Genomic DNA, 247363 nt, shown 5'->3' with positions numbered 1-247363 from the left:
TACTTGGAGGATCTAAAGAATATCCCTGTTTAAATCCATTTCAAACTTTTTTAATATTTTTGTAATATGTTTGGTTTTATTTTTCTTCTGTTAATCTTTTATATTCACCTATGCTCTCATACATTGAGTACTTTTATTCCAAAACTAGTGGGTTTTGTCTACTGGAAATTTTAAATAAATCTGTCATTAACTTCTATTAGAAATTTGTCTATTTCTTTCATATCTGATTTTAGGATTGGTAACATTTTTTACTCTTTCAGGAGTTTTTCCCCAAAGTATCCACTACCAAATGTAACAGTTGAATGACAATCCAGAGACATGGAGCTTGAATTATGAGGAGCTTAGTCACTTTAGATGAGAAGAGAAAAGATATATATATATAAAACTTGAAAAATTAGTGGGGAAAAAAGCAGTGAAAGATGCATTTACAAACGTATTAATGAGAGGGAATATAGCAGTCCTTCAGCTAGAGGAACTCATTTCTGAAATTCAGATGAGGATGCAAAGGGCCGTGTAGGAGGATATAATAGGGGGAGGGAACCAAGAGCTAAGGCCACAATGACTGGGATTCATTTAGGGTTGCCACGATCCCAGTCCCCTCCCAAAGGGAAAAAGAAAAGGAAAGAAGAAAGGAAGGAGTTTGCCCACATAGGACACAGGTTTTGAGGACGCTTGGATTCTTTGCTAGCCAGATGGGTGCTACTGTTCTTCCTTCACAGTTCTTTTGTCTCTCCTGGATGTGTGCCAGTCCTAAGAGAAAGTCCCCCTCCAACCTGACCAAGAAAACATTGGCACTGCTGGAGAAAGCCCAGACCCAAAGAGCCACGGTGTAGCGTGAGTTCATCCCCATCGTTTCTGGGTTACTTGTGTGGCCCCCTGCTTTCTCGCTTGTTAAACTGAGATTCTGTACTCACACTGTCAGCACTGATGTGGGAATCATGTCAACAAGCATCTGCAAGTAGAGTTGACTGCTTTTTTTTTTTTTTCCTCCAGTCTTTGCCACTGCTTGTTTTCTTCATTTTTCTCACATCTTTCGTGGTGCAGGTGACTAAGTTGATAATGGTGCTAGATGACATGCAAGCAAAAGCCATTAATAAAGCCAAGCAATGAAGTTCAGATGGAAATTACTTAAGAATAAAAGAGCTCAAGTAATGGGATTTTTCAATCCTTTCCTAGTGCTTTCCTTGAGATAGTGTAGTGGTTGGTTGGATAAAGCAATGCTGGTAGCTTGAAAATTCCATCAGATAAAAACCCCAAGATTACCCAGTGGGCTGAAACCTACGTCTGAGAATTTTGAGCAAGGTACAGATGAAAATCATTTTTAATTTTAGGGATATCTCAGTGAAGACCATTCACACCAACTATGAAGAGACCTTTTTAAAAGAATGAAAAAGTCAAAGCAAATAATTTGTTTAGACTGTGACAAAATAAGCTTTTATGAAATGTTTCAGAGTAGGCTGCTCCTCCATCTGCCACTGAGTAGTTGGAACAGATGAGAAGTGGAGGGCCCTGGGGCTTAATAGAATTTTACCTCCAACACATTTTTTAATTTTCTTGCCTGTGTCCTAATCTGTAAAATGAAAGCAAAACTTTAAGGGATTATTAGGAAGATTTATTCAATACAGGTAAAGCACTGTGCATCTCTTAGTAAAAAAAAAAAATACTGCTAATCAAAAGGAAAAACGTTCATTTAAACAGAAATTTAGTGAAGATTTTACCTTTAACACAGTGGAAAATCCTGTCCTTCAGGAGTTTACTGTCTAGAGAAAGGAAGGAAGAAAGGAGCAACTCAGGAGTGCCTAGCCCTGCTGTGTTCTAGGCACTCTGCCAGGGGTTTCCACGCATTGTCTCTTTGGTCCCCAAAATAGCATGTGAAATACGACTCCATTCTTCACTCCTCTGTTAGTTTTCCTTCACCATAGCAGTTTTATGAGTTAATCAATTTGTATACAGAAAAGTTATTTTGGCCACGGTTTTGGGAGGTTCTAGGCTGTGATCCAGCAGAGTTGTTGCTTTTCAGTCTTGGGAAGGACAGTGGTGGTGTAAAACTGTTCAGCTCCTTGCAAGCAGCAAAGAGAGAGTACCCCATTCCTGAACAAGCCCCCGATAACCTAAAGACCTCCCGCTTTGAGAGGACCACATGCAGGGAACCAGCCTTTTTACACAGTAGGCCAATGAGGGGCATAAAAGATGCGTAAATATGGAAATTAGCCCAGAAGCTAAATAACTTGTCCAAATACACATAGTGTGGAAATCATAATTTCAAATTAGGATATTACTATCTAGCTGAACTCTGCTACCTCCTTTCTTATATTGGAGTGTGGATATACAAACTTTAAAAAAAAAAAAGCGCAAAGGAAAGAAGAGTTCAGACTGGGTTGGTAAAGACCAGTAGATTGGTGAAGGTTTTACAGAGGAAGTAGCATGTAATATGGATACTTCAAGGATGAGAAGCATTTCGAGAATGCTCATAGGCAAGAAAAGTCTGGGTTAATGATGATAAGCTAGGCTTGGGGTGCTTTCCTGGAACCCCAACACTATTAAAACGTACTCCTATCAACTAGTCATGGAAAGGATGGCCCATCCCTACAACTGGCCTAAGATTCAAAGTAGGGACAAGAGGCAAGAGGCAGTTACTGGGAAGCAAAGGAAAGATCAGAGAACACAGAAGGCAAAGCGCCCCAGCCTTCGTCACCATTCCCATAGACAAACCATTCACAAGGCCAAGTCCAGAAGCAACCCTTTGTGAAGGGGTGCTGATGCACAGCAGGGTTGTAAAGCCATGGAAGGGAAAAAAATCAAGGAAGCCAGCTGAGAGGGTCACCACTGTGCCTAACTCATGGTAGGCATGAGTGACATGGCTGCAGCTTAAGGAAAAGAAGTCATCTGGCATAATATAGAAGATTAGGAAGAAAGAAAAACTAAACCAAGATTTCAGAACTGGCACACATCTCAGGAGGTGGACGCAAAGGATTGCAAGTTCACGGCTAGTATGGGCTATCGCGTGAAGCCTTGGCTCCAAACAAACAGGAAAACAGTCCAACAGAACACGGGTCTGAAAAGAAAGGCAGATGGGAAGACAGCCAGGAAGGATCGCGATGAACTAAGACAACAGTGAAAAGCAGGTAGCCTCTTCCTTCTCAGGGGCTAGCAGAGCTTGCTATTATTTCTAATTTTTTTAATGGGCATTGATCTGTGTCTTTTGCAGATTTCCTATCACTGGGCTTTTGGAAGGAGTTCTGAAGAATTTCTTGCTCAGTTCACAGGACGGTGTGATACATTAGAAACAAAAGTAGGAATAAGAAAGGAAAGCAGGTGTGGGAGGAGGAAATGAGGTAGATGAAACTCTCTGATTAATTGCTCCCAGGCTGCTGTACCATCTCTCTCTTTCTCATACTTGAAGTTGTGGACTAGTTGCTTCTACAAATATGACATGCCATTAATCATATCCAGGATATGCACACACCCAACAAGAAGAATGAACGTAAGGTAGGGAGAGCACAGTCAAGCAGGAGGGGAAGGTGGTAGCAGACAGTTCACCTGTGCAGCCAGCACGTGGGGCACACACCTTCTCAAAGCTCACTGGGTCTCTGGGGCACAGCTGGAGGCCACTTGTCTACCACCAGCTCTGGGACCACAAGCTTAGAATATCTGGAATTTCCTGCATGCATCATTTAGAACAAGAGTTGTCTTTTGTTTTGTTTTTTTGTTGTTGTTGATGTTGATCCTAGGGCTTGAACTCAGAGCCTTGGCACTGTCCCTGAGCAATTTTTGCTCAAGGCTAGCACTCTACCACTTAGATCCAAACTGCTGCTTCTAGTTTCCTGGTGGTTAATTGGAGAGAAAAGTCTCATGGACTTCCCTGTCTGATTGGCTTTGAACCGAGATCTCCAGATCTCAGCCTCCTGAGTCACCAGGACCCGGCTAGAACGGGAGGTATTTCTTAAAAGATTGTTTTATTTATTGCCAATATTTTATTCTACTTGCAGGACTTACAAAAAAGCAATAATTTGTAGGTTTTAACTCAGAGATTCACATTGTGGAGACACCATAGGGGTAATGTACCTTCAGACTACAGTCTCCAGGCAGCAGAACCGAAAAGAAAAAAAAAATGTCTTTGGAGATCGGAAAGCCCAGAGGCATCAGGAACAGAAAGGGCCATAACTGATTTTATGTAAATAGAATACGATAATTAAAAGGTAAGGAACTTCCAGCTTCAAAGCTTGAGAGTAATTTCTCAAAGGGGTACTTTGTGAAAGACTGTGAATTTATAAATTTCCCTTCTTAACTAAAACCACAGAAAAAAAGGGCTGGGAATGTGGCGTAGTGGTAGAGCGTGTGCATGAAGCTGGGTTCCTTTCCTCACTTCCTCCTAAACAGAAAGGGCCAGAAGTGATGCTCTGGCTTAAGCAGGAGAGCACCGCCTTGAGCAAAAGATGCTCAGGGACAGCGCCAGGGGCCTGAGTTCAAGAGAAAAAGAAAGAAAAGGCAACCCAGCTCTTTCTCCCCCAAACAAAGGCTTTAAGTTCTAAAAAGGAAAAGAAACAAGACAGTAAGTTGTATTGCCCTTCTGGTTGTTCCAGGGCTAATCGTTTTATCTTGCCCTTGGTCTTGGTAAGATGGGGACTAATGGACTTTCACCTGGGTTCTACCCCACCCCATGAATTTAGTTTCATTGTCCTTGTGATGGTGAAAAACACACTGGAATTAGGTGGAGGCTTACTTTTGGGGGGGTGCGGGGGGGGGTTTGGGGCTTGAACTCTGGGCCTGGACGCTGTCCCTGAGTTCTTCAGCCCAAGGCTACTACCCTACCCCTTGAGCTACAGCCCTACTTCTCGTTTTCTAGTAGTTAATTGGAGGTGAGAGTCCATGGGCTTTAGTGCCCATGCTGGCTTGAACCATGATCCTCGGATCTCAACCTCCTGAGTAGCTAGGATTACAGGTGCGAGCCACCAAGCCCAGCGAGGTTTGTTTTTAAATGCCAACTCCTCCCCTTTCTGGGTGCCCCAACATCAGTTTTCTTACCTATGAAAGGAAGAAACAAAGTCCCACTGGAAGGCCATCCTTACGGGGGAAGACATTGTAGATAGTTGTCCCAGCCCCATATAGTGTTTAATAGTGGCTCGACTGGTGACAATGACCTAGACGCATTCAATATCACAGGCCTAGTGAGCAATATGGCACATGATTAGAAAACCCCACTGTAAGAAATTATCTGATGGGAGGGATGAGAAGCAGTGCTTTGCTAAATAATTGTTTTCAGAGTGTTAATAGATAACTGCCTTAGCTTATATTACTTCCTACATCTACTTCCTGACGTGTTAGATTTAGTGACTTGTGATTTCCCACAGTGCACCTGTGGGTGGGTGTGGCTCAGTGGTACAGCACTCAGATAACATATGAAAGGTCAAAGGAGGGAGGGAGGGAAGGAAGAAAGGAAGTCTGAAATAATTTTATTTCTTGATCCTGGGCTATCCCACCTTGACTAAATTCCACACCTAATCTAAGACCCTGGGCCTCAGGATGCAAACAGCGGCGCAGTTCTAAGTCGTCTTCTGGAAGGAAGGCCAGGGGTCCATTCACCCACTGAGAATTTTCACCCAATCTATGCTTTCACCACAGCGCAGGTCATTCTCTTTCTATGTAGTTCCACATATCAAATTCTTGTTTATCCCTTTGTAGGCAAGGCTTGATTTTGGTAGTATAATTTGATCTCCTCCGGTCAGGGCATGGAAGTCTTCTACTTCTGGAAGTCTGTGGTCTGTAATTGGGTGAACTGGCAGCCACTTTGCCCTGGGCGTCTGCCTAAATACACAGCACATTCTACCACCACCAGTCATTGTGTATTAATAACTCACTTGTCTCTAGTAAGATCCATTAACTCATGCCCCTACAAATTCTCCGACCCTACCTCTCCACTTTCCTAAATATACTTAGAAACCTAAATTAGTTCAGGTCTTTATAGGGAATGGAGACAAGATAAGCCAATTTAACATTTATAAGTTGTATAATTCCACAAGCAAAAGGCTTTAAAGATAACACCACTAAGATAGTTCTTTGAAGCTAATCCCTATATGGCAGTAAAACACTTTAAACTTAAAACTAGTGAGGCTCCAGTTCTAATGAGTTGCAACATTAATCTCTCTTTGGGGTGGTCTTTATTATTCCAGACTACAGTTTCTTTTACATAGGCCTGGAAGATAGAAGGCTTTGAATACAGAGTCCTGACCCTGGACTTCTTCCCTGGGCAGTTTCTACAAAGTTCTCTGGATTTTTTGAGGTGAACTTTTTCTCTTCAGAATGGGCGATATACTCTCAAGTGCTGGTGAGCATTTGACCATACCTGTCACTGACTGGGTGACTTATTAAATAAGGAGCAGTTCCTGTTGCAATATGATGATGCGGTACGACTGTGTGCATGCATGCATGCATGCATGTATGTATGTATGTATGTATGCATGCATGCATGTATGTATGTGAAAACTGAGGTTTGAACTTAGAGCCTCTTGCTTGCTAGACAGGTAATCTTATGAATGAGCTCTACCATTCCTGATTTTTGCTCTTTGTATGCAAATAGGGTTTCCCAGCCTATCAGATACTCAGCATAACAGCATACAACATCAGCTCCACATTGAGAAGGGATCTTGTGAACTCTTACTCTGCCTGGGCAAGCCTCAAATTGCAATCCCAACAATTGCCATTTCTCATGCATACTTCTTTAATAGCAGTATATATTTATTTGAAAATTTACTGTAAATACCTTGACGTTTGAGAGCATTAATGTTGGTATAAAAGTTTGACTTCAATAAACTTGTCAAAATAAAATTTTAATTCAGAAAATGCAATCTAATTCGCTCAGAAAATAGGAAAATGACTTTTCAGCTTAAAAAAATCTGTGTCAGTGCTATAGGTAACCAGTAAATACTGATTTAAGGACTTCATCTGTCATTTTCCATGAAAACATGAGCCCAGTTTTCCCTGAGTCAAAATATTAATTGCTACTTTTGTACCACACGATTATTATATCTATATTATACTATTGGGGACTATTTTATTTTTTATTTTATTTTATTTTTTGCCAGTCCTGGGCTTGAGCTCAGGGCCTGAGCACTGTTCTTGGACTTTCTCAAGGCTAGAGCTCTACCACTTGAGCCTCAGCACCACTTCTGGCTTTTTTCTATGTATGTGGTACCAAGGAATCGAACCGGGGTCTTCATGCATGCTAGGCAAGCACTTTAACCACTAGGCCAAACTCCCAGCCCTTGGGGACTATTTTAAAATGCATGAAGAAGTACATCCTTATGCTTTGATGAATGAGTATATTTAATTCCAAAATTTTTTCTCATCAGCCAAAACTGGTGTCATCAATCATTAAATATTCCCACTAAAATCAATGTAAAAATTTCAGTGTTTCTTAAATGGAATGATTAATAGAGGAGAAGACCTCGTCTAACACTATGGCGGGAACCCAAGGTTTTGTTCTGACTGCCACCTGTCTTCTATTAACCTTCCCAGGGTGACCTCTAGTTTCCAGACCCCCTCACTGCCTTCTAGGTGTCTCTCAGGTGCAATTGAACTCTAGATGCCAATTCAGCCAGGGCATCTCTAAGAAACTGGTACATCTGTCTCCTCGCGGGTGTCCTCTCAAACTGAACTCAGGATTCTCATACTACTCCCTACTCACCCTTACATTGAACCAGCCTTGCATTGCATTGATGATCCTACTATATGCTCTTTGAGATATATTGATGAATTGGTTTGCAATGTTTTTTTTGGGGGGGTGGTGGTCATGGGGCTTGAACTTGGCCTAAGTGCTGTCCCTGAGCTCTTCAGCTCAAGGCTACCACACTGCCCTTGAGCCAAGCCCCACTTCGCGTTTTTCTAGAGGTTAATTGGAGATAAGAGTCTCAGGTCCTTTCATGCCCTGGTGACTTTGAACCTTGATCCTCAGATCTCAGCCTCCTGAGTAGCTAGGATTACAAGCGTGAGCCACCACGCCCAGCTATTCTCAATGGTTCTGTTAGTGTACCTGATATCAAACAAGACAGAGGGACTTCTGGAACATCTCACCCACTGTAACAGAGTTAACATGGACATTTGCAGGGTGTTGCCCCTGCAAGGACTGGACAGCTTGTCTGATGGGCAAGCTTAATAAATGGGGAGCTAAGTCAGGGAAAGAGCTTTTGTTTCTATTCTTATATGAGATTAAAATTGTATCATGGTGGCAGACAGATGATGAGAATAGCCAATTCTGCAAAGCTAATGACAGGGAGATACTATTATAATGAAACAGAGGACAGTCGGCTTTGAGGGACATAATGGTCTCCGCGAATTTGAGATGCTCATTTTTCACTGGCAGAATGACATGATCTCATGTTTTCACGCAGCACTGGGGTAATATTCACCCTGCTCTTGCCTCTTTCCCTGAGCTGTGCAGCCTGCCTCAATCCCACTTACTTGGTTTTACTGCTAAAAAGATCTTACTTGCCCAAATGGGATCAGGAAGGGAGAAAAAGCTGCCAACTGCTGAGGAGACATCTGACTATTATTATAAGAGAGCAAACTAGGGCTGAGACATGTGTCCACCCTCTCCAGGGATTCCTTACAAAACAGATGTCATGAGGGAAGGCTGGAAGGAGAGAGGAGTTTTATGCAAATAGAGTAAAATAATAGCATTATGCACACAGGGGACAAATGCAATGTAAAATTGCCAATGTAGAAGAAAACAGATCTTTGTACTGGAGAAGTACTGGCCTCGAGTGCAAACCCCAGCAGGGGCAGGAGGAGGACTGTGGAAGAGGAGGAGAAAAGAAGAGGAAGGAGAAGAGAAAGAGGAAGAGAGAAAGAGAAGACAAAGAGGACTGGGAGGAGGGGAAATGGGGAGGAAACTGAGACAAAGGAGGATTTCCTTAGCTTCTAGTCAGTTGATGTAATATGAAAGCACTTCTTTCACATGTTTATTGAGAATGGTCTGGCAAGAGTCTAGATTTCATCCAGCCTTGGAGCAGAGCTGCCAGGAAATTGCAGTAAGAATGTAGAGTCTGGGAAGTTTCCAACAAGAGCCTTAATCACCTGCAATGTGTGGTTTTGCTCAAACAACTGGGTTGCTGGCAGTACCTGGTCTCTTGTCTCACAAGGCAGTCACGTTGGTATTTCCTTCGTGCTGGGTAGGATAAGGGAGCAGATGCAGCCATCCTGAGAAGGATTGAAATGGGAGCTAGGCCCCTGGTATTGACTAGAGGTCAGCTATTAGCATACGCCATCCAAGGTCCAGGCTGGCTGTCCTGACATGCAGACCTGCTGCTGTACGGTCCTGGGTTGGGGAGCTCCACTGCAGACATGGGTACCTGCAGATTCAATTAGGCGGTAGATGGCACGGGAGTCCTTGAGCTTCTCTCTCTATTTCTAGACCTTAGATATTGATTTTCTCCTGTGACAGAAGATCTAGCCAACTGCAAAGGTCCACCTGCTCTTCCTGCCTACTCCCAGTGTAGCACTTTTGTGCTTATTTCCTTCCTTGGCTTCCTTGTGAGTCTTCAAACCCATCATTGCATCCATTGCTGAGATGAAGATCACAGTTTCACGCCTTGCCTCCAGCTTCTCCTCCCAGCCTCATAACCCGAAGTCTATGTGAACTATGTCAAGGTCCATGGCATTTGTACCCCGTTCCTTCAACTTAGCCACGTCTCAAACTTAGCCACGACTCTTCCGTGAGCTGCCTGCAAGGGGGTGTTCCATGTTAATAAGCAGTGTTTACATTATTTTATTTTATTTTTTATTTTATTTTTTATTTTTATTTTTGCCAGTCCTAGGCTTGGGCTCAGGGCCTGAGCATTGTCCTTGGACTTTCTCAAGGCTAGAGCTCTACCACTTGAGCCTCAGCACCACTTCTGGCTTTTTTCTATGTATGTGGTACTGAGGAATCGAACCTGGGTCTTCATGCATGCTAGGCAAGCACTCAACCACTAGGCCAAACTCTTTTAAATACCTGAGCTGAACATACTATTTCTTAACTCTACTTTCTTGGTTTTTTTTTTTTTTTTTTGCCAGTCCTGGGCTTGAGCTCAGGGCCTGAGCACTGTCCTTGGACTTTCTCAAGGCTAGAGCTCTACCACTTGAGCCTCAGCACCACTTCTGGCTTTTTTCTATGTATGTGGTACTGAGGAATCGAACCCGGGTCTTCATGCATGCGAGGCAAGCACTTTAACCAGTAGGCCAAACTCCCGGCCCCAGCGTTTATTATAACTGAACAAAGTATGCATGTGACACCGAGTGCAGAACTCTCCTTGCCTTTTCTCTTCTGTGGTGGCTCCAGTATCCCAACAGCCCAGTCCCTCAACAGTAATCATTTCTAGAGTCAAGTTCAAATGCATGTTCCTTCTGTGTAGTCTATTATGTAATCAAAATCACATTTCAGTTGAGCACATTTTGTGTCTAAACCATAACTATCTGGACTGCATTGTTGTTTATTTGTTTTGTGTAGATACTTGGGCTTGGACATAGGGTTCACAGACTTGTTTGACTTTTTTTTTTCCTCCTCAAATCTGGCACTCTCCCACTTGAGCCACCACCATCTCCAAGACTGAAACTCTCTGGTGATAGGAATTTTTAATCTTATAGTTTTTTTTTTTAATTTACTGTTTGGCTTTGCTTTTGTTTCCTTAAGATTTTTTTGGGTGACCCTAGGGTTTGAACTGAGGGTCACCTTATTTTTTAAGCGGATGCTCTACCATGTGAATCACACTCCAGGCTTTACTGAACATTGGTACATTCCCCTATCCCTACAGGAGTTGTGACTAAACTAGGATTTGTTTGGGTATCGAGAAGCAAGTGGAGGGAGGGTAGATGTGATAATGAGGTGTGTAGGGGGGAAGTGGGGGTCAACAAGCCACAGAACAGAGCAAAGGAGAAATGCCTCCCTTTCCTCCATCCACAGACATTTTCTCCTGAGCCCGCAAGCAGCTCCGTGATCCTCTCTCCCATGGCAGTCCTGATCTTCTGTGATCTCCCTGGGCCTTTGAAATGTGCCCATGCTTACAAATGGAGTTTTGAGTGGCACATGGAAATACTTAGCCTCCACGTTGAGAGAGTGGCCGTGCTCTCTACAGTCTTCAGTTCAAAGGCCAGATTCCTTTCCTGGAGAAAGTCTCCTGTTTTTCCCATTTCCTGTATTAATTTGGCATTTCAGTAGTGAATCACTATTTGTAGCCCAGAGTGTGCAATGAGATCACAATCTGAATAGAAATAAGTACATCTGAGCTGCTAATAGACCTATCAGAGGTCCGTCATTTCTAAGTACTGGTCTTGTCAAATGTGTCAATAAACAGCTTAACTTCTGTTTACAAAAGGAGGCTTTTATTGGCTGTCGGAGCATGCTGAAAAGATAGAAAGACGTCGATGGCCAGGGTTGGAGTGTAGCAGCTACTTTGACCACTGTTTTCTGGGAATAAAATATTGCACAACAGACGACCATCCATCTCCATCCATGCAGTTCACACATCCTTATCCAACATTGTTTCCACGGTGGGTATCTTTCCTCCAACCTCCCTCACATCTCACAAAATAATGGTCACTGGGGGCCAGGAGTTTGGCCTAGTGATAGAGTGCTTGCCTAGCATACACAAAGACCCAGGTTCAATTCCTTGGTATCACATGCGTAGAAAAAAAGCCATAAGTGGTGCTGTGGCTAACGTGGTAGGGCTCTAGCCTTGAGGAAATCCGAGGACAGTGCTCAGGCCCTGAGCCCAAGCCTAGGACTGGCAAAATAAATAAATAAATAAATAAATAAATAAATAAATAAATAAATAAATAAATAAATAAATAAAAAAAACTGCCTGAAAACTTCCTTATGGCTTGGCGTAGGAGCAGTACTAGCCAACCAGTCTCCACACACCTCTTTTTCCTCAGTTAGTTGGTTCTTTCCTTTCTGTGGCAAAGAGGTCAGTTTTTTTCTAAGGATGAGATTCTTGACAAATGCCACAAGGAATGGAGAAACTGCTTCTCTGGGCTCAACTCTTCATCGACAGATTGAAAATCTGAGCCTGAAGAGGAAGAGAGCTCGGGCTGTTGGGAGGCTATGCTTGTGGTCCAAACAGTCACAATGTCTTTCCCGTATTTATCCCTGTTTCTTCCCAGTGCTAACTGGATATCTCTGATTCTTTCCAAATGCAAGCCAAACATCTGCCAGCGTGCATCCCTGCTGAACACTGCTGTCCTCTGCTGTGAGCCATCGACACACTACAATGTTCTGAAGTCCATTTGGATTAAGATCGTCCCGGCACCTAATTAAAGTTTCTTCCCGGGTGTAGTAATTATCATTAATCTTATAGTTGATCTTTAAAAACTTGATGATAATGTGGCTTCTCTATTACTAAGAGTGGGGGGGCGGTGGTACAGGATATAACTTTGAATCATGTTGGTCTCTTTTTCCATCTGTAAATGACACAATTTATCAACTTCATATTTGAAAACATTGTTCTGTGCTTGTTCAGGAAAAAAATTGATTTATCAGAAAGGTCAGGGTACTTTGAAAGCAATGCAGAAGCTTTGGTCGCTTCTTGCCACTCTTTAACTAAGTTTCACAGCAGGTAATGCAATATATACTACAGGCAAATTGATTGCTGGTCTGATAAAATCCAATTTTCACATATTCATCCAGATTCACCTATTCTGGCAAATACAACTTCACATCCCAAATTTGCATTGGATTTTGGTTCACTGTTCCCCATTTGGTGTTCATTTAGCTACAATTTTACCACACTCTATATACCTTACTTTTAAGTAGATGATTCGGTATTATGATTTAACCTAGGGCACAATTAAAAGAATGTAAAACTACTAGCTGGAAATAGCAGTTCAATATACACAATGAGATAGTCAAGGCCATGTACAGTCTCTTGCTGAGATTAACAGCTTTTTGGGTCCCGGGCATGATTACGTGTGTGACTAGACCTTCGTGAATGTACGTGATGAGCAGGAGCTGAGCTACATCCTTGTTCTTTCCTCTGTGTTCCTTCCAGCTCATGGATGCACAGTTTCCTGGGAGCAATCTCTGCCCAGCGGGGGGACGTCTGGATATTGGAGTGGCTGCGTGCCCCACAAAGTAGCCCACCAGCCAGTCTCCTCCAGTCAATATTATCTATTCCTCCTCTGCTTGGAAGATAGATCTGGCTCATAAAACCCAATACAGAGCCAGGGCATAAATGTAGCTATAGATATAGGCTCTCTATAAACTGGGACATAGACCCTGTCTTTCTGGAGCATGAAATTTAAACCTTAAACACAAATAAATTGTGACCTACTAGTTGTGCTAAGTGTTGGAGGGAAAAAAAGATCAGAGAGGACAAAATGTGTGTGTGTGTGTGTGTGTGTGTGTGTGTGCGTGTGTGTGTGTGATTCAATTTAGATTAGCACCTGCTATTTCCTTCTGTCTTCCTAGAAACAAGCTCTCCATAAGTCTGTTTCTGTTTCCCAGTGACAGTTGTGGGGTATCAACAGCACTTTGGCATAGTGTTTTAACTGTGTGTGTGTATGTGTGCGTGCGTGCACACGTGTGCATGCACGCATGTATATGCTATGACAAGCACTTGTTGTAGAGTCTGGGGCAGGCACACTGTTTACTGAGACAGTTTCTACTTTCATGTGGATTTTTGCTCCAGAGGTGATGTGGAGAGAGAAACCCAAACTACCGGACACTCGAGAAGGTCACTCTGGGGGCAAAGAATGGAGTTCTTGCCAGTGACACTTGACGAGAACCCAGCTGAACATGTGTCCACCTGGGAAGGAGGTTTCCATCCCTCAGAACTAGTGATCCGCCTCAGAGGAGACGAACAGTGGAGCCGTGAGCGGGTGTGAGTGGTGGATGATATCAGCCGTGACCCATCGCCTCCTCTACTGATCGCTTTTGACCCCACGTAAGAGAAGGTCTGCAAAGGTTTGCTGCTGGTCTCGGCGGCTGTGTCTCATGTGAGTCTTTACCTGAGAGATTATAAATGGAGCTGTGAACCCACAAGGCTGGAGCTTGGGTCTGAAAGGGGGTAGTATAAATCTACACACACACACACAGTGGCTCCAGTGTCCTGGTCAGCAGTAGTCTCTCCCATGAGACTACTAGCTTTAAGGAAAATTCTCTTTCCAATCAGCAATCGGAATCAATCAACAATCATGAGATATTTTGGAGATATTTAATCAACCACCCTTAGGAAGAAAATAACGATTTAAGATGTCAGGTTGGAAATGGGTATTTCAAGCCTTACAATAAACTATTTTCAAACAATTGACTAATATTTCCAAGAGCTGTCAGAAGAGCCTAGCAAATGTAGGCCAATCGAACTTTTGATCCTTTTATAAGACCGGCTGCCAGCACTGTGAGTAGAAGACAGGCCAGCATAGACAGTGGGGTTCTTTTAATTAAATCAACTGGCATTTCTCATTTATTCCAACAAGCTGGAATACGGTAGAAGATCAAAAAAGAAACATTCAGCAGTTCAGGCCTGTCTCCTTTTCTTGGGAAATGAAAAGAAACAAAATAAGCACATTTGAATGTGGCTTAAAGGAGACGAGGAATGTTTATCATCCATGCTGAATCGTAGTCACCTGAGACCAAAAGCAGTGCTTTCCAAGTTCAGCAAAAATACACAAAGAACTTGTTAAATATTGAATTGTGCCTCAGGGCAGCAGCTCATGCTATTAATATCATTTTTTTAAAGTTTTCTTTCTTTAAAATTAAAGCCCAATGCCAAATTCCATTTCTAAAACACACTGTACTGCCCTTCATCTCTGTTCAGCGAAGAGCTTTTGTGTGCTTGGGGAAGTTTCTCTCCTGAGCGTGAAGAAACAGCTTGACTGTCCTCAAGGAAACAGAGTTCCAAACCTGTTGGCTATGTGCAAATGGATGTGTCAGAAAGGTTGTACATACCCAGCTTAAGATTCAATTAGACTACGGTATTAATTGGGGAAGTTTACGGCATCTTTTGTAGCTTTGTGTAGAGTAGGTGACTGTATATTCAGTTAGGAATACTAGATGCTGCTCCAGCACTCTGATTGTACTCCTCCTTGAAGATGAACCCCCACGGTTCTAAATTACCTCTGGGAAAGAGAATCATCAAAGTTCTAAACCAAAAATGCTTTTTGGTTTAGATTGTTTTGCCAGATAAAATACAGTGTCTCTAGTTAATTTCAAAGAAACAACATGAGTTCTTTCTTTCTCTTTTTTTTTTTTTAGTGAAAATACGTCCCAACTATTGCATGCTCATTCTATGTCTGTATTTGCTAAGTATGACAGTCTCTATTAGGTGTAGGAGGTATAAGAAAGTCAAGAGATTTTGATGACCTCTTTATTGCTTACCTATCAAGAGCTGCTATACAAGGCTCAAACATTCCGCTCCTTGATTCTAACCCTCTTCTGAGTTTCCTCCATGTCCCAGCAAGGACCATGGCCCCATACAGGGCTTGTCATGCTGGCCTTTTCTCTTCAAGTGGAGACTGCGGAGGGATCATTCCATCTCAGATCTCACAGCCCTGAGACTGGCTCAATGGTGATTTCTAAAAGCAACAGTAGACTATCTTTTTCTACCAGTTCTTTTAAGTACTAAACAGTAGCAAGATATTTTTTGATAAATATGATCAAACATGAACTAGTCTTCTCATGTATATTTTATTTTTTTGGAAGAAACATACAAATCTTGCCTTAAGATTAAGAACAATTATGATTCAATTTTAAGAATTAAGAATGATTATGATTTGATTAAGAATGTCACAGTTATTAACTACAATATGTTCCTGTGAGAAAGAAAAAAACAGAATAATGTTGAGTGTCTGACACGGGGCCGGGAGTTTGGCCTAGTGGTTAAAGTGCTTGCCTAGCATGCATGAAGACCCGGGTTCGATTCCTCGGTACCACATACATAGAAAAAAGCCGGAAGTGGTGCTGAGGCTCAAGTGGTAGAGCTCTATCCTTGAGAAAGTCCAAGGACAGTGCTCAGGCGCTGAGCTCAAGCCCAGGACTGGCAAAAAAAAAAAAAAAAAAAGAGTGTCTGACACATCTTGTATTGCTTCTCATAAAATAAATTTTCTTAAGTTTTCTTATTAGACAATAATATCTAGAAATAAAAATGACTTTGTCTTTCTTTTCAGTATTTCCATCATAACTGTGATACATTCAATCAAACAGATCATCTGATACCAAGAAAGACATTTGAAGCACTGGAGATATAGCTTAGCAAGAAGAGCTCTTCTTTAGGATGTGTAAAGACTTAGATTTGATTTCCAGATCTGTATAAAAGGTATTTGATAAAATTCATCACCTTTTTTATTTAAAGTGAGACAAGGTCTCCTATGTCCAGGCTGCCTTCACATTCTTGGCTTCTGCTGGGCCTTAGCTTCTCCGGTAGCCACAATGCCTGGCTCCGATCCAGTCTTAATTTAAATTCTTAAAATAATTTAGCATTGGAGATATGGCTCAGTGACAACCCTCACCTCACAAAAGTTTGATTTCTAGTACTACACAAGTGAATACATTAAGAAATGTATCCCACAGGTAATAAGATGCTACCCTAATTGGATCGACACGATGATTCTTGAAGTAATAATTCATATTAAAATTTTTATTTCTGGAACAAGCTCCGTGTTTGTGTTGACTTTTAGGGCAATGCCTGTACCTTATGATGTGAGTTGTATTGAGAGATTTTCAAATTGTATTCTTGGAGAACCCCAACTTGGTCTGGAATTACTATTTAATACTTTATTGCATTTGATATCTTAGTATTCTGATTAGGTTATTTACAAAAAACCTCAGGGTGAAGGTTTGACATAAATTCTTTTCATAAAGTCTTTGAGGATTTGATTACCAGGTTGTAAGAGACTAATAAAATTAGTAAGAGAGGCTCTCTTCTTTCTATTCTTTGGGAATATTTGTATAAGATTTTACCACCACTTCCCCCATCCCAGCAAGTTGTTTGTTGAAACAATGTAGACCTCAATAATTTTTCCTGTGGGAATATTTATGATTTCATGTTCAATTTCTTAAATGTTTATAGGACTATTCAGGTTTTGTATTTCTTTTTGTATCAGTTGAGTTCATATATATATATAAATTTTTTGTGTGTGGGTCATAGGGCTTGAACTCTGAGTCTGGGCACTGTCACTGAGCTCTTCAGTTCAAGGCTACCACCCTACCCTTGAGCCAAGCCCCACTTCCCATTTTCTAGAGGTTAACTGGAGATACGAGTCTCAGGTCCTTTTGTGCCCAGGCTGGCTTTGAACCTTGATCCTCAGATCTCAGCCTCCTGAGTAGCTAGGATTACAGGTGTGAGCCACCCCACCCACTGATATATCTCCTTTCTAAGTACCAATCCTTTTCATCTAAATTTCCCAAGTGAAAAATTTCAGGATATCCTCTATAAAATCTTCAATCCCTTTTATATTCCATGGTTTAATTCTTTGTGTTGGTAACTTAAGTGTTTTTAATTATTTACTTTTATTTTTGCCAGTCCTGCGGTTTGAACTCAGGGCCTGTTCTTGGGAACTTTTTCTCAAGGCTAGCACTCTGCCACTTGAGTCGCAGTGTCACTTCTGGCATTTTCTGTGTATGTGGTGCTGAGGAATCAAACCCAGGGCTTCATGCATGCTAGGCAAGCACTCTACCACTAGGCTCTGCTCCTGGCCTGTAACTTAAGTTTGATCTCTTTGCTTTTGAGGTTCATGACTTTTATTAACTTTTCAAGTTTGGGCTTGTTCCTTTTCTTTTTGCACGTGTGTTTTCTATTTGATTTATTTCTGCCTGTTTATTATTCCTTCCCTCATCTTTTCTTATTTTGCTAGTACAGATAGAGAATCCCTTACACTCCAAATGTTAGGGACAAGAACTTTGATTCCGGACTCTTTTGTTTTGTAACCCTTTGCACATACATACTGTGATATTTTGAGTATGTGACCCAAGTCTAAGCACAGAATCCATTGCATTTTGCACACACCTCGGACACCTAGCCTGAGGGTAGTTTTGTGTACTGTTTTGATTTCAACGTGTTCCTGGAAACCAAGTACAGGACTTTCTACTCTTGACATCTCATTGGCTACCAAAATGTTTTGAAGGTGAGAGTGTTTCAGATTTTGGATTTGGAGATTAGAGGTGTTGTTTTTTGTAATTACTTGTGATGGCCGCATAACTTGTTAACCTGTCATTTAAAACAGGAAATGTCTTCGTGGATACAGCTTACCCATACCTCTCAAGTTTTAGCTATGCAGTATTTCCATTATTACTGGGTTCAAAATATATACTAATTGTATTATCATTTCTTTTATTCAGTGAGCATTTGAAAATACATGAGAATATATTCCTTTGGTATTTATCTCTTTGATTTTTAGTAAGAGAATTATCTTGAATTTATTAGCTTTCTCATTCTCAACATTTCTGTACTCTTACATTGTGCATTTCTTGTGAACAGCATGTAGTTTAATTTTAAAAATCTAGTCTGGCAACCTCTTTTATCTAGACTATAAGATCGACCTCTATTATAATTACTGATTATATATATGTAAATAATTATCCATGTACAACATTTTAAACTGCCATTTGCACTTAAATGTAACTTACAATTTGTATTTACCTTTCTTTTTCTCTAGCTTTGGGTCTTTTTTTTTTTTTTTTGCCAGTCCTGGGCTTAAGCTCAGGGCCTGAGCACTGTCCTTGGACGTTCTCCAGGCTAGAGCTCTACCTCTTGAGCCTTGGCACCATTTTCGGCTTTTTTTCTACGTATGTGGTACCAAGGAATCGAACCCGGGTCTTCGTGCATGCTAGCAAACACGCTACCACTACGCCAAACTCCCGGCCCCTTGCGTCTTCTTTTGAGTTTATTGTTCCCCTCATTTATTTTCTTTCAGTGTTTGAAATTACCACACAAACACGTGACTTACTGAAGACTGAAGTTAATCAATCTATTTATTACAAGGTCCACTACAACACTTGTGCTTCTTATTTGTGAATTACATTGTTATCTTCATAGGTCTATACTATTTTTAATTCTACTAGACAATATTACTTTAGTCAGTTTATTTAAAATAAATGTATTGGTATATACTTCAGTTATACAGCCAAATGCTATAGTATACATATGTAGTAAAAAAAAATACTATAGAGAAGCAAACGAACATATCTGTTGTTTCATATAGTTACCCTTGTTTTTCATTTCTGTGGCAAGAACAAGTAAGTTCTACTCAGTCAGCAAAAAGTCAGGATCAAGAACAATTTTGTTACCTTTAGTTCTCTTGTCATACACTAGATTCCTAAATGTGTTTATCATACACAGGTTCTGCCTTACTTTTCTCCATTCCCTCCCTCCCCACTTGGAAACCAGTTTTGTTCTTTTAACTCAATGTTTTATTATTATTATTTTTTAGATTACACAAACAAGTGAGATCATTTTGCTTTTTGTGTCTGGCTTGTTTCACTGGTCTGGACCACAGCAAACACCAGCCTGGCCTCCTCTAATTCAATTTTACTTTGACACTACCTTCCCTGGACGGATGTAGGTCATGGAAACCCCAGAGGGTGAGGGCTCAGTGTGCAAGGCGGCCCTGCCTTCTTCAGATGCCAACTGCAAGCCCCAGGTAGCTTTCCCTGAGACTCTGCCTCACCTGCTTTATATCAGGGATTTCCACAACCTACTCCCCATATTTGATGAATTTGCTAGAGGAGTTTCAGAGCTCAGGGAGATACATTTCCTGGTTCACTGCATAGGATAGCTGGAATATAACAGCCATCTTAACAGATGTGATTATTTTATAGTTGTGATTCTCATTTCTCTGCTATTTATGATGTGAGACACGTTTTCATTTACCTGTTTGCTCTGTGTGTATGTGTGTGTGTGTGTTTTCTTTTAATATCTGTATTGGAAAAATGTCTATTTAGGTCTTTGGCCTATGTTTTCATTGGTAACTTTTCTGCTATTGAGTTGCATGCATTTTAAAATGAGTTTTGAGTGATAAGTTTTCCCTTGTCAGACAATCACTCTTGGACTTACATCTCAATAAGCCCATCATAAGTCAGAATACATCATAAGTCATAAATTCATTGACTACCTTGATATACCCTTTGTAAAGCTGAGAAATCATGAATTCAACCATTCTAAATTACATCTGGTCTGCAAACACTTTTTCCCCTATTTGCTGCAGTTTCTCTGGCTGATCAACTCCCACCATGGTGAAGAAGCTTTAAATTCAAATGAGATTTCTGAGATTCGTGGAGTTTCCTTTCTTGATCTGCAGCCATTTTAATTTTTATCCCTTCTATCCCACACTAATTCTCTCTCCTTAATCACAGTGCTATGACTTTTTTATACAATTTTTTAAATTTTTTTATTGTAATTAGTAAAAGGGTTACATGATATTTGCCAGATAGAAGGTGCATTAATTCACATACATTGATACCTTTTCACATGAGTGCTATGACTTTTAAAAATAGATTTCTTGTAGAAAATTTGAAAATAGTTATAAAGCAGGAAGGAAATCATATATATAACTTTAGCATTCCAATGGAGTCATTAATTGATTTTATTTGCTTTCTTCTATTATTTTTGTTGTAATAGTTTTACTTAGAGGAGATAAATTTCACATTCTGACTTTTCCACTATTATATTTTTGGCACATTCCATTATTGAAGAGTATTCAACAGAACCACCTTCAACTGCCTGGATACTAGTCAATTATTCAGTTGATATCCCTTTAATACCAGGTTATAATTTCAAATAACTCTAATAATAATGCCTTTGGTGAATGTTGTTTTATGAAGTGACTCCATGGATCCATTCCCGGAGTGTGATTCTGCTGGCCTGTTGTGGAGCCAAAGAACTTACACATTAATGGCTCCCGGTGGTGTTAATTCTGCCAGTCCAGAGGTTTTTGGTTTTTTTTTTTGGTGAGTCATGTGTCTTGAACTCTGGGCCTTGGCTATTCGGTTCAAGGCTACAACCCTACCCCTAGAGCCACAGTCCCACTTCTGGTTTTCTAGTGATTAATTGGAGATAAAGGTCTCATATCCTTTAGTGCCCAGGCTGGCTTTGAACTCAATCCTCAAATCTCAGCCTCCTGAGTAGGTAGAATTACAGGCATGAGCCACCGCGCCTGTTCAGAGGCTAAATTTTGAGATTCACTAATGAAAGAATGTGTAAGGATTTGCTTCAGTCATTTCTGAAAAGAAATCTTCTTCCACAGTAGACAAATCTTTGCACTGAATGGTGAGAAAAGCATGAGGTGTGGTCTGTTCCAGGATTCTCTAACACATTCCCATGGTTGACTTCCCTGGGGTTGACTTTTCCTTAGAGTGGAATCTTACTGGCTCACTCATCCACTTGACCTCAGAGCTGCAGCACCGTACAGCTGGTCTCCTTTTGTTTTCAAGTCACCTGCTGTCATTTAATTCACTTCCTTTGGTGTTTTCCTTCCTGTGGAAAGAAAGCCTCTGACATCTGTCCCACATACTTCATGAACACAAAGAATCATCTTTTATTCTTTTATTTTTAACTTTTATGAGTCAATTACTCTTTCCCTTTGTGTAGCTGTCATTTTTTTTCATTCATTTTGTTCTCGAAAGATACTGCAGACTATAATTCATCATGACTGCTCCTTTTCTTTTAATTCTTATTTTAAAATGACATTCTTGCAGCGTGAGTCTTTGGGTCTGAGCCTAATGTCAGTCAACTGGAGCACCAGCCGGCTTCCCACCTCACTGGCACCACCCTGTGGTGGGACTGTGTATCACGCTGGAAAATTTGCCTGTGCCTTGGCATTAAATTTTATATAACTTAACCAACATTTGAGGGCCTGAGGTGTGAGTACTCTTGATCTCCCCCAAATCCAGCACACAGGCCGATGCAGGAGGAGTGAGACTTTGAGGCCAGTGTAGGCCACATGGAGAGGTCTAGGCCCATGGGACTATGAGATCTAAAAAATAATTGTTCCTTGAGTAAATGCAGAGCTAATGGGAGGGTTAGGGTGACACTGGAGGCACCAGAAGTTAGTGCTCACTGTCACATCTTGTCTTGGGCATACCCATCTGTCTTCCTGAACCTTTGGTATCACCTGGGGATCCCAGGGGAGGAACAAATAGTATTATGGTTATCAAAGAGTGCAGTAGATGTTACTAGCTTAATGATATCATCCATGATAAACTGGTTTCAAAAAAAATCACTTTTGGTTTCCTCTTAAGTCCAAACCAAGACTAGAAAGAGTTTCATGGGTGCGGTGGCTCATGCCTATAATCCTACTATCCAGGAAGCCGAGATCTGAGGATTGTGGTTCAAGGCCAGTCTAAGCATTAAAATCCAGGAGACTCTTCTTTTTTTTTGGCCAGTCCTGGGCTTGAGCTCAGGGCCTGAGCACTGTCCTTGGACTTTCTTAAGGCTAGAGCTCTACCACTTGAGTCTCAGCACCACTTCTGGCTTTTTTCTATGTATGTGGTACCAAGGAATTGAACCCGGGTCTTCGTGCATGCTAGGCAAGCACTTTAACCACTAGGCCAAACTCCCGGCCCTCAGGAGACTCTTATCTCCAATTAACCACCAGAAAACCAGAAGTGGTGCTGAAAACCAGAAGTGAGCTGAAGAGCTCAGGGACAGCACTCAGGCCCAGAGTTCAAGGCCTACAACTGACCACCCCCTCCAAAAAAATAGTCTTAAAAAAAAAGGAAAGGAAAGTTATGGGAAAGTCTTCTAAACCCTACTTACAAAGTACAATTTGAAAATCTTGTGAAATAAATTGTAATTGACAGTTGAAATAATCACAGAGCAGAGCATGTTAGTCCATACCTGTAATCGAAGGTGCTTGCAGGTGGGAGGCAGGGATATCAAGAGCTACAGGTTAGTCTGGGTAAAGTTGAAACCCTGGATTAGGCATAAAATAAAAAAGGGGTTGGGAGGGGCAATTCAAACAAGTGCAGCGGATGCAAGCCCAGGGTTTCAACCCTTAATGCCCAAAATAAAGAAAACAAAAAACAAAACCTGGACACTATTTTTAATATTAAAAATCAACATTTAAAAATAATGTAAAGTCCGTAGTCCTAATTCAAAAGTCCACTGAAGATAAATTTTTACTGTTAAAAATCCTGGGAAATGCTGGGCTCCTATAATCCTAATAATACTATAATGTCTATAATCCTAACTACTCAGGAGGCTGAGATCTGAAGATGGAGGTTCAAAACCAGCCCAGGCACAACAGACCGGGAGACTCTTATCTCCAATTAATCACTAGAAAATGGGACGTGGCCCTGTGGCTCCAGTAGCCTTGAGCTGAAGAGCTCAGTGACAACACCCAGGCCATGAGTTCAAGCCCCAGACCTACCCTCCCACCCCCAACGCACACACATACACACACACACACACACAAAATACAAAATCCTGGAAAGAGATATGCTTAGCATAAATCTAGTTGTTGGGAGATTTTCTATGAAAGGAAAAGTGATTTTTAGTAGAAGTGACAGTGAGGGAGATGCTTAGCAGCACGGGTGGCAGTGGAAGGCCTGGGGCGCCCTAGTCATGCCATTCGTCTGCAGTAAGCAGATGAGTCACCAGGCCTGAGCCACAAGCTGTAGTTTCTGACAAGTGAGCATCATTCCATGAATTCTTGCTATACCATTATAGAAACAGATTATATTCACTATCTTTCTGCTTATTAAAATTCATCAAGAGCTGGCCAGGGAAAGATCTGTTTTTCCAACCACATCGCCCACCTTGTTCCCAGGTTTTTCATTACTCAGTGTGTGCCATTGTTGAGACTGTGAAAATTAGGAGAGGTGTGAGGTGAGTGAATGATGTCATTGCTGAGCCTAAGAGGCAATGTAAATCAGTAATAATCCTTGAAGAAGTTGCTCAGGATACTATAGTTTCTGTAAATGGAGGCAAAGAAATTGGTAATATTGCTTCTTTTTCTTTTGGGGGGGGGAGCTTGAACTCACGACTTGTGTACTGACCTTTAGCTTTTTTGCTCAGGCAGGCTTTGTGTGACTTGAACCACAGCTCTTCTGGATTTCACAGCGTGGTGGCCCCAACTCAGATTGGGTCTTTTCCTATAAAGGCAAAAGGAGACCATAGAGTTCTCTTTACAAATACTTAAGTTACATCTCATAAATTCCGAAGGGTATGTGTTTATCTATGAGGATAATGTGAGCATTACTAAAAGTTACTCGAACAACATGGCCTAGAAATGAAGGTGACTATGAGATGTGCAAGGAAGAAATGTTACAAACACAATACATTTACATAACTAACATATCAATTAACCAGTTGATATATCAACACAAATGTGCAGTCTGGCAAGAAAATTCTTTTGGCTCTTTTTGCTAAGATTTGCTAAGAGAATCTAGTATGCAATTTCCAAAATCTTCACCAAGCCAAGTTAATTAGGATGCTTTTCCTGTACTTCACTGGGTACTGATTTGCTGCCACCTGCTGGGAGGCAGAAATGGCTTCACAGTGAGGCCTCCAAGGAGTAAATGACCTTAAGAGTTGTTAAACTCTATTATAGGTAACTTTGGGCCCATCTGAAGTTTTAGAATGAACTATGTGTGATCTGAATAGAAAAAGGGAAAACATATTCTTTTCTATCTAACAGGAATGGGAGAGCATATTTGCATTTCTCATGATGTTGATTTTCAGTACTGAGCAAGTATTTGTTTAAAGGCAATTAGAAACTTGAACTACTGAGGATTAATATATAAAAACAGTAGATCTGAACAATGCAGTAAAGATAGTGGTAGTCAGCATAAGGATCCTGCAAAGGTATCCATTCGTGAATTTCTGGTGTGGGGAGAGTGGGGCCGTGAGGCCTTAGAGCTGAGCAGGAACCACACAGCTTTGTTCCTAGGCCTTGACATTTTGGGTGGACTGGATGACTGGGTTGGAATTTGGTACTAGTGACTCATGTTTTTCCATTTTCTCACTTTTGTCATGGGGATGGTTGCAACTGCTATCAAAGGACTGTTCTACACTATATTTTGTATTTTTGCAGCAGGGAATACGTTTTGGTAAATCTTAGCTGTACCAAGGTATTTCAACAAGTTAGGTTATGAAGAAATCCTTTTGCAGATCCAGATGGAAAAGAAACTTGTGCTGGGATGGCTACTTTAATGGATAACTTGTTGGGAGCTTTTTGGTAGAGGGGGCAGTTCTGGGCAGCCTTGCTTACGTCTGCCTTAACTGCCATCCCCTCAGTTTGGCTTCCAGCGTGAGTAGGATGACAAGTGTAAGCCACCACAAGCTAGCTTTGTTATTACTTGAACTCTCTGGAACTTTCTGTGGGCTGGCTTTAAGTTTCTATCCTCTAGAGATCTGTCTCCTAAGTAACTACAATGACAGGTGTTACCATGCTTAGCCTTAATTTGGGGCTTTTGAGTTTTAGGTGAGATACTACAGTGTGTTGCCTTTTGCTTGAGAACAAGCATGAAGTTCCTGGAAGGTGGACTGTGGACGGCATGTCTCTCTGACATGGATTTCCAAAGTCTAGTCACCAGAACCTGTGAATGTTGCAAGGCAAAGTGGGTGAAGCTGACTCTTCCAATATGATTTAAAGTAAAAGACCTTGAGATGGGAAGATTATCCTGGATTATGGACAGTGGACTTAATTTAATCACACTAAGCCTTGAAAGCAGAGAGCCTCTGTCTAATGCTACTGGCTTTTGAAAGGGAGAATGGGGTGGAGGGTCACAAAGCAAGAGATGGGGCGTCTAGAAAGGAATGAAGACCGCTATGTGAACATACTTGAGCCCAGGGAGGCCAGTGTTGGACCTCAGTCCTACACAACCAGAAAAGTAACAGTTTGTAGGGGAGATTATTTTGGTTTCTTCTTACCTAACACAGGCTGGCTTTGAACTCATGCCTCCTGGGATTACAAGTGCATGTTTCCTGCCTGGTTTCCCCAGTGCTGGGATTACAAGTACATGCTACCAAGCCTGGCTTTTAAGTTAGTGGGCAATTTTATGTGGCAGTAATAGAAAACGACATTGCTAACCTGCTGTGGCCCCAGAGTCCAGCACTTGCTGCTCCTCTTTCTGCTATGCTCTTTCCTCTGATAGAACACAGTGTACTTTCTTCAGGTCTCTGCTCTAACATCTACGTAGAAGCCCTATTTGCTACCCTGTATAGAAGAGCATATACCCATCCTGCCTGGCACTCTAACACTGAAATTCTAGCTTATTCTTCTAGATAACATGTCTTTGATATATATTTGCTTGTTTACTTTTGAAAATGTAAGTTCTGAAACTTTATTGGTGACAGCTACCTCTAGAATCTAGTACAATTAGCCCCCTGCATCTAAAAAATGTAACTACTGAACAGGTATACGTTTTTTTTCCCTTGTCATTATGCCCTTGTAATACAGTTGTATCTACACTGCTTTTTTACATTTATTAGGTATCATAAGTAATTTCAAAATTAAAGAATAAGGGAGGTGGTGAGCTAGTTAGATCAAACACTATGCTACCTTACATAAGGGACTCCTGTATCCTCAGGAGTTCCTGCATGTATAGTGTCTACACTTAATGGCCACTCAATAAATACTTGTAATAAATTAAAAAACTAACACGACAGGCTATAAGACTATTATCACGTTAAACTTCTAGTGCAACACACTAGAAGTGTGACCATCACATGACACCCATTAGCATTCCCTTGGCTGGAAAGTGGGCCTCAATGACCAGATTGAGTACCGTGCTTTTAAGAATTAGGTCTTATGGTTCTTAGACACGGCGTATCCTCTCTTAAGGTCACATTATAAGAAACCTACTATGAAATGTGTGACTTAAAGTAAATCACCTGAGCTAGCAATCAGCACAGCGCCCTATTTTCTCATTCCCTACACTCTTCACCATTGATCTGGATTACCTGAAATGTGCAGACATCCAGACATCAGCCCTACTACAACATCACAACATATACCCTCACAGAACAAAACAGTTTCCTGTAATAATATTGTCATCCTTGAGAAATGAAAAACAAAATGTTGCCTCTCATGATAAAGAGAAAATACAAATAAATTGCATGTTGAATTTATCTGGATATTCCCTGGGCATTAACATTTTAAGAATCCTACTGAAACGTTTTTCTAAAAAAAAAAAAAAAGCCTTGTAAACTCCGTTTTGACAAGTTTTCCCTGCTACTGCTGATGCCAGCAAGTTTACCTCAGGAAGCATCTATTTTCTTTTCCAAAGGAGCAAGGTTCCATAGAGTAGATTGGGAACACCTGAATCACTAAAAACAAGGATTAAAAAAAAAAAGAAAGAGGGTTGGAGGCGAGGCTCGGTTGGTAGAGCACCATGATTGGGTACTCAGTTCGGGCCCTGATCTCTAACCTAAAAAAATAAGTATTACGGAAGCACTTCTAGCTTACAACATATAAGGAGTAAGAGTCAAGTTTTTAGATTAAAAATATTTCGTTTTCCAGGAGAAATCTTCAAAATAGCCTTTGTGAAAAACAGGAAGGGGGGGGGAAGGTACGGATGACAAAGTCCAAGCTTAAAGCGACCGGTCGCAAGCTCGCTTGGGGACAGTGGAGGACACCTGAGGGCGAGGCAGGGCTCGGCGGGCCCGCCGCCGCCGCCGGGCGGGCGCTCCACGGGCCTGCCATTGGCTGGGGGGCCCACGAGTCAGTTCCCGAGGGAGATGCCGGGAAAGACCCCCGAGGTCGCCCGCCGCGCCGTGGGGACCCCCCACCCCCCCGGGGATCCCGGGCTGGGGCCGGCGGGGCTGCGGTCGCCACTCCGCCGCGGACGCTCCCGACCCACCCCGGCGTGGCGTGAAGCGTGCTGGCGCCGGGCTGGGGGTGGCCGTGGCCGAGCGGGGGAGCGGCGGGTGCCACGCGGGCTCGGCTCCCCGGCCGGGCTTCCGGTTCCCCTCCCGGGCTCAGTCCCGGGGCGCCGCCGGGCGTCGAGCGCCGATGCCCACACACAGGTCGCGAGGGTGGAGTCTGCCCGGTGTGCCCCGGTCGTTCGCCGCGGGCTCCCCGGGAAGCTTCCCCGGGGAGGGGGAAGGCCCGGCTCCCGCTCCCCTTCCCGCCACCGCAGGCCGGGACGCGGGGGAACACGCAGCCCCAAGCCTCGACCCCGCCCCGCCGCGACCCGGCGGCCGCACCCCCGAGCCTCCCAGCCCCGCCGGAGGCCGCACCCCCGAGCCTCCCAGCCCCGCGGCCGCCTTGCGCCTGCGCGCCGCTTCTTTGCCGGAAGGGGCGGGGAGAAAGACCGGAAGGGGCGGGGCGGGAGTCGTGGCCGCGGGTGGTGAGTGAGGGGCGGGGAGCGCGCGGCGCCCTCGGGCCGCTGGCCTAGGGTCACCCTGACTTTGGGGGCGCCCCCTGGAGGACCGGGGGAGAGGAGATGAGGAGAAGAGTACCGACTTGGGGGGCGGCATGGGTGTGGCCAGGCGTGGTGGGTTGCGGGATTCGGAGGGAAGTTCCCGGCCTGTGGGGCGGGCGCCGGGCCCAGGCCGGTGACCCCGGCTGCTCCGGAGGCCGAGAGCCGGCATCGCGGCTCCGGGCGACGCCACCGCCAGTTCCCCACGGGAGCCGAAACGTGCCAGGACCGCAGGCCTCGGGCCCCGGTGGCAGCCCTCGGGCCCGGGTTCCGGCGCCGGGCCCCGCGCTCGCGCACGCGCACACGCCTGGGGAGGTGGGAGCGTTTCCACCCTGCCGGGCCGGTTTGTGAGCTCACCCGGGGGTCACAGCCGGGGAGTCACAGCCGGGTGGCTGGTCCATTGCCACTGCCACACCTGGAGAATGGTTCCCGCAGGCCAGGAGGAGGACAGTGGCAGAGGCATCGAGGTGAAATTAACACTCCTCCCCCCCCCCTTTTTTTTGGAGGAGGGGGAAGGGATACAAAAGCAGGGCTCCAGGTTTAGGTTCAGCAAAACCTCTGCTTGTGTAGGGCACTAGATCTTCTCCAGTAGAGAACATGTTTTGATGTAGGTTATATCCAAAAAGAAGAAGAAGGAAGGCTGTGAAAGCCAAAGAAACATGGTAAAAAGCTCTTACCGACTGTCTTAAATGTGCTTTGTTTTAGTTTTATATATATATATGTATTTTTTTTTTAGAAAGCGGAGTTAGACCATTAAAACTTCTGAGTGGGTAGAAAGGCTAAGACTTGGGGCCGGGAGTTTGGCCTAGTGGTTAAAGTGCTTGCCTAGCATGCATGAAGACCCAGGTTCGATTCCTCGGTACCACATACATAGAAAAAAAGCCAGAAGTGGTGCTGAGGCTCAAGTGGTAGAGCTCTAGCCTTGAGAAAGTCCAAGGACAGTGCTCAGGCCCTGAGCGCAAGCCCAGGACTGGCAAAAAAAAAAAAAAAAAAAAAAAAAAAAGAAAGGCTAAGACTTGTTAGAGAACTGGAACATTTTTTTGGATCTTCTATGTCCAGAATATTCTTTTACATTAGTCAACACGCTTAGGGAAGTAGAATTTTCAAGACAGCTCTTTTAAGAGCTCCAACCTATTAGAAAAAAAAATATGAAAAGCTATATAGAGGTAAGGAATGTAAAGAGGTTTAGAGATATACAACACTTGGAATAGAGCTGGTGAAGGCTGGAAAGTTAACCTCTTTGCTGATTGTTGCTGTGTGAAGTGCAAACTTGCCTTTCTAAAAAAAAAAAAGATCTTTTATAACAGGCTAAAAATCTGTAGCTTTATATGATTAATTTTTTAGCATGATTAACAAGTAATTGAGTTAACACGCACTGTCTCTGGGGTGCATTCAGGTCTGGGGTTGGGCCTAAGAATTCACTGAGTTTCCCCATCCTAGGATATGGGGTGCTCTGCATAGGACAGTAAAGTGGCCACATTTATAGTTTGAGATGAGTCCCAGGAAGGAAGCAGAAAAGGAGAAAACCATTCCTTAATGTTCATTTGTACCTGTTGGATGCCATGTCCTCTGCTAGGCTGGCTCATGCCCACTCCCTCACATGCTCTAGGGCCTGCCTGGACAGGAGGTTTGGGCTTGGAAACACTTACGACTGTGAGAGTTTGCCCAGGTTCCTGAGATGGTCTCAGAGCCCCCAGGGACTATGCAGATTCCAGGTAGGGTAGTGGTGGGGGGGTGTGTTAGAGAGAAAATGTTCAATGGTGATAGAATTTACAAGAATTTGAGATACCTCTCCACACAGATTTTAACCTATAAGTAGACACTGGAAATGCATCTTATTGGAAATAGGATGAAAGCAGAGAACTTAAGGTCTTGTACTACTCTTGTACAATAATGGCTTATTTAAAAGCTATTCAACACTCTCTTTAAATGTCATTCTCCTCTACAAAAACTTGGAAACTATTTGAAGAGAGTGTTGCCTCCTGTAGAGATAAACAGAGAAGTGGCATTCAACAGCTTTTCTTCCAATCAAAAGTGATGAGCATTGAGACTAGAAATGCCTTGCCTGTATGAACACTGCAGACTCCAACCTAATTATTGATTTTGGAAATTCTGTATGCTTTTCCTCGCTAGCGTTGTTACTGAAATTAAGAATGTTCATTGGATCAGGTTCAAGATAAATATTGTATCAGATTGGTTGCTGCTGAACTTTTTTTTTTTTTTTTTTTTTTTGTGACAGGGTCTTGCTAAGTAGCTCTGGCTGTACTCAAACTTAAGTAGGTCAGGCTGGCCTTGAACTCTTGAGCCTTCTACATTCACTTCTTGGTCTGCTGGGATTTTGGGAATGGATCACTATACACAGCATTGAGCTGATTTTTTTAATGCAAAAATCTATAAATTGAAGTAAGACTTTAAAAAGAAAATCATTAAGTGCAAACTTACCATAAAATTTAGAAAAATAGATGCATTAAAAGCATCGATCAGTTGAGTAATCAATGTAATGGTTTCCTGGGCCCATGCAAAATTATGATGCATGTTGGTTCAGTTATGCCGTGAGCAGTAAACTGCTACAGATAAGAGGTTAGTTCATGGCCAGCCGAGGACCGCAGTGCAGTATGATGAGCGCTATCAGAGAACTGGGCAGTATGTGATGACAGGAGGGCAGGGAATGGAAGCTGGGAAGAAACAAGGCTAGGGAACTCTGCAGACAAGACAGTGAGTTCCTGAAGGACACGGGGGATTTTATGGGATGGCGAAGACGTTCATCCCAGCCAGAGAGAAAGCCATGGATGACAGCCATAGCGTATAAAAGGATGTGGCTTGCTCTGAGACCTGTGTGTATTGGAATACTTCTGTAATGACTTGCTTGGCTGAATTGCAAACTTCATGATAACAGGAGTCATGCTAGAGCTGTATGCCAGTGAATTCCAGTGCCCAGTACAGGGCCTGACATAGGTTCCCAATACATAATGAATAAATCACAGAACATTTTTATCTCCTTTTGCCTTTTTTTGTCAGTCATGGACTTGAATTCTGGGTCTGGGCCTCAGTCCCTAAGCTCTTTAGGTTAAAGCTAGCGCTCTACCACTTGAGCCGCAGCGCCACTGCCAGTTTTCTGGTGGTTAATTAGACATAAGAGTCTCATGGACTTTCATGCCCAGGCTGGCTTTGAACCATGATCCTCAGATCTCAGCCTCCTTAGTAGCTAGGAAAACAGGCCTGAGCCACTGGTGCCCAGCTTTTTTTCTCCTATTCTTTCATATAAGGCAGAGGGAACTTTCTGAGTGTTTTAAACAGTGGAATAATTATGGTGTGAGAATAAGTGATAGTGTGGGTGATGAAATTAATAGTAGATTGGGGATTTCAGAATTAAGGTTGTGTTCATTACACTCTACATTGACAAAAAAGACAGTTTTAGAGTGTAATAGTAAATGCTGTTTGGTAAAACGTGTGTGCTGCTTAAGTGTGTGTTTATTCATTGATATAAAGGCATTTCTTCTTATGGGCATGAAACCCATGTTAGGGAAATGTAGAGTGTGGGCAGAGAAGAAGGAATGGATATAAAATATATTGAATCTTTAAATGCTCCTATCCATATAAACCTTCTGGCAGGGGAGACAGTTTTTCATTGTTTTGAAGATTCAGTCCATGAGCCATGGCCTTGTGCTTGGCTCTCTGGAGACATGGTATATTAGGGTGGCAGCATGTGGCGGAGGAACCACATGAGAGACGTGGCTTAAGTGTTCATCCCCAATGACTTCACTTCCTCCCACTAAGCCCCACCCCTCCCAGTAGCACTGTGGGCTGGAGACCAGTAGGCTTCTTGAAGGCAGTTAAGATTAAACCACAGCAGGCTGTAAAGATGTGCCAACCCTCCTCAGTATTTTTGCCTACTTGATGTTTTTCGTGTATACTAATAAATTGACTGTCTGGTTTATTAGACTTGGCAGTGTTTGAAGGGTTCTTACTGAATGTGGTAAATGCTGAGAAATTTCTTCCATTTTGGGCAGTGCATAGCTTAACAAATTGTAGGATGAAACTGTACTCTCAGGGATTATGAAAATTAATTTGAAGCCGTTTGGCTTGATTTGATTATTGGCCAAGTTCTTTGCTTCTTCCCACAAGAGTGCAAATAGAAATTTTTCATTCTGTGAACAGGTGGGATGCCTCCCAGCCCCTCCTCCATGCATGTTTTTGTTGGCATAGTGGGAAGAGTCCACCAGAATGTTGCCAAGTTTGCAAACAAATTTTTTTTTTGTTCTCCCTGTGCCATGAATATAGGATGGATAGTTGCTTATAAGACCAGATTACATTGGGTTTTGAGAAGTATACTGGCTTCTTTAAAATCAAATCACTTGAATACTGAAATTAGCTATGTTATGGATTTAGTCATCAGACGTGAATTTTCTATTAAGTGGAAAACATTTTAAAATGTTTGAAGTTTGCTGTATTACCTAGCACATAATTGATATTTTGCAGGGATTACTTTATTTTCTCTACAGGTAATACCATATAGATCTGGATTTATGAAATTCAAAGTTTTTTCCATAGTTCCATGGCCTTGGTCCATTAGTCTGAAGCTATAAACTAGTACACAAAAAGCTAAATATGTACATATGAATGGGGTATCATATAATGTTCAGTACATGTGTCTACTTTAGAATGTTTAATAGGTCTCTATTAATAAAGTCAAACTCCTAGTCATACCTCAAACCTCAACTCCCCCAGCCTTCCCCAGCTTATGAAAAGAAACTCCAGCTTTCTAGGGCATAGGACAGAGCCTGTGCCTCGTCCTTGACTGCTGCCCCTTCACCCACATTTCATAGCGAGTCCTCCCCACATCCTCTGCAATCTGACTTCATACCACCTGTCTGGCCCATGCCTTCATTGTTTCTCGTCTACGGGACTGCATTCATTTTCTGGATGGTCTCTGTGTTCCTTTTCTTGTGCCTTGATACCCTCATCCCCCATACCTTGAATTCTGGATAAAATAACTAGAGGCCTTTTAAAAAATCTGTCCATAAAGGTTTGCATGCGTCCTCTCTCTTCTCACTTGAAGTAAGGATCTGTCTATGAATCTTACTTTGCCAGGGAAGTAAGGCTTGTCTGGCATTACCAGTGTTTTATGAATTGTAATGGCAGTGAAAGCTATGTTAACTGAGCCCCTACTTTGTCATTAAGTCATTTTGCTCCCCCAACCACCTTACTTTCGTATCTAGGCACAGAGTAGTTGAGGTACAGAGTGGCAAGGTAACTTACCTGAGGTAGCAAGAGTATCCTGTCCTGACTCAGGTATATCATAGCTTCCATCAGCAAATACAGCTGCCTTAGAATCAAGGTAGAGCTAGGGAGAATGGCTCCTGCTAGTGTGCCTGTCCACAGAGACCACTAGTGCCCTGGCAGCCAGCACCAGGTGGCCCTGACGTGCCCTGAGAAACAACCCACACAGTTCACTGTGCATTAGGGATTCTTGTTGATTGTGTACTTAACACCAGGTTATAGGCGGGGAGGGGTTGCTCTCTCGTACAGTACAGATTGCATCTAAACTTATGTCTCAAGTGCCACACTGCTAATCACATCTCCTTTGTTGAGAGTGGATCAAGGGCCGGTCTCCAAGGGATTCTTTTTACAGAGTCTTTTGTGTGTGCTTCAGCACTGGGTATGTTGACCTGACGTGATCATTAGATGAACAGAAGGAGAGACAGGATTGCAAATGTCTACCGTAATGAGCTTTTGTATATTGGTTTTTATTTATAAGGGAATTTTAATGTACACTCCACAGTAGAGTAATGGTTTCATGATTTGGGATATTCTGAATATATTTTATCCAGAGCAAAGGAGAAGATCGTCTCTCTCAGATTTAATAAGAGAACTCACCCATTTATACTGCCAAGAATCGTGGCGGTGTGTTACAGAGTCCAGGAAAAACACTGTCCTTTCTGTTTCGTTATTTCAGTCGTCCATTGAACTGGCAAAAAGCATGTTTTTCTTTCTTCTAGGGAGGCCACAAATCACATTAAGTCAGACGTATTTAGGTTTTCTTCGGGCACATGCATCATGAGCATTCCAGTGCGGTTCCTGCGTTCTCGCCAGCCTCTCCTAAGAGGCCTTCTCACAGGATCTTTCCATCGCTACCACTGCATCTTGCACTCAAGTACTCCTCTCGGACCTGGAATCCCATGTGTCCCGCCACTGAAGTCTCTTGGACTCCATTATACAAAGCAGATGCTGCTGTCCAGTGGTTTAAGGAGAGAATTCTGTGTACAAACGACCTTGAAAGACCACACGAAGGAGCTTTCTGATAAAGAACAAAGACTTGTGGATAAACTTTATACTGGTCTAATCCAAAGGCACAGGGCTTCCTTAGCAGAGTCCATAACGCTTGTAGAATCTACTCACCACAGGAAAAAGAAGTTAGCCCAGGTGCTTTTGCAGAAGATTTTAGTCTACCATCGGGAACAGGAACAGTTAAATCAAGGAAAACCGCTAGCTTTTCGAGTAGGTCAGTTTGTTGTTGTTGAGTAACTTGTTTTTCAATTCTTTTTAAAATAACAGTGAAGACACTGGTGACTCACACCTATAATCCTAGCAACTCAAGAGGCTGAGATCTAAGGATAGCGGTTGGAAGCCAGCTGGGATAGGGAAGTCCATGACACTCTTATCTCCAAGTAACTGCCAGAAAGCCAAAAGTAGAGCTGTGGCTTAAGTAGTAGAGTGCTATCCTTGAGCAAAAAAAAAGCCCAGGGATAGTGCCCAGTCTCTCAAGTTCAAACCCCAGGACTATCACACACAAAATTAAGTCTGAACAGTCTACAGCCTGGGCTGAGGGTGGTAGCTTATGCTTGTATCCTGGCTGGGCAAGATGTATAGATAGGAAGACCACTGTCCAAGGCTAGACCCATGCAGAAATGTAAGCTTATCCAAAAAGTAGGCAGAAATGGGTAGAGAGCATGGCATAAGTGGTAGAGAACCCATGTAGCAAGCCTGGGGCCCTGAGTCAAACTCAGATTCCATAGTACTTTAAGGATGTTTGAAAAAAAACAGAGGTTCATCAAGCAGTATTTGTATTGCTCCACATGTTTTCAAACTACTTATTCTGCTCTTGCCGAGAGGCTCATGTTTTGAGAATACTATCTTGGACATTAATAACCTTTTTGTGTTATAGACCAAAAATAGCAAGCCACCAAGTCATGATGAGATATCCTTGAAGAGAGAATACCCCAGAAGAGTGGATGAAGTAACTCACATATGACTCTGCATTGCTCTTCTGACTGTTCTTTCTGGGTTTTTTGAGGCTACATAAATGGATATGTTTATTTTATCACCCTCATCGATGAACGATGAAAGCAACAAGTGTTTATTCAGCACCTATAAGCTTGTTGAAGAAAGGTGTAGTAAGGAGCCAAGCATACCATGTTCTGTGCACACCTTTATAGAAAACAGGCAGAGTATGTTTCCTAAATCACAGTGTGTCAGGAATGAGACCACCAGGTAGATTTTCATTTTCCGCTATGGGACATGTTACCATATAGTAAACTAGTAAATGTAATAAATTGGTAAACAATTATTTCTTCAATAGCATGGCTGTAGTGCTCATTTCATTTATTAGAGATCTCTCTTCACAATAGGATTGTCCGGACCCCCTGGTGCTGGAAAATCAACATTTATTGAGTATTTCGGAAAAATGCTCACTGAGAGAGGGCACAAGTTGTCTGTGCTAGCTGTGGACCCTTCTTCTTTTACTAGTGGTGGTGAGTACAGTGGATTGCTTTTGAATCACAGAGCTAGTAGGGCTCTCTTATCTTACATTCTAGCACAGTAATGGGACTAACGGCTAGCTAAGTTGGGGCTCACTGAAGGAACAATCCCTGCTCTGCCTAGTGAGGTACGGACTGCAGGAGGTAGCTGAGGAGCACTGGACTCTGCAAGCGAGGCGGCCAGCTTATGGGTGGCTTGGTGTAGGCACTTGGAAAACTGGCATAACAGGCTGGAAGTTACAATGATTAAAAGCAATGATCAGCTCTTTACCAAATAGGCCTAAGACCTTCTTCTGTGTTATTTGTTCTGGCTGCAACAGTGACTGCATGATTCAGAAAATCACCCTTGCACACTTGCTATTTTGTAACATCTCTTACACATTTAGGAAAAAAAATCTTCCTACTGTTTTTGTCACCTGTTTGTGTGCTATGTTCAGTTAAAAAGAAAGCTCTCAGGGGAACTGCTAGGGCTCACATAGTGTACTGTCCACTGAACATGCAGCAGTTACTAATTTCAGGTCATGCAATCACTCAGCATTTAATTTGCAGCTCATCAGAGATAAAATTAATATATAAACCTCGTTCCCCAAAGAACTGTTTAATAAAAACAGATAGCACACTGTGTAAATCCTCAGGAAAGGTTTTCTTCCCTTGCCCTCTCTATGATATTAGCTTCTCCTATGTACTTGGCAAGGCATTGAGTGCCTTGGACAGGGAGGCTTTGCACAGAAGCCCTAGGTTGTGCATGGGGGAGAGACACAGTGCTCTTAGCCTTAGGGGAGCTTCATGTGTTAGTGGGGAGCAGGCAAGCAAATGCAGGCCATGGCAGTGTAACGCTCTGGAGTGGTGAGCACAAGATGCTTTAGAGACAGTGGTTTGTGCACTCTGTTATTCCAGGGAATATGATGGTATTTCAGGGGAATGTGAGAGGTGGACAATTCCTGTTCCTGCTTGCTTATTGAGAAATTCGGCTCAGAGCATTTAACAGTTTCAGTTCACTGTAATAAGAGTTGTTTATTGTAAATAAAATGTGAACCCACAAGTTTCAAGATCAAATCTGTGTCACTGTGTTGTGTAAGTTATTTATGATCTAAGAGCATTGTTGAAGACCAGTTCTTTAATGAAGGATCTTTGACATGATCCTGTTTCCACAGGTGATAAGGCCTTCTCTCCCACTTTCATGATCTAGGCTTTTTCTGCAGAAAAAGAAAATGAGCAGTTGATAGTAATTGATAATAGGAATGATTCAGAGTGCCTGTCATTATAGTACCCAGTCTTTCTCAATCCAAAAGTAAGAGGCTTTTCTCAAGTAAAAGAAGTGTAGATATTAAATACAATAGATTTTGAGAGGAAAATACATGAAGATAGAGTCACTGTAAAAATATCCATTTCTGGAATTCATCACTAATGTGTGAGAAGAACTAGTATTTTGGTCATTCAAGATATGTGCTTGTGATTCCTGGAACCTGGCAATAGCTTCATGACTACCCTGCCAAGTCTACACCTAACAATTTAAGCAGAAACAATTCATATGGGAAAGTAATGTCATAATTTGTGCTGGAGTATGATGGGGTCTATAGGATAGTATTTATAATGCATTCCTTTGACCAAGTGTTGACTTTTACAGTAATGAATTCATGTTAATAATCACCTTGGAAACAATTTTGTTGTTCTTGTTGGCCATGAGATTTGAACTCGTGTCTTGGGTGATGTACCTGAGCTCTTTTGCTCAAAGCTAGTGCTCAACCACTTTGAGCCATAACACTTCTTCCAATTATCTGGTGGTTAACTGGAGATGAGTCTCTCATGGACTTTCCTACCCAGATTGACTTTGAACCATGATCCTCAGATCTCAGCCTCCGGAGTAGCTAGGGTTACAGGCATGAAATTGTGAAAAGCCTGAACTGTTGCCATAGGGAACAGAGTACACCTAGAATATCTTACTTCAGGCAGAGTAAAAATACATGTTCAGGTTGAAATAATGTTATTTTTTCAATTATATGGCAAAAGGAAAGCAGGAAGAGGTCACAGTAATTTTGAAGGTTTTCCTTTTTCTGGAATTTACAACACTACAGGACACAGAATTATAACTAGTTCCAGTCCATGGGCATTACGTTGAACACTTCCTATAAACACTGTTTATCGTCCAGTGTACAGTATCTATAAGATCAGGTCCCCTAGGCAAGGCACTTGGCACAAATGATATTGAGGACCAGCCAACTCTTTGTGACAAATAGGTCTGTCCTATAAATTCAGGGATCTTAGCAACACCCTTGTTGCTGCTCAGTGACTGCCAGTAGCATCCCACTCCATCTCTTACCAAAGTGAGTATCCCTAGACATTGCCAGATTTCCCAGGGAGGGGGGCAAGATTTATCTGGGCTAAGAATCACCGTGTGAAAGAGATAAGGTATGGAGATATGAACCCCTAAAATGTGTTGTGTGAATAGTTGTTCATCCATTTCCTCAGTTTTCTTCGCACTAATTGTGGGCCTCAGAATTTCTAACTAATAGAGGGTTAAAAGCAGATTGGGTAGAGGGCAGCTTACACAAAGCTGAGAAAATGTTATTCGTACTAATAAGGGGATGGGGATTGGCGGGTGCTCATGGTCATAAGAGAAAGGGGAAGGACACAGAATTCTCTTGTGTCCACCAGGGCTCTCTTAGAGGGCAAAATAGTTGCTGTACTCTCAGAGTTGGGCACAAGTGAAAATGTTCCAGAAAATCCAATGAAGGATTGAGGACTTTAACTTACCTTTGTTAAAATAGATTAGATTTTGATACCACATTCATATAATCCCAACCAAGTCTTTCTGTGTATTCCAGGAGGAAGGTTCCAGTAGGTAAAGGGACTTCCCTAAATTGAATGATGGGGAACATTTAAGCCCGGATGCAGACTGTGAGAGAACAGGAGAGGTGTCTCAGTGGGTGGGGGGATAAACCCCTATGATGTAAAGAAAACACCCTGGCTAGATCTGAACCTGAAGCTGTTTGGGGGCTGGAAGTGGGTAGGTAAGGCAGGGCATTCAGTGTGAACCTGAAGTATATAAAATTGAGCTTCTGGTGGGAAGCCATTTCAGAGTCTAAGAGGCTTAGACTGGTAAGATGAGTCCAGCATGCTTGTATACAGTGAGCTGGAGGGAAATTCCATCCTATCAAATATAGCCCAAGATTTTGTCCTAAAGTATGTCCCCCTGAAATGAACTAATTGCTAATTGGCCCTTAGTATTGTCACACAGTTATAAAATGTAACTCTTTGTTTTAGGATCCCTGTTAGGTGACAAAACACGGATGGTTGAGCTAGCAAAAGATATGAATGCATACATCAGACCATCCCCTACAAGAGGGACTTTAGGGGGTGTGACAAGGACCACGAATGAAGCCATCCTGTTGTGTGAAGGAGGGGGTTATGACATCATTCTCATTGAAACTGTAGGTGAGTGTGGTGCTGTATTTTATAGAATAATATGCAATTACAATGAATGATAAAGATGAGTGATGAATAACAAGTAAGGTTTGTATGGGGCTTTTGTTTGTTTTTGGTGCCAGTCTTCTGTGGGGCTTTAACTCAGGGCCTGGATGTGTTCTGTAAACTTTTTTGCTCAAGGCCAATGCTCTTTCTCTTGAAAGGCGTCTCCACTCCTGGCTTTTTTTAATTTGGCAATTTATGGGAGATATGAGTCTCACAGATTAGGGGGCTTTGCTTTACTTTATTCTTACATTATCAGCACATAATTGGTGCAGTGAAGACCCTGAATGAAAATGCCGACAGTCACTTTCTTGTGGAGAAGACTATTTTGCATTACTGTGAGAGAAATGTTTGCGACATAGCCTAACTCAGATTCGGGAGAGTCACTGAACACTTCCTAGAGGAGGAAAGGAAAGTAACTCTGAATATTTTAAGACATAGCTGTGATTTAAAATTCCAGGTGTGGGTCAGTCGGAGTTTGCTGTTGCGGACATGGTTGATATGTTTGTTTTACTACTGCCACCAGCAGGAGGAGATGAATTGCAGGTAATGATTTTGATGACCGACCCCAAATACAAAGTAGATAGTACGCAGGTACAAATTTCCAGTGTTGTGTTTTTGCAGAAGAACTTAAAAAACAGTGTAGAGAAAGAAACATCATTCATATTGGCTAAACTACTTGAGTCAGGCAGATTGTCTATACATTCTTTCCCAATTTATAATAGTAAATAATATAATATTAAGCTAATCCTTTGACTTGAATTTTCCACTTGCAACATGGAAGTGAGTAAAATAAATGAATAACTCTGACCAAAAGAGACCCTGTCGCACAATTGTAGGTAGAAGAGTTGGTTCAAAAGTTCTTCTCAAGGTCCCACTTGATGTTGTGGTCCCACTGGGTTCTTACCACCATAGTTTTCGTCTGCACAAAATAATTCTAACTCATCCTGGATGTAACTCTGGCATTATCTCCCTTGAGCTGGCACAGCCTTTCACAGCTTCCCCATTTTCAGACACTGTCATCTCTAGGGTTCCCAGGCCACCTACGCTTCTAACTAGCTGGCCACAAATCTGAGGATTCCCGCTACCAAAGGTCCCTTAATTGATCGGATACCTAATAGAACTTAGAAGAGCGCACTGCTACCACTGAGTTTTATGATACAAGCAACAAATCAGGACCAGCCGAGTGAAGAAACACGGATGGTTGAGCTATCTGGGAAAGTCACCAATGCAAAGCTTCTGTGTTCTCAGGCCACATTTCTCATCTACAAGCTCCCTGGAGCTTATGGGCCCTTAGTTTTTAGCAGAGTTTCATCTTGTGTACACATGTGACTGAGTTGTTGGCCCTGTAATTGAGTTCAGCCTCTAGCTCCTACCCCATAGAGGTTGGCCAGTAGCACAGGGTTCAAAGGCCCCAACCCTGCAATCACAGTAGAATTTGCTGGTATGGTCAGCCCCTGAGTGAGGCTGCATAAATGTGGTTATTGGTGTAGGCATGTATCATAAATTACCAAGACGGTTCTCTTGTTCTAGAAAACCCAGGGATTAAATTCCAAGAATTTAGAGATTCCCTTCCTGGGACTTAAGTCAAATAAAGATGTTTTTTATTATATAAAAAAAAATGCATGCTGGGTGCCTGTGGCTCATGCCTGTAACCCTAGCTACTCAGGAGGGTGAGATCTGAGGATTGGGGTTCAAAGCCAGCCTGGGCTCCAAAGTCTGTGAGACTCCTATCTCCAAATAACTACCAAAAACATGGAAGTGGTAATTGTGGCTCAAAGTGGTAGAGTGCTAGCCTTGAGCTGAAGAGCTCAGAGACAGCGTCCAGGCCCAGCATTTAAGCCCTATGACCAACAGAAACTGGAGGGGTTTGTTTTTGGAAGAAAGATGGAAGGGGGGATACCAACCGGGGATACCAACCAAGGTGCTTTGCACACATAAATTGACATATCAAATTGAAATTTATTTGTATAATTATTATAGTAATTATACAACTTTGTACAATTAAAATAATTTTAAAATTAATGATTTAAGATTTAAAAATAATGAATTTTAAAAAAATTCCTTCATATTTCTAAAAATAGAGATAGACTGTGGATGTTGTGACTGAAAGACATTGACTATTAGAATGGAACATTTAAAAGTAACGTATAAAATATTGGGAAAAAATTTAATCTTAGATGGAAAAGTATATTTCAGAAATGCAGTTGCTTTGAAGTTTGTCTTTTTTCCTGGCTTTTTGCTTGTTTATGGGTGTGCTGGTTCTAAGGCTTGAACCTCAGGGCCTTGTGCTCTCACATGCTAACTTGCCCACATCTGACTCCTACCAGTTGAGCTATCCCTATTGCAGGTTAACTGGAGATAGAATCTTGTAGATTTTGTCAGACTAACTCTAACTACAATCCTCTAATCCTCCAAGCCACCTGCAGCTAACAGTTTTTAGCATTTTTATGCAGAATACTTTAAGTCAAGAAGTTGGGGCAATTTTAGCCATCAGGTTATTATTGAAAAAGATGCTATATGTAATTAAGAAAAATCCAAAGGTTTTATTTCTGGAAATATAGACCTTAGTGGGATGCATATTTTCTTTTAACCACCCTAATGATGGCTAGTGTATCCTTCAGAGATAAGAAGCAGCATCCATTGGAAGACAATGTGAATTGCGTTCTGCCCCTCTTGATTGGTTGTTCTCAAAATTTGGAAGCAAGATTACAAATGGCTTCCATAATCCTAAGCGTCAGTCTTCTTATGTAGTGTCTGTCAGGTAGTTGTGATTGCAGGTGCCCAGGGCTTGGAAAGATTCAGAAGTTAATGAATTGTATTCCTTTCAAAATCATGATATTAATGGGTTGCCGTGTTCATGCTACTTGTGATGGAGCAGAATGCTTCTGATAGATTTGCTGTTTCCTTTCCCTCTAGGGTATCAAGAGGGGTATAGTTGAGATGGCAGACCTTGTAGCTGTAACTAAAGCTGATGGAGACTTTGTTGTGCCAGCGCGAAGAATTCAAGCAGAGTATGTGAGCGCACTAAAATTACTTCGCAAGCGCTCAGAAGTCTGGAGCCCGAAGGTTAGTTTGCACACCTTGCTACGTTTGCACATCTTTCTACACTTTTCACTCCTAGTTCTGTACATTATGTACATTAGGAGGAAGGATGTAAGGATACATAATCAGTCTTGGCTTGATTGCAGAGATTGTAGCATTGAAATATGTCAAAGTGCCGGATGTGGTGGCCACTGCCTATAAGCCTAGCTACTCAGGAGGCTGAGATCTGAGGATCAAGGTTCAAAGCCAACCCCATCTACAAAAGGACCTGAGACTCTTATCTCCAATTAATCGCTAGAAAATGGGAAGTGAGGCTTGTTTCAGGGTAGGGTGGTAGCCTTGAGCTGAAGAGCTCAGGGATAGAGCCCAGGCTGAGTTCAAGACCCATGACCCACCAAAAAAGAAAAAATAATAAAAATGTCAAAGCCAGAGGAGGTAGTCATGATTTTAAATATAATCTTTCAGCCACAGGATGTCAAAAATTAGCATGTCAGGTGATGAATTCGATTGTTCAGTGCTTGACGTGAGCCATTTGGAAGTGATAGTAAATCTACCCCCAAGTTATAGAGCAGTTAATGATTTGGTTATCTATACTGGAATTTGAGTGCCAGAGAAAAGCTTTGTGATTTAACCCTTCCATTCTCATTATGTTTCCTGAACACTTTTCAATTATCAAAAAGAGAAAATGAAGAATCATTCTGTAGGAAGTATGCAGAAAACACTGATGCCAGCATCTTTGTCTGCAGGAAGATGCTGGTCTAGTCACCAGCACAGGATGTGGACAGCCCCTGGTACCCTCTGAGGTCTCCAGGCACGGCTGTGTTGACTGAGTGAACTGCCTTGGTCATGGAGGTTCTAGGCGTTTGACACACAGAACTTGCTGACTCCAGCAAATTTAGCAGGAAAAGGAAAAGCATTCTCCCAGCTCAGTTTGTTTTCCTTGCACTAGAGCCTCAGGGAACCTTGCCCTCCCTAACACTGCCTTTTCTCATCTTTTGACTCTCACAAGTCCTCCAAGGTGTCCCTGGCCATCTGTATAAGCAGTCCTAAGATAAAACAAATCTCTGAGCCAAAGAATTTAACCTGGAACCTGTGTCCTCTGTCTGCTCTGCCTGGTAGGCACATCACTTTTGTCTATGCGTCACTGGATCTATTTCTATGAAGCTGTCAAAGTCTGTTTTTGTCCCTTGCTTTTGCCATAAACTGTAAGAATTCAGTGGCAAATATCAAGTCCTCATGAAAATTCTATCTGTATCATAAGTAAGTAAAACATCTCTGCTTTTTCCTTTTCAATAGGTACTTCGCATTTCTGCCAGAACTGGAGAGGGCATTGCTGAAATGTGGGATAAAATGAAAGAATTCCAAGACGTGATGCTTTCCAGTGGGGAGCTTGCTGCCAAACGAAGGAGGCAGCAGAAAGTTTGGATGTGGAATCTCATTCAGGACAATGTGCTAGAGCACTTCAGGGCCCACCCCACTGTCCGAGAGCAGATCCCGCTTCTGGAAAGTAAAGTTCTCAGTGGGGCCTTGCCCCCAGGACTAGCAGCAGATTTGTTGTTGGAAACTTTTCAAAGTACAAATGAATAAAAATGTATCCTGTTCAATCATTTTGTACAGTTCTGCTAAGTGTTTTAGTATCACTTGTCACTTTATAGTGCCTTGGTGTGTGGGTGGACTCTGCTTGGAAACTTGAAGTGAGTTAGGCACCGTGGTGAGATTTAGCAGCCTGCAGTGTTTGGAGGAAGCGGTTCCATGTTCACTTCTCCCTTCACCGTAGCATGGCACCCTGCTCAGAGGGTAATTTCTTCTCATCGTTAGGAGTAGACATAACGGGGAAGGAGGGAAACCATCATACAACATAAAATACTTACCTTGATTCTATGGTCTGTTAATTTCCAGAGCAAGAAGAACCATATTGATTTTTTTCATTATTTGAGATCAGAATCCTGCACCACAGGTTTCTGAGAGTTGAGACTCATGATGGCAGTTAGTAGGAGCCTCTTCTAAAACTTCTGAAAGCGTTATGTTTGCTCGTAGCCAAGCTGCTGTGGTGGAGCAATGTGATGTAATTTTAAAGTCTTATCTGTCTGGATTTACATCCCACTGCAGGCAGGAGAGCCAAAAGGGGAACCAGCTACAAAGGTGGATCTCTGAATCTCAAGTGTTTAAGCAAACCCAGCAGCGGCACCAGGTAAGCTCAGGACAATTCAGGACATTTGGTGTGAGGGTTATTATGCACATTAGCTTCTCAGAGATCCATATCTTTCTTGTCTTAGACTAGGAACATGCTTGGTAGAGGTGGACTGTGTGGGTTTAAATTTAAGCCAGATTACCCATTGTAAGCTTGGACACATTTTCTAACCTCTCAGATTTTGTTTCCCTCCTGATAACATGGAATTGGCACATGACTTTGTAGTTACATTTGGGTGAGGATTAAATGAGGATTAAACCATGTATCCATCGTAGTGGCACAGAGGAGACGCTCCAAGGTTGCTTGCATCTTTATTACGCTGATGCTGTGAATACCCAAGGCTGCATAAACCTACCATAATTTAAATTTTGTTCCATGATGTTTTACTACCATCATGCTCTTGAGATATTTTATGATTAGAGTATTTGTGTGTTGTTTTATGTGCTGGTACTGAGGCTTGAACTCAGGGCCTGAGTACTGATCTTTAGCTTTTTTGCTCAAGGCTGTCCCTCTACCACTTGAGCCACAGCTCCACTTCCAGCTTTTTGGTGGTTAATTGGAGTAAGAGTCTCATAGACTTTCCTGTCTGGCTGACTTCAACAGAGATCTCAGATCTGAGTCCTCTGAGTACTAGGATTACAGGTGTGAGCCATTGGCACCTGTCATACCTGTTTTATTTAATTCTTTCAATGTCTTATACCATCTGCCATTAGTTATAGCTATGTATATTAGAATAAAACCTGTCTGTGTATATATAATTTCTTTACTGTATGAAATGTCCTCCCAGAAGGTTTAAACTTAAGAGCTCTTGAGAATATTTTACACAATATATCAGCTTTAAATGTTTCTTACTTTTCTTATCTGGAATTAGATTTCTTGAGTGTTATTTTAATAAACATTGCTTTATAGTTTTTAAAGATTTATGAGATTGACATGTAATAATATGTCTGAAGATTAGAAAAAGAACTGACAGGCTACCTAGCTGATTTTTCTGATTTCAGAAAGGGCCATTATGCCAATCAGCTAAAAACCTGGTATCTAGAAACCTCCCGAGAAGGCATGTTATAGGGCATATTCCATGTTCCTTTGGGCACAATGTAAGGAACATTGACATTCACACCACATCACAAAGAAGATAGGTAAGAGGGGCTTTGTTATTCCTTAATTTTGCCATGCATTTCTTCCCAGGTTGAGTGGTTAATTGTTACATATGTAGGCATAAGAGTCACCAGAAAAACACTTGCCATCTCGTGTTATCACAGTGCCATCTGCTATGATATGCAGACCGTTTTTTATACTTTTCATCTTGATTTCTGTGGTTTGCTATACTAGAGAGTATAATACTACAAAACAAAATTTTTGGTATTTTTTTCTTCCAATCTGTGGTCCTTTCATTCAGTACAAATATTGTGTCTCTTCTCCCCATGTAGGGGAGAGGTTATTTATAGCTGCACCCCATGGCCTGGTCAGAGCGTAGGTTTCAGCTTAGCTACATGGGGAGACAAACCTCTATGCTGTCACAAATTGGCCATATGATTTAAACCAATTATCTCTCTATAGAGAAATTTCATAATTATAATATTAGGTCAATGTAGGCTCTTTACAAGGTTGTTGAAAGGATGATGTGACAAGTTGTGAGGTGCTGGCATTTAGTAATTGTGACATGAGTATTACAGTTTTGATACAGTTTTGTTTTGCAAAATAGACAGGGATTTAATATCAATCAAACTACTTTATCTCTCTATGACTCAGTGTTCTCCTGGGATGGGAATGATGGGAACATACACTCAAGAGTTGCTGGAAGGACCGTGTCAGTTAATACATAGTAGCTAGCTACTGAAGATAAACACCAATAAACAGGCAGGAGGGGGAATGAAATAGTTGTGTTCTGGAAAGATGTAGAGGCAGTTAACTGCCTTTAGTTAAAGCATAATCCCCACTAATTCTGCTGGTAGAGAAACTGTGCTGTGTGACTGAGCTTTCAATGTGGCATTTTGCCAAGACAGTAGCAAATCTCATTAAAATGACTGTAGGGACTTCATCTGTTAACCACAATACTGTCCCACCAAGCGTTTTCATAATCATTCATCATGTGGCTATTTACCTGCCTTCCCTAAGGGCTTATGGCTATTACTCAGTATGTACAGATGAGGACAGTTAATGAGCAACATATATATGAACATATATTTTATATAAATGTATATAATATGTAAGATTTACCTGCTACAGATACATATAATATTTATAAATATATAACATCCAACATATATATCAAAACATATATAATAATGTTTATGGAGCACAACTTTTAAGCTAAAAATTCCTAATGGAAGAATCAATGCAAACCATTCGAATAGCACATTCACCCTGTAGGCTGTGATTGTAGACCTGATACTATGTCTAAGAACTAGTGGACAACTTTGAGGAAAGAAGCAATCCTATCATAGAAGCATTGTACAGTTAGAGTCCTAAGGTTCTTGAAAGTTAGGAAATACATAAGCGCCTGTATAAATACAAAACATTCCTAAGCCAGATATTAATAATACTCTCTTAAAGTTGAACTTTTATAGGCAAGCAAGCACTTGTCAGGTGCTAATTCAGTCACTACTAGAATGGTGGCCAGAATGAACCTCACTAAGCACTAGTGATGTCATTCTGATAAGATCAAGCGAAGTTGACATTTTGTATGTGTGTGAGGGGGAGAGTAGAGAAGAACAGTCAAAAAGTTTCTGTCTTTCTTGCCTTATTATTTTGGTTTGTTATTCACTTGTGAACTAAGAAAAATCCTACTTGAAATGAACTTAGTAACTACTAAGTCCCATGAAACATGAACACGTTTATTTGTTTTCACTTGTGATATATTGGATTTAAAAAAATGAGAGTGCCACAAAAGCAATTGCAGTGGATGCTTTTGACTTTCAGGAGGGAACTTAAGTGTAACATCACTGTGGATGATGTGAGTCAAAGAGCACTAATGCTTACCTGTAGATGTGATGACACACGGCAACCTCGAGCTGTGTCACCACCCCAGCTTCTTGACGGGATGCCGTGAGGGCATCTGTTGAGAAGCAAGGCCAGGGCATCATCTAAATTAATATTTCTAGTCATTAGAAATGTTTTAGTTTGTGGCTTTCTGTCACAGCACCACACAACAAAGCAAAACACCCACTGGACGACTCCTCATTTTCTCTCCTAGCACCACTCTACCTGTTTCAAAATTGATTATTTTTACCTACCATATGTAAATGAAATCCTGCACCATTTTTCTTTCATGTCTAGCTTATCTCATAATGTCCTTAAGTTCCCTGTCATAGCATATGACAGGATTTCCTTCTTTTATAAGACAAAATATTTTACCACAGGTACACACACAGCTTCCAGAACTGAGATAGATTTCTCTTGTTGTAAGCCATCTAATTTGTGCTTCCTTGATAGAGTGGCTTCAGGAAATAGAGTCATCATTCTTCTGTCTGAAGCAGAGTCAAAGGAGGACATTTCTACAAAGATTGGAAGTATAAAACTACTTCCAAGATACCCCTCCCATTTCAGAATCTATGCTACATGTTGGCATGGAATTCAGTATTGGGTGCTAAACATCCTCAATGATTTAGATTTCACAACTCTGAGAGGTTGATTCCTATAAAAGGGATTTAGCAACTTACAGAAGCATTCCAAAGTGACCAGCTACAGGCAACAGAAACTCCATTATGAAACGTGTGGCCATTCCAGTGTGTGTATTTGAAGAAATAGAAATATGTATTTTCCTACTCCGCTATGATAAGGGGTCACAGGTTGTATCCAGCTGTCCAGGCCTTTCCTTCTAAACCTAGATACACATAGGCACTTTTTATCGAATAAAAATGTACAATGTATACACTGTAGTCAGTTTCAAATTTCAGATTGTAAACATAAATAGTAAAATAACAATAGTAAACAAAAATAGTAAGCAAAAATAAACTTCAGGAAAGCAAAGAAAAAAATGCTTTCCTTTCGGCCTCTCACTAATTTCATGAGTTTCCTTTATCTAAAATGCGAAGTGCAGTTTCCTCTTTTATTTCCATCTATTCCGGTTGTAAATGTCCCTGTCTCTAGCTGCCACACAAGCCTTTGATAACATCCTAAAAATCTAATCACACAGTTCACAAGCATGAAGAAGTGACTCCTAGACCAGGAAGTGTTAACATCTTATACTGAAAAACTCAAGCTTTAATAACTATCATTCATTATACACCCCGATTCATGTGAGAAGCAAAATCTGGCACTTCATGAGGAGGAGGCAGCTTCCAGCTGACATGGGCACTCCCTCTGTATATAAGGCCTTTTGTTTGTTTTTCCCCCAAGAGAATTTAGTCTCCTTTTGTGTTCACTTTGCCTCATATCTCTTCCTGGTTTTGTCTTCTAATGGGTGTCTGAAGTATCTGCCCGCACAGAATAGCGCCTGATCTATCATGGCTATAGTAATAGAAATCAAAATAATGGTTACTAGGTAGTATGTGATATGGAGTGTGTGTGTGTGTGTGAAAGGGGACACAGGAAAGCCTTCTAGACTACTACATCTGGGTCATAGTACGTGTCTGTGAACATGAAAAGTATGTACGTACTTCTAGTGTTAACTTTCAGTTTTTAAATGAAATACTATTTGATCACCTTCTTGCCAGGCAGCCAGTACGTAAGGCTGGAGATCTAGTTGAAATTTAGTAAGTTTTAACATGTGCATACCAACCATTATTCCCAGGTATAGATATCTCTAACCTCTTCACTTCCTGACCCCCCCAGAGAATAGCAGTTCCCAAAAATGTCCCCAGTGAAAGGAGTTTTGTGCTCATAAGCTTAGGAAATTCTGCATAATCTTATGCCCCCCCTTTTTTTCTTTTCTTTTTTTTTGCCAGTCCCAGGGCTTGAACTCAAGGAAGGTCTAAGCACTGTCCTTGGGCTTTCTCAAGGCTAGAGTTCTACCACTTGAGCCATAGCACCACTTCTGGCCTTTTCTATGTATGTGGTACTGAGGAATGGAACCCGGGTCTTTGTACATGCTATGCAAGCACTCTTACTTGTAGGCCCTTTGTACATGCTAGGCAAGCACTCTTACCTCTAGGCCAAACTCCCAGCCCCTCTTACGCCCATTCAAAAGATACACAAAGCATATTGTGAAACTTTGGGGAGTCCCAGAGAAAAGAAATTCTTTTGTTTCATTTTCTTTCTAAACTTCTTGGTCACGAACCCTTTTAATTAATACCTATTATCCATTACGTTAGAATAATCGCCCGTGTCTGAAGAAGCCACCTGCCCTGGCACCAGATGGTTTGCACGCCCCCTGCTGGTTTTCCTTGGTATAGGGTCACTTGGAAGGCTTCTGTTTCCACTCTCATTGATATTGACAGTTCATTATCACAATGCTCTTGGGATCCGATTTTTGGTCACATGTAACATACTAGAGACTGAATAGCACACCTCATTGCAGTCCGGCTACAGAAAGGAGTCTTTAATGGAGACCCTCCCCAGGCGTCAGCATCCAACACCAGTGCCCAGGAGAAGTAAAGTTAAGAAATTGGGAAAACAAAGAATGGGTATGACACCCTCTGGGGCTAAAATCAAGTAGTCTGTTCTATCTATATATTTTATTTACATTTATTAATTTAGTGCTGAGAATCAAGCCCAAGGGTTTTGCTCATGTTGGCAGGTACTACTACTGAGCTGTATTTTCAATGTCCAACTTATTTTTAACAGATTTTTTTCAACCTCAAGTAGACTGATGACCTCATTCATAATTCCATGCGAAGTTAAGAGTTGGTGTCTCCATTAAAATGATTAGTACTTCCCCCCATTAATAGTGTACTCTACAAAATAAGGGGTTTCATATTTCCATGCATGCATAGATCATGTACGTATTTGATCCCTTCCATATTCCACATTCCACTTACATGTTCCTTCCCTTTATGTTACACATGTGAGAGAAAATGTGGTATTAGTCTTTCTGAGTCTGACTTGACCTGGTTACTCTAGTAATGTCGATTTTATTTTTTTGCAAACACTGCATAATGAATCTCCTCCTCCTCCTCCTCCTCCTCCTCCTCCTCCTCTTCTTCTTCTTCTTCTTCTTCTTCTTCTTCTTCTTCTTCTTCTTCTTCTTCTTCTTCTTCTTCTTCTTCTTCTTCTTCTTTTTGCCAGTCTTAGGGCTTAAACTCAGGGACTGGGTATTGTTCTTGAGCTTTTTTGTTCAAGGCTAGCACTTTACTACTTGAGCCACAGTACCACTTAAGGCCCTTTCTATGTAGGTGGTACTGAGGAATCAAATCCAGGGCTTTGTGTACATTAGGGAAGCACTCTACTACTAGGGCACACGCCTGGTCCCAATTTGTTCTTAATGGTTGAATAAAATTTACTGACTGGTGGACTGCTTGATAGGCTATTTACATGACTTGGTTATTGTGAACAGTGATGAACACTAATGTACACTATTATGAACACTAATTAATTAGCTCGTGATTAAGTCTTATAGTGCTTGGAGTTAAATTCAAGACTAGACAAGAACTCTTATCGAGTCTCACCCAAATCCAAATGTCACTACTTTTGGTTCTTGAAATCATAAATTGTAAAATAATACCATGACTGATCCTCTGAGAAATGGTAATAAGACTATCATAGAGGACAGTATAATACAAAAGCACCTTAATCCTTAATTTATTTTGAGAGAACTTATTTCATTTTTGTTTAGAAATTACCTTTTAATTTGAGAAGACAAAGATATTTATCTATAAATCATTTGCTTCATTTATTTTTCTATATCAAAACAGTACATATCACTAGCAGAATATTGTTTAAGTGAAACCACTGGTTGATCGCCAGTGTGATTCTCTTTCTTGGTAGTGCTGGAGTTGAGCTCAGGACTTCATGGTTGCCAGGCAGGCGCTCTATCTTCAGACCTTTATGCTTTTGTTGTTTTACACATAGAATCTCAGTTTTTGCCCAGGTTCGACATGGTCTATGATCTATTTATGCTTTCATAGTATCTAGGATCATCACTGTGACCAGCTTTTCACTGACTGAGATAGAGTCTTATATGACGGGGGTAGCCTTGAATCTAAACCCTTCCATTCGTGCCTCCTGAGTAGCTGGAATTACAAGCATGAGCCAAGGCATCCAGCTGCGTGGACACTCTTTTCTAACCCTGATGCTAATTCCACTTAACAGAGCTGCTCATCTGTACAACTTAGGTTAGGTGCAGCATTGAGGACTGAGAACTGCTTCGAGAGATAGTGAAGGGACACATGCAAAAGCTCAATTTTATTTCAATTGGCTAGTAAATAGTTTGTTCATCTGGAGATGTGAGGATGCCCAGATATATTTACCAGGTGCAGACTGTTGGTGAAGTAGAAGAGAATCATGTGAATCAAAAATTGAATATTAGGACTCCTCAACCTCAGAACAACTATATCACCATAACGTTTCCATAACTCACCTAATCAAGGTGTTTGCTATTTAGAATCCTCCAGCACTCTGTTTCTTTTTTTATTTATTATTTTTTAAAAAACTACCCATTTGAAGGCTGTCATCCAGAAACAGAATCTATGGCGTTGGGGCCCAGTCTCTGGCTTGTCTGAGCAGGTGACACTAGTGTTAGCCAATGGGAACACTGCTGCTCTGTGAACCTGCTATTGTTGACATCAGAACCTGCTATTGTTGACATCAGAAGCAGCTCTGGTTACCTCCCAGCCACAGAGGCGAGGGCATCAGGAGAAATGGATGCAAGGCACTTTCCTTTTATGTCTCGTTTCCATGTAACCCATCCTTACCACATTCACCTTACCTTTTTGATGAGTGTGGTGAGCAAATAACTACCTAGTACTTTCTTACCTATTTTTTTAGAGCAATGCTTAGAAGTTTTATCACTTACAATTTTGTTTGTTAAAACTTATATATGTGTATATATATATATACATATATATATATCCTTGTAGAATTTTGTGGTTCTTTGCTTATCAATTATACCTAAAAAAGTCATACCTAAAAGAGTTTGCCTTCCATGAGCCGTTAAGTCACGAAGCTTGGTGAGCTAAGGTGCTGGCTGCCCACTCCTAGAAGACTATGAGTATTTTGTAATTCAGAGAGCTTCAGAAAACGACTCAGAGTGAATCTTTTCTAGCCATGTCACACTTTTTCTACTTAAGTCCAGAAATTCTTGTGCCCTTTAGCCCCCTTACCTCTCAAGAGTTTGAGCTGATCAGAAGCAAAGCCCGAGCATCCTGGCAGGACGAATCACGCTGGTCCAGGTCTTGTGTGACTACATACTCAGGCAGTTACCGGGAAAAACAACTGGATGAGTCCAAGTGGAGCCGGTGTTCTCCTAATGTAAGTCAGCATGAGCCCAGGAAAAACCGGTGAGTGTCCTTTGTAATTTGCACCTGGATATGGGGTTTTAAGTAGACAAGGGTGCTATCAGGAGAAAGAGGATACTGTAGAGCTTGTGAGACTTTCCAGACATTAACCTTGTACAGTTCCTGTCTAAATGTCACTGGAAGTAGAGCTAAATGTCACTTACCAGCTGAGATTAGGATACTCTCCTCTGTTTCCTACCAAAGTGACACAGAGCTACTCTCAGATGGCTAGGAATATGAGTATTTGAATTTTGGGTATTTTCTCTTTGTTTTCTTTCCAGCAAAGAGATGCTCCTGAAAATGTTGCTTTGTTTCTTCCATAGCTTTCCTTGTTTCAGAAGTTAAAGCTCCTTCACATCGGTAAGACAGTCACCCTCCACTCATACCTGTAGTTACGGGTGAGAATGTTTAGAGGAAGCCAGGCCCTACGAAATGCCCACAGTCAAAGACTACTTTGATATGAACCTGTGATTACAGAAACAAATGATCAACCTAAGGGAAGGTTTTATCGGCTTCAGTAGTAAAGGAAGGAACAGAATATCTTTCAGTAAAGATCTCAGCAAAGCAGACTTTATCCAGAGTGAGAAGTCGAAAAGGCCCTGCCCAAGGAAAGAGGAGGAGAATATACTACAGCAGAGAAGCACACAGCCCCCAGCTCTGCCAGGGAGCTGCTAGTGCTCAGCAATGTGAGAAAGAAAGAGGGTGAGGACATAGGAAAATTTTAGGCTAACCTATTAAAAGATGTGTCCTTTTGAATGTTATCTGGCAAATATCTTACCAACATTTCAGAAACCTATTTGAAAATCATGTGGTTATTGGTTCCAACTTCAGATGTAAGTAATATAATTGACCTAGTGAATATTAGGCATATTATCTTCCAAGCTTTTGCTCAGCATCACAACAAAGTGCTCACATTAAAATGTCTCCAAGCACTTTCCAATCAGGTGACCTTGTCTGGTTTGTTCCCAGTGGCTGTCCAGTGTGTTGACACTTCAGTTAGCTTTGGAAGTACTCTGCTAATTGTGTGACAGAGCACCTCCTGCAGAAATAGTCTTCATGCATTGCCAGGGTTCTCTTTGAAACCATGTACTGTTTGAAAGCCAGTATCCAAACAGAGCCACTTGCTGGAATAGAAAGAAATGCATGTTTTTAATAAACCACAGAAATGCAGGTATTTGACATCGGCTGAAAATGTGCAGCACTTTGATTTTTTTTCCTTACCTAGAGTATGACCATCCCTAGAAATTGTTCTAGCCAACCAAGGCACTCTGTACCATGCAAACAGCCAGCAGTGCAAGCTTGTGGTGTTTATCTGGCTTTTGAGACCTCAGACGTATTAACATAGTGCACAGCTATTGCTTATACTATTAAAGGCTCTGAAGAAACAAACGTTATAAATGAAGATGAAGGGCAGACTGAGCTCGGTTTGAAAGCATGATTATATGCTATATTTGCTTTTGCTTTTAATCTTTTTTCTTGAGTAATTTTAGCCCTGAGGAAAAATGCCTTTTTAGGATTTAAGCAAAAGCTTTTTGATTAAAATTTTTTTTAAGGCTACAGAGAGACATTTAAAATTTTTTGTGTGTGATGGTACTGGGGCTTGAACTCAGTTTAACTTTTCTACTCACAGCTGCCACTCTACTTCTGAGCCATACCTCCACTTTCGCTTTTTGCTTGTTAGTTGGAGATAAGAGACCCTTGAACATGTCTATCTGGGCTGACAGCATCTTCACACAGGAGACTTTATTACAACATGAACATGTTCAGCCATCTATCAGTGGTTCACACCAATAATTCTAGCCATTCTTCAGGCTAAGATCTGAAGACTGGAGTCAGCCTGGGCAGAAAAATCCAGGAGACTCTTACTTCCAGTTAACTAGTAAGAAGCCAGAACTGGTGGCATGGCCTAAGTGGTACAGTGCCCACCATGAGTGGAAAAGCCAAGCAAGAGTGCAAGGCTCTGAGTTCAAGCCTCAGTACAGGCATACACACACACACTCCATACACACACCTCACCAAGAACAAGATAGGAGAGCTTGTTCTACAGAATAAACTTCTTAGAAAGCCTCAGTAATTAGCCTCAGAATAAAGAGTCAGAAACAAACTCAAGCACATAATAGGACCTTGATTTCTTTTTTTTAAAGAAAGCCACAGGAAGTAATACTGTGGTTCAAGTGGTAGAGCACTAGCGTTGAGCTGAGGCGTTCAGGGACAGTACCCAGGCCCAGAGTTCAAGCCCATGACCAAGAAAAAAAATTAAAAAAAGTGTAGCAACAGAACAGTCTAGAAAAGCACCACTTTCAACTCTAGTAGAGATTAACTCTAGTTGTGTTAAAGACTTAAATACTAGAGGCAAAACATTAGAAGGCAGTGAGGGAGGCGCATTCTGATGGCCGTGATGTCAGCAAGGATTTCTTGAACAGAACACAAGGAATGCTAACCCTCTAAAAAGCTAGATAAATCGGCTGCCTTAAAATTATGTAACTCTGATCAGCCAGATTCATCATTAAGAGTATAAAAAAGCAAGCCACAAAAAGAACCATTTTTAACTTGGAGACTGACAAAGGGCTTGAATCTATTTTCTATACAAAATGCAAATGAATGCCACAAGGCACTTCCTCTATAAACCATCTGGAAAGGCTACCATGGAAAAGGCCATCGCCGCTTAAGTATTGGTAAACATTGGTAAGAACGCCATCTTTCCTGCACCACTGATGGATTTGCATTGGTAGACTTGTTCAGCAATGCAGTTGGATCGTTTTTTTTCCATGGTTGATGCTATGGACAATCACAAGACCTTATAGTTTCATCTATTTAATGCAGTGTTAGAGATGCCATGTTCTATGTATGCGCAGACACAGGAACAAGAATGTTCATAGCAGCAGTTTTCATCATAGGTAAAATCTAGAACAAGCCATGTGAGCTATTTTATTTATTTTTTTGTCGTCCCTGGAGCTTGAACTCAGGACTTGGGCACTATCCCTGACCTGCTTCTGCTCAAGGCTAGCGCTCTACCATTTTGAGCCACAGCCGCACTTCCAGCCTTTTCTGAGTAATGTTTTGAAGATGAGACCCTTACAGATTTTCCTGCTCTGGTTGGCTTCGAACTGCAATGCTCAGATCTCAACCTCCTGAGTAGCTAGGATTACAGGCGTGAGCCACCAGTGCCCAGCTAATGGTGAGCATTTTGAGCCAGAAAAAAAAAAAGATATACTGTATAATTCCAGTTGCATACTTGAAACAAAAACAGCTCAGGTCAGAATGTTTGGTGACTTAGAAAATATATAAAGAAAAAGTGATACAAAATAAAGAGTAGCATTTGTTTGCATTTTAAATTTATGAACAAAGAGTTATAGACAGGTGCAAAAAACAAATCCTCATCAGCACTCCAGAATTCACTGGTCAGTATGTGTTTATTTTTTAATTTTTAATTAATTTATTTTTTGCTAGTCCTGGGGCTTGAGCCAAAGGGCCTGAGCATTGTCCTTGGGCTTTTTCCTCAAGGCTAGTGTCCTGCCACTTGAGCCACAGCACCACTTCCAGCTTTTCTATGTATGTGGTAGCAAGGAATTGAACCCGGGTCTTTGTGTATGCTAGGCAACCACTAGGCCAAATTCCTGGCCCCATTTTTTTTTAAGGTTTTAATTTTTAATATAATTTTTTAATTTTTAAGGTTACAGTTAGATAAGTCAGGTAATTAATACATTTCTATTTGGACATTGTCACCCCTTCCCTCACCAGTATGAATTGTGGTACATGTAAGAAGGAATATATATATATATAATATATATATAGAAATATATATATGTATATTTTTTGTGTGTGTCGGTCATGGGGCTTGAACTCTGGCCTGGGTGTTGTCCCTGAGCTTTTGAGCTCAAGGCTACCACCCTATCCCTTGAGCCACAGTGCCACTTCCTGTTTTCTAGTCATTAATTGGAGGTAAGAGTCTCATGGACTTTAGTGCCCAAGCTGGCTTTGAACCGCAATCCTCAGATCTCAGCCTCCTGAGTAGCTAGGATTACCGGTGTGAGCCACCATACCTGGCAGAAGGAATATTCTTAAATGTAAAACTATGTGAAGAGAAGCAAATGAGTGGTTTCCACAGAAGTCAAATCCACTCATTTTCTATCTGTACCCAAACCATCTGCCCCAGACTTTTGCTGAGAAATAATTATTAGGGGTTGGATTCAGCAACCACATTGAAACTTGTGCCTTCTGATAACGTAGTTGCTACTATACCTTAAAAGAAAGAAGCAAAGAGGTAGGATGGGCCACCATGCTTGTGTGCAGGAGACACACTCAGGGATGGGCACACGAGTGTACAGTAATGGCATTGTAGGGCCCTGGAGGCTCATGTTACCTCCCCTCCAAGTGCCCGGAGTTGGGAGTCCCTCCTCCTTTAGCCAGAGTCCTAGAGCATTTTCACCATTTGTGACTATCTAGGAGCAAATGCCATTCTCCACTTCATACAGAGCAACTTGTGTCTGCTTCAGGGAAGTGGAGATACCGTGTGCCAAAGGATAGACACAGCATCTGTGAGTCCCCAAGTTACCCCACTCCATTAAATCTTAAGTTTTATTTGGAAACCAGTATAATTACTGTAATCTTTCCTCTTCCATGCATAGCACTTATCTTATTTTGAAAGCAGCTCTCTGGAGAAACACTCATAAATCCTATTGAAATAATTATGAATTTAATGCATGAGTTTCTCATGCACAGAAGTTGAAATTTTTATCCCTGGATGACAGACCATAGAACAAACTCCCTAAAGAATAAGAAGTCCATCTCGGGTTGATTTAATGAGGTTATGGGGTTCTGATTGGGAGTGCAGAAAGAGGGAAAGGGAGAAGCAAAAGTTCAGAAAAGCAAAGGAAGAGATGGGTGAAAATCTCCATATGTTCAAAGGCTCTGTGTGATTTCTAAACACAGAGTGAAGACTTGTGTCTTGCTGCTTTCTTTAGGTTATCCTTGCTGAGTGTCTCTGAACATCTTCCTTCACCCAACCAGTTTTACTTTCAAAACACCAAAGGTGTCAAAGGTAGGTACGTCAAGATCTCCTCCTCCCCACACTACCTCGGTGTCTGTAACTTTCAGCTTCTTTACCTCCACTCAGCTGAAGGATGATTGACAGATAGGAAATGCATGAGCTTAGGTACAACAGGAAGCTGTATGCATACACTGTGAAATGACTACTGCAATGCATTTTCTTAATACATCAATCATTCCACACAATTATTGTGCGTGTGGTTAGAACATTTGATGTCTACTTAGCAAATTTTTATGCAATATGATATATTAACCCTAATTACCATGATATAAATTAAATCTCCAGTACTAATTTATTTCATATCCCTATGTTTTTAATCTTCTGACCAACACGTCCTTGCCCTTTATTCTACAATAAATATGGTTACCACTGCCAAGCGCTGGTAGCTCACACGTGTAATCCTACCTACACAGGATGCTAAGATCATGGTTTGAAGCCAGTCTGGGCAGAAGTCATTGAGACTCCTATCTCCAGTTAACAACCAAACAGTCAGAAATAGAGCTGTGGTTCAAATGGCAGCATGCTCCCTTTAACAAAGAAGCTCAGAGACAGGGCCAAGGTCCTGAGTTCAAGCTCCAGGATTGGCACAGCGTGTGTACACACACACACACACACACACACACACACACACACACACACACACACACAAATGGTGACTATGATTTAACTTACTTCATTTTACTTTTTTTGAATTCCCATATGAAAGTGAAATTGTGTGGCACTTGTCTCTGCCAGGCTGATTTTACTTCAAGTTATGCCTTCTAATTCATCCATTTGATAAAGATGACAAGATGTCCTTCTATTTAAAGGTCGAATGATATTTTCTACTGCACGTGCGTGCCTCATTTTCCTCCATCTTGTGTTGATCAGTGCACACAGGTGGTTTCCATCTGTTGGCACTTGGGGATAAAGCTGCTATGAACATGCGAGTTCAGATATCCTTTCAAGATCATGATATATATACCCAGATGTGGCATTTCTAGATCATATAGTAATTCTATTTTAATATTTTGAGGAACCTTCATTCTGTTTTCTAATGGTTCAAGTAGTTTACAGCTCTAATAACAGTATACAAGGGTTCTCTTTGTACCTCATGTTCACTATCTAATGAGTTTTCAATTAATGGTCATCCAAAAAGGCATAAATGATGTGTGACTGTGGCTTAATTGGTTTGTCAAATTAGTGATGTCGAGAAGTTTTTTGTGGAAATCTGGCTATTTGTATGTGCTCTCTGGGGAAATGTCTATCGATTTTTATTGATTTTATTTATTTTTAGTATATTTTTGTTTTTAACAGTATATTATTATTTTGTATTTGAGGTGTATGACTTTTATGTTTTTGATGGTAGCCCCTTATCTGAAATATAGCATATGACAATTTCCTATCATTTTGTAAGTTGCCATTTCATTTTGTTTTTTAGTTTTATCAAGGCCTTACTTTAGATTGTCAAAATTAAGTAGAAAAAACTAGATAAAAGGAACATGTCTTGCTCTCCAGGCAGGAAATTACAATAAAGACTCATGCCTTTTCACTTGTTGATTGTTTTCTTTTCTGAGTAGAAACTTAGTTTGATGTAGTCTTGTTAATTGCTGCCTTAGTTTCTGTGCTGTTAGTCTCATAGACCCATGAGTCAAGATTCACATCAAGACTTTCAGCAGTTTTTTGGTGTCAGGTCTTTTATATATTTTGAGTTGATTTCAGTGTATGTTGTAAGATACTTGAATTTCTGTCTTTTGTAGGCCATAGCCAGTTCTCCTAGCATTGCATTTTAAAGAGACTGTCCATGCTATGTTGCAGATTCTTGGTGTTGGTGTTAAATATCCATGACAGTATATGCATGGGTTTATTTCTGGGCTCTCCATTGTTTTCCATTGATCTATAGGACTGTTTTCATGCTAGTACCATAATGTTGTGACTTATGTTAGTTTTAAAACCAAAGTGGAAATTGAGTCTTTCTACTGTCAGAATTCTCTGTGTCTGATTACTGCTGTTGGATTATAATAGGGCTGGCTCTGTTGGAAAGCTTTTGAGCCTTCATGTACCTGGATGAAGGTAGCTCTGTGCATCTTTCCCAGAGTCAGGAAGCTTCCAGTCATGATTTCATCAAATAATAGTATGCTCCTTTTTCTCTCTCTTACTCCTTCTGACTTAGTATTTATGTTCACTCTCTTGTTGTGCCCTGGGGATCACGTAGGCTTTCCTCACCATCCCACAGACTGTCCTTGTGTGCCATCTGCAGAGGTTCACACTTGTTGTGTGCAAGGTGTGCAGGGAGGGAGGCATGCAGAGCTTGGGGACGGGGCGTTGGAGGTCTGGGGTGTGCAGGTGGGGTATCCCAAGCACTCATGGGTGGAATTCTTGATGAAGCCACTGAAGCAGTAAGTAGGATCCATTGCCCTTGAGTTCTAGGCTCTGACAGCTGAGTTCCTGCCTGTGCTCTTTCAACCACCCAGTACCCCAGTACTCTGAGTGGGATGAGAAAAGAGTGGGTTCCAGGAATGTGTCTGGAGGAGGCATGTTTCTTCATGGAGAACCTGAAGACAGGGGAATCTGCCTTGGACCAAGCTGTGCCACCCCCCATCTGGTATGTCAGGATGCAGTCTCCTCCACTCTCCATCATCGCTTGAGTCTCCAGGTCCTTTGTCTCCACTTGACAGGCGGGGGTGAGGGAAGGAAAGGCGCACGTGGTCTTTACCCTCTTCTGCATGGGAATTGCATTCATCACTTTGGTGCATTCCATCAGGATGCCAAAGAGCCTGGACAGAGATTCCTTGGCCCTGGGGCCATCTCCTAGCATCAACTGCACATTACAGAGAGGAACAGCTGCCTGTTCTGCCACACACTCTGTGACTCTGACGAGGGAGGGCAGCCGGTCTTCCCCACAATTCCATCTCTCGAGAAAGATGACTCATGAGTGAAATCTCAAATCAGAATCGGAAGCACATCACAAAATATTCTGGTAATGCTTGACCATTTGATGAAGTATTTCAGGTTTTCCTGTGGAGAGTGGCATGGATGATGGAAAGTTAGCTACCCTGTGGGCAGCCCTTATGGGTAATTCCTCACCAATGGAGATAAAAGCTTTTCACATCAGCCATCAAGATTGTTTGGCTGGCTTTCCTAATAAAAATAAGATGAGTTTTAAGTGTTCCTATATGCTGTGTTGATACAGAGGACAGGGAAGGTAGGCTTCTGTGCTGTTGTTAAAAAATCAGGACAGACTTTTTCTTCCCCTTGTAATGAAGAGCATAAAAGCACACTCGAGATCTTGGAGCCAATTCTGGATGGTGGATGAGAGATCACACAGCCTTGCCATGCAAGGCAAGGTGACATCTTGAAATATTTACTTGAAATATTTAAAAATATAATTAAGGCTATTCTTTTCATTGAGAGATAACAGTACATTAAGGCAATATTATTTAATGTGGGAACATGATAATTTCCCCTTGTGCCTCTTTTCCTTTTCCCTACCTGATATAAACACACACACACACACACACACACACACACACACACACACACACACACACACAAAACAGCTTTCCTTGTGTTAGAAGGCACAATGGAAGGGAGTTAAGATGCTGTCAACACAAGCCAGCCATATATGTGTTCACCACTAGCTGACATTGATCTGCTAATTGTCCTCTTGTAACTTATTACTTCTGTAATCTACTCATAAATAGGCAGATCAGATGTGCCATTTAAAAGGTGATTCACAATCACTGTAAGACCAAGTCCTCATGCCTTCTCACTACTTGTCTTTCAGTGAATTCTGCTTCCTTTAAGGTGGGTTTCCTTTTGCATTAATATTAACTTTCTTTCCAAGCGTTTGTTTTGGCTGTGGCATTTCTGACCTGACTCTGGATGAATACTTGGCTCTAGTGTTCAATAACTAATCAAAGTCAAGTATCATAAAAGCACAATAAGATAAGTGGTATATTTATTTATTGACTTTCCTGGGTGCTCAGAGCAGGATGACTTAGACAGGCCTTGGTCCCCTCAGATCCCCACACTGTCTCTAGAGAGACACTTCTGGTGCTCACTTGTCTTTTAAACTTAAAAAAAAAAAGATCAGGGGCCAGGAGTTTGGCCTAGTGGTTAAAGTGCTTGCCTAGCATGCACGAGGACCCGGGTTTGATTCCTTGGTACCACATACATAGAAAAAAAAGCCAGAAGTGGTGCTAAGGCTCAAGTGGAAGAGCTCTAGCCTTGAGAAAGTCCAAGGACAATGCTCAGGCCCTGAGTTCAAGCCCAGGACTGGCAAAAAAAAAGATCAATTGTGCTAGCTACCAGTCTAGGCAGAGCGATAAGCATTTGGGCTGACATTGAAGTCCTGCTCACACCCGGAGGCCATGTGCCCAAAGTGCCCCAGAACAAGCTCCCCACTCAGGGATCCCATGTCCCTTCCAGGTGCTGGGAATTTTGTTTTGCTTTGCTTTCTATTTTATATTAGGAAAATGACTAATAAGTGGTTAAATGTGTTTGCCGGAAAATATTCAAGTGTAAGGCAACAGTTTCCAGATTCCCCACAGAGAGCGGACACCAGGGAACGCTGGCAGCCAGGCCTGTTATTAAGAAGGTCACTGATGCCATCTGTTATTGCAGGCACAATATCCACTGGGGTGGCTGCAATTGATTTTTGCCTGTGAACTTCTGTAGCACTGTGTGGGGGGAATTGTAGGGTGAGGTGATGATTTCGGTAGGTGTCCTTCCACAAGAGGGTTGGAGTTATGTGGGAGGGGAGTGAGAAAGGCATTGTTCTTAACTTCAAAGATAATAGCTCACATGCAATTTAGGATACCTGTGTCTGCTTCCCTTTTTTTAAACCATCTCTAAAATATGATAATAGCCTTCTTATAATTATGAAGCTAAGGCAAATAAATAAGTGGTTTATTCTTTTAGTCGTAAAAATTTAAATCCACGTAAATGTGGAAAGAAAATTATAATCAGTACCATCTACTCTGTAATGGTTGGTGTATCAACCATTCCCATTTGGCCACATTTGTTCAGGTTTTTGCTTTATCCCAACTTCTGTTCCACCATAGCTGATGTTTTGCTTGACTCTTGGCTATATTAAAGGTTTCATGGCATTTTATTTTCAGATGCCACCATACATGTATTTCCTAGAAGTGAAAGTGCTTTCTCACATTCCTGAGTCCATTGTCCTGACCATTGATAAAGCAAATGTGTATCTAATATATAGACCATTAATGCCTTTTATAAAACTAGCAGGAAAGAGGTTTGCTGCATTAACCCAGTGATTGACAACTGTTTCTTGTGGTAGTTCTAGGGCTATGGTTAGAAAGGCTTTACAAGAGGGTTATGATGAGGGTTAACTTGACAAACTTCCTCCAAGTCACTGATGTCTACACAGTCCAATGCTGTCACTGTCATTGTTAGAGTGTATAAATTTGATTTCCACCAGGTGGTTTTAACAATAATACCTGGTTGTCTCAAGACCTAAATACAAATGAGTAGCCCTAGAATTTTATTTTATTTTATTTTTATTGAAGGGATAATTTATTAGAGGGGTTACAGTTACATTCATCTGGTAGTAGGTGCATTACTTCTTGCACATTGCTACCCCTTGTCATGTTTTTGTCTCCATTTCCTTCTCCCCACCCTAGCCCTAGAATTTTAGCATAGTCTCGGTGCCCCCTGATTCTAAACTGTATCACAGAAGAATATTCTAGACATGAAAATGTTTTACCCTCCTCAAAGTGCCGAAGGTTTATTATGAATTTCACTTCTGGTCATGGTTTTGTCTTGTCCGCCTGGCTTTTTTTTCCCCATTGGATTAGGTGCTAAATGATGGTGGGATAAATTCCTCAGGACATGGAGCGCTGTGCCCAGTGTGCTGTCTATGATTGGAGGGGAATCACCAAACTGGGAACATTAGAAATGTTCTAGCACTAGGTGCAATCCTCATTCCTTTTCTCCCTTTATGTACAGAACTTCACCCTGGGCTAATAAGAACATCTCTGAAGAACCCAGCGGATGTGAAGCACAGTGTGGTGAGTACTTTGCTTAGAGAACACCACAGGGAAAGTTGGGCATTGGTGGTTCAAGCCTCAAATACCAGTTACTGGGGGGGGGGGGGCTAAGTTCCAAAGGATTGAGGTTTGAAGTCAGTCTTGGCAGGAGAGTGTATGAGACTGTTTCCAATATAACAAACCAAGCAAGAAAGCTGAGCTCCCTGAATTCAAACCCCAGTACTTAAAAAAAATCCCCCAAAGTACAGAAAATGAGGCTCTAAAAAGACCAAAAAGAAGGATAGTAGACAAGAAGATAGGAGCTCAGTTACCAACTTTTTCTCTGTGCTTCTCACCTGAGAAAGGGTGTCATGTGAATCAATTTTTTTTTGCCCTGTATATGTCCACAAATGACCTCAAAAGTGCTATATGTATTTTTTAGGATCACACAGAAATGATGTAGCATTTTGAAATCAGAAATAGGGAATCTATAAATAATGCAGAGTCTTATTTCTTTTGACCTTTTTTTCTATTAGGATGTTTAGTTCTTTTCTTTCTTTCTTTTTTTTTTTTTTGTGGATCATGGGATTTGAACTCTGGGCCTGGGCGCTGTCCCTGAGCTCTTTAGCTCAAGGCTACTGCCCTACCACTTGAACCACAGCCCCACTTCTGGTTTTCTAGTGGTTAATTGGAGATAAGGCAGAGATCTAATGATTATGTTTCTTTAGTGCCAGGGCTGGTTTTGAACCGCAAACTTCAGATCTCAGCCTCCTGAATAGCTAGGATTACAGGTGTGAGCCACCTCGCTTGGCTTAGTTTTTTTTCTTGACATGTATAAACTGATCACATATTTGTATTATTATCATCATTCCAGTATTAGGATTATTTTATCTTATTTTGTAATATTTCCCCCAATTTGTCCATTTCACTATTGTTTCCTAAAGCTTTAGTGACTTTTGACTGCAGGGTCAGAGGGCCTTTTCTGGATTCAGGGTGGAAGAGTACCAATAAAGGAACTTTGTTAGATTTCTCTTATTGTGACAGTGGTTACTATTTTTGTTTGCTTGATTTTTATTTCTCCTCCCAGTACTGGGATTTGATCTCAGGTACTCAAACACTTGTCATGCTTTAGTCCTGTTTTGCTTTCACCATTTTTCAAATTGGGTCTTGCCCAGGCTTTCCTGGGCTGTAATCTTACTATTTATGCTGCTCAGGTAACTGGGATGAAAGGAATTATCACCATGACCAGCTTTTTATTGGTTGAAATGGTGCCTCATGACTTTTTTTATTTTAATTTTTGGCTTAGACTGGCTTGTTGGTTTTGGAATTTTTCTTTTGTTGTTGTTTTGAGACAGGATTCTGCTGAGTAGCCCAGGTTGGCTTCATGCTAGTCTTATGTCACCTTCCCAAGTGTGAGAGCTGCAGGCTTGGACCTCCAGATGGATGGACTTATTGCTAGCTTTCTATTCTACAGGTGCACCAGATCTGGGGAACTGGTCATATAGACCCTTCAAGCTATGCCATATCAGGTGAGTCTTGTGATAAGCTACTATTTTATATTCATGTTCAGTCTTTCTTTACCCATGATATTCATCTGCTCTTCTTATGCCTTCCAGAGTCTGAGGCCATTTAAGTAAAGCCTTTTGTGTTTTTGTTTTTGTTTTTCCAGTTCTGGGGCTTGAACTCAGGACTGAGCACTGTCCTTGGGCTTCCTCAAGGCTAGAGCTCTATCACTTGAGCCACAGCACCACTTCTGGCTTTTGACTACATATTGTGGTACTGAGGAATCGAACCCCAATCTTTGTGCATGCTAGGCAAGCACTCTACCACTAGGCCAAACTTTTGGCTCTGCCTTTTGTGTTTCTTGTTCTTCCTGTCACCTGCTTTGCTGTTTTGATGTGTGTCCTAAGTATATATAAGGCAGGGCAGGAGAAATTGATGGAGACCTTTGCCATGGCTGCAGCTATGAAAACAACGTGTGTGTGAGGAGGTGGTACGGCAGGGGTGGCGTACGCATGCGTGCGTGCGTGCGCGTATGCGTGTGTAGCTGTGGATTTAACAGTATTTAGCAATGTCCACAAATCTCCTGTCTTCCTGCATGTTCTGAACCCCACAATCTCTTACACATTGGATGTCCCTTCACCCTAGTTTCAAGACTTCCAAGGCTAGAGATCCAGACGGATTACAAATGTGGAATGAAAAGCTTCTTAAAACATGTGAGCATCTTTCTTCCTGTCATCCAGCTGCGGGTCCCTGAGGGGGAGAATGGGGGGAGGGGGTCAGAAAGTGGGCCTTGGTAGTAGTAGTGTGTGTACATTCAGAGTGGGTACAGAAGAGTTCTTTATTTATAAAAAAAACAACACTCTAATAAGATGGGCACCAGGAACAGCTGCTTGCTTATATCTCAAAAGGAGCTTTCAGAAGGACAGGAGGGCTGTGGGGATTTCCATGTGGCCCTCAGATCTCATAGCAGCATTAGGGCATGACTGGATTCTGCTACTAGGGATAAAGACTGAAAATTCTCAGGTTCCTTCTTCCTGCTGGGGACCCACCTATGGTCCCCAGTATCCTCTAGGTAATTATATTTGTGATGTCATGAGTTTAGTATCCTAGTTATCAGAGAAAAAATAACTTGGCCCTTACAGTAAATTGTTCTTCAAATACTTACTATCTAGCACTATCAGAAGAATCACCCACCAGGTTTGATGATGGGTCAACCTAGCTCTGAGCAGTTAGTTTGCTTCCGTGGAACTTGATGTCTTAGGATCTGAAAGCTTTTTGGGGAGCATGTGTATCATGGGAAGCAAAGAGGCTGTTATCTAGGGCATCATTTGAAGCTCCCATACTCACTAGAAGTTCCACTGGCTGGACCTCTATGTCAGGGACCACCCCCATCTTTCACTTAGGTTGGTACCCACTCCTGGGAAGGGAGCATTGGCCAATTCCTGAAAGAGTGTTGATAGAGGCCTCCCTTGAGAACTTGGGAGAATCAGTAACTACTGTCAGGTAACTAAGCCCATCTGGCCACACAGTGCACAGATGCTAAAGTCACTCATTCCAAAGCTAGTGGCACGGGTGTTCTGAGGAAGTTACTGGGTTTTTGAACTCAGGGCCTTGGAGCTGTACATAAGCTTTTTTTTTTTTCCTCAAAGGCTAGTGCCCACCACTTGAACAATAGTTTACCTTTTTTTTTTTTTTTTTTTGGTAGTTTATCGGAGATAACAGGCTCAGGGACTTCCTGACCAGGCTGGATTCTAACCATTCTCCTCAGATCTCAGCCTCCTGAGTGGTTAGGATTACAGATGTGAGTCACCAGAGCCTGGCTAGTGGCTTAAAAAAATAGTCAGCTATTTGTGACTGACATTACTTCCTGCTTTTTTTTGGGGGGGGGGGGAATGCAGTAACAGGGTAAAAGTCCCGCCCTCGGTCACTGCACACTACCATACCAGCCAAAGAACACGAAACGTGCAGCTCTACCACTGTCGTTAGACGCTCCGGAATTGACATTTAACCATATCCTTCACCGTATCCTTGCTTTTAAAACCTGTTTGGTGCTAACCCCCACTTAAATATCTGTATTTCTGGTCCTGACTCGGAGAAGTTGGTTCGGAAGGGAGGTGGGGTGGGGATTTACCAGGGGAGGGAGGGCGAGCGGGGCTGTGGAGAGAGGCCGGGGAGCCGGGGAGGCTCGCGCAGCCCCCGGCCCGCCCCGCCGGGAGGTCCGACGCCGCCGCTCTGCTCCCCAGCTGCAGCAACAGTGGGACTCGGAGAGCAAGTTCGGCTGGTCGGAAGACTCGGAGGTGGACAGGTCCTCGGATTACAGCCGGGGCCGCCGCTCTTCGCCGCAGAACTGACGGGGGAGCCGCGTGGCGAGGTGCGTGGAGGGGCGGAGGGCTGGCTCGGGGAGGGGGGCTCCCACCCCGCGGCGGCGGTGCTCCCCGGAGAGGCGACCGAGGGATCCCCGCCACAGCCACCGGGGCTCCGCTCCGCGCCGCGGGGAGGGGAAGGCAGGGGCGTGGGGGCCCGTGGAGGTGTCTCCCCGCCCCGCGCCTGGTTCCCAGCCCAGGCCCGCGCCCCGCCCCGCCGCCCCGCCGCCCCGCCGTACCCTTCTTCCACCTCACCCTCCCACGCCCGCCCGCCCGCCCAGGGCGTGTGCGTGCGCGCGCGTGGGCACACGGAGATGGCCCACCCGGTGGGTGCGCGTATGCATGCGTACTCAGCCAGGCCCTCGGGGAGCAACCTGAGTGCGGCCGGCCTCCCCCGCCATCCCAGGTGGGACCGACGGGCGTGGCCGGAGCCACAGTGGGCGTGGCCAATCATACCTGGGGCGGAGCCACCCCGCCCAGGCTGCTGCCCGAGGGGCGGGGCTTGGCGTGGGCGAGGCTAGTGCCCTCGCGGGGCGGAGCCACCCCGCCCAGGCTGCTGCCCGAGGGGCGGGGCTTGGCGTGGGCGGGGCTAGTGCCCTCGCAGGGCGGAGCCACCCCTGCCCAGGCTGCCGGGCCCTTGCAGCCACTGTTTAGGCTGGTAACCATCCGTATGGTCTTCAAAAGTAGCCCATCCTTTTTCACCGGCTCCCCAGCCATCCCTGACCGCCCTCAAGCCAGTTTCCTCTACTCCCATTTTTCAAAGCCTGTTGGTAATTTGTCCTTCCCTCCCTCCTTCCCCCCTTCCTCCTCTCTCTGACTCTCTCATTCCTCTCTCTCCTCTTTCTCCTCTCTCCTCTCTCTCCTCTCTCTGTATTGGGGCTTGAACTCAGGGCTTTGGGCTTACTAGGTCGGTACCACTGGAGCTATGTCCCCCTCCTACCTCCAGCACTTTCTGCGTGAGTTATTTTTCCAGATGGAGTCTGACATCTTTGCCCCAGGCTGGCTTCACACGAAATCCTTCTGCCAGCACCACTCCTGTGGCTGGGAAGGCGGCTCCTGAAACCATGCCCAGCTTATCATTTGAGACGGGGTCTCGCTCTCGTTTCGCCTGGGCTGGCTTGGGCCGGGGATTTGCTAGGCCTCTGCCTCTCCTGTGGCTGGGGTGACACGGCTGAACCACTTGGCGATCTGTGTCCAATTGGAAAGACTGAGGCTGCGCCCCCCATAGCGGCCCCCCCAGGTCTCGTGGTTATTTGTGTTCCCCGACAGCCATCTGGTCTCATTCCCGGGAGCTCCTCGTATGGTTTCCATTAGGCTCGCCAAAACCAGGCGTGGAAAATGCGTCCTTGGAGCGCCGCAGGACCCTCCGGCACCTCTGCCAGGCCAGCCTGGCTGGCAAGTCTTAAGCTGAGGACGCCAGGGCCCCTGTTTACCCTCTGAGTCCAGTACCTGAGGCTCCTGGCCGGGGCTGGGATCACTGTCCTGCCCCAGGGAAGCAGGCCTCTTCATCTCTTCTGTACTTGACTTTCTCTGTCTACAAGGCATAGCTTGTTAGAGTTCTGTTTTAATTCCAGAAAAGCATCAGTGTTTACCACTTTACAGATGAATTTATAGATATAACCTCAGTGTGGCTGTCAGAAGCGTTGGTGTGGCTGGGTCTGGGTCTTCTTCCACATCTGCCCACCACTCCTCTAACCTCCTGGGTGGGGGGAAGTCAGAATAAAAGAAAACAAAACACATGCTAGTTGTGGAGAGACATTCCTTCACACACAGGCCAGGATGTGTTGTCCTAAAAAGAAGGAACGAGCAAGCTTGCGGAATCACAGAGAGCTATGCCTGGAAAGTTTCTTAGAACTCATCAATGGTAAGCCTGCCCGTTTATTAAGGACAAAGAAAGGACCTAGGAAGTGTCCCGGGGCTGGTGAATACAGTACCGAGAACAAGCTAATTTAGGGAGGTGGGGTGGGGGAGTGGGAAGCAAGCCTTTTGGTGATGCTTTTAGATAGCAAAAAGAATTCTGGTCAAATTCATGGCTGCCCTTAACATAATTTTCACTCATCTTAATTTCTTTCACTTTTTTCTTCCTTCTTTTCCTCCTCCCTTCCCTTCTTTCCTTTTTTTATTTTCATTTCCTTCTCTGTCTCTTTCTGTCTGCCTCAGTCTCTTTCTTTCTCCCTCTGTTCTTTTCCTTTGCATTCTTTCCTTGCCTCAACCTTGTGATTCTGCTTGGGTTTTAAAATGAAACCAGGTGCTGCATAAAACTAAGGCAAAGTAATAACAAGAAAAGACTATCCAACGCCTAAGGAATGCGCTGAGTTTTATGAGTCAGGCTGTCCTGGCAGAGGACCGGGACGGACCAGGGAGGTGGGTGGTATGGAGCAGAGCCCTCACGGCAGCCCTGGCCCTCCAGATAGGATGGCCAAGACCACCGTGACTCACTTCTCCGTGGAGCAAGACTTCCTAGAGGTGTGGGCCAAGCCATTATCCATGTTTCTCAGCAGAGCCTGAACTGTCTTGATGTGGCAGGGGCAGCCCAAGGTTTGGAAGGGAAGCTGGCCCAGGTCCAGGGCCATCTGGGGGAAAATAGCAGGTACTGTGAGCCCCTGGGTATGGGCTGTGGTGCACTGGGAGAAGAAAAACACCTGAACTGCATAGTGACAGGAAAATTAGCACCTACCGTAGTGGAGATGATGCTTGAAAGTCATTGACCAGGGTACCTGGAAGGAGGGGAGGGACGGGGCTCCCCCGAACCAGAAGGTATTTTAAAGGGTCCTTATAACAGTACACAGAGCACTGAAGAGCTTGTGGGTAATGGCAGGGTTTCTGAGGTGCCCTTCTTGATGCCATTAGGAGGAATAACTAAGAAACAAAAACATAGACTTTGCATAAATGCCCAGAGAGAGTTCCAGGCACACATCGGTGCATTCTGGGAATTCTTTTCAAATGAGCATAGTGTTGGGGTGAGGTGTACATTTTTTCCTGTTACTAAGAGACCGGCTGAGAGTACTTGGAGGGTGCGGGAGGGATGTGAATTTGGGGGACAGGACCTGTGTGGCCCTGCATACCAGCCTGAGTGAGCAGAGGGTCGGGGTGGTGGACTGCTCAGGCAGGCACGAAGAACCTGGCTATGTGTAGCAGCATTTTAGAACAGGGGCTTATTTTTCTTTCTTTCCCTCCCCCCTTGTTTTTCTTTCCTTTCCATGGAGTGTGCACAGTTCAGGGGAAGTTTTGCTTAACTTATTCACTAAAGTCCCCAGAAAAATGCAGGCTTGCAAGGATGACATCACTCTGGCTGTGCAGGAGCGTAGACTCCTGCAGCTCCCTGTGCAGCTTTATTTCTGATGCGACACTTGGGTGAGTGACATCTGTTGTTGCTGTCACCCCTGCACTCTTCCATTGAAACCTACTTTGGGGGTGATTATGCTGTAGTTAGGTCCTCTCTTCCCCTAACCTTCTCTTACCCCGGTGAGACTCCAAATCAGTAGAAAGCCAAGATTGTGGGGTGGTGGAAAGATTTGGAACTCATGAGAAGGCTCGGGCTGTGCTGTGGAGCTTTGAAGAGTTGGGAGCATTGAGAATGGTGGCTGCTCTAGTTCTTGGGGGCCGAGTCTAGAGGTGGAGCAGGTGATGTTTTCTCAGCAAAGGCACTCATGTCTGTCATCCTACCACTCTGGTGGGCAGGCAGGGCTTGGTGGGAGGGTTCTATGACCTTGGCTGGGTCAAGGTCTTTAGAGTGAGCTGAGGTCTTTCCTCTTGGCATACCTGGCCCCAGGTGGAGGTGGAGGCAATAGCTGGCTGTTACAGTGGTGAGGGCCCTGACCTCTACATTTCCAGCTGGACACAGACTCACTTTTGCTCTCTGTTGTTTGGCGCCTATCAGCTTGGCCACATTGTTTATGCTGGGAAGGGCCAGGTCTTGGCTCAGGGGACATGACGTGTTGCCAGCATTTTATTTTTAGAGACAGGAAAATGTCTGATTTTCGGCAGCTGCTTCTCCCCCACCCCCAGCATACACCGGAGATGGTGTAAAAAAGTTCAAGAGATTTCCAGGCCTTGGATGCATATGGTGTAGGTAATGGCACACTGAGTTTCTTGCTGAGTTAACGAGCATCTGTGTGACGGTCTCCTGGGCCAAGCAGCACAGGGACTTTGTCAGGACACTCGGGTGTCCAAAGTCTTGGCCACCAGCTTCCTCACCTGGCTGTTTCTTTTGAGGGTGTCTGATGGTCTTAGGGTATTATTGTTCTGGCTTCCATTCATCTCCTTGTCTAGGAATCCAGAATCTGGCCCATGTGAAAGAGAGGAAGGAAATCTACCCAACCTCATGTTCTTTATCTTCCTCAGATCCTCTAACATCATCACCATGATGTTAGAAGTCAGCCAGCTTCCATGGCAAGAAATGTACAACCGTACTTGAGAATTGCATTCCCAAGCTTTATTGGATTTAATATGTTTTCCTAAGATAGTTCTCTCCCAACACACATTTTTTTTTTGTATGTCCTGTCATTCTGGCCATTGTCTCTCTGAAATGAAAACATTCTGTAAACTGAAGTGACACTATACACAAAAGTAAAAGGGAATGAGATAAATGTAGATTAAATCTTCTACCTTCCTCCTCTCCCACATTAGCAAGATTGCTTCCTAATGATGAAAAAATTAAACAAACCATGTATATGTCATGCTTTAGTCCATGATCACCTCGGTCCCCTTTTCTGATTGAGTATATCCTCTGGTAGATTCTCTTTTTATTCTCTCTTCTCTATCAAAGAGTAGGTAATGCATTTTCCCAAGGGTTTTTATGAGAATTTATATGGATCCCTTTCTCTGAGTGTCTGGCTTATTTGAATTTGTTTTTCTGGAGCATTTCGAAGCTATGGCTGCATTGTTTTCTTGAAACCGCTGTGGTTGCTGTTCCGAATCTCACTGCTTTGTAGAGAATCTCTCAATCCTATTCCCCTAGCAGGATTGTCTTTTTCCACTTTGATGTTCTGGAGTTTTGAGATTGTTGTGGATGACTTTGTTTTGAGAGTTTACTCCCCTTGAAAATAACAGGTTCTTTTCAGTCTGATGGCTCAGGTTAGTGATAGGGTTTGGTGATAGGGTTGGATTGAAGAGAGCAGGGAGGATATATTGGTTTATATGACTAGGTGTGGATGAGGAGAGGGGCGAGGCCGAGGGGCATGGCCGTGCACCTGACTGTGTGGAGGAATTCTAAGGGGGTGGAGAAGAGCGCTGTCTGGAGGGATTTGTGTTAGTTTGTTTTTTTTTAAAAGAAGTCTAAAAAGATATACACTAAAAATAGACTCTCTTCCTTGGTGTTTCTTGCAGGCCTAAAAGTTGCATTGCTGTTACTATCTGTTTCTATGGGACTACTGTTTCTATTTACCTGAGTTATTGTTAAGTGATTGTTATTTCAACTGTTTATCTCCCTTTCATTTTAACTTCACTCTCCCATCGAGACCACATTTTATTTTTTTATTTTGTTTTAAAAATTATTTTTAAGTACTTGTACAGAGGACTTCAATTCGACCTGTCAGTGTGTGAATACAATTCATCTTGATCAGCGTCACTGTTTCTTTGTATGTGTGTGTGTGTGTGTGCGTGCGTGTGCGTGTGCGCTAATATTAGAGCTTGAACACACTGCCTGAGTACTTTCCCTTAGCTGTTTTACTCAAGGTTAGTGAGCCACAGTTCTACTGCTTTTTGGTGGTTAATTGGAGATGAATCTCATGGACTTTAAGGGCTGGGTTTGAACTGTGGTCCTCAGATCTCAGCCTTCTGAGTTGCTAGGACTATAGGTCTGAGACAACAGTGTTCTGCTTGCTTTTTTCTTCCCTCCCGTCTTCTTTCCTTCCCTCCCTCCCTTCCTTTCTTTTTTTAAAAAAATATAAGAAGAAATGGAATTAGACACTGAAGGCCTGTTGTTTCTGTTTTATTCTATTTTATTCATTATCCACCTACCCAAGCATTTTTCCCCAATTGCTAAGTTTAAATGAGCTGCAAATAGTTTCCCCACTCACTCAGTGATCTAACTTGTCAGCAGATGAGGTGTTGTGAATGGATGGTGGGCTTGCCCAGTGGCCACGCTCAGGCAGACCAGGGCTCAGCGGAAGATCTGGAATGGGAAGCTCCCCTCCCCTCTCAGACCTTCGCTGCTCTAGACTGAGCAGCTCTCTGGATGACCTCTAGACCTGCCCACTGGAGCTGGCACAGCGTAGAGAGGCAGAACTTGGAAAAGGCTCAAACACAGACCGATCCTGCTCAACATAGGAAGGATGAAGGGGTAAACAACATCGAGTTTTGCTTCTTTTCACTGTTCCTGAAATAGGATCATTGAATTGGTATTTTTATTACATGCATGCACATAGGTTATATTTTTCAAAAATCCTGAGGATAATTTTCCAACTTTTCCAAGGATAAGGATTATAGGAATAATCACCAAGGATTCTGATTCTACTAGGGCTGTGGATTGCCTGAAGCCTTTTTCTTTGGTTTATCATATACACACTGTGGAGGCTGATGGGACACTGAACACAGCCTGATTAATCTGAAATTCCTCACACTCCTGCCTAACAGGCAGGTAGGTTTGGGTGCTGTAGCCCAGCATAGACCCAGGAAGGAGCACAGCTCAGTACGGTTGCTCTTAGCACTAGAACTGGAGACTCACATAGATTCTTGGCTGGGTCGTGGCAGTGGGTCACAGCTTGTTAATACCAATGATGGTTAATGTTTTGATGACTCCATACATAACAATGGGATGTCGGTGGGTAATGTCTGATGGTCTTGGTGGGATACACAAGGGAATGACATCTAAAGGACTTGAAAAGGGCTACAAGGCCAAACTCTTCTGAATACCTGCGCTCTCAAAATGCCCTATTCAAGAGTACGAATATGTTCTGAAGATTATTTTACCTCTATGTTGCAGGGGACAAGTACCTCAGAGTAGGAGATTTCAAAAAGGCTCAATGTGGAACTGTTGTTCAGCCAGCATAGCATCCCTAAGTGAATGAAGGGAGAGCTGCAAACAAAATTAAGTTCAGGGAGTTGAGTGCAGCCATGACAGACTTTGGTCCTCAGGTCCTTAGTCCATCCTTTCAAGTTTCCACCAGTGTGTCATCTTTCCTGGAGTGTAAGTTTTCTTTAACTTTGTATCAGAAAAGCCTGTAATGATTGCCAGAGAGAGAGGGGGAGGTGTTATCTAAATTAGAACTACATCTTTCTGCAAAAAAAGTGACAGACTGAATTTGACAAAACAAGAGCCTTGCAGTTCCTTGATAATTTCAAGATGTTGTATTTTCTTTCCATTCTTATATAATATATAATTAATCGTTGCTGCTCATTCATTACATTTCCCGACATTCTTGTTCTATTTTTATCCTATATGTTAAACAACTCATGCTTTATACATCTGTATGTGAATGCTCTTTTAGATTAGGTGCCTAGGTGGGGGGAGGGGAATTCTTTTTTTTTTTTTCTTTTTCAGTCTGTCATGGGGCTTGAACTCTTGGCCTGGGTGTTGTCCCTGAGCTCTTCAGCTCAAGACTACCACTCTACCCCTTGAGCCACAGCGCCACTTCTGGTTTTCTAGGGGTTAATTGGAGAAAAGAGTCTTACAGACTTTAGTGCCCGGGCTTGCTTTGAACCAAGATCCTCAGATTTCAGCCTTCTGAGTAGCTAGGATTACAGGCGTGAGCCACTGCACCTGGCAAAATCCATTTTTTAAAGTGAGATTCTGAAATAATAACCACCCTTTGTTTCAAAAATAACTTTTCATAAACAGTATTTCAAAGCAGGCCCGCCTATAGTGAGCATGTGACGAGAATCTAGAAGGTATGGTTACTGCGAACTGCTTCCCTCCAACCCCAAAAATGTATACTTCCTCCAGTCTTGATGGTTTAATGGAAGAATCAACCATGGAGACACAGATACTTCTCCAAGTACGGCCTGTCAGATGAGTCTGTCTCTCAGCATACAAGCTTTAAATATGATCATGTTAAAATTTGTGTTTCATGGCCGGGAGTTTGGCCTAGTGGTTGAGTGCTTGCCCAGCATGCACGAAGACCCGGGTTCGAGTACTCGGTACCACATACATAGAAAAAAGCCAGAAGTGGTGCTGAGGCTCAAGTGGTAGAGCTCTAGCCTTGAGAAAGTCCAAGGACAGTGCTCAGGCCCTGAGCTCAAGACCAGAACCGGCAAAAAAAAAATTGTGTTTCTGGTATGAATAAATTTTGTCATTGCATTTAAGAAAAGCCAGGTTGTTCCATGTCTATCTACAGAACCTAGGGCCTTTCTTCCCATGCTATCTGTGGCTGCTGTTCCCCTTGCTGGTAAAGGTGACCACCTGTGTGGGCAGGGAGACCGAGCTCTTCCTCTGGAGCTGAGGTTGGTCTGAGATCCACCAGAGCTGGTGTTTACAATGCCTCTGGAAACATCTGTTCCAACAGGAAGAAGCTCTTGGAAGCTTCAGTTGCCCCCCCCCCCCAGCTCTGATAGTATGGCCTAGCCATGTCCATCGTGACGCTTGAGGACTGCTAGAATCCCGAATCATGCTCCATTCCAGTTAGGACCCTGACGTGGCAATGCTGGTCCTTGTGGAGAGGTGAGGGAGGGAGGATACTTCTTGACTTGTGTTTTGGACTCCTGTAATTAGGTGGAGGGGGACTGTTTGCTGAGGTGTCTGACTGATAGGAACTGGTTCTGGCAGACAGGAGCCGGCAGGAGAGGAGGCAGAATGCTTGCCAAAGGAGGAGTTTGTGCCCAAGAGATGGAAAGGGGCATATGGCCAATGGCTGGGGATGGTAAGGCCAGGCGCTTCCTCTACTCTTCTTAGAAGGAGGGTGAAGAAGGGAATGGGAAGCAGGATGCGGTATCTTTCAGTGAGGGCTAAGTATGCAGCAGCCTTTATTTCTCACCAACTTCTCACCACGAGCACAGTTTCTAATTCTGATGTGACACACTGTCTTTAAAGGTCACTGAAACAGTCTTCAAAGGCCCATCCTTCTGGTGAAGGCTGGGACTCACCCCGTCCACTTGTCCCCACTTCCACAGAAGGTTCCTCTTTCCTTGGCTTCTCTCACAGGCTGTGCTAGTTGTTTCTTCTCCTTCTTCCCTTGCTGCCGCCTGCTTCTCCTCCACTAAAGTTGCCCCCTCTAGAGGTTCTGTGTCTCATCTCTTTGTTGTCATTCCTGGGCCATCGCCTGTCTGTTGTCTTTCTCACCATCATTGTATCTACAGGTCTAAATTCCCCGGGTGGTGTTTTTTTCAGGCTTTCCCCTCAGAACCTGTGAGTCTGGGAGGAAGCCAGGGCGAGAGCTCCTGGAGAGGATGCTTGAGAGCTTTCCTCCTCAGTGGAGAGGGGAGGAGTGCGAGCAGAGCCGTAGTGTAATGGTAGGGTACACCGAGCTTCATGGCGGAGCTGCTGTCCAAATGCGGGAGAAAGGAAGAGGAGGGACGGAAGTGGACCATGCTGCTGAAAAGTTTTGTCCCTGGGAGTGCTTTCTTGAAGGTTGGGGTAAGGGGTAAATTTGAGGGCAAAAATCCTATCTTCTTGGGACATGATGAACATTATTCACCTAAGCTCTTTTTCTTTTTCCATCTTTTTCTTTGTGATTATCTTCCTAAAATGCCATTCTCCTATCAAATTCTGGTAGCTCTTGCAAACGAGCAGGTTTCAGTGGGAAACTTGGTCTCCTTGACAAGGGACTTTTGAAGCCTTACACAAGCTGGCTTTATTCTGTTTCCAGCAGGACAGACTCTACAAAGCAATTCCTCACCTTGCCTTGGGTCACGCTGTTCTTTCCATCTGTCAGCCCCCCACCTTTCCTGCCTATAAAGATTCTTATTCATCCTGTACATTGCGCTTGGTCTCTTCCCACCCCTGCAAGATTTAGCGAGTATTCACTATTTCCCCCTGCAACGTGTGCATATTTTCCTGGTAATATAATGAATTTTCTCCAATGTGTATTTCTTCTATTGGGTGGTCACTCCTTAGAGCTGGGAAAAGTATCACCAACTACTAGCACATGACTTTTCATCTATTCCTTGTTTATAATTGAAAACCAGAAGAGGAAGACATTGGTCAAGGCTGGGTGGACAAAGGGGAGAGAAGTGGTTGGGACAGAAGTCTTGGACTTGCCTGATTAATATGTTGAACTTGGATGGAAACTCTGGGCTGTGAACAGATGTGGAGAATCCCAGGGAAGGAGGCAGTGGCTCACGTCCGGCGTGAGGGGCCCAGCACTACACAGAATCCTGTAACAAAACGACACGCGTTTCTATTTCGCCTTTTATACACAGTCAGACAAGCCAAACTGGGAAAGTCCTATATCCACAGGAAATGGAACTCTGTTCACTGAAAAAGGTGTGTGTCCGCTCCCTGTGCCCGAGGCTCCTGTGTAGCTATGGCTGCTCTCATGTCTATGGCCCAGGACCTTGGCGGATGGCATGCCATCCTCCCTCGGCCCTTCCCACTTGTTTAGTTGTGGAGAAGAGAGACAAGGGGATCTTTTGATTAATGAGACTTCTTTGACCCTTAATTATTCTTTTCATATGTTAGTGTCTTTCATCAACTTGTTTTTATTTTCAGCAACACTAGGGAAGTGTGAAAAAAAACATTGCCTTTTAATCTGAGTCCTGGAATAACGAGATGATGACATCTTCCTCTTGGATGCTCACATTCTTCCAAGTCTAGAATGTGTTTGTCTCTAGGTTGTAAGGGGACTTTCTAAACATCCCCTCCTTTTTCTTTCTTTGCTCAAGGGTGGTGCTCTGCCATTTGAGCCACAGTTTTACCACTGGCTTTTTGGTGGTTAACTGTAGAAAAGAGACTCAGAGACTTTCCTGCTTGGGATGGCTTTGAACTGCAATTTTCAGATCTCAGCCTCCTAAGTAGCTAGGATTCCAGGTGTGAGCCACTGGCACCTCGCTCTGCACATCCCTTTTACACATATTCTGTGTATCTCTGCAACCATCCTCAATCCCAGGCTTATGTCATCTCCCATCAGGGACTGGCCAGTTAGCTGTATGTGGTAGCAATGGAACGAATACATATCCTGAATATTTAAATTTTCAACTAGTCACTTCTCCTAACCTAGCCTAAATGTTTTAAAGGAACTTTATAGACAGAGAAATTGTCAAGCAAGTGTAATCTTAACTGGGAAACAATCTCAGTGAACTCCAAATCACTGTTGGACCTCTTTGCATAGTACATTGGGGCAGATGAGAGCCACATGGGGGCCTTTTGCTTGGGTTTGACGTTGGCGCAGAGGCTCCCCATTGACCTTCGGACTTTAGTGGCTCTCCCCTGGCAGAGGCTGTCTCAGGCAGGAGGATGTCCTTCCTGTCTATCCTTGGCTGTTCCTACCAGGTGGCTTCTCCAAAGGAGGTCTGTTAGACCCCATCCCATTAGAGACCACCATCAGGGCTGGGGTTGTAGCTCAGTTGTAGAGGTTTTCCTCAGTATGTGTGAGACCCTGGGTTCTATTCTCAGCACCACAAAACAAAGAAACCTCCTTCCCCTGCAAATCCTAAATGAGTGAGGATTCAAAGGAGATCCTGCTGTGTAGAAGAGAGCTACGCCCTGCCTCTTGTGCTGTGCTGCCTCTTCACTCTTTCTCATCTTAACCCTGTATTGGGTGCTTCCCTCCTCAGGAATGGCAGGAGAGGGGAAGACCTTTGAGCTAACACTTCCGGCCAAGTGAGGAGCCTACCCTGGTCTACCAGCTGATGTGATAACAGCATATGCGCCAAATCTAGTTCCAGTGAAGTCCCTCTTATCGCAGACTCACCTGACTGCAACTTTTGCTGACAGGTGTCATTGTCAGCGCCTCACCTTGGTGTTACCAGGTGGCTCTTATATTCTGCCCAGGGCTGCTTTGCCATCTCTGTTTCTACCTGAGGAACTCACCCAGCCTCCCACACTACAGGCAAACCCGGGCGGTGGGGCAGTGACTGAGCTCCCCATCTTCCGTCCTTGGGTTGCCAGTTCAGAGTCCGTCTACACCAGTGCCTATGCGATGGCATCATCGTCATCCCACACATGCCCAGCGTGACCAGGTCACCGTGCAGCCTGGAATTGGCTTTCATTTCCTATCCGTGTCATTGTTTTTGCTAGCTTCCCACTTTTCATTGAAGAATTGCTTCCCAAAATACATGACTGCACAGAAACTCAGAGCTCTGAGAACAAAACAAAACAAAACAAAACCTCTTTATGGGAATCGAGAAACCAGATGAGAGGTAGCTCTAGAAGGAAGACAGACAAATAGATCGAAAACTGAGATAGACTGACAGTAGAGAAATCTGCTGTCGGCAAATGCTGATCAAATGCACCGCATGGAGACAATTCTAACATTCTGCTTTGAAGTGATATCTAAGTGATGAAAAAGTTTCATAGTCCTCTACAATAAACAGTGAAAAAGTCAATGGGCCTCTAACTCAAGATCCGAGCTCAAATAAAAATAGAACCCTGAAGCCACGTGAAGGCCTTCGTCTAGAAACCTGTAAGAGCTGGAGGCTCCTGACCTTTCTGGAATGCTTGGGGGTTGGCCTGCATTCAGGCACGGTCCCACCTGTGTGTATGCACCTTCTCTGCTTGTCTGTGTAGATTGGTTCCTTCCAGTGTCTGTAGACACACAGGAGGCTTTCCATGCAGCAGAAGTATGTGGAAGCTAACTTCCCTAAAGTACTCAGAGTTCTTGAGGTAGGAGTCTTCACAAGAAAGTAGCTGAGTGCAAACATTTAACATATTCTTTCATGATGCTAAAACTAAAGTAATTCCCATGACAGCTGCTAAACTACTCTTGTACAGTAGACCCTTCACTGGGGGTCTGAGAGCTCAGAGGCTGCCTAGGAGAGACAGGCCCGCTGGTGGGGAGGACAGGGTGAGAAGAAGGCAGGACCTCACCATCCCTCCCTGGCTCTGTAGCTCATCTTGCCAAACTGAGCGTCCACAGGCTGAAAAACTCTCAAGATGACTCAGGCTTTTTAAGTCATGGGGACTTAGCTCTAATCAAAAGAGAAAACTTTCAGACCTCTCATACTCTGAAGTAGGCAGGAAAAAACTCCTCCATCTCCTTCCCGGTGTCTGTTGTGGCTTGAAAACATCATGGTGCCATGCTTGTTGTAACTTTTTCAGATTTTTAACTTCTCGATTCAAAAAGTCACTTTTTCTTATGTACACAGACATAGAACCATGCTTTAGTATGTATGATGGGCTTGGGTAGGAAGGAGCTTTAGAGATCACCTAATGCTTAATGGTATGCCCTAATCACGCCTTCAGGTACATGGTAAGGTCCGGGTCGGAAACCAGACTTCCTTATTAGCCAGTGTGGAATACCACCTATAGGGACTGGCAGCAGTGGAATTAATTTTGTGGTGGGAATTGGATTATCTGCTCCAAGTCTATTAGAAAACAAGAATTAATTAACTACTTCCTCTAACTCCTTGAAGAAGGAATCCCAGGAGGGCCAGCAGTTGCCTTCTTCAGTTCCCACCAATGTGAACGAGATTTGTACTTTATTTTGCAGACCCAACTCTGAAGAATTATGAAGTGGAGCTCTCCTACCTCCTACAGAAGTCTTGGTCAGCACTGCAGACCACCCATGCTGAGGACAACGGAAGGGTGGAGGGATCCTTGATCCCTGGGTGTCTGTGTACTTCACTCACTAAGCCATGGCCTCATGCCAGGGTATGGCCTGCTTGGTTAATCACAATTATGCTCAAACCTCGTGTAGTGTGACTCTTCTATTGTGAGGGAATGCTATGAGTAAGACTATCAGCGGAAGCACCTTGAATTTTTGTGACAGCTCATCTGGACGTGGTCTGTTCCTCTGAGGATCTTTTTTGATTTTGCTCCCAAAAGTCTAAGCTGGGCTGGGGAAGGGTCTAGTTTTGCATTGTCTCCCAGGAGCAAGGATGAAAGTCTGCTCGGTGACCATTTCTTCCCCGCCCCATGGCACAGAGGGTCCCATTCCTGTTTGGTTAATTGATCATGTGTCTTCCCCTTTTCAAGGGCTCACATATCCTCCAGCACCCCACGAATGCTGAGGGAGAGTCTGGCTTGGGAGAGATGACCCAGTTGCACATCAAGCCTTGTTCCCAGAGCTTGGTTAAGTGGTCAGGCAATAGTGGTCACTGACCCCCAAACCAACCATCAGCTTACAGACACATTATTGAAAACACAACCTTGAGTCTTAGCACAGTCAGAAAGAGCCAGGTGCCCATGGCTCACACTTGTCATCCTAGCTACTCAGGAGGCTGAGATCTGAGGATCGTGGGTCAAAGCCAGTCCCGGCACTAAAGCCCACAAGACTCTTATCCTCAGTTAACCACCAGAAAACAGGAAGTGGCACTGTGGCTCAAGTGGTAGAGCATTAGCCTTGAGCTAAAGAGCTCAGGGACAGCACCCCAGCCCAGAGTTCAAGCCCCACAACCAACAAAAAGCAAACAAAAACAACAAAAAGAAGATCCATGATCTTGGGCACAAATTCCTTCCAGGGTCAGATGCGAGGATTGAGGATGCCCAGGCTGTCAGGAAAAGTGTGCGGGAAGGCCACTGCAGGAGAAATGAGTTCCATGCAGATGATCATTCTCAGTAACTGATAACAGGTAAGTGAGCTATGAAATCTAATAAAGAAAAACACACTGAGAAGCTACTTGTACGTACTGTAGTCCTGGCCAAAAGCAAAATACTTTCAATGAGAACCAGTCATTGTACAACAAAAGTATATGAGACATGTTTTAATCACCTACAATCGTTGCTGAATAAAATGAAGGAGAAAATACTATTTGATAAGTGGCTGGTCATTTATGAAGTGGTTTCTGCATTCTTTAATTAAAAATAAAGTTGATCACTTTAAATGCTGGATGGAAGCAGCTCACAATTTCTTGAAATAAGCAAAGGACATTATAAGGATGAGAGTTGTGAGGCTGGCCAAACATTCTCATCTGCCACTTTATATATTTTTATCAATCACAGATTCCCAAGCGATGATAGAACTTAAAATGGATTAAAAATATAATCTATCAGTGTGGTTTCATCTCTTTCCTACTTCTCACTTTATTTTCTCCGGTGCCTTCCTTTGAATCACAAACTCTTACTCTTTGCATGGGGAGCTGGGCTATTATTTTACTTGCAAATATATCATTTCTGTCTCATTAAAAATGTCCTAGCTGCCAAACTTTTATTAAAGAAACAGAATTATTCATCTGTTTTCCCCACTCCCTTTGACTGTGAGGTCCGTAGCACAATATTTGGCTGGGGAGGAAAAAGCTGCTGAACACTTGGAGATGTTATTAATCTCAGAGGAGCTAGCTGCCCAGTCCTGTGTGATGGATAAATGTTTAACCTTAACGGATACAAATAATTTACACAGTAACTGCATTATAACCACTGATGTTCAAAACTTGGAGGTTAGAACTAGGATCCAAAATCTGACTCTAAAATAGACTGAAAGGTTAAAAAAAAAATTTACTGAGGAACACAAAGCTCAAGACTTAGTCAAGGATGGCAACCAAGAAAGGAAGAGAAACCGAGTATAGCCAACCTTTTTTTTTTTTAATTATTAGAGTATATTATACTTTCAAACTGGATACACTAGAAATTGGCAATGCAACATAAGATGCAAAGGAATATACCAGTTACTGTCAAAATGACCCTGTACAGCCTTGTAATGCAAAAAGCTTTATACAATACAAATTTTCAGTAATGTACACAACCTTGACAGTACGATCATCTGAACATATGAGGAGTTAAAAAAAATATAGAAGAAAGAAAGTGCCAAAAGCCCTAACTGCATTACTATATGGAAAAATAAGCTAGCTTCCATGGGAAAAGGCATAGTGAAAACAATCCAAGTTAGTTTGGTAGGTGTATTTCTCCAGAGGTTAGTGTTTTACATGGAAAGGATCGCTACCGAACACATCCTTCCCTGAGTAGCAACGGCAAACCAAATTCAAGGGGTTCGTATCTAGGTGGAGTCTGAAAAATGCTGTTGAGATTTTTTTATTAATATAAAAAAGTCAAACAAACTCCAAACACACCTTTTTCTCACTCAGAAAACTTTTTATAATTTACCAGAAAGATTGATGAGTCCAAAGTGCTATAAAAGTTGCCCAATTATATTAAGCATTACTAAGTCATTCAAATACAAGTTCAGTGGTGAGCAGAGAAATGCATGGCATTTGAGCAGTAAACATGTCCTTCCCTCTTCTCCTCCCCAGTTTCCTACCGGGGCCCTCTTATTGCACAAGTGGCATGCTATAAAACCCAGAGTCAATGGCAGAGCTACCCTTTCAGGTTCTTAACCTGTTGGGGCCTCAACATGAGTCTCTCTTGCTGCCAACCTCTGTGGGATCTGTGTGGTCCCTTCCATGTCATCACTGAACTTGTTGTCTTGAAAACACAGCCAAGTGGCACATTCTCCATTATATGGGGATAAGAATTGAAAAGAAAATAAAGACCAACCCACCCCTAAGCCCAGTATTCTTGGAGTGTGTTGTATGTAACTGTCAATAGTGTCTTGTACTGAGACGGTGGTGTGGTGAGTTGAATAGTGTTTCAAACAAGGCCAAGAGCAGAGGTCTCTGCTGGAGAAGGACGGGTTTCAGAGCTTCCTGCCCTACCTGGTTGTTCTCCCTGCCCCCATAGACGTGTCTGTGGTGTAAACTGGCTTGCCAGGGCATGAAGCAGACTCCCCATCCATGACTAGATGGTTGCTATGTGAATTGTAGCTGATCTGCTGGGTGTGTGTGGGGGGGGCAGTGGAGACCACATATGGTCAGAGGTACAATCTTCCAGCTTTCTGTAGGTCTGTACTAATTTCCAGGGGACTTTCAGTGAAGCAAGCTGACTAGAGGAAGAAAATTAAGGGTGCTTTTTTTTTTTCCCCTGGTGAAATATGGGAACAGAAAATACCAACTCAAAGGTAAAGCATGATGGAAAACAAAAAGCAAAAAAAAAAAACAACCCCACATTCCTTCGGCACACCAGCTCTTCAACAAATATATGTTTATATTCCAACTTTCCCATTGTTATACAAAGCACATTTCTTCCTGCTCTTCAGCCTGTTTCATTCTGGAAATTCTGTTGTCTTACGAATGTATTCAGCCAAGTTACTTTTCTGCTTTTTTTTTAATTAGCCATTACTTTTAAAGATGAGCCAAGGTCCATGCAGCCGCCCCACGCCTGCTTCCTGCTGCAATAAAGTGCTGGGCAGAAATTTGCCATTTTAATGACCACAAAATGCTTTAAATAAGTATAAAGTTAGCCTCCTAGCAGGCTACATCTACCAGGCGTTAACAAAAATGGAATACAGGACTACTAATACATGAGGGATATCTCGGTGGACAGAGGCTCTGCAAATAAAATGGACACTTCTCGGGGGCAGACAACTGACGCGGAGGTCTAGCCAGCACCTTTTCGTTGGGTCCTAATATGTCAAAGAGGTTGTGGCTAAAATTTCAAACATACAGTCTACTCATTGTTAAAAAAGAAAAGGTACGTTTTTTTCTTTTGATGAGAAACAAAAACTAGTGCAAGACCAAAGCACTGTGCAAAACTGCCATTTCTTTTTTTTTTCTTTTTCCTTTTTTTTTTTTTTTTTTTTAGTCTGAGCATTTATACCCAGAATGTATCCAAACCCTTTATTTTTTAATCTCCTTGGCTGGATTTCTCAACCTTAAAAAAAATTTCCACTCATACAGTTTTTCTTTCCTGCAAACGAATGGTAACCACTGACTTGATGCATCATATATATATAATATGCGTATTATATATATATGCGTGTGTGTGTGTGTGTGTGTGTGGATTTGCCCTTTTGATGCAGCGGGTGTGCACTGTGTGGTCCTCTCGGGGTAGGCACAGCTCAAGTCCGGTGGCAGGGGCGGCAGGCCGCCGCCGGGAGGCCCCGCGCCCCGGGACCCGTCCCGGCCTCCCGGCCTCCGGGCCTCCGGGCCTCCGGGCTTGGCCGACCAGGCGGCTGTGCGCGCGCCCCACGCCAGGCTCTACCGCTCGGTGGCCGGATACAGAAGAGGGGAAGGCGCGGGAGGCTGCGCTGGAGCCCGAGGAACCGGGGCCCGCGAGAGGAAGGCCGAGGGGAGGACGCGAGGGCAGAGTCGTGGCACGGACGCGGCCTTCCCGGCCGGGCCGCGGGGGCCCCTCGCGGGCGGGCGCGGCGCTCACACGGTCTCGGCTCGTTCTCGGAGTCCCAGGTAGGCGAGGAAGGAGTGCTTCGGGGAGGGCAGGCTGGGGGGCGCCGTCTGCGGCCGGGGCGGGTGGAATGTGAGGTCCAGGTGGCTCTTGGGGTACAGCAGGGTCAGGGGGATGAGGTGGGCGAAGTCCGCGTTCCGGTACTTGTCGAGGCGCAGCGGGGAGCCGGCGCGGGCCAGGGCGGCGAGCGCCAGGTTGGGCTCGGAGCCCCCGCCGCCGCCGCCGGCGCGGGCGGCGGTCAGGGCGACGGTCTGCAGCGCCTGCGAGGCGGACAGCACGGACAGCGGGGACAGCGGGGGCAGCAGGCCGCGGGGGCCGCCGGCGGGCAGCAGCGGGGCGGCCGGCGGGGGCGGCGGCGGCGGCGGGGCGGGGCCGCGGCGCGGGTCCTCGTCCGGGGCGTCCCCGCCGCCGCCCTGGTGCTTCTTCACGTGGCGGCTGAAGACGAAGGGGTGCGTGGTCTTGAAGAGGCACTGGGCGCAGCTGAAGGTCTGGCGCGGCGCGTGCTTCAGCTTCTTGTGCAGGTTGAGATTGTCCTTGCGCTTGCAGCTGTAGGCGCACTGGTCGCAGTGGAAGGGCCGCTCGCCCGTGTGCACGCGCACGTGCTCGATCAGCTTGTTGGCCGTCTTGGACAGGTAGCCGCACTGGTCGCACTTGTAGTGGTTGCCCAGGCGGTGCTCGCGCGCGTGCGCCTCCAGCTCGGGCTGGCTGGCCTTCACCGCCTGGCAGATGCGGCACTTGTACTCCATCTTGTAGTGCGTCCTCAGGTGGCACTCCATGGCGGCGGGGCGGTTGGTGGAATAAATGCAGAAGGGGCACCTGCGGGGGGGAGGCAGGGCGGGAGGGGGGGAGAGGAAAGCAAGGCGAGGGGGGCGCTCAGCCGGGAAGGCCCTGCGCGGCCGCGTCCCCCCTCCTCCGCCCGGCCCGGCCCGCCCGCCCCCCGCCCCCCGGCTCGCCCGCCCCGCGGCCTGGCCTGCCCGGGCGGCCCTGCCCGGCTCTCCCCGCCGACCGTGCGAGCCAGGAGCTCCTCCGAGGTCCCCTCGTGCCCTGGGGGGGGCTCCTGGCTGCGGCCGCCATGGCCGGGGCGGGTGAGGGGAGCGGGGACGAGGGGGGAGGAGGAAGCTGGACTCCCCTCCGGCCCGCCCGACCCCTCCGGGTCCCCCCCCCCCACTCCCCGCTGGGCCTGGCCGGGGTCTGCGCCGCCGACCTCCCCTCTCCACCGGAGCAACACAGAGAACCGACTGGTCATGCACCACACCAAGCACACGCAGAAAGACTCAGAGGTTGAGAGCACAGCTGGGCCCCCAGCGGGAGCCCCGGGTCGGTCGTGCTGGTTAGGGCGGGCGGGGAGGCGGCCTGTGCGCCCCGGCTGGCTGCGTGCGTGTGTGCGGCGTGCGCGGAGGCCGCCTGGCGCGCTGGCTCTCCAGCGGGGAAGGAGGGCAGGGGGGGAAGCCGGCGGGGAAGACCGTCCCGGGACCCTGCCGGTGTCAGGGACGGGGCCCGAGGGCGCCGGCTCCCGGGCAGGCCCGCCTGGACAGCCCCGAGCCTTCTTGGGAGGGGGCCGACTCACGAGCCGAGCGCTCGGTACCAGGAATTTAGGGGAGATTCGGGAAGGGGGGGGTCGCATCCCTACCCCCCCTCGCCACACGGGGCTCTAGGTGGCTCCCCAAGGACAGAGCCTTGGGCTGCGTGGCCGCTCGGATTCTCTACGTGCTCTGCGGCTGGGAAACGCAGCCCCCAAGGCCGCAGGCTGTCTAGGGGGCCGCGAGAAGTGGGGGGCACCGTTTACAGAGGCGGCCGGGCTGGAATCGGTGGCTCAGAGGATAACCAGGGGAGTGTTTGCTCTTGCCAGAAAGAATGCTGGTGCCAGAGCGGCTGCCCGAGCCCTGCCCTCGGCCCCGGAAGGGGAGGGGACTGTCCTCGGAGGGTCTGGAGAGGCCATCAGCAGAGCCCAGCACACCCGGTGCACCGCGCACTGCCTCCTCAGCGCCAAGCTCGCCGTTAGCCCCTGAACCTCAGCTCACAGAAGAGTGCACACAAGAGAAATATAAAGCCCATTCCCAGGTCAGGTGCACACACAACCCCTACGCCAAGCTGGGCCTTACCTAGAGGAGTCTGAAACTCACCACTGTCCTGAGCTACGGCAAAAGAAAAATAATAGTATAATCTTATTTGATCTGCATTATGAACAGGATATAGAGTTTACAAGCAGTTCCATCACAGAAAAGCAATCGAGACATCGGCGGTCTGTGTTAACGTTAAGGATGTTTCTGTGACCCATAGCTCAATCTTTCCTTTCGCTGCTCAAGCCAAGTGCTAAGTGTTTTTCGAGCTCCCATAAATGTATGTGTCTTAAAGGCTTCTCTCAGGGGGTTAACTCTCTCATAGCAAAGGAAACAAAGCAAAACGAAACGAAGACTCTCTGCATAGCCACAAGGCAATATCGGTTTTTAGCAACGTATTCTTCGGCTTGGTCATCCTAGAGCATAGACTCTGACCAGGGGATGGTGAGCGCGGCACGGGAAGTGCTCGGACTCTGGCGGAGCACCAGCTCCTGTGCATTCTCCCCAGTGGCTCATGGTCCCTGGGGGAAAGGCGACTGGCAGAGCCACAAACCACGTGGGCGTGGCCGGGCTACCCAGAAGGCAATGACACTAGTCCATCCAGAAAAACAAACAACCCCCCCAACAATAAACCCCCCAGAGTTCTTAAAAAAAAAAGAATAAGAGGACACATATTCATAAAGGGACAATGGGATCAACGCAAATGAAATTCTCATATTAAGTTCCTGCTAGGCACTTACTCCCTAAGGATTGAGTGGAGTATAGCTATCCCCCCTTCCCCCCCTCCCGTCCCCTCCCACCCCTGTCCCTTTCCCTCCCAACTCCCAACAGGGAACAGAAATGGAATCCACAGAGGGTGCTGGTCCTATTCTGTTTGTGAGAAGACTGTCTGAGTAGCCAGCCCTGTGTTCCCTCATGCTTCACCTCAGGGTCCTTCTGGCCTTCTGGGTCTCTCTTCCTCACACATGGTGTGTGTGTGTGTGTGTGTGTGTGTGTGTGTGTGTGTGTGTGTGTGTGTGTGTGTGTGTGTGTTGAGGGGGGGCTGCTTCTGGAAGGTTATGTGGAAGATTATGCAGTTCAACAATAAAAATGTCAAAAAAATTCTTTCCTCCTTGTATTAAATAAAAATTCTTTTTTTTTTTTGGTGGGTCATGGGGCTTGAACTCTGGGCCTGGGCACTGTCCCTAAGCAATTCAGCTCAAGGCTACTGCCCTACCCTGAGCCTGGGTTTGTCTCTGAGCTCTTCAGCTCAAGGCTACTGCCCTAGCCCTTGAGCCACACCCCACTTCTAGTTTTCTAAAGGTTAACTGGAGATAAGAGTCTCACGTTCTTTAGTGCCCCACTGGCTTTGAACTGCAGTTCTAAGATCTCATTTTCCCGAGTAGCTGGGATTACAGGCATGAGCCATCGCACCCGGCTCAAAATTTTTCATTCTTATACCTTCAGCTAAAAGTTAGTGATTATGCCTTGATCATCATGTCTTTCTGTGTCCAACTGTGCGTCCTCTCTCTTTCCTGTACCCTATGTGCTTTGTGAAGAGGGGGCTTTGATTTCAGAATTTGTGCTAAGACACAAATTTCCTGAGGGTGGAAATTAGATTTTATTCCTCTTGTGCCATTAGCACCTGTTACCAAGCTAGACACATAGTATGTCTGATAATAACTGGTCTCACTTGAGGCCAGAGGGCTGCTTGTAAGTGTTGGGTAAGGGTGACATTTGTGGTCTAGCTCCGTTCTTTCAGAGGCTCGGTTCTTTCAAGGCTGAGGAAGCAACAGAGCCCTGAGTGTATGGACACCGTGGAGCCTGGGATGTCTGTGTGTGTGTACACTATGGAGCCCGGGGTGTGTGTGTGTGTGTGAACACTGGAGCCCAGGGTGTGTGTGTGTGTGTGTGTGTGTGTGTGTGTGTGTGTGTATACCGTGGAGCCCAGGGTGTTTGTGTGTGTGTGTGTGTGTGAACACCGTGGAGCCTAGGGTATCTGTGTGTGTGTACACCATGGAGCCCATGATGTCTGTGTGTGTGTGTGTGTGTGTGTGTGTGTGTGAACACTGTGGAGCCCGGGGTGTGTGTGTGTGTGGACACCGTGGAGCCCGGTGTGTGTGTGTGTGTGTGTGTGTGTGTGTGTGTGTAAACCATGGAGGCCGGGGTGTGTGTGTATGTGGACACCGTGGTGCCCAGTGTGTGTGTGTGTGTGTGTGTGTGTGAACACTGTGGAGCCCGGGGTGTGTGTGTGTGTGTGTGTGTGTGTGAACACCACGGCCTCCCGCCTGGCTGGCCTGTGCGCTGCAGGCTGGGGACGTGGTGGGGTGTGTGATGCACACACAGCTCGTGCTACACGGCAGGTCATCAGAGGCGATGGCCGCCTGGCCCAAGGCCGCTCCCATCAAGTGTGAAGAGAAGCTGAAGGGAGCGGGAAGGTGAGTCTAGCCTTGTACCGTGTTGATTGATCTATGTCGCATCCTTGTCTTGACCCTAGGGTACTTGTCCCGTGGCTTCTCCTCATCTGTGGACCCCCCTGAGACACAGGCTAATGCAGTGGACGTTCCTGACTCCCTCAGAGCACCCCCCTTCTCCACAATCCCCAAATCCTTCCAGGGAGGGGTGGGGTGGGGTTAATAACAACACAGTAAAAGGTTCTGTACTTGCTTTCCTTACTTGAGCCCACCCGTGGGGACAGTGTGGCATTTCTTATGCTCCAGCAGCTGCTCGGGGGTCTTCATGAACTTGTGGCACACGTCACACTCAAACATCCGGGTGATGAGGTGGATCTGCAGATGGCGCTCAAACATGTTCTTCGTCTTGCAGACAAAGTTGCAAAAAACGCATTCGAACCCTGAAAGTACCAAACTGGGGTGTAGAGGTGCATGGGGGTGGGAAGGGGGAGGGAAGGGGGCCTAAGGTCCTTCAGGTCCAGGGCCCTCTCCCGAAACTGTTTCTCTCGTTGTCTTTGCTCAAAGGAGTTAAAACATACAGCATCACCCGCCCATCTTCCCGCTCCGCATCTGGATGTAAATCACGCTGGAAGAGCACGCCCGGTTCTAGTAGTGCACACCCCGCTGTAACCCGACCCTGACATCTGCCTTCTGACATGGCTCCTCTCCAGGGCTTTCTCTCAAGACAAGGCCATGCAAGAGCGGCAGGACAGAGCAGCCACGCCGGCTCCTCCCTTACCTTTCTCTGGCTTTTCCTCACTGTTCAGGGGGGGTTGGTTCCCAGGCACAACAGAGATGACCAGCAAGCTGTCCCCACCCTTGTTTTTCTGGGAGCCATCAGAGTCGTCTTTACTGTTGGCCGAATCACTCAGTGCTGAAAGGGACGATGAGGATGGGCTGTTGGATTCACTGGGGGTCTTCCTGTCTTCCCCTGAAAAAGGACAACCACAATGTTAGTTGCCACCAAAATGACAGCAGTTGAGGGTGGGGAGTTGGGTCTTATGATAGCATCACGATTCCAGGGCGCAGGCCAGGGCCGCCAGCTGAGTGCCCACTGTGTGTGGGGCTCTGTACAGAGGTCATGGGTGGTATTTGGGGTCAAGATCAGGCATTCATTCATTTTATAAGGATTGACCAGCTCTTAAAATACTTACAATGCCATGACAACAATGGGTCAGATGTACAGAACATGTCCAGGAACTATGGCACACAAAATTCTCTATCTCATCTTCTCAAAAATCCCAGGGTGTAGGTTTGGCTTAGAGCACATGCTTAGCATGGATATGGCCAGAGGACAATCCCCTATACGAGAAGACATTCTACAAGCACACAGGTACCTGGGGAGGGGTGTTCTCCACTTTACAGACTAGGGAAATGGAGGCACAGAGGGGTAAACCTGGTCTAGATCACATGGCTATTCAGTGTGCAGAAGAGGCTACAGTGGGTACGACTCAGAACCCATGTTCAGCGGCACCCTGGATGTTCCCTCCAAGCTAAGCACACACAAGACAACAGGCCATTAAAATCCAGGACCAGACTTCAGCTTGTACTCAAGCTGGAGTACTGGAGACTGTATCTCAGTGTGTGATTGAAACAACTAAAATAAATAGTTAAAACTATATGAAACAATAGCTTGTACCATACGGGACATGATGCTGAAGAAGAGTAGTCCCTGAGAAACTGGAAAGAGGGGCAAGTCCGTGGCTACAAAGCTTCCTGTTCTGAGCTACTTACATTCCAGGCTGCAGGGGAGAAAGGGGAGGAAACTCCCTGACTAGAGGAGAAAGAGCTGAGAATTTGGGGAGACCCACCAAGTAGCTATTGATGATAAAGTAGTAAGAGAAGACAGCAGCACAGAGAAAGAAGGCCCCCAGAGGATCCACCTTGACTCCTCAAGAGCATGCATGAGATCAATGTGTGCATAAGATGAAAGCAAATAAAATACAGCGAAGATAAAAAAGGTGAGGAGGTGCCCAGTGCTCAGGTAGGACTGGACACAGGGCTTGTCTGCCAGCCAGGTCAGAAAAACACGTAGCTCACGGGCTATTAGATACAAAACTGAGGAGTAGCTTTCAGTATTGGCTAATAATTAGCCCTAGATAGAGCATTGCCTCATGATTCCGATCTGCTGAGCAAGGCACAAAAGAACCCCCCCCCCCCAAGGATCAAAGTTTCTATGTAATTAACTGTATCCTAGAACAAAGGTCAATAATACTTACAGAATATCAGATACTAAATACCCAACAAGATAAAATCACAATGCCTAGTATCAGAACAAAAATGATCAGATACATAAGGAACAAGAACTACAATCCAAAATAGGAAGGAAAAAAAACCTCCATCAATTAAAACTGAGTAATTATTCGCACAATTACAAAACTGGTGGGAGGGCATTGTAAGTTCAAAGAATTAAGTAGAGATATGGAGGACATGACACAGACCTAATGAACACTTCTACAGAAGAAAACCACAATATTAGGATAGCAAACCACATTGGTGGGATGCACCAATTAGACACAGTTGAAGGAACAATTAGTGAACCTGAAGGTAACAGATACAGTGAAGAGCTGAAAGGAAACAAAAAGCAGAATTCCTCCAAATGAAGAGAACCTCGGAATGGTGAAGATTCAGGAAGCTTAATAAGTTTAAACAGAGTCTCTCTCTCATATGGAGAACAGGGTATAATAAACCACGGAAATGACAAAAACATTCTAAATCTGAGGAAAAAAAAGCTCCAAGATCTAAAGAGCTTAATAAACCCCAACCATAAAAAGCATGAAGAAATCTATACCAAAAGACATTAAATTGCTCCAAAAAAAGTAAAAAAAAATCTCTGAGCTGAGTGAGGTAGTGTATACCTGTAATCCCAGCACTCTAAACAGTGTGAGGTCAAGATTCATCTCAGAAAACCACCACCAACAACAATACCCCAGAAATCAAAGTGCGAGCAAATGCAGCAGTGGTACCCACTACACTATGTGGAAAATGAACTGTACACTTGTGGGCGAGGGCAGAGGGAAAGAACGAGGTGAGGAGGAGGGAAAGCGTGACACTGTTCCAACAAGACCTGCACTTATAATCTGACTCATGAAACTGCAATCCCCTGTACACCACCTTTACCATAACAAAAAGTGGGAGTAAAACGAGGACAGGGACAATAGCGTTCAAGAATAGTGCTCAGTAAGAAGTGTACTCATGGGGGCCGGGAGTTTGGCCTAGTGGTAGAGTGCTTGCCTAGCATGCACGAAGACCTGGTTCCATTCCTCGGTACCATATGCCTACAAGAAAGCTGGAAGTGGTGCTTGGCTCAACTGGTAGAGCTCTAGGCTTGAGAAAACCCAAGGACAGTGCAATGCAAGTTGGAAGAGAGAGGGACACCATTTACAAAGATCTGAAAGCTTGCCAGCTTGAAGTTCCAAATGTATTTCTAAGAGGAAGGCAATCCGTAAAGAGATGGTATTAAAAAAAAAGAACAACGAAAGTAAAAACAACTGGAAAAAATAAAAAAAAAATCAAAAAGAACTAGCTCACCCCTAGACTTGCATTCAAAGGAACATCAAAAAAAAGTCCAATGTGAGACGCGGAAGCTTACTATTGTGAGTTCCGATGGTGTATGAAGCTGAGTGTGGAGCCTACAATGGTATCTGCTTGGGAGATGGTGCAAAACCTTCAAGAGATTCCACCTTAACCAAAGGCTTGGTGGTATGGCCGGTTTCCCCAGAGACAGGGAAACGCAATAGCTAAGTGTGGTGGCCCAGGCTCAGGCTCAGTCTGGTTCTAGCATAGAATGAGGCAAAAGAGGGGCTGGCAGCATGGCTTAAACAGTAGGGTGCCTGCTTAGCAGGTGTGAGACCCTGAGTTCAATCTCCAGTACCACACAATCGAACAAAAACCTCTATAAGAGAAACTCCAAAATAACTGGAGAAATCAGAATTGTTAAGATTTCAATTCTTCTCACATTGATGTACAGATTCAGTACGAGTCCTACAGTTTAGGGCAGAAAACATGGAAGGCTGCTTTTCAGTTCCCTCCTTAATCAGTCCATTAAACAATGTAATGACTATATACATTCTTGGAACTTGTTCTATTAGATTAAAAATAAATTACAAGTTTATGTATCGGCATAAATGTAGAAAAAACTGCAATGGTGGTTTCTGACTAGAACCTAAAGTTATTAGTGTGATGACTGTTTTATTTCGGCTTTAAAATTTTCTAACTAGCCATATATTACTTATTCAATTAAAGAAAGTATTTAAAAAGAGAAATGGGGCCAGGATGTAGCTCAGTGATATAGCATGTGCTTAGCAAGGCCTTGGCAGAGGAGGAAGAAGAGAGGAAAGGAGAAAGGGAGAGAGGGACAGGGCGAGGAGACAGAGGGCGACACAGAATAAGATGCTTTCAAATCCTGTTCCTGTGAGAATTCTACTTAGGGTTGACAGCAGACAACTCATATTTCAGTTCACAATTTCTGAAAATCTTATTCCCATCAGAACTGGACGTGGCTACTAGACAGGCAGAATGTGACTGAGTCACTGACCGTAAGAAAGGACGGCCATGCCTTCAGAATACACAACTTTCCCCCGTACAATGAAGCTTTGTGAAAGTGGTGCCACAACTGCCAGCCCTTGTCTAAACATTTAACCAGCCAAGCCACATTTTGTACACAAACAGACGGGGTCCCTTGATTGTCGGTATTACTTCTCCAAATCCATCTTCTAAGCCTGAGCTTATAAACAGCTTGTTATAGGAGATTCTTTATAATACATTGTTGGGATTAAAAACGTTCATCCTGATTACTAATAAAAATAGACTTAAGTGACCTGAGGCTTAAGAAAAGACACTGCGAAGAGTTACCTAAATTGATACATTTATAAAGATTCAAGATGCCACACTAGTCATTTCGATACCGCTCCTGTATGGCCGACTTGCTTGACTTGCCAACTCCCAGTTGGAATGGCCTCTCTCACTGTCGTTCTCGTCTTCTGCGGTGACAGCAGGGCATGGGTGAGGGTGCTAGGGGTACCTAAATCTAAGGCATCAGAGGACTCTTAGAGAGGACACCCATGTGTAGACAACGCACTCTGGCATAGTAGGGTAGCCAGCTGAAGTCTTCTCACTACCCAGAACCTGGGTTGAACTCAGGGCCTCCTGTTAGCTGGGCAAGTGCTCTATCACTTGAGCCATGCTCTTTTGGCTTCTTGGATAGGATGTCACTTTCTTAACCTAACCTTGAACAAGGCACTTCACTTTGTGCTTCAGTAGTCACATCTCTAAAATTGGGATGCTATCAGCATCTGTCTCATCTGGTTGTTGTGAGAATCGGATGTGAGTTTTTATACACAAGGCAGGAAAAGCAATGTCTAGTCACACTATGACGTTACAGAAGAGATGATCACTATCACTCTATTGTAAGGTTTTATACATATTGTTCATGAAATGTAATAATGTACTATTTCCTATGCTGCTTTCCATTCTGGCCAGGCATACAGGTGGCTCTCAAAATTCATGAAAATATTTATGAATTAGCCATTTAAAGAGCAGAATTAGTCTTGTCATGTTCCTACATTACAATGCTATTTCATGGAACTTGACCTACAATGTAGACCTCCACACCGAGCAACTTCAGCCACACGAATCACATAAATAAGCAGGGCCTGAGCAGGCGAATCATCTTCCTCCTTAGCATGCACACGTGTGTAGAGGAGTTTGCCACATGTGTCACTCCATCTGCTCACTGAATGAACACTTGTGAGAAAGCCAGGGGAAGGTGACATGGCCCCCAAAGAAATGTACTCTTTTACCTGGCTTATGTAACTCCTGTAATCACCTTTATAATCGTAATAAAAAGTAAAAACTGGAAGAGTCTTTGGCTTATCAAAATGTTTTCAATCTCATTCTAGTAGTCATAGCACTGAACATTTCTACTAAATCACAAGAAACTCTTCAATGCGTTTCCCTCTTGGCTTTCTGAACTAAGCAATGAGAACAGTCTTCGTAGCCGCCATGAAGGCTCACCAGCTCAGAGGGGACGTGACACCTGGGTGCATCCTGGGTAATTAGGAGGAGACTTGACTGTCTGCAGCAGTTAACTGTAAATGTGAAGTTTCCATCAACGAAAATGGGGCTAACTCCAGCTTCTTTCTAGGCATTCCTAGGGCTTCTTAAGATGTCATAGGTGGGTGGGGGGAGAAGGCTGTGGGATGGGGTGGGCCACAGGGTCAGGAATATTTGGGGAGAAGGCTGAAAGACTGAGGATTGAACCGGACAGAGGAGGAAGGAGGAGGAGGAGAGACAGGGAGAGGGAGGGAAAGACACAAAGAGACCCTCACACACAGAGCGAGCCAGTGAAAATAGGAGGTGGAAGGAAGGCCAGCCTTTCTCTCCATTAGCCACTTCAGAAATGCTGAATTTAATTTGCCTTCAACCTGGGTTTCCCAGCCCACTTACTTCTGCGCATGGTGTTAATGTGGTTATGGTCAGACAACAGACTGTAAAAATGGCACCTTCTCACGCAGCATAACGACTCTCTACAGACCCCCAAGTCATAGCTGCTCAATTTACTGACAAAAACAAGCCTTTATTGCCATTGGCACCAACGAGCTCAGGAGGCCAGAGATGCAGAGAGCTCCTTCTTGGCCGTGCACCTCGTCCGCACGACTGCCATGGAAATTTCCCTTCCCAGATTCTTCCAGAGCTGGCGATGTGAGGCCTGACCCAACACCCAGGGTTGGCAGTTAGTAAGCAACACAAATGTGGGGTGCGGGGAGGGTCACCCTCACTCTCACTTAGCGACTCCAGGCTAGTGCCATTTGTGCCCCTGCTCGTGAGAGTGTAATTGCGCGGTGAAGTCAAAATGTTAACATCGTTAAACAGAAGATGTCAACCAGGATGGCAGGAGACTCCAGTGACAGGCCAGCGGTGGCCAGTTCCGGCTCTTCTTCTTCCTGCCTCTGGACAGAGCTGCCATGCTCCACTGACAGCACCAGGACCACAGGTGCCAGACAAGGAGATGGAGCCTGCCGAATCAGCTGTGCAAGAGCCCAGCAAAGCTCAGCAGAAAGGTTCAAGGCTCTGGCCATGCATTTTGTGGGGCTATCTGAGCAGTGAGCAGGCCTTGAAACAAAATCTACCACGTTCTGCTCGCTCTGACCACCTCTCACTAGCCTCTATTTCTCCACGTGTGGTCACTATAGCATTCACCTCAAAGACACAAGCCCAAGGCAGAGAAAGAAGTTAGGGATGACTCTACACGCTGGGGAGCAAAGAAGGCAGGGGAGGACTACACCTGTAGCTCAGCCATTCTCTCAACAGGTCAGTGAAGCTGGGCAAAGCCAGGTGGCAGTCCTGAGACTCCTGAACAGGAGGCTCCGGGTCATGTGCTCAGGGTCAGCTCTCCCTTCTATGGAGGACATAGCAAGGTCTGATTGTAGAGAGGATGCTTTTGCCAAGTGGTTGGCACCCTATGATGCAGCTTTGGAGAAGGTTTGGTGCAGTGGTCCTAGCCTGTAATCGAAGCTACTCTGGAAGCAGAGTTGTGGTTTGAGACCAGTCTGGACAGAAAGTTTTCAGGATGCTGTCTCAGCTAAAGTCTGGGAGTCGGGGCACAGGCCTGGTATCTCAGTTACAGGGGAAGTACAAGAGGATCACAGGCCCAACAGACCAGGCATAGAGTGAGGCCTTACCTCAGGCAATGCAAAAGAGCCGATGCAGAAGGGGTTGGAGATACAGCCTACAGAGGCGGACAACCTGCCTTGCAAACCCAAAGCCCTGAGTCAAAGCCTCAGGACCGAGAGAAAATGTCCATCAGGTACAGAACGGGGGTCACCTGTGTGTTTGGTGCCAATGTGAGCCTTGATCTCCGCTTCCTCCATGGTGACGAACTCGCAGGCCGTGCAGCAGATGGAGAACATCCACTGCTCCTTGTCCACGTGCAGCGACATGTGGCTGACAAACTGGACATTGAGCTCCGTCTCAAATCCACAGACGTGACAGCTGTGCAAAGGGAGGCAAAGGGGAGGGAGGGAGCGGGAGGAGAGTGAGACTCACATGTGGACTGTGCCACAACCAGGAAAACCTGGGCTTTCACGTGCGTTTCATTCCCTCTCCACCCCAGGGCGACGGTGGAGTGCCCACTGCAGTGGTTGCCTTGCCAAACAGATTAGGTGCCAGCGGAATGCAGCAATTCCATACATGCTGCGATGATGCTAATCATCATAAAGTTAATTAAAAACTACACATTCCAGATGCTGCACAGAGCCTGATTCCTCTGGGCAGAGAGGACGGAGCACTGCCAAGTACTTAGTGCTGGTCCAGTGGTCCACTCTGGAATGTCTTCCTCTGCCTCTGGAAATCGCAGAGGCGGCCCTGGGCCATGCCACACAGAGGTAGCACGGTCTGTAACAACTCCCACACCCAGACACCTTGGAAAAGCAATTATCTACCAATGTCTCTATCGCTAAGATCTGGCAGAACCTGGAACTTGGGGCCTTCAAGTGATCAAAATAAATACTGATTATAGGCTGAATATGAAGTAAAGGATGAAAATGCAAACTCTGATTTACAGTTCAAAGCAACCTAGGAGCAGTGGGCAAGGCCTTCTGAGCTCTTTCCACGCGTTTCCAGGTTTTGCTTTCCTTACACTTTTTTTGTGTGTGTGTGTCTGTCAGTACTCAGGGCCTGAGTGCTGTCCCTTGCCTTTTACACTCAAGGCTGAGGCTCTAACCCTTGACCCACAGCTCCACTTCTGGATTAAAAACAAAAATCAGAGATAAGAATTCCATGAACTTTTCCCACCCCAGGCTGGTTTCGAACCATGATCCTCAGATCTCGGCCTCCTGAATAGCTAGGATTACAGGTGTGAGACAGGGGTGCCTGGCTTCCTTCTCCCACAATTCTTGGTGCTCATTTACAAAGGTAGGAGCTACACTAACCAACCAGCTAACTAACCCAGAGTTCAGATGCTCCCCGGAGCTCAACTGCACAACGGGGCCTCCATGGCCATTTTCCCTTTAATTTCTCTACCCCAGACACTGGAACCAAGGCTGAGCTGGTGTAGGTACAGGGTTCAATCTCAGCCAGGAGCAAAAGCCAGCAAGGACTGAGAAGAGGCTGTGTGCGACGTGCCCACAGCTGAGGAGAAGGGGCGTCCACACGAGGACACGGCCCCCGCTCTACTCACCTGTAATAATACGGGTGCTTCTTCCCATCTCCGCCTTCAGAGGTGACGGCGCTGACGATGTCCTCGGCGTCGGTACTGACCAGCTTCACTGAGTGGACTGTCAGGTGCTGGTTCAGGTTCGCACGGCACTTAGCAGCATAGGGGCACAAGTGACATTTGTATTTTCTTTCCTCTAGGGGAGAGGGAACAGGAAAAACAAAAACAAAAACAACACCCACATTGCTCTCAAAAGTAAAAATAAAAGAAGTGCTCGTTTCCCGGCAAGGTTTAATCTGTGTTTTTCTTTTCTTGATTTCTGAAAGGGGTGGGGTGGGAAGAGGAATAAAGTGAAGATGGGGGGAATTCAGTGCACATTCTACGTAATTAGGAGCTGTGAGGAAGGGGCAGGTGGGAGGGGTGGGTGAGGGGGGTGAAAGAGTGGCGTCGATCAAAATGCAGTCGTGGGGCTTGGACTCCGGTTCTGGGTGCTGTCCCTGAGCTCTTCAGCTCAAGGCTACCACCCTACCCCTTGAGCTACAGCCCTACTTTTAGTGGTTAATTGGAGATAAGGGTCTTTGGAGATAAGAGTCTCAGGGTCTTTAGTGCCCAGGCTGGCTTTGAACTGCGATCCTCAGATCTCAGCCTCCTGAGTAGCTAGGATGACAAGCGTGAGCCACGGTGCCTGTCTTAGATACTTTTTAAAAAAGTAAACTTAAGAAAAAAGGAAACTCAAGAAAATAGAAATGTCAGCCCTGGTGGGGGATGGTCTCACCACAGCAAGGGAGCGTGGCTCAAGGCCCTGCAGGTGAGGGTGAGGTCACTCCGGGCCGGCAGCTCCAGGTCTACCGAGGGGGTCTGTGCTCCTGTACGAGTGCTTCCAAACATAAAATGAGCCTTCCCAGAGCAAAGTTCAGGAGGCAAGGCTTGGCAGAGAGCCGGGACTACTGTGTGCAAGCGTATGTATGCACGCACACATCTGTTTACACATGTGTATGCACAGATACATGTGTGCATCCATATTCATGTCTATGTTTTCATGTGTGCATGCAAGTACATGTGTATGTATATATATATATATATTCATGTATGTATGTTTATGGGCCTGGCTATGTGTGCATCTATGTGTGTGCGTGTGTGTGTGTGTGTGTGTGTGTGTGTGTTCCTGTGCCCTACATGTCTACTGTGGGTGAATCAGGAAGGAGAAGAAATGACTGGAGTAAGAAGTGCAATCACTTTCCCTAAGCTCCAGTCCTGGGTCAGTGAAGAAATAAAAACTAATGAAATTAAAGGGGAAAAATGACTTGTATAAAATAATCTAATTGGAAATTTTCATCTTGCATAAATAAAATAAAAAATTTCAATTAATTTCTTAATGGAAATTCACTCATAAAACTGACTAACGTTTTCCGGATCATTTCCAGAGCGGCGCTTTGAATTCATTTGAGTAATCAAGTAAATTATCGGAGGAGGAGCAGCCTTCCTTTTAACACACCGATGAAGGCAGCAGAAACAGCACAGAATCATTTCACTTTCTGTCTCTCATGCTACCTGGTATTTCTGGGCTTGGGTTATAAAAATACTGGCCAGATTTACTTCACAGAGAAGAACAGAGTAAAAAAAAAAGTTTCTACAACAAAACCCAGGGTGCTGCTGTCATTACAGGCGTTCTCCAGCACCTACTGAGTGGAGGGGCCGAGAAGGCGGCTTACAGCGCAGGCACAGTGGAATCAGTCTCATGTCTGCTCAGTTTTCTTGCTCATGGTTGGTGCTTTATTACTTGAGCCATACCTCCAGTCTGCCACTTTTGCTGACTCACTGGAGACAGGAGTTGCTGTTTGAGCTGGATTTGAACTGCAGTCCTCCAAGTCTTAGTCTCCTGAGTATTAGGATTCCAGGCAGGAGCCACAGGCGCCCGGCGTACACGAGGGTCTTGATTCTTATGTTAACGTTCTATCTTTAAGTGAACTGGGGGCTTCCTGCTTTGCTCCATCATTTGAAAATATTCTTTACAAATTTCCCTTTGGTAACTCATTTATTCAAGTTCGACTTTTCTCTCTGAAATGACTTGTCATGTAACCTGCCTGCTTTTTCTTTTTTCACACCAAGAGGTGTCCTTATTTTCTGATAATTTAGTGTCATCTGGATTGATATCAGCCTTCCTTTGCCTTTTTCGTTCCTACCGTGAATGTATTGGATTGATTTTCCTTCTGTCTTTCTGCTCCCTCACTCCATCCTTGGGTTAGTGCTGGAACCTGAACTCAGAGCCTAAAGCTCTTGCTCAACTTTCTTGGGCACCGTTGGTGCTACATCTCCAATTTTGCATTCTGATGGTTATTTGGAGATGGAGTCTCTAGAACTTTTCTGTCTAGGCTGGCTTTGATCCTGAGTAGCTCAGAATCACAGGCATGCACCATCAGTCTCAGTACCTTTCCTAACGGGGCTCACGGGATTTTAGTGTTCTTTTACGTGCTGCTGTTCTAGATTTTGTTGTTTTACTAACTCCTTAAGAGGAGTGCCACGTTCCGTTTGTTTCTGTCTCTCCTCTTCTAATTAAATGTTTAAGTCTCAATTTTTTTTCCCCTCCGACCAGAGCTACAGCTGTCTGTTTTAGTTGCAGGCTTGAACTGCTCTTTTCATTCCTTCTAGATGTCTGATGTTTGAATTTGATTTCCTTCTTTTTTTAATTGGTACAATTAAACAGGTATTTTATTGATCCTCAGTTATTTTAAATTTCACTTACCTATGCTCAGAGAATGTGGCCTATAAAACTTCCAGTTTTAAAAATAGTTTTCTTTGTAGCTAAGTATATGACTAAATTTTATCTTTCATGGAATTTAAGATGAAAAATACAAAAGGATAAAAGATCATAATGAGTTTTGCCATAGTATTGCTTCCTTTACAAAACTTTTACTTTGAATTTTTAGTTACCTTATGTTTGTGGGTGGAAGGCAGGGGAGAGAAGAGAGGGCAGGCAATTATAGCTCAGACTGGCCTTAAAGTTGTGATCCTTCTGCTTCAGGCTTCTGAATGCTGCATTACAGGCATATACTGCCATACTCAGCAGCCTTGGTTATTTTATTTATTTATTCATTTATTTGTCTGTTTGTTTCCTATAAGATATAGTCAGGTGTTTGAAAGTCAGATTTTCAAGATGGTAACTGAAATACTCAATCTTATCATTTCCTCTGCTGGGTGTTGGGGATTGGATCCAGGAGCTCCACACACTGAGTGATGGCTGATATTCCCTGGACATACTTTTTCTTGCTTTATGCTTAGCACTGGTTTCATCTCCACCTCACCGGGTCTTGCCTCATTTTTAGTAATTATGTCAGTGTCAGTACTCATTCCTTTGTATTACTGCTTATTCACTTGATTGCCTTGTTATTCCTCTAACTCTCAGAATCAACCACTGTACGTTCATAAACTAAAGGCAAAAGCTGCCTGTGCACATGCCCGCATATGAAAAGCACAGAGCCATGGATGCAGGCAGTTCCCTGAAGGCTTGAAGATGAACTCAATCCATTCTTGATAGAAGTCACGATTTTTACTCCAATCTGTCTAAAATATGTTACTCTTTTCCCACTCAACCTCAACAAACCCGTTCAGCACAGACAGAACAGCCTTTTCCGGGGCCTTATTTACCCAGGCCAAGTATGGCAAGTTTCCATCCTGTCCTGTAGCCATTCCCTCAGAGAAACCCCACTTCCCGTCAGCGCAGAGGTTAGTGATGGAGGCCGAGGGCAGAGCAGCTGCGGCCCTGACTCACCTGTGTGCAGTGAGAGGTGTCGGGACAACGTCTGCTGTCGGCCAAACACTTTCCCACACACGTCACAGGGAAAAAGCTGGTCGTTGAACTTCCAGGACGGCAATCCATTTCCAGCCTCCAGCACTATCTTCTCTGTTTCTGGGTGAAAAGAACAGAGCACTGTCAAGAACCAATGAGTCGTGGACCCACGTTATCTGGCCCCACGAAGTGTGCAGCAGAGGCTCCCGGCCTGGATGCGGCTGCTGTCCACCTTCTTTCGTGTCCTTTCTCTTAAGATCCTTGGTGAATGCTGAGGAGACAAAAGGATTCCCGCTCTAGCCGAATACCCTCTTCCATCACTGCAGCCACCGGGCCACAGCTCACACTGGGTGAGCATAGAATTCACACTTGCTACGGGGAAAATGGTTGAGTTGCATGTTAATTTTTTTCTAAGTCTAGATTTGTCCTACAGAGAGAAAATGAAGTATTCTAAATCAAGGCATTGAAACGAAGTCCTTTTCTCTAGTCTTTTTTTTGCTCTGTTCCATATTGTACAGAATCCTTCACCAAGAACTTACACTGAGCAGATTCGCGAATGTCCACTGCCTCTGCTCCACATAAAACTTTCTAATGCAAGAGAGTACAACTAGAACTTCCCAAGAAGTCTCACCACAGTTGTAAACGACGACGACAACAACAACGGGGAGTGCTGTGGGGTACCTGCACATGATTCACAGCCTTGAACCATGTAAGTGGACGCGACTACACATTATCTATCATCTTAGAATACTTTTATTTTCTCACAGTCATTTCTAGGATGATCTGACCCATACCTCTTTTCCAATGAACTGTAATGGATTATGTGACCCTCCCTGTCACAGTGATGTTAGGAAATAGGTGACAGGCAGGGTGCCAAAAAGAGTCGAGGGGACAGTTCCATGAGGAGCCGTATTTGAACGTCAGTTTGACTTCTCATCTCGTCCTTTACAGCAGTAAATTCTTGTGAATCTTTGTAAAGCCCAGTTCTAGTCTAGAATCAAATGCCACATGGCAACAAGTAACTGGTGGAAGAACTTCCCTGAAGACCCAAGCAGGTACACTGGTCAGAGACAGTATCAGCAGAAGACCTTACATGCACACCATCTGACCACAGCTAACTTCCCAGGCGAGGGCCCCCCAGTATCTGGATGAGCCAACTGGATCAATTCTCACCTGAATGAAGACTTGCCAGACAGCCTAATCTGAGGAAAGAAGAAACAAATACAACTGTACATTTGGAAAGTGCAGAAAGGGAATGGTGGTGCAATTCCAGTAATGTTTGCAGTGAGGCACCTGCCAACAATCCCAACACTGATAAAACACATTTATTGATTGCTCTGTGTTTGTTAAAACGCAGTTCTTTGTGCCTTAAGGGAGAAGAACCGGTTGTATTAAAGCAGGAAGGTGTGACTAAAATCTGCAAAAGCCAAGGGTGGAGCAGTGGGGAGGAAGGAGGGTGAAGGGGAGGGGAGGCAGGTAGGCCTTCTGAAGAAAAGAACCACTCTTCTATGACCTGACTCTGGCCAGGCAGTGGACACTGCAGCCACAGAGCATCCAGAGGGTGTTATAAAGTAGTTCCTTTTAATATGTAATCAACACAGTGCTCCCAAAGAGGGTGAGAGTAATAATTATAAGGAGAGGTTAAGAGGGTACAGGGTCTTCTAATACATTCAGAAGAATGAGTTAATTGGGTCACAGACCCAACAAGTAGGCACAATTAAAAATGAAGAAGTCTCTTAATAATTCTTTCAAGTGTTAGTCATGTACTCGAGAAGCTGAAGCATCATAGAGAGCACAATTCTCTTCACTCTTAGAGGGTGAGGGAAAGTACTGGACCATGCTTCCTCCCTCTCCTCTCCCCTCCCCCTCCCCTCTCCATGTCTCCCTCTCCCTCTCCCTCTTTCTCTGAACTGGGCATTGAACATAGGGACTAAGGTACTGGCTCCTGTGAAGTACTACCTCCCAACCTAGCTTTGGCAAGAAAACTGCTGAGAAAAGAAGCTTCATTTTGTAAACACTGTGAGCAATAGATGAGTCAAAATACGACCTTAACTGAAAAATAACTGTGCTGGTCCACAGATGCCACACCGGGGAAGATGCTCTGGGTCACAGGTCTCCCTGGTGACAGGTGGTATCTGGATCCATTCTCTATCACCATCAAGGTGGGAAAGCTTTGAGGTGCGACTCCAGTGAAATTCTAAAACCTTCTGTAGCCCTACATGTTTAGACTGAAACCTTATCAGGTCATTTTCCATGCAGATCATGGAATTTTCTAGAAACCTCATCCCTTCTGCTCCCCTCTGCGGAGAGGCGCTAGGGAAAAGTCAGGCCCCTCTGGCACTTATTGGCATTCTGGTTCTTCAATAATTCTTTAAAACATTGCTGAGGGTCATTTCAATGCAGGGTAACTTGTCAATCTCTTAAAATTTCAGCTCAGGTCCATCTTGTTGCATGAAGGTCTAATGCAGACGGCAGGGCCGGGGGGGGGGGGCTGTCCCACCATTTCGTTTAGTGGGGGGGGGACCCTGCACAGGGAAGCAGAGGTGGTGTGCAGGGCCTGCCCCACAGCCCCCCCGACCCCACATGTCCATCTCTCAGCAGCTCTCAGCGCAACCAATTGCTCCTTAAGGGTCATTTCAGATATTCTCTCAAACGGAGAGGTATTTTTGCTGGTCAAGATGAACTGCTAAGCTAGAATTTAGTGATAGTTTATGATTTGGGCGGAGTTAATAGGTGACAGATTAAAAACACTGGGTGGACACTGACAGGCATAAAAGAGCCCATAGCTTTGATCATCTTTGGTCTCATTTCAAATTTTAATATTTAGCAAATTTAGCAAAGTATACTTTTGTGTTACTACTTTTGGACTTTTTTGCCCAGGTTCTGGGGAGATAAATGATCAAGCCTGTCTCCAAAATGGTCCAGGAGAGGACTCCATCTGGTGAAGTCGGGAAGGGAGAGCCACCAAACTCTCCATCAGAACAGGCATGAGACTCAGGCATCTTCACGCAAACACATTCCTCTTCCCATGGAGAAAATAAAACATAAAGCACAGACCTCCCCTGCCCCATGTGCCCCACAACACGCACAGGGCTGAGAGCAGTTTCCATGGTAACCAAGTCTCCATCCTGCATCCAGTGAGGTGCAAAGAACCTGGGCTACCGCTGTGTTCCCTGCTCTCTCAGACGTAGTAAGGAGGTGGACGCGGACAGCTTGGGTGTTGGTCCCAGGGAACCTGGCTGGAAGCTGGGGGAGCCTGGACCGACCATGGACTCATTCGAACTCCTCCAAACCGCAAGTCAGTGTCAAAGTTTACAACAAACAGGACTCTGTGCAAGCGGCTCTCAGCACCGCGGCGGCCCTGCGGGATCATCTCAGGAAAGCTGGGTGGCAGCGTCTGCTCCGTGCCAGGCAAACTGGCCTTAATGAACAAGTGTTCATGGCTGACTCTTATCTGTCAAGCTGGAGAAGAACCAGGTGCTATTTTACTGGGTCAACTTTTCCTCTTTTCTTCTGTCTTTCCTTCCTTCCTTCCTCTTCCTCCTATTTGAGAAAAGGGCTCGGATATAACCTAGGCTTGCCTCAAACTTTCAACACTCCTGATTTGGTCTCTTGAACTTGCCTACTTTTTTTTTTTTAATTCATGATAGCAAAATCATCACAAAATCATTAAAAATATAAAAATCAGGCCTGATTTCTATAATCATAAAATTTCCCAAGAGCTTCCTGGGGGTTGGGGGACAATCCAACCTCTTCCCTCTGAAAGTGCCTGGTATGAAGCCCCATAGCTTTGTACTGTCACATGCTCCTATCACAAGGGGCTGTCAGCCCTCCTACGCACACCCCAGCTAAAAATAATAGGTTCACACAACCATGACCTGGGTTACCAAAAACTGTGATTCAAATAAACCTTTTCTCTCCATAAACTGAGTTTCTTGGGTATTTGTTATAGTAACAGAAAGTTGACTAGCATGCATGTTTAAGAAATCTAAGCTCTGATTAAGCAAATTTTAATTACATATATTTTTTCAAGCTAGCTCATCTTTTGCCTCAGACTAAGACACAATAGGGGTCAATCCTTTCCAGAGATGAAAAATACCCAGCATACCCAGCATTCAAGACCACACTATATGTCAAATCCCAAACTACTCTTCTACAGTTTACTATAAAGTAGGGAGACATACAAAAAACATCTTAAGGACATTACAATGGTTTTGGTAAATAAGACAATTTCTTCTTCTTTTTTTCCCCTTTCTTATTGTTGAACTCCATGCTAAAAGTACTGACTACATGAGGAAAAGAAAAAAAAAACTTGTAAAAAGGGAACAACAGAACACTATGGTTAAAAAATTAGCATATCTGAGCTGAAGAGGGAAGGGCAGGAAGCTTGGTAGAAAGCCACTTTGAGTTTGATTTCAGCTATGAACAAATAAAATCTAAAGACTGAAAATTCATTTTTCTGAAATTCCTTGTACAGTACCAACACTTCAATGTTAATTTGCTAAAATGTTACATATCACACCTACAAAGCACATTTTAAAAATATTTATGGTTTCTGTTTAGAATTCATGCCACAGTCCCCAAATACTATCTAAGTAAGCCTACAGAGGTCTTGCAGTTCTCGTGGAGACTGGATCCTTTGGCATTTCCAGTCATTCTACTCTTCTTTTCTTATGGATAAGACTGATCGTAATGAGCATTCCTTTAAGATCTCTATATTTCTCCAAAGCTGATCAGCTTTTACATGCTGCAATATTCTTGAGCATTCTTTTCTCCCTGCCTCTAACCTACTGAATTGGGGGAGAAACAGTAACTCCTGCTTTTGTTCTGACCTCGGGGGTTTTATTTTTTCTCAGATGTACTTAGTACTTATTTGATTAAGCAGAATTACATGTTTTCCTATAGCTGAGCTTGTTAGTTGGTTTCTCTAATTATTCCTCCATTCCCACCCCTGTCCCCGGGTAGGGAGCATAAGACACAGGACTGGTACATACACTGGGTCTTCAATCCCTCGGAGAACAGAATGGTGTCAAATAAAGGTACTCATTGCTTATAGTTCTGTAGATGTTAGAAGCCCTAACAAGCACCACAAATTCTGTGTCTGGTGAGAAGAGCTCCTTGTTTAGGTAGACAGGCATCTTCTCACTTGGCAAAAGAATCAAGGGGTCTCTTTTGGAATTCTTTTGTAAGGGCTCTAATTTTATATGAGAGCTCACTCTCAAAAATTGCTTCTTCCAATCCTATTATTTTAGGGATGGAGATTTTAATCTATGATGTCTATGAAAACAGAGCCATTTGAACCAGAACACCCTGCTAGCTAAGACAAGAGGGAAGAGACTGTTCATATTTTTCTAAGAAGCCATGTGAATTCTTGACACCACTGGTAATTTATTACCAATACTAATAAATAACATGCTTGTCAAACACTTGGCCTTTTTACATAAATAACATAGGCTATCTGCTGAATTCTCTGCAATCTCAATATCCATATGCTTTTCTTAATGAGAGGGAAAGCTATGGATTTAGGTGTAGTTGAAACAGGAATTATACAGATGGAAGATCAGACTGACTTAACCAATTTGGTACTCATCTGGGTACTATGCTAAGGGATTTTCCTGTATGATTGCATTTAACTCTCATGCACCACATTATGGTTCGTCTCATGATTAGTCTCATCTACAGATGGAGAAAGTAAATGATTCAGGAGTCAACCTGCTCTCACACAACTGGTAAGATGTTGAGCTGGGATTTGATCCCAGGCTGGGAACTGGAAGAACATGCGCTCTGCAGCATCTCTCAGGCTGTCCGTATCTCTGGACATGCCTGTGAGTGTGGCATCTCCCCAGGGAAAGACCTTTAATCTCTGTGACACAGGAAGGAAGAATGGCTATTACCTCCTGGCCTTGAGCTTCACCTAGGCGAGGGATCTCAGCTGGACTTGGTGCTGAAAAGCCGATGTCATGTGTTTAATTTGTCTTTCCTGGGTGGCAGGTGCCAGTGTACCTCATCACCTTACCTCAGACATAAAAAAAGTCTATACAGACTTCAGAACAAAAAATCTTTTAAAGGTAATTCCTTAAAGCTTGTCAAGTAGCACAGAGTCAAAAGTGGGGGGCCGGGAGTTCGGCCTAGTGGTAGAGTGCTTGCCTAGCATGCACGAAGACCCGGGTTCGATTCCTCGATACCACATACATAGCAAAAAGCCAGAAGTGGTGTTGTGTGGCTCAAGTGGTAGAGCTCTAGCCTTGAGAAAATCCAGGGACAGTGCTCAGGCCCTGTGCCCAAGCCCAGGACTGGCAAAAAAAAAAGTGGGGAGAAGTTGGACAAATGGGTGGCTGAGACTTTCCCCTGAGAGCATCTCATGGCCTTGACTCCATCATGTGCTTTCAATACGAATGACCCCGCCATATGAAAGGAGTGAGGTAAACTCCATCTCCTCCAGACATCTCGTTAGGAAGGTCCGAGCAGGTTTGGACCTGCATAACAAAGTTAGGCTATTGCCATTATCAATACAGAAACAAATAAATGAAAATTTTAGCCACTTCTATTTCACCATTTCAGAATCGGGAAAGAGTGAAAATGGATTATTTTGGCTCACACCAGAAATATAAATATCCAACAGCCTGGCATATTTTAAAGTAGTAGATAATAATGTATTTCTCCTTCAAAGGAGGGGAAATATACATCTGAAAAATACAATTTTGTCATTATTATTAAGGTGTTGTACAGAGGGGTTACCATTTCATAAATCAAGTAATGAGTACAATTCTCTTTTGGAAAATGTGATTTTTAGAAAGACATTTCCTTTCCATTTTCAAATGGAAAGGGAAATCAAATTAAATGAATATAAAAATTCAACGCAATTGTTTCTTTTCTTTAAATCACAAATCAAACTACAGAAAGATCAAACAATAGACATGGAAATATTGCTTGATTTCCTTTCTCCAGGGTGAAAATGCAATGTTCTAGTCATGTGCCATGCCTCTCTGCAGGGTGCACATGTGTGTGCATATGTTTGTGTGTGTGTTTCTTACACACCTTTGAAAGCATCTTTTTCCTGTCCTTTCTTTATAGAGTTCCTAGACATAAAACACTACATACTTGATGACTTGATTAAAATCTCACCTGTTATAGGTAAAAGAGAAAATGCGCACTGATGCGGGAACTAAGTACTATAAGGTAAACATAAACAACCGCACCACCGAGGCTAAGGGTCCTAGGGTTTGCGCCATTTCCACTTCTCCAGAACCCAAAGTCACTGATGCTAACATGGATGGTGACGTTTGACACTTTTCTGTTTTGGAGACTTCACTTTCTGCGGACGAGGGGACACTAGAAAACAGTGAGATCCTCTCCTGGTGCATGGAGGATGCGGGTGATTTACGGTGTGGCTGAGTGGACTGCCTGCTCGTGGTTACGGTGGGAGCACCAGGCGGGGGGTGGGGGTCAGTTCTAGCTCTGTTCCTCTTTCACCTCAGCCCCCATTTCCTGCTCATGTCCTCAGCCTCGACACATACCAAAAGCATTGCATAACTAACCAGCCTTTTCAGTTGTACACTGCATGATGGAACACATACTCTAGTGCAGAACAGATGTCGCCATGAGAATCCTGTTTTCTGCTATTTCTCACTTCTGGCACATGCACATTTGTAACCTTCAAGTTGCATGAGCAAAGGTTTTTTTTAAATTTTGCATTAATATTAATAATATGGGAACTTACAAAAATTCTTGGATTTGGAACACCTCCACATTCTTGTCTCAACAGCACATAGCTGCTTTTTTTTTTCCCTCCTCACAAGAATTCACCCCCGAGGTCTCCTGAGCTGAAAATGTGGTCACATTCTAGTCGTGCAGGAAATGATGTCAGGTCAAACTTTAAACATGTCCACGTCTCTCACTTATAAAGCACACTCACAGCCAATAAGCATAAAGGCTGATGGAAAAAATCTGGTGATCAGTTAAGGCTCCATTCACAGAGCTGAATCCACTGCTAATGAAATCAGCAACGTCCACCACAACAGAACCCAGGATGACACCCAAGAAACTGGGTCACCATGAGCTAAATGGCGGATTTTCAGATGGCTTTTTTAAATACATCAGTACATTTAGGATCTTCAGTCTTCACTGCGCCAAAGTGTAGGTTCCACCAAAACGGTGAAAGATCAGAGCAAGATCAGTGGGCATCACTGCTGGTTTTCTGGTGCTTAAGTGGACATAAGAGTCTCATAGACTTCTGTGCCCCAGGCTGGCTCTGAACTGCAATCCTCAGATTGCAGCCTCCTGAGTAGCTAGGATTACAGGAGTGAGTCACCGGTGCCAGGCCTTGGTATACTTTTTATTGTCATTTTCTGCTTATAGAAATCATAGGGTATGTTGTAATAGGTCACCATTACTCTGTCTCATTAAATTTGAGATTAAGTGGATTCAGAATCATTGTCCTATATTTTATATTGGGAGGACTTTTTTGCATGATGACTGCCAAATAAAAGAGAAATAAACTTGTGCCTTACCTAAGCCCCTGCAATGGCTCTTCATCGTTAACTAATAGCTACCACAATTTTCTCAGGTGGGGTCCACTCAGCCAGTGAGTTTAGAAAGCACAGATCCCTGTCCTCCAACACTTACCCTTGGGATTCCCTGGGATTTTAATGACGATTCACAAGCAAGACTCTCATGTTTGATTCTTGCTTTTAGGTCATCATCAAAAAAAAACAATACCATTAACTACCAGGCTGCTTTTAATAAAACAAGCACAAATGTACCTAAGGCGATCCAATAATCACTCACGGATCAGAAATCTAAGAATATATTTTCCCCAAGAACATGTTTATGGATCTCATTAGTATATCATATCTACTTTATTTTAATGTACTCTCACTGCTGGCTTTTTCAACCTCAGCACCTTTGACATTTTAGACATTTAGATCTTTGCTCTGGGCCTTTCAGAGTTCAACCCAAGTGTCCCGCCACTGAGCTACACCACCAATCCTTACTTCGTTTTATTTTGAGATTGCCTTTGTGCTGCTGTCCCGGCTGGCCTCAAACTTGCCACTCTTTTGCCTCAGCCTCTTGGGTAGCTGGGAGTACAGGCATGAACTATCATGCCTGGCTTTGGGTTGTTTGATTGCATTCTCAGTTTTGACTTACAAGATGCCAGTAGTATCTGCTCCCAAGTGAAGATGATTAAAAATAACACTGCTCATTGCCAAATGTTCTATGGTGGAAAAACCCACTCTTAGCTGAGAACTATCCATTGACGGCATCGTAAGTTCACAGATTTGAGAAAGCAGGGACGGTGACTATTTTTAATTCTAGTAGGAGTTGGGCACGGGTGGCTCACGCCTGTAAACCGAGGCTGAGATCTGAGGATGGTGGTTCAAAGCCAGCCTGCGAACATAAGTCTGTGAGACTCTTATCTCCAATAAAACACCAGAAAATCAAAAATGGCACTGTGGCTCAAATGGTAGTGCTAGCCTTGAGCTGAAGAGCTCAGGGACAGCACCCAGGCCCAGAATTTAAGCCCCACGACTGACAAAATAAATAATTGATTAAATTAATTCTAGTATGACACAGCCAGGTAAGTTTATAATGTACTTTCTGACATTGTGGTGCCCCGTGGTTAGGGGCAAGAAGTATGAATTCTTTCTTTTTTTTTTTTAAATTAAGAAGTTCATTGAGGGGCCAGGAGGTTGGCCTAGTGGTAGAGTGCTTGGCTACCATGCACGAAGCCCTGGGTTTAATTCCTCGGTACCACATACACAGAAAAAGCCAGAAGTGGGGCTGTGGCTCAAGTGGTAGAGCTCTAACGTGAGATAGCCCAAGACAGTGCCCAGGTACTGAATTCAAGCCCCACGACTGGCAGAAGGAGGAGGAAGAGGAGGGTGAAGAAAAATTGTCCATTGAGCTTTTTAGATGAAGTCATAGGCATAATTCTAGGCACATTTAACTACTATTAACCCAACTTTCTCTATTCAAGAGTAAGATAAAAATGATTGGGTATGTAAAAAAAAAAAACAACCCAACAACCAACACAACAATTCTATTTTAGTATGTGAGTAGGATTCTTTTATCTAAATTAAAAGAGAAAATCTGACCCTTTCCCAACTGCAGTTACTTCCCCATCTGATGTCCTTTTGCATTTATATGCTGCTAGAGCCACGCTGAAGGATGCTCAGATACCAAGGATCTTTTTCAGATACTAGAACATTCATGAGCATTAGCCTTTGCCAAGTTCTGCCACTTTGATATTATTTTAATGAAGGAAAGGTCTGCTGTGTTCCAAAGTATCAGCTAATTTAACCCAGATAATATCCAAGAGACGTTTTTCCTATTAGAGACAGTCGGAAAGAAGTTTCCTGCGGAAAGCTGCATCAGGTCTGTCACCTGTCCGGAGAGCCAGGTGAGGAGTGCCGTCAACCTGCATTTCTTTCGGATCCCTGCACTCTGGCATAATTAATGATTGTCAGGGCGTGGGAAGCCAATCAATTTGTTGTTCATTTGTGTCAACATAGCAGAAGTAATGTCCCATGGGGGGGATGGAAATTGCATTATGTTTTAATTGAGAGAATTCTCTCTCTGCTGGTTTCTGGAGTGGGTGGAACCCAAGACATGTCTTCTCTTCACTTTCATAATATGCTTTTAAAAGCTTAGTTGATGGCTGCAATCTATCATTCATAGACTCACAAGAATCTAAGATTCCAATCTGAGCACGGTAACCTGTCACACCGGGGAAGGGTGAGGAGAGGAGGATGTGCTATTCACGGCAAGAGATCATTTTGGCGAAGAAGAAGAAAGGGAAGACCAAGGCAACATACTAGACCATCTGTCCTGGCTCTGCCCTGGCAAAGTCACCTGTCGCTAAGGAGAAGCACAACCAGAGGCCAGCTCCAGGGACAGAGGCCCCGAGTCAGTAAATGGCTGAAGGCAGAAGGTTGAAAATGTCCGCTATCTTTGCCTCCCACATAAGTTCACTTTTTCATTACTGTTAAGACTCTGAGATGCAATTGTTCTCCAATGTGATTCACTCTCATGGAAAACACCATGGAATCTCTGAGTTTCTGCTCAGGTTTAAAGCACCATAGAAGCAGACATCTGTGGAAGGCCTGACGCCTCTGCTTTGTTTCCTGTGGTCTTAGTGCGGCAGGGCTGGCTCAGGAGTGATGGGAGCTGAGGTCTGCGCAGGGAGAAGCAAAGTGGCTGCCACAGATAGGGGGCACCAGAGGCCAAGATCCCTGGTGGAAAGGGGGGGTTCTCGCTGGCTAGCCCAGTGACTTGCCAATTTCTGCCATCAGATCATAAGATGAACTTTGTGAGTTTCAACCAATTTAGTTTGTTGCCAGCACTGAAATTTGAACTCAGGACCTTGTGCTTACTTGATTTCCTTACTAGACTGGTGCTTCACCACCTGAGCCATGCTGCCAGCTCAGCTTTTTGCAGGTTGTTTTGGACATGGAGTTTCATGAACTTCTCTGCCCAAGCTGACTTTGAACCACAATCCTCCGTGTATCTCTTGTTCTTAACCAATATTATCTTTAGATAAAAAGCTAGAACAGATTGGAAATTTACCAATCTAGATCTGACATCTCTATTTCATACACATACCACATACCCACAACATAAACACGTGAACAAAAGGCAACATTTACTTTTACTTTCCACAGTAGAGATTTAAAATTTCTTCTTTTAGAAATCTTTCCAATCCCATTAAATTAACAAATCTGAATGCGTCCAGGCTGCTTACCCCCATACAGATGTACCCCATGCTAGCCAGCAGCGGACCTGCATAAGTCTGAATTCAATGGCACAAGCAGAGGCCGTTATGCAGGAACCCAGCTGCTTGCAAAGGCCTGAGAATGCGTCGCAGGCAGCAGGCTGGCAGACATACGCCTTCCCTGTCTTCCTTCTAACTTGAGAGGAGTTTGTCCAGTTGATCAAAAAATCCCTACCAATCAATGCACGTGACTTTGACAATGAGATCGAGTCAATGAAAGCATTTAGCCTGAGCCAGTACGGACTTCCCCAAGTTTATCGCTATTCTCCCATCAAATAAGAATGACAAATTCATTCACAGTGTGTAGAAGCACACATGATCATTTGGCTGGGTTATGGGAGCACACGAGAAGTTGAGTGAGTAAAAGTGGAGAAAAATTTCCTTAGCCTGACTTAAAAAACAAGCACCCTTTTCCAAACTTTAGTCATTCCCTGGTAATTCCCCAAATTGAAGTAACTTACTTTACATCTTTGTCTTTGATACGAGGATTTTACCACTCTTTGTTAATAATGTACAAGACATTTCTGACATGATTGTACCAAAATTTGCTCATGGTTACACAAGATGTCTCAGAGTCTCTTGGCCAAGACCACAGCCGTGAATATATTTAGAGATGACAACTCAAAGCACCACCAGCCTTGTCTCTGTTCCTTAACTTCTCATTCATTCTCTGAATTTAATTTTTCTTGAGAATTAAATGTCTGATGATTGTTTTGAGAAAACTCAAGAAAAAGATAAAAGGGGACAATAAACGACAAAAGCCACACCCAAGCTTCTCATCATCACCAAGGACAACTACTCTGAACATTCTTGTTGAACTTTTATTTTCCTTCTTCATGTCCAAATGCCTTTCCTTAAAGCACACCATTAATTACTATGAAAGACATGGAATCCAAGCCAAATCTCCACATGACACCAGTGATGGTATTTTTAAAATACCACATTTTCGAGTGATAAAAGTAACAGTTGGGAGACAGACAGAAGTGCTTTAAAAATTAACATTTTTCAGAAAAATGAAAAAACAATTTGACCAAAAATAGTGTTAAAAATAACTTCCACATACCGAAAGCATGCCTACATGTAAAAAGCATTTGAAAGAGCTCACATTTCTTCTTTTTTTCTTCTTTCTTTTCTGGAATAAACTTTTCCTCTGCTTTTACTTTTGGCAGCTACCCATAGAGTTACAGACAAAATTAGTAAGCAAAAAATAATTGGTATATGTCATCTTGTCTCTTAAGTGTGTATGCACATATATATATTCATGCATACATATGAATATACATGCTCCAAATACACATCAGCGGTTAATTCCTGTTTCCACACTCTCCAATGGAAACTGGCAGCCAGAGGTTAGACTTGAATCTTTTTGGTATATCATGCTACTTTTGGACGCTCTTTAAGAATAATTATCCCGCTTCCTGGCCTCTTTCCCATTCCTGTAACGCTGCTGATTTGCCCAATAACCTCTTCAGCCTCTTTCCTGGGACCCGCCCATTCACAAATCTTTCAACTGCACATCCCCAGCCTAATCCCATTGAAGTTCCTATAGAAGCAGCTGCTCTGGTGACTCACTCCTGAGTACTTTCGGTGGGAAACTCGACTCCACAGCTGGAGGAATCATTTTGACTGGAAAGCCCCCGTGGGAAGGAGGCACCCCAACACGCACAGGATCAAGGATGGAAAACTCACAGAAGTCCCCTGCAGCAAGTGGACAGGGCGTGTGCGTCTGTTAAGTCTAAAGAGTTTTGATAGTTGAGTAAGTCCCCCCATCCCCAACTGGCTGCAACCATTTCCTTTCAAGATTTTCATCTCTTCCACCTCAAGCATCTCCAAACATTTAAACGTAGTTCTGCCAAAAATGATCTTGTCTAAAGATCCAAGCGTATCTTTGTGATAGAAACTTCTGGAAAGATCTGGTGTCATGCACTCAGTATGAGAATATATCTTTTTTGAGTATACAAATAATACATTTATTGTAAGAATGGCAGAACAAAAAAACCAATGTAGGTAAAAAAACTTGAAATCCCAACTGAGGCAAATTTAATGTCTAGAGTTTACCATTTCTGATCTTTTTGTCTGTATACACATTATTTTGAAAAATGGTAGCCTCAGACCATGGCTGTTTTAAAAAAAATTTTTTTTGCCCATCTTGGGGCTTGAACTCAGGGCCTGAGCACTGTGCTCGGGCTTTCTCAAGGTTAGGGCTTTACCACTTGAGCCACAGCACCACTTCTGGCTTCTTTTTTCTATGTATGTGGTACCAAGGAATCGAGCCAGGATCTTTGTGCATGCTAGGCGAGCACTCTACCACTAGGTCAAACTTCCAGTGTTTTGTTTTGTTTTGGTGGGTTGTGGGGCTTGAACTCTGGGCCTGGGCTTTGTCCCAGAGCTCTTTAGCTCAAGGCTACCACCCTATCTCTTGAGCCACAGCCCCACTTCCCTGTTTTAAATTTTTATGAGGCATTTAAAAATCTCGTTTATCTCTGGTTTCTAGCCAGGCGAGCTCACTGTAAAAAAAAAAAAAAAGGCTAAGAATTACTGCTTCATCTATTCATTTCAATAGGTCCCTTAATCTAGATATGCTTCACTACGGTTCCAAACTGTATGTGAAAATGCTGAAGAGACAGAAAGGAAGACAGACAGACAGAAAGGAACAGAGGAAGGGCAGGCACACACATATGTGCAAATAACACACTTGTTAACAAGACTACCTCTTACTTACTGTCCTCTTCATTCTACTCTTCAACCACCATTGAGTTTCTGTCTGTGGAGAAATCAGCTGAAACCACACAAGCATATTGTGTGAACATAAAAGGTTCTTCCTTAAAAAAAAAAAAAACCAACAAAAAACAAACCCATAAATGGGATCATGGTGACACTTGTCTGGAGCCTGTTTTTTTTTCCTTCTTTTTATCTAACAAATGTCTTGGACATCTTTTCAAATAGATTCCTACAGCTCCTCTTTCTTACATAATTGCTGTGAAGTCTTCGATGGAACCCTACAGCTTCACCTCGCCCGTTTCCAGTCGGGAATCCGGTTTGTTTCTCTATCTTTGTGCTCCAGAGCGCCTCCCGGACTGAGGACTGGAGAGTAACCACCAAACCAAGCAAAGTCGTGCACTCCTCACACCTCCATCTACTACGCGGCTCCAGAAATGCCAAATGACTTTTATGGTTGCTAGCAGTTAGCTGTGCACCTAACGTGAGAAAATGAGCTCTGGAGGACTGTGATCTCTCCTGCCAATGTCTGTACTTTGCTGAAGAGCTGCACCAGGTACACTCATTACAGAGACCCCAGAATTTAGAAAAGTTTTATCACATACCTTATATGTGTTCATGTGGGTTAAAAAAAATCTGTACTACAGTCTTACAGAGATCTCACTTTAAGAAAACATGGACAACTACTACTGTTCTGATACAGTTTTTCCACAACAAGCTTTCATCTAAGATCTGTTGAGTTATAATGGGTGCTGCCTTCTGGGGGAGCTAGTGGTTAAACACGGCAGTTTATACTCAACGGGAGCTTATAACCCAGTCAGGAAGCGGGGAAGAAAATAGGAAACTGTAACTGCCTAAGGACATCTGGTTTTAGGGAACAGTTCCCAAAGGGAGCAGCAACTACTAACAATCACATGCACACATCCAAGTGCCAGCGTCACTGCGGAGGGAGCGGGGAGGCACCAGAGCTGGAGATGACATGACAGAACCTGCCTTCTAGAAAACCAGAGTACAGAGAAATTAATCGGGGTTGTCCATGTTGATAATCTGTTGGATGGTGGTTGTTTTATCTCTTGCTTTCTGGCTCTTCTCTCTACCCCATTGCCAGTATACAGTATTTCCTTATCTTATTTCCAAACAAATAAAAGCAAACCCTAAGTGCACTCAGATCTTTGTTTCATAATATGCTTCTGGGGGAACTCAAACTTGGTCCAAACACGGGAGTGAGTTATAGTAAGTGGTGAGGATGACGTTACCCAGTAAGACAGCAAATAGGAAAGCCGAATGTTGGTGGCTCACACCTAACTACTCAGGAAGCTGACATCAGGATTGTGGTTCAAAGCCAGCCTAGGCAGGAAAGTCTGTGAGACTCTTTATCTCCAATTAGCCACCAGCCACTGGAAGTAGAGATGTGGCTCCGAGTAATAGAGTGCCAGCCCTGAGTGAAAGAGCTCAAGGACAGTGCCCAGGCTCTGAGTTCAAGTCCCATGACAAACAACCAAACAGGAGAGGAAGATTCTCAGTTATGTGTTGGTTGATTACTTCCTTTGAGGGAGAAGGTATGAGGACAGGGTGGTGGGGGGAAATGATGTGTTCAGCTGGGGGCCTGCTGGATTTGCAGAGTTCCAGGGCCCTCTATGTGGATTATCTCAAAGGCACACCTGACATGGAACACTGACCTTAGTATCAAGCAAATGCAAAGCAGGGCCATCCTTTTGTACAACTACTTAATGACTTTCTTTGCTCAAGGACAGACTGAAAACAGAAGCGTTAGCTATCTCACTAAAGGAAACACTTAGGACAAAGGAGAATGTGGCCTCTGATTATCCACTAACTCCTAGATCCAAATGGGACAGGGGTGTGCTGTGGGGGTCGTCATCTGTGCTACGCAGGGGAATGCAGAATGGATGTGTGGGTGAAAATAGATGGTCTAGTTTGCAAGTGGAATGACTTTCTTCTCATTTTTTTTTCTACCTTTTGGTTACAGAGGCCAGCTGCTGCCCTGAAAAGGAATAAACACAAAGAAGAAATTGCATGAAATGAGAATATGTATTCTTGATAGCAAAAGAATGGAAGAACATATTGTAAATTTCTTTATATATCTATAAAAGGCCTTGTAGATTGAATTAGCCAGTCCCAAACCAAAGCCTGGGTCACTACATAGCAATTTTCAAACAAACATTCCCCATCATCCATTACACACACATATTCAAGAATTCGGGCTTTCCTAGCATAATTTATTTTCAAGGCATCTAAACAGTTTTTGTGGAAGCAAACAACTACAGGCATTTCTGAGACCTTAGAAATCCCATCTGAAATGTCTTATGTGCACCTATGAGTATTTTTCTCTGCTCAGAGAAGACATTGGGCCACGGTCAAAATGACACCGCCCCATGGCTCACCTGTCCCTGAGAAATGCCCTCAAGGAGGCTTTTAAAGGGCTTGTATATTACCATCATCTACCGAGTACAGACATGAGAGTACTAATGATGATCTTTAATTTATATTGAGTGCCTGTAGCCACATGTCATTTGGCAGGAGATGAAGGGGCTTAGCCAAGTGGCCAGTTCCTTCCTTCCTTCTATTTCTGTGGCTTAAAGGAGGCATCTAATTGGATCGATATCTATATCTATATATTTGTTCCTTTGGAAAGGTTACCACCCTTTTAAGAATTCCTGTGTGAAGCCCGAGTTAAGGGTTCAACTAAGTTTAATTAGCTAAATTTTGGGTAAGGGCTAATTTGGACACAAAGCTGACAATGCTTAATTAATGAAAGATCTTTCTCTACCAATTGTACTTAATAGGGTTGACAACTCTCTTTTAGAATAAAATAAACTCTCCTTTAGCATAAAACAAACACATACACTGAGACCAAATCAGCTGGTGTGGGCTAGATGGGGTAGTTGTAAGCATACAATTTTAGCCTTCAATCACATTATCTGGATTAGAAAAATCTGAAAGTATACAACTTGGTAAACACACAGACTGTAACTTAGCTACCAAGTACAGGAAGGGACTGTTACAGGCAGTGTGGGAGACTTTTCAGAGGTGGAGCCCAACAGAGAGGAGTCTGTGAACCAGCATGCCCCAGGTCCTGCCACCTTTAGAAACATCACTACACACCTCAAGCTGCAGAACTGAGGTCTTCGACCACTGTCGTCGGCGCCTTACTCGGAAGTGGATGGGTTTTCCTGAGGCCCTGTAGTGGTGCTGAGGCCCTGTAGTGGAAGCTGACCAATGCAGACCAATGCACGTCTTATGTGCTCAGTGTGATGGATTTCCACAACATGACTGGTCCACGTACTCAGGAGCCGGATGAACAGACAGCATCCGCCTCTCTACATCCCTACTTGTACCCTCTGCGCCTCCCACTCCCTGACACTGTGGTGCAAGAACTACCTATGGGGACTGCTCTGTTCTTTCTCCAGGTCTTCCTGGTAGGGGTAAACCTGACAGCCCTCAGGTTCCGGACCTCAGAAGAACATAAAGGAACTGGGGTTAGAGTTGTGGTGCCTCTGAGCATGTATAAGTTTTGACAGAGTGGGGCTGTGAAAGAAGCCTGATGTCCTAATCTTCTCTCAGGCATTGGACAGGGGCTACAGGCTCCCCTGAATTCCAGTCTGGAACGTTTCCTTCCAACTACTCCCCCAATACCACTCGGTTTGGTGAAACAGGCTCTATTTAACTAGTTTCAGCAGAGCCTCCTATGAACCCAGAGTCCCATTCACATTGGCTGACGCCCTGTGTACCATCACAGTGGCAGGTATTAACAAAAGAGAGGCAAGACAGAAGCGTGACAGTACGAAACTGGAATGATATTTACCATTTATTTCTTCAAGTATCTAATTGAAAGGACTACTTTTCATTCTTAGCAGAAAGAAGGAAGTCCAGTGCCAAGTGAGCAGGGTATGTGTGGACAGACTCCGGGAAGCCCTCTAGTGCACTGGCTGGCGACACATCACCTGATTTGGTAGGTTGGACCACGGAGCAGAAAGAAAAGAAATGCGCTGGGCACCGTGGCTTTGAATTTCGGCCCTGCCACTCACCAGCTCTGTGACTCCCAGCAATGTAGAAAATCTAAGCCCCACATCTGGAGGAGTTGAGGCATCAGATGAGATGACATCTGTCCAGCACTTAACTTAGTACACCCCTGACAGCTAGTCCCTTCCCACTCTGTCTCTACAGAATGAACGTTTCATCAAATAAGAGTTTTTGGTTTTTTTTTTCCTTAAGGCAAACACCAACATCCAATGTTTTTCTATGGCTCAGTCTGAATTTAAAAAGAATCTGTCATGTTTGAGAAAGATTTTACAGTAAAGAAAACACTTTACTGTAACCCAGGACAGCTTTGTATCTCTGTCCATCTGCTTGTCTGTCTGTATCTCTCTTGCTTGGTATGGGGTAGAAAGCCTTAACATAAAAGAAAGTGGCATGCATATATTAAGACCTATCTTTTAGGCAAACTGTCTGAAACAGATCCTTCAGCTATAGTCCATGGCATGGCAGGATGAAGGCAACTTGAAGGTGGCATAAGTTATGCCAGGCATTGCTGTGACACAGTTCCCTTACAGCCTAAATTATTTATTTAGAGTTTAGAAGAGAACATGCACTTGTAAGCCTTATTATGTCGCTGTGACAAAATATATCAGATGAAGGCTTTATATGAAAGAGAGTGTATTTGGGATTATAGATCAGAGGTTTCAGCTCATGGCTGCTGGTTCCGTTGCTTTGGGCCTATGATGAGGTAAAATACGATGGTGGGGAGTGCATGGTAGAATGAAGCAATTCCTCTGTCATGTCAGTCAGAAAAGAGAGAGAGGGAGAGAGGGAGAGAGAGGGGGGGACAGAGAGGGGGAGAGGGAGGGAAGGAGGGAGGGAAACAGGGAGAGAGAGAGAGAGAGAGAGAGAGAGAGAGACAGACAGACAGACAGACAGACAGACAGAATGACAGATGGGATGTGGCGGGGTGGGACATGCCTCCAGGGATGGAAGATCCCTCTACTGCGCCCCACCTCTTAAAGCTTCAAGCAGCTCCAATAGTACCATGGACTAGAGACTAAGTCTTCAACATGAGAGCCTCAAGGAGACAAATAAGATGCAAACTGTAGGAGCAGGTGACACAGTACTGTTGGGATCAGGTTGATGGGAGAGCATGGCTCAAGAACTGGACCAGGGGACAAGGCAGACACACCATCTCGAAACCCGTCTTGATTCAACATCAACTCCTGATTGGCACCCCAAGTCTGGAAAGGAACTAAAACTTCTCCCTAGCCATATAAAGAATGCTATCTTTCAAGGAATGCTAACGTTCTTTATTTTCTCCTCTTATTGATATATTCTAAATAACAACAAAACAGTCTTATTTAAAGCAAGTGAGAAAAGAATGAGGGGGTAAGGATTTATAAATATAATAGCTGATATGTTTTACATCCTCCAACTCCAGGCTCCATCTGAAATAACAAACAGAAGCACTGGTGACTCCAAACACTATGAAAGAATCCCAGGGAGACCCACATTTTCCTTCACACCCACTCTGGTTGTGTTTTTGTTTTTTTGGCTTAATACAGAGCAAACATACTGTGACTTCAAAATCATAATAACAGAACTGAAGCTCCATATTGTTTTGACGCAGGACTGAGGCAGACTTTTACACAGTTCCCTTATTAGCCCTTGTTCACAGACAGACGAGGGGAAAGCATAAATAGCCGCAGGTATGATGGTAATAAGTCTTCTCTCAATGCAGAGTCACCTGCATGCCCTGCAAACCACCAGGCTTCGGAATCTTTCTTCTATTAATGCAAATCTTGCACAAGCGAGAGTACTATAAATTAAACAAAGTATATTAAATTATACACGGTCTGTAATTTCTATCTCCCCCAGAGCAGGAAAGCCCTTTTATTTCTTTTGTAAAATTCCTACAGCAACACCACTGCCTGGGGTACACTCAATAATCCACAGCCACAGACAGTGACGGGGGGTTTTACTTCGTTTTATTAAGGATTCCTGATGTGGCCTCTGTCTAAGACATTCAAAGAGACAGAGAAGAAGGTTGGTTTCTTGGATCCTGAGTTTTTTTGAGTCTCAGGAAAGCCAGTCTAGAAATCCTGGCAAGAAGCAAGCCCAGCACCCTGTGAGGCTCTGTGTTTATTCTGTTTCTCTGTAATGGTGGCAGCTGTGAGTTGCCGATACCATCTGCTGAAGGCAAATGCCTAGTTAACTGTGCTATTCTCAATTTCTTCACAGTCCTCCTATCTACCAACCTCACCCTACTTCACTACCTCCCTCTCTGGGTCCCTCTTTTTCCATAGGGCTGGAAGCACATGCACAGCACAGCAAATCTACCTGGACCTCCTCTTCCCACAGACTTCTGTCTGAAATAGTGTCCTCTTCCAGTATACTTTCAAAGGTTTCAGCCATGGTGGGTTGTCCCTGCTGCTTTGGACCTTTGTGGCTTGGTACATCATGGCAGGATCATGTGATGGAGCAAAGCTGCTCACCTCATGGAGGCCAGAAAGCAGAGAGACAGGGAGGGGCCAGAGTGCCCAAATCCCCGTTCATACATTTTTCCTGACTTCAGATGATAATGTTGTACCCAATACATTTTATACAACATCTTATCACAGCTCTGGAGGAACCTTCTATTAAAACACAGCGTCAGGGCTGGGAGCCTGAGTGGCAGAATGCTTGCCTAGCAAACATGAAGCCCTGAGTTTGATTCCTCAGTACCACATATACAGAAAATACTGGAAGTGGTGCTGTGGCTCAAGTAGTAGAGTGCTAGTCTTGAGGAAGGCCAAGAACAGTGCTCAGGTCCTGAGTTTAAGCTCCAAGACTGGGAAAAAAATTAAAACATAAACAAACCAAGAACACCCCACAACTTCATGCAACAGAATGTATATACGCCCCCTATTAAACCTGATGGAAGCCTATTTAAGCCTCGGTTGAAAGATGATTATTCTTTAGCAGGGGGACTTCACTTTTTTTTTTTTATCCCAGTTAAGATGACCTATGACCTCCCTTCCTCTAACAAAAAGTTAAATTTAATCAAACAAGTCACAGAAAAGCCCCTATGCACAGTCAAACATAGGCGGGTATTGCTCTTTTAACCCCAAGAGAATAAACCTTTCTTTAAACACGGCTGAGCCAAGCATGACACAGGCAGCACAGAGTGCGTACATACTATACGAGAGGCTTTGTATCTACATTATGAGATGCTGGCTCCATGGGTCACAGCACTCTGACAGGCAATTCCTAGGCGGTTATTTTGACATTAGAAAGTCACAATCCATCAACTTCACGGCAGGGCAATAATTTTGAGACCAGGAAGATGCTATTTAAAATGACACTGTGGGAAGTAAACAGTCGTTCCACGAGGCCCTGTTTGAGAATGAAGACACAAAGTAAGCAGCATTGTCTTCCTCTCCTTAAACTAGGTATTCTGTAATGTGTTCTTGGGTAAGAGTGCTGGTTCTGGGGTGGCCACAAAGTCCTGGCTGTTAAACGAAGGAACAAGCAGGTGTCTGGACTCTGGCTGGATGTGCAGAGCTGGGAGGCGATGGCATGGTGAGACTCAAGAATGTCTTTCCCCATTCTTCTAATGACCCACTGCTAATGACCTGCCACACCCACACCAGCAGTTCAGACACGACTCTTCACAAATTACAAATGAATTTGTCCCCCAGTGCCAGGTGACACAGGCTGCTGGTTGGAAGTGGGAGGCTCTGGGACTCTGTTCTCCATGGAAGCAGAGGCAATCACCCTCCATATGTGCCTCTCCTGCCCTCGTGGAACCTTAGCCTCCCACTCTGCTTCCTGGGGCGTATGAATGGGGAACTGGCTGAGGTCATGTCGGCAGCTGGCAGGAAGCTCCTGGCCCAGGGACTGGGGGTGTGGTGGGCAGGCAGCATGGATCACAGCGAGTGGTCCTCACCCATTTGCATTCCATAAGAATGTGCAGAACTTGGGCATTAAGCCCAAGGGATGGCCAGGCTGCTGGTAAATGCAACAGCAAACCAGCAAGAACATCTTTTCTTTTACTCTGGCAAGGAGAAGTACGAAAGGCAGAATGAGTAAGGCATTCTGCCTGAACAGCTGTGGTGGGGTGGGGGCCGAGGAGGTGCATTCGGCGGCTCTGAGGAGGTGGTATGGCCCGGAGAGGTGGAATCTGGTGGTAAGACTTTCTGGATGTGCTGTGCTGCTCCTGTGGAAACCCGAGTGGTCTCTGTGGTGATCCACACCCCAGAAGGGTCAGGACCTGCCTCGCGGGGGTGTGGCCTTCTCCCCTCAGCCCTCCCCCACCTTGCTGGCTGCCTGCTGGAAGCACAATGTGGAAAGCAAATGATTCCCAGGTTACCCTTGGCTGTTTCTAAAGGCAAAGGCATTCACTGCATGGACAGAATATCAGCGAGTCAAGGACAATCAGCTCTTAAAGCAAAGATGAAGAGGTTATCACCATCTGCATTTTATTTTAATAAACCGGCGGTTGGTGAAATGGCATTCTGCCCACCCCCTTTTTCTTCCCTTTCTCTAAAACCTAGCTTCAAAGCAAGAGCCGCAGTGCATAAGCTGCAAGTCTGAAAAGTCGTACATTTCAGGAAAGCAATTCTTAAGCAACCAATTGCAGGAGCCAAGTCAACAATGCATGCATACCTGGGGCAGGTATTCTTCCGTGAAGCGCAGGTTCGCCGGGTAGCAGATCCTTCGGATTGGAGGCGAAGGGTGATTGTCTAAATGTGTCTTCTGAAAAGAAAGGGCTGGGAGGGAGGGAGGAGGAGTAAGAGTTAGTAAATCAGAATTATTTAAGACACCTAAAACATCCAGTTCCCAATACACGTACGTGGCACACACACACACGCATACAGCCATACAATACTGGGTAAGGTGTCATTTTTAAATAATGTTTAAGAAATAGAAGACTGTGCTTTAAATAAGAGGGAAGAGAAAGCAAGTTGCATCACTCAAGTGTGAGCTACATTCTGCCTGTTGGTTTTATAATTAGGGGCCCTGGCACGATGTCACCTTTGAAACCCTCTGCAACCCAAGGGAGACAGCGGCGGGTCTGCTTTTCCCTGCTCAATGCTTTCCTAGTTAGCACAAAACCAGAGAGGATCTCCCCATGCCTTTTCCCATGAGCCTCCCTTCTCAGCAGCCCTGCTCCTACCCCGGCACATTCTGGAGGCACACTGCACTGCAGGTGCAGCTCACGAGGCCCACCGACACCACGGTAGAGGACCCAAGCAGCATTCCCCCCCGTGGTGAAGCAGGCCCAGGGCACTGTGCATTCTGCTGAAAAGAGCCTCCTGATATTGCCGAGCACAGACCAGGCCCCGCACTGCTGCACACCTTCTCAACCACGCGGGTTTCCACCCCCGGGAGGAGGGGGTGAGTTCCTCAGAAGAAATGGAGTGAAGGGCAGACAATCACTAAGGAAAGTAACTTCCTACCCCAGATGCCAGCTTTATCCTGCATCAAGAAGAAAGCAGAGCCAACTGCTAGTAGTTTATATCTGTAATCTTAAGAGACTGAGATCCGAGGAGCACAGTTCAAAGCTGGCCCAAGCAGGAAAGCCCATTAGACTCTTAGCTCTAATTAAAAGCTGGAAGTGGAGGTGTGGTTCAAGTGGAAGAGTGCCAGCCTTGAGGTAAAAAGGTAAAGGACAATGCCTAGGCCTTGAGTTCAAGCCCAGTACTGGCACAGAAAAAAAAAAGAAAGGAGGAGGAAGAGGACCAAGAGAAAATATTTTCTGAGGAAGCATTTTTAAAATGCACAAAAGGAGCTGCAATGTTTTCAGGAAGTGGAGTATTTTCAAGAAGTCAAGGCAGCATGCAGTCTTGTCTGTACGGAATGGGTCCAAGCAGCACCATCAGTCTCAGACAAAATGATGTCCCGTGGTCATGCCACTGGTGGAATTTCATCTGGATGAAGCGGGGTCTCTGACTGGCTTCTGAGGTAAGGGAGCACTGTCATCTCAGTCCCATCATGGGGAAAGAGGCTGAAAAATGCCGTTTACAGGAATACTGTCGGCTCAATGAGATCTTGCCTGTAAAAGTTCTCAATAGCAGCAAATACTGAGTATCTGCCTGATTTTTAAAGTGCTTTGTATGCATGGAGTTCAGTGAATCCTTAAAGGACCCCTGTCTGACAGGTGAAGAGACTTGCTTGAACTTACAGAGAAGTTCAAAAGCCACCTATGCTTATGAGCAGAGGTAGGATTTGAACCCAGGCAGTTGGCCAATCATCTAGGCTACATTTCTCAATAACCTAGGGACAATCCAGTCACATAAAGCCTTCTTAGAAGAGAGAGATGAAGGAGGGCTGAGGAATGGTGGAGTGTAGACATCTGAGGGTGCAAGACCCTGGTAACTGAAGTCATTTTTCAGTGAGAAACCGAGCAAATGAAAGTGGTTGTAGCCATTATTTCTCTCTAAAAGCTGAACTGTGTTCCTGTGTTCCCAGATATCTGCAAGCCACAGGCCTGGAGTCAATTAGCTGTTCTCAATGGTCTCTGCTGCCTGCAGCAATGGCTTTTCAGGCAAGTATATTGAAAGAGGGGAGGGCTTCAAGGTGGCGAAGGGTTCTCCAACCTTGGTGTGAGCAGGCAGGAGGCTCCCTGTGCTTCCCGGGACACATCCACATTGGGGCACTCTGCTCTTCCCATCAGCACCAGGGCGTGGGAGGATGGGCAGGAGGAAAAGCACACTCAGGCCTGCCCTGTGAGCCAGCACTCTTTTAGTGAGATTAGCTATCCAGTCATCATCTTCAACCTCGACTGCGAGCCGAGAGGGTGACAACTAATGAGGAAAGTTCTAGCATGCCAGGGTGCCACTGTGTGAGCTCTCTTTCTTACCCCTTACCTCCCTAGGGAGTGAGAAGCCCAGAGGCCCACTGGCTCCCTGGAGCTCGAGGCACCATGGAGGGAGGGGGCGGTGTTTCGGGAAGTACTCCTCACAGGAGGACGTTACGCTGCATCCCCCGTCAATCCTAGGAGTCTGGCTTAACAATGAACTCTGAACTGTGCCAGCTCCTTACCAGGCAACCGAACACCGGTGTAAATTGTACCAGCAAAGGAACCATTTGTGACTGTCACATGGCTCTTATACTCTGACTGTAGCTGCCCATGCTTTTTACTTTATTATGAGAAAGTCCACCAACAGAAGGTAAGCTAAGGAAGTGAAAAAAGACTGGATGCCAGTGGCTTACATTTGTAATCTGCTCAGGAAGCTGAGATGTGAGGCCTGTAGTTTGAAGCCCAGCCCTGCTAAGCTAGAATGTGGGACCCAGAGTTTAGGCCTCAACACCGGTATTAAAAATAAAATAAAATGGAAATTAAAAAAGGCAACAATGTTCCCAAACACACACAAAGTATTTTTATCACTACTATTATTATTATTTTGGTAAGGAGGCTGACACTAACCTCTAATAGCAGAGGAACTGTGTTACATATCCTCATTTAACAAAATCACTTTGTTCTAGAACATATTCTCTTTGGACCTGGACACAGACTGGAAGACTTACTAATGCACATAAATGGTCCAAGAACATTCAGAAGCCAGTATGGACTTGAAACAGACTGAATTCTACATTACTTTCTCTGTGTTTTGTTACTTAGAAAGACATCTTATACAACTTTTATCTAGTTGAGATTCTTTCTCTTTTAGAAAAGGGAACAGATATTGAGAAAGTAAGCGAATGCACACATATCCATGTACAAACACATGTGTATATTTTCTGTAGCAGGTTCAGTCCGTCGTTAGGAATGGACAAGTCCAGATCTGGGATGGCTCAGGCTACAAGGCCAACAGCACAGGGTTGAGAATAGGAAGATTTACAATAAATAAAAAAAAAACAGCCCATCAAAGATTATAGCTCTAAATAGTGCTACAGTTTGCTAAGTGCTGATTGTGGTATAAATATTTCTACTCTTAACATCTGTGGGCCATCAGGGTACTGGGCTTCATGCAGAGAAGAAAGCACAACTCCTAACCATTCTCCTCCCAAATCCAGACCTTACAGGAATCCTCAGTCTGATGGCAGGGAGATATAGTATATCATAGAAAGTTCTGGAAGGAATGACACCAATGAAGTTTAAAAGTACAACATAAAATAAACCATCCCCCCCCTCACCCCCTATTAAATGATAATAATCATGACTTTCAGTGTTGAACTTGGGACTGGCAATGAGAAAAGAAAGATTAATCAGAGAAAGAGAAAACTTGGCTGTGTAATGAATTCTTACTCAGAACCCATAAAGACTTAGGTAGATCAGAGTGGAATGAAATCTTACAAAATATAAAAAGCAAATCATCCTCAAGTGATATTCTGACCTCTGTGTATAGACAGATTGCTCTAGAGAAGGAAAGAAAGAAAAGTGTATTTCCAAGTAAAAGTCCTTGATTACCTATTCAGCTCCATGTCATCTGATGTAATGAGACTTCAGGCTTTTTTCCAAGATGAGCTCAAAAGAATTTTGGTTAATTTTTCTTTTGTTTTGTTATTTTAAGGCAATCTCAAGAATGGACTTTCTGATTTATTTGCATTTATCTGAGAAGCTGTCAAGTTGCAAAGTAGAGCTGGCAGCCCCCGCCTGGGGTGGAAAAGCTCTCAGCAGCCCCTCAGCCCATGCCACACCCCACATGTCTTTGCGTCCCACAAACATGGCCCTCATTTTTCCTAAGCCTTATTCACCATCTGAATATATGCAATACAGATATCAGTAAAAGGTGTTACTTCTGAACCACTGAAATACCACATATTTTCTTAAAACCAATGAACTGGTATTGTTAACAACAAAACAACACCACCACCACCTCTGGCTTGGAATCCCTTAGCTCTAAACACACTTCCCAAGAGAGGCATCCCACACTGACATTTGGAAGCAAATAGGAAGCTAGAGTTGAGAAAGCGATCTTCCACATTTCCAAAAGCCACAAGAGTAGGCAGGTGGTAGAACAAAGTTACGGCGAGAAGTGGACACCAGTAACTTCCGCTGGCAGTCTCCTTTTTACACAGTGCATTGAAACAAATCAGAAATGACATCCAGAACTGGCTAACAATAACAGATTGCAGTTTCTGCCAAAGAATCGCAAGCCGAATGAACTTCTTACACATGTCAAATTAGAAAGATAAGGAATAGGAAAAGTCTATGGCTTAGTGATAATTCTCTTACTTCTCAAGAGCTTCACAGTCTGTAGGAACTTTCTGAGAAACTAGAACATCTTGCTTGAAAAATGTGCTCACTCAGGTTCAAAGCAATAATCCTTGTCATAGTTTATTTTTCATTTCTCATTTTTTAAAAAAAGATCAACATTGATCAAGAAATATTATATTCATGAAACACCTTGTTAAATGGCAACTCTATGTAACTACTTGAAGACAATGCATTTTTTTTTTTTAGTGATCAAATCACATTACCAATTGAGTAGCCCTTTTCTGAAGTGCTTAGAATCAGGGGGTGTATTTTGGAATATTTGCGTACATAAAATGAAATATCTTGACGTTAGAACCCACATCCCAAAGTAAGTTCCTGTAGCTCACAGAGTACACACTGAAGGTAAATGGACATAGTATCTGTGTCCCTTTGTCCTCTGCACCGTGTCACATAAGCCCAGTTGTGGAATTTTCCACATGTGATATTAGGCCAGTATCAGCAACCTTTAGATGTGGAACACGTGAGATTTCAGTATTTTTGGTTTAGGCATATTCAACTTAAGACTTCATTTTCATCTTACTTTTCATGATGAATGCAATTTTCTATATTTTTTCGTGGTGCTTGGTTTTTCTTCAATATTTTACTTGCTAGCAATTTACAGTAAGAAATGCTCAATATTTCTTAATATATTTATATACTTATATGTGCTGTGGTATATTTATAAATCATGGTATTTAAAGCTACAAAGGTTTTTTAATTTTTTTTTTTAAATTTAAGTAGTTGTACAAAGGAAACACCATGTAACAAAGCATTTTATAAATACAATGATCAGTCTCACCCTTTCAATGTTCTCACTCCCTCTTCCCTTTTCTTAGTTTTGTGGTATACACAATAAATTCTTGACTGCATTTTCCCTTCTTTGTTCATCTTCCCTTTCCTCTACAAAGTTTAAAAAAATTACAAAATCAAAAACACAATGCTTAGGTCTGCATGAACTTAGTCCTCTCCTACCAATACTCTGTGTGTGTGTGTGTGTGTGTGTGTGTGTGTGTGTGTGTGCATGCGTGTATATATATGTGTGTGTAAATATAACATGTGCTTATATAAATACACATATTTAAATATAGAGGTTTGTTTACTATGGTAAGAAGAACCTTCGGTTGCCGCAGTTCAGGGGTTATGAGGTTGGAAGAGAACCCAAGATTAAGATTAAGGAATCCTCATCCTAAAGACAACCCTGACCATCCCAGGCAGAAAACTCCTTATTCAAACTCAGAAGGGGCTGCCCAGAGGCGTCCTGTGACCCCAGGCCTGGGTGTGGAAGCGCAGGCATCAATCATGTTGGTCTCCCTTCGTTTTGTAGAAAGGAAGACTGTAGTGAGTTAAACTCAAACTAAACTCTAAAAACGGAAGCTTTGGTGGCTATAAAGGAAGCTTGTGGGCCCAGGAGAGCCGAGGTCGCTGTCATTCCACTCCAGGCACCAGGCAAGGCAGCTCCAGCTTTCATTTCTCGAGATGACTAAGAAGCTAAGGGCTGTGCCTTCTCCTGTTCTACTGGCATGGGCGGGCCTTTGGCCGGAGCTGGGCAAATAAAAGCTTGTCAACAACGAAGGGCTAAAGGTTAATTCTGAAAGCTGTAAAATGGCATTGAGTGAGGCCTCAAGTTTGACACTCAGGATTGCCAACCATGATAGCCAAAAACATCGTGCCTGGTGGAGTCAGATATAGCCAGTATGACAAGCTGTTGACTGTGATGGAGATATTTCTTCCATCTGTTCAACTTTGTTTTTAAATTTATCATCATCATAAACTATCAGGAGCACCATCCAAATACAACCCCAGATAAACCACCAAAAGGAAAGGTAAGCCACAGTGAAGAACATAGGAGGATAAATACAAATGTCTCACCATCAACAATGAGTTCTTTCGGGGGCCAAATTTCAAGGTTTTAATCATAATATGTCATTTTGAAAGGTTTTTTTCTTTAAAAAAAACATTGTTACAACAATAAAGCATAGATAGAGTTTGTTGGACAACTGAAATCTTTTCTCTCTTTAGATCCTGGCAGAATTGTAGACGGATTTTTTTTTTCTTTTGGAAATCAAAGCTGACAATTCATAAAATTCTGAACAATGTACATTCTTTTTGAGCTCTTTTATCTCAATATTGTTTAGACTAGTTACAAGTTGTAAGGAGGTGGAAGTGTCCTTGATAGTAACAGGAAACTGATTTAATGACATGCAAATGAATAAACATTCAAAAAATATAATCAGTTGCATTGCCTGAAAGATGTTCTTAATATATACCTAGATGAAAAGAGGATTATAAATCTGTAGCTTTGGTAGGATCCAATCTTTACAAGAAAATACAAATATAGAAATAGAAATTCAGCAAAAATACTCATCACTCAACTTGGCAGTGGCTTTCTCTGGGTAGTAAAATTATACGTGATTATTTTTTCTCTATATATCTTCGGAAGTAAAAATTACTTTGAAAACTGAATTTTTTTTTTTTTGCTATTTAGGATCTTTTCCTTTTTTCTTTTTCTCATGATGGCACTGGGATTTGAACTCAGGGCCTAGAAGCTGTCTTTTAGCTTTTCATTCAAGGATGGTCACAGCTATACTTCCAGCTTTTTGGTGATTAACTGGAAATTAGAATGTCATGAATTTTCCTCCCTAGGCTGGCTTCGAAAGGCAGTCCTCAGATATCAGCCTCTTGAATAGCTACGAGTACAGGCATGAGCCACCAGTGCTAGGCTGGACTCCTTTACTGTTGAAGGAAGTCTTTTAAGGCAGGAGCTAGAAGTAAAGTACAAAAAATAAAAATAAAAATAAAAGTAGACCACGGGCCAGAACAAGTGTCTAAATTGTGACCTCAGTACTGTCCTGTCTCTGGCTCAAAAGTCCAGGCACCATGGAAGGAAGAGGTCTAATAAAGTACAGTCAAAAGAAATTTGTCAGAAAAAGTACTTATCAGCAACACTGTGTATTTTCTTCTTTGGAAAGCACAATGCCTTCTCTTTATGGCTGTCTTAAAGATGGGCCAATGCGTACAACCTAACACCGCATGTTCAGGGAACGGGCTCCGGTTGCTAGACTCTAGTATTCATCCACTATGAGGCAGGAAACCTTCCAGGACAAGAAGCACAATGCTAGGCCTTGTCAGTGCCACCACAGTGGAGAGGTCACACCAGGGCAGCCCCAGCCAACCACAGACCAAGGAAGTGAACCCTGCAGGTCCGGATCTGCAAAATGTCAGTGTGTGTGTAAGGCCCGGGATCTCAGGCAGAAATCTGACTTCATACACAAACAAGGGGAAGGAGCTTTGCACAGAGTGAGCTGGGGGAGCAGATGAACTCAGTGACGAGCACAAGCTACAGAGTACACGGTAGTGCAGTGGGCATGCTCCCCTGGCCTTTGGCATTGTTTCGGTGGCTTGTCCATTGAGACACAAAAGGCACCACTTTTGTAACAGCTCTGGAGACAGAAACTCCTGGGAGAACATTCCAGATTAGAGCAGAGCTGAGTCTAGCACTTAAGTGACGCCAACCTTTGGGCTCTGTTCCCAGGGCAGAGGTTACGGAAGATGCCATGCACAGCCCTGGCTCTGGCTGGCTGCTTACAGACTTAGAAATCCATGCTTTATTCCTGACTGTTAGGACTGATGCTTCCCCTCTCGAGCAACTCAGCGCAAGGCAGTGGTGAAAGCACCTCTTTGTGCTGAGGAGGAGCATGCTCACAGGACGATGGGGCGTGGAAAACAATGGAAGTACTGAGGAAGGCTCAGCAAAATGAGAGAAAGCAAAGAAAAGGAGAACAGCAACAACACAGTTCCAGGTGTGTGTATGGGGGGGGGGGTAAGCTGTAATTTCCAGAATGAGTTTAAGGTTGTTTTCTTTTAAATTCTGAAAAATGACAACTTCATGCTGAAAAGGACATATTTCTAATGAAAATTCTCATGATCCTGTCAGAGCACCTGCAGACTGTACTGCGGGCAGTGCACGGTCCCGGGGCACCACAGCTGGGGATTGATGATGTACAGCCCAAACATCAAATTTCAATATTCATCAGGACAATCTTCGAGCAGATGACAGTGCAGTCAGAAAGGGCGGCTTCTGAGATTTTGCTGTGGCATTGGGTGGCCCCAACTCTGACTGCACCAGAAAAGAAAAAATCGTAACTGAATGTCCCTACAGAAAAGGCTCTTCAAAGAAAGGAGTGATTCCAGTCTTTGAAACTACAATTCTCAGTGTGTCTGATTTGTTTTACCTTTCTAATTGAACTCAAGAGTTTTGTGCTTGCTTAAGTAGGCACTCTACCACTTCACTCACACCTCCGTCACTCCTTTTGCTTTGTTTTTCAGACAGGATCTCCTGCTTTGGCCCAACCCAGTCTTGGCCGTGATTCATCCAACTCTTGTCTCTCAAGGATCGAGGATGACAGGTACACGTTGCTTAAACAAACTCATGTATTTGATTTTTTTTAAAGTCACAGAACATCAAGGGTAAAGGAAACATATGAAGAGCCACTAAAAAAAAATTCGTGATTTCATGTGCTCTGTTTCCTGTGTCTTTTCTTAATAGCTTCTATCTAACTCAGTGTTCTTTGAAAGTAATCTTTCACTTTTAAGGTAATAGAGCATTATTCTCTTAGGTTCTCCAAAGAAATGAAAAGGGGAAATTGCATAAATTGAGGCAGCACATCATGCTTTTACAAATTTGTGCAATTTTTTATTACTGAATCATAAATATTTAAGGACTTGCATCTAAACCATCAGGCAGGAGAAAATTCTATATTGAATACCTCCAACTGAATATATCCTTTAGTAAACACAGCTTGTGCCATTATCTAAATCACACAACAAGAGCCTGCATTCTAGTTTCTGAAAATTGAGCAAATTAAAGGTTGGTTTGTACAGTATAAGAGGAGTCTATCTTCTTCTGATTTTCTTTTTTTGTCTTGGACCTTTTTCTCTAGTAATAAGAGGAAGGGACCATTTGAGACAAATACTCGGCTGCTTCAGAATAAAGTAAAGCAGGTGTAAGAAGTTTTTCTTATACACCTGCCATCTTATATCCCAATGGACACTGAATTATTAATGAGGATGAGAGAGAACAAATAACCAAGAGAGGATTCTTGGCTGCCATTGTTTGAAGTTCATGGTGTTACACAACATGGAGCATGTCCAGCTCACCTGCCAAGAGCTACCTGATTCTTAGTGCAGGATGGCATTTTCCTACTTCTGCCTTACCCAGCATCTGCTGGGTGATGGTCTATGTCAAGAGATGTAGGTCTTCTTTTTTATTCCATTAAATTTTGGGATCTAGGTATGTATGCTATCACGCCTCATGTATTTTCATCTACCAAATGACTGTAATAGCTGGTTATCTGGTCCCTGCAGAGTCTTGGCTTTTGCTGGAAAAAGGAAATAGAAAACTCGGGATTTTATTAGTCTCATAAATGTTCTGTCCTCCTGTTCTCCAGGGTCTGGCCAGGATTCTCCTCTTCTTGTCTGTCAGACAGAACAGCATTAGGAACAATCGCTCCACATTCTCTCAAAGGAGACTCACAGCCATCCTGATGGTAGGCTTGATTTTTTTGAGACCCATAGGTTAAACAGGCAAGAGGATTGCTGTTTTAGCCTTACAGCGAGGTCCTGTCTGAAGGACGGAGTCAGTGGAGGCGCCCTTACGACAGCACCAACGAGGGCGGGGGACGAGGTCAGGGCCTGGGCCAGCAGGACCATGCGGTCTGATCACTCCAGCTGCTAAGTAAATTGATTTTTCTGCCTGCCTCCAAGATGTGCTTTGCTGGGTTGCTTTTCTCCTTTACTTTTGGAAAGATGATCCTAATTGAAGCAGCCAGTCTAAATTCTGAGGATGGGGGAAGAATCACCAAGGCCAGTTGTTAAAATGATGTCTAAGAACGATCCGGGGGAGGGAGGCAAGAGGGAGCAGAGTAAAATCATTGGTTGTAAGTGGATAATTGATTGGGACATGCTGTCTCCTTTTGTATATGTTTACATTTTCCCTCATAAAAGTTTTTTTCCCCTTTTATTATTTTATTTTATTTTTGCCAGTTCTGGGCTTGGGCTTAGGTCCTGAGCACAGGCCTTGGGTTTTCTCAAGGCTGGAGCTCGACCACTTGAGCCTCAGCACCACTTCCAGCTTTTTTCTATGTATGTGGTACTGAGGAATCAAACCCAGGTCTTCATGCATGCTAGGCAAGCACTCTACCACTAGGCCAAACTCCTAGCCCTTCCCCTTTTATTTTAAATGAGCCAGAGAACCAAAGATCCAGTAAGTTGCCAGTTGTTAGTCTCAGCCTTTATTTTTAAAACTGCTCCATACCTGCCCATCTTAGGATGCAGAATTAAAAACATCGTGGGCAGAGCTGAGGTGGTCTGAGGGGAGGGGGAGGATTAGGTGAGTGATGGCCAGATGCTTCACGTCCTCCCTGTGTCACACTCATGGGCCTACCGGAATGCCAGCCCCGTGTGTGCTCATACTGTCTGGGCCTACTGTGCGTCTCCTCGGTTCTTGTGGCTGGGATGGATGAGCATCCGGATGGATACCGGTAACAACTAGGAGGAAGTGGTGGGATTGCAGAGGACGGAGACAGGCAGCCATGTTGTCTGGGTCCACGGGGACTCCAGAAGTAGGAGGTGCCCAGAGTGGAGGGGCGCAGGCCCCCACCAACCGGCTGAGGCGGCCAGCTCCGTGGTGCAGAGCCAGGATCTCAGGGGTCCTCAGTCAACTGTTTCAAAGAAACCCACCACTCCCACACGAGGCTCCTTCTCAACATGTCTCCCATCGGGAGCCTTTGTTCTAAGCTGTCGGTTTCTTCTAGGAAGTCAAACACAAATACAAAAACTAGGACTTGGCATCGTCGGTCGCATTTGTAACCCCAGCTACAGGGAAGGTAGAGATAAGAAAGATTACAGCGTAAGGTCAGCCAAGGCCAAAGGTTAGCAAAACCCCATCTCAAAAGGTAAGCCAGGCACGATAGTCTGTGCCTGCCATCCCAGCTACATCAGAGACTTATTACATAGGCGGCCTGTAGTCAAAGGCCAGCTCCGACAGAAACACAAGACCCCGACAGAAGAAAAAAAAAAAAGGAGTACAGCTCAAGGTGGAGCACTTGCCTAGTGAGTGTGAGGCCAGAGTTCAAACTCCAGTGCCATCAAGGGGGAGGAGGAAAAAACAATAAAAAAGAAATGGCAACTAAACCAATATCCCGCCATGTATCTAAAAACTTGGAGATAAGATTCAGAGATCTGTTGCAAATCTGTATAAAGGATATCACAAATCACACCGTAAGACATACTGACCCTATGTACACAAAATAAGTTCCTTTTAAAACAAGAATTAGAAGGAGAGAAAAAGAACAAATGACATCTTTTATATATATCATTTAAAGACAATTTTCCTGGCACTGAGCAATTTGTTTATATTCTATTCGCAATAATGAGGTGAGATATAAACAAGAAATCTACTTGAAGATTTGAATATGGTCCTACTTGAAGAAAAAAATAAAAATATACTCAGTACTTTGCAAAACTATAAACCAAGAATTAGGGGTGGGGGACAGGGGCAAAACTGGAGTTTGAAACTAAACAGCTTATACGTGCTAGGCCACTGCTCTGCCACTTGAGTCACATCTCTAGCCCTTTTTGCTTTATGTTGTTTTTCAGATACCATCTTGTGTAAGGTCTCAGGTTTTTGCCTAATTGCAACTCATGTCTCAGACTGCAATCCTTCCAATCTCTGCCTCCTGTGTAGCTGGGATTAAAATTGTGTACTCCCAATTCTTTGGGTCTACACACTGAGAATTCCATAACTGAGTTTCTGAACCATGCCAGGGGCCCTCAAGGCACAACTCTTCCTTTGTTTGGGTAAAAGATCTGATTCAGATTTCTTCTTACTCATCATCTCCTTAAGAGAAGGAGAATCTATGGATTGCTTCATTTTTGCCAAATAGGTTTAAAAAAACCCCTCCCATATCCAGTAATTATATTTCAGCTCTAGCCAAGACAATTTTACCCGACAATTTCAATCGTCTGAGGCTAGTCCAAACTTTGTCTTACCTCTTGCCACAACACCTGATAGTATACAATAACAGTCTCCAAAAGACCTTTTTGTTGTGCAAGTATTAGCCTGAAATTGTAAGGGGCCAGCAGAAGCCTCCATGGGAATGCCAGGCCTCCCTGGCTTTCTGTGCCCTCACTCACTCCTAGCTGTCAGTGTTGGCAGCTGCGGGTAAGAAATATCCCCTAGAGAGCCCTACAGGACGGGCTGAAGCTACCGGTCAGCACAGGGGGAGGCAGGTGGTAAAATGAGCTGGCCCTCTGCCGGAGACAACCTTGACTCTTGAAGAACTTCCCACTTCATAGCTCTCTGGGGGGCTGAGCTGACACCCTTGGGCTCCCTCCCCTTCAAGTCCCGTCTCCCAGCACACCCTCATGGTGACCATCCCCATCTCTGCTCTGTTTCTAGGATATCTTGCCCGTGACACTTCAAGGACCCTAAGGAATCAACAGATACTCATTTGAGTTTGTGGTCTACCCATCTGAACTATTTCATCAGTACTCAGGTCCAGGGACCAAGCAGACGGGCTCCAGCCTTTGTGCCACAAGGAGGAAGCAGAAGCAGCCTGGAGCCTCTATTGGCTCGGTTGTCCTATTTGGGCACTCAACTTCAGACCACACAGCACTCCCGCTCCCCAGACGCCCTGCCCTAGGCAAACTGTAGACGAATGGCCTTTTTCCATGGCTTCCAGGTTCCGTCCCCACGCCGTCTAGCCCCAGTGTTGTACTAATTGATGTGTGACGCTCAATGTTCATGAATTCAAATGAACTGAACTGAAAGAGAACCTCAGATTTAAACCTCAAGTGAGTTCTGTTTACAGTGCGACGATGCTTTGAGGCTGAGCACCAAAAAGAAAAGCACTGTCTGACATTTTTGCTTCAAGAATGAAAAATGCTGAGTTTTGTTTCCAGAGACACACACACACACACAGTACAAATTACAAAGCTAAAATCATTCAACTGCTCCATCAGAAAGAAAGGCTCTATCTTTGCCTAGGAAAGCAAAATTCCTCATCTTAAAGAGGCTGCAGAGCTCAGGGCCTGCTCTCCATGCTCCTACACCGGCATCCTATGGGCACCGATTCCCCTGGTTCCTGCAGTATGACTCTTGACTTGGCTAACTCAGAAGCCTGAGGTGTGAGGGTGATGAGGAGTCCACAAATCTGGTCTCAATCTACTCCTGTCATGTAATGAGTGGTATTCTTCTCTCCCTCCCTCCTCTACTTTCTTTCCTCCTCTCACTCTTTCCTTTCTTTTATTTCTTCTTTTTTCTCTTTCCTTCCCTCTTTTATTTCTTCTTTCCTTCTTTCTTCCCTCCCCCCCTTTCTTTTTTCATTTTTCCTCCCCCAGGCTGCAATCTCCCCAGTCAAGCATGGAGCTGGGATACCAGGCATATGCCACCACATCTCACTTTCTTTGTTGACATGGCACCTCACTTTGCCTAGGCTGGCCTTACATTGTAACTCTTCTGATCTCCATCCACCTCCCACGTAGCTAGAGTCACAGGTGTAAGCCACTGTATACACCTTTTCCTCCTTCTTGAGCACAGACCCTGCTATACTGAGCAGCTGCAACCCAAACTCCTGGGCTTATTTATGTAATCTTCCTATCTGAGTGTCAACCCTGACTCTTCCCCTGCTGAATATCTGGGATTACAAGATGTGCCACTGTGCCCACATCTTGCAATTTTGAAAAAGCAACATCATTCTTCTGCTTTCAAGATTCTTGCTTTTCAAACAAGAGTGAGGTAAAAATACTGGAACAACAGTGGAGAACTCCACAGCCACAAAGCAGTCCCCAAATTCAGTTGTGCCACACATTTCAACTATCAAGTCAAGACACTTCTGAAAGCTGAGGTCATAGCTCAGTGGCAGAATGCATGCTTAGCAAGCACAAGGCTGTGGGTTCAATTCCCAGCACCAAAAACAGAAAGAGAATTTTTTTTTTTTTTGCCAGTCCTGGGCTTGAGCTCAGGGCCTGAGCACTGTCCTTTGGTTTTCTCAAGACTAGAGCTCTACCACTTGAGCCTCAGCACCACTTCTGGCTTTTTTCTATGTATGTGGTACTGAGGAATCAAACTTGAGTCTTTGTGCATGCTAGGCAAGCAATCTACCACTAGGCCAAACTCCTGGCCCAGAAGAGAAAGTTTTGCGAAGATTATAATAATAACATCTATTTCACAAAATCACTGTAAGAAATGGTATATAAAAGATGGAGGGACAGGCCTGGAGTTTGGCCTAGTGGTTAAAGTGCTTGCCTAGCATGCATGAAGACCCAGGTTCGATTCCTTGGTACCACATATAGAAAAAAGCCGGAAGTGGTGCTGAGGCTCAAGTGGTAGAGCTCTAGCCTTGAGAAAGTCCAAGGACAGTGCTCAGGCCCTGAGCTCAAGCCCAGGACTGGCAAAAAAAAAAAGAAAAAGATGGAGGGACAAAGGGCAAACAAATGCAGCACTGATACTCAGTGGCCACTCTGCTGAAATAAAAGAGAGAGAAACTGGGAGACACTGTGCCCAGAAAGAAATGTACTCTTGGCATGACTTATGTAACTGTAACCTCTGTTTTTAGCAATTTTAAATTAAAAAATAATTTAAATCAACATTTTAAACATACAAAACTTCCCCAGCAAAGTAACACCAGTAGATGCTTAAAAAATATTTACAGTCTTTTCCATTTTTGTCCTTGGTTTCTGCATTATTTCCATCAATGGGAGGTTCTGGCAGAAAGTAGAAGGGAAAGGGCTGGGGATGGGGGCACATAGCTGGAACCCAGCTACGCAGGAGGCAGAGACAGGAAAATCAGAGTCTAAGGCTAGTCGCAGAAGGAACAGAGGGACACTAACTGACAAAAAAAGCCAAAGAGGGGAGTGGCTTAAGGAATAGATCACCTGGTTGGCAAACACAAAGTCCTGAGTTCAAACAACACTATTCCACGACTGCCAAGAAAAAGAACCAAGAGAACAGAAGGGAACTCACGGGTGGCACCTCTGGCGTGGGGAAGTGGTGTGGGGTCACCACACACGGTACCCACCTGGTGCTCGTCCGGATCGTGTTCTCCTTCGTGTGATTGTGCTCTTTGCTCACTTTTTCTGTAAAGAAAGAGAACGGAACATCCATGCTTACCTTGAAGCAGAAACCTTCCAACTTTACCTTGCTCGTCGGACTTTCCTGTGTGAGCTGGCCTCAAACTGTGATCCTCAGACCTCAGCCTCCTGGGTAGCTAGGATTACACACATGAGCCACCGCAGCCTGGCTTTTTTGGCTTCTTTTTTAAACACCCAAATCCTCTTGTCCTTATTGGATGAGATGCACCTAAAGTATACATGGACTAGCCCCCAAAATGTTTTACTGACCAACCAATCAAAAGGAACTAGCTAGTGAGGTTGCACGGTGGGCTTCCCAGCCCACTTCAAGTGGGAAGATTCTGAGGAAGACATCAAGGTTTCTTTTGAGGATGGAGAGAAAAGTCTGGCTGCTCTTCCACAGTGTCAGATTTCAATGGCAGGGCAAGTAAAAAGCTGAGATTGTGGATTTAAATCAAGGTTTCTAATATCTGTCCTAGCTAGCTCCAAAATTCAAGTCTGAACTGCAGGGCATGTGTTCATGTGTCATTGTCCACTTGTGACGTGGACCACCAGGCGCTGGCCTTAAAGAAAGCAGGAAACGGGAGCTGAACGGCCTGTGTGAGGTCACCTGACAGGGCGAGGAGGAGTGTGTTCACAGCAGGCACTTCGGGCACAGGAAGCTAGGGTAATGCACCACTAGGGACAGACTTACCGCAGAGAACCATGCTAACCTCACTGTGGCAAACTCTGAAATGATTACCAAAGTATATATTGTTAGATACACCTTGGCCTTTAGAAAAACATATATATTATTAAGCGATCTGCATGAACACAGTCTTTGGGAAGCCAAAGATTGTGTTACCCGTTTCAGTGACACAGTGAACTGACATGAGAATCTTCCTTCATTTTGGGTATTTTGTTTGGGGGTGGGGGGAGGATTGGGACAAATACTGGACCCAAAGCATTTTCTAGGTGTTCGCTTCCCACAACAAGACACAGTTGATCAAACATCAGTTACAAACTCAACAGAGTTGCGCTGGATTAACGGACTCGGTGAATTTCAAGCATGGTGGCTGGCCACTCTTGCTTGTGTTTATGTCAAGATAAGAATCTTGCATGTACAGGTTCAAATAATCCATTTCAATCAGGTTCAACATATCACACCACAGGAATCTGTCATAATTCTCATTTCCTACACAAGGAATAGAAAATCCACACTCTCCCCCACAACTCCTTACTCTGCCGTATCAAAAAATGTTAACACCATATGAAATCTGTTAGGGCCAAGGGGCGTAGATCTTGAAAGAGCTGACAAAGAGACAAGCTGTTAGGTCCTTCAACTACTTCATCCAGACATTTCATGGGATCCACTAGGGGACTGTTAAGTATTCAAAGTAGAGAAGGTGGGTTTGTAGAAAATACTCTCATAGGTTAGAGCTGAAAGCATCCCTTCTACTTTTTTTTTTCCTAGCAAGAGACAGTAAAATCTCACTAACTGAGACTCCACTGATTTGGATGGAATTCACAGTCGTTTGGTCGACTGGGTAAACAGAAGCTTATCTTTAGCACATTAGAAAGATGTTCAGAAGATCCACTTGGAACACAAATCCAGAGGTAGGTATTTCGCCTATGAAGACCCTTTTTGAATCCAGAACTCTGAAGTTCTGTATGAACTGGGATCATTTTTATAGAACTTTGGAGTTCTAGCTCCAAGTGATTCAGCTTTATGTGAAAGAAAGTCTGGTGGAAATTCTTCATGGTGACCCTTTACTACTTGTTAAATTTGGGTGGCAGTAGGCATGGTAAGGTGACAAAAAAATAATTTCCTTTTCCCATGGTCTAGAATGTAGTTGGCTGCTAGAAGAACCCTCCCTTCAGTGATTCTCAATGATGGACAGTTTTCTGCATCTGAATCTACCTGAAAGTTGAAAGAGAAGCTCAGAGGCCATCTTCACAGAGATGTCCTGGCTGAAGAGGTTTCTCTCTGGGACTACCCTGCCTTCTGGCATCTTCTGCAAGGGCTCTGTTTTCTCTCGCCCGATGAAGGAGCTGTAGCTGACGGTCCGGCTGGGTGAGATGGAGGCCCGGGAATCCTGAAGATCCACCTCCATGGGCTCTTCTTTGACTGTCACCGTCTGTGTCTCCTTGTAGTTCTCCGCTACAAGTGGGCAAAGGAGAGAGAGAGAAAAACAAAACAAAACAAAACAGAAAACAAAACACTGCTTTGTCTTCATTCTGAACCAAGCCCAGCTCCTGCATTTCTGCCTTTCTTTGGGTGGTGCCAGGGATGGAATCCAGAACCTAATCACTGAGACAGACACACCTCCAGCAAGGTGAGTTTCCAGTCCCCAAGAAAAGCACAGAGCTGCGTTGGGTAGCAGTGGGGTTGAGCGGGGCGAACACCCTCTGACACCACTGGATAGCATCGCTTCAACCATTTAACCTATCTGGATTTTTTTTTTTTTACTTGAAGAAGTTTCCATTCCTTCAGCCCAAGCAATTAAGTAACTTGTCTAAGGTTACCTGGGAGAGCTAGGATAGGCTTTGGTCTCAGTTTAGGCCTTAGTTTCCAGACCAGGGCCTCTGATCACCCCAGGTACTCCTTTCTCTCTGCCAGGCTGCCTCCAGCACTACCAGAGAACAGAGTCAATGGCTGTCCTTATTTGCTTAGTGATAAGCACATTATGATTTCCTTTTTTTTTTTGCTCAAATCTCCTCTCTCTCTCTCTCTCTCTCTCTCTCTCTCTCTCTCTCTCTCTCTCTCTCTCTCTCTCTCTCTCTCTCTCTCTGTTTCTTTCTCTCTCTCTCTCCCTCCCTCCCTCTCCCTCTCTCTCTGGAGGCACCTAAATTAATAAAGGTTAAACAGGGTCAAGTGAATGGAGACGTTTATACCTTGCTGGAAACCAGCAATCCTGGAGACCACCTGTGAAGGTAATTGCAATCCAAGGATAAACATCTATAAGAGCCACACTCTGAAGGGTTATAATCACAGTACCACTGCGTCTGCTCTTGCTTTAGGGGTGGCTCCGAGGCGTTCCAGCTTCCATCTGAAGCATGCATTTGCTTTGAAGTCTCAAGCACCTATTCCCATGAGCCTCTGGCACTAAGGAAGCAATGCAGTACGACCATTTACCCAGACATCAATGTGGGCCACTTTAAGGTCCATAAACCGAACTAACAATGTGTACATAGCACCCCAAAACCAAAGGAGACCCACTGTTTATCATGGGTAGGTAAAAGACAGATAGTGGCCCGGATGGGGAGGCTCACATCCTCACCCAAGGAATCTGGGAGGCTTGCTTTGGCAGGTGTGATGAAGCTGGGGACATCCTGACAAAACTATTCTGGGTTATCCAGATGGACCCTAAATTCAATGATGAGCATCCTTTTAAAGAGACAAGGCAGAAACACCATGAGAAAGGCTGGTAAAGATTGATAACACATTTTTACAACAACAAATCAAGAATGCCTGGAGCCACCTGCAGTAGGAAGAGGCAAGGAAGGTTCTCCGCCAAAGCTAGGGCTGGACCCAGACTGCCCAGCGTTTGGGCTAGACTTCTGAACCTCAAAAACCATAAGCTATCAAGTTAGTGAGCATTTTGTACAGCAGACCTAGGAAGTGAATACAAATAGATGATAGATAGGCAGATACAGACAGACAGACAGACAGACAGGCAGGCAGACAGACAGACAGGCTGAGACTGAAGACACCCTGTCAAGCAGATGTTGATCTATGGGACTGCTAAGAGTTGGAAAGGAGAAATCCTAACTCTTCTAAGTGGGCTTGTCACTAAAGCCCTGCTGAACGTTCAATGTGTGACACAGATGGAAACCAAATGTCAGTATGGTTTATTGAGTAGCAGTAAAAAAAAAAAAAAGATAGATGAGCATCTTTTTATTATTTTTTAGTGCAGTTCCTAAGGCTAGAACTCAGGGCCTGGGTGCTGTCCTGGGCATTTTTGCTCAAGGCTAGCACTCTTATCATTTGAGCCACAGCTCTACTTCTGGCTTTTTGGTGATTAACTGCAGATAGTCTCACAGGCTTTCCTGCTCGTGTTGGCTTGGAACCCTGATCCCTAGATTTTAGTCTCCAGAGTACCTAGAATTACTAGCTAGATGAACATTTTTAATTAAATGATTAAAATTAATGTGATGCTATCAATACAGTCTTATGTAACTAGAGTGCTAAGTTCTTTTCCTAGTTCTGACAAAGTACACATGCTGTTTAGGCAAAACTGCTGTTTTCTCATCAGTAACTACCCTGCAGACAACCACGATATTTAATTTAGATGCCTCCATGCTTCCCTGTGTTCTGACAAGCTGTTTTTTCTCTGATGTATGTCTGTGAAGTAGCTCATGAAAATCAAGTTCATTGATTTAGCCAGTCTTGAGAAGTAGGAAGAGAAAGAAGTGGAGGAGTTAAGAAGGAGAAAGAGCAGGCAGAGGAGGAAAAGAAAAAAAATAACAAAAGAGAAAGACTAGAAAACTTTCTGTCTTGGGCTCCTCTGGCTTTACTGGCTATGCATCTGCTTCCTTCTGGTACCAGCTCCTCCCTGTTTTAAGGATTTGGTGACTACCACAGCCACCCACCACTCTGGCTGGGTCACCACCTGCCTGAGCAGTCACAGTACACATTTCCCACTTCACATTCACTCAAAGCACTTAATATGGAGAAACTTTACAGTGCAGTTAATGTCCCAGGTACAAAATGATGCTGATGGCTAAGTCACTTTGCAGCTTGAGAATAAACGCAGAAGAGGCCAAGGACAAACAAAAAGTCACCGAGTCCCTAGCAGAGATTTACAACAGAGCAGAACCTAGATACATAAGGCCATATAGGATGAGGCTAAATGAAAGGACCTCCAGGATATAGAAACCAAAGCCATATAATGAGTGGTTGTTGTCCTTAATGTACTATGTTATCTCTCATCTCCTTTGCTGTCCCTTGGCTATCTCATATTGTCACAGTATTTCACCTTGTTATCTGATATATTGTATATACGCTTATTTGGTTATTTGAAATCGGGTAAGAAAGGGGGGAAAACAAGATGAGGGATGGGGTTGGTGGGAGGGAAATGGGGACCAAGACATGAGAAAGGGTATCAATGTTTGTGAACTGATGTACCTTCTATCTGGTGACTATAATGCAACCCAACCCTTCTATTAATTACAATAAAAAATATATGGAAAAAACCAACACAAATCCCACAACAGTACAACATGCCCCGCAAAGCTAGAAAGAAGCTCCACCATTTACCTTCTCCCTCTTCCTCCCTCCTGCCCCCAGCTTTGACCCTGGATTAAACACCACCCAGTTGTTTGTGCCAGTGACTTCAATGAAATTAGTTCTCAATACCCACTTGGGATCGTTTCAAATATGATTTGCATAAAAGTACTTTCTGCCCTTTCTTATGACAACTCCTGACCTTTCCAAAATGCACAACACACTGCTCAGTGATTTAAAAAAACCAACACTTCAGCATCCTTAATATTTCTGATGGATACTGGACTCAAGAGACAAGGGTTTCTAAACTGACGTCTCAATGGGCAAACAGGATACAAAACAATCAATATTTTTATAGTCCCTTCTTTCCTGTGCAATAGTGTCAAGGATTTTCTTGCTCCCCCTTCAGGTGTATGTGTATGTGTGAGGGTGTGTGCCTGTATGCCAATAACAGATTGAACTCACATTCTCTCTTGGATTGTTTGCTTGCTTAGTCAATGTTCTGCCAATTGAGCCATGCCACCAGTCTGACATTTTGCCATTAAGTTGGAGATGTAGTCTTAAGGACTTTCATGCCTGGCCTGGGTGGCCTTGCCTTTTTGTTGTGGTAGTTCTCAACCTCGGTGCTATCCATTGCTACCAGGGCACGTGTACTGTGTGCATTGTAGGGCATTTAGCAACATTTCTGGTCTTTACCTGCTAGATACTAACAGCATGACTCTAATATGATTCTAGACATTACTAACTTTTCAAGGAGACGAGGAGAAACCTAGCATAGCCCTGGCTGAGTGCCACTGCTCTGAGGTTCAGGCCGCATTCTAGTTTTCACTTGTGGGGGAAAAAACAAACAAATAAACAAAAACCCCAAAAGATAAGACTACCTCCAAGACAAAGAAGGAAAAACGCCCTTACATTGCAGCATGGGCTCACCTCCCGTTAATCACCTCCCAGCCAGTGCCTGGGCAGGCTGGCCCAGGATCGGGAGTCAGGCTGACCTGGGACACAGGTGTTTGCTTTCTAAGCCACTAGGGTTCCAGCCCAGCTCTGTCCCCCAACCTGGGGAGGTCTCACATAACAATATTCAAATCAATCATCTCTGCTGGCTCACCCACAGACAAGTCTAGGAATTTATTCTTTCTTCTAGGCATACAATAATACTGGCTTGAGAATCACTTCTTTCAATAACAGGACAACTATTCATGTTTATCCAGAGAGAAAGGGGGGGAGGATTTGGAGGGCCATGTGTTCCCATGAGACTGTCCACCACAATGCTTACTTATTCTTGGCAATTTTCCTATGGCCGATATAGATAATATATCTTACTTATTTTTAAAAAATGAAAACCAATTATGTATACCCATTAAAAGATGGCAGTCTAGCTTGTGGTAGAGAGGCATGGAAGGGCATGTCTGAAAGCCCTGGGCATGGGGTTTTGGAAACGAGACATGCTATTCGAATTCTGCTTTACAACAGGAGTGGGCAAATTCAAATTCCATGCTTCCTGCTCCACAGACACAAACAGCATTACTTCATCTGTCAGCTACACAATTCTGTGTGTGTATGCATGTGTGTGCGTATGTGCTGGTACAGGGGCTTGAACTCTGGGCCTCATACTCTCCCTTGGCTTTGTCGATCAAGGACGGCACTCTACCACTTGAGCTACACCTTCACTTTTGATTTTTTTTCTTTTTTGCTGGTTGAGTGGAGACAAGAGTGTCGCATGGACTTTTCTACCCAGCTTGTCCTTGAACCATGATTGTCAGGTCTCAGGCTCCTGAGTAGCTAGGATGACAGGTATAAGCTACTGACGACTAGCTTACAATCTTATTTTGAATCCTGACTTTGAACTAAGTTCTGGGACAGATGACATGTGAGATGCAGAGATAAACCATAGTTCTTGGCCTCAAGCAATTCAAATTTAGATGAATGATGAGGCAAGTATAAAAAATGCAATTAAAAACCAGGGAGTAAAGAAGAGGACAGGCAGGCAGCAAATCTGGAAAGAACTATCTTCTCCCTGAGGGGTGAAGAGTCATTAACCTGGTTGCAAGAAGCGCAATGTGCAGATGTAGAGCTGGGACCTTGAGTGACAGTTCCTCAGTGTAACAACTGTCGTCTTCCATTATCTTTTTAAACCTGTCCAGAAAGCCAGGTGCTGGTGGCTCACTTCTGTAATCCTAGCTACCCAGGAGACTGAGATCTGAGGATTGCTGTTCAAAGCCAGCCCAGGCAGAAAACTCCATACGACTCTTATCTCCTAAGAAAAAGCTGGAAGTGGTAGAGCATTAGCCTTGAGCAAAAAAGAAGCTCAGGGACAGTGCCCTGAGTTCAAGCCCCAGGACTGGCCACAACATAAGAAAAATAGACAAACAAACAAAAAACCATCTGTTCAGGGCAACAGCTGCTGTCCCTGAGTGAAAACTCAATCAAGATCCATGAGCTCCAATTCCTTAGATAATATAAGACATTCAGCCCCTATAGATCAAAAAGTCTTGATTATGAAAACAATCTCAGATAACATCATAATTGTATCATAAAGTAACTAGTGGTTCCCCTTGTATCGGTATTCTACCTGCAGATTTAACAAGTATTGCAAGAGTTATCCAAGGCCCTTGGAGTTCAGAACTAAGGCAGAACACTAGTAGTGTACACGCATGCGCACATGCGCACACACGCGCGCGCACGCGCACACACACACACACACACACACACACACACACACACACACACACACTTCTAACTCAGGAGGCTGGAGGATCTCCCTTCAAAACCAGCTAGATAGAAAAGTGTATGAGACTTCACCTTCAAAGTAACCAGTTAAAAAGCAGGACAGTCGGCGTGGCTCAAGAGATACAGCACCAGCCAAGAAAACAAGCTAAGCAAGGGCAAGTTTTGTAAAACACCAGTATCATTAAAAGAAAGTTGAGGATCAGGGTAAAAGGAACAAGTTCAAACTTTGAAAGTAATAGCAGGTTAGTGGAAGCTGGAAATTCTCTCTAGGAGACACAAAGAACATTCTTTGCCTTCAGATCCAAGCATTTGTGGTTTTACTCCTATGTAGATTTTTCAAGTGGTCTTCGTGTCCCTCAGCCATACCAAAAACATCTACGACTGCCACAAGCCCTTGCCTGAGATGATGTAATTGGGAGGGCATCTGCAAAGGCTTTTAGACGGGCTACAGGACTGAGGTCCACAGCTGCACAGAAAATGCAACTTGCTTATGGTGAGCCACAAAGTCCAAATATGTCTGTCACACCTAACAGATGTTGCCTTTAACTTCACTGAGGTCCCCATAAAATTCAAGACTCAAAATCCTTCAGTGACTGAGGCCTGGGAGCTGTGCCTTGCCAGCCTAGCAGACAACACAGGGTGGTCCTGCTTCCTGCTCAACTCTGAGCTTCCTGGTGTTCAGGCAACACCTCTCCTGATCATCTTGTGTTCTTCTCATTTAATGGTTTAGCTAGGAATTAGCTAAAGAGCGGCATTTATACAAAACGCGTCCACGTGGGACCATTCCAAATGATCTTATTTTTTTAAAAATTAACCTATTTTTTCCCATCTAATGGCTGGAATGTACTTTTCTTGTCTCACATTAAAAAGGGGGGGAAAAGGATCAATTAAAGTATCTGATCCAACCTTAGAGCTATTTAACATTATTACCCTTTGCCGTTTTAATAAATCTAAGTCCTGTCCACCTCCGTGGTAATTAAGAGGTCTCCATAATCTAGGATGCGTGCGTGTGTGTGTGTGTGTGTGTGTGTGTGTGTGTGTGTGTGTGTGTGTGTGTGTAGCCTTTAGGCAGAATTCCCAAAGATTCAGTATGATTCCTGATGCCATAAAAAATTACTGAAAGTCAAGGACTAGCTCTATGATAGGCTGGCTACTGCTTTACGTACAAATTATTAAGAGAAAGCTATAAAGCCCAAAGAGAGGAAAGGGCAAATGAAGTTCTATTCCACTAACTAACTGTGGGCTTCACCAAACTCTTATTTACCACTGAAAGTTTTCACAAACTTCCCATTTCTAGGCTGGCATACACCTCAGTGCGTACAAATTCGTTTTAAGTATCTCTCCTGGGTGGTGCTGCTAACCAGTCCTAATACATATGAGAACAGTGCTAATATGTACTAGTAGACAGATACACGCGTACTGTGGATACAAACAATGGCTCACAGTGCTGAGAAGCCCGTGCTCTCCTCCTTGGTCAGTGTTTTCTCTGCATGAAAGGGCTGTGGCCATGGTGCAGAGTATCAGCTCACACCACAGTGAAGCCAGAACCCCAGCAACAAAAGAATGTGGGGAGCAAGACACAGGCTAGGGAGAATGGGGGGATGATACGGGGGGAAGGGGAAGGATGGCATCTGCTCGTCCTCAGTGCAAGAAGGCAGACTTGGGAAATAGCAGGAATTCAATAAACAGTTGAATGAATGAATGAATGAGTATGCAAAATACTGATCCCTTCTTAGCCAGTTTTACAAAGTTTCAATGATCAATGGACCAAGAAGAAGCATAAATACAATACACAGCTACTTCAGAGGCGGTGAGGGAACCACATTTTATACTATAATAGTATATATATGTGCACAGTTTTGATTATAGTATACTACTATATACTATAATATAATATTTAATATTCTATTTTGAGAATAGTCACTATGGTTAAATTCTTACTGTACATACTGTAAAAATCTAGATAGGGCTCAGGACCCCACTAGGGTCATGAGACACATCCTCTGTAGATATGTGGGCAAAAAAGAATCTCAACAAATCTTGACTTTTTTTTTTGCCAGTCTTGGGGCTTGAACTCAGGGCCTGAGCTTTCTCAAGGCTAGCGATCTACCCTTGAGTCACAGCATCATTTATAGCTTTTTCAGTGTATGTGGTACTGAGGAATGGAACCCAGGGCTTCGTGCATGCTAGGCGAGCACTCTACCACTAGACAACACTCCCAGCCCATTTTGACATAGTTTTGCCCAAAGTCAAAGCCCTATAAGCCAACAATAAGTCTTCCTTGTTTTTGACAGGGAGCTGCCCTGTGTACTTGCCAGGAGTGGGAGACCCTGGACTGTGGGGCGGGACTGTGCAATAAGGGACTAGTCCCTGTGGGCTCTCAATTCTCCATGGTTTTCAGAGGAATCGAGCACAGGGATATCCTCATAATGCATTTTTGGCGTTGTTTCAACCTTCTTTCACAATTTTTTTAAAAAAAAACCAAAGCTACTTATGAGTAGTGTAAGTGACTCACTTGAATGTCCCTTCCTCTCTGGTTCCTGTGCCCTGTCCTCTCAGGTTGCAGGTGCTCAAGAGGAGAGATCAACAACTGGATGGAGGGAGGGACCTTTGCATCACAGAACGAGGCTGATTATCTGCACTCCTCTTGCACACGGGTCAGATGCTTTAGCTCTAGGTGTCTCCACAGGAAGTGAAGAGTCTGGTAGAACTTTCTAGTGGAAGCAATGCTTTTAGGAGATACTATTTTAAACAAAATGTGCATGGAATAAAACAGGGCACAAAGGCGGGAGATATAGCTGAGGGGGAGACCCTGGTTCTGTCCTCAGCAAGGTGCAAAACGAATACCTGGACCCTCCTCCCAGAAGTCCCCAAGAGAAACAAAAACAAAACAGGGTGCAAAAGGAACTACAAGAGGACAATGGGGATTCCATTATCCTAATCTCCAGTTTTCGTCTTGATGGCCCACAACTCTTTCAAATAAAATAAAATTCTGGGACAGGGAGTTTGGCCTAGTGGTTAAAGTGCTTGCCTAGCATGCATGAAGACCCGGGTTCAGTATCTCAGTACCACATACATAGAAAAAAGCCGAAGTGGTGCTGAAGCTCAAGTGGTAGAGCTCTAGCCTTGAGAAAACCCAAGGACAGTGCTCAGGCCCTGAGCTCAAGCCCAGGACTGGCAAAAAAAAAAAAAGAAAGAAACAAATTAAATAAAATTCTAACAAAAAATATTATGGATATATTGGCCATGGGCCAATTCACAGGAAATGGCCCAATTGGCAGGGAATGCCAAGGGAAGGGACGTAGTGGTGTCTGAATACAGAGTGGAGTAAGGCAGTTTCACTCAGGATTGGCCCACAAATCAGTGCAATTTCACCTTTTGTCTTCATTAGTCCCCGGGCCAGCAGGCCTTTCTCTGTGGTAATTACAGAGGCTGTTAGTTGCCTTTGGCCTCCCACACACAGACCATAGGAAGCCTCTAGAAGGCAGTCAGGCCCAGGCATGCCCTCTGCCCCCAAACAGCAGGAAGTCTCTGGTAATCAACCCAGGAGAAGCATGTGTCCCTTTAGGGGCTGGGTGGGCTTGGGAGGATGTGGTCAGGAGTAAGGGAACCAATTCGTAATTCACAATTCACGCTCTAAACAGTGACCTTTGCCACAGGGCTTTGTACCTGTGATAAAATGCAAAGATCTATTCTTTCCCCTCCCCCACCTATCCAGCTGTGGAGATAAGCCATAAGCATATGGCAAGCAAGCCACAGGAAATCAGGAAATGTGCTTGAATCCAGCTGCTGTCCATATTTAGAAACAAGGAAGTAAATCAACCCAGAGCACAAACTTGGGATGGAGTAAATGCAGGGAAAATACACACATGGCTGGAGTCCATAGGGGATCACTAAGAAGGAAGACAAAAGTCAGATCCCTTCAGAAGGAACACACACACCTCACACGGACACAGAGACAACACTGCCACGAAATGGGATGGTCTGTGCTCACAGAACAGGAGAAGCCATATGCAGAAATGCTTGGTGAAGGGTTTCCAGTCTAGAGCTGTCATAGAGGCTCCAATGGAGACGACCTTCCACAGGCAGAGCTAGCGTGGACTGGTGCCTCACTCAGGGGGGCCTTAGCTCAGGGGTTACTTGGCTACTTGGCAATGAGGACTCTCCTTCCTGTAAGTTGGTGGATGATACCAGCACGGACCCAGATGGGCACAGGATTTAATTATGCATGCTAATCTTCCCCTTCCTTGACACAAATAAGTTAAAGGTAAAAGGTTAATACAGTGATGAGAAGAAAAACTACTCTAGAATGAGAGTGCTCTCATTATCTCCTTGGAGAAAATGCAGGCCCTGCTTTCCTTCACAAGGGCATCACTGTGGTAAAACCCAACCCCAAAAGCGGGGGTGGGGGGGAAGAAGAAGCCATGTGATAAGAATTACCTGAACAAGGTAAGGTTCCTAGCTGCCGGTCCCCACCCCCACCCCGGCCCAGGGAAATGTGTCCTCTGAGTGAGAGATTCAACCCCCGTGTGTCTCAACAGTTAGCAAACGTGTGCAGCCTCCCTGCGAGCTGGGCCCTGGAAAAATAAAGAAAGCGTCTTCGTAGAGTTGTCCTCATCCAGTATTGCCAATGGCTTGTTCATGAATGGTCTGTGCCAAAATGTTTTAGTGTCTGCAGTGGCTCGTAGCGGAGAGAGAACCCAGCACAGGAGAAGAGCATGCCGACAACCCCCAAGCATAGCTCCTGGGAGTCCTTTCAGCTCCCCAGCTCACTGTTCCACAGAAAGATCTGGACCCCCACCCTCCATCCCAGCCCTGCAGTCCTGCCCCGACCCTACAGCATGCCCCCCACCCCCCGCCCCACATCCCTGCCTGGCCCCAAGTCCTATGGCAGCCAAACAGAAAAGGCATCTAGAATGAAGGCACAGCCTGTGACATTCTTCACACTGTTCTTGCCTGGTTTCTGGGAACAGCAGCCAATACAAATTTTCTCGGCTCTATTAACATATGCAGCTATGCAACAGGGAAATGATAATAACACAAGAGCCCTTTTGAGTCTGGTCTTTCTGCATCCCCGGCCTCAGTGTGGGAGGCAGAGGAAGGAAGCTGGTTAAAAAAGCATAAAGGGTGGCCACAGGAGTGAGGGCTAAAACGGGAAGGAGGCTCAGAGGCACTAGCCTTGAGGGGGCCTGGGTTCCTATCCATCCCTGGGTGGGGTAGGAGAGGGCAAAGTAACGGCCACTTAGGGTTGTGCTGCAGGATTTATATAAAGAAGCAGAAGGGGGCTTACTGGCAAGTCACCCCTGCTTCTAGCTGCAGGAGGCTGCTAAAGGGCCAGGACCACTTCTCCCTGCATCCTGCTAAACAGACAGGATAATACCATGGTCAAAACATCTAGTGAACTTAATAGGATCTAGACCTTCAGGAACAGATATCTTAGCATGCAGAAACATGCCAACCTTTTATCTTATTAAGGGGATGGAGTCCGGAAACTGGCTCATGTTCACAATCCTAGCTACTCAGCAGACAGAGGTCTGAGGATCACAGTTCAAAGCCAACCCAGTAGGAAAGACTTCTATCTCTAATTATCCACCAAAAAGCCAGAAGTGACGCTGTGACTCATGGGAGAGTGTCAGGCTTCAGTGAAAAAGCTCAGGGACAGTATGCAGGGCCCTGAGTTCAAGCCCCAGGACAGGCAAACATACAAAAGAAGTGTCTATTCTTTATTTGTATGCAATATAAATTTGCTACTATGAATATCTCCAGTCCTCACTGGGTTTTCAAATGCTTAAAAAAAGTCTAATTCTTTATTTAGATGTAACTTCTCCAGTTATGGGGTGCATTCTGGGGTGTGCACAGACACACTACAGGAGATGAAGCAATCATGTTATTAGTGATAAGCCTGTTGTTGGTCACCTTTAGTATAAATCACTTAGAAAGTTGACATGCAAATATTCTGTCAGCTGAAAAACAGAATACTACAACAAATACAGAAATCAGAGAGGCCAACTCTGTTATAGAAATATTATTCAGGAAATGAGGTTTTATGGACTAACTCTGAAAATTCAATGCACTGTGCTAACACAAGCAAAGAAAGGCATTCCTTTTAATATTAAACAAGTGTGCATTTTTATTTAATTTTGAGAACTATGGAAAATCTGGAGGTTCTCAAGAGCACAAAAGGAAAAATAAATTGGACTATAAAGGCTTTTTGTGTTGCAAATAATGCCATCAAGAAAGTGGAAAGACAACCAGCAAAGCCAGGGAGAAAACTTGCAAATCACACATCTGATAAGGAGCTTATGTTCAAAATATATGAAGAACTTTTACAACTCTAGAACAAAAAGACAAGTAATCCAATTAACAAGTGGGCAAAGAATTCAAAAAGACGCTTCTTCAATGGAGATATACACATGGCCAATAAGCCCATGAGAATGTGGTATACATCATGAGTCACTGGGGAAATACAATTCAAAACCACAATGAAATTACTAGTCACACATAAAGACAGTTATGATGAAAAAATGACTGACAGTGGTAAGTTTTGGTAAGGAGGTGGGAAGGCTAAAACCCTCATTCACTGCTAGAGGAGAGATACAACAATGCAGCTGATATGAAGAATTGTTTGTAATTTCTCAAAATACTTATCACATGGATACCATTTGACCCAGAAACTCAATTCCTAGGCACATATAGCCAAGAGAATTAAAAATGTTAAGTGTTTACACAAACTTGAACATGAAGATTCAAATCAGCAAATGTCTTCATCAATGGATGAAAGCATAAAGGACATAAGTTCTATCCATACAATGGGATATCATTCAGTGATTTTAAAGAATTGATTCATGAGACAACCGAGATGAACATGAGAAACATGCTGAGTGAGAAAGCCAGACATAAAAGACTACATAGTGTATGATTTCATTCATATGAAATGTCCAGAGTAGACAAACGTGTATCAGTGAGTGGTTCTCTATGACTGAGGCAGGGATGGGGTGGGGGGGGGGCGGTGTGATAATAGAGAATGACTATGGGATAGGGAATTTCTTTGGGGGAAAATAAGATATACTGGAATTCAATGTGACAGCTGCACAAATATGAATACACTAAAAATCACGGAACTTCATGTTTTCCATGAGTTCATTTTATAAAGGATATGTGGATTATATTTCAATAAAGATGTTTTGTTTGTTTGCTGAGACAGTTTCACTGTATAACTCAAGATCCTCCTGCCATGTCAAGCAAGTATTATAACTGTGCATCACCATACCAGCTGAATTAGAATAGGTGTCATAACCAATAGAATATCACTTGAGAAAAGAAGTCAGGAGAGAAATCCTCTCTAAAATATCATCTGCAATATATAAATATTTACTAGAATGTTAATTCAATATATTTTTATAAATACCTAAAAAGATCCTCCAAGAAAGTATTTTTAATTTCAGAAAAGACTATGCCATGTTTTCCATGAGATGCTGTCAAATTCTCAGTACTGTATATTTGACGGTGGGGAAAGCAGAAGGTATTAATGGAGGAACAAAAACACCTTTTGGGGCTGGGAGTTTGGCCTAGTGGTACAGTGCTTGCCTGGAATGCATGAAGACCCAGGTTTGAGTCCTTGGTTCCACATATATAGAAAAAAAGCCAGAGTGGTGCTGAGGCTCAAGAGGTAGAGCTCTAGCCTTGAGAAAGTCCAAGGACAGTGCTCAGGCTCTGAGGTCAAGCCCAGGACTGCCAAAAAAAAAGAAAAAGAAACAAAAAGAAAAACACTTTTTTACTGGTGCTTTTAAGTTACTCCTTCATTTTTTTATTTTTCATGATTCGATAACCCTGGTCACTCTGGCAAAGAGTAAGTTCTTCCAGCATCTTGCATGTGACACTGGGAGTGGGAGGAGGTCAGATTCCCAGGATGTGCCCTGGAAAGATATTCTGGGACTGGGGGCTCTTCTACTCCTTTCCTGGCCAGGAAGGGCACAGTCTTACTCTGAAATGAGCTCCCTCCAGGATGTACTTTCTCACCACAGGCCCAAAAGCCGTGGGGGTGGAGAGGGTCCATCCACCGTGGACTGAAACCTCGGAAACCGGGAGCCAGAACAACCCCTTGTCCTCTGCACGTCCATTATGACGGGCCTTTGTTACATGACAGAAAGCTGAGTGACGAGGATGACATCTGCCAGGTCACCGCCCTTCAGGAGCAAAACATCAACTAGAAGAGTAAATACATTTTGCCCTGAGAAATGATTTAGCTGAAACCTCTAATTTATCTCAAGAGCTTGAGAAGAGTTCCAGCGTGGTGTAGGAGTACAACAGTAGTGGGGCAGGGACGGAACGTATGTTTGCCCTAGAAAATGCCGACATTGTTGAGGAATAAACCTGAAATTTAATGAACACATACAAAAGTAGCAGTATCCGAGGCTCAAAACCAATACGATTGTTGACTTATGAAGCACATCTGAAGAAACAGGGTCCCAGACACCAGCCATCATTTCACAGCAAGTCTAAAAGACACTGCAGTGAAGAGAAAATGGTCCTTTCTCTGAAGGAAAAAGAATATTTAATAGAGCTTTGTTCTCTACCAGCTTCAGACGACAAAACGTTCTTTTCAGGTGGACTTTTCCAGCCATCAGCACAGTGTTTGTAAACCCCTAGGCACTGGGATCTTTGAAGAACCTGTCAAAACAGACTATGAGGGCCCTACCCCAGAGTTTCGGCTCGTCCACTGGAAGGGCTCAAGAATGTACATGCCTAATGCTTCCTACCCCACGATGATACCACTGGCCCAGGAGCCAGGCTGACCTTCAAGGTCAGACCCTCAGGATGTATTTCCCATTAGTCTCTACTTCCGCCAGATCTCTGTAACCCATGTTAGTTCTTTGGCCCCACATTGAGGACCAAGCTCTCAACTGAGAAACCTCTGGGGGACCCTCTGAAAAAGAATAACTGGTTGCTAAGCACCTCACAGTAAGTGGCATATTTAAGTGATAACTCTGAACCCCAAATCCATAATAGTTCAAATCCTGGGCCTGCTCAGATTCCTAGATAAGAGCCACTGATTCTAATATACTTTGCTCTCCAGAACCAGGCAAGGATAAATAAATATAAACCAAAAATGAACACAGATGCATGTGGCACACAGAAATAATGAGACCATAAACTTGTTTCTAATTTGAGTCTCATTTGAAGTTTTATTACACATGCTAGGAAAATTGAATGTTTAAGTTTTCATTAATGCTGTGGATAGCTCAACTTCCCAGCTATTTATGGCTGGATAATTCCTAATCGTTTTTAATGATTTTATTTTTTGTTAGCATGTATCAATTGCACAAGGGAGAGTTTCATTATGACATTTCTATATATACGTACATACATACATACATACACTGCATGCCAAACAAAGTCACTCCCTCTATCCCTTTCCAGCTCAACAGCTCTCATTGTTCTATTTTCATTTGTGCAAAGAAACCACCTAAGACGATATTCATTTTCCTGCAGGCACAACCTTGCCAACATCCTATTTTACTTTCCTGTCATAACTTTTTAGCACATATTAATTATACCATTTCACCATGATATTTCAGATGCACATATATACTTTAATCTTCTTTAAAAACATAATTAAACGGAAGTTAGAAAAATGTACTAATAAATTAAAAAACACAAAAACTGTAGATATCAGTGGGGTATCATATGATGCTTGGAAAATGTGTATACACTGTAGAAATGTTTAAATCAGATTGAACATATTCATTGTCTCAAATGTTTATCATTTGTTTATGGTAAAAGTTTTCAGAATCCTTTACACATTTTTGAAATGTGCAGCACATTTGTGTTATCTACAGTCCCTCTCCTGTGCGGTAGCAGTGGGACTTCCTGGTGCTCTGTCACTAACTTAGTCCTCGATTTTCCCAGGTAGCCTCCAGTAGCCACCGTGCTGCATCATAATTTCTACTGGATTGGAATTTTTATCGCCTCCTTCCAGTTTTGTCCAACTATGTATGTTACATTTTACATATGCATTCCTGTGCAAACATGTGAACTCCCCAAAGAGAGAAGAGGATATTTCTTTATCCCTCTTCTCCTTGAACACAATGGAGACCACATGGATAAAATGCTGGGTTACTTTCAGCATAACATCACACCTATGGTAACACATCTAGCCCCTGAGTGTACAAGGTGACCAGGCATGGCAAAAATTTAAAGGGACCTTGCCTAATCACAGTACTATCTCTGAAGGAAGACAACCGGGAACTGTCTTTGGCAACCCCATCCTCTGTGGAGTATCTGGTCATTTTTGTTGCCTTGTGTCATACAACAACAGAGAATCCCAGACACTGAGCTGTTTCCTCAGAGTGAGTTACTTTCTTTATAGTAATCAATTCACTAGGTCTCGAGGTCAGGGATTCAACTTCCCAATTAACAACTGGAAATGGAATTTAAACCACAGGAAGAAAGAAAACTCAGATTTTCCCAAACATGGAGCTAATGAAAAAGTTAGCCTCGCCTGTAACTTAATTGCATTTTGTTCCTATAGAACATAAAGGTCAATTCAGAAAACAATGTACTCACAGAGGTCTATTTACACAGGAAGGTTTTATGGAACACTTGACCAAACCATGTGCTAAATATCCTTCTTCATCAAATTAACGTAAGTTCATTTAGAACTGGAAACAAAGCAAACAAAACTGTTGACTAGCTGGGTGCTGGTGGCTTATGCCTATAATCTTCGCTTAAGGAGGCTGAGACCTAAGGATTGCAGTTCAAAGCCAGGAGGAACAGGAAAGTTACTGTGAGACTCTTATCTCCAATTAACCACCAGAAAACTGGAAGTGAAGTTGTAGCTCAAGCAGTAGAGTGCTAGCCTTGAGCAAAGGAGCTCAGGGGCAGTACCCAGGCCCTGAGTTCAGGCCCCATGACCACTACCACCACCAACAAAATTTCTTTACTAGTTTCTTTTGAATTCAATGAGGAGTAAAAAGGTGTAAAGTATTGGTCAATGCTTCTTATCTAAAGGCAATAAAAAAGAGAGAGAAGGAAACTTCTACACCACAAGAGAAACAGGACAATTCACATCCCACAGTCTCCCATCTCCATCCCATCTCTTTCCATTTTCTGAAAATACTAAAGAAAAAAGTCTAGACTATTCCTAAGTTCCAAACAGCTTTTATTATAATATTGTTATACTCCTTCCGTCCTACTAGATATTGCTATTCGCCTAGCTTGAAAATTTAGCTTATTGTATGTCTGACTAGGTAAAGGCACAGTACACATGGAATTGGAAGCTATGTGCTGCTTCAGCATCTGCCAGACATCTTGGACTGGGTATCTCCCAACATTAGGGGAAGAAGAAGTGTGGCTCAAGTGGCAGCTCACCAGCTTAGAGTGGAGAAAGCCAAGTGGGAGCACAGTCCTTAAGTCGAAGCCTCAGTACCAGCACAAGGAAGGAAGGAACGAAGGAAGGAAGGTAAGCAGGTTACTAGTTTTGCACCCAGCACTTCTTAGTCAAAACATTACTCCAGAATGACAGGACATTATTAAGGAAAAGAAGCAAAGCAGGAGTAAGACGACTGCCACAGGCCAGGGCGCATATTGAGTAGTTCTGCATGGAGGCATTGGGGAAGGAATTATCACTGTTGCCTAGTGGGATGGAAATGGTCATGTGAAAGGGGAGCTGAAAGACAGTGAGAGATCCTGCATACTTAATGAAGGGTAAGTACTTTTTGCCTGATGCTTGGGAAGGAATGAAAAGACATTTGTTTTTAAAGACACATGCCTGCTTCATAGTAAAACCAAGCTGTATAGGTGCAAATCACCCCCGACGGATTCCACTCCCCATTCTTGCATTAATAAGGCTGGGATTACATTTAGAGTCTAGTGAAGAATTATTCGTTCCTCTAAACAACTGTTTAATTATTGTAATATTCCACTAGGAGATTCTGTTTCCTTAAACTCTTTTATTGCTACTCTACTGGTAATCACTTCAAAAATCACCTCAACTGCTTATAAAGTTCAGAAAGCTTATTTAAATAGCCCTTAAAGAATATAATATAGCCAGGCGTGGTGGCTCACGCCTGTAATGCTAACTACTCAGGAGGATGAGATCTGAGGATCAAGGTTCAAAGCCAGCCTGGGCACAAAAGGACCTGAGACTCTTAAGCTCCAGTTAACCTCTAGAAAATGGGAAGTGGGGCTTGGCTCAAGGGTAGGGAAGTAGCCTTGAGCTGAAGAGCTCAGGGACAGCGCCCAGGCCCAGTTCAAGCACCATGACCACGCCTCCCCCCCCACCCCACCCCCCGCCGCAAAAAAGAATATAATATAAACACATTACTGTTGAGACTATGGCACCTTCCAGGGTAGAGAGCCTGATGTGTGATTCTTGACCTATGTCTCCTGCACACAGAGTGGTGGGGGTTATTTTTCAGGGCAAAAATAGTTATCAGTCTTCAAACAAGTTTTTGTTTCCACATCATAAAGCAGAGGTGGATGCCCTTTGGAAATACAAACCATAGCATCCATTCAGCTATTGTTGAAGCCCAGCGCTGGCACAGACACTCAGTAAAAGTCATCACACACTCAAGAAGAATCACTGAGACCCACAAACATCGTAGATGTCCATGCTGGCATTTCCACTTGAAGGATCTCTGTCACCTGGGACAGGATGTCTTACTATAGTCTCTCAAATCACATCACTCAAAAGGATTAAGATCTTTCACACAATCTCATTTTTGCATATATATATGCATATATCCATATCCATAATACATATATGTATATAAAATGTGTGTACAGACACATACTCTTACCATTGGGAGGGGGCCAGGAATCACTGTGAAAGGAAAGTTTATGCTATAGAGAAGCAGAGCTCTGGGAACTCCCTGGAGAGATTCCTCTACATCACTGAGATACTCTGACACAGGAGAGGGTTCCAGTGCCTTGAACATCACTGTTCTTAAAGCTCCTAGCTTCCAGCAATCAGTAGGATCTGACTAGATGGCTACCCGAGTAAGAGGAGTGGAACCCTCATTGCAAACTTGGGGAAAATGGGGTTATCATAAGGATGTAAGGGTTCCATTATGCTTTATCTCTAACAAATCATGTTCTCTTAAGTTCCAGTGTGCTTTGAGTTAACATCAAAGACAACTGGCAAACAGGAATTTCAACTGTTCTGATATGATGATGCCAAGTAAATCACCATGAATTTCTTACTTTCCAACTTACTAGTCAACCAGAAACACAGCCAGAACTGCCAATGAAATTACAGATAGCAGAGCAGTCCTGCTAATACATTTCTTGCTTTCATCCTCTAAGCACAGTAAGTTCCAAACTTAAAAACAGAGTTTGATTTATATTAGCATTTTAAATACAGGTTCTAAAAATTACCTTTAGGAAGCAGAGAACTAAGATGGAATATGACTTGACAAGTATTATTATTAATACGGATTTCCTCTCCATGTCCTGAAACCATTCCCTGGCACTGAAAAGGCACTGCATTGTTTATCTGTGGTAAAACGGATGGGACAGATAGGAGACTGGGTGGAAGGAATCTAAAATGCATCAGTTTGAAGCTATAACCCATTGTTTCCTATTGTTAATAGGTGTGATTACATGGAGATATTTGTCTTAACAACAGGTTAATGAGTAGTAAATTTTCTGTCCTTAAAAAAATCTCTTATTGCTACTCTAGTAATAATTACTTGACATGTCATTTCATGAAGTGAAGACAAATATTTTTAATGATCCTTTAAAAACCCAGTACATCTAGGTGCTGGTGGCTACTGCCCACAGTTAGTCCTAGCTACCTGAGAGGCTGAAAACCAGTCTGGAGAGGGAAGCTGAACATGGGAACAGGCACCTGCCATGCCAGTTATGATGGGAAGCATAGCTTAGGCATGTGCCTAGGCAGGAAGCGAGACCTCAAAACAGTCAATGAAACAGGCTCAGCGGTGCCACACGGTCTAGTAATTATGAGACCGTAGTACCTGCAAAAAACCAAACCAAACCAACAAAAGCAAATCCAAAACAAAGAATACAACTGAGACACACACAAAAACGCAAGGTTCTCTCTTAGAAAACAGGTATTCTGATTGGCTACCAGAAGTGCTGTGGAAGTCCTTAGAACTCATTTGCAGTTTGGACCATCTTGAAACCAGCAGTGGTTTCCAACCATTTGCAGTCGTAGTCAGGAAAACACGGCGTAGTTAGCAAGACATATCCCCTGACAGAAAGAAACAAACTCCCAATGCACAACCCAGGAAGGTCAGCCACGCAACCTGTTCATCTCCTGAGTTCATCACAGTGATGTGGCATCGCTGCGTCAGGTCAATTACAACCCAGGCAGGAAGCAGGCGGGTCTACTAACAGGTCAAATGAGCAGAATGTGCACAGTTTAGAACAAATCGGGTACCTGAGAGTTTCATGAGAAGTTCCGATGCGGCTTTGACCGACACATCCCTCCGGAGCACGCCCCCTTTCCCTTCCTGGGAGGTGTCCTCTGGGATTCTTGGGGTGGCCACTTCAGATTCCGGGCTGAACACGTAGCTGGACCGAGGCAAGGGGGTGTTGAGGGGCTCCTCTTCCTTGGGTTCCTCTTTCACTTTAAAATTCAGATTCATGGGCTCCTTCTGATTTGCAGCTGTCAAAAGGAAAAGGAAGTTATACAGACATACGTGTGTGTGTGTGTGTGTGTGTGTGTGTGTAAAAGGCTGCTCCCAGTACTGATGCATGGAATGTACAATCACCTTGTGCTAACAGCTGGAGGGACCACACTGTGACCAAAATAGGCCGGGCCGTGAGCACATTGCTATATTTTTGTACAGTGCACTCCATGAGCCTCGGACTTGGTAGGGTGTGGGCTTCGGAATATTTTCAACTTAGAATATTTTAAGTTGGAAAGTTGTCTTTGGTTTCCCTAAACTGTCTTCTTTCCCACATATGTGGGGCATCCCCAAACCAGAACCCTTCTCTTCACCTTCTTCTGTTATATTCAAGTGACGGAAGAAAGATATGTTGAAAGGCAATATCCAAAGCCAAAACATGAGGTGGATGGATGTGCAGGTGAGGACAGAGAATCTGTGAACTGAGAAATCACAGGCTGAGATGTGTCGCTCGTGTTGTATTACAAGTGGATCTTGAGCTGCACCTGCACAGGCCCTGTGCTTCTTTCTTCAGGGTACCACACACAGAGGCCTACATCCCAACGTATCTTCACATACAAGATAGGTTCTCGAATTCTTTTTAAGGAATAATAATATTTTGAGACAATTTTAGACTTGCAGAGAAGTTATAAGATGGTTCCAAGAGCTTTGCACAGCTTTCTTTCCTTGACCCTTACGACCCACACCTTCAAAGTACACAACCCACATAATCACTGTCTGTTTGTCAGAACTTCCTTCAGTGATCTAAACTTCAGATCCTAACGCTTGCTCCCTGCTTCTGTCTTTCTTCTAGAACATTCTTTCCCAAGAGCATTCTACTAGCCATTGCACGGTAATCAATGAGTATTTCTTATGCCTGAGAGTCTTTGATTCTTTGGGGAAGAATAATTCAAAGTGAATAGTTATACATGTTAAAATTGTTTCTATGGTGTATTGCTTAAGAACATTCTGAGACTAGGAAAGAGATAAAACAATGAGTCCCTAGAAACAGATCCCATTTTCCAGAGGGCAGCCAGCAGGCAGATACTCAGGACATATAGCAGCTTTGAGGAGAGAGACTTAGGAGGGAAAGATGGTTAGCATTTTTAGCACAACCTAGATTCAACAAAACTTCAAAAAGATTGAAAAAAATAGCCAGACTGTATGTATGTTACTGGATTATGTAAACTTGCAAGACATTACCTGGGTTTTTTGTTCTGATCATACCAAGAGTGGCATAAAATGTAACATATTGAGGAAGTGAAAATCTAGCTAATGATAGAACAGATAAACATGTGGGAAACACTCAGTTGCCCAAGTTTTAATTTCCCAAACATTTGGATCTAAATAGAAACTGCAAAAATTAGAAAGACGAAGACTAGCTTGCTTGCTTTCAAGTATGAAAGATGTTTTCACTGGGAAATAGGAAGAGCTACATTTTATAATTAAGATGATCAAATAATTGCCATCTCTTTAATTATCCTACTTTAAAAGGACCCTTCTGTGCAGGGAAAGGTGGAAGAAAAGATGCTTTCTTTGGTGGGGTAGATGGCTAAGAGAAAAGTAACAATTTGGGATTGGCTGTAAGTCTTCACTGCTCATACTGCTCAGAAAGGTCAGCGGTAGCACCTGCCTTGACTCCCGTTTGTGTATCAGGGCTCTCAGGCACTCCACTCCCAACATCAAGACGAAGCCCCCTAATCAAGGGGCCTCCTCTCTTGCTGTTGGTTCCAAACATTTGAGGAGTGGAGTTACCTTGACGCTAGGCTATAGACACCTGCAAGTGCATGCACTTTAGGGCGCTAGGTTGTCATTTAAAGGAATCGAACCCATTTCTATAAGGATGTACATATGACTCAAGATAAAAGATGTGTGTGGGGGTACAGGTGAGACAGTGTGATCCTGACTGTAAAAAGAGCCCCGTGGGGATTCCCACCAGGCCTCAGCTCCCCCAAGGCTTGTTCTACCTGACTCCCTTAAAGATCATTTTTGCTTTTTCTTTTAAATTTTTTTTTGCCAGTCCTGGGCTTGAGCTCAGCACCTAAACACAGTCCTTGGGTTTTCTCAAGGCTAGAGCTCTACCACTTGAGCCTCAGCACCACTTCCAGCTTTTTTTCTATGTATGTGGTACCAAGGAATCGAACCCAGTTCTTCATGCATGCTATGCAAAGTACTCCACCACTAGGCTAAACTCCCAGCCCCATTTTTTGCTTTTTTTGTTTTTGTTTTTTTCTCCCAATGTATGTGGTAGCAAAGAATTGAACCCAGGTCTTCATGCATGCTAGGCAAGCACTTTACCATGAGGCCAAACTCCAAGCCCAATTCTTCATTTTAATATTAATGTACACAACTAACATTTGGACAGTTAACTGGAGATCCTGTTTCTATCAACCATCAATTAAAATTGCTTTAATTTTATAGCTGAGAAAAAAAAGAACCATAAAATCTCCAGAAGTGACTAGACTAACTACTCCGCTTCAAACCACCACCAACAACAACAAAACCTCTACCAAGAACTCAGACACAGAGAAACTAGGCTCCAGAACTGCAAATATGGTCCAGCTCAGTTGCCTTTAACTTACTTAAGCAATTGCATCATGGGAAATGGAAAATCAGGCAATTCAAAAATGAATGACAGGAGTAAAGTAAGCATCCATGAAAATGGGAAGGGTCAGTGTCACCTGCAAGGAAAGGACCTTTTGTAGCAGAATAAGATGTAAGCGAGGGAAAAGATGCAATATGAATGCTTTTGGATCCCTCTGCAGAAGGACAAGCACATCTCTCTTGCTCTTTAGAGTCTGGCAGTTCTGTGCAAAAGGAAGGCTACTGGGTATTACACTTCTTACCTCACACTAAACCAAGCCAGACTATTTTCCTTTTTTTTTTTTTTTTGCCAGTCCTGGGCTTGAGCTCATGGCCTGAGAACTGTCCTTGGACTTTCTCAAGGCTAGAACTCTACTACTTGAGCCACAACACCACTTCTGACTTTTTTCTATGTATGTAGTACTGAGGAATTGAACCCAGGTCTTAGTGCATGCTAGGCAAGCACTCTACCACTAGGCCAAACTCCTGGCCCCAAGCCAGACTCTTATAGCTGAAAGAGACTACGGATCAATGACCTTCCAGGCTCCAAAAAACTCTAGGGTATGTTGCAAGGATTACAATCCGTGTTTGTTTCAAATGTAGATCTGTACATGATATATTAAATTGATTTAACATTTAGTTTTAAGATGTGCATCCTCAGTTGTCTTCTCCATGAAGTGTCAACTCCCTGGAGAGTACTAATGTGCTAACTTATGTCAACAAGTTAATTCATTTGCCCTTGCTTTCAAAGGACTGTTCTAGTTGTCTATCATTAATAAAGAAACGGTTCACTTAGCCCTGATGTTAAAAAAAAAAAAAGTTAGGCCTGAGCATGCATGTCCACGTAAAACTGTAACCTGACAGCAATAGGAGTCTATGGCATGCCTCCAATCAGTCTCTCAACCCCAGCACCACTGCCGACCAGACTGGATTATATCCTGAAGATAGGCTGACCTGCCCACTGGAGGATGTCTCCCCACATCCCTAGCTTCTACCTGCCAGCTGCCAGTAGCTCCCTACCAGTTTTTAACATAACCTTCTCCCAGCCCCAGACATTATCAACTGTCCCCTGGCAATGCCTATCTTAAGTGAAATGCCAGGCAGGTTCTAGAGTGTGTGCTCTGGGGAAACTTCTGATTGTGGCTGGAAGACCAAACTAGACAGACAGACAGACAGACAGACAGACAGACAGACAAAGGCGATGGGTAGCTAGAGTCACAAGTTACTTGCAGAATGTATAGCACATATCGTCTTGTGAGGGGTTAGCCTGGATTAGCTTGTCTTACCCTCACCATGACTAATGTTATTTCCACATGGCAGGTGAAGAATCAAAGCTCGAAAGTCATGAAATCCATTTCCCAACTGAGAGTTCATGGAGAAACAAAGCTCTAAAGTCATGAAGTCCGTTTCCCAACTGATAGTTCATGGAGAAACAATCACGCCATTCATACAGAATGGTGCATGGCTCTGAATGTGTCGTGGCTGTCATTTGTTGTAAGAAGTGAAGACTATTACTAAGTGTTGTCTAGGCTGAAGCAGAAGTTTTAGAGAATTATACTCTTTTTCCAAGCATCTGAATAAATCTAAAGGAATCTTGAGATTACAAGTTGTTAAAATTTGCTTCCCATTTTCCTGCAACTATTCTCTTTATCATTGTGTCTTCTTTTGTCTTGTTTTTGTTTAAGACAGTCTTGCTACGTAGCCCAGGCTGACCTTGGACTCTGAAATATCTAATCTTCAACTTCCTGAGTGCTAGGGTTACAGGTGTGCCACCAACAGCCCAAGCCTGATACAAAGCAGTAGTGTGTGAAACTGATACCCAGCAAAATAAATTTAGAAATACACCGGACAATATCGCTGCTAAAGTAAGTGTCCATATCCTATAATACCAGAGTAACTGATTTCCTAATTGTTTAGATTTTAAACTAAACATAATAAATTAAATTTCAAAACCAAGTTTTATATGGCTTCTATCTTGAGATTTCATGTAAAATTTTGCTTGAACAAAACTGGATCTAATATTTTAAAAAGCCAAGAAAATGAACAAATCATTACTGTTTTATAGACTTCATATTTTACAGTAAAGAAAACACAGGAGCCAAAAATGCTGCACCTTTTAAAAAATCACCTATTTGTAATGACTGGAATAGAGTCAGAAGCTAGGAAGCTCACACTTGTAATCTTAGTTACTCAGGAGGTTGAGATACAAGGATTGAGGTTTCAAGCCAGTCTGGACAGAAAAGTCCATGAGACTCCAATAAACTACCTACTCCACTAACCAAAAAGATAAAAAAGCCAGAAGTGAAACTGTAGCCTTGAGCAAAAAGAAGCCCCTTCAAGCCCTAGGACTGGCACAAAACAACAAAACAGAAGAATGTCACGGTAGTACACATGAAAATGTGCTTTAAGTAATGAAAACAAACAAACAAAAATGCCCTTTGAAACCACAAGAAAGGGCATGATTTAATAAAATGATAGTTAACTGAAGCTGAATATTCATTTTAAATGTTAAACGTCCATATGCAAATAGAATGTTTAAAACATGCGGCAAGAAGTTTTACATCTTACTCTTTAATTTCCCTGAAATCACGTTGGAATAGTGAGATTTTAACCCTCTATTCTTTCCCAATCACCTCCACCTGGGTTAAACCCTGGCTAGACTTTGGGATGCGAACACCTGAAGCAAGACGGCAAAGTTCCCTTGTAATAGCCCCGAATGTGGAGCCCGAGCCAAGGTGAGAAGAGCCCGGCGAGAGAAGAGTGTAAACCCCAGGGAGTGGGGCCTCGAGCACTTTAAATGAATAAATAAACTCTTTCTCCACACGGCACTACTGAAACCCACACATAATGAGCAAAAGTAGCCATCTGCAGTTACCCACTTAACAGACAGGACAGTTCCCTTGTCAACAGCAGGAAAGACAAGTCCTGGAAAACCTATCAAACCCTGAGTCCATGTGAAAGAAAAGTTGTATTTTAAATTCATCCTATTAACACATTGCGAGAATGAGATCGCAGCTAGGAACATGGGGACTGGAAGAAAGGAAGAGAACCTGAAGGCTGGACAGTATTCTCTCTAGTGCTGCTCAGGGAAAATGCTGATGACCTACTCTAACTGACAGCCTCTCGCGCCTGTCACCCTTGTCATTGAAGTTACTATGTTGGCATGCTGGATCAGTTGCACATGACTTCTGTCACTGTGGATCACCCAAGGACCCTCAAGAGCTGGGCAGGGGAGGGGCTCACAGGAGTGGCCCCCTTCCCAGACTGTGACCCCCACGGGGAGATGCTCAGCTCCCAGAAAGAGGAAGACAGAAGAGAGGGAACCCGGGGACAGCACGAAAGAAAGTGAAGAAGGGCACATGGGGAGGGGTGCTGGGCTGAGCTAGCTGGCTGGGGGTAGTCCAGGTATGAGGTGAAGACTACAAGTGCAAGGAGAGACGATAAACATTTTGAACACACACACACACACACACACACACACACACACACACACACACTTGCGCAGACACACAATGTAACCAGATTAGAGACTAAAAGCACGTGCAATAGAAATGATGCCATGGTTTGAAGCCAAGGAAAATAAACACGAAGCAGACGGAGGTCAAAAGACAGTTCACACAACTGAGAAATAAAAATTAGGTAATAGCTAATTAAGTGGTCATGAGCCAAGCCTCTGCAATTAGACAGAGCTGCCTCTTTGCTCTGTCTTGCAGCAGAAGCCTTCGAGGCTCAGCTTCCTCATCTGTAAACTAGGTTTAATATCATGACCATGTGTCACACTGCAGTGAGGGGTAAGAGGGAACTGCATGGAGAGGTTGGCTGAGAGCCTGGCTCCCTCCCTGGACGTACTCAGATTACTGAGTGCACTTACCCTAGGTAGGAGACAGAAGTGGTAGCTATCACAGCGGTAGCAGATAGAAGAAAATACACTCCGGCAAGAAGGAAGACAAGGACTGGGCTTTTACCAAAACAAAGAGATCTTAATGAATTTCTCCTAGGGTCTATCAGAAAAATTATTCTGACGGCAATTTCAGAACGATGCTACGTGCAACACCGTGAGGTAAGAATGAGCTGCATTCCAGCTTTCATCACCTATCACTGAGTCCAAGATGTAGATTCCTCCTCTTCACAGCATTGTGACAGGACTGCAAAGCTCCCGGCAAGCTGTGCAGGCCTTCCTGTTACCACTCTCCGCAAACACTCCCTGAGAAGTCTAAGTGATGGCGCAACTTCCAGTTCTCGACTAAATACTCCCCGAGAAGACTAAAATGACCATGCAGCTTTGCAGGCTCTCTCTGTGGGTTGGTGGAGGGCACCTGTCTACATCCCAGGGCCGCTGATGGGGATCCCTAGCTCCACAAATAATAACAACAACCATTACTGTAACGATGCAACATATTCTGAGAAGGGCTCCACATGGCAAAAGCCTATTGTAAGAACGTGTAAAGAATGGGAGCCAACTTCCTGCCTGGCTGTTGGGAACGAGCTCAAGTCCAGGGACTTGCTAGCTGTGTGGACTTGAGCAATCTTCTTAGAGTCCTCGTGTGAATGATGGGAATGGTACTATTACATTCCGCTCACAGTGAAACAGCACAGAGTAAGCACTCTACACAGTAGACATGATCCGTCATGAGTCAGGAGCAAAGTCTTTACCCATGCACATTTCAACACCGGTGTGTGCAGCTCCAGGCTTCGTTTATGATTCCATCTGCCCTCTGTGACTCAGAGCAGTCAAGAAGGAACAAGTCATGAAAAACAGGAAAGAGCCTCCCCCCCCCATCTCTCTCATATGACTCACCAAGTTCAATAAAGCTCAGGGATTCAAAAGGCCATTCAAGCAGTCTACACATAGATGCTCCCTTTCCCCCCAAACAGGTGCTCAGAAGAGCACTGCTGGTGTATGGAAAACAAGGACACATGATGAAGACGTGTCCTGGTATGAAGAGCACAAAGGTGGCTTTTTACATGGAGGAAGGCCCATCACAGCCACTGTGCAAAAGTGATGACTCAGCCCAATGAGCATCTCCCAAGCCTCCTTCTCCAACTGGGGACCTGCCATTGACACCTAAGTCCTATCTTACCTCCAGATGCATACATAGTGTGCAACAGATGGAAGGAACAGAAGCAAGGCCACTGGGCCAGATATGATTCAGGTACTTCTACCAGCGCCCCTTCATTTACACACCAACACCTTTGCCCTCTTATGGCCAACCAAGCCACTAATAAACCTGGAGCAAATTACACATTGCTGTGAAACTGTAAATAAGGATTTGTTTTAAAAGGTCCAACTTGCCTAGTTAAAATTATTTCTGTCTCCATTTTATGAAATTAATATGATGTGGGAGACAGTACAACATCTTTTGGGTTTTTTTTCCAGCTTCCAAATTTAAAAGAGTTGATGTAACTTATATCTTTTATTTTGGAAAACCAGGGACAAAAAAGATATTCCCTGCCAACAAGTGAGGTGCCAAGTTTCTGTCAACCGTTTGGTTATAATTTGGAGAGCTAGAATTAAATGCTCTGTCTTAAAAGGCGTAGTCTACAGAAAGAGAAATGATGTAAGGCCACTGCAGGCAACTTATAATCAAGCTCTGAATGCTCACGGTCCCAGCTCCTTGATGGGCCTCCACTGGGTCAAAGATTTTGAACTGGAGGCTGAGATCTGAGGAGCCTGGTTCAAAGCCAGCCGAGGTAGGAAAGTCTGTAAGACTCTTATCTCCAATAAACTACTAAAAAAGCCAGAAAGGGAGCTATAGCTCAGGTGGTAGAGAGCTAGCCTTGACTAAAAAAACTCAGGAGCAACACCACAAACTGTGCAGGCACATGTACACACATACACACACTTGAACTGGACAAAAATCTCTTGTCATGAGGTATCGTGAGCAAAAAACCATAGGGTCTGCTCCCCACGCCAACTCTGACCTACAATGCAATGACTCAGATCCATCTTTCACCTCCTTTTTGTGGTCTGGGATGGAACACAGGGAGAAGAAACATAGTACCCAGTATTGGGTCTTTACACCACATCACAGTCCTTAGTCCTGACTGTATGTTAGAACCACCTGAGAATTATAAAGAAAATATCATTGTCTGGGGCTTATCCCAGACCAATTAATTAAATCATTATTTCTAGGCCCTGACATTTTGCAAAAAAACCAAAAAACCAAAAAACCCTCCCCAGACAAGCTTGCCATGCAGCAGAGGACATTAAGAACTGCTGTTAGCATGGAGATGGGCCAGGATCTGCCAGAGCTGCAGCTTCCCACCACGGGGGAACCGCCTCTCCTCAGCAAACTCCAATCACAGGACCTGGGCCGGCTTCCCCATCATACCAGGATTTGCATATATCTTCTGGCTTCCAGGAAAGAACTAGGAAAACAGCAGGTCGCTAGCTCTTAGAAGGCCTGCCTCCCAGGTTAAAACCCTAAGCAAAGTCTAGAAAATTCTCTTGGAAGGCCTGCAGTAAATGCTGCTCTGTATTCTTCCCTGAATCCTCCATGATACTGAGTTGGGGAGGGGGGTGTTCTGGGGAGCCACATTCTGCTTGAGGATACAGGAATGTGAAGAATGGGCTCAAAAAGTAGTTGTTGCTTTGGAAAGGTTTTGTGTTTGCTTGTGTTTTTAATTTGGAGTCCTAAAGTGAGAAACTCCCCAATGGGAGGGAGTGTGATAAAAGAATTTAGAGTGCATTTAAAATGGTCCCAGAGTCAGTGATTCCAAATCTCATTTGGTTCCATTCAAGCATCTTTCTCAGTGTTAATGGAAGGATCAAGAATGACTTCCCTTAATAACTAGGCAAGAAAGCGTCAAGTGTTTTCGCTCTCTTTTGGAAACAAGTAGGTGTCTGCACGCTTGAATTTGTCACTGTGCACCAGCTTTTCAGACAGTGATCCGGCTGGCACAGAGACTCCCAGACTCAAACAGCTGCACCCTAGTGTTCCAGCAGGTGCGTGGACAGAGCTCTGTGAAAACTCCCCACAAGAACAATGGCACTGTTATGACACCAAGGGAAAGAGCCCAAGGCTAACTACTCATCTACTCCACTGGAGGACAGGAAGAGCCAGAAACTGAGCCACAGCTCCCTGGGGGTTGGCCTTTCCATTCCTGCATTATATCCACAGACAGAGTCAGGTAGAGCACACAACAAAATGCAAGCTATCAATTGTGGGGCTGGACCAACCACACAGTTCGTAGAATTAAAAAAAAAAATCCCTGCAGAAAATGTATTCTTTTCCTTTTAACTTATCTTCTCCTCCTGTGGGTTGCACTGGCATAGTCACCAAGTTTACATTTACATCCAAATATGCACACACACATACACACACACACACACACAAATTACCAATGCATCCCACTCCCCCATGACTTTATAACAGGTTGCTAGGTAACAGTGCATACAAGTCAGGTTTCAGGACCTCTGGTAAGCCACCATAAAATAGCTGCATGGGCCTTTTGCATAAAGAGTGTGCATTTGTTATCTGTTTCTTTATGCAACTGATCAGTCAGTAAATACTTGGTTGCTAAACCATAAACAACTCCTCATCAATAGCTAACTGAGAAAACAGGTCACAATATAAAGCTTTGGTGCTTGGAATCTCACCCCAATCTGCGATATCCTTCCTTTTCCCTCATTCTTCTCCTGACTGTCTCTGCTATTTGCAATGCTCATTCAAAGCCTTATCGTCTGCTCCCTGAGATGGGCCAGAGCTAATTATAGCCTGATACCTTGATGATGGGGTGCTCAGCCCTGAGCCCAGCAAGAACTGTGCATCAGACACCAGGGTTTTATCCAAAGATTCAATCTGTCCACCTCCTTCTTTGCTGGTACCCAGATTTTAAATGATCACCTTGGAGTTATAATGCTCCTTTGAGGTAGGAAAACATGGAGCATTCTAACTGATGCTAAATGAATATATCACATGTGTTTCTTCAATTGGACCACAGGACACAAGCTCAGAACAGAAGGCCTTTCTGCTGTCCTATCTGCTGTCACAGGCCAGGTTGTCAGGAAGAACTAGACCATCTCTGGAGGAGACAGCCAATAGAAAACTAGAAACTAGAAACATGCATTTCCCCCATAGTTGTTTGCTTTAATATAAAATTCCAGTGTGTAAAATACCATTTTCCCTGAGATTGGGATGGAAGAGGGAAAAGGCAAGGGGAAGAGGCCTCAGGGACCCCACAGACACACTCAAGTCCCACAACTGTTCCTCTGCAGCAGGGCACCCTCAGTCCTGCCACAGGCTGGCCTGAGGGTCCACGGCTCCTCTTGATCTCGTCCTCCTCAGCTCATTGGGGAATGCCTCATTTCTCACCCCCTGCTTCTCCTCATTCCGTCCCAACTCTCCCAATGCAGAAGAGCAAAGGTCCAGGGTGAGGGGACATTCCCAAAGGCCTGATGAGGTGTCATCTAGCAAAGGGACTTCAGAGGAAAGCTGAGCCTCTCATTCACCTGGCAATGACATTTAGTGAAATGCAACTCACAGTCCATTTAAAGGAAGGCGGTGACCAATTATTCTCCACTTAAAGGGTATTGTCAATCTCCAGAGAGCTGAAATGGCATTTGGAAATTATCCTGGGGACTGCCACCTACACTGGCAGACAGAACCAATTCTCAACCGACCTTTCCCCACCCTCTACAACCCCTTTAAAATTTAAAATCATACTTTTCAAAACATAATGAGTAACAGCACAGTCCCACAACGTGTCTTATTACGCCAAGAGAGTCAGACAAAAAAACATCTAACAACTCTTCACTCCTTTTTAACACCATTAAATCAAAGACCCTGGAAAAAATTGACAAAAAAAAACACCCACCCAAAAAGAAACATCATGTGTAATTTGATAGCAATAGAAGGCGATGTCAATTATTAACAACAGACTTTTTTTTTTGCCATTTATACATCATCTTCTTTTCTAAGGGCGTTAGGGCAGCTTGAAAAAGAATGTTTTAATTCCATTTTATGTGAATTACCTAGAGTGGTCAACTTCATAGAGGTAGAAATGAAGAGTGGTTATACTGAAGGGAGAGAATGGGGCGTAATTATCTAATGAGTGCCCTTTGGGAGGATGGAAAATTCTAGAGATGAAGAGGGACAGCTACACAGCAATACACTGGTATTGATGCCATGCAATCACACACCTAAAAATGATTCAGACAGTAAAGTTTATGTTAGACATGTTTTACCGTAATAAAAAATCTAAAAGAAAACCCTCCGTGACAGCAGCCTTTACCATTTGTTCCAATTACACATGTCTATAAATCCTGTTTGTCAGGTGTGTTTTTGGAAAATCTCTCAAGAACTTGAAGCAATGAACCAATGAGGAATGCTCTATCGTCCATCCACCTGTCCATCTACCCGTCCTTTACAGAAACCCTAACAACAGAACCCAGGTTAAACAGAGCCCGGGCACATGCAAAGCCATGAAACCTGGTGCACCGACCCGACGGACCTTCACTCCTGCTCCTCACCAAACAAGAGTCCGAAAGAGGGCGACCACAGGAGGAGGGCAAGGCTCCCAGGAAGCAATGTCTAACTCCACAAGAAAAGGACGGAGGGAAGGAAGGAAGCGGGGTGGGGAGAAAGACAGAGAAGGAAGGGAGGAAGGGAGGGAGGGAGGGCGAGAGGGAGGGAGGGAGGCAGGCAGGCAGGCCCACACCTGCCATCCTAGCCACCACACCTGCCATCCTAGCCACCACACCTGCCATCCTAGCCACCACACCTGCCATCCTAGCCACCACACCTGCCATCCTAGCCACCACACCTGCCATCCTAGCCACGCAGGAGGCTGAGATCTGAGGACCAAGGTTCAAAGCCAGCCTGGGCCCAAAAGAACCTGGGCCTCTTCTCTCCAGTGAACCGCCAGAGAACAGGGGGTGGCTCAAGGGGTGGAGCCTTAGCCTTGGAGTTCACACCCCCCTCCCCGGCCCCTCCCCCTCCCCCCTGCCCCCGCCCCGCCGCGGCCCTCGGCCCTGGCCCTCGGGTACCCGACAGCTTCATGAGGAAGTCCGACGCCATCTTCACCGAGATGTCCTGGCTGAAGAGCGCGGCGGCCGCGCTGGCCGCGAACTCGCCGGCGGCGTCCCTGGGCCCTGCGGGCCGCTCGTCGTCGTCGTGGTCGTGGTCGTCGTCCCCCCGGGGCTCGTCCTTGACGCGCGGGGCCCGCAGGCCGGGGGGCGGCGGCGGCGGCGGGGTCCGGGCGGGCGCGGCGGGCGGCGTGCGGGCCCCGGCGGGCGCGGCCCCCTCGGGGTCCGGGGCCTCCTCCTTGACCTTGGCCTCCGTCCTCAGGAAGTGCTGGTGGCAGCGCATGTGCAGCTTCAGGCTGAAGTGGCGCGAGGAGGTGAAGGGGCACAGCTGGCACTGGAAGGTCTCGCCGCGGTCCTGGTGCTGGTGAACCTGGCGGGGGGGGGGGGGACGCGGGGAGGTCAGCGGGGAGGTCAGCGGGCCCCGCCCCGCCCAGGCCTGGGACCCCAGGTCAGGCCCAGGCCCAGCTTCCGCACCCAGGAAGGCAGGCGGGCCGGGGACAGCCCGCAGCGGGGACGGGGACAGCCCGATGGCCCAGCTTCTGCAGGAGGACCCTGGGGCCACAGCCATCCAGCCTCAGAAGGTCCCCTCGCCGTGTGAGCTGGCATAATTACTCCCTGGAGGTCCATAGGGAGACCTGTCAGCTTACTCTCCTCACCACAGACCCAGGTACAGCCACCTAGAGAATTCGTGATGTTTTTGCAAACCATAATTTCAATCTTCCAAGTACTACTGTTAGATTAATTTAAGAGGTTACAGTCTCCTGGGAATTCCCGTTTCCTACATAGAGAAGCTGTAGACCCTTCCTCTCCTCCTCTAATCCCCCCCCCACCCAACCCAGAGAGAAGTGGCTTGCAATTCTACAGGATGAGAGCAGAGCAGGACCCTCAGCCAGCATTCTTAACAAGAGGAAGTTTTCCAAACGCAGCGACCACACCAGGCTGAGGATTCTGATGTCTGCATGGAAGAATGCAGACTTCGAAACCCAGCTCTGGTCCCACCTGGAGCTGTAAAAATGGCAAGCAATTTTTATTTCCCCTGCCCCTTCCTGTCACTACCAAAGTTAGTACTTGAAAATGTGAGGAAGTCATTGCAGGAGCCCAAGCCAAGCTTCAAGCTGGCATGTGCTCCCAAGCTTAGAACTTCCCGGGTTCATCTCTGCCAATGTGCTTCAGAGACGACCCTGCTACTCTCTGCTATTTCAGGGCTGGCCCTCCCTAGAAGAGAAACTGCCAATTGGGTAGATTTAGGCCAAATGATTTGGAAAGTTATGTGATCTGGTCAAAGCAGAACATAAGCCGATTGGAATTCCAAATCAAGTGGACTTTCCATTGTGCAGAGGTGACCCAACTAGGATTTGAACCCAGGACCTATGGATGTTAGAAAAGGTTCTTTTTGTCCCTCTATAACACCACCTGGCCCTCTGCGTGGGTTTCTTTCCTAAGACAGCAAGTTTTACTACAGCTGTTTATGTCTGCTGAGTGCAATCCAAAAGCATTCTTCACCAGCCAAAACATACTTTTAAATAATGTTAAGTGACCAACAAAAGCAAAGAAATTAAAAGTTAATGGTGAGATCCTGTTGCTACAGCACCCCACTGTGGCTTTTTACACAAAACAACAGAAGTAATTCTAGGTCCCCCCCAAACCCAAGTTCTTGTTCAGAAGTAACCAGAAACATTTCATTTAGTTGTTAACGAAGCTCTGCCCATTAAAAGCCTTCCATTCTGTCCAGGCAAGGCATGCACACTCCTGTCCCTGCTCATTACATTACCCCCTTCCCATGCCTTCCCCACCGAAAGATTTTACTAGGTCTGATTCTTTCACCTGCTACCGGCACCTGAACCCAACTCATACAGGGGCTCAAGTCACTGCCCCAGAGGGCTCTTAACAAGCACTGCCAAAGGTTTGCCCCAGGATGAAGTGGTAAAAGGGCATGGGCACACAGCCCCTGATTGAGGTACAGTGGACAGATTCCATTTTAGAAGTATCTTTGTATCTTCAGACCCCTCCCTGCCCAGAGACGAGCTCATTCAAGGACAGCAGCTCCAGGAGCTTCTGGAAGAAGGAAAAGGACAGAGCAAGAGCCCAGGATCTCAAATCAAAAGGAGCTCTCAATCAAAAAGTCTATGTGCAAGAATTTTATGTAGCTTCTTTTCCGCCAGATCCTGGCCTTGTTATATTTAATTATAACATTCATGCAAATTGAAAGGGGGGAAAAAAACAATGTTTGGTTGTCTCTTGTACTTGGGATTTTAGTTGAGCTCCATCTTCCCAGTGGGACACTAGATCACATGTGGCCTTTGAGACAAGTATTTGGCTGTGTACTGCGGGCATCCTCTGGTGGCAGTTTCACCTCTTCTCTCTAAGAAACAGAAGACTACTTTCCTATGATCATTTTAGTCCCTTTAGCCTAGGGCTTGCTTTAAAGTTCCTCTTCACCTGCTGAAGAGAAGAAATGCTTGCCTAAAGCATGCTATTTTCTGGCCTCACTTATTCCCAGTCCCTCACCACCAACAACCATCAGACCACGTGACCTGAGCAGGGCCATCTCTTTGCATCACTGGGATGTATGGCTAGTATTTCAGAGCTTGAAGAAAATTTGAGAAGCATCTACTTTATACTCTTAGGGGGACTGGACAGGTAAGCTAGTGAAGGCCTTAAGAGTCCTGGCTCAATAACTGGTGGCTATAAGGGGAAGAACTCAGCATCCAGTGTCCTTCCAGTTTCTTGTCACTAGCCCGTGGTCTTGATCTTAGCCCTCCTACTCACCTTTTCTGTTCAGCTCTAGCTTGGGAGTTTTGTGTATAATTCCTGTATGTTCACTCATCCAGGAAAGTTGTAAAAAGCTTAATGGAAATCTAAGACAACCCCCAAGGAAGCTGGAAGTATTTATGAGCTCCTTCTGTGGCCGGTCGTAAAACTATCTGCACAATACATTATGAAAGAAAGGCAGGCTTACCAAAAAAATATGTAGAGTGCCTAACACCAATAAGAAATGCAGTAAAACCCGCAAATCAAGTGGAATCTCTTTTTTCTTACACAAATCTGTGCAATCAACATAGACAGGTCAGAGGAATAATGGTGATTAAATGGTGGTTAAATTTACATTAAAAATCAGTTTCTCTAAATTCTCAATACTGAAAGATATATCATAAAGAAGGAAATGCAAGCTGCACACTGGTGGTTCACTTGTAATCCTAGCTCTTTAAGAGGCTGAGATCTGAGAACCGTGGTTCAAAGTTAGCCTGGATAGATAAACTGGAGAGATGTTTTATCTGCAGCGAACCAACAAAATAGCCACAAGTGGAGCTGCGGCTCAGATGGTAGAGTGCCAGCCTTGAGCAATAAAGAAACTACCCGTAGTCTGGGAGTGAGTGAAGCAGAGGTTATATTTAAGACCACAGCCACTACATGTCTGTGTATACTGTATTTATAAAAGGCTGCTACGTTAAATTATTCTTAATAAAATAAAACCATGAAATCTTTAATTTTTTTCTAAAGGGTCACAAAAGGAGGTAAAGAGCAGGGAACAGAAAGTACACCTAGGCTAAAATTAAACTTGCATGAGCCTCTTAACACTTCCTTATCAAAAGCTCAAGTCATAGCTCAACAGGTTAGGACACCGTGAGTTTGAATACAGTAGTGATTTCATACAACTGCTTTATTGTACTGGTTATTGATTTGTTCTGAAAGCATTTGAAGACCCCAGGACCCAGCATGCCCTGGTAGCTCACATCTGTAAGAGTGTCCTGGCGGCTTGCCTGTGTCACGGAGGCAGCAACTCCTCTCCCTGTAGTTTCAGGGTCAGCAGTTCCTGCTATTGAAAACCCAGCCTTTCCCCCCACCCCCATTGGGTTTATAAATAGGTTGTTTTAAGTGACCCTGAGATGAAACCAAGCTTACAAGGTGTCAGGCTAGATGCAAGTTTTCTGCTCGTTGAAGCTTTAAATTCACCAGACCTGATTGCTAAACACAGTCACGAAAACAAGTTCTAGGTTTAAAGGCATGCCTTTTCAAGTCTCATCCTACTAATGAAATCCAACTTTGCAGGTTTAAAATAAGAGGTTTTTGTTTGTTTGTTTTACTTAGGAAAGAGGTGGCAGAGTATTTGAGACTTAAAACAATCAGCAAGTAGTAGGCTCAGTAAAATTCAACCAACCAAAACACCTGGCTAAATGAATTCCAACCACAAAGGATCTTCTGCTCCCAGGAGAAAAAGGCAAATGCTAGGAAACAACTTACATCATGGATTTAATTTTATTTTTAATCTTCTAAGCCATTTCCTAAACTCAATAGAACCTCTGTCTGATCATACTTTTCTGAACAGTGATTACTGATCTCTCTAGGAAGATTAGACTGCAAGATTTCAAACTAAGCAAATACCTTAATTATGTGCATACACTCTACTTATATCAAGGAAGGAAGCCCTTGATACATAATGTCAACAGCTAAACCCTATTGGAAGGTTATCAGTGAAACAGCACTGTCATTATTATTAAAACAGCCCATGGTAGTTAATTAGAATTAAATAATGGCTATGGAAGCTTCCCATGCCCCTCACTCTGGTGCTGTTATCTAGCTCCTATAATACCAGGGATAGCCCTCCACACAGTCACTATTGTTCCTATTGGGCACATGAGAAAATTGGGAGTCTAAAGGTTAACTAGTTGAATAACAACATTTAAACTCAGGTCTGTCCAACTGAAAATCTCCTGCTCTCATCTCATCAGCCCCCTCAAAGTTGAGACAAAACTCAGCATCAGTGAGTTGCACTACAATTTCCTATTACTACCTTCTCCTCTCCACCCCCAGTGAAGAGTGACATGTCATCATGCCAATTCAGTCTCCACCGGTAGACTGCAGGGCTGAACTCCCAACTGGTTTTGATAGGACATTAAAAATGATGGAACCTCAGGAGATACGATGGTTCAGTCTCAAAGAGGGTGCTGGGTCCAGTCAGGACCAGTCTCTGAGTCTTTCATGGGGTTCCCTAAAGTGAAATTGCAGGTGTCTCTCAATGGTTTGTCCTCACATGTCCTATCAGGCAACTCTGGGTATTCTTCTGTGTTCAAAAGCTGGAGAGGGGAGTAGCTGAAGTCGAGGACAAGGTGCCCAGGAAGGGACCAGGACCACGAGCCTTGTGTCTGATGCTGAGGCTCAGCAGACACTGTCAGATTCCCTTCCTCTTTCAGAGTCCTGTAAATGTATCGCCATTCAAGGTCAGCCAAAGCAGTCTCTCCTCTTTAAGAAAGGATGCCTCTACACTTACATTATCTTTGCCATTTGAATACTGAAAATCCTCTCTGCCTTTAAGTTCTAGGTTAAAAATTGGACAAGAGTATTTGTAAAGAGATCCTGCCCCACCTCTTTCAATTTGTGCTGAATTTCACATTACACTGAGCACTGTCACCGAGCACTCTGCTACAGCATTTCCTCTCAGCTGAGAAACCTCCTGCACCTGACTTTGCAAGGGTCCCTGAGGGTGCCTGCTTTCCCCAGGGTCCTGTGGCAGCTGGCTTACCTTCATGTGGGATTTGAGATTGTCCTTGCGAGCACACCGGAATGGACAGAGCGGGCACTGATGACTCTTTAAACCCGTGTGAATCACCATGTGCCGCTTCCAGTAACTCTTCCTTTTAATAACCAAACCACATATTGGACACTGGAAGGGCTTCCCGCTTTCTTCTTCTGAGGCTTGGAAGGAGGGGGGAGAAAAAAAAGAACATTAAGAAAAGCAAAAAGGCACTAATGCACACACACGGCTATGTAAAAATGATCTGGGATTCTGCACCATGGCGAAATCTTAGGACTGGTTTTCTTCAGGAAGAAACCCGCTTTACTGGGGTTCCATGGGCCCAACTCTGACCAGCCGGCCTGTGCCAGGCTTAGTTCCACTTAACAGAGATCTCTCAAAGGAACTACTTCAGGCCTGACCCATACCACGAAAGCCAATATATGCAAGCAGAGGAGCCTAAATTCAGAGGCATGGTTTCCTTGAGGGAAATGGACAGGCCCGGGTCTGAATTCCTGGATTTGGAAAGGGGTAAGAAATAAAGACAGGGGAAAACACAGTGTTCCACACAGAAAATTCAACAGCCAGCCACAATTCACATACACAACTCTAATGGAGACAACTTTTCAGGATTCCTTCTGCTGACTTGTTTAGCTGAAGCTTGAGCAGATAGACACTGGCTGCCTATTTAGCCATGGGGGGGGGGCGGTCTGAAGGTAGGGGGGGGTTATCCTTTCTGTTTGTCCCTTCGGTTGTCACTAACAAAGTGTGCTGTCATCTCTGCTCTGAGGCTGCACGTACACTATCTACTCTCGGAAGAGCCACACCAGGCCACCATAGCAGCCTCCATTATTCAGGGAAGCAAAAACTGGATTCCTTTCTCTCAGTAAAGCTAAGGCCATGGTCCCACATACACCGTCTCAAAGGGCACCGTTCTGTTACCACGCTACACTGCTAAACTTCTGGTCTATCAACCTGTACCACTTGGCACCACAAGAACCCCTGCAACTGGGAGATGGGGGGGGGGGGAAGAGAAGAGCCAGTGAAGCTCCTCCATTCCTTTCTTCATCTTGAAGGACCAGAAATAGTTCCAAATCCATTCAACAAAATGAAATAAGTGGAGCTCATTTAACATGAGCTAGATCTACAAATGTTGATACGGGAATCTGTCCAAGATATTAGAGTTACAGGATAAACAAGATATAAAACCATATGTCCAGGGTGAGGCTACGTCTGTTTTATAAAAACAAACAAAAAGAAAGGACATTGGTGCTAAAGCTCTTAAGTGAAAGGTGGCTATAGAACTTTATGAAGGCTGGATCAAGCTGTAGCACCTAAGACCATGCTTGCAAAAATGCAAGATGTGTTGGGAACTAGTGGCTCACTCCTGTAATCTTAGCTACTAAGGGGGCAGAGGTCTGAGGATACTGGTTTGAAGCCAGCATAGGCAGAAAAGCCTAAGGGATTCTTATCCCCAATTAACCAGCAAAAAGCCAAAAATGGAGGTATGGATTCAGGGGAAGAGCACCAGCTTTGAGTGAAAAAGCTAAGGGTTAGCCTTGGTGAAAAAGCTAAGGGACAGCACCGAGGCTCTAAGTTCAAGCCCCAATACTGGTACACACACACACACGCAGAGAGAAAGGCATTATGTGCCTTCTGATACACCATCAGTGACACAACTTTATGAAAAATTCAGTCCCTGCACTAATTAGCAAATAACAGAAGTACAAATAACAACAACAACAAGTTAAACACACACCAAAGGAATGGATTCATGAATTCAGCCAAACCTAAAGTGTGGGACATTCTTCAAAACCACACACACAAATGCCATTTTAAAATGGAATTTTTATGACATAAGAGAAATATAAAACAAAGGTAAGAATGGTTGTTTGGATCCCGTTTAAACAAAATCCTAGTAAAAGAAACTTCGGAAATCACTGAGGAAATCCTGATCCTGGCTTAGTGTTCCACAATCTCAGATAATTACTGTTGATTCTGATAGTGGTTATTTTAGTCAAAGTCCTATCTCTGTTAGGGAAAGAAGAACATGGAAGTATTTGAGATACTTTAGAAAAAGATAGTAGGAAGAAAAATGAATAAATAAAGCAAACAAGAGATTTCCATTTGCATGACAAGTTTCTGAAAGTACACTGCAGGCTACAGGGAAAGCATGAGGTTCTGAGTGGACTCATACTGGGACTTGAACTTGGGGCCTCAAATTCTCACTTGACTTTTTCCATTGCTTGAGGCTGGCCACAGAAACCCAAGCCACACCTCTGAGTCCGGCTTTCTGCTAGTAAATTAGAGATACAAGTCTCGAAGATGTGTCTTTCCTGTTTGGCTTCAAGCCAGAATCCTTTGATCTCAGCCTCTTGAGTAGCTAGAATTACAGGCACGAGCCGCCAGTTCCCAGCTTTCAATCATTTTTATTAACCCCACCCCCAACACACAGAGCTTCCCTGCTGTCTATATGATTTTGTTGACTGCCTCTACTTGTCTGTGTATATTCCCGCTTCCAATTTTGCCTCTCATTTTCTGTCTTTCACTGCTCTTTCCTCCAACCTGCTAGCTTGGTCACAAAGCCCTACACGTTGAGCAACAGATTAAGAGAAAGGACTGAATCAGGCCTTTAGGTGAGATTACTGTCATACACTAGAGAGGGGAAAAAAAGTGATAATGATACCTATTTGAAGGGCAAGAACAGCAAAGTAAAAAGAAAGAGACACACACAGGCTTCCACTGAGCCCTGATTTCCGGAAGTGTTTGTCACAATTGAGACCTCAAGCTGCCCAATTGTATAGAACTATCTGAGAGAGGAAAGGAAAACTGAGGAGTCTTCTACTGGCTAGTGATTTCATGACACACACACCAGAGGAAGGCAGTAAGAGGGCATTGACTGGAAAACTGAACATTGCCAGGTTGACGATTTCACTAACACCTGCCATGCCTATTCTTTTGACACATCCCAGTACCCCCTCACACCACCAATTCAGAGGCACCTGCAATTAAACTCATTATTATTATTTCCTATAAATCCATTTCCTTTTAGAGCAATGTTTTCTCAGTTTTAATTGACACACATGAGTCATGTGGGGAAAATTCAAATACAATAAGTAGAAACTATTTGCAAACAATGTGGTCAAATAGCTATATTCATGTAACTAGATTTTTGAAATTGCTGATAGTGGGAAAGAGAGAAGCCAAATGAGGAAGGTCACCAGAATGCAATGATTGATTTTTCAAATTGGATCGGTAATCTCCCCTGGTACTATTTGCATTCTTATTTATTTCTAAATGAAACTTCATATTTTAGCAAGACCCACCCCATATGTGTACAATGTAAGTTCCATACTTCAGAGGGCAAGGAAGAATGTATTCTATGTCATACGCCAAACTATTTTCAGGGTACTGACAGCTGTAAATTTCACTCAAATTTAGAGCCCAGAGAAATATGACCACCTCCTCTGAATAAACCATGCCTTCTTGAGGCAACAGGATCTGAAATGCTCATAATTTTACCTAGTTTACAACTGCCTGGTAAACAACTTTCTTCCAATAGATCACCAGCTGGTTGATATCACAGCAAACAAAACTAAATTCCACCAAATGCTAATAGACTCAGTGGGATGGAGGGCTGCTAATTTGCTCCACTGGAGAAAACACGTTCTCTTTATAGGCAATGATATTATTGGAATAAGAGGTAATGAAGGCATATAAAACGGCTGCCACATAGTAAATGGAAGCTCTTGTTAGGGATAGTTGTAATAAGAGGAATAACAATGCACTCTAGACACACCCCTCCACAGCAGACAACCCATCACAGCAGGGGCAAACCCCAACAACTGCAACAGTTACCACACCGTGCGCTCAGGGCCTGCCAGCATGGGAACTGGTCACTGGAAATAAAAGCCCAGGAGTCCATGGGGCTTCTCAGAGAGGGCCTTGCTGAACTTCCTGTGGCTCCCAACTCAGCTCAGTATAGGAAAAAAAAAGATGGCAGAGAGGTTAATGGGGAAGGCAGAGCTGGGGATGCGGCTTGGGCAGGACTGTGCCAGGGTCTGCATCTGATTTGGTGAGTATGTGCTGGAAGTGAGAAAGGGCTGGGGCCAAGGGAAGAGAAAAGTGGAGTGCTGGAAGTGCAAGGAAGTGATGCAGTAGACTGCCTGTAAATCCCAGGGGAGCCGCACTGGCCCGCGGTGTCTGCCTCTCTCTCGATTCCACCCACATGGCTCTCCAGCACATGTCCTGAATGAAAGGACGAAGAGTCGGACCATGACCATGGCGCTATCTCCAACACTGGACTCAGGGCAGTTTATATTAAACAAACAAACAAACTAAAGCAGGCTAATACAAACTATTTAAATAGACAAGCCCTGCCCAATGCAGGCAATCTTCTGTGAGGCTTGATAGCCATGTATTTAATTCAAAAACAGGTTAAAAAAATGAAGAATGCCATTTTTGACAATTATGTTTTCACAAATAAGAGTCCAATAGTGGGCAGTAAGTAAGTGCAAGAACGTTATCACACAAAGAACTCCTTGCAATAATCCTAAAACAGCTCAGCTTACAGATGAGGAAACCAAACGGTGAGCGTATGCTCACGTTAATGGCGTCCTGCTAATGAGTGGAAGGGCTAGGGTTGTAGTCCACCTCTTAATTTTGGTGTCCTACCATTTTGTCTACCCATGAATCTGAGAAGCAACAAAAGCAAAACTTCACTGGGCTAGTTAAAAAAAAAGTACAAGATGGAGGGTTTCAATCCCTCAAGTAAACAAATATAATTTTCCCATAGGTTTTGAAATTAAAAAAAAATGATCTTGCTAGATCCTATGTAGCAATGTGCAGAAAGCCAGGAGGCTTTGCAAGTGCACAGGCATGCAGCACATCTTCCCCACACACAGACAACCCTCAGCACACCAGGTGACCCGGCCGGAGCATTCCCTCCACCTCCACTTGCTGGTCCATATCTCCACAGCACAGGAACGCCTTTCCAAGTCTATCCACGAGTTGTTAAGTCTTTGAGTAGAATTTCCTGGACCTGCCCCTCAAAGGCCATTTCAGACCAATGGGCTAAATTTTTATTATTGATTCAGATGTTATCCATGCCTATTTTTTAAACCAAGGGAGATGCGTGCTGTCTCGACAGCCAGGCTAAGTTGAAATCAGTCAGAAAACTACAAGTGAGAACAGCAACAGATGGTTCTGCATCTTGGTGGGAAAGTGGCTTTGCTAAACAAGTCAATGCATGAACCCTTCTCACATGAAGGCCACGATAACAGTGAGTCTAATGAGAGTAGCAGGAGGGCATGCATCTCCATCTCTGGACTGTGTATGCTTTCTGCAATAATTTTAATAACATCCCCTAAATACGAAAGGAAGCAGCAGCCAGAAAATCCTTATGTATTGACCTGGCACTGTCTTAGTTCTCAGCTGTGTGAGATAGGGTTATTTCTAAATGTATTTAAATTTCATTGCATAAACTTAAGATGCCTTAGAGAGATCCTCCTCTCTGAAACCCTCTCTGTTATTTCGTTTAACCAGGAGCCTGGCATCCTGAGACTCTTGCTGGCCTTCTAACAAGAAACTTTGTCTTGAAAATAAAAACCATTTATTTTATTCTTAGCTGCAATAGAACAGTAGCTTCAAAGAGAATTGAGTCAATGTGTGACATTTATCTTTCTAGCAAACAGACATCATCCTCCTTCTGTTGGGTCCCCTTTCAGAGGAGCCGTGTGGCATGTGCTGGGGCGCAGGTCACATGAAAGCAGCCTCCTCCTCTGGTGTCACGGTCTCCCTGGTGGGGCGGAAAGGCTATCGAGTGCTGGACTCTTAAGGAAGTAAATACACCATGACCTGGCCACCGCAGAATCCTGCTTAGAAAAGAAGAAGAAGGCTAGACCTAAAAGACACTATTTTTTTTTTCATAGGATAGATTTCCCTTGACCTAAAGAAGGTCAAAGCAATGCTGGTGTCTGAATTACCCAAGAGAAGAACAACTTCACTAGCCTGGAGTTTTTGGAACTTGAAAACCAGCTATCCATGACCTTTTCTGGGGAATCACTTTGAGCAACAGCTGTTTTATTTTTAATGCAAATCCTGCTTTTCAAGATGGCGAGTTATTTATTTGTTTATTTATTTATTTTGCCAGTCCTAGGCTTGAGCTCAGGGCCTGAGCACTGTCCTTGGACTTTCTCATGGCTAGAGCTCTGCCACTTGAGCCTTAGCACCACTTCTGGCTTTTTTCTATGTATGTGGTACTAAAGAATTGAACCCCGGTCTTCGTGAATGCCAGGCAAGCACTCTACCACTGGGCCAAACTCCCGGCCCCAGTAATTTATTTTTGTAGCTTTTTTTTGAGGGGAGGGGATACTACTTATTTACTCAAATCAGTAGGCAACAGAACTTTTTTTGCCTCTACTCTGAAAATTCAGTCTACCTATTTTGAATCAAATTAAAATTTCTTTCTAAGGCAATAAGAAAACAAAATGACGAGAAAGGTTGAGGAACACGAGTGGCAGCTCTCACCATATTCCCAGAATGTTTCTTAAGGGAAAACGAAGTTACACCTCAATCCCAAGATGCCCTGAGACACTAGAAGAGTGTGTACAGGGGGTGGGGTGGGAAAGATGACTGCAGAACACTTATGTCCTTTAACTCCTCAGAGTACAAAATCAGTGACCCTGAATAACACCACAGAACCACTCTAGGATAGAAAAAATAAATAAAATTAAGTATTCTATGATTCTATGATATTTAATCCAATTCTAACGTAGGACAGAGCCGATTTAAAAGCCTGGGATGACAGGAAAGGGATGTAATATATGTTAAATATGGGAGGGGCATTCTGTCAAAGTCTATCTACAGGGGATCTGACAGACTAAATATAACAAATTCCTGATTTCAATGGAAAAATTTCCAATTTCACTGATTAATAAATATATCAAGTGTTTCAGCAAGTTTTTTTTTTAATACATCTCTTCACATTAAATTCTGATGAGGAACCCATGGGGATATTGGCATGGGTTGACTATATTCAAACCAAAGAGAGGGGAGGGGGAAGGAGGAAGGAAGGAAGTAATACATCTCTTCCTCCATAGTGTTCATCCTTCAACAAAACAAACAAAAGACTGACCAGCAGTGGATGCTCATGACCTCGTTCTCATTCTACCTGCATCTAATCATTTGGGAGAAAAATTACATTTTGCATGTTACACCTAATACCACTTTTAGATGACATTGCTACTACAATATGCCTAAGCAAGACAGCTGTATCTGTCACATCTTTCCAGATTTCAGCTTATTAAGTTGGTTTAAGCTTTTCCCCAAGTAATTGGTGTCCAGATGAATTCCACTCATACATTTATCCAATAAGCAGAAGCAGACAATATGCATGAAATTATATGTTACATACAGAATGGTCATTCCTCTCTCGGCTCCCACCTCTAAACGAATGTCTGTAAGTCAGGATTAGTTTATTCCTCTGCAAAATTACCCAGCTACCCTTGCTCTTTTCTATTTCCATTTAAACCATTTCTCTATATCACCAGATGGCAGGTGAGAATGTTGGAGAAATGGAACTCGGAATTGATTAGCACTTCAGGAAATGGACACTTTACCAACTTTGGCAAAGCCAATGGTTTGCATGACTTGAAAGTCACCAGAGGGCCAGGTACCCATTTTCCTAGTTCTAGTCTGCTATTTATGCAAGTTTTAAGGCGATTATAATTAGGGAAATACAACTCACTTGGCCATTGAAATAGCAATTTGTCTTATATACACCAAACTGAGGTTGGCTGTGACCATTCAGTCAAGTACTTGCCATTTCCAAGCAGTCTGCCACAGAACATTGAAGTTGGATGGACATTTTCAATGGCAGAGTTTTATACAGCTAAGAGGACTCACACCCTACTTCCTGTTCTGGTCTCCTGTCTCCATCCCCAGGAACATGTACTTTCTATGCCCACGGTTTCAAATAAAACCAGCACACAAAGTGAGATTTCTAACACAAGAACTCTAAGAGACCATAGCACTCCTTAAAGTGATAAACTCAGAGTACCCAAGTGTAGACACCAAGGCCTTTTCCTTCAGAAAGACCATCTCCACTAGAAAAAAATAACAATGAGCTCACAATTCAAATTGCCCATACACTCACTCCTTTACAACCCAACTAGATTCAAATAAAATAAAGCACCTGCAAGAAATGCTTGGATTATGTTTGACTGGCAACGTTTTCTTCAGTGTTCTTCTGAGACAAGAAATTACAGTCAAATAAGATCAGTGGGGGGAAAGAAGGCTTAAATTCTACAACAAAAAGTAATAAAAATGCTAACATAAAAGTATATGCTGTGATAAATTAGGGCAGGGTAGTTACTGATTATACAAAAGTCTATGTGGCAGAGGCAGCACCCCTCCCCCCCAGGCCACTTTTTTAAAAGGCAGTGTGTTTTTCCCTGTGTTCAGTGACGCCTTGCCCTTCAGAGCAAAGATGCTTTGATCTTCTCCCATTAAATCTATCTAGTATGGACCTGGCCTGAACTCGGTAAAGAAAAAAAGAAAACCCACCAACATCTGTATGAAAGGGAGGGAGTCCTGTAGATTTCTAAGATTATTCATTACTTTTCAAACACGAGGCTATTTGTGAAGCCTTTGTGTAACACACACATGAAAGATTATGGCACTGCCCGCTTCTGTTTGTGGGTGCTGGCTTTCTTTCTTTTTTATGTTTCTTTTATTATTATTATTCTCATTTTTTGCTCCAAAGGGGAACCCAACTGCACACAGGAGGCCCAGAAGACTGGCATGTTGCCAGTCACCGCGAAGATGACTGCACAACTGAAAGGAAGGATGGCATACCTGCATTGGAGGGCTTGGAGACTCTTCCTTTAGGAACTGGAAGCAACAGCAATTCCAGGGACTGAGGTGGAGGGGGCGGGGGCGGCGGCGGGGGCGGGGTGACTTTCTCTGGCTTCTTCTCCGAAGGCTGTGCTGGGAGAGGGTCATCAGGCAACAAGGATGACTTCTCGGCCAGGAGGGTGCCGGCCGCCCTGGCTGCCACCTCCTTCAGGAGGGCGGCCGAGGAGGTCATGGAAGCCAGTGAAAGGAAAGAGCTGGCCGGAGGCGGGTGCTCCTGGCCAGGAGTCCAACTTCTCTCGCTGACCTTCTTGGATAACGCTGCCAGGGTGGAACTGGCAGATTGGGAGCTAAAGGGGGAGGAAAAGGACTCGAATCGCACAGTGTCCTCCGTCCTGGAGAGCGACTTGTCCTGCAGAACGGCGTTGGCTGCGGCTTTCAGCTTGAGGATGGCCGAGTCTGGGGACAGGCCACAGGCGGTGGTTGACGTGGACAACCACTTACCTTGATTCCAGAGGAAGCGGCTACTTGGAGTGTACTGGTCATTCTGGTCCTGCTTCTCTGCCAGCTTCCTGGCCAGGACACTGAGCTGCTGGGCATGGTGGGAGGGCGGGGAGAAGGACAGGTTGGAACCCGCGTTCACGGGCGACTCCACTCTGCCATTGGCTGGGGCTGTGGCATCCAGTTTGAGGGAACCAGCCTCGAGCAGTCGCCTCAAGTTGCTGCTCAGGGGTTTATTCGAACCCGGGGACTCATCGTCACACAAAGAAGATACTCCGGGGGACAGGTGGTCTTGACAGGGCAGCGAGTCTCGCAGGACCTCCCCGTCCAGGGCCACCAGCTCCAGCGTGTGGCTCCTGGGCGTGGCGCTCCCCAGGGAGGTGTCTGGGGACGTGGACTGCTCTTGGATCCGGTCCTCCAGGCACAGCTTATAGTTCTCCTGGACTTCGCCATAGGAGGCTTCAGAAGGTGTCTCTGATGAGTTTCCATACCAGGCCTCGCCTTCACTGAGCTCAGCCTCGACCTCGTCTTGCCTACTAACATCTGGGGAAGTAAGAAAAGCAGGTTTAGTGCCAGCAATGGGGAATCGGCCCGGTTAAGACACTCAAGGGAGGCTGCAACTTGTTTTTGCTCCCTCTCCAGCCAGTGACTCTACCTGGCCTGCAGAGGGGACGTCGGAATCAAAGGTAAGCCCTCTGAGGAAAAAGAGGCCCGTGATCTCAGCCAAGTCACTCACCTGCTCTTAGCCTCCATTTCCTCCCGTACCAGATCAATTACTTTGTACCTGTGTGTTTCTACTGGGACTTGAACTCAGGGCCTGGGCACTGTCCCTTAACTTTTTTGCTCAAGACTGGCAATCTACTGCTTGAGCCACAGTCCACTTCTGGCTTCTTTTTTCGGTGGTTAATTGGAGATAAGGGTCTCATGGACTTTACTTCTCCAGCTGGCTTCAAGCCACAATCCTCAGATCTCAGCCTCCTGAATAGCTAGGATTATAGACATGAGCTACCAACATTTGGTTTAAGATGCAGTTAATTTGGGGGAGAGTTAATAATGCAGGATGGGAAGGAAAAATCAGGAGAGAGAGCAAAGGAAGGGATGACATTGTTCAAAAGAAATGTGCTCATTACCTGACTTATAAAACTGCAACCCCTCTGTACATCACCTTTATGATAGCAATAAAAAAGGAAACAATAATAAAATAAAAAGTGAATTCAGATATGTGAACAATCCCTGCCTAACACATTTCACCAGCTGTAACAGAGCATCAATCCTAATGAGCATGTGGCGTGTTTGAGTACACTGCAGAAAGGCCAGTCTCACCACCAAACGCTCTTTGCGTTCCTGACTTCGTGATGGTCTCTCCCTTGTCTTGCATGCTACTTGTGAGTCTGACTCCGACAGGACTGCTTACAGTGCACTCACAGGCAGTGATGGGGAATCCTTCCTTCCCTCCACGCAAAGCACTTCAGTTATTTTCTCCCCATTCATTTATCAGTCAGCCCCTGGGCCCTCTCACAGTCCCATGCCCTCATCAGCCTGTCTCCTCGCAATTCCAGGCTCACTTCCCAACTCTGCCATTTTTCTACCTTGGCTCGCTATCTAAATGCCTTTCCTCAGAGAAGCTGGCTATCCATACTCGCTCTTCTTAACCCCATGGTTTCCTCCTTACAATTCTCCCTAGAGTTCTCAGTCTGAATGACTCTCCCCTTCCTATTCACTCACGTACTTAAATAATCATAAGGTTGGGCACCAGTGGCTCATGTCTGCAATCCTAGCTGCTCAGAGAACAAAGATCAGGAAGATGGTAGTTTGGTTCCAGCTTCCTTCTTACAACTAATAAAAAGCTGAATAGTGGTGTATGCCTGACATCCCAGCTACAAAAGAAGCATAAATAAGAGGATCCCCCCACACCCTATCTTGAAAAAAAATTACTAAGCTAAAAAAAGGGCTGGAGGCATGGCTCAAGTGGGAGACTACCTGCCTCCCCAGGCAGAACTGAGTTCAAACCCCAGTACTACCAAAAACAGAAAAAAATGCGAGTAGGACAGGAGGGTTGAAAGCAATGAGTAGAAGATGCGTTGCCATGAACAGAGCAGTCAAGGAGGGCTTCAACAAGGTGGCAGCATCTGAGCAAAGATTTGGATGGCGAGGGCTGTCCACTCAGCAGAGTTCCCTGAGGAAGAGTCATCGTCACTACGGGGCCCACAGAAAACCTGGCTCGAGTGTCTGTGACCCAAAATGGTGCTCCTTGCGGGTCAGGATTGAGTGAGAGCCTTTTCGCTCAAGGCTAGCACTCTACCATTTTGAGCCATAGCACCACTTCCAGTTTTCCGCGGTTAACTGGAGGTAAGAATATCCTGGCTATGAATAGTGATCCTCAGATCTCAGCCTCCTGCGTAGCCACCTGTGCCTGCTTGGACTGGATTTTATTACCACATAGCCCACCTGCGCAATGCCTGGTCACTAACAGAGTGCGATGAATGTTTAGGGATGAAGCAAAATCCTGTACTAAGTCCTGCCTCCATCCCAGGCAGTTGCTTTTTCAGCTCCAAACTAGCTACAACTAGCAACGCATGGACTCTACACGAGTACATTGATTTCCCCATGCTATTTAGAGAAGAAATGTCACAAATGACAAATTCTCTTTCATGAAGCTAAAGTTCTGCAACTCTTTCCTGAGATTCTTTATTAAGTTATCAAGAAAATGTAAAATATCAAATGGAATTTGCTGGAGGAAAAAAAAAGGCAGATAAAATTGAATTTCCTCTGTTAAAAACAGTCTGGTTCCTTGTGATTTGCCACATTTCCTTCCAGTCATGTTGATTTTGACATTCTTCATCTCTCCTGAAGTCCGTGGTGACCTGAACTCCTGTCTCACTGATGGCTTCTGGAAGGGATGCTTTTTAACCAAACACCAACCCGTCAACATCAATCTCAACAATAGAGCTAATTTTGTGTTTCTTTAGCAAACCATCTTTCCTGATTTCAGATTAAATACCTTATCCTTCAAGAGAATCACATGATGACTCTACTATAAATTTTTTTTAAAAGTTAAAGATTTAAAAATCAAAATCACTACAGTTACCTCTTCTTTGGTCTTTACTGACATTCATTAAATGAACACACGAGAAAAATATATACTTCACACTTAAATACTTTTAGATTACATTTTTGTCATACTAGAGTGTGTAGTTAGTCAAGATTGGTCCTAAGGACCTGGTCCAGTGGCTCACACCTACAATCCCAGTTATTAGGAAGATGGAAAAAAGGAAGAATGACATCTGAGACTAGCCCAGGGTCAAGGTAGTGGGACCCCACGCCACTCAATAAGCCAGGCATGGTGGCTTGCACCTGTCATTGCACATACCCAAGGGGCATAGGTAGGGGACTGTACGGGTCTGGGCAAAAACCTGAGACCCTGAAAAATAAAACACAACTAAAAACTGAATAAAAAACAAAGGTTGTCCACCGCCAATGCAACTGGGTTAACTAACAAGGAACATAAAACCAATAGTGTGAGATAGTATTATAAGGTGATATTCAATCTCGTCATTTTACTGAGATCATTAGACAGGCTAAAGGTTAATCAATGCTACACAGCCACCTCATACTGAGGGCAGAACCAAGAATCCCAAATCCCTGAACACCTGGCTTAGAGCTTTTCTAAGAAGCCAGCACAATGTGCTGAGATCCTGGGATGACCACTTCTAGAGAACTTTGGCCTGCCCTCTGCCTCCATCCAGTTATCCTTCCACCCATTTGAATCAGAGACCAGCAATGGAGTCTCCTGGCCAGGGCAGTTTTCTGTCTACAGAGAGAAACTGTTAAGAGGAGGGTGGTGGTGGTGGTGGTGGTGGGAGGGCTCCCGCATGGCTCCTTTCTTCTTTCTTGCAGGAACTAGAAGGTTGATTCAACTGCCTAAAGGGCTTAGCACATCTACCGGCAGAGTCCCAGAGCAAAGCCCTCTCTCCCACCCCCCTCCACACCCTGAGGAAGCAGCAGTATTCCCATCCTAAAGCCAAGGAAGCTGTCAGATCATAAGCAGTGACGGACATAGCAAACATGCCTGAGTGACCCAATCTCTAGCTACAATACAGGGGATCAAACTGAGAGCTTTACACAGGCTAGGCAAAGTGTTCTACCACTGGGCTACATTCCCAACCCTTGGCTTTTTGAGGCGGGTCTTACTATCTACTTCAGTTTCATTTGGACCTCATGGCTGGGACTATAGGTGTGTACCACCGGGCCTGGCTGAGTACAACTTTTCCACCCCAAACAAATAAATAAAAATGAAGCAGTCTTAGAACAGTTTACATTTTCTAAAATATCTTTGTGTTTCTTAACCATTCATGCCTCCATCTTTCAGACACACACACACACACACACACACACACACAGAGTCACTGAGATAGCCACACCTCCGGATAGTCAGAAAACGTGGATAGAATAAGAATGTTTTCTAAACTCATAATACTTTATCAGTTATTTTTCCAAAGATGTTGCTTCTGAAATTGAAGCTATTGAAATTATGTACCACTGAAGAATCTTAACACAAGGCCTCAGAGGAGCAAGCACAAGAATTCAAGGGGTAACATCTCCCGAAATCAAATCAAAGACGCAGGAAGCTTTCAGAGAGAGGAAGGGAAGGGATGGGAAGAGACGGAGAGGTGAGAGAAAATCAGGTCAGGCAAATATGCATTCAGCCCACCACACCACAGCGGACTGTGTGGCAAAGAATCCTTCATTCACTAATTTACAGTGTCTGCTGGGCTTCTCTGGATTTTCCCAGTCAGAGTCATTGGGGAGAGATTTTGGGGTGCTGCGCTAGCACAGGTTTCCCCACATTCCCACCTCACAGCAACTACAGAGCAGCCAGCACCCTGTCCCCAGGGCAGACCCACCATCAGGCTATCCTGCAGCCACCCACCCTGGGTGGGGGACAGCCAGGCCTTGTCTTCTGACTCTCTTGCAGAATCTGAGCAATCCCAGCAGCAAGACACCTCCATTTCCCTGTCTATCAACCAACAGGGAACCATTGGAGGAACTGGGAAAGCAGAGTGAGGTCTTGGAAACACTTCCCTGGGATTTCACAGTTTTCTTAGCCAAGATATCCTGGGGACACCTCTAAATGGCCAATGTAAATAACCCTTAGTAAACATGTTATTTTTAACCTCAAAAAAAGAACCTATTTCCATTGCTAAACTTACAGCAACCTCTGTCTCCAACTGTCAGGTTCACACTGTTTCTTGTCAGTTTACAAACGCTGTGTGTGTGTGCGCGCGCGCGTGTGTGTGTGTTCCTTTAAAAAAAAAATTAGAAACTCAGAGAATTAAGAATAAACATGGTACAACTATAGAAGGAAAATCCACTACATAAATTTTTATTTCCATGTTGTGAATACTTCTCCTTTGGGGGAAAGAAAACAAAATTCCACTACCTAACCCATTAATTTATAATTCAGTTTTCCTACTAAGATAACCCACAATGCTTGCTGTGTTCTCCAAGAGAATGGCTCTCCAACTCCTGTCCTCCTCACAGTTGAAAGGTTTTAATCAGGTGCATTTAATTGGTTCAATATGCAACTTGAAATATTCTCATTCCCAAAGACAAGGCAGACAGAGAACCCATGTAAGTAGGAAAGACTTAGGCGGAAGCAAGCGTAGATGGAAATCTAGAAGTCTGTTTCTCCATCTACACACTTATCATTCCCATCAGTGGTCCATGGAAATCTAGCTAGCAGGTTTCAGAGAGAACAGGACTCAATCTCTCCCAACCCTGGTGTGGGCTGACACTTGGTCAACCAGTGTGGTACACACCACCTAACCTGGTTCATTTTCATCAAAGACTCTTCCAAATCTTCCCTTCCTATCTACAACTAAATATTTAGACCTGTCTTTCAAGGCTACACGTTTCCATCAGCATCAGTTATCCTTGTAATATCTGCTACAAACCACATATTTTTCAAACAACCTTCTATAGAAGTCAAAGAAACTGTGTACAAAACTCACCAGCAACACCAATGCTAGTAACTGCGCTACCTGAACACTTCCTGAGCACGTACTATGTTCAGGGAAATGTTCTCAGCATCAGAGGAAGTCAGATACCCCCGAAGTCTAGACCAACAGCGTAATGGTAGAAGAGTGTGTATCACACAAGCATTTAAGTCGCAAGGGCTGATGCCACCCCAGAATAATGTGGATAGAGAAGACTTGAAAATGGGGATGCACACAATTTGAACAGGAGCCACTAGAAAATCATAATCTTAAGCAGGCTTTCTCCCCTACAAACTTTCAAAAAGGAATTAGCCTGGGTATAGAGAATGCTAACATTTAGGTGATTTAGATCAATTTACTGATTGGGGAAAATCTCCATTCTCCGCACACCATCTATCCACTTCTTAAAGGTAGACTTTACTGACTACCTTACCGCTCTCACCAGTTTTGAAATCAAGCCAATAGGTGCTAAGTAGCCAGTAGCCTTAAGTCAGCCATTGGAGCTTCTGCTTAATGCCCTGCTCAAACAGATACTGGGACTTCCATGGTAGATCCCAGCCAACCAGCAGGACTGCAGGAGCAAGAAGGGAATATTCTAACCCCTATTCCCAACAATGAAAGGGGTACAGTGGGGCTAAGATCAAACAGACTGCCAAAACCCCATAAGGGATTTTCTCTCATTGCCGTCCAGCTTCTTCCTCTCGCACCACTTTTCCCAGGAGAATGAGAACCTAGCTGCAGTAGGCCCTAGGATTTCACCCTCAATGGCTAGCAAAAGGTCTTTCCCTATTCTGATTGGCCTGCTGGAGGTCATGTTCCCCTCCCCCTGGACCTATCACTGAAGCCAGGGGGTGGGTTCTATCCTGGGCTCAATGTGGGTCACAGAAGAAAGGAAAGAGATATCCAGGAAGAGAAAGGCAACCCCCTCCATCATGTTTAATAAAGATTTTTGCACTGCCTATTGAGCTGTTCTGAAGCGCTTTTACAACGTGAAGCATATAGCGCATCCACAATGGTTTTTACCTGCCGATTTTTAAAATACTCCTTTGCAGCCCAGGAACCTTTGCCCGCCCCCCACACCACATCATCCTGAAAGGAAAGGTCTTCAGGGCTCCAGGTCCACTGTCTGAGGGCCAGGATGCAGCTCACACAAAGGCTCCCACAGCAATTCTGGACAGATCAATACCCAAGATACCCAAAGGCTGGCAGCAAGACCAGTAGGATTTTTTTTTAACTGCTAGTTATTTCAAACTGCCAGGATGGGGAAGACACCCAGGACCTGGGTGGTACCGGGAAGTGGTAGAGAGCATGGGAAAGAAGCAGGGAAGTCCAGAAGACAATCACAGAGGGGCTCAGTGAGTATTTACACAGAACAATATTTGATAGTATAGGTTTAACTCCTGCCTTCAAACTGCACTCCAAACTATTCGTAAGGTAGGGTGGAAGTGCACACATAAAGTGCTGAAGAAGGTCCTTCGTGGCTCCTTTGCTAATTGCCTACCTCAACACCCCTCCCCCCGGTCTAGCCAGTACATGTACCCCAAATCCCACCACCAGCCACTGGCCTTTACGCTTCTCCTTCTCTCCTTCTTTACTTCTGATTCTGCTGGCACTATCTGCAACATACATCCCAAAGCTGGCCAGCCTTGTCCAATTCTGCCGCTTTCACCTTGCAATCCATCATGATCATGCCTGGCCTGGACCATCACAGCAGCCACCAACAGCCACTCCCAACCAGCTGCCAGAGGAAGTGTTAGTGGATTCCATCCCTCCCTGCCCAGAGCCTGCATAATGGCTTCCTATTCCTCACAGTAAACTTCAAAATCTTGACCTTGACCAGAAGGCCCCACATAATCGGCATGCCTGTGACCCTCACCTCCCACTACTCTCGCAGAGCCTTTGCAGAGTCAGATGGCTGATTCCCTCACCTTCTCAAGTCTCCTCTCCAACATCGCTTTAAGAAAAAACTTGTGTTGCTTCTCCTGACTACTTAGAAGAGCACTGAATACAAAGCAGGTACTCAATTATTATTTGTCAAATACATGAATGAAAAGGAAGGATGGGATTCACAATCAGGAAGGTAATATCTATCTGTTGGTAATAGTAATGAGAACTGTTTTCAAAATCATAAACTATAACACCATCTTTCTCATGTGAGTCAAATATAAAACAGAAGTAAGAGCCTATTCTTTAAACTCCTATACCGAAGTATCCCTACTGGTTAAGAAAAGAAACGAGACTCCAACAGAGAGAGCTGAAGCTTACTGGAAGCCAAAACCCCAATCAGGAAACCCCAAATTTCTTTTGAGATGTGACTATATTTCAAGTGAATTCTGCACTCCGCTCTATCCATAGCCAAGGCCTCTCTTGACTTAATATTATACTGTTTCCCACAAACGATCAAGGAAAATGGATTCCTCAGAAATATGTCTCTGGAGGTTCATCCGGCTTTGACAAAAAAAAATGTAGGAACTAGAGTGGAGTATTCCCATAATCCCAGATACTCAGGAAGCAGAGATAGGAAGATCTTTAGCTCAAAGCCAATCTGGACGAAGTTAATGAATTATCTCGACAAAATACAAACGAAAGAGCTGGGAGTATAGCTCAAGTGACAGAGCACTTACATGCACGAGGGTCTGCATTTGTTGATGGTACTTTGAATCAGAAAGCAGACAGCACTAGTGCTCTGACCCCTTATTTTGGGAGATAAGAGCTAAAAGTAGAGGAGGAAAAGAAACTTGCCTGGATTGGTCAATAGATCTGTAGGGTTTCAAATCCCTGCATATATTGAATTCGAATTTTGTATTTAGAATTATTTTGGGAATACAATCAAAAACGACTAGTTTCTAGGTCCAGAGGGAACTTCCACTGGAAAAAATCCAGTAAGACCCCATATGCTGACTGTCAGTCAAGGCAGACTATAGCTCAGATGTCCCTTCCCAAAGCCTGTGCCTGCACGACTAGATCGTGGTGTTTATACGAATGAATAAAGTCTAAGACCAGCTCTGGTGCACAGCAGACATCAGCTGACTGAATGAACCACCATGTACAGAACACTGAAAATATGTCTGTTGCTGTGTTTGACGTGTATTTTTGTCAGCAAATTGCACAGGAGATTAAGGTTCCAAGAAAAATTAATGGCTTACGCATTGTGCATAGATAGTGAATGACAAATCCAAGTTAAATACAAATCTAAGAACATCTAACGGACTGAACAGCTTCACACAGGCAAGCACACTGTGTGTGCATGCGTGTGTGTGTGTGTGTGTGTGTGCGCACAAACTCAAGTAACCAAAACCTAGCAAGGTATTATCAAACACTCAGTATTCTTTACATTTTAACTGGGAAGACTTTAGAATCCATGTACCTGAGAATACACAGCTGGACACAGATGTGCGTATATGCACAGATGTCTTAGAGGCTCCTGGCAATACCATCAATTTGTCCCCATATTAAATAGTTCCACACACCTGTGGATTTCAGGCCACTATTACTCTCTTAATGGTCCATTACAGCATCAACACAGGCATTTTCTTCTCAATGTGCAGTTCTTTCTTTCTGAAAACCTGAGTTAACAGCCATCAGGCTCATCACCATGAAACTAAGAGTAGATATTTGATTCGAAGATTGAATTTTGTCCCACCCAGAAGATGTTCAAGTCGCAACCCCAGGATTTGTTAGTGACCTTATTTGGGAATGGGGTTTTGCAGCTGACCCAGTTAAGATGATAATTAGAGGACTCCACCATGCCCTGCGTCCTTATAAACTGGGGAATCTAGTCCCTGAGACAGACATGTGCCCAGGCAGAAGGCCACAGGATGGCTGGAGTCATGCTGCCATAGACCAAGGAGCTTCCAGAAGCAAAGAGAGAATCCTGGAACCCCCTTCCCTGGGGTCCCCTTTAAGTTTTTTAATGAAATAAAGTTCTATTATTATTTTTACGATGTCTTGTTACAACAGTCCCCCAAAATGAATGTACTTCGATTTGGATGGAGAACCCAGGACATTTCTCTAAATTTGTTTATGTCTGGATTCTAACCTGTTATGTCATCTTTGTATAAACTGTGTATTGTTGCAATGAACTAACCTAATGCCTATCAATGTTAAATCCAGAGCTTGCAAGGACTGAGAGTGGCCTAAAAGGTTATTTTTGCCTACCATTAAACTTCAGCCAAGTATCATTCAAATGGCAGAAATTTTAAAAATGACACTAACAAGAGAAGCCTCTACTAACTTAGAAATTATCAAACATAATATATATATATATACTGAGCTTTAATTATGTAGTAGCAAATTAATAACAAAGAAACAGTTCAATATATAACTTGAATCCACTTCCCAGAAGGAAAGTCTAGACACCAGAACAGGACTGGTTAGTCCACCAATTGATAACTTGCTCCTTTACCCTCTTCTTTTCCTTCATGTTACAAGAAGCATATAGAATCTGTCCCCTCAAGCAATCAGAAGTAAATCTACCATGGCTACCACGTCGTTATCAGAAAAATTGTCTGCTAAGGCTGATAAATTGGTCGATTATCTGCTTCCTTGCCTTTTATTTCCTCTTATATAAATGTTTTCATCTGAACATTACCAATACCTGTCATAAGATAAGCGATAAATTACCAAACTACTGAAATCACCAGGAAATCCTTAATAGATCAAAAAAGAACTTAACCAGAAAAAAAAAGAGCCCTAGTAACATAATACGTCACTCTAGAGTCTAAGAAACAGTACTCTGTAGATAAAATAATGGCTTCTTTGCAAAACCTCAGCTTCCACCAGAAATGACAAAAGTTCCTTGTAGGACACCTACCGAGAGCACTGGTTGGACATACCTTGACAACAACAAAACACATGGTCAGAATCCTTCCATCGGCCAAAACAAAGCATCCACATCCTTTCATTATTAAACTATGTGTATACCCAGAAGGACAAGGGCCACAAAAGAGAAGTGATTTAGTGAGATGACAGCTGCTTTGTGTTTAGTGCTTAAACACACACACACACACTCCTCAGACACACAAAAAAGGAGGCTCCCCATCTACCCCAGCCACACATGGTCACCAAAGAATACTGGTGTCATTGATTGTGGAAGAGTATTTTCAATAGTCACACGTAAGCGTCTCAGACATCAAAGGACAACAGATCACAAGGACAGCTCTAATGCAAACTGAACTTCATGCACGGATTGAGGCCAACAATTTTAACCTTTACTCTGACCAGGCTTGGAGCCAAGGCTGCTATCAAGTGATCAAATGTATTCTTGTTCATACCCTCCTATTCTCTTCCCTGCTCACTTTCAGGTACACAAATAAGAAGTCAAGGACAGGACACCAAAAGATCAGGAAAACTGACAAAAACTACAACCAGTCAACAAACTAAGGCAATTCCCAAAGCCAGGGTAACCTCCACATACAGGAGAATTCCCTTCACAGCTCAGCATCCAACGGCTTCATCCACCCAGCCCTTGGGAATTTCCTGGGGGTGACTTCCTATCAGGCTTCCCTCTTACCCCCAAATTTACACTGTCAGCTCTGCTCGATCCTCCTACCTAGAAAGACACCTGTCTCCATGTTCAACGTTGCTGTCACTTGCACTGCTGCTCAGAGGAGATATTCATTCCATTTGTCCAAAAAGTTCCAATGCGTCTAGAAATGCAGTAAGTGGTCAGGCTGAGGTTAAGAGACCAGCACAGCTGCTGCTTTAGACAAGCGTCAACCCCAAAGGAGATGCCTCACAATCAAAACAAAGCACAAGAAGCCTTCTAGTATGCAGAGACACAGATTCAAGGGGGCCAATACCAGAGCGGAACAATAGTTCCTTCAGTCCTTCATGCTATGGGAAGAAGACATGAGCTTTTCTGCCCCTGTAGGATGTACACGTCTCTGCAGATCTCTAGCTACAGCTTCACCATCGCTTAGTTACCCAGCTCATCCTCCACGAATCTGAGAAAGAACAGAAATGGATCGTTCAATTTAAAGATCATTTGAGGGGCCAGGAGTTTGGCCTAGTGGTTAAAGTGCTTGCCTAGCATGCACGAAGACCCGGGTTCAATTCCTTGGTACCACATACTTAGAAAAAGCCGGAAGTGGTGCTGAGGCTCAAGTGGTAGAGCTCTAGCCTTGAGAAAAAAAATCCAAGGACAGTGCTCAGGCCCTGAGCTCAAGCCCAGGACTGGCAAAAAAAAAAAAAAAAGATCATTTGAGGATATAAGTTGGAAAGGCTTTTCGATATAAACATGTTCAACTGAGTGAGCTTTGTATTAAGTCTACATGGTTTGGTGTTACTTAGAGGAGTCCTACATTTGGGGGGAGGTTTTTTGGGGGGGAGTGGTTGTTTCGTTCTTTGATTGGTTGGTTTTGTTTTAATTAGTAAGTCCATATTATCAGCAACAATTAATTCCAAATTTGAGGGCCACATATAGTTCCTGTCTCATATATTTTTTTAAATCGTAGTTACTGATCTTTAAAACAATCTTAAAAAATGTAAACACCATTCTTAACTCAAAGAGTTACCAAAAACAGGCCACATTTTCCCATTCTTACTCTAAAGGTACAAGTTGGACCTAGTGGTATGTAACTGTAATTCTATATTTAAGAGACTGATTCCAGACCAGTCTGGGGTCCACAGTGTCTTTGATGCTAGCATATATACTGAAATCCTGTCTCTAAAAACCAGGCACTTTTCCTTTATGGTAAAAACAGAATAGAGCTCTAAAACAGTATAAAAACCCAGCTATAACAAGTTCCAGCAGCATCTTTTCAAGCTGCCACTGTGTGAGGCATGAAGGACTTGCAAACTTCATTTTTATCATATATGAAGTAAGAGACTGGAGCAGATCAGTGGTTCTAATTCAGACCTCAAGGATACCTAGCTGTCATGAGTACACACCTGACCAGCACAGCCTTGCTTTTTAATCCTTTGGTTGTCTGCCTTACTCTGACAAACACTAACTGAGATGACTCCAGGGATTCTCCAGCATAGATCCTTTATGGAATGACCACTCCTTTTCCAATCATTGGATTGGGGGGTTTTAGGTAAATAGGACATGATTTTAAATCCTGTATAGAATATCAAAAAGAATAGAAGCAAAGGAAAGTAGGAAGGAAGGAAGGAAGGAAGGAAGGAAGGAAGGAAGGAAGGAAGGAAGGAAGGAAGGAAAGAAGGAAGGAAGAAAGGAAGGAGAAAAAAGGAAGGCTTATTCAAAGGGGTGGCCTGCACTTGTTTTGATTTGTGGAATTCCATGGATAGCCAGCTAAGAAGATTCCCCCTCAACCTCCCCCTTCCCTCCTCTCTCCTGCATCCTCCCTGGGGTTTCACACAAGCTAAAGGGGAGAAGACTCATTTTGAGAGTAGGATGGAACATTTAGCAGTGGATGCAGCACTGGGCCAATTCCTACCGCTGATTAGGCTGCTCCTGATGTTCAGTTAATAAAAACTGAAGTCCCTCCAATTTGCTAACCCACAGACTGTGTCAGGAGCAGTGATGAACCAGACAAACGGGAAATATTCTGTCCTCATGACTTAGACCTATAGTCCATAAAATAGAGTGGAAACACCTGCTTCTCCTCCCGTCCATGGGAGTCTTGTGGAGGTGGCCAAGTAAGTTGCAAGGCACAGACAACACTAAACTGGACACCTACAGGCTCTCCTGCCTTTAAGGGTGTAAAGTATTGGCAGCTTCAACAACTGGCCAAGTTGATCAAATCCGGCCACAAGAAGTTTTGTATTATAGCAACAAACAAACATTTAAAGAGCCAAAGAAAGCATGGCAAACCAGAAAGGGCTGAACCCAGCCTTGCAATTCAAAGGCCTCCTTCACCTCTTACGAGCCCTTCCTCTGGACTATAGAATAGAAAACAATTACCTGAGATTTTATGGGGTACTGTGAAGGTACTATGTACATACAGCACCTGGCACTGACTTGGCACTTAATGAATTTTCCCCTTTCCCTTTGGCTGAGGTACCTGGAGATCTCAGAGGAGAGTTCATTTAAAGAGTAGAGCTAATTCCTCAGGGCTGTTGTCATGGCTCCCAGCTCTATATCATAGTCACCTCAACCAAAGGAGACAGGAAACTGCTTGGTTGTTACAATCAGGGAATCCAGATGCAGAATGTGCCTGGTCATCAGGAAAATCTTACAGTCCTGGCACCGTGTAAGGACAGAAAGGGAGCAAGAGCCAACAGTGGAGGGAGACTCTACAGTCTGGAATGTTCCAGAGACTTCCAACCACAAACATTCCCCCTTGCACTTAGGCTGTGGTAGGCTTTGTGGTGTGGACCATGGCTTCTGCCTTGCTAGCCAAGTCTCCTCTTGAATCATGTGACTTTCTCCAGGCATCTCTAGGCCACGTTTTTGTGAATACACAACATGGTTCTTCACCTCCTAGAGGCCAGATACATGAATTGGGCAAATCATTTCTGAGAGAGGGGAGGGCCACAGCATGAGATGGTCTCTAAAGCCCTTTCTACCTCTAAAACATTTTGTTTCTAACTCTCTGTTACCTGCTTCAATTTCTTCCCTCACTGAATAATCCATATGTCACACTTTCTGTCTTTGAATCTGTGATTTCCTAACTTCATTCATTCAGCAGTAGTGATGGACTAGCTCCTATCTCTTTGATTTGATGACCAATTGACTCCATATTGATTCATTTATTCCAATATTTATTTACTGGCCACCAATGATATGTTCAGAAAAATAAGAAATGTACTAGTATCCATGTCCTTAAAAAGCTCAGTCAGTTAGGGAAGTGGCAAGTATGAATCAGTAATCAATACAGGAGGTCATGATTTTATACCTATGGGAACCAGGATGAGGCTGCTAAATGCGGCCAGAAAGGTGTCACAGAGATCAGTACTGAATGCCTGTCAGGCAAATAAGACACCTGCGTTGCAGATATCCCAGAAATACAGTCATAAGAACATGCCAGATAAGAAAACACAAGTATGATCTGCAAGACACACAATTCAATATGAGTGGGGACAAGAGCAGAGGAAAGGGACTTCGCTGGTGATGCCTTTTCACAAGTGCAGATGCCCAAACTTCCTCCTTTTAGGGATTGCCTAAAAGGTCTTAAATAAGGACCATCTGGTTTATAAATGTTTGAGAAAGTCCACCATGGTAACAGGCGAGAGAAAGATAAACATAAATTAGCAACTATTTCAATTCCCTAAGTATAGATGACAGGCAGAGACAGGGGATGGACATGATAAATTCTAGATGCATTTTTTAGAAGTAGAACCAAGAAGACTTGGTCAGTTTGGTGTGGTGCAGGGGTAGCACATGGTTACTGCCCAGGATCCTGACCTAAATGAGTGCGCTAACGGACACAGCATCTCAGGAAGAGAATACAGCAAAACCAGAAACACTCAGTTCCAAGCCACCTCTTGAAAACTCATGCTAGACTTATGGCAATCAATGGAACTCCCCAACAGAGCAACAGAAAGTCACCAGGCAAATCTTCATCGATCAACAATGCTTCCTACCATACTGCTGAGCTTACTTTAACTTAAAACTAACAGACATGGAGTAAAGCGCAAACTGCCACTCAAATTGATTGACAGAATGAAGAAGCGAAGAATCCAAAGAAGAAATCTCACAGATGCTGTGAGAATGCTTGTGAGGCAGTGGTCCTTCCTCTGCCTTTGGGGTCTTCCGTGAAAATATTCACAAAGCGCTACATGACACACTGTTACTCAGTAATGCTGAAGAAGCACACAGATTTCCATTCCTATGTAAGTACTACTGGAGGGTGGTCTGTGAACTCCAGGGTCTCCAAGGCCCTTCCAGTGAGCTTCAAGATCAAATCTGCTTTCTTAATAATGCTACTTTATCATCTGCCCTTTCCATTCTGTTGGCATTTATACCAGTGATATAAATAAAAGCAATGGCAGATAAAGCTGTTGGCACCTAAGCACAAGTCAAGGCAACAGCATCAAACCATACTAGCAATCATTACATTCTAAAGAGTTACGGTAAGTAAAATTGACGTAAGAAATTACACAGGAAAAAAATAGCCTGCTGGTTGCACTTATGATGGTTGCACTTCTGAATGAATGTCTTTGATAACATAGTAACCATTGATTCTATTAAAAAATTAACCTTTGAACAAACATGTGTTGGTACTATGTGTGATGAAATATATGCATAAAGCCATTCTGCCATCACTGGCATGTTTGACAATAACAAACAAAAAGACACATGAAACTGATGGTTAGAAACTGAACAAGCCACTTTTTCATGGTGCATTCCCTTTCACTGAAAGAAGAGCTGACAAATTAGTCAAATGTAGGTCTCTGGCAGACTCTTTGCTGGAAATGAATGAAGTCAAGCTAATACTACAAGGAAAAGCCAACAGTATTTCCAAAATTCATGTTTGCAAGTGACTATTAAAAGTTTAGAAAACGTGCATGTGTACCTGATAGGTTCCCAGTAAAATAGTTAAAAAAAACTTTTTAGATAAGAATCCCATTGCTATTTGTAACTTTTTGTATTGCACAGCAAAATTTATATACATTTGGTTCCTCAACCTAAGTCTAGGAGCCAACATTTGACAAATATTCGGTGCTAATGTTACAAGCATGATGGTTTATTCAAAACACAAGCTTAGTAGATTTAACGTAACAGAACACAAAATAATGAAATGTTTGAATTCAGCATTTCAACTGATCTTAGGATATTCGCAAAAAATATATCCACAGCTATTTGAAAAGGCAATTGCATATCTACACAAAACCAGATTTTCTTTATTTATCTGGTGCAAGAGATTGAATACAACAGCAGATATGTGATTCTTGCTGTCTTCTAGTAAACCAAGCATTAGAAATTTGCCAAAAACAAATGCCATTTACTGCTTGAATTTCTTTGAAATAGTACTTCCTTTTCCAGTTAAAAATGCTGTAGGCAGTTAACATGTCCTGGGTTAGACTCATTACTTTAATGGTTTAAAAAATAACTACATTTTTCAGCCTGAATGTCTAATATAAAGCAAGTACACCGAAGCTCATTAGCATCCTCCATAATTCCCAAGTTCTGGAAAAGTGACCTTGAGACCAAAATGTTTTGAGTGGCGAATAAAATCACCAAGGTGTAGAAGGCGCCATCACTTTGAGGAATTCTAAAGACGCAAAACTAACTGCCACACTAAAGCTAGGGAGAACATGTAGCAGGGCTTGTGGAGGAACAAGTACCTGTGGAGGTACTGGGACATGCTGGGCTAGGTCAGTAGCTTCTGTCTGTGCTTGATTTTTCTGTGGAAAGCAGATGTAGCCCGCTGACACACAGGAAGAGTATTATACCTCCACCGTCCCTAGCAGTGCTTCAGCAGGACTGGATTCAAGAAGCCCCTCGGCAGACTCTCCTGCAGGTCCCTCCACAGTGGTATCCACTGACTGAGCGGCTTCTCTTCTTAAGAGAGTCATGGCCCCCTGTAGGCTATCTTCTTTTTCTCCCAGGGGGAGAAACAACCATACTTCAAGAGAAGTGAGTGGAATCCACACCTCTAAATCTGGCAAGCCCATCTCTCACTACCAGCCCTACCGTCTTTCTCTGCCCCTTAACCTTATGTCACCAGATGGGCCCCTGGTTCTGTGAAGTGCCTTCCTCTGCATTATGTGGATGGACAACCCTTCTTCCAGGTTGTCTGGGATGTGGCTCCTCCACAGGCAGCTTTTTGCCCAATAGTCTGCCTTTCTGTAAACATTTACACACTGAATTCCTAATATATGATCTCACACTTGTTAGCGTATCGATTTGTATGGATCCTCAGATTGTAAAAGGTCAATCTTTGAAAGAACTGTCTGCAGATACTGCATTCCATAGAACTTCTATAGGCAGAAACATACTCAAAACTAAGGAATGAGCAGAATGTGAAAGCTACACACCAGCTCCTCCCTGTGCCACTGTGCCACCCATGTCACCAGTCACACACCCAAACTCCATAAAGGCTAACCATCCAGTAAATAGAAAAAGGTTCTCCCCTGAGGTAGGAAGTGGTTTCCAATCTTATAATAGAAATTAAGCAGAGCACTATTATGGCAACTTTCGAGAACGCTTTCTCCTCCTATCCAGTGATTTCAGAGTCCCATCCTTCTATCACACCTCAAATTACTGGAAGTTCTTAGAAATGCCCTGACAAGTAACCGAGCCAGCTTCTTTATCCGTACGTCTCTCACTGTTGTGTTGCTTTGTATTCTTGAGGACCTCACTGTGCAGCAGCTGTGTCCAAACTCGTGATCTCCCTGCAGGAATCACAGGGATGCACTATACCACACAGGTGAGTCATTCATTCTGTTTTTGTTTCTCCTTATTTAACAGGCCCTTCTCCTATCAAACAAAAGGTATCTTCCCTTATATTACCGGAATGGCCCCAGTGTCTGTTTTCTGCTCAGCATCTTACCTGTTTGTCAAAATACTTTCCAAGCTGAATTGGAATGATTTGTTTGCCTCTCTTTCTCTGCCCACTCAGATCTTGACAGAAGGGACCATGCGTTGCAAGGCTAGCATACACGCCTAACTTGGGACATCCTCACACAGGCTCAGTCATGGCTGGTGGAATGAATGAACCAAGGCACGACTGAAGGCTCGGTTACCACCCAAGTCGACAATCTGGAATGAATGACATCGCCGGGTGAGAGCTCCCTTCTCACCTGACAGAACTTCAAGACGTCGCGATGGAGCAAGTCGACAGGATTTTTATCCACCCCCTCCCTCCCCCTCAGAGTCAGCACTCCAGTTGCCTCCATAATTAATTCCTTGGATGATGACTTCAGGAGTCTACAACTATTCTTTATGCCTCCTCTCTGGTAAGGAGTTTGTCGATTCCCTGTTGTAACTGGAGCACCCAGTTTGGATTCAGAATTATAGAGGTGATCGCATCAGTTTACAAGAGCAACGCTGCCACCCTTGTTCTGATTCCAGTGCCGAGTGCATCCGTGTTCCAACTGAATTTTAAATATTACTTGTTGATTACAGTGATTATCTCTGGGGGTGGAGGCTGGGAAAAGGCAACTTTCACATTTTAAACATTTATACAGAGCTTTAATTATTTATACTAAGCATGTCCTACGTTTGTCATTAAGCGTCAACATAAAGGCTATGGTTATAGCTCAGTGATAAAGCACTTGCCAAGAAGGCGGTACAAGGCCCTAGGTTTGATCCCTACACACACACACACACACACACCAATATAATTAAACAATAAACAACACTTCTCCTCATAGAACCCCAAGTTACTGGAAGACATCTTTAGGAAGCTACCCCATGGGTGGCTAAGCCAGATCCTTGATAACAGCTATATTAATAGATAATATCACATGATAATAGATATATCATAACTATTATTACATTGCTAGACAGTTGGTTTTGTTTCTACTTTTAATTCAACATGTTCTCATCTTATCAAAGATTGTCACGATTCCAGCTTTATGGAATCATTCCTACTTAAGCTACTTGTACTTATCCTTCTCTTCAACACTTTCTGCTTTCCCCCATGTGGACTGGAATCGCACTGGACACCCGAGGCACCTCCTGATCACAGGGTGAAACCAGAAAGCCCAGACCCCACATCTAGAGTAAGAAATCTCTCTCCTTCCCAAATGTCAGAAAGCAACTCACTGTGAATTGATTTCTTTCTTCCTTAAGGTCAGATTAAAACCCAGTAAGTTCTTATTTGAGGTTGGCTTCTCCTAATAAAGAGAACTCCTCTGGCTCTCTTCAGGAACATTTCCTGGAGTCCAGGGTCAGCACATCCTGCTTTGTCCCTAACCCAGCTGTGCTTCCCACTCTGAAGAGGCTGGTGAACTAATAAGGAGGAACACACAGAGCAGATGAGGCACCGAATCTAAGCAGAATACAGAAGCAGAGCCTTCAGGCCCCAGGGGTCGCCTATGTGACTGCTCCATGACTCTAAGGTTGCCAGCCTACCCTGTCATCTTTTGAGGAAGCAGAAATTTTGTCAGCACAAGCACATGTGAACAATGGCATCTATCGGTGGACCTACACTCAGAGCTGGCACTGGGAGCCTTGAGTTACTTTCTTTCCTTCTCTTGGCCTCATTTTTCCCTTCTATCCAAGGTGGGAGAAGGTACTATTTCTTGCCTGCCTCACTGAGTAAGTGCCCCAGAACCCACCCAACACATCGTAAAGAGAACATCTGAGAAATGTAGTGTTAGCCATTAGACAAGATAAGCCACTCATGCATAGAGACTCAACGAACTCCCTAACTTATGCACAGTGACTCAATGAAGGTCACTGTGCCTATGAGAGCTCTCAAGACATGGTGATGGAGAGGGAAGATTGTGGTCTCTTGGGAGGAAGGAATAGGGAAGAGAAAACTGGAGTCCCTTGCTCCCAGCTGGAGCCTAGAGTCTCTGGAGTCTCTGGATTCCAGCTTCAAGGAGTTGAAGCTAATTTCAGGTCCCTGAGCTGATGTGTAGGACTGCTGCTTTTGTTTTGTTCGCTGGTAATAGGGCTTGAACTCAAGGCTTCAAGCACTTGCTTGGCTTTTTTACCCAAGCGAGTGCTGTACCACTGGAGCCACACCTCCACGTCCAGCTTCTTTCTGCTTAACTAGAGATAAGAATCGCAGACTTTTCTACCTGGACTGGTTTCAAACCATGATCCTAAGATTTCAGCCTCCTGAGTAGCCAGGATTATAGGCATGAGCCACCAGCATCTGGTTCTTAGGGTTCTAATAGCTAACAAAGCATCCTCGACAAGCTGCAGGGACACCATCCCATCTTTATTCTTGGCTGAAATGACATCACTGCAGAGTGTTAGTTCTGTAGTTCAAGATTCTTTCATCCACACTATTCATTCAAGTCACAAAGGGAAATTTATAAAAATTTACGGGTCTCAGGCTCCACTTGGGACTAACTGAATAAACAAACCTTTATTAAGCACTTATTGTATTTTTCAATCTCCAGCCATGGCCGAGTAGCTAAGCTGGCTACAGGAGTTCAAACACCAAAAGGCAGCAAAGGGTTCTTGATTAACACAACACAGTGAAAGGCATCAGAGGGAATCCCGATTTGAAAGGAACCTGTGCCTTGCACTTCAGGTGTATAAATATAGCCAGCATTTAGTATGCACATACTATAGCCTAGACATGCTTCTAAACATTTCCATGAGGGAACACGCTGTCCTACTGAACCTGTGGTCGTCCCGCATGTAACACCTGAACAAAACAGGTGCGTGACAGCTGTCACTTGGGACTGTCACAGCTGGAATACAGCCCACCTTAAGAGGACTGCTTCTCTGAGGCTATCCCAGCATGTGCCTCACACTACTTAGACTTGGTGGTGAACTGGAAGATCAGAAAATGTTGGAGCATGCACAGCAGTTTCCAATCCAATCCTGGGCCTGTGGAGCCCAAGGGGAAGAGACCTGAGGACAGCGGCCAGGTGGAAATGCATACCGGGACACAGGGCTGAGCAGAAGGAACTGAGGCAGGCAGATGGAGGCGCACGCGCTGGGGAAAGGAGGCAGCAGACTGCGACCCTGTGGGCCCAGGACTGCTGTCTCTTCCAAGGTTCCCCAAGAAGCTAGAAACGTGAAACTTCCAATTTCTAAAGTGTTATCTCAAGTTTCTAAACATACTATTTGGGGATGGGGGGGACACATCGGTATGGCACCCGCTGGGACCTCCAATGGTCCCTCTGATCCCATTTCTCTCTTTCTCTCCATCCCTTTCTTCTTTCCCTCCCCTTCCCCATCTCTCCTTCTCAAACTCTCTCCTCTTTTTCTCTCACTTCTACTCCTCAGTCTTTTATTTAAGAGCCATTGAATATGCTTTCTTGTTTTAGTTCCCTGTGATTAGAAACTACAGATTCTGGCTTTCCTGCTTTTCAGCAAAAGCTGAACTATTTTAACCTATATAACATATGGTAAACTCAATGTCAGTGTCCCCTCAGTTATTTTAAACAGAAGGCTGACTGCTGGTTGAGTAAATGAATAAACACATCTTTATTCAACACCTATCATCTCAGTCTCTGTCCAAATCATTGAAGGAGGATTTACTCTCCTCACTTGATGGTAAAATCTAGCCATAATTTGTTTTACTGATTATTACACAACTAAGATACAATTCAGAGCAAATCATATTCACAGAGGAAGCCATTCCTGTAGCAAAAGCCTAATATATTGTTGGCCCATGAGATAAGCATTAGTCAAGTCTTCCAATCATAGCCTGGTAAAAGAATTTTATTATATCATATTGTTATTACTCACCATGCTAATAAGATCTACGAAAAACAGAATAAAAAATATCACAACAACCATAAACTCCTAAGTCAGAAATGGCGGTAGGAATCACAGTCTAAGTAAAATAAACACTTCATCTACTTAATAGTAGGTAATATTTATTGAGCTCTGTTGATGTAGCGGACATTAATTAGGCTTGACTTTGTACATGTACACTCTGTGGCATATTATAATTTTAAAATGAGGAAAGTGGAAGACAGAGAAGCTAAGTAAGTTGGGCACGTTCACAGGGGAGCCTGTGACAGAGCTGGAATGTGAACAACTCAGCACCTACCAGAATCTGTGCACCTGACACTACTTTTAGAACTTCAAAAGCACACGAGCTCTGTTTTGCCTCTCGCACGCAATATATAGTGAAGGGGAGAGACACCAAAGTCACCGAGGATATTTTCAACTTCTCAACGCACAACCACAACAAAAGTTTTTTGAAAACAGACCTTCGGTCAACCCAAGGTACTAGCACTTGCTGACTTGAGAAATATCTATCACCCTCCACACGCACGATAGCTTGTTTCAAAAGGTCAGGGAAGTCCATTGCAGCTGATCAATCGTGTACAAGATCATTTTCCTTGGTCCACTTGGAAAGGCAACTTCTTCAGAACACTCAAAACAATTCACCCCGAGATGCCCCTCTCTCCCCTTCCTCCTTCACGCCTCACTTCTAATACAGTCTAGCTACTTTTCTGACCTATGTAGAAATTAGCACAGAGACAGAGAAGTTAATTTGGAGTTTACTTGTCCAGACACTGAGAAGTTCCAACATTTGTTCCTTGCTGATTTGGGTCTTTTTCCCCTCAGTGCTGGGAACTCACACTCAGAAACTCACACATGCTAGACAATTACTCTACCACTGGACTACACCCCCATGTCTCCAGTTGTTGTTGCTTTCTTCTTCTGAAGAGAAATAAAGAGTACCTGGCCTTGTAAGAACCACAGAGCTAGAACAATGAGAAAGGATTGGCCAATTGGAAGACAATGTCCTTTTTAGGCACACAATCTGCTACATTTAATATAACCCTAAGTTAGCCTTGGAAAAGCAGAGTTCCAAAGGCCACATTCTGACCTGACGGTGGGTGTGTATCACTGTGCATTTTATACAATTAACCACAGAGGGGCCTCTCCTGTGTGTGTGTGTGTGTGTGTGTGTGTGTGTGTGTGTGTGTGTGTGTGTGTACATGGTGAAACTGACTTTTGGAAAATAAACAGAACTATGTACGCATGTGGATTAAGATGTGTATCAAGCCAAAGTATGATTTTAACTTAGGAACCTACCTAACATCTGTAGCTGTTCTAGGCCCTGGGGAGTGCCAGGAGCAGTCTGACAGGCCCTCGCTCCCACACCTAGTCATATTCTCTTCTCCAGCATCACAACAAATACAACTTAGAGACCGAAGGTAGAAATTTAAAAAAAAAAAAAAAGTTTCTTTCAAACAGAAGAGAGATGGTGTCTAGAACAGCCTGTCAAGTACCCTTAGCTATTTCTAAGCTCTGTGCTTTGTACATTATTTTCTTATAAAATATGACCGAAGACATCTCGGCTACCAGGAACCATAAAGTGTTTAGTACACTTAGCCCTAGATGGTATGAGTGAGTTACTGAGCTACATCTACCAAAGTAGGAGACAGAAGAGGGCAAGAGAGGAAACGGCATCATTGTTCACCATCTGCACCCCTCAATGGTACCCTGAGTACAGTCGCTAAGCCAAAAACGTAATGAAATCGGATGAGCAAAAACTCACTTGTTCATTTTACCATCAGTAGGCCCACCCTGGGTATCTTCTCAAATCTGTTCCTTTACCCCAGAGCATCCCATTTGTTAAACCTCATGCTACAAATCCTTAAATACTCCCCAAAAGTTTGGTACATCACCCTCTCACGCTCTCATCCTGCGACCAGTCTGATTAGATTATAGAAAATTACTAATATATATATAATTAGTCAGAACAGAGAGATCAGGGTCAGCAAGGTTCTATTTGTTTTTCCTTCTATACTAACACTCCTGTAGATTTTTTTTTTAAATGGGAAAGGCAGGCCAAGGCAGCTTTCAATGAGGGCTAAAGGATCTAATAAGCTAATCCCTTTCCACTGATGGCGCGAGTGACCACTCGAACACCAGGTGAGCGGCACAACTGTGCAGCGACACAACCTCCCCCATCCTTCCTTCCTGTGCTGTGCCTGGAATTTTTGAAACCTCTCACCCAAGTGCATACTCTGAAACCTGACGCCCCTCCCGACCTACAGGATCAAGACGTGTGGCCTTTAGAAAGTGATCAGGTCTCAGATAAAACAGGGTTAGTGCCCTTACTGAAAAAAAAATAAAAAAGAGGGCGCCCTGGGGGCCTGGATTTAGTCACTTCTTCAGCCAAATGAGGACACAGCCAGGAGGCGACACTGTTGACACCCAAGTCCTCACCTGACACTGAATGTGCAGCCGCCCCGGACTGTGAACTTCCCAACTTGAAGAGCGGCTGAGCAATAAACTTCTGTTGTTTATAAACTACAGACCTAGGGTATTTAATGACAGCAGCCCAAATGAACCAGGCAGGGCACACAGCTCATCTCAGAATTCAAAGATACCAATCTGCATATGTTAAGTGTCCAGGGTTCGTGATACCCGGTGAGAGTTCTTTCCTAGATAAGATCTGAAGCCACACGTCCAGAATTCCTAAGTCAACTAGTTTAACCAACCCAGCCAAACACTATCTCTTTCTAACCCAGACTTTTTCTACAAAAACATGTTGTTGATAGTAACAAGACTTATATGTACTGTAAACCAACTTTTGACCCCAGAGAAGGCAGTCTGATGATTACATCAATACACATTCTTGGGTGTGTCTCTTGCTCCGTCTACCTAGTTTTACAAGTCTCCTAAGACGGAGAATTTCTGAACCTTTCTTGGACCTGGCCTGATAGAGGCCATTGATAGACTCTAAAAATACCAATACATAGCCAGCTCTAACACTAGCCAATAGCTGGGCAATGTATACTTTCCGGCATGATTTATTAATACTTCGTTCAGAGGGATTCGTCAACTCACACCAACTGTGTCATCTCCACTGTGAAACGGCAACATTGCAGATAAATTAAAAATAATTTCTCTTTTATGGTTGAAAATAATTTTGAAACTTTAGAAGGAATGTGGGGTTTTTTTGTTGTTGTTTTTTTTTTTTTTTTTTTTTAGAGGGAAAATGCAGTGATCCTTCTTGACTGTATTGGGAATCCACATTGTTCTCTTCGGAAAACAGGCAGGCATTATTAGTGACCATCGACCTAGACTGCTTCCTTGGTATCTGGGAGTCGTTACCCCTGGCTGGCAAGAACGATGAAATGCTCTACTACTTTAGGCTGACAATTTTCCCCACAAGGTTCCTGCCTGGTCACGGCAAAAATCACTGCGAATAAATAGAGGGAAAGAGTCCCCTTCTCTTCCATCCAACATACAAAAATTGGCCAAAGTATAAGAAATAAGAGGATCTTGGAACTTTCCAGGCATGTCATTTCATAGTTTTACTAGAAAGCATAAGATGATTTTTAGTTGTTGTTTTCTTTTTTTATATATAAGTTTTGATGAAGAACACAATAACCTGTTCTGTTCTTGACCCACAACTAAGTAAACAGTGAAAACAGGAGAAGAGCAATTGCTTTATTAACTTTTCCTTTGTGCTCCCCTATGAGGGAAAAGCTATCAGGCAAATTTCCAATAGTAAATAAACAATCTAAAGTTGTATGTGTTTTTTAAAAAAAAAAATAACTAAATGGATGCTTATGAGAAAAACTTAAAAGTGCTGATCACGAATGGCCAAAGCACTTACTAATGCAATAAATACAGAAGAAAGCCCCCCAGGTCTCTTCTCTCTTAGCTTGCACTGTTCTCCGCAGGCCAAGCCCCAGGCCTGGCAAGCAGTCTTAGTTAGCATTAGTTTCCCTCTCTCTTCTTCCTTAGTCTAACAGACATTCTTAAGTTACACAGTTCAGGATTCTGCTAAAGATAAGAGCCTGGCATGGTTCACAGGACCTCTAGGATGTTTTCTGAGCACAGCACTGAATAGGTTCCAACAGAAAGAACTTTTGTAAAAAAACAAAACATAGAACTATCAACAACGGAGTCAATATGTAGATCCCAAAATTATCATTACTGTTCTAAACCAAGAAATGGGTGCTTTATTTTAAATAATGATCTTTAAAGCCATGCCACAAATATAGGGTGGTCAGAACACCTCCAGAAGTATTACAGAACTTCTTTGTGATTTGTACACAGTAAGACCATCATTTAGCTCTATAGGAAAGCCTATATTTTTCTGCATGGGTATGAAGCCCATACAACAAAACATGGATCTATTCTCTCTGTGTCTATCTGTCTGACCCTCTCCTTCTCTTCCTCTCCTCTTCCTCTCTCTCTTCAGAGGCCCAGGAGGAAATGACTGTGTAGAATTTTAAATCAGAAACCCCAGGCTTAAGTTAGTAGTGTCAGGTTAAAGGCTCCCCCATGCTCCAAAGCTAATTCAGCTCTGAACAGTCCCCAGGGTGTCTAGCTGAACAGAAGGAGCAAGGAAACCTTAGCAGGCCAGAGCCCAGCTGGGGGAATTGCTAGGACTCTGTGCCAGGGGTGGAGGCTCACCCCAGACTTGGTATCAGATAATTTCAAGCCCTCGTCTGGATTTCCAAGACTGAACCATTCAAGGGTGGAACTTCCAGTTCCACGGTCCCTAGAGTCTGTGCTCTCAAATGGGAGGACCAAGGGCTTTGTGCAGGAAGGCTGTACTTAACTAATAATATTTAATAAAAGTGAACTACTCAATGACATACAAAGAAAGAATAACAGATAACTTGCACTTCATGGAGCTTCAGTCACACTGGCGGGGAAGTGTGTGCAGAGGCAAATGGGGGTGGGGAGGAAAGCATGGAACCTTCTATAGGTGGAGATTGCACACGTTTTGTGTTTAAATATTGGTTTTTCATGTTTACAGATTCTTTGACACATCAATAGTGGCTTTATTCACTTGGTATTTACTAGAAAGGGCTCTTAGGCCTTCATTTATTCTAGTTCATTGCCCTCGTCACCTCCTTTCCATTCATCTTTTTGGGGTCCAATTTCTCTACCCCCAACATCACACCATCCCTCCTTTATTTTCCAGGATTGATATTAAAATCTGCCCCTACAGAACGTCTTAAGCCCCTGGGTTGACTTCTATCAGGCAACTGTAATCCCCCAGACTTAACTATATTTTAACTTTAACACGTTTCTCCAGGGGGAAAGAAACCCTTTTCACCTAAACAGCTCAGCGTTAAGACTAAGACTTAGGTCTGCAGTTATATTCTAAACTATATTCTACATTAAACAGAAAGCAAACCCTAATTTTGTCCCAAGTCAATATTTAATACATCTCCATACCACTTGCAAGTTTTGCCAAAGCCTCACTCAGCACTTAGCCAGTCCCAGAACTGGGGCTGACTTGCAAAAAAAAAAAAAAAAAAAAAAAGAATTACACTATTTGCCAGAAAACTGCTCTTTTGGCCAAATGCGAATTGCTTATCACACATGTGTAAACCCCCCCTCCCCCCACACACACTGGAAACAGACATCACACACATCCACAGAAATCCATTCACCGAGGAGGTAAATGGAAACGCTTCACCAATTAAGCCTTCCCTCTTCAGAAAAACCAAACAGGAAGGACGCAACTGTTTCCAAAGGTAAACTGCTTCTTACTTGAAGTAAAAGTGGCTTTCTGTGAGCGGAAGAGGCAGGCGATTTTTTTTTTCTTTTTTTCCTTTTCAGTGAACAGATAGCAGAATTCAATGAGGGGACGCGAGGTGGGAGAGCCCGCCCTGAAAACGTTAACTTCAACCAGGGCGCAGCAGCCCGCGGGCGAGGCCCACCAGGCGCTGGAGCTAAAATGGAGCCTGCATTTCCTCCGCGAGGCCAGGGTAGACACCGGAGGTCAGGGTCAAGGTCACGGGCAGGGCAGGCTGCAGCTGCCCGCGCGCGCGCGCGCGGCCCGGGGCGGGCGGGGAGGCGCTCCGTCCCCGTCACGGCCCCGACAGATAAATCCCTTCTCCTCTCCCACCCTCCTTCTACCCTCGCCAACATGTTTTATTTATTTATTTTTTTAAAGGCAGGGTCGGGGCGGGGCGGGGTGGAGGGGAGAAGGGAAGAAAGGAAACTGACCGGATAACCTCACCGCCCCGGGTTTTCGGCACACGAGCTCCCCAAAGTTGCCATCTAAGGACAAGTTCGCAGGCAACCCCCCCCCCCACCAAGCCCAGCGGGTCCCGCGGTGGCCCCCGCCCCGGGATGCCCGCCTCCTCCGCCCGGGCTCTCCCCACCCCCCTCCCCGTCCCCGCTCCCCACGCGCGCGCGCGCCCCTCGGGGAGGGAGAGCCGAGCCCGGGGCCCCGGGGGCCCCCGCCGGCCGTGTGCCCGCCGCACGCTCCTCCACCAACTGCGGCGACTTTTCCGTGGGTCGCCGCGCGGGGCCTCGGCGGCTCCGCCTGGCTTTGCAGCCGCCGGCGGGCGAGTGTGTGCACACACATCCACACGTAGATTACATATGTGAGCGGAGCCTCGGAACCTCTAGCGGGCAGGCGAAGAAAGGACTGCACGGGGGCACGATTTCTTTTTTTTTTTAAAGGAAGGGAAAGAAAAAAAATAAATAAAAAAAAGAAACCCCGAGCCCGGCGCGTCGGCTCCCGGCGTACCGGGAAGGAAGGGGAAAGAAAGAGGAATGTGTGCGGAGCGGACGGCCTGCGAGCGCCCTCGGCCTGGGCCCCGGGCGGGGGGCGGAGCGGCCGGGGTGCCCCTTCCCCTCCGCTCCCCCCCCTGCCACGCGCCCCCGGGGCCGCCCCGCCGCGGACCCCTCGCGCTGGGGGGACATCGATCGCTGCCTGTCTGCGGCGGAAGCGCACGGCTCGCGCCCGGCCCCGGCCGAGACACCAGCGCCTTAACCCTTCCCCCACCCGCCGTGAACTTCAGGTGACCGACCACGTCGGCCGCCCCGGCGCGCTCGCTCCGCGCCCGCCCCCGGCCCGGGTCGCGCAGCCCCGGCTCCCCGCGCGGCGCCCAACCGCGGGGAGGGGAGGGGAGGGCGGCGGAGGGAGGGGGGAGCTGACCCTCCGACCCCCCCACCCCTCCCTCCGGCGGCTCCCGCGTCCCCTCCCCCGCCACCCCGCCCCACGCCGGCTCCCCTGCCCCCTCTCCCCTGCATTCAAGGAGCCGGGCGGCCCCGGGGATATTTTTAGTTGCTTCTTTCTCCTTCACTTTTAGCTTCAGCAGCATCTCGGAACGCTCGGAGCCCGGAGAGATGGGGGGGGCGGGGGAAAAGTTAGGAGTCTGGCGGAGAAAAGCCGAGGGCGGGCGGAGGGGGCCGGGGGCGCGGGTGGAGGAGGGGCGGGGACCGGGCCGGGCGGGCGGGCGCGCGGCCGCCGCCGGGGAGGGCTGCGAAGCACTTTGGGACCGGACTCTGCTCGGGCTCGCCGGGGAAGGGGGGCTCCGGGAGCCCGAGTCTTCGCCCGGCGGCTCCGTCTGCACCCACTGACCCCGCGTTTGATTGCGGCCGGGAGCCCCCGCCCCTCCCTCCGTCCCTCCCTCCTCGGTCCTCTTCCCGGTCCTCTCCCCGGGGCTCCGCAGGGACCTCGCGAGCCGCCCGGCCTCCCGCCGCCGCCTCGGCGGGGCTCCTGCACCCCACATCCGCCCGCCGCTGCCCGGCCTCGCCCCCCGCCCGAGCCCGGCGCGCCCCCCTCGGCCCGGCGCCGCGGGAGCAGCCGCCCGGCGGCGCGTGTGTCCCCGCGCGTCCGCGTGCGGCGCCCCCCACGCCCTCCCCGCGTGTCCCCGCGCGTCCGCGTGCGGCGCCCCCCACGCCCGCCCCGGCTCCCCGGCCGCCGCCTCCGCCCCCGCCTCCGCCCGCGGCCCGGGCCCGACCCTCCCCGCCGCAACCTTTACCCGGAGACGGACCTCTCCCGGGTCCCCGGCCCCGGCGGGCGGCCGCGCGCCCGACCCCCCCCACGCCATGTCACGGCCCCCGACCCCCCGCGCGCCCCGACCCCGCACCCGCGGGGCGCGGACAGCCGCCGGGGATTCCTGTGTGAAGCTTGCAACCTCTCCCACCCCCCCACCCCGACACAGACACCCCGATAAAGCCGGCGCCCGCGCGGCCCCCTCCCCCGCCACCCGGAGTGGGGAGGGGGAGGGAGGAAGGGGGGGCCAGGCCGGAGCTCCAGGAAGATGGGGGGGCGAGAAGAAGAAGAAGAGGGGGGGCGAGAGAAAGAAAGAAAAAGAGCGAGCGAATGGAAAGGGCACGGGGCTGATCATCACCAACATGGCTGCCTCGGCACAGACCTCGGCGAGGAGTAACCCGGGCTGTGTCTTTGTCGGCTTCACCTCTGTAACCCTAAACTGAGGCCGAAAACAACGGAGAGGCTGCGGCGGGGCCGGGCGGGAGGGCTCGGGCAGGGCCGGGAGCGCGGGGAAGGGGAGACTTACGTGAGGGAAGGCGCTGGGGCTGCTCCTGCTTCCTCCGGGGCATTTTCCCCCTTTCTCACATTCTCCTCCTCGGTTAATGGGAGATCAAATAAACCCCCGAGGGGGCAGAGAGGCAGACACTGGCAGGGCCGGGGAGGTAGTTGGGGGGGCGGGCAGGAGGGGGGGAAACCCCCTTCTCTCCAATGTGTGCAAAAAAAAAAAAAAATTAAGAGAGGAAAAAAGAAGGGTTGCGGCTGGCTTGGCGGAGCCGGAGCGGGGTCTTCTCTCGCGCGCGCTCTCTTTTTTCTTTCCTTTCTTTTTTTTTGTAATTTTTTTTTTTTGGTCGTGCACCTGGCTGGTCCCCCGAGCGTGATATTCTTCAATGGACTCGGCTCGGATAGGTGTGCGGGAGCGTGTGTGTCCGGTGCTCGCGTGTGTGATGGGAGGGATAAATAAATGCGCGCCGGTGCGCGGTGTGGATGGCCGCGCGCGGCGTCTCCGAGCCCCTAACACTAAGTCGGGATCAAAGGGCAGCGGCGGCGGCACGGCTCCCGGCTTGCCCGCCCTCCCTCTCGCTCCCTCCTCTCTCTCTCTCTCTCTCCCTCTCTCTCTCTCTCTCTCTCTCCCCTCTCCCTCTTGCTCTGTCACACACACACACACAGAGGCACAGACGGAGGGGAAGCGCGAGGGCCAGACACACACACACACACACACAGCCCCGCGCGCGCGCACACCCCCGCGCGCGCGCACACGCACACACGGCGGAGGAAGGTGCCCTAAGGCTCCCGGGGCCGACTCGGCCTCTCCGCCTGCAGAGCCCCCGGGGGGCGCGCGCGCGCGGCGGGGGCGGGCGCAGGGAGGGCTTCACCACGCATCCCGCCGCGCGCCCCCTCCCCTCTCCGGGGGCCCGGGAAAGGGGGGGCGGGGGGAGGGAAAAAAAGTTTGCCCCCCACTCTTTTCGTGCATTATTTCCACTGGTTTTTTTTTTTCTTTAAAAAGGGAACTACATTGGTCTCTCCACTTTTGTTTTATTAAACTGTGTTGTTCTGTATAAATTTTTTTTTTTGTCCCTCACACCATCAGTCCCCCTTAAGGCCGGTGTGTGTGTGTGTGTGTGTGTGTGTGTGTGTGTGTGTGTGTGTGTGTGTGTGTGTGATAAATTTCCACAAACCTAGTGAAAATAATAATTTTTTTTAAAAAGATTACTATTAACATAGATCCAGATCCATCGGTGGAAGGAAAATGTCCAGTGTTGGAAGAGTGTGGCAGAGTTCACACTTGAAAACTGCTGCCTAAATGAAATTTACACGTTCAGGTTCTGACAATGGAGGGACATAAAACCAGGTCACCCCTGGATGGTTGACTTACTGCCATGGGCTGCCTCTGCACTGGCACCCTGCAATCTGGACCTCTGAAATGCACTTTTCCCCTATTACAATGCAGGTATATGAAGTTTACCCTGAAGCAATTGTAGTGTGCATTAGGAACTCAACATAGCAGTTTTCATTAACCCATACACTTGCGTGACTTTTGAAATCACACATCTTGCTTCAAAGACAGACATAAAAGGGGAAAACCAGAAAAAGCCCTGTCTCACTCAGCACAAAAGGTGAGTGGTGGGAGAGAGAAGTGTTGTCTTTGTAACTTGCAGTCATTTGGGTAGAACTGTACTCCGAAGCTGTTAATGATTTAAACTCCAAGCCTGCTACTACAATTGAATATATATATATATACATATATATATATATATATATAGTCTGAAGACTTGTTTCATAAAACTCTTTTTCTAAAAGGAAACTTTGAACTTAGCAGAATACATTATATGTCATGAGTCAGATACAGCAAAAAATAAAATATGAAAGGTACATTATTGAACTACATCTTCCCTTTTGGAGATTAAAAAAAAAACCCTCTGACTCACCATCTTAACATGTTAAATATTTTCCTACCAATTTTTCTTTTTTTTTTTCTTCAAAGAAATGGAGGTACCTTGAAGGTATAGATCATTAAAATGAGACTCTGTGTAAGTTGACATGAATCATTCTTTCTTGAGATTTTTGACTCAGAAATCTCTAATGATGTTAAATGACAGTTATGAGGGCTGCATTGTGGCAAAACCGCTTTAAAAATAACCATAAGGTTTTATAGTGTATACCTTTACTAGAAAAGTATACAGGATACTGAATAGCCTTTTCCCCCCCCAAAAAAAAATAAAAATAAATACCAAAGAAAATGTCTGGAGCAGCCCCTTGCTGTCAACTCCTCTCTAAACACCCAGCTTCCCTATCTGAAGCAAGGTTTTCACACCTGCTTACATTTTCTCCAAACCCCAAACAGAGCAGTCAAGTCCAAGAGGGAGCAACACCTTTAAATCAATTCTTCCTAAAAATGTTAGCTTCAGAAAAAAAAAAATGTAGTTAACCAAACATCAGTAGTGGCTCACTCCTATAATACTAGCAACTCAGGAGGCTGAGATCTGAAGATCACAGTAGGAAGCCATCCCTGAACAAGAAAATCTATGAGAATTATAGCTCCAATTAAGCACAAAAAAATCAAGAAATGGAGTTATGACTCAATGGTAGAATGCCAATTTTGAGTAAAAAACATAACAAACAAGCAAGCAAAAAAAACCAGGGACACTGCCCAGGCCCTGAGTTCAAGCCCCAGTATTGGCACCCCCTCTAAAAAAAGTTGTTAAATTTCCCTGCATTGTCATTTGAAGTGAAATTATCTTTCAAGTCAGACCAAGTTCAGCCTTGACTTTAATTAGGTGGCCCATTAGACTAGAAATTTATAGACAAGTGATAAACCCATTACCTGGAGTCTGTTGATTCTTGAAGATTCTGCACTTAATCAGGAAAACGAGATAGTCATAGCAAACCATCATAGCTCCCTGGGAAAATGGTTGAGTAGGGTGTTGGGAGTTACCACTCTGTAAACACACCACTACCGTTTCCAGAATTGCTCCTCTCTTCACATTGTTTAGTACACTGTAATTGAAAACACACTTTAGGCTCTTCCTCAAAGCAGAGTCCATTTCCTGCGACCTTTTAAAGGCATGAGGGCAAATGCTGTCAACTTTTAATTATATAGGTGTTTTATCAACAGCCAAAACCATTTTTTAAATTGAATCTATTCATACCACCTCCTCTTTCCAAAAATTATTTGAAGTGGTACATATAACAAAAGATTGGAAATAAGAACAGGACATTTTCTGCTTAAATCTCAGGTTGGTATCTGTGCTTCAACAACACTCTTCAAGGTCATTTGCATTTCACCCCGTTAATTACTGTATGCTCTGGGAACACAAACTAATTTTAATGGTAGGCTCACCTACAATATTAGGAAGACAAATACTGGAAGTTACTACAACTGATTTCAAGACCAACACATTAGCATGGATGACGGTGGATGAAAATCACTGGCTTGGGACATTCTACCTGATTCACAGCCCTGTCCACAGGGGCAGACTTTCCAGACCATCTTGTACCTTAGTGATCATAGTACTGTGTCAGCCCTTATCTCCCATCGCCTCTCCACGGTGAGATTAAAAGAGATTTCCTGAAGAGTGTATATTCCAAAATGTTTCCAAAGGATTGGCTGTGAGTGGGAGGAGGCCCATGGAAGGCCCCGTGTTGGGACCGTTGGGTGAGGGGAGCAGCTCCTCTAAAGCAGTGTGGGGTCTGCAGGTCAGGACTATTTTCCTAACAACAGTGTCATGTTATCTTATCCTTTCTTCAGTTTGACCTGTTCACTGATGCTGGTACCTTACACCAATCAAAGCTGGGGCACCAAAATGTGTCAGTACTCATTCTGTTCTTCACCACAGAGGAAAGGCCAGGAGTTTGGCCTAGTGGTTAAAGTGCTTGCCTAGCATGCACGAAGATCCGGGTTTGATTTCTCAGTACCACATACATAGAAAAAAGGCAGAAGTGGTGCTGAGGCTCAAGTGGTAGAACCCTAGCCTTGAGAAAGTCCAGGGACAGTGCTTCAGGCCCTGAGCTCAAGCCCAGGACTGGCAAAAAGAAAAAGAAAGAAAGAAAGAAAGAAAGAAAGAAAGAAAGAAAGAAAGAAAGAAAGAAAGAAAGAAAGATTGATTCACTTAAGACCTATCCTTGATTTTAAAAATTATCACTGTATTGAATCTGGACCCTTGAGGACAAAGACTTTTAAAGATTCTTTGTGACAAAGTGGTAGGTGTAAATAAAAATACTCTGGCTCCTGCATTCTGAAGCTGAGTGGAGTACATGGGGCATTATTTCTACTCTCAGGAATGAGTGGCAGACAGACTCAGACTGAGGTATTCTCAAAAAAAAAAAAAAAAAGGGAAGTGAGCTTATAATTTCAAGGAAAACACTGCATAGCAATTTTTTGGCAATGACGATATTTGCACTGGCAAATGGAAATTTAAATTTTAGATAACTTGTATTCATTACCATGCATTTAGCGACTTTCTAACATCCAGGAGGGTCTTTTTGAAGATATCCACAGTGACATGAATAGATGTGTCAAGATTTTGGAAGATCTGCATAACTCAGTTTAACCCACATTTTCCAGATGATCAAGGCATGATGCTAGTAAATCATGTTGTAGAATAAGATTCAAAGTGCAAAATAAATCAATGGATTTTAATGCAAAATCATAGAAAATGTTTATTGATATGGTTTCAGATTCCGCACAGTAAGTAACTGTTAAGAAACTCATCAAGTGTTAGTGTTGTAACAGAGAAAAATACAGATATCTGAAAAGGCTATTAATATATTTCTCCCTCTTCTGACCATATTTCCTGTCTTCTAGTATTTGTGTGTATATGTGTGGGGGGTTTGCAAACTCACGTACACATGCACCAGTACTACAGCTTGAACTCTGGGTCTTGCTCTCTCACTTGGTTTTTTTCATTCAAGGCTGTCGCTTTTGCCACTTCAGCCGCACTCCCACTTCCAGCTTCTTGGTGCTTAATTGGAGATTAAGCGTCTCATGGACTTTTTTTTTTGTCCAGGCTGGCTTTGAAGCAGAATCCACAGATCTCAGCATCCTGAATTGCTAGGCATACAAGCATCAATCTTCAGCTACAATTCTTTTCATATGATGCCAGGGCCTCATGTAAACTAGGTAAGCACTCTGCCAAATGGGCTATACCCCCACCCGCACCCTCTATGAATCTTTAACAAAAGCAAGATAATACAACAGGCAGAATACATAAGCAGATATGGAATCCAACTCTGTTCTACCAAGCCAGACCTTACAAACATCTGCTGACTTACAGAGCAATAGTCTCCTTATTACAAAATATTTTGAAACACGTTATTTCTCACAAGAATACACAACCTACAATTCTATTTACTATTCCTTATAAGTTGACTAGTTGATATTTTTAAGTATAGTTTGAATGAACAACACATTTAGTATCAGTAGGTATAATGCCTATAAACAAACTTAACCATATTTAAAGGTAAAGGTAAGATTCCAAAAATGTTTGAGAGCCAATACCATAGATATTAAGATGTGAACTTGTATGGAGTAAATACTAGAGGTATTAAAATCCAGTCATAAACCCAAATGCCCCTCTTCATAAAATGATCCTCATTGAGACTCTGAGTCAGGGATGGGCTGCGAACCCCCAGAGTATCTCCTCTGCGTCTCCCTCAGGAGACAGCCTCATGGAAACAGGCTTTCCAACTAAGTCTGAACAATAGGCTGGCATGGAAACCTCTTCTGGCCTCAGACATTAAAACCAGTCACACCAAGCCAGGCACTGGTGGCTCACATCTATAATCCTAGCTACTCAAGAGGCTACAATCTGATGATCAAACTCAGGGAAAAGAAATCCAAGAAACTCTATCTTCAAGTAGCAGCAAAATGCCAGACTGGAAGCACAGCTCAAGTGGCAGAGCACCACCCAGAACTTGGTGGCCTGCTTTCCCACCTGCTCCATCTTGTCAGCTTTCGTGTTCCCATCTTGTTTGCTACTTTGATGCCCAGTTTGAAAATAAAACTCTTGTCTTCTAATCCTTATTTGCTAGGGTTATAGTCTCCCTCATCAGTTGAACCTTTCTGGGTCTTTTTGATCAGTATGGATGGGAACTCTCCCCAAGCTGCTCTCCACTTTCAGGCATTTGGGGGTTGCATCTTTAAATGGCCTTGCTTGTGACCTGACTCAGTCCCCTGTGCCCTGATTCAGAAGATACTGCTGTCTCCTTGTGAAGCCTTGCTTCCACGGGGGCTTTTCTGCTGCAGTCAGCCCTGATGCATCTCTCCCAGTCTTTCCCTTTTGTGAGCAGGCCTTCATCCTCCATACCCACAATGCTTCCCCCACCCAGGACATCATAATAAAATTGATACCCATCACCTGCTAAGTAGCAAAGAACCAAGTCATTAGGACAGCTGGGGAGCATGGGTCAGTGGCAGAGTCCTTGAAGTTCAAGGCCCTGAGTTCAAGCTCCAATACTGCCAAAATTGTGAAGGAGAAAAGGAGCATGGTGAGTCATAAAGAATAATGGAAGAAAAAGTGTCAAATACTCAGGAAATTATCAGAAGTTTTGGGTACCAATCCTGGGGCTTGAACTCAGGGTCTAGATGCTGCCCCTGAGATTTTTTGCTCTAGGTTGGTGCTTGATCATTTGAGCCACAGCACTACTTCTGGCTTTTGGTTGGTTAACTGGAGATAAAAGCCTTACTGCCTTGTCTGGCTTCAAATTGCCATCCTCAGATCTCAGCCTTCTGTGTTACTATATTACAGGAATAAACCACTGGTTATGATACACTTCTTATCTATAACCTACATGCTAATTATTTCATATGTTGGTGACCTACAACTAAAATGGACGTGAGAGCCAATATAACAGTTCCTGTAGTCAGGAACTGATGGCTGCACACCTACCTTCTCAGGAGGCTGAGATCTGAGGATCAGGATCAGAGCTAGCCAGGGCAACAAATCCTCAAGACTCTTGTCTACAAATAACCAAGAGAAAGTTGGAAATGTAAGTGTAGTTCCTGTGGTAGAGCACTAATCATGAGTAAAGAGCCGGGCGCGTGGGCAAGGCTTAGAGTTCAAGCACCAGATGAGCAAAAACAACTACTATAAGAACAAAACAACAAAAACAGTAATAATAATAAGAAAACAACACTCTCCTTTTAGTTTCACCTTACCTTGGTCTTTCATGACTCCTACCTCTCCCACCCATAGTCACCACAGGTACCTCTGTTTCTCCTAAAATTTCCACTGTCAATCTTTATGCCAGATTTTTCTTCTTTTTGAGATAGTCATGCTATGTACCCCACACTGGCCTTGCAGTCACAGCCCTCTTGCCTCATCCTTCAGAATGCTGGGAATGATACCACAGTGTGTGCAGTTGAGAACCTCATGGCATGTCACATCATGGTACCTTAAACCCAACTGTGTGTCCTTTAGGAATGTGGAGTTTTGGTAGGCCCTTTTATTGGCATATAAGCCCTTTCCTATGAACCAGCAAATGATAATGCCAAGAGACTTAACTATTATATGCTTCCTCATTGCCATAATTCAATATCATACTGTGATATTTAGAATGAGAGAAAATTAGAGCTTCATATTAGAATCACAGAACCTTAGGCAGAGGTACCTCATACAGTACTTGCTTTAGGCCTGTCATTTTGACAACGATAAACCTAAAGGGCTAAGACTGGCCAGGGTCAGCTCTGATCAGTGAGAATTTCCCTCGTTCAGAAAAGCTGAGCTCTAATGTAGGGCAAAGTGAAGGTATATCAGTGCATCCTCATAGTTTTTAGAAAGTCAGTTTTGCAAAGCAGAATTAAGAAGCATCCTTGACAGTAATATGCAAAATAAAGGAGTCGAGTACATTTAAATAATGTACAAGGTCAATTTAGCCATTGGTTTGATGCTGTTTCACTGGCTCCCAAGTTGTTTTCTTCTTCTTCCTCCTCCTCCTCCTCCTCCTCCTCCTCCTCCTCCTCCTCCTCCTCCTCCTCCTTTTTTTCCTCCTCTTCCTTCTCCTCTTCCTTCTCCTCCTCTTCCTTCTCCTCCTCTTTTCCTTCTCCTCCTCCTCCTCCTCCTTCCAAATGTGAATAAATGGTAGCTTTCCAGGGCTTGAAAGAAACTTTTTAAAGTTACAAAAACAAAGCCAGGCACCAGTGGCTCATGCCTGAAATCCTAGTTACTCAGGAGGCTGAAATTGGAGGATCACAGTTCAAAGCCAGACTGGGCAGGAAAAGTCCATGAGACTCTTATCCAGTTAATGACAGAAAAAGACAGAAGTGGCACTGGGGCTCAAGCGATAGAACACTAGCCTTGAGCAAAAGGAGCTCAGGGACAGAGCCCAGGCCCAGAGTTCAAGCCCCAGGACTCTTGATAAAAAAGTTACAACCCCTCCCCACAAAGTCCTACCATCTTTTTCCAAGCACCATACAGCTTTAGTCATCATTTAGTCATCAAAGATTAAAATTGCAAATCTTTAGGGACAAAAATGGGGGAGAAGTATTACATCTTTTGATCAAATCTTTATTTCGAAATAAGATGTTCATAATATTTATACGTTTGTGGACAAAGTGCTTCTGAAGGCCAAGTTCATTGGCATTTCATTGTTAGGCAGTCGTACACTCTGGCTTGGCCAATAGTCTTGGAAAGCCTTTCAAAGAGGAGTTCATGATCATCGGGTGCAAATCTATGACTCTTGAAGCACAAGCCATGAGTCACCGAGGTCAGCACAGCTGCTTGAGGGCCAGCAAGTCTGCAGGCCGCGTCCACTTTGGAGAAATGGAGGCCTCTGAAACCTCATCTCCATGCAACAACAGGAAGCAGCAAGACAGATAAACTCCACCATCCATCCTTGTCCTGGATCTGAAGCACAACTGGTTTAGCAAGTGTGCCTTCAGTAAACAGCCTGGGGAATGGATTAGCAACCTACAGTGAATGCACTTGCACCATGAAAGAGAGGATGCTATAGGTAAGATTTCTGTGTAGCAGCCTGCAGAGCCCTGGTGGCTGTGTAGGCCTTACTAAGTACACCCTGAGAAACACACCGGGTGTCCCAGGAATGACTTAATTTTCAAAGGTCATGCCTTTAGAAAGTTGTTCCTCAGGAGATTTAGGCTCCCCTTTGTGCCAAGTGGTTTAGTGTCTTAGCAAAGGGATAGGGTGCTGGCAGCTTAAAAAAATCTAGCTCCTTGCAGAGTTTCTTAGTAAGATGCCCACAGGAAACCCTTTGCATAATTTCAAGTGGTTGGTTCAGCAGTATTTATGTCTGTGTGTCACTATAGTTATCTACAGCAAACAAAATAGACCACCTAAAAAGATACCAACAAAGACGAGTCCATTTTTATATCAACTGGCTGGACTATTTCTTTCTTCGCTTCCTGGCTAGGGATAAACGGAGGTACATCTCAGGAAAGTAACTGCTCGAAGGTCATACGATGAGACCACTCTCCCTTTGAGACTGCGGCCATCTTTTAGGTGATGAGGATTCCACTTCAGTCCCAGTGTCTCCTTACATCAATGAGACCAAAGACTGAGGAGCAGATGGGTTAGGATGATGGCCTGAATGGCAAGCTCACCTGCCAGGTATTCTCCCTAAGAAATCATGTTCCCAGTTCCCTGAAAGGCAACAACGAGTGCCCCCATAATATCCAACAGTTACACTGTTAAAGACGGCAAAGGCAGCTATTGGTAAGAAGAAACACGACATAACAAGAAAAAATGGATGCTGAATTTACTGTGTACTGGTGAGGTACTAAGGCTGAGTGCCAGTTCTCCTTCATTGTCTTTTCCTAATATTCCTCCCTCCTCCACCCCACTGCTGGCTCCAAGAACTGATGTCCTGGAACTGTATCACCCACACTCCCCGGCTGGCTTAGTGTGGGTTTAACCACAGGAGGTACTGGTGGGGAGAAGGTAGAAGTATTACTTCCTTCCACTCTCTAGTTTGATGCCTGGACTTCGGAGTGGAATAGTTTCTGCAGAAATACAGCTTTGGCTTTTGGTAGACTTGGGATTGTCCCTTCCTTCCCTTTGGGCCTTCAGTCCTGGGGCTGTCATGCCCCATCACTGCTGCTGATGTCCGGTGCCTCTACAAGCCAGCCTTTCTCCTTCCAGCCTTCTCAAGTGAGTCATGCAGAGCCGTGTCTACCTCATCCAGACCCGTAGAAGCTCTTGCCATTCACTGGATAGGTATTTAATGAAGGCTTATTAGATGCCAGACCACTACTGACACTATGGCAAACAAACAGAGATATTAATTCCTGACCCTGTAATACATACAGAACGCTGTGGCTTATTCTAATTACCCTTTCTTTGTTATTGCCATAAAACTCAGATTTTTTTTTAAATGTTAATGTAAAGAAATACTCAAAGCAAATCAGGAACTCCAAGAGGAAATGAAGCAAGGTGAGACCTAATAACAGGTCCTAGTTATATATTAAATGCATCATTTGAAAATAGATGATTACGGGGGTGGTGATTAAGGAAAATTAGTCATTCAAAGGAAAACCCTGGCCCCCCAGCATCCAGAACCATCTCTTTTCTGTGCAAATTTAAGGTGACTTTTAACCCTGCTGCTTATGGGCAGGACTAATATCTGGATCCACTTTCTAGATATTTCCTCGGTCTTCCTTCTCACCCCTACTTGGAGATTATGAGGTACTTACTTGTTCTCTCTGGGGTACAAAACCCATTAAAACCCAGCAGTATCCTACCCAACCATACACAGTCCTGACAGGCAGGCCCAGAAGCCTGTTCCATTTCTCTACTTCCCAAGAACTCCTCATGCATTTATATTCCCAAAGCAATGGCTACTGGCTATTTCTCTTTTGGTCATGGAAAAAGAAAACCTGGGAAAAGTTTTCAATAGTGAGGTATATAAGTTATGTACCAGTGGTTCATGCTTGTAATCATAGCTACTCGGGAGGCTGATGTCTGAGGATCATACTTGGAAGCTAGCCTGAGCAGGAAAATCCATGAGACTCTTAGCTTCAATTACCCACCAGAAAGCAAAAAGTGGAGCTGTGACTCTAGTGGTTAAACACTAGACTTGAGAAAAAAAAAAAGCTGTGGGACAGTGTCTAGGCCCTGTGTTCAAGTCCCAGTAACAGCAAAAAATTAACAAGTATACATTGCTATTACTCTAATTTATAAAACAACAATAAGTAAATTAGCTACTCAATGTCAATAGAAGTGCAAATAGCATAATTATGTTTTTTCCAGTCAGGGTATATATGATCTCCAGGGGATATTGGACATTATAGAGAAACCATGACTGTCTTTCTGGAATGCTCCTTTGATTCATATATTTGTTGAAAGTTATGCAATTTAACTTTCAAATGATTTAAAAACAAGCCTTTACTGATATATGTGTGGATTTAGCATATACCTTGGGTCTTCTCACTAAAGATGAAAATGGCAGGACCAAATTTACCCTGTCTGAGGATGTGTGATACGTTGATTATCTTTCCATCACTATAACAAAATAGAGAGATAATTAACTTACAAAGAGGAAACACATATCTTAGCTCCCACTTTCAGAGTCCCAGGCCCTGAATGATTGGTCCTGGTGCCATGACAAAGCAGCATACTATGGTGGGAGTAGATGGCAAATCAGAGCCACTTGCATTCTGAGCCAAGGAGTCAAGATAGAATACCAAAGGGCTCTTAATTCCCTACGGGAACAAGCTTCCAATGACCTAAAGTCCTCCTAGAAGGTTCTACTTCTTAAAGGTGTCATCATCTCCCAATAGCATCAGGATGCAGACCAAGACTTTAACATATGGACATTTGACCAAACAACAGCTGGTGGGATTTAATTGAGCCCCAAAGTACAGCAATCACCATGCTGTTTCTGCTGCTGGTGGAAGAAAGTTTGCTCAGAAATGTCTTCCAGGTCTAACTCTAGATTCCCAAGGAATAAGTTTTCATTTTCTTTGGCTGCTAGAGGGAAAGTCTGACTATATTACCCCTGCTCTCTGGAGTCCCTATGCTTTATTCCATGGCAGTGACTTTCCCAACAGGAATTTTAGGTACTATGGCATTATTTGGTTATACATTTCAGTTGTAAAACATTCCGTGAGGTTTTACTGATTTGATTTGTTTTCAACCAACCTATTCTCCCTTCCCATCCCCTATTGCTGTGCCTGAAACAAAATTAATGACCTAGAATTATTTGGCATTCATTTGTCATAAATCATAACCACAGTGGATTACTTGAAAGTAATACTGTGTTACAGCTCTTCAGAAAAGTGCAGTTCTGAATGGAGACTAGCCCTTCCCTTGTAATATTTCTCTAGTAGTGTCTGAAGCAAACTAGCAAGGAAATTGGGAGGTGGGGGAGGGGATAAGGAGAAGAAGGAGAAATAGGGTAGGAGGAAGAAGAAAGAAAAAGCAGGAAGAGGAGGGGAGGGAGGGAAGGAGGAAGGGAATGGAGGGGATGAAAGAAAAGGAGAGGAGCAGAGACAAAGACAGAAATGAACAAAGAGGGACCAGGATAAAAAATGCATTTTACAGAAGATATTCTCTGAATTCAGGAAATGATGTCTACTCTAAAACAAAGCCCATAGACACAAGGTTTGATCATGTTTAACCAAATCTTGGGTTGTATGCTTACCCCTGAAGGGATTAAAGACACAGAACAAGTTTCACTGTCTCTGTGTGCTCTGAATGAATGGTTTTAATCACAAACTATTTTAAGTACCAGTGTCACCCTGTTTCTTACCGTGTTGGATGACTTCATTGAGCTTACCACTTAACAATAAGAGCAATCCTAACTGTTACATGCATAGTAATGTTTAGAATTAGCCTATATCACTTATGCTTTGGGTTATAGAGCATGAAAAAGATTCTACTTTCATAGAACAAATATAATGAGGAGTCATGGTTATTTGGGGAGACACTCAGGAAATCCAACAATGCTCACAAAATAGTTCAACATGGGCCGGGAGTTTGGCCTAGTGGTAGAGTGCTTGCCTAGCATGCACAAAGACCCGGGTTCGATTCCTTGGTACCACATACTTAGAAAAAACCAGAAGTGGTGCTGAGGCTCAAGTAGTAGAGTTCTATCCTGAGAGAAACAAATCCAAGGACAGTGCTCAGGCCCTGAGCTTACGCCCAGGACTGGCAAAAAAAAAAAAATAGTTCAACATACGGACACAATTGTAGATGGGGTCACATTTTTCCATTTTGGATACTTCTGTCAGAGAGCTTGTTTCTAACTGAAAACTCTTTAAGAAAGTAAGTCATTCAGTTTACCTTTGACCAGTTATTGGGCAGCTTATTGAAACAGATGGAGCTGGATGGAATGGGCCACACAATATTGAACAGGACAGGAAGGCCACTTCCTGTCCTGGGGCCACTTTTATGATGGGCAAAGAAAAGCAAGGTATCTATTATTGATAAGTTGCCAAGTTCTTGGATAAACATATATATATATATATATTCATATATATATATATCTTCTGAGATAGATAGATCTACTGATCTACTGTATAATATATATATACATACATACACACACACGTATGTAATGACAATAGATTGAGCTGTGGATCCTCAACTTGTACTCTGCCTATACACATACACAAATCCCAATATTTTATTGTAATTTACACATTGTTCTCATTTTACACACATCAGATCAAAAGTCAGATAAATAAATAAGGTCCCCAAATGCCAATGTGTCCCAGATCCATAGTTTCTCATTTTAGGAAATGAGTTGTATCTATCTGGCTACCTTTCCCTATACTATCTGCAGTGAGGAGGCAGATCCTGATTGGACAGATCTATTGTGAAACCATGCTTTCTTAGAGGCGGTCAAAATCTAGCATTTTTCTTCATACTCATCGGACAGCTATTACTTCTAAAAGAAAAAAGTTGCAAAGACATGGGAAAGCCAGAATTGCTAATGTGAACGTTAAATGGATAGTCACCATGAGAAATAGTGGAATGATTCCTCAAAAAAGCTAAGTATAGACTTACCATGGGATCCAGCAATTCCATGTTGGGGGCATACCCAAAAGAGTGGAAACATGAGCTCAAACATATATTAGCACACCCACGTTCACAGCCACACCAGTCCTGGACATGAAAAGGTGGAGACAAACCCAGTGTCCACTGACAAATGGAATGTGGTGTGTACATGAATATAGGTGTTATTATTGCCTCTACAAAACTGCTTATTTAGTCTTAAAACAAATACTTGAGAAGACCCTAGAAACAATAATCAAGACAATATCATCCAGCCTTTCAAAGAAAGGAATTCCTGTGGCATACTACAACTCAGATCTTGAAGACACTGTACTAAGAGAAATAAGCCAGGCACCAAGTGGCTGTACAGTCTCACTTCCATGAGGTGACTTGGAGAGTCAGGTTTGTAGAGGTAGAAAGAAGAATGGAGGCTGTGAGGGGCTTGGAGAGGGGGAAGTTGCTTGGAGTTTCCATTCAGGATGGTGGAAAGATTCTGGAGAGAGCTGCTGAATGCCAATGGGAACATACTCAGTGCCACTGAGCTGTGCTCATGGATGCAGTTAAAGTAGTAATCTTCATGTTATTATGTATTTTACCATAACAAACAACAGCGATAATGATCTAACGTTCCAATGCTCTGCCTCCTTCCATCCTCTGAAGCTATAGTCTGGGACTGCTCTCCTATGATTATCCTGCAGATACTGGGAGGACTTCGAGGCCTCCTCTCCTGCATCCTTGCTCTCCTCTGGAGGCTTCCAGTCTCACTGTGCTGCCTCAGGCTAGACCCCGTGCAGTGGGCAGAGGCAAGGTGTGAACTTGCCCTGTTCTATCCACTGAAGCCTCTGGGAGACTGCCTCTAACCACACAACTCAAGTGATTCAGGCTTCATTTCATTTTTTGGGGGGGCGGCCTTCAGAAATTGTGGTTCATGAGTAGAGCTCATGGTCCTGTAACAAGTACGGGAGATAATTTATAAGGAGGTTTACACTGGTTTACAGTTCCCAAGACATCTGCCCGTGATCACTTGGTCCTTCTTACTTTGGGCCCACGGCAAGACTCCACGTCATGGAAGAGATGGGTAGAAAAGAAGAACTCTTCCCCTTGTGGTCAGGATGTAAAAGAAAGGAAGACGAGACAAGAGATCCACACTGCTCTGGAGAGCACCGCCAATGACCTAACTTCCTCCCAGGAGAAGAGCTCGTAAAGTTTACTACAGCCCAATGACCTACCCTGCAAGCAAGCCTTCAACACAGGGGAGTTTGCGAAGACATTTGAAATCCAGACTTTATTTACAAATGATTAACAACCTTGAAGAAGCACAGCAAAGGGGAGACCAAAAACAGATAACTCTGATGAGTCTTTCATGTGGATTTATTAGTAATACACCTATTTCTTGGTGGATATATCATCAATTCAGTAATTTATTTCTACTTTCCACAGAAAAGTTAGCTGTCATTAAAAAAGGCCCCCAAATGGTACTGCCTGATTTACCATGGACTTTTCCATCCAAAAGTGATGTCACTTTGAAACCAGATGAAGCTCCCAAAAGGAAACACTGAAAGATTCTAAAGCAACAAACAAAAATCCTTTTCTCTGTACACATTTACATTGCTCTTTGTGTGCACTGACTTCTGAAAAATTCATATAGTCTCACCAATTTTCAGACCCCAGTCATTCCACTATGATTTCTCTTTTCCCTGGGACTCATTAAAGCCTGTTACAATCATTTGTGCAAAGCACTTTCTAACCCTAAATTTTTTTTAAAAAAATTTAGTTTTTATTGTAATGTATAAAGGGGTTACAGTTACATTCGCCAGATAGTAGGTGCATTACTTCTCGCACATTCATACCCCTTCTCGTGTCTAAGAGCCCCTTTATATTACTTCTAATCTGTTACTTGATCATACAGGACACTCTACTAGAAGGTCACTCCCTAAAGACAGTCTGGAAAATTCTGTAAACTCTTTTGACTGCACAGATTTTTAAGGCCTGCCTTCCTTAGAGAGACAAAACAACAACAACAAAAACCCAACAGACATCTTAGCTAGGACAGCCGGCTTTACAGAGGACCCTGAGTGGTGAAGGAGATGCTGGGAGTTACCAGCTTGCAGGCTCAGCGTCCAGTTCTACCATGTCATGTTAAAGCTGTGCACATCCAGTAGAGACTGAGAGCAGCTCAATGATCTCCACAGGATGAAGAATAGCAAAGGGGCCATGAAACAAGTGGCCTGGGCTTTCACTAAGAGATTTAAATACCACTAGTATTAGTGAGTGAGCAGACAAGCAATGTCATAAACTTTATGAGTTCACAACACAGTGTGACAAATCTTGAAATATTGGCTGTGCTTGAGAGACTCCTGATTGTGCTAGCACACAAGGTAGGCAAGCCAGCAAAAATGGTCATTTGTCTCCACGCCAAAGTCCATTCATAAGCAGAAATATCATTACTTCTCATTATTAACCATAACAACAGCAATCTGTGTTTTCACAGCACCTGAATACGGCAAAGTGCTTCGATGTCTCTGAGTTGGGATTCTCCCTCATGCTAGACAGAATGGATGTTCCAGAGGAAATATCAAATAGATGCTGATCTAGCTAGGTACTAGAGGTTCACACCCATTACCCTAGCTACTCGGGAGGCTGAGAAACAAGGATTATGGTTTTAAGGCAAAAAAGCCCAGAGGTGGAGCTGCCACTCAAGTGGTAGAATGCTGACCTTGAGTGAAAAAGCTAAGTAATAGTAGGTGGCCCTGAGTTTAAACCCCAATATTAGCAAAAACAAATATTCACAAAAACCACTCACTTAAAGAAGGGAAAGCAAAAGAAGAAGAAAGCAGATTTCAAGATTCAGATAGGAGTTGAGACCCATAAGATGTCATTCAAATTGTTGAAAAATGAAAAAGCCATCAGGTGCCCTTTTCTTGAAGTGTCCAGAAATGTTCAATATTCCAATTTTGGACATCAGCAAGGTCAAATATTCCAAGCACTCAGGTTTTATTTTGCTTCCCTCTTTTCTGTATCTCCCTTTTCCCCAACTTTTTTTTTTCCTTTGCAAGAAGTTTTTATTTTTCAATGAACCTAATTATTTTCACATAGTGTTTCCTTTGATTTTTCAGTCTACAAATATGCAGACACCTTTTCCCCAACTTTAAACAGTGTGCCAAGGTGAGGCCAAGTTGAATATGCCTGTAGCCTTGCCTGCATCTCTGAGCTTGCTGTCTGTTGCACTTCTTCTGTCCAGTCTCCTCTAGAGTGGTCTCTCCTTTTTTCCATACCCGGGACTGTACTGTAATTTTCATGGGCCTGTTCCATCATGAAAAAAAAACACCAAAATTATATTTTATGACTATATTGGTATAATATAGAAGTATTCTTCATGAAAACATTTCTTTTTGTATGTATAACCTTGAGTAGGTGGAAGGAGAGATTGGGAAGACTGTGATTTGAGGTCAGCCAGGAGAAAAAAAGAGTCCTCATCAATAATCCAGGGGTAGAAGTGTGTACCTATAATCTCAGCTGTGCAGGAAACTGTATGATAATGGTCCAGGCCAGCAATGGGCAAAAAGAAGAGAGCCTACTTAAAATAGAAAGAAAGGGCTGGGAGTTTGTCCTAGTGGTAGACTGCTTGCCTGGCATGCCCAAAGACCCAGGTTCTATTCCTTGGTACTCCATACATGGAAAAAAGCCAGAAATGGTGCTGTGGCTCTAACACTTGAGAAAGAAAGAAAAGCAGAAATGAAAAAGAAAAGGAACATTTCCTTTCAATCTTAAAGTTTATTTTTCTCCTAGTTTTAAAAGAAATTTAAACAGCTTGAATCGGCCCCTAAAAGTACCCTTGAACCTATGTCTCCAGTGTCTGATGGACAGGTTGGCTCTCTCAGTGCCTGTGCAGTTAGATGCTGCCCCTTTCGCTTAAAATTCTCTTTCCCCAGAGGTCAGAAAACCTGCCATCTCTTGTTTTGCAGAGAGGTTTGTCCTCATCCCCGAAGGCATCTCACTTCCAGCCAATCACTGCTCCTTTCCTCTAGGCATCTGGCATCCAATTAAAAAGTTATTGGTGCTTTGCTTTTCAGTGGTCTGTCCCTTCCCCTGGCAAGCAAGCTCAAGACACAATGCTCTGTTCCCAGGGTCCACAAACTGCCAGGCACTCATAAATGTTGGAAGTACGGGCACCTGGGATGCTTATCTTATATTTCTGATAGATCAAGAAGATTCAAAGTGAGCATGAAGGGAGGAGGAAAACATTTTCTTGCTCCCATGTTGGACTTCCATGGAAGGTCTTTCCCAAGGCCAGAGTCATGCTGGGAACGCCAGTACCCTTGCCCTGCTCTCTCCTCTATCCTGTCACACTGCTTGCATTTTCCTCTCCCAGGACACGACTTGCTCAGAAAGTCTGTATGTTTGCTGGGGCCAGGGTTTTGCATCCTTTACATCTTCTAAAAGCACATGCTGAGCACTCGAGCAGTGATTGCTGAAATAGAAGTAATTGAATGAGATGGGAAGAAAGCTACAGAAGGTACAGTAAGGGTGTGAAGAGCTTTGATTTCAACACTGGCTTGCACTAGATTAATGAGCATGGCTTAATGAACTGGAAAGCCCTTACTGGAGCTCATTTGTTGGCAAGCTCAAGAAGAGGATCATTTTACAAAGGAGAGAATTTATACATGTAGCAAGCATGCACCCTATAAACACATTTCTGCAGCGGAGTAACAGATATGACTCTGGGCTATGGGTTAGTCAGATTTCTGTTACTGTAACAAATACTTGGGATAATCTACTTAATGAAGAGTGTAGGTTTGTTTCAGCTCACAGCTTTGGTGGCTCCAGCCCACTGCTTTAGACCTTGGTAGCCCAGCAAGAGGCAGGCACAGAGTGAAGTAAAAAGGCTCACTTTGTCAAGAGGAAGCAGAGGGGAGGAAGGAGAGAGCGCAAGCGTTCCACAGGACTCTTCAAAGGTAACCCTCAATGACCTAACTTCCTTTCTCTAGACCCTGTCTCTTCAAGGTTCTACTCCCTCCCAGTAGCCCTGTCCCAATCTGAAGGTCAATCCTTACAAACACTTGGGCAGTAAGGCTTTGAGTCATAATCCCGATTCAAGCTGTAACTCAGTACAGCATTCTCTCTTAAGCCAGAAGGAATCCACAGCTCTTTGGGAAGTGCAGGGATTGGCTTGTTTCAGGCCTTCCTGGATTCAGAGCTAGATTGCTCTTTTTCTCTCTTTCACCCATTGGCTTGCATTGTAGTAAAATAGCACAGGGCCTTTTGGCCCTCTCAAACTTAGGGAAGGAAGAGACTCTTTCCCAGAAGTTTCGGCGGGGACTCACCAAATACCCAGCTTTGACTCAGCAATTTACTTAACCTTGGCCGAGTCACCATGTCCGGGAAACTGACCATGCCCTGATGCTCTTAGGCCTGCATGGACTAAACCCCCTGAGCCACAGGGACCACAAGCAAGTGGAGGCTAAGAGGCCAAAAAACTAATGTCCACCAGTCTTGGCTCCACAAAGAATTGTAATGAATTGATTTGACATAAGAGGCCTGGACTTGAACTAAGAGGGTTCAGGGAAGAAAATATGCTAAGAATTAGATCCCCTAGAGACAGTACAGAGAGATCCTAGCAAATGCATAGAAAAATTTAGGGATTCCTTTACTCTCTGTTTTACTTTTGGCAGTCATGGGGCTTGAACTCAGGGCCCAGTTGTTGTCCCTGAGCTCTTTTTCTCAATACCAGTGTTCTATCACTTTGAGCCACAACACTACTTCTAGTTTTCTGGTGGCCAATTGAAGATAAGAGTCTTACAGACTTTCCTTCCCTGGCTGGCTTTGAACTATGACCCTCAGATCCCAGCCTCCTGAGCAGCTAGGCTTACAGGTGTGAGCCACCAGTACCCCGTTCTTCTCTCAGCTCTTGTGTCCTCCTATTTAACAATACCCAGGATGGGGAAATGAGAGGAAGCATTTGAGTTTTCTGAAACATGAGCCCTGAACACCCCACACATTGTCTCAAGCAGCCAAAGTTGGTGAATGAATTGCTGCCATGGAGTAACCAACAAGTCCCACGGCGACCTTCTGCCACTTTGGAGGGAAATGTGAAAGACAAAACAAATAAACAAGAAGACATTTAATTCAATTCAGATGGCACCCACCCCCTCATATTCATTCTCCTCATTCGCCATGATGAAAAATATGGAGGTTTTGCCTGTCATGAGCATAGGGGTGGCAAGATAACAAAAACCAAACAGAGTTAGCATATTCCCTCCAGAGGGTGAGGGAAAGGCTGCCATCCCATCTTACATCAGGAAAGAGCAGTGTGGTGTAAAATACTTTGCAATCCATTGACTCAAGGTGTGTAGCAGCAAACAGCAAAAAATACCTTTCAAGTGATGTCACTTCACTTTAGTTTTCTTGGCCTGAACACTGAAGTGTCCAGAGCATTTCACGTCTTATACTTCTCATTTCACTGAAAAGACAGAGAGATCATGCATCCTTTAGTCAGATGATATAATTACATGCTGATTATGTGTTCTGTGTGGGAGGTGTGGATTTGCAATCTGATACCATGTCCAGCTTTGCCAGGCTTCTCTGAGATAACCCACCCATCCTTGTCTTTTGTCTTTCCTCTTGTGGCCAGTCCCTTGCTGACACTTTAAAGGGACAGCTTGAAACTCAGAAGCAATGGGATGTAAACTCTTGACATCGATCTTGGTGATTCAGCTTACAACTACCTTCCCTTCCTCCCATGAGTGAATGGAAACAAGAATAAGAGCCATTCCATAACCCTCTGTGTTCATATTTGACTCTCTCCATTCCATATCCCTCATACTGGGCCTGAAATACAGTTGTCCAGCAATTCTTTATTCTCACCTCCAATAGCAGGATGTCAGTACTGCCTTTTGCCAACTTCTTTCTGCCATCTGTCATTTCCCAAGAAAATGCTCCAATAATTTTTCCCTTTCTAATCTGGTCTCCTACGTCTCCTTTTACACAGAAACCTGGCTTTCTGTCATGGGTATAATTCCCTTACCAACAGAGGTTGTTCTTGCTCCTGGTTTGAGGAAGGGTCTCCTTCTTGGGTTCCTCTTACTACCAGCAACAATTCAACTCTGCTCTTTTCTGAGGGCCAGCTTCTGCCTATGCCAGTCTCTCAACGTACCTCTTGCCATCATCCCGCACTGGGCAGTTCTCTTGTGAGTTCAGCCTCTCACACCATGTTCACCAGCAACCACTGGTTCAGATGGTCCTATTTATGACACCACAGCCCTTCAGCCTCCAGACCTCCTGGACCCCACAATGGCTTTCAGGACCTCCATACAACTCACCCGCACCACTGCCCTTTTGTACCACTGCTTTCTAAGCATCATGGAAGCTATTCTTTGACAATAGGACTCTCCCTCTCTCCTGCCTGTCTCCCTCCATGCAGGCTGCCCTAGACATTCAGAATTATATGTATTTTTTTCCCTTGCCCTGGAATCCAGGCTAGCCTTGTGACTGACTTTGGTGAGAGAGACGTCCAGGGCTTCATGAGTTCAAGACTTCAGGAAATGGGCAGTGCCTGCTTCCTTCCTTAGGAAATCAAATGCTATGTAAGAAGTCTACATGACTCCAAAGCAGCCATGCTGGGAGGAAGCCCAAGCTGGTCCCCCGAGAGCTCACTCACAGGGGGAGGCCTGGCCAGCCCTCACTGTTCTGGTCACTGCAGCTGCAGACACAGAAGTCACAACAGTGACAGATGAGAGGGACAATACATTTAAAACAATTATCTGAAGACACTAAATGTAGGATGATTTATTATGCAGAGAGAAATAATAAAACAACCCGAATAAGGCAATTCCTCTCTAACCATAACATTCTATGTGTTACCCAAAACATCATTCTTTCCTTTCTTTTCTTTTTAAATAGAAAGTTATTATAAAGGTGATATACAGAGTGGTGACAGTTATGTAAATCAGGTAAAGAGTACATTTCTCTCTGGGTCATGTCATCCTTTCCCTGGCCAAATGTCATTCTTGTAGACCATTCCAACTTCCAGTTTCCAGAAGCGTCTTTGGAGATTATAGACCACCATCTTGCCACCCTGCAGAAACCTGGACCCTTCAGAACTGTAGAAAGGATTTCTCTGCAAAAATCCCTTCCTTGAAAATTGTGATTCCAAATGATCTCTTCTTTCCCATCACCTATATGTAGCTTGAAAATACTGTCTGTGCAGTCTGTCATTATGTCCTCATTATCCACTTTACCAAAATGAAGTTTTAATCATTCAAAAGTATGTATCGAGGTCAGAGAACCCATCTCAAAAAGGCTAGGTGGGTATGGTGGTATTATCCCAGTTACGCAGGACGCTCCAGATAAGAAGATGGCTGTCTGAGGCCAGCCTGGGGCAAAAACTGGAGACCTTACTAAAAAAAATAATCAAAGCCAAAAAAGAGAATGAGTGTGTCTCCACTGGTAAAGCACTCACCCACAAATACCAAAGTACTGCCCCGACGCACACACCCCAAGATCTAGGGATACAACAGTGAAAACAATAAATAAAAATAGATAGTACCAGAGATATTGGATCACCTCCTGCCAAAGGCTATATTACCCATTGACTCAAGGATGCCTGAAAAATATAGCCATTTTTCACAAGGGCCATGACTTACAAGAAGCTCAGAAGTTCCAGAGAGACCAATAATAATGGCAACAACAACAACCAAATCAAATTTATAATTTCACGTGGCGATTTGTGCCTGGAGGAAGAAAGCAGAGTATGGGCAGAGAGGTGAAGGGCCGCCTTTCTGCACTGGGGTCTTTGTCTCTGCAGTTGGGTACCAAATTGAGCTTGCAATGCCTTTTCTGCTAGGGTGTAGAAAATGCTTCTGGGCAGAAAGCTGGGTCTCTTATTTGGGATCATATCCTCTCCTTCAATTCTGTCATCCAGTGTCTCATATTAACATGTTGCATCTTGCTTTCTAGTTGTGTATGATGGGAAGGCCCATCTAACATCAGTTGCTCACTCATGATGAAATCCCAGAGTCTCCTGCTTCATGTTAAACGGTGAGGCTGGCTCCTGTTTTCTCTCTGCTCATCTCTGTCTTATAGCTCTGTTTGAACTCTTCCTTATCTTATTGGGCTCCAAAGCTGCTAGACTCCTCTTGGCTTCCCAGCCTCCTAGAGAAAGGACGCCTTACTACCTTTTGGTTTTGTTGGTCACCTTCTTCTTCCTGAAGCCCCTTGGATGCTTTCACAGTCGAGTTTTTATTAAAGTCACACTTTGCTTTGTCTTGTGCTCATTTGCATGTGTGTTATTTTTCTCCTCCTGATGCTTTTATCTTTGGTCTCATGAGGGCTGAGACTTCTTGACAAATCACTAGGGAAGACTTAACTTTTTTTTTTTTTTGCCTGTTCTGGGGCTTGAACCCTGGGATTAGGCACTGTCTCTGGGCTCCTTTTGCTCAAGGCTAGCACTCTGTTGCTTGACCCACAGCACCAAGGCTCAACCTCTTAATACCGTGACACTGGGTACTAGGTTCCAAAAAGAATTTGGTGGGAGAGGGGAGGGAGCATCACATTCAGACCATAGAAAGTTGCTTTGCTTGTCACAGAATTTGAATGCTTGCTGAGGAAAGAAAGTGTTGAAGGGGCAGAGTCACAGTGGAACTTCCCAAGACAAAGGATAATAGAGAAGAAAGGAAGATTTGGTCATCCTGAGGTAACCAGTGCTAAAGGAGTCTTGTGGACTGGGCGAAGTGGTGCATGCCTATAATCCCAGCCCTTTGGAAGGAGGATGTCAAATCTGAGACCCGAGTGAAACTGTAAGTCAGAAAAACAAGATGCATGAACACGCATGAAATAGTATTGTTACTCAGAATGAGGTGGGGAAGGTCACCCTAAGAGCTGAAGGGCCCAGAAGTCTTAGGGCATCTTCCTTTTGCAAAAGCAAGTGTGTGAGGGAGTGGTGGAGAGGGGGACAGGGTTATCTGTGATCTGCAGAAGGGAGGAGAACAGGTAGATCCAGAGCTGAGCAGAGTCACAGAGTTTAGAAGAAAAAGTCATGACCACCTCATTGGTTTCTTCGTTCTCTCTTCACCCTCTCTTTCTCTGTACTTTCCCCCTCAACTGATCATAATATGGCCAATTTCAAAATGTTAAATCTACTACTTGTGTTTACTGAATTCAATTTTACTTTGA

General features: G+C 44.2%; 3 protein-coding genes and 1 long non-coding RNA gene across 16 annotated transcripts; 2 read left to right on the top strand and 2 right to left on the bottom strand.

The window, feature by feature from the left end:
* Nucleotides 1-18636: 18636 nt before the first annotated feature.
* Nucleotides 18637-28634, bottom strand: LOC150047467 (uncharacterized). Its single transcript, XR_016539441.1, has 3 exons — nt 28368-28634; nt 23960-24055; nt 18637-21437 (listed from the first exon to the last, which is right to left on the bottom strand). It is a non-coding gene; the product is annotated as an uncharacterized LOC150047467 (long non-coding RNA).
* Nucleotides 28583-44201, top strand: Mmaa (metabolism of cobalamin associated A). 2 transcript variants are annotated; one of them, XM_090356885.1, is made up of 7 exons: nt 28583-28794; nt 34327-34829; nt 35956-36078; nt 39349-39519; nt 40013-40098; nt 42472-42621; nt 43894-44201. In XM_090356885.1, the coding sequence occupies exons 2-7, from the start codon at nt 34385-34387 to the stop codon at nt 44182-44184; spliced, it is 1266 nt and encodes a 421-aa protein (XP_090213011.1). In that variant the 5' UTR covers nt 28583-28794; nt 34327-34384; the 3' UTR covers nt 44185-44201. The 2 variants fall into 2 exon arrangements, with proteins under 2 accessions (XP_090213011.1, XP_090213013.1); XM_090356887.1 differs by lacking the exon at nt 28583-28794 and adding an exon at nt 28805-28989.
* Nucleotides 44202-52718: 8517 nt separating this feature from the next.
* C23H4orf51 (chromosome 23 C4orf51 homolog) lies at nt 52719-81848 on the top strand. 8 transcript variants are annotated; one of them, XM_090356593.1, is made up of 9 exons: nt 53065-53166; nt 53487-53523; nt 58128-58208; nt 64166-64227; nt 65660-65714; nt 66334-66401; nt 67092-67191; nt 67932-68059; nt 81575-81848. In XM_090356593.1, exons 1-9 carry the CDS (start codon nt 53148-53150, stop codon nt 81784-81786), a joined length of 762 nt encoding a protein of 253 aa, XP_090212719.1. In that variant the 5' UTR covers nt 53065-53147; the 3' UTR covers nt 81787-81848. The 8 variants fall into 8 exon arrangements, with proteins under 8 accessions (XP_090212716.1, XP_090212717.1, XP_090212720.1 ...); XM_090356590.1 differs by lacking the exon at nt 53487-53523 and having other exon boundaries at nt 52719-53166; XM_090356591.1 differs by lacking the exons at nt 53487-53523; nt 58128-58208 and having other exon boundaries at nt 52719-53166.
* Nucleotides 81849-83000: 1152 nt separating this feature from the next.
* Nucleotides 83001-223828, bottom strand: Znf827 (zinc finger protein 827). Of its 5 annotated transcripts, none has more exons than XM_090356880.1 (15): nt 223273-223828; nt 192038-193078; nt 183191-183363; nt 177631-178039; nt 164831-165058; nt 144394-144633; nt 142442-142499; nt 126827-126930; nt 103672-103809; nt 99927-100098; nt 98574-98740; nt 91488-91679; nt 90972-91149; nt 86224-87072; nt 83001-86180 (listed from the first exon to the last, which is right to left on the bottom strand). In XM_090356880.1, the coding sequence occupies exons 1-14, from the start codon at nt 223313-223315 to the stop codon at nt 86226-86228; spliced, it is 3990 nt and encodes a 1329-aa protein (XP_090213006.1). In that variant the 5' UTR covers nt 223316-223828; the 3' UTR covers nt 83001-86180; nt 86224-86225. The 5 variants fall into 5 exon arrangements, with proteins under 5 accessions (XP_090213006.1, XP_090213009.1, XP_090213007.1 ...); XM_090356881.1 differs by lacking the exon at nt 83001-86180 and adding an exon at nt 88359-88391 and having other exon boundaries at nt 87019-87072; nt 90963-91149; XM_090356882.1 differs by lacking the exon at nt 83001-86180 and adding an exon at nt 88359-88391 and having other exon boundaries at nt 87029-87072; nt 90959-91149.
* Between the last annotated feature and the right edge of the window lie 23535 nt (nt 223829-247363).

Source organism: Megascapheus bottae, chromosome 23, assembly GCF_031878675.1.
Source record: "Megascapheus bottae isolate mThoBot1 chromosome 23, mThoBot2.hap1, whole genome shotgun sequence".
NCBI classification, from domain to species: Eukaryota; Metazoa; Chordata; class Mammalia; order Rodentia; family Geomyidae; genus Megascapheus; species Megascapheus bottae.
The sequence above is the reverse complement of the archived record's forward strand: the minus strand, read 5'-3'. Positions and strand labels throughout refer to the sequence as shown.

Bases quoted from the DNA above. Each gene is read 5' to 3' on its own strand.
- Mmaa (XM_090356885.1), top strand. From the start codon at position 34,385: ATGAGCATTCCAGTGCGGTTCCTGCGTTCTCGCCAGCCTCTCCTAAGA. The intron at 40,099-42,471 runs GTAATGATTTTG...CTTTCCCTCTAG, and splicing joins CAGGAGGAGATGAATTGCAG to GGTATCAAGAGGGGTATAGT. The intron at 42,622-43,893 runs GTTAGTTTGCAC...CCTTTTCAATAG, and splicing joins CAGAAGTCTGGAGCCCGAAG to GTACTTCGCATTTCTGCCAG.
- C23H4orf51 (XM_090356590.1), top strand. From the start codon at position 52,934: ATGTCACACTTTTTCTACTTAAGTCCAGAAATTCTTGTGCCCTTTAGC. The intron at 58,209-64,165 runs GTACGTCAAGAT...CTTTATGTACAG, and splicing joins ACCAAAGGTGTCAAAGGTAG to AACTTCACCCTGGGCTAATA. The intron at 66,402-67,091 runs GTGAGCATCTTT...TCTTTCACTTAG, and splicing joins TGAAAAGCTTCTTAAAACAT to GTTGGTACCCACTCCTGGGA.
- Znf827 (XM_090356880.1), bottom strand. From the start codon at position 223,315: ATGCCCCGGAGGAAGCAGGAGCAGCCCCAGCGCCTTCCCTCAC. The intron at 178,040-183,190 runs GTAAGCCAGCTG...CCCCCCCGCCAG, and splicing joins ATCTCAAATCCCACATGAAG to GTTCACCAGCACCAGGACCG. The intron at 91,150-91,487 runs GTAAGGGAGGAG...TGGTACTTTCAG, and splicing joins TGAGGAAAAGCCAGAGAAAG to GGTTCGAATGCGTTTTTTGC.